Here is a 288,358-nt window from a genome sequence, read left to right as displayed (position 1 = left end):
TGTCTGGGACAGTACAGCTTCTTATCCTTCTCTTCTCTCATTGTAGGCTTTGTCTGGGACAGTACAGCTTCTTATCCTTCTCTTCTCTCATTGTAGGCTGCGTCTGGGACAGTACAGCTTCTTATCCTTCTCTTCTCTCATTGTAGGCTTTGTCTGGGACAGTACAGCTTCTTATCCTTCTCTTCTCTCATTGTAGGCTTTGTCTGGGACAGTACAGCTTCTTATCCTTCTCTTCTCTCATTGTAGGCTTTGTCTGGGACAGTACAGCTTCTTATCCTTCTCTTCTCTCATTGTAGGCTTTGTCTGGGACAGTACAGCTTCTTATCCTTCTCTTCTCTCATTGTAGGCTGTGTCTGGGACAGTACAGCTTCTTATCCTTCTCTTCTCTCATTGTAGGCTTTGTCTGGGACAGTACAGCTTCTTATCCTTCTCTTCTCTCATTGTAGGCTTTGTCTGGGACAGTACAGCTTCTTATCCTTCTCTTCTCTCATTGTAGGCTTTGTCTGGGACAGTACAGCTTCTTATCCTTCTCTTCTCTCATTGTAGGCTTTGTCTGGGACAGTACAGCTTCTTATCCTTCTCTTCTCTCATTGTAGGCTTTGTCTGGGACAGTACAGCTTCTTATCCTTCTCTTCTCTCATTGTAGGCTTTGTCTGGGACAGTACAGCTTCTTATCCTTCTCTTCTCTCATTGTAGGCTTTGTCTGGGACAGTACAGCTTCTTATCCTTCTCTTCTCTCATTGTAGGCTTTGTCTGGGACAGTACAGCTTCTTATCCTTCTCTTCTCTCATTGTAGCTTATGCGTCTCGGACAGTACAGCTTCTTATCCTTCTCTTCTCTCATTGTAGGCTTTGTCTGGGACAGTACAGCTTCTTATCCTTCTCTTCTCTCATTGTAGGCTTTGTCTGGGACAGTACAGCTTCTTATCCTTCTCTTCTGTCATTGTAGGCTGAGTCTGGGACAGTACAGCTTCTTATCCTTCTTTTCTCTCATTGTAGGCTTTGTCTGGGACAGTACAGCTTCTTATCCTTCTCTTCTCTCATTGTAGGCTTTGTCTGGGACAGTACAGCTTCTTATCCTTCTCTTCTCTCATTGTAGGCTTTGTCTGGGACAGTACAGCTTCTTATCCTTCTCTTCTCTCATTGTAGGCTTTGTCTGGGACAGTACAGCTTCTTATCCTTCTCTTCTCTCATTGTAGGCTTTGTCTGGGACAGTACAGCTTCTTATCCTTCTCTTCTCTCATTGTAGGCTTTGTCTGGGACAGTACAGCTTCTTATCCTTCTCTTCTCTCATTGTAGGCTTTGTCTGGGACAGTACAGCTTCTTATCCTTCTCTTCTCTCATTGTAGGCTGTGTCTGGGACAGTACAGCTTCTTATCCTTCTCTTCTCTCATTGTAGGCTGCGTCTGGGACAGTACAGCTTCTTATCCTTCTCTTCTCTCATTGTAGGCTTTGTCTGGGACAGTACAGCTTCTTATCCTTCTCTTCTCTCATTGTAGGCTTTGTCTGGGACAGTACAGCTTCTTATCCTTCTCTTCTCTCATTGTAGGCTTTGTCTGGGACAGTACAGCTTCTTATCCTTCTCTTCTCTCATTGTAGGCTTTGTCTGGGACAGTACAGCTTCTTATCCTTCTCTTCTCTCATTGTAGGCTTTGTCTGGGACAGTACAGCTTCTTATCCTTCTCTTCTCTCATTGTAGGCTTTGTCTGGGACAGTACAGCTTCTTATCCTTCTCTTCTCTCATTGTAGGCTGCGTCTGGGACAGTACAGCTTCTTATCCTTCTCTTCTCTCATTGTAGGCTTTGTCTGGGACAGTACAGCTTCTTATCCTTCTCTTCTCTCATTGTAGGCTTTGTCTGGGACAGTACAGCTTCTTATCCTTCTCTTCTCTCATTGTAGGCTTTGCCCGGACAGTACAGCTTCTTATCCTTCGCTTCTCTCATTGTAGGTTTGTCTGGGACAGTACAGCTTCTTATCCTTCTCTTCTCTCATTGTAGGCTGTGTCTGGGACAGTACAGCTTCTTATCCTTCTCTTCTCTCATTGTAGGGTTGTCTGGAACAGTACATCTTCTAATCCTTCTCTTCTCTCATTGTAGGCTTTGTCTGGGACAGTACAGCTTCTTATCCTTCTCTTCTCTCATTGTAGGCTTTGTCTGGGACAGTACAGCTTCTTATCCTTCTCTTCTCTCATTGTAGGCTTTGTCTGGGACAGTACAGCTTTTTATCCTTCGCTTCTCTCATTGTAGTCTTTGTCTGGGACAGTACAGCTTCTTATCCTTCTCTTCTCTCATTGTAGGCTTGTCTGGGACAGTACAGCTTCTTATCCTTCTCTTCTCTCATTGTAGGCTTTGTCTGGGACAGTACAGCTTCTTATCCTTCTCTTCTCTCATTGTAGGCTTTGTCTGGGACAGTACAGCTTCTTATCCATCTCTTCTCTCATTGTAGGCTGCTTCTGGGACAGTACAGCTTATTATCCTTCTCTAATCTCATTGTAGGCTGCTTCTGGGACAGTACAGCTTCTTATCCTTCTCTTCTCTCATTGTAGGCTGTGTCTGGGACAGTACAGCTTCTTATCCTTCTCTTCTCTCATTGTAGGCTTTGTCTGGGACAGTACAGCTTCTTATCCTTCTCTTCTCTCATTGTAGGCTGTGTCTGGGACAGTACAGCTTCTTATCCTTCTCTTCTCTCATTGTAGGCTGCGTCTGGGACAGTACAGCTTCTTATCCTTCTCTTCTCTCATTGTAGGCTTTGTCTGGGACAGTACAGCTTCTTATCCTTCTCTTCTCTCATTGTAGGCTTTGTCTGGGACAGTACAGCTTCTTATCCTTCTCTTCTCTCATTGTAGGCTTTGTCTGGGACAGTACAGCTTCTTATCCTTCTCTTCTCTCATTGTAGGCTTTGTCTGGGACAGTACAGCTTCTTATCCTTCTCTTCTCTCATTGTAGGCTACGTCTGGGACAGTACAGCTTCTTATCCTTCTCTTCTCATTGTAGGCTTTGTCTGGGACAGTACAGCTTCTTATCCTTCTCTTCTCTCATTGTAGGCTGTGTCTGGGACAGTACAGCTTCTTATCCTTCTCTTCTCTCATTGTAGGCTGCGTCTGGGACAGTACAGCTTCTTATCCTTCTCTTCTCTCATTGTAGGCTTTGTCTGGGACAGTACAGCTTCTTATCCTTCTCTTCTCTCATTGTAGGCTTTGTCTGGGACAGTACAGCTTCTTATCCTTCAATTCTCTCCTCTCCTCTCATTGTAGGTTTGTCTGGGACAGTACAGCTTCTTATCATTCGCTTCTCTCATTGTAGGCTTTGTCTGGGACAGTACAGCTTCTTATCCTTCTCTTCTCTCATTGTAGGCTACGTCTGGGACAGTACAGCTTCTTATCCTTCTCTTCTCTCGTTGTAGGTTTCTCTGGGACAGTACAGCTTCTTATCCTTCGCTTCTTTCATTGTAGGCTTTGTCTGGGACAGTACAGCTTCTTATCCTTCTCTTCTCTCATTGTAGGCTTTGTCTGGGACAGTACAGCTTCTTATCCTTCTCTTCTCTCATTGTAGGCTTTGTCTGGGACAGTACAGCTTCTTATCCTTCTCTTCTCTCATTGTAGGCTTTGTCTGGGACAGTACAGCTTCTTATCCTTCTCTTCTCTCATTGTAGGCTGCGTCTGGGACAGTACAGCTTCTTATCCTTCTCTTCTCTCATTGTAGGCTTTGTCTGGGACAGTACAGCTTCTTATCCTTCTCTTCTCTCATTGTAGGCTTTGTCTGGGACAGTACAGCTTCTTATCCTTCTCTTCTCTCATTGTAGGCTTTGTATGGGACAGTACAGTTTCTTATCCTTCTCTTCTCTCATTGTAGGCTTGCCTGGATCAGTACAGCTTCTTATCCTTCTCTTCTCTCATTGTAGGCTGTGTCTGGGACAGTACAGCTTCTTATCCTTCTCTTCTCTCATTGTAGGCTTTGTCTGGGACAGTACAGCTTCTTATCCTTCTCTTCTCTCATTGTAGGCTTTGTCTGGGACAGTACAGCTTCTTATCCTCTCCTCTCATTGTAGGTTTGTCTGGGACAGTACAGCTTCTTATCCTTCTCTTCTCTCATTGTAGGCTTTGTCTGGGACAGTACAGCTTCTTATCCTTCTCTTCTCTCATTGTAGGCTTTGTCTGGGACAGTACAGCTTCTTATCCTTCTCTTCTCTCATTGTAGGCTTTGTCTGGGACAGTACAGCTTCTTATCCTTCTCTTCTCTCATTGTAGGCTTTGTCTGGGACAGTACAGCTTCTTATCCTTCTCTTCTCTCATTGTAGGCTGTGTCTGGGACAGTACAGCTTCTTATCCTTCTCTTCTCTCATTGTAGGCTTTGTCTGGGACAGTACAGCTTCTTATCCTTCTCTTCTCTCATTGTAGGCTGCGTCTGGGACAGTACAGCTTCTTATCCTTCGCTTCTCTCATTGTAGGTTTGTCTGGGACAGTACAGCTTCTTATCCTTCTCTTCTCTCATTGTAGGCTTTGTCTGGGACAGTACAGCTTCTTATCCTTCTCTTCTCTCATTGTAGGCTTTGTCTGGGACAGTACAGCTTCTTATCCTTCTCTTCTCTCATTGTAGGCTGCGTCTGGGACAGTACAGCTTCTTATCCTTCTCTTCTCTCATTGTAGGCTTTGTCTGGGACAGTACAGCTTCTTTTCCTTCTCTTCTCTCATTGTAGGCTTTGTCTGGGACAGTACAGCTTCTTATCCTTCTCTTCTCTCATTGTAGGCTGTGTCTGGGACAGTACAGCTTCTTATCCTTCTCTTCTCTCATTGTAGGCTGTGTCTGGGACAGTACAGCTTCTTATCCTTCTCTTCTCTCATTGTAGGCTGCTTCTGGGACAGTACAGCTTCTTATCCTTCTCTTCTCTCATTGTAGACTGTGTCTGGGACAGTACAGCTTCTTATCCTTCTCTTCTCTCATTGTAGGGTTTGTATGGGACAGTGCAGTTTCTTATCCTTCTCTTCTCTCATTGTAGACTGTGTCTGGTACAGTACAGCTTCTTATACTTCTCTTCTCTCATTGTAGGCTTGCCTGGGTCAGTACAGCTTCTTATCCTTCTCTTCTCTCATTGTAGGCTGTGTCTGGGAGAGTACAGCTTCTTATCCTTCTCTTCTCTCATTGTAGGCTTGCCTGGGTCAGTACAGCTTCTTATCCTTCTCTTCTCTCATTGTAGGCTGTGTCTGGGAGAGTACAGCTTCTTATCCTTCTCTTCTCTCATTGTAGGCTGTGTCTGGGACAGTACAGCTTCTTATCCTTCTCTTCTCTCATTGTAGGCTTCGCCTGGGTCAGTACGGCTTCTTATCCTTCTCTTCTCTCATTGTAGGGTTGTCTGGAACAGTACAGCTTCTAATCCTTCTCTTCTCTCATTGTAGGCTTTGTCTGGGACAGTACAGCTTCTTATCCTTCTCTTCTCTCATTGTAGGCTTTGTCTGGGACAGTACAGCTTCTTATCCTTCTCTTCTCTCATTGTAGGCTTTGTCTGGGACAGTACAGCTTCTTATCCTTCTCTTCTCTCATTGTAGGCTTGTCTGGACAGTACAGCTTCTTATACTTCTCTTCTCTCATTGTAGGCTTGCCTGGGTCAGTACAGCTTCTTATCCTTCTCTTCTCTCATTGTAGGCTGTGTCTGGGAGAGTACAGCTTCTTATCCTTCTCTTCTCTCATTGTCGGCTATGTCTGGGACAGTACAGCTTCTTATCCTTCTCTTCTCTCATTGTAGGCTTTGTCTGGGACAGTACAGCTTCTTATCCTTCTCTTCTCTCATTGTAGGCTTTGTCTGGGACAGTACAGCTTCTTATCCTTCTCTTCTCATTGTAGGCTGCGTCTGGGACAGTACAGCTTCTTATCCTTCTCTTCTCTCATTGTAGGCTGCATCTGAGACAGTACAGCTTCTTATCCTTCTCTTTTCTCATTGTAGGCTGCGTTAGGGACAGTACAGCTTCTTATCCTTCTCTTCTCTCATTGTAGGCTTGTCTGAACAGTACAGCTTCTTATCCTTCTCTTCTCTCATTGTAGGCTTTGTCTGGGACAGTATAGCTTCTTATCCTTCTCTTCACTCATTGTAGGCTTTGTCTGGGACAGTACAGCTTCTTATCCTTTTCTTCTCTCATTGTAAGCTGCTTCTGGGACAGTACAGCTTCTTATCCTTCTCTTCTCACATTGTAGGTTTGTCTTGGACACTGTGGCTTCTTATCTTTCTCTTCTGTCATTGTAGGCTGTGTCTGGGACAGTACAGCTTCTTATCCTTCTATTCTCTCATTGTAGGCTTTGTCTGGGACAGTACAGCTTCTTATCCTTCTTTTCTCTCATTGTAGGCTTTGTCTGGGACAGTACAGCTTCTTATCCTTCTCTTCTCTCATTGTAGACTGCGTATGGGACAGTACAGCTTCTTATCCTTCTCTTCTCTCATTGTAGGCTTGTCTGGACAGTACAGCTTCTTATCCTTCTCTTCTCTCATTGTAGGCTTCTCTGGGACAGAACAGCTTTTTATCCTTCTCTTCTCACATTGTAGGTTTGTCTTGGACACTGTGGCTTCTTATCTTTCTCTTCTGTCATTGTAGGCTGTGTCTGGGGCAGTACAGCTTCTTATCCTTTTCTTCTCTCATTGCAAGCTGAATCTGGGACAGTACAGCTTCTTATCCTTCTCTTCTCTCATTGTAGGTTGCATCTCGGACAGTACAGTTTCTTATCCTTTTCTTCTGTCATTGTAGGCTTTGTCTGGGACAGTATAGCTTCTTATCCTTCTCTTCTGTCATTGTAGGCTGTGTCTCGGATAGTACAGCTTCTTATCCTTCTCTTCTCTCATTGTAGGCTTTGTCTGGGACAGTACAGCTTCTTATCGTTCTCTTCTCTCATTGTAGGCTTTGTCTGGGACAGTACAGCTTCTTATCCTCCTCTTCTCTCATTGTAGGCTTGTCTGGACAGTACAGCTTCTTGTCCTTCTCTTCTCTCATTGTAGGCTTGTCTGGGACAGTACAGCTTCTTATCCTTCTCTTCTCTCATTGTAGGCTTGTCTTGGACACTGTGGCTTCTTATCTTTCTCTTCTGTCATTGTAGGCTGTGTCTGGGGCAGTACAGCTTCTTATCCTTTTCTTCTCTAATTGTAAGCTGCTTCTGGGACAGTACAGCTTCTTATCCTTCTCTTCTCACATTGTCGGTTTGTCTTGGACACTGTGGCTTATTATCTTTCTCTTCTGTCATTGTAAGCTGTGTCTGGGGCAGTACAGCTTCTTATCCTTTTCTTCTCTCATTGTAAGCTGCTTCTGGGACAGTACAGCTTCTTATCCTTCTATTCTCTCATTGTAGGCTTTGTCTGGTACAGTACAGCTTCTTATCCTTCTTTTCTCTCATTGTAGGCTTTGTCTGGGACAGTACAGCTTCTTATCCTTCTCTTCTCTCCTGGTAGGCTGCGTCTGGGACAGTACAGCTTCTTATCCTTCTCTTCTCTCATTTTAGGCTGCGTCTGGGACAGTACAGCTTCTTATCCTTCTCTTCTCTCCTTGTAGGCTTGTCTGGACAGTGCAGCTTCTTATCCTTCTCTTCTCACATTGTAGGTTTGTCTTGGACACTGTGGCTTCTTATCTTTCTCTTCTGTCATTGTAGGCTGTGTCTGGGGCAGTACAGCTTCTTATCCTTTTCTTCTCTCATTGTAAGCTGCGTCTGGGACAGTACAGCTTCTTATCCTTTTCTTCTGTCATTGTTGGCTTTGTCTGGGACAGTACAGCTTCTTATCCTTCTTTTCTCTCATTGTAGGCTTTGTCTGGGACAGTACAGCTTCTTATCCTCTTTTCTCATGGTAGGCTGCGTCTGGGACAGTACAGCTTCATATCCTTCTCTTCTCTCATTGTAGGTTTGTCTGGGACAGTACAGCTTCTTATCCTTTGTTTCTCTCATTGCAGGCTTTGTCTGGGACAGTACAGCTTCTTATCCTTCTCTTCTCTCATTGTAGGCTGCATCTGGGACAGTACAGCTTCTTATCCTTCTCTTCTCTCATGGTAGGCTTTGTTTGGGACAGTACTGCTTCTGCATGATTTTCTTCATTTAAAACTTGGAAGTACCCCTTCCACTTGTCTTTGATGTCCTGTGGACTGTTGAACAAGTTGTTGATGGCATCCCTTATGAAAGGTGTCTGACTATCTTCTTTATCGTTTTGACTTACAGCCTGATAGAGTTACTTTGTGCCATCTACTGAGTCACTTTCCATCCTCTGATGCCTTGTTTGTTATTGCAACTCCTCTCTTAGCATTTTTGTTGGCCAACCAATATTCTTTCCTAGCCTGGTCCACTTTCCCCACACCTGTCTTTTGATGACTTCCTAGATTTCTGCATTACTTAACCAGCTTTCCTTATGTTCCTTATTTTTTTACTTGGCTTGGCCACATATCTGTCCTGTAGTACTCACACTTGCTGTTTTGACTTGCTGCCATTCTTCTTTAGCTCCACCTATTTTATCTTCTGCTTGAGGTTTTACTGCATCTTGTCAGTGAACCTACAGTTGATGTAGAAATTCTTAGTTTATGTCTGGCAGGTTGATAGGTTTTACATCCAACTTTCTCTGTTCCAGGTAATTGAAGGTGGGCAACTCTCAGCACTGACACCAGCCAGCAGCTTATTGAGCCAGGCCACACACTGGCCAACATAGATGCATATACCCATCCCACCATTAGCATGTTTTCCTGGTGTAGGTTGGGTCCTCAACCTAGTTATCACTGATCATGCACATATGGTGATATTAGTCAACACGATTGAATCACCTAAAACTGTGTTTTTGCACCACAGAGCGGCTAACCCTGCAACAACACACTGTCTATGGTCCATGTTGTCCTGTTCTGAGGATACTGCTCAACACATTAAATGTCAAAAGTGGTTAGTCTGTACAACTTTTCCCCCATAGGGCGTCATCTAGAGTCTGTGTTGCTGCCCACAATTCCATTCTTAAGTGAGTGTAAGATGGAAACATTCATAGGATCATAGGAGTTACTAGGATATTGGCCCTGAGGCCCTTATAAGCCTAGCCAAGAGATTAGCCCATGTTTAGACAAGCCAGCACCCAATGCCCCTGTCCAGCAGGGACACAGGTGGGATCCCAGGGGTGTATTTTCTGTTTCCCATCCAGTTATTCAGGTTGTGCTTGAAAAAGGATAATGAGGTACTCTGCTTGATGTGGAGAGGGAGTCTGTTCCACAGATGAGGGATTCTCTGGGACACAAATCTGTCCCACCAACAAGTCCTATTGGTGTCACAGACCAGGTTGAGGTCACGCGTGTGGATTACTTGAGTGGCTCTTGACTTGCAGATATGCAGCAGTCCCATCAAGGTGGGGTCTAAGATTGGTTTGTATGCCAGACAGAGGTCACCTTTGAGGAGTCTGTATGAAACTGAGTAGAGGGACAGAGCGTTTAGCCTATCTGTGTAGGGTAGATGTTTGGAACTCTGGATTCATCTGGTGAGGAAACTCTGTGGTCTCTCCAATTGCTGCATGTGGTTTGCAAGGTACATGCCGAAGGGAGCATTGTACTCAATAATTGGCCTTATAAGGGAGGAATGCAGGGATGTTATGACCTCCTTGTCCCCGGATGCGAAACCCTTACTTATGAGGTGGGCCATGTAGAAAGTTTTCCATAACATGGAAGCAACATGGTGGTCAAAAGTCAGGTTGCTATCAACTTGGGTGCTCAAATCCCTTGCAACTGACTGTGTGCTTAGGATATTGTTATTAATGTGATAATATGTGAGAACATCACTCTCTCCAAAGGGGATGATGATGCATTTTTTGCCATTCAGCTTGAGGCCATGTTTCTGGCACCAGTCATTTGTTTGGGTGAGACCCTCTTGGAGGACATTCACATCACTTGGGGAATTGATGACCACAGTCCAGCTTGCAGTTGTCTGTAAACTTGGTCAGCCATAGCCGACTGGTTTTGGCCTGCACTTCATTGAAGTATATCCCGAATAACAGAGTCCTCAAGACCAATCCCTGGGGTACTCCACTCGTTACTGGTCTACTGCTTCAGGTGGCTTCCCCTATTTTGATTAAGTGGGTTCGATCAGTGAGCCAGCTTGCTACCCATCTGATAACATATGGATTTATGCCCAGTTGAGAGAGTTTATCTATTATGCCCAAGTGGGGAATAGTGTCAAAGGCTTTGGGCAGGTCAAGGTAGACAGTGTTCACTGTCTTCCCTTTGTCATAGCTTTGATGACTGTCTCAAAGAAGTTGACCAGATTTAACAGATATGATTTCCACTTGTCAAAGTCAAACCATGTGAGGTCGAGTGTTTAAAGATTGTCAATGTCCCTGTTAATGAGGTCCATGATAATCAATTCCATGGCCTTGCAGATCAGGCTAGTTAGGCTGATGGGTCTATAGTTCCCCGGATCGGTGGACACTTCACCTTTGTGTAAAGTGACTACAGTGGCTGTCCTCCACTCAGCTGGGACAAAGCCAGTACTCAGGCTTTGGTTGAATAGAGTGCCTAATGGTGTTGCAAGTTCATGCCTGAGTTCATGTAGGTTGCAGCCTGCAATGTCAATATCTTGAAAACTTCAGAATGCTTCACAATAGTACTTAAAAGAAAATAAATGAAGACAAAAAACTATACTTTAATAACTTTCCAAATAATACTAAACACAACCCTAGAAAATTTTGGACATCCATTAAAGAAATGTTACATCCCGGCCAAAAATTCAACCCAAACCCCTCTCCTGATAACTTACCACTTGAAACTGCAATACAGTCCAACTCTTATGTTATAGGTAGTATTGCATCTCTAATTAAGGATTCCACAACATCTAATACCAGTCCTGCCCATCAGCCACATATCACCACATCTACTTTCACCTTCAAACCTGTGCCCACATTGTATATAAAACTACTCTTAAACAAACTTAAACCATGCTCTTCTTCAGCTGATGACCTTCCAAGCGTGTACCTAAAAATAACAGCCAATAGCATTGTCTATCTTGTCTCAATTCGTATAAATAGATCTATCCAGGAATCCTGCATTCCCTCTCTCTGTAAAAAGTCACACATTATCTCCCTGCGCAAAGGAGGAAATTCAAAAGACATTAATATCTTTATATCTATAGCAATCTTATTTCCCCTCACTAGAATTCCTGAAAAAATGCTAGACTATCTCCTGCAGGAAGAACTCTTTTCCCCTACAGAACATGACTTCTGTCTTTCCCATAGTACTAGCACTGCCTGTCTAACCTATATAGGGATTCACTATATAATCTCGAAATACTGAAATGTCGAATTTCAGTATTTCGAGACTGAATAGTTGAAAAACCACATACACGAAAACCTACAATCACGAACACTACAATCGCGACCATTCACACACACACACAAACCAGGACATAGTCACACACACACACATATACACCTACCTAACTAAAACATAACAATACACACAAACACACTTAACCTACCTATAATCAGGGGGGCAAGCCCCCCCTGCACCCCCCACACCCCCCTACTTATATATTCTAACTCCAAGGTCGCACTAAACACACAAACACACAACAAACATCACCGCACACACTCACAAACACTAAAATCCCTACCCATTATCCTCAAACACACAACAATTACCTGAAACCCCAGATAAATCCACAAACCGCACCGCATGTCACAAACACGACACCACGATAGTGGCGGATTTGGCATAGTGTAGTTTCAGTTAACTGCACTTTCCACTATTTGGTCTCGACATACTGAATTTCGACATTTCAGTATGTTGAGATTGTCTAGTGTATCCCCTATATAGATACTTCAATAAAGCTAAAGATAATGGCAAACTAGTTGCTTCCTTATTTCCAGACTTGTCTAAAGCCTTTGACTCAATCTGTGACAGCAAACTTTTACTTCAAATGTCCTCACTAGGTCTCTTTCAGCCCACCCTTCTGTGGTTCAAAAGCTACCTGTCCAATAGGTATCAGTGATTAAAATCACACTCCATGCCTTCTTCTTAACTCCCAGTCACCACCTGTGTACCACAAGGCTCTATCCTTGGTCCTCTCCTCTTTAAAATCTTCACTAACACTCTTTATACTTCCACACAACAGGCCACCCTAATACAATACTCAGATGATTGCACTCTTATTTGCACATCTGACAGCATGATACACCTTCAAAAAATTACTCAGAAATCTTTAACAGCCACTGAAACATGGCTTTGTAACTCACAACTCATGCTCAAACCAAAAAAGATAAAACTGCTACTTTTTTCCCCAAAACCTTCTCTCATGAAAAAACAAAAAACAAAATGTAAGGTCCTCTCTCTTGATAATACAACCACTGAAGTCTTTTCGCATAGCAAACTGTTAGAGGTGATAGTGGGTGATAATCATATATTCAACCTGCATATACAAAATTGCATAAAAAAATCATCAAAAACTAGGGATGTTTAACATAACCAAAAACTTTCTCACTGACACAACTAACATTACACTTTCCACTACTTATCTCCTCCCCACTCTTCTTTATGGTGCTCCCTTCCCTAACCTCCAGGCTTCACAAAAATTAAAACTTGAACAATGCTATAATAAAGTTGCTAAATTTGCAGCATATACCCCTTTCAAAACCCACCACAGAATATCACTGAAAAGTATAAGTTGGTTAGAACTGCCACATCTACTAACATATACACAGATTCTTACCACCTACAAAATTATTCTATACAACCATGTTCCCAGTCAGTCATTGTGCTCTAGTGACCAAAAACTACAAACCTAGCAAATCTGCTGGGCATTGTCTGTACTCGTACCAGGTTGCTAAGACCTGGAACTACTTACCTGTATCCATCAGGTCAGTATCCTCTCTCCCATCTTTCAAAACCACTCTGAAAGACTTCCTAGCTAAAATCGGACTCTGTTCTTGCTCAAAACCAGGATAAACTATATCCCTAAATGTGAACAAGTACCTTTTCATTCTTTACTCTCCCTTTTGCACTTACTTCTTTACTGCTATCTAATTCTCTTCCCTGATTTTCTCTCTAAATATACCATAAGCCTGTTTTCCCTTTATATTGCAATTCCTATTTGTATTAGACTAACTTACCTTTACTTTTTCTGTAACCTGACTAAAATTTCTCTAAATATTAAGTGATTGTCATATACCTTGTATTGATTATTAACCAAAGTTTTTATATTATGTCTAATTTGTTAAAATTAATTAAGCTGCAGATATTTTTGAAGATTGTAAAATTATTGTTCTTAAAATCTTTTGTAATACTTTGGAGCTTTTCTTCCTAGACGTCTGCTGAAAATGGACTTCTTCCCACTTGGACTTTTCCAGTAATCAAATGTCAATCAGTAAATAAGTAAATAAACAAGCAGAATGACTTCTAAATATAATTACTGGATGAAATCGAGCTACTTAATAGATAAATATTAATCTAAGTTCTATGACTGATCTATTTATGTTTAATGAAATTTAGAAAGGTATGTAATATGACTTGATATAGACACTTTGTGAAAAATTATCATTTTCTTTTATTAAGTTAATGTGCTTGCTCTGTGCCCAAACATTCAATATATATATATATATATATATATATATATATATATATATATATATAAAATAAAGAAACTTAATATATATTGTTAGTGCGTTACATCTGCACTTATGTCATCTGCATTGATCTAGGATCATAATTCTGAAATGTTTCAAACCAGGGTAACCTTTAATGCATTTAAAATATAAAAATCCTGGTACTTCATCAATATTAATTATTCCTACAAAGATAAACTGGAAAAAATAAAGATCAGACAAGTCATATAAGTCTGCTTTGTGTGCAATTATTATATTGTTAAATATATAAGATTAAGCACAAACAATACAGTAGGAAAAGTAGAAAGCAGAGCAAGATCTTAGACTTAGAAAATAAAAATGGTGTATATATATATGCATATATTATATTATAAGATTATGCATTCAAAGCAGACTAAAGAGGTTGCAGTCACAACTGCTATGACATTAACTGATAATGCAGAAAATTATAAAAGCATCAACTACGACTACAGATCTGGGTAAAATCAACAATAATATCAAGTCTGATAATAATGTATACTCTCTTATGAGAACATTGTTTTAAACAGCACATTTCATCTTTTGAGGTATTCTAAGGGAACATTTTAATTCTGAGGTGTAAGTTTTGTTTGAGATAAATTATGGAGCAAAATGCAGGAGGTAGGTGTGATGTTATAAAGTAGTGCCATCTGTGCCACGGACAGTGTTGCAGTACATGAGTACATATGCCAGCATAGCTAGTTTTGTAAAGCATTTTATGTTATTTGACTATCACACTGATTTGTATGGATATTTGAGTGAAAAATATATTTGTAAAGTTAAAATGCATCAACAGTAGGCCCTGCTGGACAGAAAGAATGTATGCATGTTTATTAAGTTGTATTGTTGTAACTGATCAAATGTGTATGTTTCTCACAGAACCCTGGAAGGGTGGAAAGGTTGAAACTGTGTTATAACTTTCAGATGCTGCCACAGATCTTAGCAAAGCTCTGTGTGTGTATTGTACCAGAGTCAGGTGACCAGTGGTAATGTTGTCCTCTAGCCAGCATCTTGTTTCTTTGGAACTCTTGTAGCAGCACTTTAGAATCTGACAGGAAAGATTTCTGACTGTATATATATATATATATATATATATATATATATATATATATATATATAAAACACATCCACACTGACAAAGAGAGACATCATCTGGCTTTGCTGTGACACTCACCACACATTGCTTAGTAGGTAGTCGGGGAACAGTAATTCTTTAGTTAGTCAGGGACATTTGGTGAGAATAGTTTAGTATTGTTTTCTGCGTTTGTGAGTATAGATCAATGTGTGTGTATATATCTTTAAGAAGCCATCCAAGGGCTTGCACAAGTGTACATTTTTTCTACCTATGCAGGTCTTTTCGAAGATAAACTACAGAAGCTTCCAGTTGTGTACTCCATGATGCTAGACCTAAATGTCAGTCCAGTTATCCGGCCAGCTTGAAAAGTTCCAATAGCCATACAGGATAGAGTCAAAGCCAAGCTATATAAAATGGTGTGACAAGGTGTGATTTGCCCAGTTGCAGAACCAACTGACTGGGTATCTTCCATGGTGGTAGCTCATAAGAAAAACTCAGATTACATCAGAATATGTATTGATCCACGAGCTTTAAACAAAGCACTAAAAAGACCTCATCATCCAATGTGCATAGTCAAAGAAGTTGCAGCTCTGATGCCAAATGCCACTGTGTTTTCTGTCTTAGATACAAAGAGTTAATTTTGGCAAATTCAGCTTGACAAGAAATCCTCATTGCTAACTACATTCCATACTCCATTTGGAAGGTACAGATTTTTGAGAATGCCATTTGGGATATATTCTGCAAGTGAAGTCTTTCAACGTGCAATGGGGCAACTTTTTTCCTGGGTATCCTTGTGCTGTTATAGTAGACAATTAACTAGTAGGAGGTCACAGTGAAGCTGAGCAAAACAGAAACCTCAGAAAAGTTCTGGAAAGAGCTTGTCAAGTGGATCTTGAGCTCAATGCACAGAAATGCAAACTCAGGCTACAAAAGGTTACTTATGTTGGTCATTTATTTACTAGTTCAGGCCTATGACCAGACGCTTCAAAACAAATAGCCATTCTTGAGATGCCAGCTCCAGAGAATGTTCAAGCCCTGCAACATTTTCTTGGCATGGTTAACTATATAGGCAAGTTCATTCCAGACTTGAGCCAACTTTCAGCACTGTTTAAAGAGCTGACACGTAAAGATGTATCCTGGTCTTGGTTAGCACCAAAGAACATTTGATGTCCAGAAACAGAGAATTGCCAGTCCACCAACTCTCAGATATTATGATGTTCACAAGCCAGTTACTCTTTCATGTGATGCTTTGAAATTTGGTCTTGGTGCAATCATACTACAAGAAGGCCAACCTGTTACCTTTACATCGTGAACTCTCACCCAAACTGAGATGCAGTATGCTCAGATAGAGAAAGAGCTTTTGGGAATTGTGTTTGCATGTTCGAAGTTCCATGATTATGTTTATAGTAGACCTGTCCAGATCAAAACAGACCACCAACCTCTAGTCACTATCTTGAGAAAGGCTATGCATTCAGCTCCAGCCAGATTGCAATGCATGATGTTGAGATTGCAGAAGTATAATTTCACTCTTGTCTACAAGAAAGCCAAACTTCTTTATCTTGCTGATACACTGTCTAGATTGCCCAGAAACACCACAGAACAGCATGAGAATGAGAATTTTGATTTTGAACTCATGGAAGTGAGAATTTTTTCTCCCACATGTCTTGATGAGCTGAGAGGTCACATAGCCACAGATCCAGTTTTACAAAGGCTCAACCAATTTATCAATCAAGGATGGACGTCAAAACAATCTAGTTTACTTCAAGAAGTGCAACCTTATTTTCCATACAGAGATGATATTTTGTCTGACAGTGGTAGTATAATAAATGTCCAAAAGTAATTGTTCCAAAGGCCTTGCAACAAGAGTACATTACTATCTTGCATCGTGGTTACCCAAGAACTGACTCTACCAAAAGAAGGATGAGAGGACTAGTATTTTGACCTTATATGTTACAAGATATTGAGAGAGCAGTTTTATCTTGTTCCGTGTGTAATAGTACAAAGCCACATCAATCGAAGGAACCACTTCAGCTAAACTAGATTCCTGAACTACCTTGATTGACAGTAGCCACTGACATTTTCAAGTGGAATGGTCAACATTATTTGGCGTTAGTCGACTCTTACTCCAATTGGTTTGAGATTGATTTACTTCCTAACCTAGCATCCAGTGCTGTCATTACTAAAATAAACCATCATTTTGCAGTCCATGATAGTCCACACAAACTTATTTCTGACAATGGTATGCAGTTGACAAGCCATCAGTTCAAAAGATTTGCTGAAGAATGGGACTTTACTACTAACACGAGTACCTCTGAATGCCCATAGTCAAATGGTTTGGCAGAACATGCAGTTCAAAGTGCAAAACAGTTTCTAGATAAGTCAAAGGAGACAATAGTGATGTTTTCCTGTGTCTCTTGAATCTTTGAAATATTCCTCCTGATAAACATCTTGGTTCACTTGCCCAGAGACTTCTGTCAAGACAAACCAGAACCACATTACCAATCAGTAGTCAATTGTTAGTTCCATGTGTCAAGAACAACAGATCAGTGAAAACCAATCTGTTGAAGAAGTTTTTAACCCAGAAGTCCTACTACAAAAAGACCAGCAACTCACTCAATCCATTACGAGAAGGAGAAGTGATAAGGATGCAAATTCACACCCCCACCAGGGGCAGCAATATCGTAGACCTGGTCATTACCAACATGGGAAACCGGTGTTCCACACCAGAGGTCAATTCCTCGTTGGTCAGATCCGACCACAAACTAATCAGCCTAGACATCCACATCCCACCCCCACCCCAATTAGGGAAAACATCGTAAAAAACTTCTCCAAAGCCAACTTCACACTTCTTAAGACAGAAGTGGCAAACTTCATGACACCCATGCAGACGGACAATAGAAGTATGACTGCCGAATCCTACACAAATGCACTTTATAAGCACTTACACGAGTGCATGGATCATGCTATCCCTAATAGAACCAAGATGTTATCCTCCAAAAAAGGAAGCCAATCTGGTGGTCCTCTGCCATAAACAAACTCTACAACAGAAGAAAGAAACTGTTGCAAGAAAGAGTAAAATCCCATGACTGGAGGAACTCCCTGGTCAACCTCAGTAAGAAGCTGAGATCCCTCATAAAATCGTCCAAAGCTAGTTACGAAAACAAAATTGCCACTGACTCAAAAGACAACCACAAAGCATTCTATAGCTATGTCAAGAATCTAAATGGGAACACTCAGATCTGCTCTGAGTTACAGCACAATGGCACTAAATATACAGAACCAACTGACATTGCCAACATCCTAACAGATAGGTTCAGTGCTAACTTTACCCCCCTCTCACCCCCTAGAGAGCTCATCTCTATACTGGAAGAATGCAAAGTTCCTATAATCATAGCTGCACAGGTAAAAACACACTCTCCAAAGCCAAGAACACAGCATCCATGGGACCTGACAATATCCCAGGCTGCGTTCTATATGAACTACAGAATGAACTGGCACCCTACCTAAGTACCATGTTCAATCATAGCCTCACCTCAGGCTTTGTGCCCACTGAATGGCACACCGCAATGGTTATACCACTCCACAAAGGTGGAGACATGATGGACCCCGGGAAATACCGCCCCATTAGCCTGACGAGCCTGGTCTGCAAGGCCATGGAATGTATCATCGTGGAACTCATAAACAAAGACATTGGTAATCTCCAAACTCTGGACCCTACCCAGTTTGGATTTGTAAAAGGCAGATCATGTCTCCTAAACCTGATTGACTTCTTTGAAGCAGTCACCAAAGCCACAGATGAGGGTAAAATGGTTCACACAGATTATCTAGATCTTGCCAAGGCTTTTGACACCATCCCCCACTTTGGAATTATAGATAAGCTCACTAAACTAGGTATAAATCCCTATGTCACAAGATGTGTTGCCAACTGGCTCACGGATAGAACCCACACTGTGAAAGTAGCGGATTCCAAATCCGACATCAGACCAGTGACAATTGGAGTACCACAGGGTTCAGTCCTGGGTCCTCTCCTGTTTGGTATCTACTTCTCTGAAGTGCAGGCCAACACAGAAGGTCTTTATTAACAAAGTTTGCAGATGACTGCAAACTAGGAGCCATAATCGAAACTCCTAACGATGTGGGCAAACTACAAAAGGGCCTCACTGAGACAGATACCTGGTGTCAAAGCCATGGCCTGAAGCTCAGTGCCAAAAAGTGCATTGTCATCCCCTTTGGTAAAAACTCTGTACTCATGAACTACCACATAGCTGGTAGTCTACTTAATGCCAAAAATGTGATAAGAGACCTTGGGACACAGGTGGACAGTAGTCTCTCCTTTGATAATCACATCGCCACAGTGGTCAGGAAATCCTTCTACATGGCTCATCTCATCACAAAAGGATTCTCATCCAGAAAAAAAGAGGTCATTGTTCCACTCTACTCATCACTCATTAGACCCATTATAGAGTACAACACCCCTTTTGGTATGTACCTCACAAGACATCTACAACAACTGGAAAGACCACAGAAATACCTCACAAAGAGGATTACTGGCCTCAAACAGATGCCCTATGCAGACCGTCTCAAAAAACTACAGCTTTACTCCATCACATATCGCCTACTCAGGGGAGATCTCTGCCTAACATACAAAGCTATGTCAAACCCAGAGCTGTTGGACATGCTCCACTTAAAGAAATCCCAATCCCTCCGAGCTACACGCTCTAGGGACCTAAACCTTGTCACCACAATAAACAGAACATGCTGGAGGGATAGATTCATGTCCCAGAGACTTCCCATACTCTGGAACAGACTACCTATCTATGTCAAACAGAGCTAATCATTAGCACTCTTCAAGAAAAATCTTGATGATTGGATGGGAAATGGGAAATTCACCCTGGGGATCACTTCTGTGGCTCTGCTTGACAGGGGCAGAGGGAAATAGTTTTCTTGGGTGGCGAAAGCCAGGGTACATTTTTTGGCTAGGCTTGTATGGGCCCCAGGGCCAATAGCATAGTACCTACCTATGAATCTATAAATGTCCAAAGGTTATGATCAGATCGGTGCCATGAACAGTATTTGCCCAGAGCTGAGGTCATACACTGTGGAATCATAAAGAGCAGAGTTTAGATGAAACTGGAAACATTTGAGACCTGTGTCCAAGCCTATACCACAGCATGTAGCCTGTGAGAAATATGCTTTATCTCAGAGTGAATTGTCCAGTGTTCCAATTCCAGAGGAATTTTCAGAGAATATTCATGTGATAAATCCAGAAGTTCCTGATATGAGTTGTTCACTGAAGACTGCCCCTGTTGCTAAATTCAGACCAGAGTGTTATGTTACGAGATCCAGTCATATCTCCAGACCATGTAACAGATACACAGCAACTTGTACATGAACACTGTGTTTTGTTTATAATGTCTATAATAAAGCATATCTAACTCTAATATTATTTTTACCAAGGGCAATCCTTTTAAGAGGGAGGATGTAGATTAATGTATGTGTATGTATCTTTAAGAAGCTATCCAAGGTCTTGCACAAGTGTATACATAATGAGCACATGCGAGTCTGACTGCCATTTTATAGTAAGCTGTTAAGATGTAAGCATGTATGTATGTAAGGTCTGTCAGTTAACCAGTTCTTTTATATTTTATGATGCTGCTATCCATCCTGATGTGTTTCTATGTATCAAAGCATCAAAATGAAATACCCTGCCTGCTTGTCATCTATGTTTGAGAGGGATGAGTGATGGTGAGAAACTATACAACTGAATTATTTTTTATATTTCTGTGGTTGAAATGCTATTGTTTATTGTATTCAGTATTCTCCTGTTTTCTATTTTATTAATTATCATTAAATATTTTAATACCTTTTATTGTGGCTGGTCCTGTAGAGAATATCTTTATGCTTATTTTAGTGATATTGTGGCCACTCCTGAAAGCCTTGCTGCTTTGGTCACACTCTACCATTTGTATTAGTATTAATTTTGCACACCAGTAGCGTTTGTTGCCTCACAGCAAGAGGTTCTCCCATTCGATTCTCGGCTGGAGCACCTTCTGTGTGGAATCTGCATGTCCTCCCCACGGTCAAGTGGCATTCAAAAGACATGCGTAGAATGGGCGTGCCTTTGCTGAAGGTTGGAGGTCGAGCTGGCACCTCGGCACCTGTAAAAAAATCGACTGCCAATATTTAGCGGACCAGAGTTCACCTGTGGTGACCCCTAACCGGGAAAAGCCGAAAGTAGAACAACAACAACAACACAATTGAGTACCCTTTGTAAGAGCCTCAGGGTAGCTCACTGGTGGCAGTGTGATTACCTCAGGCTCTGGACAAAAAGGGGCACAGCTAGTAAATCTGTGCCAGCTTTTCCCAGATGTGTATGTGTGTGTGTGTGAAACTCAAATATCTAAGTGTGTGTGTGTGTGTGTGTGTGTGTGTGTGTGTGAGCTACTGGGTACAGGACACAGAGCTCCAAAGTGGTCAGTGTGGAGTTTTGTGTGGGTCTGGAGAGAGGAGGAGAGTCCAGCCACAGGTCTGGAGTGTGCTCCCTGTGTGCTCTTAAGGGAAATTGTGTTGGGTGTAGGAAGCTGCATCTGAAAATGCTGTGTGAATCTATCTTTGCTCTTAGTGACCATCCCTCACCGAAGGTAGGGGTGAGGATTGAGTCTCCTTGATTGCTGGCCTGGAGTAGGGACCCATCAAAGTAGGTCTCGTGATAAAATCTGTGGCCTTACTATGGACAAGGCTATTAAACAAAAATGAATAACTGATATTACAGAATTAAATTATTAAAACCAGTCAATCTCACTTGTTTTCAGACTCAAATAGATTATTTAAGGGAGATGAATCCAGTCTTCAGTGCTCTATCATATTGATCTTTCATCAGTTCTCTGCATAGACACAAAGGTTAATATAAAGTATATTAATCAACTCTTAAAAATGGAACTTAAAAATAGCAAAAAGTAATGTTTCTGACGTAGCACATTCTGCGCATTCCAGAACACTGAAGTAAATTATCAGTGCACTATAAAAGTTCTAGACTGAACAGATTCAAATAGAAGCTAGGCATTTATGTATAAATATGTAATAAAACATACATTGATGGCATTCAAAGTTCTTAGTGAAAAAGAATCAAAACTTAATAGTGTCCTGTTAACTAATAGTGCTTTTTAACCAAGCAATACAACATGCCAGGCAGAAATTAATTCATGGGTGCACTTTAGAATACTTTGAAACATAATGCTAAGCAAATGTGCATGAAGAGTGACCGCATACAGGGTGGGTGCAATTCAGAAGAAAACTCATCTACATGTCGCTTGGCCAAACAATGTGGTCACACATGTTCTATGCTAATGACTGCATAATGAGTGCCATGTATTATAATGATATTATAATGAGTAGGACAGTAGGATCATAGGATTGTAGGGGATTATTAGGATATCGACCTGGAGGTCATTTTAAGCCTAGCCGTTTCAACCCAATGTAATACCGTAGAGGTACTAGTCAGTAACAAAGATTGCATTTAGTGATGACTGCCCATGTCCAGGAGTGTTGTGGGTGGTATCCCCAGTAAGAATTTACGGTACCCCATCCACTCATCCAGATTCCTCAAACAGAGGTGCTCCGTTTCACATGAATTTCTAGCCTATTTCAAAGACGTGGCAGTTACTGGAAGATAAATATGTCCCTCCAACATGCCCTATTTAAGTCGCAGGCCATATTTAAGTCCCTGGAACAGGTAGCCCTAGACCTATTTGATTTACGGATATGCAGTAAGTTCATTAGGTTCAGCTCTTGGATTGCTCTGTAGGCCAGGCATAAGTCTCCCGTAAGAGGTCTATATAATATGGAGTAATAGTGACAGGAATTTTAGTCAGTTTGTGTAAGGTACATGCTGGAGGTCCTTGATCATCTTTGTTAGAACAGCTGAGGTCTCTCTAATTGGGGCATTATACTCAGTTGTAGGGCCAGATAAGTGCCGAGTATAGGTGGGTTATCACTTCTTTTGCTCTCAAGGTGATGACTTTACTAATCAAGTGAGCTACATTACAATGATACACACATCATGGTCGAAGTTAAGGTCGTGGTCAACCTGCGATCTCAAGTCCCTTACCACTTCATGGGTACGTAGGGTATTGTTATTGATTTTATAGTGTGAAGGGAAGTGTTCATGCCGAAGGGAATGATTATGCATTTCTATGCATTCAGTTTGAGACCGTGACTAATACACCAGTTGTTGGTCTGTGTGGCACCATCCTGGAGTATATGGACATCACTGGAGATTTAATGATTGCACCTAGCTTACAGTTGTCTGCAAACCTGGTCAGCCACAACCTCTTAGTTTTGACCTGAAAGTCTGAGAAGTATATACCAAACAGTAGGGGGCCCAGCACTGACCTCTGTGGCACCCCACTGGTAACAGGTCTGCTGGTTGATGTGAAGTTACTGACTTTAATAGTGTGTGTCCAGTTTGTGAGCAAGTTGGCAACCCATCTTACAACAAAGTAGTTTACTTTCAGTTTGCTAAGTTTATCGGTAATGCCTTAATGTGTCGAAAGCGTTTGCCAAGTCGTGGTATGCTGTGTGCACAGATTTGCCCTCATCAATGGCCTTGGTCATACTTTCAAAGAAATTCACCAGAGTAAACAGGCAGGATCTGCCATTTATGAAGTTGAATTGGGTAGGATCCAGGATTTGGAGGTCACCTGTGTCTTTATTTATGAGGCCTAAAATTATACATTCCATGGCCTTACAGATGAGGCTTATGGGTCTGTAATTCCCCAGGCCTGTTGCTAGGCCACTTTTGTGGAATGGAATAACTGTAGCTGCTCTCCATGCCACAGGAACAAAGCTTGCGGTTAGGCTGTGATTGAAAAAGGCACTTAGTGGTGATGCTAGTTCATGTTTTAACCTGTTTAGAAGACAGCCTGGGATGTCACCTGGTCCCATAGAGGCCGTGTTTTTTGCCTTGGACAGGGCTTTGAGGACCTGCACTTCAGATATGTAAAGTGGGAGTGGGAGTTTGGAGGAGGGTTTTTGTAAGTTAGGAGGGGAAAAAGGAGTCAAATTTTCAGCAAACCTGTCCTCTAGCAGGTTCGTTATCTCTGTCGGGTCAGTGTGTTTGATACCATTCGCCACCAGTTCTGCACATGTTTGGGTCCTACCCTTTAGGTTACATACATAGCTGTAAAAGGCCTTATGGTTATCCTTGGCAGTAATTGATAGGTTTCTCTCAAAGAGCTCTTGGAGGATTTGACAAGTTGCCTCATTGCCTGTTAAGGCTGAGGAGGGTGCTTTTCCATTGTTGGGTCTTTGTTTTCTTTCACAGCAACATTTTGCATTTATTGTAGAGTTTGTTGATGACAGAAGTCCACCATGGCAGCTTGATTTTACTTGGGGCTCTGGCTTTGATTCTATCTGGTCAGCCGAGTTTATACACTTATGAAAGTGATTGTACAGGGCTTTAGTGTAAGCTTTGCCGTAGTTACTACTTTCAGCTTTGGGTGGGGCTTGGAATGCATTTATACCTTAACACAGGAGGGTATATTTTGCCTTGGTGAAGTTTTTTAGTCTAATTTCACCCTTTGTGAGTTCTGGTGTTAGTGTCAGTTCAAAGGTGACTGATTTGCGCAGTTTTAACTAATGAGGGTCCAACAGTTGCAGCAGTGCACCTGTTTGACATGTTGGTGATGGCCAACTCTAGAATGTTTGTTCCTCTTGTCGGGGTATGGACAATTTGTTTTAGGGCATTTGAATTCACAAAGTCAAGGAACTTTTGTGCTAGCAAGTTTGGGCTAGAGTATGTTTCCCAGTTGGTGGGATAATTGAAATTCTCCATAATCAGTGTGTTTGGTAAAATTTGGATTGTTTTCAGTTTGGTTAAGTAGGCTTCATGGATGTTGTAACCCATAAAGGGGGATACATAACTGGCTAGGAAATGACTGGGGGTCTTACCCACCGCAACCTGGACTTGGATTAAGTCCATGGAGTTGTTAAGTCTAACTAGACGTTAGGTGAATTTATCTCTAATATAGACTGAAACACTGCCTCCTTTGGTTTTCACACCTTTATTTTGCAGTCTAAAGTTGTGGAAGGCATTCCAGCCATGCAGGGTCTGAGTACTCTCTGAGGGCTTAAACCAGGTTTCTGTGACTGCACAAACATCTACATCTTCTAGTGATAGAAGGAGTGCAGGTTTTGGTTTAAGCTCCTTGCATTTAGCAGCATGACTGTTATTTTGTTCTGTCTGGTTAATTTACATTGGTAATGTTGTTTGAGATCTTGCCTAAAAATGGCACTATGGGGAAGTAAGAGCCTCTGCCAGCAGTTGAAAGCCTAGTGGTGCCAGGTGCAAACCGTCCCTGACAAAGCAGTGAAGTTTGTCGACCATGGCTTCCCAGGAAAACAGAAACTGGATCCCCTTGGAATGACACCAAAAACTAAGCCAATTATTGAAATCAATCATCTTTTGTTTATACTGTAGCATCATTCTAGGTGAGAGTAGTATGCTGTTATGGACATACCTGCCTGGGGCACATACTCAGACTGCTTGACCATGTCTCTCTTCATATAGTCCAGTGAGGTACGTCTCAGGTCATTCTCACAAACATGAACTATGACAGAGTCAAAATGGTACTTGTAGCTGAGAGACTTGAGTGCATGAATGATTTGGCAAATCCTGGCACTGGACAGGCAGCTGCTCGTGGCTTTCTCTTTGTCCAACCCAGTGAGTGGGATGTAAAATAAGATGTGAGAGCACTTCAGAAATGAATAAATTTACCCAGTGACACTGTCCTCACTTTAGATATAAACTCTACAATAAGTTAGTGTTCAGCCAGAGAACATCATGAAAATATCTTTTGGGTTGCTGCAGCCATTGTAAATCTGCATATGCAGGAAGCTGTCACTGTACCAACCTTGTCTGATAGTGCGCATTGCTGCCCAGACATAAAATATGTATATAAAATGTATATGCAAAAGGAGTGTGTGTGTGTGTGTGTGTGTGTGTGTGTGTGTGTGTGTGTGTGTGTGTGCGTGTGTGTGTGTGTGCGTGCATGTGTGTGTGTGTGTGTGTGTGTGTGTGTTATAAAATATATATATGTATATATATATATATATATATATATATATATATATATATATATATATATATAGAAACACTGCTAGTAATCACCATGCTGTGTATACCTACAGCCAAACCAACTAAGAAGTTACAAAATGCAGGGCACAATTCTCATCATTTGCACTGGTGAGGAAGGGAGCTGGCTGTACCAGGAAGCATACTATATGAACCAACATTCTGGCTAGAAGTCAGTGACCTAAAGCTTCTTCCTTACTGTGGTGAGTTTCTTTGCCTGTCATCATGTAGATTCACCCCTCTGGGCTTGATGATTACAATAATTAGGTCTCGGTTCATCACTGTTTCTGGATCATTCAATTTGTGCAATGAGCAAACCTGAAACACATTGGGGTGATTTCTATACAGTGCCTTGCATGGACCTTAGCACTTGCAAGCAGCACTGTGCAAGTGCGGGCAACCAAGTGTTCTAGGGGTGTGGAAATTGTCATCCTATAGTTAACCATCTTCAGATGGAGTTGCTATAGAGTCTACATTCTCAACAGCATACACAGGGATGGAAGACCGATTTGTTTCACACCTTAAAGTGCTATTGGAATCAACACTAACTGTATTTTCACAGCTTTCCATCCATCGCGCAGATGAGGTGCCCTTTGATTCCTGGGGCACATGAAGCATATTTTGGATGCCAATTCTCTGCCATTTTCCTTGAGATCTTTCATGGTGAGACATTATGGCTGGGAAAGGAGAGGGTTGTCTACTTTTTAGACCACACTGGTACTGTAAGGAGGAATTCAAGACTTTTCAGAACATCCGCCATAAGGAGTACAACAGGAGGCTCCTGCAGAAGGGCTCTACTGGGTTACAGTATAAGGCTAATGCCTGGAATAGTCTGGCCAAGGCTGTCACCCTTGCTACGCATGCATGAGGGAGCACTGTCATAACCACTACAGTGCCATTCCACTCCATGGCCACCAGCCATGCCCGTCAGTACCTGCCAGTCCAAATGTGGGAGGTCTGCTCTAACCAGCTGTCTCCAGCTCTCACTGCCATGTTCCTCTCCACTCTGCAGCCTGCTGGGGCTGTAGTCACCAACTTCTGACCAGCACCCAGGGTGCCGTCGCCACAAAGAGAGGGACCCCTTCTGTCAGCGGAGGCACAGGTTCTGGCCCACTCCTCTACCTGCCCACATAGATACTCCTGTCTGGTTGATCCTGCCAGTAGCATATGCTTTTCTCAAAGATTAAGCCAGGCAAGTCTATGGTAATTCTAGAGCTAATACATGCTGTTGAGCACTGACCTCTGAGGATGTGTGCATTTATTAGACCAAAACCAGTCCGGGTCTTGGCTTGGCAGCTTTCACGACTCAAAATAAACTCGGGCCATTCACATGCCCTTGTGGCTGCAACGTGACCTTCGAATAGCTGCCCTATCAACTTTTGATGGTACTATCTGTGCCTACCATGATGACTGCAGGTAATGGGGAATCAGGGTTTGATTCAGGAGTGGGAGCCTGAGAAATGGCTACAACATCCAAGGAAGACAGTAAGAGCGCAAATAACCCACTCCTGACTCAGGGAGGTAGTGATGAAAAATTACAATATAGGACTCTGTCAAGGCCCTGTAATTGGAAGGAGTATACTTTAAATCCTTTAATGAGCATCTATTGGAGGACAAGTCTGGTGCCAGCACCCTAGGTAATTCCAGCTCTAATAGTATGATTGACAAGTCTTATATGTTAAATGTCAAATGGGAAACTGGATTGCTATGTAGACCTCTCACAATATTTGATTTAAAAAATGCATAGCAGTAAAAACCCAACGGCCAATTGATTGCCCTAGCTCTGTTATCACCATTGAAAGTAAATGTTATACAAAATGCTTATAACTTTTTAGTGAAATCTATACAAAAATCAGGTTGCATTTCCGAGAACTGTTTTACTGTGAATGCTAACTCAGCAATATAGCACGGTGAAAGTCTGAGAAGAGAACTGATAAATAATTAACATAAAAGAGATTATTAGAAGCTACTTTACTGATGTGCATGTTATAGAAATGTGTTAAAATTGTTAAACTGTTAAAAGTAGGATGTTTCTTCTTTCTCTGCTATGTTTTATAATTACAAAGTTAAAGGAAAACAAGAGGTTCAAAAGATTTTCTGCCTAAAATATACTAACACTGTTAACCTAACTCTTTGAGTGAAGGGACTAGGAACTACTTTAAAAGTGTGCCGCTTCGAGAACTTGTATGTTAGGCTTTCTCTACAGTGTAGTTATTAGTACGTCTAAGGGGAATGACACTGCAACAATACTACACAAAGAGAACACTTTTTTATTCACAGAAGAAAAATGCCAATCTCATAAAAAAGAATCCTTTATTTCCCCTTACTATTCTTGGTCCAGGGAGAAAATGGATAGGCATTGGCTAGGGACAGGAATAGATAGGTGCCACACAAAAAATCTTGCAAAAAAAGCTTACATTGATAACTATTCATACACTTTATACCACCGACATGACATTAAGGACAAGAACGAGATAAATATGGAAGTTATTATCATGGAATGTTAAAGGTTTACAATCAAAAGAAAAAAATTAATCTTTTTCTGCATCTTACCTTTAAAACCAAAGCCAAAATAATCTTAATTCAAGAATATCATCTTACAGTAGAACAATGGACAAAAATAGAGAATAGAAAATGGATAAGACAAATTATTGCATCGGGGAAAAAACAAACAGTGCAGGGACAGCAATGATAATTAAACAAGAATTTCAAGATAAAATAATTAAACTGACACTGATAAAGATGGAAGATGGCGCTATGTAACCTACATTAATCCTGCCATTCCAAAACCAGTGATGGTGCTTAATATATACACACCCTGCAATAACCAACAGCATTTTATCATGTCCCTATACGCTATCTTAACAAAATTCAAAGATAACTATATAATCATTGGTGGGGACTGGAACTCCTACCAAAACCCTGATAAAGATAGATCTAACCCCAATAAACTATACAACAAATAGGCCACACTAGCAATTAGAGAGCTTAAACAGGACTTCAAACTGTTTGATTCTTTCAAATACGCTGGGAAAGATAAGAAATTAGAAAATTTCACCTTCTATTCACAATGACACAAAATGTGGTTGAGGATTGATTTTTTCCTAATTTCAGATATATTCTTAAATAAGAATGTAACAAGCTATACAGATACCAGATTTTTCTCTGACCACTCAAAAATAACCTTAAACATTGAATGGGATATTAAACAACAGAAACTCAACAGAGGTTACAACTGGTCGCTGAATCCCAATCTGCTGACAAAACAAGGCATGATAGAAGGTATTACTACACTCCTAAACTCATTAACAGCAAATATCTCTAACTCGCAATCACCACTAGACATTGAATGGGCCTCGATAAAAGCACAAATCAGAGTATTTTTGATTAGCAAAGCAACACACTATAAAAAACATATTTAAAAGAGGAATCGGTATTAAAAGGGAAAATAAAACAGCTGGAAAAGGAACTACAGTCTGATCTTAGCTAACACACCGAAGAACTTCTATGGAAAACACAAAGGGATTTATATCTAAAAGAAGCAAAAAATCTATCATTCCATGAAATGAGAAATCTCGCTAAGTACGCTGAGGCTATTAAAGTGCCATCCAGAGCATTAGCGAGACTAATTACTGTTTAGAAATCCACACCCACTATAACAGAAATTTATCACCAAGACAAAACTATATATGAACAATCAGGAAATAATAAACCTATTTGAACAGCTTTACACTCAGACTTACGGAGAACAAATCTTACCAACCTCAGAAAGAGATAGAACATCTTACTTTCAAAAAATAGTCTTCCCTAAACTAGATACTAATCAACAGAAAATTCTAATGAACCCAATCTCACTAAATGAAATCACTGACACAATCAAAAAATTAAAAATAAACAAAGCTCCAAGTCCAGACAGCCTTACATCAGAATTTTACAAATGGTTTATTCTTCTTGTTGCCATAATATTATACTGCATATTAAATGATATAATAAATAATAAAATCAGTGATATCCACTTCAGTGCCTCAGAAACCATATTCATTTTGAAAGATCAGTTTGATCCCAAAGACCCCAGCAGTTACAGACCCATGTCATTATTAAATCTAGACGCCAAAATACTCACTTCAATACTAGTCATTAGAATGAAGAATATTATAACTAATATAATTTCACCAGAACAATCCAGATTCACTCCATATAGACAGACCAGTGACAACACCCTAACGCTGGAAGGCCTGATAACCTTTGCTAACCTAAAAAAACCTTCAATATATACGATGATGGTAGATGCCCATAAAACTTTTGACAGAGTGAATCTAACTTTCTTACCCCAATTACTACCATACTTTGACTTCCCCAGTAAATTAATTCAAACTATTAAAATACTTTATGACAATCCCTATACAAATCTATACATAAACAGAACCTTATCAAACAGAATCATGATTAAAAATGGGACAAGTCAAGATTGTCCATTGTGCTCCTTTCTGTTTAATCTCTACCTTGAACCTCTCTTCCTGCACATTAAACAGAATGTATATCACAACCCCCCAACTATCTTTAACTCTAAAATCTTCTTCACTGCCTTCGTTGATGATTTAAACATCTGTTTCACCACCCCAAGCTCTGACATACCCAAATTACTAAAAGCAGTTGAACAATTCTCTAATATATCAAACTACAAGCTTAACTTTAACGAAACCAACATTTTTCCTCAAGTCCCCCCAAACTAATATCATTATTCCCATTCTTAGACACAATAAAGCTAAAAGATTCAACGAAATATCTTGGAATCACTTTTTTTCATAACAAGACAGACTTCTACCAAGACAATATCCTGAACAAATGGCAAAATATAATGCAAAATTGCAACAGATGGAATAATCTCTAGCTACCCTTCCTAAGGTCTCTGTAATCAAAATGAACATACTACCTAGAGTAATATATGCATTCATGACCACACAAGTAATAGTACACAACAAATTCTTCGAACAACTACATACATTCCTAGCGAAATTCATTTGGGAGCCTAAAAAAGCACGAATTTCATATAAAAATGATCATTACCAAAACTAAAAGGGGGACTAAACTTATCGGATTTCAAATTATACTACATCATTATCAACAGCAGCAGGATACTACAAATAGCAGAATATACCCCTTCACCCAACACATGGACACCAATATGGTTGATAATATACCATAACTATATTAAAACCTGACCCTAGAGCACTTCTCTTCCTAACCAAAAAGAAATATCTGCATATAAGATCATCATCCCTCCAAAACACTTCATCATCACAGTTCAAAAGCTGTTTATTTCTCTTGGACTCTGGACAGCAATGGAAATCCTTCAACCCATACATAATAATCCGAACATAAAGATTAATAACACAGTGATAAACTTCAATAACTACCCATTACTAAAAGACAAGAGAATCCGAGATCTTTACCACCACCACAACTGCTCAAGTACAGAGTTGAGAAGGCAACTTAACTTGCCAAAAGCATACACAATCATCCTGAGACAAATCAAAGAACTATGTTCCAGGTACCTACAAAATACTAGCTTAAATATGATAGATATAAACAATTGCGAATCCCTATGGAAAATAATGCTCTCCAGGGAAAACATTATATCCAATACATACAAGATGATAAATGAGATTAAACTGCAAAATAATCTACTATTCTCTAACTATTGGCTAAGAATATACTCATCCATCACTGAACAACAGATGAGGCGGGCTATGGATTTAACATCTAAGGCAATAACACTAAAAAAACTAACGTACACACAACTCATGATCAACAGCAATGCTTACCTTACCTCTACAGTACTTCATATATTTAACACATCCAACTCACCATAGTGCTTATACTGCAAGATGCAGGAAGCTGATTTAATTCATGTCTTTTGGAGTTGCAAATGTGTATACAAACTATGGAACTCCCTAAAAATCCAACTACAAAAGACAGAATATGAAAAAGCAACACTGACAGTGAATTCACACTACTTCACATTCCCCCCACAGACATATCCAAACGCCAAGCTAGCACTCTTATAACTTTATTTTTACTAATGAAACTATACATAGCTTCCAAATGGGTGAATTGTCTGTCTATCACTTGGGACAAATTCATAAAGATGACAATCAAACACTTGTTAGCTCATAAATGGTTAATTGATGTAAAAACAAAACAATTATAAGAAATTAGAAATCTGGGAACAGGTATTAAACATAATTCTAGCCTAATCTAGTCCAGAAATACACTGACACAACTAACAAATCTAGAGCTACATTTCTATCCCCACATCTAGATAAATAATTGCAAGTATGTTGTATAATAATGTAAGCATTTTTTTTTCCTGAATATATAAGAAGTTGTATGGCACTTTTGTACAATTGTAAATAGTTTTGATCTGTGTTATACGAGCATGTAATGTATAATATTATTATACAAACCATCAAATGTTTATTTCTGCTGTTTAGTTCTGTGTTAAAGTATTAAAATAAAGATTTTTCAAAAAGAGTATATTAAAGATGCTGCAGTTAAAAAGCTTGTAATTAGATCTTGGAGTCTGGCTTGTCATCTGCCACGACATGAGCTGAAGCCTGTCCCAGCCCCTGCCTCTTGGTGCTCCCACGATGCTCTTAACTGAGTGCCCCAGGGGTCCAAAGTATTCTCTTTGAAAACAATTAGAGTGTTCAAAGCAGGCCAGTTGCCTGAATACTTCACCTAGGAATAAAGGAATATAACTCTGGTTCAATTTTGTTGATTTTCAGAACTGGGGCCATGATTAAAAGGGATGGCTGTGGACATTAGTACTGTGCTGCTAGAGGTGAAATAATTGGACCAGCGCAAGATGAATGAAAGCAAAAGCATGTGCCAAGAATGTTTTTCATTAATTAGGAACAAAAATTGGAGGTTCAAAGACAATCAGATACTGTTGTAGTTCTGACCATAAACAATACCAACTAGCAATCTGGCAGAGTTATTCCCATGACCCACCAGAGCGATTCTGGGAAACCAAAGTCTTTGGGTTCTAGGGGGAGTATGGTTGCAAAGCTGAAACTCAAAGGAATTGATGGAAGGGCAAAACCAGGAGTGGAGCTTTCAGCTTAACTTGACCTGGCCCAGACACAGAAAGGATTGAAAGATTGATACATCTTTCCTGATTCTGTGGGTGGTAGTCCATGGCTATTCTTAGTTGGCAGAGAGTTTTGTCTGGTTAATTCAGATAACAAACAAGACTCCAACATGCTAACTCGTTATGCGGCTTCCAACTTCTTACAGGAACAAGTTGCTTTCACCCACATGAGATTGAACAATAACTGGCCTGTGATGCCCTTAGTTAGGGGCTGCATGGGTGCTACAGTCTAATCCATTGAGTGTACCAGGACACCCTTGGCCAACGGGTCCAGGTAATCCACTGAACCCCATTCATTACTGGGACTGGAGAATGGAGATTGCAATTATTCCCCATGAACAAGGAATTCCCAGTAAGTGTGGGTCATAAGGTCACGTTGATTAAGTCTCTGCTCTTTCTACATGCCACCCATCACTAATACTGATTGGATGGTTTAGTGAGGTCCTTGGATCATCCCCGCTGGAGTCGGTCATGGCCCCAGCGGTGTGCCTAGAAGAAGATCCGACTTGAGTATCTAGAGGAAATAAAAGTCGTAACAGGGTTTCCATCAGTGAACCTGTGAAAGGATCATTAACACATACTGTGGCAAAGTAAAGGTTGTGCAGGGAAGCTGTGAAAGAAATTACCAAGGGCTTGTGCACTATGAAGTAAGATCAATGTAACATCATTTAAGACTGCTTAGTGTTCCAGAACTTGGAATAGTCAGCCAAACAAAGAACTTGAACTTAAATTTATAGTTGTCTTGATGAATATCTCAACATAGGATGCTAAGCAACATTTTCATTTTAAAGATGTCACATAGCTTTACAAAGATACCAAAGTAATTCAGACACAGACTGGACATTAAGTTTCAGTCAATAAAACAGTGTTACACCTCTGGCACAAGCACTGAACATTTGAAAAAGTATTTGTAGCTACGCCAGTAATTATATTGGTCAAAGATTTACCTTGGGGTTCAGTAAAGAGAAGACAATCTTATTCTCCAGTGAGAAAACTCTTAAGTAACAAAGGAATAAAGAATGATCTGATATTGTTGATCCTCGTTCATTCCTTACGCATGGGTATCGGTTCCAACCTCAGAACCGAGCCAGCCATTTTCCAAACACACGTCAGCTTCAAACTCTGGAGCTAAACTCTTACTCATAACCTCCCCCTCTCCCTGTTACCTCAGATTTCATTTGCTGTGTTGCTATTCGGTCGTGTCAAGCTGCTTCTCTTGTGCTAAGTATAGTTATTTGTTGTCAAATAGTCATTTATATTACTTTTCTGTCAGAAAAGCTTCTATTTCATTGTCTCTTACCCTATCGCATCTAGCAACCATATTTTCTTGAGTTTTTTTCTTCTCTTTTCTCTACCTTTTTACTGCGAGGTATTTCTCCCCTTACCATCGTTTGTAATCTTCCCTTTTTTCATACCTTCGGGTATTCTTTTGTACCATTGCTGGTACCCTTTCCTACTATCTACTTTTTCTATTATGGCAGATAAGAAAGGTAGTCCAGGGTTTAAATGGTGTTCTGATTGTGGACACAAATTATCTACATCTGATGCACACTCTTTGTGCGTTTATTGTTTGGGGGTGTCCCACTTATCTGTTGACCCGCCCTGTACTATCTGTGAAAACTTTTCTAATAGAACTTTCTTAGAAAGGAAAAACAAGTTGTTGCTGAAGGGACTTCTTAAATCTCCCTTTTCAGAGGCTATTTCTGGGTTGGAGGCCTCAACCCCTCCTAGAGCCCATAAGAAAATTTTGGATGTTCCTACCAAGGCTAAATCTTTGCCTTCATCCCCGGCTGGGGACTCCCACCAACTAAAACCTAAAAAGGCTAAAGTTTTGGCTCCGGAGCTCACTCAGTCAGCCCCAGTGCTTTCGGTGCCTAGACCTTTGTCACTGAGGCCTTCGGCTCAGTCTTCTCCTGCAGCCTTCACTATATTGGCACCGAGGGGCTCCTCGGTTCAGACTATTAACTACTATATCGGCACCTACCGCTCAGTCGGTGCAGACCTTGACCACGTCGGCTCCGACACCTTACTCGGAATCGACGCCTTTATTGTTGACTCCAGTTTTGTCTTTTCCAGCTTCGCTACCGACAACCACTTCGGCACCGATCCCTGTGCTGGTGCAGAATGTGACCTCGGCACCGATGACTTCTTTGGTGCAGACACCCATAGTCCATTCTCTCTCGGCACCGTTGTTCTCGGTGCGGACTGGTGAGATGGACCTCTTCTGTGGACAGGCCTGTTTCTCCCTCAGTCTCCATGAGGTCCACTAGAAGCCTTTCTGAACACAATGTGTTGCGTCTTGTGGACCAGATGCTCTTGGCCAGAGGTATCCCACCCCCCAGGAACTATCCTTCCTTGGGAGGTGATCACCCATCTCCAAAGACCCCTTCTTATTCTCCTCCTTCATTGCCTTTGAAGTCCATGGATATAGCACAGTCTTCCCCTTCTGCGGTTCCCTTTATGGATCTCACTAAGGAACTGCAGTTGCCTTCATTGCAGGAAACTTTTGCTACGACCCAGGATGTCAGTTGTGACACGCATAATTTGCTGCTCCACAGCCATCCAGGGACTCCGGGTCGGCAGGCTGAGCCACTTAGGGGAGGGTGACCCCTGTCCTGGACATTCACTCCTCTTCAGGTGGACCAGCCTTCCAACTGATGGAGAAGGCTTTCGCTGCTGCTGGCGATACTGGACTGTCTATCCCGCCGCCCTCATCTGATACACTGGTTTCACAAGTCGCACCGAGTGGACACCGGGTGCAAAGGCCTCAGGACATATTCCCACAGGAAACCCCTTTTCCACTGTCTTCCCCAGCTTTTCCCGCTGAGGAAGTCCACCGGAAAAGTTTGTGTAAGAGGAAGCACATGGACTCCACAGAGAAGTCCCTCACTGAAGACACAGATTTTGATGAGGGGGAAGGATTCCCTCGGTCACCCTCTGAGGTATCCTTTGGTGATATCCTTGAATTCCTGAAATAGAGAGGTGACTGGCAGTCCTCTAATCTGACATCTGAGGAATCTGTGTTCCTGCAGGCTTTTCGTGCCCGGCCCCCTACCTCCTGGGTTACTCCACCTGCCGATGAACTTGTCCGGCTTATCGTGCAGCATACTTGGAAGGTTCCTGACACCGTCAAAGCTATTCCCCAGAGGCCAGATAAGATTTTGTCCCCTCCTGCTATGGATCCCCATTGGTCAAAATGTCTTCCTGTGGATGCTTTGGTGGTGGTGGCCGCAACAAAAAAGGATCTGGCAGAAGAAGAAAGCCAGACTGTCCATCTGCCTAACAAAGAGTCCCAGGCCCTGGACAGGATAGGGAAGTGCACCTTTGCATCAGCAACCTTTACTATCAGGTCCCCAAATTATATGGCACACTTTATCAGGCTTCAAAGGGATCTGATTTCTGTGCTCTCTGAAACCTTGACTGGTGCCGTGTCTGATGAGGTCCGTGACAAAGTGGCCTCTCAGCTGGACACCAATGAGTCAATATCTAACTCCTCTATGCGACTGATATCTCATGCATCAGAAGGAGCAGTGGGTTCAGCTGTGGTCTTGAGACGACACGCCTGGATGCACTTGTGCAATTTCGCGTAACCCTTTAAGGCTTCCTTTCTTAACGCTCCCATTGAGGCCCCTTCGTCGTTTGGACCCAAAGTTAAAAGCACACTGGCCAGATGTGAACAGGATGGTAAGACCCTTTCTGCCGTAGGTGTCCGTTATTCTTCCACTCAACTTGCTTTCTCCCGAAACCAAAAGAGTGGGAAGATATGGTTCAAGAAATCTCAGGGTCCTTTCCGTGACACACAGGCTGTGTTCTCCCCGAGAGGCAGAGGTGGAAACTCACAGGGAAGACGCTCCTTTTGGGGCAGAGGGGGTCCACATAACGAGGGTTCCAGGGACTTTTTCCCTGGCCAACCCTACCAGCGCTCCTGAAGAGCAGCCCAACTCCTTTCCTCTGGAGGTGGTTGGGGGTCATTTCTCCTTGCACCCTTCTGCCTGGCTAACTATCACCACTGATTCTTGGGTACAAAGGATTATAACCAGAGGATATCATATCCCATTCAATATTTCTCCTGTCCCTTCAAAAAACCTTCCCGACGTTCCACCCAGTCAAAGGGAAGAAGCAGCACTAGAGATAGAAAAGCTGCTAAGAAAGAGAGTCATCCAAATAGTCCCTCCAGACCAGATAGGATCCGGATTCTACTCAAGACTATTTTTGGAGCCAAAGAAAACCAGGGACTGGAGACCAATTTTGGATCTCAGTGTATTGAACAAGTTTGTGAGAGTACAAAAATTCCAGATGGTCACAATACAGTCTATCCTCCCACTTTTGGAAAAAGATGATTGGATGTTCTCGATAGATCTTCAAGATGCTTACTACCACATAAAAGTGGACAGGCCATCAAGAAGATTTCTGCGCTTCCGTGCGGGAGCCAGTCACTACCAGTTCAGAGTACTGCCCTTTGGACTCTCTACAGCCCCCAGAGTGTTCATAAAGTGCATGGCAGTAATCACAGCTCACTTGCGACTTCAAGGATTCCAGGTGTTTCCATACCTAGATGACTGGCTCATTTCTGCCCCCACCAGACATCTACTGGAAGAAGCCCTGGCATACTCTCTCCTCACTGCACAAAGGCTAGTCATAACCATAAACTGGCAAAAATCCAATCTCACCCCATCTCAGTCAACAGAATTCATAGGGGTTATCTTGGACACAAAGAATTGCAGAGCTAACATTCCAGAGCACAGAATTTTAAGGATAAAGCAACAACTGATTCCAATCCTTTCAAGGGAGAAATCCACGGCTCACTCAGTTCTACAGCTGTTGGGTTCCATGGCAGCCTCCATCACCATTGTCCCCCTGGCCAGGTTTCACATGAGGCTTCTACAATGGCTACTGCTCACCCAATGGTATCCATTTCAGCATCCTCTTTCAGCCATGATTCGAGTAACTCACAGGTGCAAACAGGATTTAAATTGGTAGGTGACACAATCTGTCACAATAGTCTCGCCCCTTCTCCCCCCAGCAACCCAAGCCCACAGTGACCACGGATGCCTCCCTGATGGGGTAGGGGACTATGTTAGGGACAGACAGTCCAAGGCACTTGGTCCCAACTGGAGGCCCATTTGCATATAAATGTTCTAGAGCTAAGAGTGGTGCTTCTGGCGTTGCAAGCATTCCATCCCCTGCTGCCGTCTGGGACAAATGCGATTCAATCAGACAACATGGCGGTGGTCTGGTACATCAACAAGCAAGGTGGAACCAAATCTTACCCCCTTTGTCGAGAGGCCATGAGAATATGACAATGGGCGATGGCTACCAACCATTTTCTTCTAGCAACGCACATTCCCGGGAGTTCCAACATGATAGCAGACAGACTCAGCAGGTGCATTCTTCAACCTCACGAGTGGTCCCTGAATCCCTTGATAGGGCGGATATCTTCCACCACTGGGGCCGTCCTTGCTGAGACCTGTTTGCATCCCCGACCAACTACAAATACAGCAACTACTTTGCCCTGATTCCCCTCTGGGACAGTCACCCAGGGACGCTCTAGTCCATGATTGGCCTTCAGGTCTTCTTTACGCTTTCCCACCCTTTCCCCTGTTTCTGAAGAAAGCCCATCGGTTGAAGAGCAGGGTGATCCTCATAGCACCGTATTGGCCTCGACAGATATGGTTCCCCTTCCTTTGGCCTCACCTACTAGATCGACCGTGGATTCTCCATCCAACCCCGGAGTTGACCTCACATCCACAGAACGTGATTCATTCCAGCTTGAACAGCCTGAAGCTCACATCTTGGCTACTCCAATTCCCTTGATTGCCAAGCAGAATGAGCTTTCTTTACCAGTACATGACATTCTCATTGCATCTCATAAGTCTTCCACTAGAATTACTTATCTGAGCAAGTGGAAAAGATTTACCTGTTGGCTGAAAGATAAACAAGTAGATCCCTTCTCAGCACCAGTGTGGATAATACTAGACTATTTGGCCGACCTTTTCCAATCGGGTCTATCAGCCTCAACCATTAGAGTTCATTTGGCTGCAATTTCTAATTTCCATGACAGTGTCCAAGATTCCTCTCTTATGTCCCACAAATTGTGCAGGACCTTCATAAAAGGTGTGAATCATCTGAAGCCAACTTTAAGAGAACCTATTCAACCATGGGATTTATCATTAGTTCTACAAGCTCTGACAATGCCACCCTTCGAACCAGCTTCTTCTTGTGACCTCAAGCATTTGTCATGGAAAACCTTGTTTTTGGTCGCCATTACTTCTGCCAGACATATTTCTGAGCTTCAAGCTTTATGTATCAAGAGTCCATACTTGATTTTTCATAGAGATAGAGTGTCTCTGAGAACTAATCCATCTTTTCTGTCAAAAGTGATCTCTGAAATGTCCATTAATCAAACCATTGAATTGCCAGTCTTCTTTCCCAATCATTCAAACAGAGGAGAGTATTGCCTACATACCCTAGATATCCACAAGCAAATCTGTTTTTACTTAAACAGGACTAGGTCCCTTCATAAATATGACCAGTTATTTTTGGCCTTTTCTGGACCTAGATTAGGATCTGCTGTTGCTAAGGTCACATTAGCTAGATGGTTGAAGGACTGTGTGACCTTCATTTATACACAACATAATATCTCGTTGCCTACTACCATGAAAGCTCATTCAACAAGGTCGGTGGCAACTTCTGCTGCCTTCCATGCCAGAGCTACTTTACATGACATCAATCATTACAAATTGGATTTGGCCTCCAGGGGAAGAGCATATTTCGGTTCTGTGGTGCTCAGGAATGTCCTTCCATGAGAGCCTCCCAGTAATAGAGGTAGCTGGGGACTCTGTCCCATGCGTAAGGAATGAACGAGGATTAACAATATCAGATAAAGAAGTTCTGTCTTACCATAACATTCCATCTGTATTGTTGATCCTCGGTCAGTCATTATGACCCCCCCCCCTCCTTCCCCCTTCTGTGGCGTTGAGTGGATCTCACCATCCGGTTCTCTTAGGTTATTTGACCAGAGGTAGCCTCTACCTTCTTTTGACTTGCAAACTTAATCTGAGGTAACAGGGAGAGGAGGATTATGGGTAAGAGTTTAGTTCGAGAGTTTGAAGCTGACGCGAGCTTGGAAAATGGCCGGCTCTGTTCCGAAGTCGGAACCGATACCCATGCGTAATGACTGAACGAGGATCAACAATACAGCTGGAACGTTATGGTAAGACATAACTTCTTTTTATAGTTTTCCATCCTCAATTAAATATTATTTGGAGCAATTATATTTTGACCTGAGTTATCAGTCTTACCTGCCTTAATACAGGGATAAAAAAATGTTTTTGAGTGTCATTGTCAGATGTGTATTTGTAAATGTCAGTGTTTTCTAATCAGAATAAAAAGTCTTTACGTATTTTTGCAACTGTGCTATTAGGCACATGTTCAGTTAAGAGCCATAACCAGTCTAGGGTGAAGGGGGTTGGTTCCACTGGCTGCAGGCTGTTGCAGTGAGATCAGCAGGAGCCAGAGGGGCAGAAGTGCAGTACTGACATTCATTTATGAAGCCATGAGGATATCATAGCTTTGTATGTCAGTACTGCATTTACATTTGTGGTGAACCTCAGTGTTTGCTAGTAACTGTAGCAAGCTGCTTGCTGCAGTTACAAAAGTACTGAAGATTTTTTTTAGTCCTCAATTCAAAACGAGACCTTATTTTTGGTCCTCAACTTTGGGATGATGGGTTGCTAGTGAGAGAAACTGTCTAGGGCACAGATAATCTAGTTATGGTACTGGGTATGCATAATTTATCTAAGCAACAAAAATATTTAGATATATAAAGGAACACAATAGTAAGATGTCTTGCTTACATGAAATGCATTTAACACAAAAGCAGATTTGGATTAAATATTTGATTACTAACAATCTCCCACATACTAGTTCTGGAGATCATTTATTAGTTATACAATATGAAAACATTCCGTTACTTACATTGTATAAGGGACAGAAATGTAGCATACTACTGGCATTATTTGTAATACTTGGGGGAAAACTGGTTGTCTCATCATGTAGCCCTTCTTAGTCATATAACACTTTTCAGGTGTAGTAGAGAAAGGGCTACAAGGTTTGGAACCCCCTTAAACTATGACAGTTATACAGTGGAATGTTAAATCCTAGACAGGAATTGTGTCGGCAGTTTACCAGCTTTCACCACATTTAAATGTGAGCAATATTAAAGTCCATATAACTCAATATTGTTAGATAAAACTTCTTTTATTCAAACAAAGAGTAAGCGCTTTCACCATCAGGCTTCTTCAGACTGCAACATTCACATACATCATTGATTTTATATAGTAATGCCAAATGAATGAAATAGCAGACGTCTATGTTTTCTATTAACTTTTAAAGTAACAGAACACAAGAATTTTTTAATGCATAGCAAGCGCAAACAAGTACATAAAACCTAGTCACACTTGTCAGATAAATAACAAAACACTGTACCTAAATACATATATCTGATCAAAAAATAGAAGTTATGTCCTTACCATAACGTTCCATGTGGAGTGTTCATCTCGCCTTTGTTCTTACACATGGGTTCGGAGCCGATCCTCGGCTCCGTGCCGGCCTCTTGCAAGCTCTGCATCGAGAAGAAGCTCGAGACAATCTAATACCCACAATCCCCCTCTGCCTTTACCTCAGATCTAGTTTGCAAGCAAACCAATCTCCAGAGAGAGCACATTCATGCTTACATCACATATGCACAGAAAAGAGAATCTATACATAACTATATATATAAAAGAACAAATAGACATATATATATATATATATATATATATATATATATGCCAACTATGTACACAACATCTGCAAGCAGTAGCAGGATGCTCCCGGCCAGGCATCAAAAGAACGTTCTTCTTAAGGGCGGGAGGGTGGGAATGTAAGAACAAAGGCGAGATGAACACTCCACATGGAACGTTATGGTAAGGACATAACTTCTATATGTGATAGTGTTCAATCTCGCCGTTTGTTCTTACACATGGGTAGCGTCCCCAGCTCCTTGTTCCTGAGGAACTCACGGAAGGACGTTCTTGAGCACAGTGGAACCAAAGGTTGCCCTGTCCCTAGAAGCCTTGTCTACCTTATAATGAGAAATGAATGTATGTGGCTTAGACCAAGTAGCAGCCGCACAAATAGCGTCTAGTGGTAGGCGGGCTGCATGAGCCAGAGATGTAGACACTGACCTTGTGGAATGTCCCTTGGGTTTGTGTAAGAGAGTTAGATTTGAGGAATCATAGACATAGATTATACAATCCGTTAGCCACTTAGAAAGAGTTCTTTTGGTAACCGCTAGTCCTTTCCTGCTATCAGCAAAGGCCACAAAAAGTTGATCAGTTTTTCTGTGATCTTTTGTTCTATCCAAGTAAAATCTTAGTTGTCTGTGAACATCTAATTTGTGCAACATGTACTCCATTTTGTTGGAGTGATTTTTGAAGAAGGTGGGTAATTCAATGGACTGATTAATATTGTTAATAGAACACACTTTAGGGAGGAAGGATGAATTTGTTCGAAGAGAAACTCTGTCAGAGTGAAAGATCAAATAAGGGTGCTTGATGGAGAGAGCCTGAAGTTCAGATACTCACCTAGCAGAAGTAATGGCTACCAAAAAGAGAGTCTTCCAGGACAAAAATTTTAATGGGCAAGAAGAGGCAGGTTCAAAGGGGGGCAACATTAATTTGGATAACAACAAGTTTAGACTCCAAGGTGACGTAGGAGATCTGACTGGTGGTCTAATATGAAAAACTCCTTTTAAAAAGGCTTTACAAAGTCTGTGAGCCATAACAGGAGCCCCACATTCTTCCACATGGAAATTTGAAATGGCAGCCAATTGAACTCTTAGTGTAGCAGGAGAAGCACCCTGATGGAATAAGTCCGTTAAAAACTCTAATATTTTATTCAAAGGAGCTATAAAATGATCCACTTGCTGTGTATTCGCCCAGAATACAAATCGCTTCCATTTACTAGAATATGTTTTAGTAGTGGAAGCTTTATGAGAAGCCACCAATATATTCCGAACTGCTGGCAAAGAAGATCAGACCTGGCTAAGTTAGAATTGGAGCAGCCAAGCTGCTAGATGGAGGGACAGGAGCGCGGGATGGGGAGCCCCTGACGAGTGAGTCAATAGATCTGGCTCTGGGTCCAAAATCCAGGGTCCCCGAATGCAGTGTGTCTTCAGGAAGGGAAACCAAATTTGACGAGGCCAGAATGGGGCAATGAGGATTATTGTCCTGTGTAGGTTTCTGGCTTTCTGGAGAAACTTTGATATCAGGGGAAATGGAGGAAATGCGTGCAGGAGTCCCGGGGGCCAATCGTGAATCAGTGCGTCCTGGGGACTTCCCTGGAGGGGTAATAGGGCAAAGTAGCTCCTGCATTTGGCGTTCATTGGAGACGCAAACAGATCGCAGGAAGGCTGGCCCCACGTCGCGAAAAATCCTTTTCGCCACTGACTGTTTTAGGGACCACTCGTGCGGTAACAGAATTGCTCTGCTCAGCCTGTCGGCTATGACGTTGGATGACCCCGGGATGTGCGTTGCTATTAGAAAGCGACCCCTGGACTCCGCCCACTGCCAGATTCTCATGGCCTCTCTGCATAGCTGATAGGACTTGGTTCCCCCTTGCTTGTTTATGTACCAGACTACAGACATGTTGTCCGTCTGAACTGCAATAGTTCCCAGTGGAAGAAGGGGAGCAAAGTGTTGCAACGCTAGAAACACTGCCCTCAACTCTAGAACATTGATGTGCAGATTGTACTCCAAATTGGTCCATTCGCCTTGGACTGTCTGTCCCTGAAAGATGCCCCCCCACCCTATCAGGGAAGCGTCCGTGGTCACCGTAACTGTAGGCGTGGGTAGCACAAATGGTCTCCCCTTGGAAAGGTTGCACATTTGAAGCCACCAGTTTAGATGTGTTTTGCATGTTTTCGTTATAAGAATCTCGTGTGTTAGAGGTAGTTGTTGAAACGACCATTGTGCAAACAGTAGCCATTGTAGGACTCTCATGTGCAGCCTTCCCAAGGGTATTGCAATAAGGGAGGCTGACATGAGTCCCAACACCTTCAGTACCAGTTTTGCTGGAGATTTCCTTGACAAAAGTAGAAGACGTATGTGAGTCTGAAGTGATAGTATCCTTTCTGGGGGAAGTCTCAGAATTAACTGACGTGTGTTTAATTCTGCTCCTATGAACAAGATATTTTGTGATGGCTGAAGCAAGGATTTTCCGAAGTTTACGGAAATTCCTAGGTGAACACACAGTTGAAGAGTAAAGTCTCTGGCCTGTAATAGTTGACGCTGGGTGGTGGCAGAAAGGAGCCAGTCATCCAGATACGGAAACACCTGGAATCCTTGGCGTCTCAAGTGAGACGCTACCACTGCCATGCATTTGGTGAAGACCCTGGGGGCTGAGGTCAGACCAAAGGGCAGGGCTCGAAATTGAAAGTGACTGGCCCCAGCCGAAGCGCAAATGATCTCTGGATGCCCTGGCCATTTTGATGTGGTAGTATGCATCTTCTAGATCTATTGAGCACATCCAGTCGTCCTTCTGTAAGAATGGAAGGATCGATTGAAGCGTGACTATTCGGAACTTTTCTTTCCTGACGAAGGTATTGAGGTAGCTTAGGTCCAGGATGGGCCTCCAGTCCCCTGTTTTCTTTGGAACTAAAAAGAACCTTGAGTAAGTCCCGAATCCTTGCTGGTCCGCTGGGACTGGTTGGATGACTCTTTTCTAGCAGCTTTGAAATTTCTATAGCTGCTGGCTCTCGCAGATGGGGCGGTACATCTGGGAGTCTTTTCTTTGGGATGGGATGGGATAGAAAGGGTATGTTGTAACCTCTGGTAACCACGCTTTTACCCACTTGTCTGTAGTTATATTTTGCCAGGCCTGAGGGTATAAAGCTAAGCGACCCCGACTGCCTCCAGAGCAGGACAGTCGGGCCTCCTCTCAGGAGTGCTGGAAAGGTTTACCAGGGAGTGTATCCCTGTCACCTTGATGTTGCGGACCCCCTCTGCCGCCAGGGCGGCGTCTTCCACCTCTGCCCCTCCTCTGCCTCTAGAGGGGCATCTCCCTGTGTGCCTGGGAAAGATCCTTGGGGTTTTCGAAACCACATTTTTCCACCACGTTGCCCTTTGGGGTACGGTCTGGTTGGGGTGGAAAAACGGACTCTGACAGCAGACAGAGTCTTTCCCTCCTGTTCACACCGGGTAAGGGTCTCCTTTACTTTGGGGCCAAAGAGAGTGGCACCGTCAAATGGGGCGTTAGTAAAGGAAGACTTGAAGGCTTCCAAAGGAACATAAGCGCATCCAGGATTGTCTGCGAAGAGCAATCGCTGAAGCTGCTGCCCTACTCGAACCTTGCTGCGTGAAATCAGCCTCATGGACGAGTTCACAATGGATGTAAGGGTATTAAGTTGCACTGTCACTTTCTCTGAGACAGCCGCATCTGTAGTACCCTGGAGGGTATCTCCCAACTCTTTGACTAGATCCCTCTGTAGACGTGTAAAATGGGTCAAATAGTTCAGGGATCGCATGGAAAAAGCCGCTGAACTAAAAATGCGCTTCCCGTACCTATCCATCGTCCTAGAATCTTTATTAGGGGGATGGACAGATGAGGAAGACTCCGACATCTCCTTTTTCGTGGCCGCTGCCACCACCATAGCGTCCACTGGAACTCCTTTTGTTAAGTAGGACTTGTCCTGAGGTGCCGTGATGTACTTATTGGGTTTCCTTGGGACTGGTTCCACTGTGTCAGGAGCCTCCCACGCCCTTCGAGCAATTAGTTCCATTAATTCGTCGAAGGGCGGAGTGACCCAGGAGGAAGAAGGGCGAGCACCAAATGCCTTCAGCAAAACTGACTCATCCTCAGAAGGGGGAAGGGACTGCCAGTCACCTCTCTGTTTCAGGATCTCCAATATGTCCGAAAAGAGACATCTTCTGAAGGTGACTTAGGGGACCCTTCTGACTCATCTAAGTCAGTATCAGATGTCAAGGATTCTTGTGGAGAATCCAAGTGTCTCCTCTTACACAATCTTTTCCTAGGGACTTCTTCGTGGGAGCATCCGAAGAAGCCTCCGAGGAAGAGGGGCACCCTCCAGGGGTGGCTGAGACACTGGTGCCCGACGCTTGGATGTGGCCGTGGGTGCAGAGGAGGATAACGGCCCTTTATGGGGAGGAGAGGTTGCTTCCACTGATGTGGTTGTCTGGGTAGACAACACCTTCCTCATTAGGTCGAACGCCCCGGATCCCGCATCGAAGAATCTCCCGGTTCAAGAAATGGGAAGAATCCCGACACAGGCACGAAGGCATCGACCCGAGGACGGAGCCGAATCGATCCGCCGAGGCCCGAGGGGAGAGTCGGAACCGAAACGTCGGTTCGACTCTCGGCCCCGGAACCAAGGACAGACCGTCGGCTCCGAGACTCCGGTATCGGGTCCGACGGAGTCGAGGTGAGAGGAACAGACCGAGAAAAGGACGGTTCTGGACCCGAGGGCTCCACAATCAGAAGATCAGCCTCTTCCGGCTCCAAAGACTGAACCAGGAGGAATGGATGGTGACACTGGGAGGCCTTCAAGTTTCGACACCAACTGGGTGGAAACCGAAATAAGTTTGGACAGGGCCGAATGCTCCAATAACTTCTGCACCACATGATCCACATCGATATCAGAGAGTTTGGAAGAAGAACGGGTCGAAGGAACCGAAGACGGAGCCGACCTCAATAAGGTCGAAGGAGGGAGCTCCATCACCGGTTCCAAGACTCGAGGCTCAGGAACCGATACCAGTTGAACACTCGGCCCCGAAGTCTGTGGAACCGGTGATCTAACCTTTGCTGAAGAGCTCGGAGCCGATGACTTGGGCTCCGACGTCTTCGATTCCTTAGAGGATTTCGATGCCTGGTCAGAAGCACCCAGAGCCTCCTGAAAAGAAGGTTTTATTAAACCTCTGTCCATGAGTTTCCTGCGCCTATCTGTCATGACCCTCCCACTAAAAGAGTGACAAATAGAACAGTCCTCTTGCAAGTGGAGAGGGCCAAGGCAGTAGACGCAGGAACTATGGTTGTCAGTCACTGACATTTTCTGGCCACACTGACAACGCTTAAATCCTGATTTTACCTTATCAGACATTTTGCAAGAAAAAGACAAGTCCAGTAATATAGTCAAATCCGAGAAAAAAAGTGTCAAATCCGGTTTAAATGTCAAATCTTTTTTAAATTTAAGAAGGGTTGTAGGCCCCGAAAAACTCTAACCGATAAATAAGATTAACGGTACCGAGAATTTAACCACTCAACACACAATCACTCAGAATATCAAGATATATCAAATAGAACAAGAAAATCCAATAAAATATAACAAATTAAGTTATATCTTAACTTTAGATGCTCGAGCTAGCTCCCAGCGATGACGCAGCGGCAAACTAGATCTGAGGTAAAGGCAGAGGGGGATTGTGGGTATTAGATTGTCTCGAGCTTCTTCTCGATGCAGAGCTTGCAAGAGGCCGGCACGGAGCCGAGGATCGGCTCCGAACCCATGTGTAAGAACAAACGGCGAGATTGAACACTATCACATCAATAGTTTAAAAACAGTTTTTAAAACTCTCTGTAGTGGATGCACCATCTGTTAAGCTTATTCTGAGTACTTGTATGAAACTATAAAAAATCATCTAATAAATTTCCTATCTTATAAAAAGTATAGGAGGTATATTAAGTTTAAAACTTGGATGTCCTAATATTCCATAACATACACACTGTTTCTAAAAGCATGTAGCGCTATTTCTATTTAGGTTTGGGCAATCTTCTTTACTTTAAAATGGGCTTTAAATTAACTTTATCATTTAGCCCAGGATATTGGTCTGCTCTGCAATGTATAATCCAACGTAGTTCACATTCTTGGGTGTAGTTGTCTAAGTCTCCTCCTCTAGTGTTTGGTCTGATTACTTGTATAACTCGGAAACCAAACGTATGTGTACTACCCATGATATTACAATGCTTGGCTAGTGCATTGTTTTCAGAACCTATACGCATATGATAGAGATGTTCTCTAATGCGTTCTCTAAATTGTCTACAGGTTTTTCCAATGTAGAACACTGGGCAAAGTTGACATGTTGCAAGGTATACCACATTGGTACTGTGACAATTTGTTCTTGTGTAAAAAGAAAACTCTTGACCAGTCACTGGATGTTTGAAAATATCAATGTTAAGTTGTCATTCCCGCCTTCATTTTTGCTGGACTCGGCCTATACTATAGCTCGAGAGTTATTTTTACCGGCTTGAGGCAGCCCTATATCCCACAATACCATGCGCTAACTCCCCAGATCTCGTTTGCCGTTTCGCTGCAAGGTTGACTTTTTTTACCTGCTCAGGTCAGTAAAAGAGAATTTTTTTTTCAGTAGTACTATATTTCAGGTAGTTTTCCAGATAGTTTTCCTATTTTAGGTCCCTATCGATAGTTTTATTTATTACAGCCCTTTTGTAGCCCTTCTTCCCTTCCTTTTAGTTAATTTTTATAATTGGGCCTACGGGCTTTAGCTTAGTTTCCCCCACCCCTTAGAGTGTCTATGTGTGGTGTTTTAGTCAGTCCCCTTAACTCCTTTCTGGCTATAAGTTGAGTGTGTGTGTGGGCTGACTGTGTTTACTGTGTTTTCTGTATTTAAGACTATGTCCAAAGACGCTAAGGTCTCGGGATTCAAGAAGTGTGACTCGTGCAGTCAGAAAATGTCTCTGACAGATGGTCACACTTCTTGCGTCTACTGCTTGGGGCCTTTACACCTGCAGGACTCTGTTCCATCTGTCACGGATTTAGTTCAAGAGTCCTGCAGGAGCGTCGTAATAAGCTCATCTTAAGGGGCTTATTGAAGCCCGATGACTCCCCGTCCAAGTCTGGCTCGGGGAAGTCTTCTAAAACTGCCAAACCCTCGGCTCCAGCTTCTGAGTCGAGGACTGGTGTAACTGAGATGGCTCCAACATTGGTTCCAATCAGATCCGAAGCGAGCAACGTTGTATCCGCTCCGAAACCTGCATCGGAGCCGACTCCAGCATGCACGCACTCTAGATCCCCCTCGCTAGAATCCGTCCAGTCGGCTCTGAGATCACCACTCCTATCGAAGCGGAGTCATAGGACTCACTCATCTAGGTCATCCAGGCTTTCCGACCACGATACTGAGAGGGTGGTCAGTAGGTTCATAAAATCTCAGGCACTAGCCCAAATGCTCCAAAGCCCATTTCACCAGACTGTGGCTCCCTCGGTACCACTATCGATTCCTCCTCCGACTCACCTTTTGAGTTCGGAGCCGGAGTTTGTCGGAACCGTAACCTTGCCCACGTCGGAGCCGATACTTCCACCTTCAGCTCCGGTGTCGTTGGCTCCGACTTCTTCATTGGTTCCGTCCGTGGAGAGGTCCGGGCGCCGGGACTCCATTGTCGGCTCCGAGGGGGCGAGTGGCATCGGACCCTTGTCCAACCCTGCTCTCCCTCTCGGAGCTTTGGCTCTGGTTAGTTTGGCACCGACATCATTCTCGGAGCCTTCTCTGTCGGTGCTGGGAGCGGTTCGGGTCTCTTCAGAGCCGGGACTGCCTTTGGTACCTGATAGGGGAGCCTTCGAGGTGATGAGGAGCGTGCTGGACCCAGTGTCCACTCCAAGGTTAAGTTCTACAGCTCCTCCCTCTACAGTGCCTGTTACGGTCTCTCGCCATCCTCCTGCATCTGACAGCAGAGATCCAAAGCATAGGCTACCCACTTTGGGTGTCTCCTCCTCTTCCGAGGCCTCCCCTGAAACTTCAGGGGAACCCCCTAGGAAAAGAAAGTGCAAGAGGAAGCACATAGACTCCCCCGAGTCTGTCACGTCGGACACCAACTTGGATGAGTCAGAGGGTTCCCCGAGATCCCACTCTGAGTATGTCTCTTTTTCAGACATCCTAGAGATCCTGAAACAGAGGGGAAATTGGTCCACTCTCAAACCCTCTGAGGACGAGTCGGTTTACCTTGACGCTTTTGGATCTCATCCTTCCACCTCCTGGGTGTCTCCCCCTTTCGACCCACTAATGGAGGTAGTGGCTAGAAAGGCATGGGCAGCTCCTGACTCAATGGAACCTACCCCTAGGAGGCCCTCTAAATTTATTTCTGCTCCGGAGGACAAATCCTTTCTGACCAAAGGTGTTTCAGTTGATGCTATGGTGATAGCAGCAGCCACTAAGAAGGAATTAGCTGATCCTTCTGTACCTGTTCATCCTCCTAACAAAGAGTCCAGGACCATGGACAGGTACGGTAAGTGGACATTTGCTTCAGCGACCTTTGCTATGCGATCGCTGAACTATTTATGTCATTTCACCTGCCTTCAGAGAGACTTGCTCAAAGAAATGGGTGAAACTGTACAGGATCTTTCTGCTGCGGGGTATCAGGACAAGATGAACTCCCAGCTGGCTACCCTGAATTCCATTGTTAACTCCTCCATGCGGCTTATCTCCTACGTAGCCGATGGCGCGAGTAGGGCCGCAGGCACAGGTGTTGCGTTGAGACGTCACACTTGGATGCGACTCTGTAACTTTGCCGATCCCATCAAGGCATCACCAACACCCCCTTTGATGGTTCAGAATTGTTTGGACTTCAGGTGAAGAATACCCTCACCAGATGCGAGCAAGATGGTAAGACACTCTCTGCCGTGGGAGTTCATTTTCCACACCTTCTAGACCTTATCCTAAGGGACAGAGGGGTGAAAAGATGTGGTTCCACAAACCACAGGGAGTCACGTCTGCCACACGTGGTGAATTTCCCCCCAGAGGCAGAGGGGGGAACAATAACAGATGCCGCCCCAGGGGCAGAGGGGGTCCACAGAACTAGGGTTCCAGGGAATCCGTCCCTGACCAACCCTTTCAGCATCCCTGAGAAGCTGCCCGACTGTCCGCCTTCGGAGGCAGTCGGGGGAAGATTATCTCTGTACCCGGAAGCCTGGAAATCCCTCTCCCAAGACAAATGGGTACAGTCGATCATATACGAGGGTTACAAAATTCCCTTCATTTCCCCTCCGGTACAACCGCCAAGACCCCTACCAGACGTACCACCCGGACAAAGGGGTCAGGCACAGCTAGAAATAAAAAAGCTGTTAGAAAAAAGAGTCATCCAGGCAGTCCCAGCAGATCAGCTAGGATCCTGAATCTACTCCAGATTATTTTTGGTACCAAAAAAGACAGGAGACTGGAGACCCATTTTGGACCTCAGCAGATTGAACAACTCTGTACAAAAGACAAATTTTCGGATGGTAACACTGCAGTCCATTCTACCCTTTTTGGGCAGAGACAACTGGATGTGCTCGTTAGACCTCCAGGACGCATACTATCATATAAAGATACACAGGCGCTCCAGGAGGTTTCTCCGCTTCCGGCTGGGAGCCAGTCATTATCAATTCAGAACCCTGCCCTTTGGTCTCACCACAGCCCCCCGGGTGTTCACCAAATGCTTGGCAGTGGTCATGGCTCACCTGAGACAAAAAGGATTCCAGGTGCTTCCATATCTAGACGACTGGCTCATTTCCGCTATCACCAAGCAGCATCTTATAACGGCCAGGGATTACACTATTCAACTTTGCAACAATCTAGGTATTTCTATAAATTTTGCAAAATCCTCCTTGTCGCCTTGTCAATGTATAAACTTTATAGGTGCCATGTTAAACACCACAGAAATGTCTGCAACATTACCACCTCAGAGAGTGACAGACATACGGTGGAATGTTCAGTTCCTGTTTCAGTCCAACAGAGTTCAAGTCAAGTTAGTACCGAAAGCGTTAGGCCTCATGGCAGCGGCGATCCTTCTACTCCCATTAGCCCGCTTCCACATGAGGATTCTTCAGTGGATGCTGTTTTCTCAGTGGTCCTTTCAATAGCTCCCAATGACTCACAACATCTTGATAACCCCATCATGCAAGAATCACCTCTCCTGGTGGATGGTTTCCCCTTAGCTCTTTCAGGGCAGACCCTTTGCCCCCCCCCCAAGTTGCCACGGTGACAACGGATGCCTCCCTGATCGGGTGGGGGGGCACTATCAGGGCAGGACAGTCCAGGGCACATGGCAACAATTAGAATGCCACCTGCACATAAATGTCCTGGAGATGAGAGCGGTGCTTTTAACGTTGCAAGCCCTTCAGAGCTCTCTTCCCACAGGGACTATAGCAATTCAAATGGACAATATGTCTGTGGTATGGTACATAAACAAGCAGGGTGGAACAAAGTCCTACCCCCTATGTCAAGAAGCACTCAGACTTTGGCAATGGGCGATTTCCTCTCAATGGTTTCTGATAGCAACACACATCCCTGGGAAGTCCAACGTCATAGCGGACAGATTGAGCAGAACTATCCTCATGCCTCACGAGTGGTCTCTCAATCAAGCGGTAGCAGACAGAATATTTCAGAAGTGGGGCCAGCCTTGCTGCGATCTTTTCGCAGCCCCTCAAAACAGCAAGTGCCTCGACTTCTTCACACTCTTCCCTCTACCAGGCCATCACCCCAGAGACGCTCTTGTTCACGATTGGCCCCGGGGTCTTCTATATGCCTTTCCTCCCTTACCGTTGATCCCGCAATTAATTCAGAAAGCAACCACATTGAGATCCAAAATGATCCTCATTGCTCCTTATTGGCCTCGACAAGTATGGTTTCTGTTCCTGCACAGTTATCTACTGGAACAGCCTTGGCATCTGGAACCCCTTCCGGATCTGTTGACCCATCTCACGGGCAAGCTGCATCAGTCTCTTCACTCCCTCAACCTCACAGCTTGGTTGCTCCACTTCCAGCCATAGCCAGGCTACCCCTTATTTCTCCTCCTGTCCGTGATATCATTCTTGCTTCCCATAAGTCCAATACTAGGAAGACTTATGTGAGTAAATGGAAGCGTTTTTCGCTCTGGGCACAAGCTAGGTCCTTAGATCCTTTCCATGCACCCATTCATAAGGTTCTAGACTTTCTGGCGGAGCTCTTTCATTCAGGGTCATCGTCAGCCACTATCAGAGTACAATTAGCGGCCATTGCTAATTTTCATGTGGGGCTCTCAGAAGCAAATATTATGTCCCACAAACTCTGTAAAGCCTTCCTCAATGGCATCTTCTTGCTTAGACCTCCAGTTAAGGATCCACCTCCACAATGGGATTTAAATTTGGTTCTAACGTCGTTGATTCTGCCTCCCTTTGAACCCGCAGCCTCTTGCTCCCTAAAGCTTCTTTCTTGGAAAACTTTGTTTTTAGTAGCCATAACATCTGCCAGAAGGGTATCAGAACTTCAAGCCTTGTCTGTCCGTCCCCTTTATTTGTTTTTTCATAAAGACAGGGTAACTCTCAGAACAAACCCTTCCTTCCTACCGAAAGTTTCCTCTGAAGCAAATCTAAACCACTCTATTGGCTTGCCTGTCTTCTTCCCAGACTATTCCAACAGGGCTGAACAGAAATTACATTCATTGGATGTCCATCGCCAACTACAGTATTATCTAGACAGGACAAAACAACTCAGAAAGTCAGACCAGCTCTTTCTCTCTTATGCTGAAGGGAAGAAAGGGCTTCCAGTATCAAAGGTTACTCTTTCCAGATGGTTGACATCCATTATTACCTTAGTCTATGAGTTGAGACACAGGCAACTCCTGTCTAGGCCTAAGGCTCATTCAACTAGGGCACTATCAACATCAACAGCCTTTCAAGCAAGGTTACCATTAGATGCCATATGTGCAGCAGCTACATGGGCTTCTCAACATACCTTTATTGCCCATTACAAACTTGATATAGCCTCCAGAAATAGAGCTGACTTTGGTTCCACCGTACTCAGGAGTCTGTTCCATTGAGCCACCCAGGACCAAGGTGCTAGGGACGCTGTCCCATCCAGCAAGAATGAAGGCGAGAATGACAACTTAACATTAAGAAGTTATGCTCTTACCATAACGTTCCATGTTAGTTGTCTTCTTCTAGCCTTCTTTCTTGCGTCCCTCCCTCCTGCCCCCTAGCCTGGACAGACTTGAAGGTCTCTGAGTCCTTCTATTTCATGAGATACAATACTTTACGGTTTCCCTGTATCTTTAGTGTTACCAGCAGTGAGTCCGTACTTGGAAATGAGGATAATAATAATAAATTTATACTATGTGTTAGCTGCCAACGAGATCTGGGGAGTTAGCGCATGGTATTGTGGGACATAGGGCTGCCTCGAGACGGTAAAAATAGCTCTCGAGCTCTAGTATAGGCCAAGTCGGAGCCGAGGATCGGCTCCGAACCCATCCAGCAAGAAAGAAGGTGAGAAGAAGACAACTAACATGCAACATTATGGTAGGAACATAACTTCTTATTCTTATCTATGAACTTACATTGATTGCATTGCTCACATGGAATAGTGTTATAATTATGAGTGTTGGACATAGACTCACATGTATTCATCGGATGGTGACAAAGCAACTGCTTCAGATTCCTTTTGTTCTTATATAAGAACTTGGGTCTATCACCTACTGTACTACTTATATCATTATCCAAAAGAAGTGTCTCCCAACGGTTTTCAATAATGACTTTCAAGTCATTAATATCACTTGTAAAGTGTATTGGTATACTTAACTTATCAAACCTTAAAAGATGACTAAATTCTACATTATGGTCTCTCTGAAAAGTATGGACGTGCTCTAGAGGTCCTCAGATCATGTACTACAGAGATAAGTCTATCAATATTCCTTTCCCTATAGCACCTATCAACTAATCTAGATCTGAGACTAGATATTTCATCCTTGAACCCTTCGTCTGAGGGGTTAAGTCTTGAAGCTCTCATAAGCTGCCCTTTTAAAACATTGTCAAATACGTCTCCGGGATGCATGCTACCCCTGTGCAATAATGTGTTCCTGTAGCATGCTTTCTTGTGGACTGACGTGTTTAACAAACCATTCTGAAGTCTCATAATGTCAACATCCAGAAAGGAAATCTGGGTTCTGGACGAACATGATGTAAAGTTGAGAAAATGAGTCAGATTATTCATCGTTGTCACGAACTCTGCTAATTATACCTCATCCACCTTCCAAATTAGGAAGAGGTCATCTATAAACCTCCTGTAGAATCCAACGTATTGTTGGAATTCACTTAAAGAAAAGAGGGAGTTGTGTTCCCATTCAGCCATGACTATGTTGGCGTAGCTATTGGCACATGAAGTGCCCATAGCTACGCCATCTTTCTGAATGTATGTTTCATCATTAAAAATGAAAACGTTGTTGTCTAATACTGTTTCCAAGAACAAGGCCAATAGGTCTATAAACCTTCCATCCAGATTTGTATTCATATCTAGGTACCTTTGTACACTTGTCACTCCTACTTCATTCGGTATGACCGTGAATAGGCTTTTCACATCTAGTGTCACTAAAATATAAGAATCATTGTCCTGCAATGTTCTAGTAAAGTCATACAACTCCAACAAAAATTGTTTACTGTCTTTTAATATAAACGGGTTCGCTTCAATGACCGGTCTCAAATAATGTTCCACAAACACCGAAAACGGTTCAGTGAGCCATCCTTGACCTGCAACAATTGGTCGCATAGATGGATTATACATAGATTTGTGAACTTTCGGGAGGCCTTGTATAATTGGAATCAACGGGTTACTCACTTTCAAGTATTTAAACAGATTAGATGTTATGGTGAAACATTTCACCAAATCATCCAGCATGTCATAAACTTGGAAGACTTTGCTGGTTATACTTTCCATGTCTATCTTCAGATAAAAAGTATTATCATTCAACATCATTTTCATCGTCTCTAAATAATTCTCAGTGTCCAACAATACAATGGGACCTCCCTTATCAGCTGGTCTTATGATAACAGATTGGTCTTTCCTTAATTTAGTAAGTGCTGTTCTTTGCTGAAAACTAAGATTGTTTTTCTGACATTTTACTCTATGTTTCACATTCTTATCATAATATTTGTATAAGTCATTCTCTACTAATTTGGAGAACATATCTAAAATAGGGTGTAACACTGGTTGATAAGTACTGACTGGTTTAAAAACTTTGATGTTATTTGTAACATAGTTTGATGTTTCATCATTACCAAAATCCAGCTTCAATTGTACATTCCTTACATACATCCTAATGTCCAAAATGGATTCTGTGATATCACTGTTCCTACTAGGTATGAATGTGAGTCCTTTATTAAGGACTTCTTCTTCAGACCTGGTTAATGGTCTATGAGATAAATTCATAACTAAGGATTCTCGACTCTTCCCCAGATCTTTTTCAAAGTCGGACCATTGTATTCCCCTCCAGATCCCTTCCTCTTCTGTCGTCCCCTGCTCATGGATCTGGACCCCCCCCCCCCAGACGGGGTAGTTTTATTGGGAAAGGGGACTTCATCTGCTGGTTACCTGACAATGTAAAGTTGGACAACAAATTACTTCTACCAGTTTTACTTCTGACTACAGGTTCGTCATTATGTTCAAGAGGTTTCATAATACTTATATTAGATGTCGTATCATGAGCTGTGTCAACTGCTGAACTACTAGGACCAGCACTAACATCCTTAGCATTGTCCGATTTATTACTACTTTCATTTCTGTCAACTTGGACATTTAACGTGTCAACACTTCTAGTAATAATGGTATTGTTTTTTGTAATTTTACCATTTTCACTTCGTACATCACCACTGTTGTTAACAACATTGTCTATACTAGAGGCATTTCTGATAACAGAATTCATTACAGTATTATTAACATCTCTACTATCAGCATTCTGTCTCGGCCAAGTAAACACGTGACCGAGTTTAAAATCTTTAATGTCTCTTGATATCTTGTTTCTTTTTTGCTCAAGAAGGCGCTTCTCAAATAATTGTACATTATCCATAAGCTTCTCCATCCCCAACACTGCTTTGGGGTTGGAGTACGTCTGTAAAATCGTATCATGCAACTGGGTTACTTTGTTTCTTAATTGTTCCTCTTCAGGACGATGGAAATCTATAAGTAACCTCATATAATTGAAGCTTAGCTCCAAATTCAGTTGCTGCCATTTGATCAGCAATTCAGGAAAAATGTTACCTGAAGTTGGCATCTTTAAGATGCGAAGTCCACGAGGCACTATTCGTTTGTGTAGGCACGCCTCAAAATGTTGGCATTGTAATTGGAGTCGCTTCAGTTTCAATATATCCACCTCCAACCTATTCAGGTCTTCTGAAAGTTCGACTAAGTTACCACCAAGGGTAGATTCCTGCATGTTCATCAAATCTGGTTCAAAGAACAGAAGCATATTGTCATCTCCGGAAACACAGTCGTTGAACCAGAAAGAGTTCGGGTTCACTGGTACCGGTTCTTTCAATGTATACGCATGTTCAATGTCATCATTTAGCATTACTGCCATCTCCCTTATGTGGATTAAAACAATAAATATAAGCCACAGCAATGATAAAAAATATATAACCACAACAGGAGATACGTTCCTGTTGAAAAACGGCAATGAGTACATAAACTTTAAATCCTAGACAGGAACTGTGTCGGCAGTGTACCAGCTTTCACCACATTTAAATGCGAGCAATAGCTGACGTCGATGTTTTCTATTAACTTTTAAAGTAACAGAACACAAGAATTAAAAGTTAATAGAAAACATAGACATCAGCTATTTCATTCATTTGGCATTACTATATAAAATCAATGATGTATGTGAATGTTGCAGTCTGAAGAAGCCTGATGGTGAAAGCGCTTACTCTTTGTTCGAATAAAAGAAGTTTTATCTAACAATATTGAGTTATATGGACTTTAATATTGCTTAGCTTCAATTATATGAAGTTACTTATAGATTTCCATCGTCCTGAAGAGGAACAATTAAGAAACAAAGTGAACTGTTCTAAGGATGGGTTGGTTACTATGGTGGGATTTATTCCTCATAAGGTAGGTTGGTTGGTGATTGCTCAGATTGTTTGGTGTGCTAAGGTGGGGTCAGACAGAAGTATCCAATCTAAGATGGATTGATGTTTGGATTTCTTGTCAACTCTTGTGGGGGTGGTTATGATTTGGGTAAACCCATGAAGATCAATATGGGTAGAGGGATTATACTTGGTACAGTCGGACCAGTCAATATTAAAATCTCCTAAGAGTATGGTCTCTTGTCGAAGGGAGGTAGACATTCAGTGTAGCAAGTTCTCCATAGTGGCAATGTTGTTACCTAGTGTGATATAGGCATCTGCTATAACTATATGTTTGCTAGAGTTTAGTTTTAATTTAGCAAGAATATGTTCAATATCATTGACTTCCTGAGAGTTGTAGCCAACCTGTTCCAATATGAGATGATTTTGAAACAGTATGGCTACGCCTCCTCCTTTTTTCCCTGTCCTATCTTTTCATATATTATTGTAGCCAGGGGGTGTAATCTCATTATCATGATGTTCTGGTTTAAGCCAAGTTTCAGTTAGTATGCCTACATTTCGTTTATATAAAGCCAGTAGGGCATGGAGGTCCTGAACTTTGTTAAGTATACTTCTTACATTAATGTTTAAGAGAAGGAGAGAGGAGGTTGGCCTTCTGTAAAAAAGGGTTTGGTTGGTTTAGGTTTATATGGATTGAAGAATTGGGTTCTGCGTTGGGGTGTATGTCTCCACAGCAAGTGAGTTTTTGAGTTAGGTATAGATAGAGTTTAAGAAGTTTTTGTAGTATTTTATTTTGTTTCTGGGATGTGTAGGGGTTAATTTTGTTTGTTGGTTTATTATTTATGTAGGAAAAATTGATGGTTGGGGCAAGGTCATATGGAGATATAGGGAACTGTTTTAGTTTTAGTGTATTGGCTATGGTTTCTGTTTGCCATTGAGCTGGATTGGTGATATAAAGTTGTGTGTGGTAGGACGTAAGAATGGAAAACAGGAGAAGAACAAAAATAGGTAATGTGTAAAATGCTACCTTTAGGTGGGTAAGGTGTAGGAAAGGCATTTTATTTATTTTGTTTCTTTTCCTTTTATAACTTTTCAAACACACACAACAAAAATAAGTAAAAATAACTTGCCAGTATATGACTGGAAAAACGGAAAAAAGACAGAAGTCAGTGTTTACACGTTTAGTCCACTTTTAATTATCATGAACTTCTTCAGAATAACCATTTCAACTTCTTAAGCCATTTAAATACCATTCAAAAATAAACATGTGATCTAAAATGACCAATACAAATGTTAAAAGCTTAATTCAAAAAAAATCACTATTAAAGGACCTTCCCCTTTCTTAGATAAAAAAATTATTGTTATCAGATGTCTTTGTGTTTTTATGATTTTATACATAAATTATAACCTTTGTGCTTGTAAAAAGCACTTAATATTTATAACATCATTTAACCCAGGAAGCTGGTCTGCATTGAGCAATATCTGCCACAAGGTTTCTTTACACTGTAGTTTAACCTTAAAATTTCCAGAAAACAAATCATCATTAACTTTCTCTAGTACTGAAAATGTGAACTTTTTTGAAATCTAAACAAGTAACAGCATGTTTTGCAAGTGCATTTGACATGTCTTTTTTTCTTATTGCTAAAGTATGTTCGTAAATACGTCTACTTAAAGTCCTAATGGTTTTACCTATGTAGAAATGTTCACATGAACCACATAAAGCAATATAAACCACATTTTGGGTCTTACAAGTATAATGCCCTTTACTATGAATAACTTTATTCAAGTGCTTCAAAAACACTGTATTACTTCCTGATATGTACCTACATTGTTTACAACAATTGCAAGGAAATGTACCAAAATTTGAATTAACAACTTCAGTACTCACTTGCTTACAGCTTTCTAACTTACTCTTTATGTTGACAGTTTTTTTGTAAGTGAACAGTGGAACTTTACCAATGATTGAACTCAAATCGTTGTTACCTAATACCACTTTCCAATTGTTGGAAATTATTTTCCTAATCATGACCATCTCATTTGAAATGGGAATAGGAAAAGCTAATCTGTAGGCACTACCAGCCTTAACTTCAGTGTCACTAACTATTCTTAAATTCACTAAAGTTTGATGTAAAATAGGGCGTGCTTTGTTAGTCCTGAGATAAAAAACCTCCCTTAATATGTTATTTAGCCATAAGTGGTCATAACCTCTTTCCATAAAAAAGCTAGTTAATTTTTCTCTCTCACTTGAAAAGATATCATCTCTACTTGTCAGCCTACTTAATCTAATAAATTGTCCTTTAACTACACCACGTTTCATAAATTCAGGATGTAAACTATTGTGGTGTAGATATTGGTTGACAAATGTGGACTTCCTAAAAATGCTACTTTCAAAACATGTTTTTTCACAATTCAAACTTAAATGTAAGTCCAGAAAGTTAATGTTTTCACCAAAATGACCAATGGTAAATCTCGGAAAATTGGTAGATTTGTTTAAATAGTTCACAAACATTTGAAATTACTCAAAATTTCCACGCCATAAAAAGATCAAATCATCTATGTATCTTTTATAAAATAAAATATTCTTTGCTGATGGATGTGAGTATAAAAATTTAATTTCCCACATAGCCATCACTATATTAGCAAAACTTGGTGCAGCTCTAGAACCCATTGCAATTCCTGAAATCTGTTGAAAATAAATATCTTCAAATATAAAGAAATTGTTTTCTAATACTAAGTCCATTAAGGTGCATATAGTATTGACCAAATTGTTTTCCATATCTGTATGAACACTTAAATATTCCGTTAAGAATTCTACACCGGTAGCCTGATTAATGCTTGTGTATAATGATGTTACATCTAATGATGCAAAATTAAAAAATGTGTCTCTTAAGTCTAATTGACCTAAAAGTTCCAATAAATGCTAGGAATCTCTTAAATATGACTTGGTCCTTTGAACTATTGGGTTTAAACACTTGTCTAATCATATTGATATAGATTCTGTTTTTGAAAAACTGGCTGACACTATTGGTCTAATGGGTATCTCCTCACTTTGTTTGTGTAATTTAGGGATACCAAACAGTGTAGCCAGTTTTGGATGTTCAATTACTAAAAAGTCATAGACAGTGCTATCAATATTACTCTGACTAAATAAATCAAATAGAAAAATCCACCATTTGAAAACTCTTAGTAATATGTTCTTTTGTGACTACCTTATAACAACTGTCATCTTTTAACAAAGAATTCATTGCTATACTGTAATCAGCGGACCTCATAATGACAATTGTACCCCCGCCTTGTCAGCTTTCATTGTACGCCAATCTTTATTGTTGGCTACAAAATCTAATGCTTTAATTTCGGCAGGTGTCAAATTAGGATAATGATTACACTCTTTTATTTTCCTGAAATCTTGTTCACAAAGTTTACCAAACACCATCAAGGTAGAATTCAGTAAAGGGTTATATGTGCTCTTTTTCTTACAAACACCTTCAACAGGTTCAATATTAGTCACACCATCAAAAATGTATTTTAAATTCAATTTTCTAAGATACAATTTGAAATCAGCTATAAGTCTGGAAATGTTCACTTTGTTAGAAGGAATAAAGGAAAAACCTTTTTGAAGCACAGAAATTACTTCATTGGGCAAAAACTCATTAGTTAAATTAAGAACATTAATATTATAATTTAGTTCTTTTTGCAGTTCTTGCCCCTCCCTTTGCTCCTTGTTTGAACCTTTCCAGACCTTTTTTCCTTTTATGTTACATTTTATAGTAGGAGAGGACGGGTGAGTGAGAGTAGGAGCTATAGAGCTAGATGGGAGAGAAGTAATTAAAGGAGTCAGTGACAAGGGTGTGGTATAGTATGTATGAGTGGGGATTGATTGTGTGATTTAATTGGTTGATTGGGTTTGTTAGCTGAGGTGGGAGTGGTTAGCAGCTATAAGTTTAATTGTAATAGGGATGTGTGGGAATGGGGGTAGGGTAGAGAGCAGATTGAGCACAGCAGCACTGTCCTAGAGGAGTAGCAGTTGTGGAAAACAATCAGTGATAATTCAGGGAGTACAGTATAGTGCTATGTTTTAGAGTTTGCTGGTTAGCAGTTTACGTTCTTGACTAAGTTGCCTTTTATCTAAGTCTTATGCTATTTACTTTCCTTAGAAAGATATCTTATGCCTAAATCTATGTGGAGGGAATGAGCACAGGCTATCTGGGAGTTAGACTGTGGAGGTAGATGGGGGAACATCTGGCAGGGCAAGGGAGGTGGGACACTAGGTCTGACGTAGTGAAGTTAGAGACTATTTGAGTGAGGAGGTCGGTGAGAGGACAGGCATGTGAAGGAAGTAGAGGTACGAGGGGGTGATACAGTGGAAGATAGGAGGGTAAAAGAAGAGATCTAGGAGAGAGAAATATCAGTGTGGGGGTAGGAAGGTAGTTGACTAGGCTAAAGGCCGACGAGAGTTCACATGGTGGGGTGGGGGGTGCACATCAATGTTATGTAGCTGACAAGGAGCAGTATTCAACGGGGCACAAGAGTAGGGCAATACAGTCAGGAGTACATATTATTATCACTGAACATACATTCAAATACTGTTGCTGTAGAGGAAATTTATAAAAATGAAGAATGGGTAGACATTATATAGAACAGATATAATTTAAGAATTATGTAAAAGAGGAAACATAAAATGAAGATTGTGTAGTATATAAATAGATAGAACTTAAGAATTATGGGCAAGAGGAAACTTAAAAATGAAGATGGGGCAGAAATTAAATATGCAGAGTGTAAGAAGTATGTGAAAAAGGAAAATTATAAAAATGAAGACGGATTAGAAATTAGACATAACCTAAGAATTACATGAAAGAGGAAACTTATAAAAGTAAAGATGGGTTAGAAATTAAACAGAATTTAAGAATTATGTGAAATAGGAAACTTATAAAAAAATAAAGATGACTTAGAAATTAAATAGAAGGAAATTAAGAATTATATCAAAGATTACTTTATGTGTATATATAATGTCTAACTTCAATATAAGAAGGGTGAAATATCTAATTGACTAAGCAGAATTAAGTGAAAAGGTAGTTTTTTTCTGAACCATAAATAACTTATAAACTATGTAAAAAAACTAAAAGCTATAAAGCCCTAGGAATTGATCAAATTCATGTGGAATTTTATAAATGCTTTTTATAAAAACATTCACCCATTTTGTTGAAGTTATTGCAGCTAGTCTTTGTTTCAAGGTGGCAGATTCTCCCATCTGGGCAAGCCTTTATTATATTAATAAAGAGGAAATCAAAGAAAGAGGCTGTAGTGATCATTACAGACAGGTTTTCATGCTGAATAGCTAAGGTAATAAATGGGAAACTGGTAGTCAAGCCAGCGAGAATATTGTTTCTGTATCAATTCAGTTTCAGTTGTCTGAAACAAATTCTTATTGTTGTTTTCGATTTATCTTCAAAAACAAGCGATTGATTAAAAATGGATTAGTATATCATATGTTTCACCAAATACAAGTGAATTACTAAATAAAATGAGTATTAAATGATCGTACTATTCCTGAATAACATATAATTAAAAATATACAAAAAATACATATGCTATGAATTTTAAGCAGACAAATGGAATGAGATGAGGGTGTTTTTTTTTTACATTTAAAACTATTTGTTATAGCCGTGATCTCTTACTGGAATTTTTCAGGAACTGACTGGGAAGGGATTGAAATGCAGAAGTAATGTTTAATAGCATGTGTGGATGATTTGTTATGGATGTCCTTTGATTATCAACAAGAAATGATATTATTATTAATACAATGGGGAAATTTCAACTTTAGTGGGATATAGGATTAATTATGGAAAGAGGAAAACTGGATTTTTGTTAGCAGGATCTTCTGAAGTAGAAAATAATGTGGATCAGATCTATTTGTCTCAAAATTGAAACATTTTGGTCTAAAAGAGAAGGTTGAAAAAGATGTTTTAAATTTGTCAGCAAAATGATTTTCTCCATAAATTTAGTTAATGTGATGACTTGAGTTTTACATGAGTTGATCTTTTATCTGTAGAACATGAACTATACTAGCCCTTAATCAAACAGTAGACACTAGAGTTAAAAAGAATTTTTATTTTTTATGGAGGAGAGGTTATCACAAGATACCATAGATCACTGCCACATAAAAATTGTCGGCAAATTGCTATACTGATTTAATTTCTTTTTTTACTAGAGAAAAAGGTGAACGCCATCTTTGGACAGCATTCACCCATGCACCCCTATAGGAACAGTTGTAGCTCATATCTCAACTACAGATAGTTATTGTGAAGCTGTGGGGGTACACTTGTGCGTGTGTATATGTGAATATGTGTGTGTGTGTGGGAGGTCTGTAGGGACATAAATGCAGCTGCATGGATATATATGTTTGTCTGAGTGGTCATCTTGTGGGAGGTAGATATGGAAATCTGTTTATAAGTAAGTGTGTGTGTGTGTTGGAGTATGCATGCATGTAGGAGCTTGTTAGGATGTGTGTTGTGTAAAAATGTACAGGATTGTGTGTACGTGTGTGCATATTGGTGTCTGAAAGTGTGTGTTTATATGTATGTGTGTGTGCGTGTCTGTGTATACATGTGAACATTGGTGTATAAAAGTGTATGTGTCTTTGTGTATATTTGTGAATGCGCACGCGTGTGTATTTGTGTGTCTATGTCTGTGTGCATATATTTGTGTGTGTGTTTGTGTGTGTGCACATTTGTATATGTGTATTTGTGTGCGTGTGTGTGCATATTTGTATATGCGTATTTGTGTGTGTGCATATTTGTATATGTGTATTTGTGTGTGTGTGTGTGTGCATATTTGTGTGTGTATGCATATTTGTATAGGTGTATATGTGTGTGTGTGTGTGTGTGTGTGTGTGTGTGTGCATATTTATAATGTGTATTTGCGTGCATGTGTGTGTGTTTGTGTGTGTGTGTGTGTGTATACTTATAATGTGTATTTGCGTGCATGTGTGTGTGTGTGTGTATGTGTGCACATTTGTATTTGTGTGCATGTGTGCATACTTGTATTTGTGTGTGTGTGTGTGTCTATATGCATGTGTGCGGGTGCATGTGTATTTTGGGATGTGCCTATGCTTCAGCAGCAGAGAGACAAAAGAGAGACTTTGGAGTGATTAAGTACCATTTTTCTGCATTTTCTTGCTGCCTTTAGCTAATTCCGCCTAAAACACCGATTTTCTAGAGTTTCTGTAATTTAAAAAGCTTGTTTCAGCTACATATTGTACTTATTTTACTGCCTGCACTTTAACAAAGTCGTTTTTGTGTTTAAGTTACCTGTTTAACTGTTGTAGGCTACACACTCAAGTGTGATAGCCATTTCTGTGCATTTAAAGTGTTTTTTTGATTGTATCTGCTTTATTTTTTTTGAAAAAAAAAACATAAAAATATACTTGTCTTCTAAGCTAGTATAGTCCAATTTTCAGGTTAGTGCTGAATTCAGGGCTGTGTTACAAGTTTCTGTGTTTGCCCATACCTTACTTGGATAGAAGGAGGTTTCTCTGTTCACCTGTGAGAAAGGGGAGCTTTGAGTAGCCTATCTGTCCCTGGAGGAGGGGTTTCAGCCCAGAAATTAGTAGTTTATTGGCCATTTTGGGCTAATTTCTATCTCTTTCATTTCACTGTTATAGCTCCACAAAGTCTACTATTCAATTTTTCCCTTGGAACTAGACAAACTTTCAACTTAAGCACTCAAACCATTCACTTCTCATCCCAGCACTTGCTCAAAACTCATAGCAAGCACTAATAAACCTTAGCACTAGACCCCCCCCCTATACTGTAGAGAAGGACAAGGCTCTCTATTCGACCTTACCAGCCAATTAGTAAAACAGTTCACTGTACCTATCCAGGCATGTCCAAAGGGCAGTTTCAGGTGTACTCTCCGGTCCAACTGGTGAATCTGTGCATTTTGAGGCAATGTTACAATTGCCTCATGTACACAGACAACCCTCTCCTCCTTCCACCAAACACTAATACATGTGAGAGATGCAATTTTACAGCCAAACTGGAGGCTAACCACTCTCAACCCAAGACTGGACCAGACAGTCAAGAGGAGAAGGGAATTACTTGCATCACACCACCAGTCTCACATAGACCTATGAAACCAGCACCGGCAAAAAACACACATAAATACATGAAAACATACTCGGTGGCTCTAAATAAAAATCTGCAAAAGCAACAGAGACCTCCAAAGCAGACATCCAAACAACCTCCACCCCCCAACACAAACCATGAAACACATACTTCACAAAACCAGTGTGCCATGCAATCACAGCCCTTGAGGCAAAATAACATACCCAACACACTAGTAATAGGTGACTCTATAGTCAGGCACACTGACGTCCCACTCACTAGGCTGGACAAGGAGAAGGTTACTGTTAGCTGCCTGTCGGGTGCCAGGATCCACCACATAACACAAGCACTCAGGTCACTCCAGAACAAGTACAAATATGACTCTGTCATTGTCCATGTTGGTGTGAATGACCTGAGCCGTACCTCCCTGGACTACATGAAAAGACATATAGAGGAGCTCTCTGATTACGTAGCGACCCTGACTCTGAGTAGCATCCTGCCCTCACCAAGAATGATACCACGGTATAGAGAAAAAATTATGAATTTCAACAATTGGCTAAGCTTTTGGTGTCATTCAAAGGGGATCCAGTATCTGTCAGCCTGGGATGACATGCTCGACAAGCCACGCTGCTTCCCTAGAGACGGCTTGCACCTGTCACCCTTAGGCTTTTGAATACTGACCAAGGCTCTTGCCACCCCCAGAGTGCCTTTTTTAGGCAAGGCTCAAAAGACAAACCCACCGCCATAAATAGCACAAGTAACAAAAACTGACGGTAATGCTACTCAATGCCAGAAGTCTAAACCTCAAAATGCACACACTCGAGGCACTCCTCAGTATGGAGAAAATCGATATCTGTGCAGTAACAGAAACCTGATGTAAGGCTCCAGAGAGCACCCCAGCACTACCAGGCTACAGCTCATACCATACATTTCGACCACAAAACCCAGACCGAAATACAAAAGGCGGGGGAGTATCCATATTCATCAAGGATACCCACACCTCCAGGTTAGTGGCACAGCCACATGCGACTAACAACGGGCAAAACTGCTATTCAGATTATAGCTTGCTACAGATCACCCAACCATGTCCCAGGACCCCCATTCCACATACCTGGAAACACTGGGAAATATAAAGATCCCCTACCAAACACCCTGATATTGGATGATTTCAATTACCCAAACATTAACTGGGAGAACTACTCAAGTACAAACTCCCTTTCCCAACATTTCCTAGAATTTATAAACTCAAACACCCTGGATCAACCGGTCAACATCCCCACCAGAGGTGACAACATATTGGACCTGGTCATCATGGGCGACCAGTGTTCCACACCGGAGGTCAACCCCTCGTTGGTTAGATCTGACCATAAACTAATCACTCTGGATATCCACATTCCACCACCACCCCCGGTCAAAGAAATCACCGTTAAAAACTTTTCAAAAGCAAACTTTACATTACTTAAGACCAAGGTGGGAAGTTTCAAAGCCCCCATGCTAAAGGATAATGCTGTCCAAGCTGCAAAATCCTTTACTAATGCACTCTATGGGCACCTACAAGAATGCATGGATCGTGCTATCCAAAACAAAACCAAGACTCACTCCTCCAAGAAAAGGCAACCAGTCTGGTGAACCCTGCTATAAACAAGCTATACAATAGAAGGAGGAAACTAGTACAGAAAAGAGTAAAATCTCAAGAAGGGAAGACATCCCTGATCAGTATCAGCAAGAAACTAGGTTCCCTCATAAAATCATCCAAGGCTAGCTTCGAAAGAAAAATTGCCATGGACTCCAAAGATAACCACAAGGCATTCTTTAGCTATGTCAAGAATCTAAGTGGCAATCCTCAGATCTGCTTGGAGTTAGTGCAGAATAGCACAAAATACACTGAACCGACCGATATAGCCAACATCCTGGCAGACAGGTTCAGTGCAAACTTCACCCCCCTCTCACCCCCAAAAGGGCCTATAACTATACCAGAAGAATGTAGTGCCCCTGAAATCACAGACACTCAGGTTAAAACAGCCCTCTCCAAAGCCAAAAACACAGCATCAATGGGACCGGGCGGTGTCCCAGGCTGCGTCCTACACAAGCTCAAAGATGAACTAACCCCTCACCCAAACACACTGTTTAAACTCAGCTTCTCCACAAGCTATGTGCTTACAGAGTGGGGCACAGCAATGGTTATTCCGCTCCACAAAGGTGAAGCCACAACGTACCCCGGGAACTATCGCACTATAAGCCTGACTAGCTTGGTCTGCAAAGCTATGGAGCGCATCATCATGGATCTCATTAACAAAGACATTGGGAACCTCCAAACACTGGACCCTATCCAGTTCAGCTTTGTTAAGGACAGATCATGCCTCCTAAACATGGTGGACTTCTTTGAGACAGTTACCAAGGCTATAGCCTAGTACCTACCTATGAGTCCGGAAGGCACAATAGTTAATTCAGAGATATGATGATTAGCTGCTAATGAGGTGCTTTTCTATGCAGCTTTACCTTTTATCTTAATCAAAGAGGCTTACCATCCTGCTAATTGACCAGTCTGTGTTACTAAATTAAGAGTGGTGAGAATTGCTCTGACTCTCAAGAGTTTTACAGCATACATATTTCCCGTTGGGATTGCATTTAATTGCTTCTGATTATGAACAAAAGTTTTGGCTTTGTGGGTAATGACAGCTTCTTTGGTGTATCAGTGGTGGTCCTGTGACCATTTTTTTGTCTCTGGGGAGGGTGCTGAAAATATTTTGCCATTATGAATCTTCTTCTTCTTCTTCTTCTTCGGCTTTTCCCGGTTAGGGGTCGCCACAGCGGATCATCTGTCCGCTGATGATTGGCAGTGGAGTTTTACGGTGTCGAGTTGCCAGCCCGGCGCCCAACCTCCCACAGAAGGCACACATGCACACACACTCACACCTAGGGCCAATTTAGAGTGTCCAATCCACCTACTGCATGTCTTTGGGATGAAACCGGAGCACCCGGAGGAAACCCACGCAACCACAGGGAGGACATGCAGACTCCGCACAGAAGGCATCCCAGCCGAGAATCGAACCGGAGAACCTCTTGCTGTGAGGCGGCAACGCTAACCGCTGCACCACCGTGGCCGCCTCTTTGCCATTATGAATAATGTATACTATTAGAAAGTACAGCTGTTTTATAAAGATGCTGAAAATGAAAAAAATATACATGTTTCATCTTAATTTTTGTTTAGTTGCATTCATTCTGGATCAGTACATTTTACTATGGAATATCGGATTTTGCATTCCACATGAAATGCAATGCACTCCAACAGGAAATAAATATTTCCCACCATATGATGATAAGTAAAGCACATGCATGATGATTTTAATGGACGGAAAGCACTCCTTCCCACATTGGCTGATAGTTTGAAGGGATCACCATCTCTGTTGGTCAGAATGCTGTGCCTCTTCTGGGAGCTTCCAAAATGATAAGTCAGGTAGGCCTCCAGCTGTTCCTACTAAAATGTTCGAATTTCTGGTAAATCATTGATGATTGCAAACAGTCAATAATAGGAGCCATTTGTTTCACCCTTCTTATTGTTCTGAAAATGCATGATCACACAAAGCCTATTGTTTTATTAACTTTTTAAGTGATTTGGATTAGCATTTAAAAAATGTTCCTGACTTTGGGCCTTTGTTCCCCCATTTATTTGTCTTGTTTTGATCTTTGAGCAAAGAACTTGAGAGGTATGTGGGCATCTACCCTACAAAAGTACCTAGAGGGAGAGAGAGAGAAGGAACCAAAACCTTGTCACCACAATAAGCAGAACATGCCGGAGGGATAGGTTCTGTCCCAGAGACTTCCCATACTCTGGAACAGACTACCTATCTATGTCAAACAGAGTTCCTCATTAGCACTCTTCAAGAAAAATCTTGATGAGTGGATGGGAAATAGGAAATTCACCCTGGAAATCACTTCTGTGACCCTGCTCGACAAGGGCACAGGTAAATAACCTTCTTGGGTGGCGAAAGCCAGGGAACATTGTTGGCTAGACTTACATAGGTCCTTGGGTCGATAGTCTAGTACCTACCTATGAACCACATCCTGAAAAGGTGTGTTTAAAAAACAACACTGCTGTTATATGTGTCTGCATTTGTTAAATGATCAAAATTACTTCACCCCCTGAACTCAGTCTGAGGACCCCTAAGTCAAGCAATAGTGTAGGTCAGATATGGGTATGGCATATGTTCCCCTACAAGTGACACCCTACCCAGGCATATCTTCTTTTGGATTTTGAACACCTGCCTTATGGCAGTGAGAGAAAATGCTAAGGAGTACTTGTCTAAACCAAGGGCTGTGAATCAATAAAATCCATCAACCCAGTTATCTCAGTTCATGTTTGGAAGGGATCATTTTTATCATTCATCGTCATGAGCAATGCGTCAAATAGATTGATGAATGTAATATACATGGACAGCTTAGTGTAGCCAAACAATCATAATGTTTTAGGAGAAGGGGGGAACAGAGTACCTGGGGAAATCCACACAAATATGTACAGAATGTGCAAACTCCATATAAAATAATCTTAATTCAAATGCAAAGCCTGGACTTGTTAGGCAGAAACCTTTGTCGCCAAGCTGCTATGTTGCATTGGAGTCTGCTGGCTCTGCTGATAATGCAGAACTTCTAGAACAGTGATAAGCTCAACATTGCCGTCTTACCATTTCTGCAGAAATCACTGAGTGGTAGTATTTCCAGCTGTGCAAATAATACCTATCTGATAACTGAGAAGGACCACCAGGCCCAGGGTCCCTTCTCAGGTGTGACTGGGGAGCAATGTCTAACGTGACCTATTTAAGGTCACACAGTAGGCAAATGAGAGAATCAAACCTGTACCACATGAATTACAGCTCTCAGCCTTAACTCTCTGTGCTAACTGTGAGACTGTTCATCTATGTAGTCACCCTTCTATGCTTTTGTCTTACAGGGTGGAGGTATGCAATGTACAAAGCTCTCATATTGTATCTCAGAAACATCTAATTAATTTTAAAGTTTTGTAATAATCCAGGAATGTTCCCTATTTCCTTGTTGCTCTTTGTACCCATAATTTAAATAAATTATCTGAGCAAAAAGGATCAATTATCAGTGAATTCTTTTATGCAGTCATACACAGCTGACTGTGTTTGAAAGCACTCTTGGAAATGACCTATCCAAGGGTTCTGAGAAACTGAATTCATATCCCTACCAGATCTGACTCCTGACTTGGTCCTCATAACTGATCCTTTTTTTAATTAGATTTTTGGGAAGTCTGTAAGCAGTATCACTCAAAGTACCTCATGCAACATATTTTCTGCCCTCATCATCCACCTTTTAGTGCCTTTTTGAGGGTCCATCTTTCTCCTAATCCTAACCTATACAGGTATAGTCCTACCTGTGTTGAATTCTTTGTGGTAACATCATTGATGATGATGATGATGATGCCCTCCCACCCCATAAGCCCCACTCTGTCACATGCACAAATTTGCCAAAGTGTAGTGAACATACTCACTCCTTTCCTAATAAACATGTACAAACAACAGACTTGACTATATATATATATGGTGTTCTTCATTGCAAACCACATCGAGTCTGAATGTATCGGTCATCTTTAGTATAAAGTAATCCGGTAATTTATTCTGTTTCTTTCTGTACTGCATCACAAATGTTTTCCTCTTTTTTTTCTGATGTTAATGCTTCCTTTATTTTTAAACTAATATTTTCTTGTTTGTTCTCTCCACTGTAACTGTTGATGTGCTGCATACCACTGTAAAAACATGTCTATTGTAATTTGTGTGTATACTGATCATATCTAAATATCTAAATGTATCTGTAATTTTTCTGTGCTATTTCTATGCTATTCTGGGCTTTTCTCCCCGGGCCTGTGCTGAAAAAGGGCCTTTTCGGCTCAGTCAGACACCCCCGGTTAACAAATGTAAAATAAAATAAAATAAAAAAATAAAATAAATAAATAAATAAATCTGCATTCTTTAACATAATCTTGTGTCAACCTGATGTTGCTACAGATTTTACATATCAGGGGTAGGGCTGGTTTAATGATTAAGGTCTTTAGCTCACAGATACAGAGTTTGATTATGATCTCTGGCTGTTGGCAATTCTTATAATAGTCCATAAACTAATAGTTTACTATTTACCTATGAACCTATAATTGACATAGCAGTGTTCAGAAAGTGCCCTAAAGGCTTAGCAGAGATCCCCTAAATAAGCAGGAAGATACCAAGGACTGTAAAAGGGTTTTAGGTTCTCCTGGAATTGTCGATGAGCTACTTTTGTATTTGGACAAAGTGCTTAGTTAAGCAATTGGAAAAGGTTGTATTATAAGCAGTAATGTGCCTCTCAGAACCTTGTAACGTTGACCTCAGGACAATTAATAATGTTTGTTTGTGTCTTTCGGCTTTTCCCGGTTAGGGGTCGCACAGCGGAACGCCGGTCTGCTAATAATTGGAAGTAGGGATTTACGTGCTGGTTTGCCAGGCCTAACGCACAACCTTCAACAAAGGAACGCCCGTTCACACATGTCGCCACACAGAAGACAGTCTAACTGAGAATCGAACGGGCAACATCTAACTGTGAGACGACAATGCTACCACAACACCACCACCGCAGTAGGACAATTAATATTACTGTTTTTGACGAGGGTAGTATTTTGGATTTTGTGTTTCAATGACAATTCTTATGTTTTGCTTTCAGTTGGCCAAGTATCAGGGTTCTAGTAGAACTTTGAGTTATCCAGTCAATTTTTATTAAAAGTTAAAGGGCATATTGGCCACTGCCTGGGTTGAATGGTGGGTATGAATTGAATATTATGAGTAGGTTGCATGTCAGAAAGAATATGGTTATCCATGTCGTAGAAGCGACATATTCCTGCTTTCTGTTTAGGTGGTTTATGTAATGAGCTCAGAGAAATGCATAAGATTCATATGTGGGGTTTAATGGGATGAACAGTTCTTGTGAGCTTAAATGAGAGGTTCTTAGCAAGGTATGGTTTTCTGAGGTAGTTGGTTAGAAAGTGAGATTCTGGTTTCTGTGTTTATTAATTATGGTTTCTAGGGGAGTGGATAAGGACAAAGGGGGTGGTAATGAACAGTCTTATAGTTTTAGCTGAGGTGTTAACATTTAGCTTTTTAGATAATTGAGTCTGTTTGGTAAGAGGTTTGAGGAATGAGAGAAGATTTATAGATTGTACATACACCTCCACCTTTCTTCCTTATTGTTGTTAATGTTTAGCTTGATATATAATTAAGCATATTTGGGAGTCTCTTGGATAGTATTTAGGCTTCTAATTTGAGATTAGATTTATAGATACAATAATGCCTCCACCTATATCAAATGCAGGTGTTGTTTACAGTTTATTAAACTGATTATTAATTTTTTTGCTATGAGGATGGAGTTTATCGTTTTAGTACATGATGATGTTATCCTTGAAGTATTATTATTGGTAGTGAATGGATTAGGCGATTTTGTTATTTTTAGGATTAATATTGTTAGATTAGCAAGGGATAGTAGGAAGTACATGATGACGTTATCTGAATGGAGGAGTTATGTAAATTCGGGTTAGTAATGGACCTGTTAGTTATGATCTCGTGATAGGAGGAGAGTTGTTCTGGAATGAGAAGATACATGATAGTTTTGATGTGTATTGGTGTTAGAAAAAGTAAGGGTAGGTAACATATGGTTTGTGAGGGTTGTTTTAGGTGTAGTGATATTTTCAAAAGAGGTTTTTATGTAGGTGAGGGTTATTGAAAAAAGGTGTGGTAAAAGGGTTGAAGGATAGGGAGGAATAGGTAGGAGTGATATAGTAAAGATTGAATAGAAGAGACATGTGAATGATACTGAATATGGAGTAGAGGTAAGTGAGAGAATAGAAGTGGTGAGAATAGCTAGGAGAGACAAAATTTAGAGAGAACAGAATCAGATGAGAAAAAGAGAAGAGAAAAAGAAGAGATAAGCAGGAAGAAGATAGAGAAAGGAAAGGAGAGTGAATGTTAGGGATGAAGAAATTACAGTTAGGTACATGGATAGGCAAGGATGAAAAGGAGTGTAGAAAAAGGAGAAAGTGAGATGAGGGTGAGAAAAAGAAAAGGAGAGGTAGAAACAGTGATGGCTGAGGAGAGGTTGGGTGATGGAAGGGAATGGGAGTTGGTAGTAGAGAGGTGTAGGGTCCCTGGGCTGGGTGGGGGGTGGGGGTAGGGAGGTGGGGATGGGGGGTAGAGGGGGGGAGGAGGTGAAGACAGAGAGAGGAGAGACAGGCCAGTGAGCAGCAGGACACAGGGAGAGAGCAGCAAGCAGCAGGCAGGTAGCAGGCAGCAAGGGCAGAAAGGGGTAATTCAAGTAAGAAAGAGTGGAACTAAAAGCACTAAACAGTATAATAGTTGGGACAAGAGGAGGTACAGGGACAGCCTAGAAATAGATAGAAATAGTTAGAGAAAATAGAAGGTAGAAGAAAGGTATGAAGGGAGCAGAAGGAAAAGGAGATTCAAGGGCAGGGACTTTGTGAAAAAAGAAAGAGAGTAGGGCACAAAGCCTGTTGTATGCCTGCCACCTAGTGGGCGGCAGTTAAGTATCAGCAGATAGCCAGGTTAAAAGACTCCACAGGTGGAGGGATGGGATGGGGTAGCATATATATATCCTTCAGGAGGCTAAAGACAAGGAAGGAGGACTGGCTGCAGGCCAGGTTAATAATGTAATGTGTAATAATAATTTGTGTGTGTAATGTTATACACAGAAGCATTTTCTTGTAAGACACAGGGATACCACGTGAACATAACATAATATAACATATATGCTGCACTAGAAGGAAATGCACAGTTTCTTGTTCACTATAATGCAGTCTTCCAATAACATGCATTACACATCCTGGATATAATGCATTCATGTATAAATTAAATGACACAGTGCATATGCCATCACAGTGACTGCTGTACTTAATGTACTCACCATAGCACCAGTGTATGTACTACAGAATTTCTACAGTACTCTCATATGCAATACTGAGTTCATTTTGCTGCTTTTGATATCTGCTGCAACACAAATGCAATGCTCTAAGTGAAGTAATTTTAAAGATTAACATTAGGAATTGTTCTCATTTTTCTGGAATTTGGAAAACTGAAATAGCTTTAGTGTCGACTCTGTATTTTGGGAGAGAGTTTGGGCTACAGTGTATTGGAGAAAAGAGAAAATTTGTTACAATGGCCAACTAACTCCCTCCCCCAGGAAAAATGTTGATGTGTAATCCTTTGATGAAATGGTACTCGATGCTTTAATTTTGATGAATAAAAGTTCGGCGAACTGGAGCTTCAATGAAATGATAGGGATCCAAAGCAAAAATCGGCATCCAAAGGTAAGACATAGGCTAATGTCCTGGACAGGTGTCATTGCTGTAGGAAGCACTGCAGCTGTGAGAAATGTTTGTTGATGTTGATAACTGATGAGAAAGCAAGAATCAGGGGGAAACTGTAGGAACCCTGCTTGTACCTCTGGTTATGTCTGGTTATGCTGGGATAGCACTAAAATGCTGGAGTTGGGGGGATGCTGCAGGAACCCTGTTTGTACCTTCGGTTATGCCTGGCTATGCGGGGATAACATTAAAATGCAGGAGTTGGGGAATGCTTCAGGAAATGCCTGGCTATGCAGGGATAACATTAAAATGCAGGAGTTGGGGGGGGATGCTGCAGGAACTCTGTTTGTACCTCCAGTTATGCCTGGTTATGCTGGAATAGCACTAAATGTAGGAGTCTAGGGGATACTGCAAGAACCCTGTTTGTACCATTGGTTATGCCTGGCTATTCAGGGATAACACCAAAATGCAGGAGTTGGGGGATGCTGCAGGAAATCCCTGGCTATGCAGGGATAACACTAAAATGTAGGAGTTGGGGGGATGCTGCAAGAACTCTGTTTGTACCTCCAGTTATGCCTGGTTATGGAGGGATAGCACTAAAATGCAGCAGTTGGGGTGATACTGCAGGAACCCTGTTTGCACCTCTGTTTATGCCTGGTTATGCAGGGATAGCACTGAGCATTGTACCGTACATGACATGCACTCGTTGTGACTGCGATCTCATCATTTGTGATATCGGCATGCTCCTGCTATGCCAGCCATGCTGTGCCGAGCTGCCTGTTGGTGCCAGTACTGTTAGACACCAGCCACACAGCCATCCTAAACAAATCCATTACAAAGGCCTCAGTTTTGTAGCACGCATTTCATTTAATAACAAATCAGATCATCTTAATGGTATTTTCAGACCCGCAATTTGCACCCATCTAGAAGAATGTCTGTAGAAATAAATAAAAATACTTTCACTATACCAGCTTGTTGCTTACTGAATATGAAGTTACATAAAGTCATAAAATAATTTCTCAAAACACTGGAACTTGTACTAATGATATACCTTTTGAAAGCACATAAACATGTACTGAAGCAATCAGCACTAGTGCAGAGATCAGGTCTGGGGGGATGCCAAGCAACTTTACACACATCCACAATCCTAGCGTATTAATACCCTCAGTGTCAGGTTATACTGCTTTCAATGAGGAAACTGGCTTCACATGTGAACCCCCTATATCTCCATTCTCAAAGGAATGTGTGACTTTGGTGTAAGAATGTTAGTACCATGGGGTGCAGGGAGGGCACTTGCACATGTGAGTGTGAGGGGATTGAACTGCCATTTGGAATCTGAGACTTTCGTGTAAGAATGTTAGTACCACGGGGTGCAAGGAGGGCACTTGCACATGTGAGTGTGAGGGGATTCAACTACCACTTGGAATGTGTGATTTTGGTGTAAGAATGTTAGTACCACGGGGTGCAGGGAGGGCACTTGCACATGTGAGTGTGAGGGGATTGAACTGCCATTTGGAATCTGTGACTTTCGTGTAAGAATGTTAGTACCACGGGGTGCAGAAAGGGTACTTGTACATGTGAGTGTGAGGGGTGTAAGAATGTTAGTACCATGGGGTGCAGGGAGGGCACTTGCACATGTGAGTGTGAGGGGACTGAACTGCCACTTCCCAAAATAAACCAATCCAGTTATTTTAAAGGTTTCCCTGGTATTTTGAATTTTAGTGAGCTCGGAATTTTGGTCACTTGCATTTAGCAATTTAAAAAATAGTAAATAAAGCATTAGTGTAATGAAACTAATCTCTTTGCTTAAATACTTCAAAATGCACGTGACATACAGTTCTGATCAGGTTCAGTTTTGAATAGACACACAATTTAGATTTGGCTTACAATATACAACTTCTAGTTTCAGGATTTTAAACAATAGATCTGTCAACTGTCCCTATTTTAGAGGAGAATTCCTATTTTCAAGCCTGATTTATCCCTTTATATAATTTTCAAAATTCCTCTCATCACAAGTAATTTTTGAAGCTGTCTAGTACACAGAAAGCCAGACTACATAACCAACATACTGGTACAATAATTTAAAGAAAGAGGACACAAATTTACATCTCCCTTTTTCAGAAGTAAAAATGAATTACCTTGTGTAGTAGACTTTTGTTATACATAGTAGAATTTTGCTATACGGTTAATTAAAGTATAGATTTAAATGATCTCTCTGATGATTGTGTGTTACATATTTCATGTTTATTACATTTCCAGATGTTTTGGCTGGATGTACTTATTTTTAAGGCCTTTATCTCTTTTTCAATGTATACAGGATGAGTGGTATGATACTATTCCCAGTGCATTTTACCTGTAGTGGGTTTGAACAGATGGTGTCACCTGAAAGGAACCTGATTAAAACATCATTCATTAAAATCATTTTTTTCATTAATACCTTCAGTGTAGGTTATCTCCTGCACTACCCAATCAACTGATTTGTTCTTCTCTGAAGGACAAAACTCAGGTCCATTTATTCCCTGCCAAGGTGACAACCCTATATCCCATCCATTTCTTGTCCAGGGCAGGAGACACATCAGCCCATTCTTTTGTTGCCAAGAGCAGGAGCCCTAAGAGCACATTTATTTCTTCCCAAGGGCAGAAGCCCTATGAGCCCATTCATTTCTTACCCAGGGCAGAAGCCCTATGAGCCCATTCATTTCTTACCCAGGGCAGAAGCCCTATGAGCTCATTCATTTCTTACCCAGGGCAGAAGCACTATGAGCTCGTTCATTTCTTACCCAGGGCAGAAGCCCTATGAGCTCATTCATTTCTTACCCAGGGCAGAAGCACTATGAGCTCATTCATTTCTTACCCAGGGCAGATGCCCTATGACCTCATTCATTTTTTACCCAGGGCAGAAGCACTATGAGCCCATTCATGTCTTACCCAGGGCAGAAGCACTATGAGCCCATTCATTTCTTACCCAGGGCAGAAGCACTATGAGCCCATTCATTTCTTACCCAGGGCAGAAGCCCTATGAGCCCATTCATTTCTTACCCAGGGCAGAAGCCCTATGAGCTCATTCATTTCTTACCCAGGGCAGAAGCACTATGAGCCCATTCATTTCTTACCCAGGCCCATTCATTTCTTACCCAGGGCAGAAGCTCTATGAGCTCATTCATTTCTTACCCAGGGCAGAAGCCCTATGCGCCCATTCATTTCTTACCCAGGGCAGAAGCCCTATGAGCCCATTCATTTCTTACCCAGGGCAGAAGCACTATGAGCTCATTCATTTCTTACCCAGGGCAGACGCCCTATGACCTCATTCATTTCTTACCCAGGGCGGAAGCACTATGAGCCCATTCATTTCTTACCCAGGTCAGAAGCCCTATGAGCTCATTCATTTCTTACCCAGGGCAGAAGCACTATGAGCCCATTCATTTCTTACCCAGGGCAGAAGCACTATGAGCTCATTCATTTCTTACCCAGGGCAGAAGCACTATGAGCCCATTCATTTCTTACCCAGGGCAGAAGCACTATGAGCCCATTCATTTCTTACCCAGGGCGGAAGCCCTATGAGCTCATTCATTTCTAACCCAGGGCAGAAGCACTATGAGCCCATTCATTTCTTACCAAGGGCAGAAGCACTATGAGCCCATTCATTTCTTACCCAGGGCAGAAGCACTATGAGCTCATTCATTTCTTACCCAGGGCAGAAGCACTATGAGCCCATTCACTTTTTACCCAGGGCAGAAGCACTATGAGCTCGTTCATTTCTTACCCAGGGCAGAAGCACTATGAGCTCATTCATTTCTTACCCAGGGCAGAAGCCCTATGAGCTCATTCATTTCTTACCCAGGGCAGAAGCACTATGAGCCCATTCATTTCTTACCCAGGGCAGAAGCCCGATGAGCCCATTCATTTCTTACCCAGGGAAGAAGCCCTATGAGCCCATTCATTTCTTACCCAGGGCGGAAGCCCTATGAGCCCATTCATTTCTTACCCAGGGTGGAAGCCCTATGAGCCCATGCATTTCTTACCGAGGGCAGAAGCACTATGAGCCCATTCATTTCTTACCCAGGGCAGAAGCACTATGAGCCCATTCATTTCTTACCCAGGGCAGAAGCACTATGAGCTCATTCATTTCTTATCCAGGGCAGAAGCACTATGAGCTCGTTCATTTCTTACCCAGGGCAGAAGCACTATGAGCTCATTCATTTCTTACCCAGGGCAGAAGCCCTATGAGCCCATTCATTTCTTACCCAGGGCAGAAGCCCTATGAGCCCACTCATTTCTTACCCAGGGCGGAAGACCTATGAGCCCACTCATTTCTTACCCAGGGCAGAAGCACTATGAGCCCATTCATTTCTTACCCAGGGCAGAAGCACTATGAGCCCATTCATTTCTTACCCAGGGCAGAAGCACTATGAGCCCATTCATTTCTTACCCAGGGCAGAAGCACTATGAGCCCATTCATTTCTTACCCAGGGCAGAAGCACTATGAGCTCGTTCATTTCTTACCCAGGGCAGAAGCACTATGAGCTCGTTCATTTCTTACCCAGGGCAGAAGCACTATGAGCTCGTTCATTTCTTACCCAGGGCAGAAGCCCTATGAGCCCATTCATTTCTTACCCAGGGCGGAAGCCCTATGAGCCCACTCATTTCTTACCCAGGGCGGAAGCCCTATCAGCCCATTCATTTCTTACCCAGGGCAGAAGCACTATGAGCCCATTCATTTCTTACCCAGGGCAGAAGCACTATGAGCCCATTCATTTCTTACCCAGGGCAGAAGCACTATGAGCCCATTCATTTCTTACCCAGGGCAGAAGCACTATGAGCCCATTCATTTCTTACCCAGGGCAGAAGCCCTATGAGCCCATTCATTTCTTACCCAGGGCAGAAGCAGTATGAGCCCATTCATTTCTTACCCAGGGCAGAAGAACTATGAGCCCATTCATTTCTTGCCCAGAGGTAGGAGCTCTATGAATACATTAATTTCTTCCCCAGAGCAGGAGCCCTATCAGACTTTTCATTTCTTGCCCAGGGCAGGAGGCCTGTGAGCCCATTTGTTTCTTGCCCAGAACAGAAGCCCTATGAGCCCATTTGTTTATTACCCAGGGTAGGAGCCCTATGAGCCGATTTGTTTCTTACCCAGACAGGAGCCCTATGAGCCCATTCATTTCTTGATCACGACAGGAGCCCTATGAAAGCATTTGTAACTTGCTTGGGGCAGGAGCCCTATAGCCCATTCATTTCTTCCCCAGGACAGGAGCCCTATGAGCCCATCTGTTTCTTGCCTAGGACAGGAGCCCTATATCCCCTGCATTCTTTCATATGGTGAGAGTCGAGGGTTAGAAGAGCCTTCCATGACAGTGCAGAGTCTCCTGCTCTCAAAGACACTCCATACTGGAGATTTTTGCCTTCTGCAGTTTCTTCTCTTATAGAATATTTGTGTGCTACTACCCCCCCCACACACACACACACGCACACAAACATCAGCCCCCTACCAATATGAAATAGAGCTGAATACAGAACAGAGCCTTCAAGGCTGATTTAGCTGCAACCATGAGCCTACATTCCTGTAGATGTCAGACTAGCAAAGAACCAGGCCCTGTTCCTCACCCCAGGATGGTGAGCTGATATAGGCTGCTCACTCCTGTTCTTCTTCACCCTGCCCTTCCAGTGCTTGTACCACTAAACAAGCACTACAGGTCATCTGAGTCAAAGCTTCATTCTTTGTTTAGTGCAAAACCAAGATGTTTAACATGTTTGCAAAGCTTTTCCCATCTTCTCATGAAGGAGAAAACCCACTGTAATCCCCAATAATTATGAGTAAGTTTAAAGGTCCCATCTACAGAATACAATTTCATTCAGATTCATTCATTCATTCATTCAAAGAAATTAAATTTATCGATATCCATTTCAAGTAATTATCAGAATTCCTCAGCATCCTACAGCAACTTTGATTGAAATGCTTTACCCCTTGCTGTTGCATTCATACTGCAGTATGGCTTAGTTTTATAATAACATATATAAGGCAGTGTCTGGCTCCATGTGAGCACACCTTACTTGTACCATGGTGGTACTCAGTTTGCTACTGTGCACTTGTCTCACCTTGAGGGTCTCCTATACCTCATACCTCCACATGTAGGCATTGTGGCCATCACTGAATACTGCAGTACAATGGTGCTAGTTCCATGAAGAATAGGAACAAAGTTCTTCTTTGACCCAGACAAGCAGTGATTGATGAGAGCATTGGGCATGGAAAGTGGGAAGAGACTGTGAGAAATGAATAACAATCACCAGCTCATCAATCATTGGGGACTGAGGGAGGGGAGGGAGCTTAGTGTACTGTGATAAGGACACTCAGCAGAGGCTGTGTGCAACAGCAAGGAAACTTGAAGGGCCAAAGATGAGCACCTGCATGCCAGCATTGTGCACACATAGTACAGCTAGGACAGGCACACTTGCCAAGCATTGTACACACACACACTACAGCTAGGACAGGCACACTTGTTAAGCATTGTGCACACACACTGCAGGACAGGCACAAGTGTTAAGCAGTGTGCACACACAGTGCAGCTAGGACAGGCACACATGTTAACCATTGTGCACACATACTGGAGCTAGGACAGGCACATGTGTTAAGCTTTGTGCACACACGCACTACAGCTAGGACAGGCACATGTGCCACGCATTGTGCACACATACTATGGCTAAGACAGGCACACGTGCCAAATATTGTGCACACATACTATGGCTAGGACAGGCACACATGCCAAGTATAGTGCACACACACTACAGCTAAGACAGGCACACGTGTTAAGCATTGTGCACACACACTACGGCTAGAACAGGCACACCAGACCATTAATAGAGTACAATACTCCCTTATGCATATACCTCATCAGATGCCTGTAGCCACTGGAGAGACCACAGAGGTTTCTCACAAAGAAAATATAGGGCATACAAGCCATGATTTAAGTGGATAGACTGAAAGCCTTGTCACTGTACTCTGTATCATATAGGCTGCTGAGAGGCAACTTATACCTGACCTACAGGGCAGTCTCTGACCCTGCCATGATGGATATGGTGCATATCCGCAGGTGAAATGGTACAAGAGTCACTCACTCTAGGGATTTTAATTTAGCCTGTGACATTAACAGAACATATCTTCCAGGAATTGCCACTATTCTGGAATAAACTTCCAATTCATGTGAACCAGAGCCCCTCACTGCCCCTATTCAAGCACAACCTAGACAAATGGATGGGAGACTGCAAATTCACCCCGGGGGTGGCACCCATGTCCCTCACTGACAGGGGTAGTTGGTTGTTAATTATAGACTCCTTCTGCGAATTATGTCCAGCTAACCAAGGGCAATCAAGAAAACTCAGGTTTAACATGGCTTGGGTTGTAAGGGCTGTAGGGCCACTAGCCTAGTAACCTCCTATGAACCTATGGCAAGCATTGTGCACACATACCACAGCTAGAATAGGCAGACGTGCCAAACATTGTGCACACATATTACAGCTTGGACAGGCACACATGCCAAGCTTTGTGCACACATACTACAGCTAGGACTGGCAGACATGCCAAACATTGTGCACACATACTACAGCTAAGACAGACACACTTGCCAAGCATTGTACACACATACTACATCGAGAACAGGCACACTTGCATTGTGAACACTTACTATGGCTAGGACAGGTACATGTACCCAGCATTGTGCACACGTACTATGGCTAGGACAGGCACACATACCAGGCATTGTGCACATTTACTACAGTTAGGACAGGGAGACGTGCCAAACATTGTGCACACATACTACAGCTAGGACAGGTACACTTGCCAAGCATTGTGCACACATACTACGGCTAGGATAGGAACACATGCCAAACATTGTGCACACATAGTACAGCAAGGACAGGCACACATGCCAAGTATTGTGCACACACACTGCATTGTTGACACATTCTACAGAGAGGACAGGCACACATGCCAAACACTGTGCACACATACTATGGCTAGGAGAAGTACATGTACCAAGCATTGTGCATACATACTATGGCTAGGACAGATACACATGCCAAGCATTCTTCACACATACTACAGCTAGGGCAGGCACTCGTGCCAAGCACTGTACATACATACTACAGCTAGGACAGGCACACATGCCAAGCATTGTGCATACATACTACGGATAGGACACATACACATGCCCAGCATTCTGCACGCATACTACAGCTAGGACAGGCACACATGCTAAGCATTACGCACACGTACTACAGCTAAGGCAGGCAGATGTGCCAAATATTGTGCACACATACTACAGCTAGGACAGGGAGACGTGCCAAACATTCTGCACACATACTACAGCTAGGAAAGGCACACATGCCTATGTGTGGATGCCTCCTCAGGGTGCAATCATTAGAGGTCTACTCATCCAGGCTGCCACAGAGTAAAAGGCCTTGACATTTGGAAATGTTGTTGTGATCTCTGTCTGTATATTTTAATTTTCACTTGTATATATTGCTGATATGATCATTCTTTGCATACTGTACTATTATGCACAAAATACTGCTCAATAACAAAGTCTTTACTTTAAATTATGTATTATTGTCATTGTCTGTTGTATTAATTAAGTGGAGCTTTTCTCTCTGGGCCTCCGCTGTAAATGGACCTCGTCCAGTCGGACCATCCTGGTTAGCAAATATAAAATAAAGGGATAAAATAAATAAATAAAATAAAAGGGATCTATGACAAGTGCAAAATCCTGATGGCAGTGTGGATGATGGCCTTATCTTGAGCACCACATTTACAAATGCAGCCGATCACTGGTAAACAGGGAAAAGAACAATTCAGAAAAAAACATTGTTGTATATGCAGTCTGTGTGACTGTGCTTCATGTTATGCTAAGAGTGTGTGTGCCACAGCAGTAATGAGTGTATTGCTGTTAAGGGTACAGTGAAACAGCCGTTCTGCTAATATCCCATTTTCTAATTGTAACCATTTAAGGTTTTTGTAATTTTTGTTCCTCTTTTTTTCTGCCAGCCAACCATCAGTCCTATCACCTTATAACCACCTGATCCTTTTATTCCTGTCTTGCATCAAATACAGCACTCCAAACTAACTACCCTGTGGGGAAATCCCATTTTTCTGTTAGGATTTGCCTTCTAATAGCCCTTCAAATTGTGAAAGGCTACCAGAAACTGGGTATTTTTGCTCCTCTCCAGTCTCTTCCAAAGCTGCTTGTTTTCTTATCATAGCAGAAGCCTAAAATTGGGTGAGCATGCATGTACACTTCCTTTTACATGGCCTGACTACAGTGTAGTAGGCCCCTTCTTGGTAGAGCAATGTGCTGGCATGAGGCAAGCTGTAGTCCCCCCTCCAACAGGTGGAGCTAGTGCAGCAGTAAACTGCCAATGTTCTGTACACAGCATGAACATTCCGGCATCATACTGGTTCCTGGTAGGCCATTCCAATGACCAGATCAATGATCAAACTTGGGTGAGTGAGGTGCAGTCAGGGTTATAGTCCTGTATACCATGGAACTGGTGTAACTGTTTTAGCTTAACAAAAAAATTAGAAGGGGAATCCCTAAGTAATTTGAAAGCAAAGTTTTTTCATAATCTGCATCCATCTTACTCTCTGGTATGGCAAGACATTTTAATAATCATGTCACAATATGGCTCTTTATTCTCTGCTTGGTGTTTGTAGGGTGGCCACGGTGGTGCAGCGGTTAGCATTGCGACCTCACAGCAAGAGGTACTCTGGTTCAATTCTCAGCTGGGGTGCCTTCTGTGAGGAGTCTGCATGTCCTCCCTGCAGTTGAGTGGGTTTCCTCTGGGTGCTCCGATTTCCTTCTACATCCCAAAGACATGCTGTAGGTGGATTGAACACACTAAATTGGCCCTAGGTGTGAGTGTGTGCATGTGTGTGCCTTCTGAGGTTAGGTGCCAGGCAGGCAGCTTGACAGTGCAAAATTCCACTGCCAATTGCTCTGCAAACTGTTGTTCTGCTGTGGCAACCCCTCACTGGGAAAAAAACGAAAAGAGAGAGAAGAAGATTCTCCGCTTGGTATTTATTAAATACATACATAAATAGACACTCATACAAACACACACACACACACACACACACACACACATATCTATACACACACATATATATATATATATATATATATATATATATATATGTATGTGTGTGTGTGTGTGTATATATATATATATATATATATATATATATATATACACACAAATATGAGAGCGGAATTTAGCTGAATCCATGTTTGGTCTACATCTGTTTAGCTGGCAAAATCTGGTTGTGTACACAGATGGTTGACAGGTGTGCAAGATCGCACAGTACTCAAGGCTGGGAAAAGTGCCTTTTCCCCAACATTGTGCAATATTAGAGTTAGCATATATAATTAGCAGGTGTGTGGAGGGTGTGGGGGGCTTGTCCCCACTGAAGTACTATCACAGAGCTGGTATATATAATTAGCAGGGGGTGTGGGGGTGCAGGGGTGTGTGCCCTTTGCAAAAAACAATGTTTTATTCTAATTTTTTACCCTTTGTTTTTTTGCATATGCCAAGGTTATTGCTCAGTGCCTGCACACTAGTGTATCAATGTTCATGTTGGCAACATTTTGTCAATGACATTTTGGGCATCATCATTTGGGTCTGTTAATGAAATTCATTATACCAATTATATATGTATATATATATATATATATATATATATATATATATATATATGTGTGTGTGTGTGTGTGTGTATGTAAATGTATATGTACATGTATATATGTTTGTCCATAACACACACACACATATATACATACATTGTATTGCTTTCAGCCATTTAGATTCTGCTTTCTGAGCACCTTATGATTCACATAAAAAAGTATAAGATTGTCACAAGCAGGAAGATACTATGTTAACATAGCAGCTGTTTGCCAGTGTCATAAACACTGCACCTGCCTTGTCTTTACAACCTTTGTAGCCTCATCCAATATACAGTAAGTCATTTGTCACAGCCAAGCAGAAAGCGCTACAGCACATGTTCTTTGCCACAGCATTGTATTCTCTCCTGGCTCCAGTGCATTACCAGATTTGGAACCAGTTGCATAGTGTTAATAGTTAATGCAGTATTGTAACACGAGGGCTGTGATATAGTTCTATATGTGTGAATGTGATGAAATAGCTTCTTTCCTTTAAATAATGGGGTGTGGATTCTATAGAGAAAATGTGGGTGTTGTGGTTCAGGATGTGGTCAAAAGGTGGTATCCCTAACTTACCATGCCCTTGTGTTCAACCATTTATTGTAATTATAATTTACAAAATGGTTAGAAAGGAACCTCTGTCTGTATTTACGGCAAGTCTATTGCAAATTAATTTTCATGTTGTTTTTTTTTTTATTTTCCTGTACTGGTTTTGACAATTATACCATTTTCATAGCTTTTATTGTTAATACTTCAACATATAAGTATTCCAATTATTTGATTTCTTACATCATTTAAATGTAATAATAATAATAATAATTATAATTGTAATGTAATGCAGCACACCACTCCCCCCCTCAAACAATGCAGTACAGGCAGTACCCCCTCTAACTCCCAGGCAATACAATGCATGTAGAACTCCCCTTACCCCAGGAAAATGCAATGCATGCAACACTCCTAACCCTCAGGAAATGCAGTGCATGCAGCATGCCCTCCCCTCACTCTTTGGCAAAGTAATGTGATGCATATAGAATTCTCCATCACCTCCAATCATGCAACACTCCCCCTCTCCCCTAGGCAGTGCAGTGCATGCAACACTCCCCCCAAAACAAATGTCAAATAAATAATTAAATAAATAAAAATGCAGGCAGTGCAATGCTGCAGCACTCTACCTCCCTCCCAGGCAATGCAGTGCTGTAGCACTCTACCTTACTCCCAGGCAATGCAATGTTGCAGCACTCTACCTCACTCCCAGGCAATGCAATGTTGCAGCACTCTACCTCACTCCCAGGGAGTGCAGTGCTGCAGCACTCCACCTCACTCCTAGGCAATGCAATGCTGCAGCACTCTACCTCCCTCCCATGCAGTGCAATGCTGCAGCACTCTACCTCCCTCCCAGGCAATGCAGTGCTGCAGCACTCTACCTCACCCCCAGGCAATGCAATGTTGCAGCACTCTACCTCACTCCCAGGCAATGTAATGCTGCAACATCCCACCTTACTCCCAGGCAATGCAATGTTGCAGCACTCTACCTCACTCCCAGGTAATGCAATGCTGCAGCACTCTACCTCACTCCCAGGCAATGCAATGCTGCAGCACTCCACCTCACTCCCAGGCATTCAATGCTGCAGCACTCTAGCTCACTCCCAGGCAATGCAATGCTGCAGCACCTTACCTCACTCCCAGGCAATGCAATGCTGCAGCACTCCACTTCACTCCCAGGCAATGCAGTGCTGCCGAACTCTACCTCACTCCCAGGCAATGCAATGCTGCTGCACTCTACCTCACTCCCAGGCAATGCAATGCTGCAGCACTCTACCTCACTCCCAGGCAATGTAATGCTGCAGCACTCCACCTTACTCCCAGGCAATGCAGTGTTGCAGCACTCTACCTCACTCCCAGGTAATGCAATGCTGCAGCACTCCACCTCACTCCCAGGCAATGCTGCCAAACTCTACCTCACTCCCAGGCAATGCAATGCTGCCGCACTCTACCTCACTCCCAGGCAATGTAATGCAGTTCACACAGCATCCCCCCTCTTGTCTGATATCTTCATGTTGCTCTCTTTAAATCTATTACAGAATTCAGTATTTTCCAAGCTACTTTTAACAGAATTTGCATATTAATTTCACAAAATCCCCTGAGAAGACATCATTAGATATTTTTGATCAAAGCTTAATGGTATGTGGTGTAACATGGACCTCATTTAAAGGTCATTCACTTGCTCTCTTATGAGTTGTATCCGACTCCTAGAGTGACCTGAGCAATAACCACCATTATCCATTGAGTATTCAAGGGAAAGGGTGAAGTTAACATAGGTTGCCAGGTCTTTCCTCTGTGTCACACATGCACACACTCCTCCTAAGGTCATTTTATGGTCCCCAATCCTCCTTACTGCATGTTTTTGGAATGTGGAGGAAAACTGGACCACCCAGAGTATACCTACATAAACACAGGGCAGACATGCAGACTCCACTTAAAATCTGTCAAAACAAGCATGGAAGGCAGTTCAGCGACTACTTTTCTAAAGCTGGTACCTTCCATTTGTGGCAGCAAGGCTCTCAGTAAGTTCTAAAAATGCATACCATCCTTGAGCCCTCCTTAATAATGGCCATTAATAATGAGAAAGCAAGCTGCATTACATTAATCATCGTGTCTCTATTTTATGGTCCGAGTTATGGGAATAGCTGCACCTGAGAACTTAATCAGCTACAACAAATTCATAGTACAATTTAGACAAATCCTAATAGTAAAAAAGCACGGTATGTATTTAGGAGTCAGATACTGCATTTTCATCTCCTCCTCAAAACATATCATCATGAGGTCACCACCTAATTAACCAATTGTCAGCTTTTACCTAATTAATTTGTATCTGCCTTAGTTGTTTTGTTTGTCTTCATATTGTTTTGTGTAAATCTGTTTTATGCATTGACACATAACTAGTTAACCATTTACTACGTGTTTTAGCATCTAGGTAGTGACTTAAATCACCCCTTTGGGATCAGTGTATTACCTGTGTGAGGAAGCACAGATAAAATAAAATGAAATAAAAATCCTATAGGTAACATCCCTAAGGATTAGTCATATTACCTCATAAGTTTTAATAGTTATATGAGATACATAAACATCAATATTGTAATTAGCAACATACAGTGTGTTGGTCTCTAAAAGTGTATTAGATTTAACTGTTTATTGCTTGTGTTATAACTAGTAATCCAGCATTTTTTCTTATTAACATGTAAACTATCCTGATGACAATAACTGGATAAACTTTCAAAAAAATGACAGTTATCTGTATCTGTTTGAGAAGTGGAAGTTAGTTCCATTTTACTCCATCTGCAAATGTTTTTACAAGTCTAGAACTTAAGGAATACATTTTGGCTATGAATCCAAATAATAAGGAACCTGGAATGGGTCCACTTCTAAATCTCGAAAGTTCAACATCTCAAAATTCAAAAGACAAAGTCCAAAAGCTCAAAATACTGAAAACTCAAAATACTGAATCTCATAATATTGAAAAAAATACAGGACACCAACACATACAGTGCGATCTCTGAGTTTATATATTTAAGTAGTAGGGGGTGTGGGGACACAGCCCCCCACATCAGGGGTGCTTGCCCCCTTTGCTTATAGTTGGAGAAGAGTAATATGTTTCTGTATGTAGTTGTGCTGGAATATAGTAAGTGTTGGTGTCCTGTATTTTTTTCGATATTATGAGGTTCAGTATTTTGAGTTTTCAGGATTTTGAGATTTTGAGATTTTGGACTCAGTCTTTTGAAATTCAAGATTTTTACCTATTGAGATTTAGAAGTGGACCCCCTGGAGCACACCTGTGTGTTACTCCAGTGCTCGCATTACTTTCTCCTGATTTAATGCCTAAAATACAAACCTATTGTTCCTACTGCTAAACGAATGGGTGACCCAGTTAGCAATGTATGGCTTTAAATTCAAATTCACGATAACGCACTGAATGATGCCTTTATAGAAAGTTGAAGTAACAGTTAAGGAAGATGAGATGAGTAGTTATATCATTATCCAGCATTACTAAAGCTGTTCTGCATGTACATTTAAGTTTGGATACACAGTTTGCCCTATTAAGACCCGGGAAGACAAAAACATTCTGCCATTATTTTATATTATTTTACATTTGTATAATTGGAGTATGAGCTGATAAGACTATCTAGTCTGCCTTTTAACTGTAATTAACTTTTTTTCAGATAAAGAGAACAATTGTATCCTACAATCTTTTGTCTGTATATCTATTCTTCTTCACATCCTTCCTGCTCAAACTCATCTTCTCATTTCTGTAACATGATGTTGTATGCCAATATCATGTCCTCAATGTTGCCTAGTCTCTAGTGAATGAGTTATAAAGCCTCTAAACTCTAGTTATAGCCTTTCCAGTCCATTTCACCTACAACTCTGGTGGCTTTTCCACAGATTCCCTTCAACTAATATCTAATGTTCCTTTGTCAGCATGAGGTCTAAAACTGAATACAGAACTAAAAGTGTGGCCTGACCAAAACTTTTAGGACAGGAACTCTTTGCTTCTGGGTTCAATCCCACTAGGGACATACCTCACTACTCTATTCCCTGCTGCTCCTGCCCTCTCATTCTACTTCTGATGATATGAACAACATCCCTGGAGCCTTTTCTTGCTGTATAGACATTGATTTCATTCCCTCTAACTGATACGTACTTCACAGCAAAATTGTTATAGACCATGTGCAGCACGTTATATTTATCTCCGGTGAACCTCCCATGTAGCTTTCTGTCCACTTCCACTGCTTTACATGTCTTTGTGTTGCCTGGAAATAGAACAATCCTGTTCTTTTTTTCCTGCAGATATATCTGAAACAAACTCACAGAAGAATAATATGCCCATAATTCCTTTGATATCACAACAACCCTCCATGTCCAACCTTTCAGTCATGCGGCAGTCCATTTCTTGATTCTCAGCCATGCCCTATTATTGTAGCAACAGCCAATGAACAACCAACTCAAACTCCTTGAGGAGGTCTTGGTGCATGATGTCTACTTGAGAGTAACCCAATATTCTAAACTCAGAGGTGATTAATTAATGTCATAGTTGCTAAATCTAGAAGGCAATATCCTATTTAACTATCTAGAGAAAAGTTAAAGTAGATGGAAGAGATGTTGTCAAAGATAGAGGAGATATCTCCAGAGAGAGGTCAATGACAGTGATATTTTTTCCATTAGAAGTAACTTATTGGTTCTATATTTTCACAACAGTTTTTTTTGCCAAATTAATAGGAACTTTCCAGGTTAACAAAAATGCCCATCTATTTTGATATAAATATGAAGAGGATCCACGAAAGTTTTTAGAACAGTCTAAACTTAATTTGATGTTCCAGCCAGAACCATGAAAAAGAATAATGTATGCCCTTGTAACTTGCCTGGTTCCCCCCTCTTGAATAGTGAATGATCAAATCAGTTTTCCTCTAGTATGTTTGTGCAATGGATGCTTTTGTCATATTTTTTATAATATTTGAAAACGTTGTTTGTATTCATCATAACTACACTGTATATGCAATTTCATGAGTCTGGGTAATGGCTAAAAAGGGTCAGTTGATGAGCCAAATTATCTTAACAAGAAATAACCAACAAAAATACAAATACATAACTAACTTACAGCATACAGACTGATATGTGCATTCTTAAAATCTGCTACTTCTAAATCATATCAGGAGTGCAGTATCCAAAATGAAGAACACACTTCCACATATGTTTTAAGGGTCTCAGTCTTTCTCCAACTTGGAGCAATCTCTCAATGAGTCATTTACCTTATTTTTCCAAAAAAAAATGTCTGTCCTGTGTGTTGGGGGGTTGTGACATCTCCTTAATTATAAACAAACTGCAGGGTACACAACATTGGGAAAGGGTAGAAAACCGATAATAAACTCCACAGTTCAATGAGTTCTGTCCACAGTGAGTTTTCCAAGGAGTAGATACGTTTCCAAGAATAATAAACTAAAAAGGTGTGTGAGGGCTTGTTTGCCCCTCCTGCACATGGGGGTGCAGATAGCTTGTTCTGCTACTGAAATACACCCAATTTACTTTTTCATTGGAGGACTTAAATGAAACGTTTGTAGATCTAAGAATTTACATTTTGAACATTCAAGTACTCAACCAAGTAGCTTCATTTACCTGGAGTATGTAGTTGTGTTTCAGGTTATGCATTGGATGTGCCAGTTTAGCTGGGGTATATAGTTGAGTTTAGGGTGTTGGATTTGATGTACCATAGTGAAATCTGACTGCCTTTATTGTAGTCCAGTATCACAATAGATGTTATAAGTTATACATCTCAAATTATAATTTTATCACAACTTCATAATGATCTGATAAAATTATACACAGAGCCTATAATCTAATTCAAACTACTGCCATGTTAGCCCTGATGAGGTGGGGTACATTACTTGTATAGCAATATCACTTCACTACAGTAGTGTTTTGATAATGTTTTGAAATGTAGAAGCCTACATATTATCAGATAAATATTTCAACCAGCCTACATTGGGATAATTAATCTTAACTAACATTACTGTTGTTGTTGTTTGTCTTTCAGCTTTCTCCCGGTAAGGAGTAGCCACAGCGGAACTCCGGTCCGCTAATGATTGGCAGTAGATTTTTTACGAAACACCGAGGTGCCAGCTCGACACCCAACCTTCAACGAAGGCACGCCCATTTATGCACGCATGTCTTTCGAATGCTACCCAACCATGGGGAGGACATGCAGACTCCACACAGAAGGCACTCTCAAGCCAAGCCGAGAATCGAACGGGAAAACCTCTTGCTGTGAGGTAACAATGCTACCGCCGCGGCATCTTAACTAACATTACTGTACCATTACTTATTTCCAAATTATGAACCTCCAACAAAGACTTTCATAATCTTATTTACATGCCAAACAGGAATAGCCATCTGGCAGTGTGAACCTTGGCTGTATATGATTGTCACAGCTGAAGTGACACCTCGACCCCATGTGCAAAAATTGGGAAAAGGGGGTTGTAGATGGATGGATGGATGGTTGGATGGATTTACTTAAAGGATGGATTCTAAAGAAACACATACCATGATAGCTTGATGAAACAATTCCATTTTGATGATTATAAATTCTACAATACCATTACAGTTATTTAAATATAAATTGGCGCAACCACTGAGATATACTGTCACCCCTCATTTAAGACCTTTTCATTTGTGATAGACTAGGACCCCATTAATCCAAGGTGTGCTGGCGTGATGACATTCCTAGTGTATTGTACTTTAAGCTTCATGTACTTACTTTTTGTTAAAAGTATGAACATCTTAAGTCCAAATTTTGATAATCTATAATGGCTTTCCTATTTGAGATCAATTAGACATTTTATGATTCTAAAAAGAAGTCTCGATCAGCTCTCCCCAAATACAACCAATGATTCTACACTAACTGGTCAACCACTTTTCCAAACACAGGTCACGTCCAGCTGTTGTACCTAACTATCTGTTTTTCTGCGGATGTTTCACACATCTGACATGTATGTAAACATTGGCACAGTTAATGAAAATAGGGAAAGATAAATCCATAACAATACATGCAAACAATTATTAAAACTGTGTTACATTATAAACAGTAATGAATCAGTGGGAGAAACATATGAGTGTAATCCTTTCTATATTCATACTGACTGTTCTGAGGGTAACCAAGCACTATCTGAGAAGTAGTAATTATAATGTCAAAGAACATCATGTATACTTTTTAGGTATAAACAACAATGTTTTACAAGAGGGAATATTTGCACAATGCATATTTATCAGAAGTATTTTTCTGACTGTCTAGTTCTGTTTACATTTATCAGTGTAACTAGATTCCCTTGTATGTGGAAAATAAAGAACAATAAGTCATTCAGTCTAATAAGAAGTACTGCCGGGCTGTACTTCTCTTAGTAACAAGGTATCAGTCTAATGAGGAGTACTGCTGAGCTGTACTTCTCTTACTAACAAAGTATCCGTCTAATGAGGAGTACTGCTGGGCTGTGCTTCTCTTAGTAACAAGGTATCAGTGTAATGAGGAGTACTGCTGGGCTGTACTTCTCTTACTAACAAAGTATCTCTATAATGAGGAGTACTGCTGGGCTGTACTTCTCTTAGTAACAAGGTATCAGTCTAATGAGGAGTACTGCTGGGCTGTACGTCTCTTAGTAACAAGGTATCAGTCTAATGAGGAGTACTGCTGGGCTGTACTTCTCTTAGTAACAAGGTATCAGTCTAATGAGGAGTACTGCTGGGCTGTACATCTCTTAGTAACAAGGTATCGGTCTAATGAGGAGTACTGCTTGGCCGTACTTCTCTTAGTAACATGGTAATAATATAACCTCAGAAATTATAACCTTCGTTCTGCATCCAGGTAATACAGATAAAGTTTATGTGCTTTTGTTAAGTGAAGGTAAAAAAAAAATGTTTGGTTTCAATGTATCAAAGAACTAAAAGTTCTGGATATGCAAACAATAGAAACAACATACAAAATTCCACAACAAGATTGACTAACAATGCAATGCATTCTGATGTATTTGCACGATTAAGCAGAATAATTAGTAATTCTTCATTTTAAGAAATACCTAAACTTACGCAATACCTATATGAAATTATATATAATGATCATGACATGGGAAATAGTATTTCAAAACTTTACAAGATAGTGATAAATTATAAAACAACACCCAAATCCTCATATTGGAATTATATAACAAAAGGGCACTCATTGCAGCTAACTGAAGAAATTAAATCAAATATTTTATTATCAATAAAACATACATCTTTTACACAATATTGGAAAGTTTTTAATTGGAAATGCTTGCACAGAGCATTTTTAACTCCAGATAGAATTACTAAAATTAATTCTTCCACAAAGGGAATATGTTGGAGGTGTGAGCAAATACACAATGCAGATTTGAATCACATTTTTTTCAACTGTGTTAAAATTAAGCCATTTTGGAATGCCATTAAAAACTTTTTACAAGCTTTATTTAATGAATCGTTTAACTTATCTAAAGCTCTAGTATTATTAAATATGTATGAAGGTCCTCATTTGAATGAGTCAAATATATATCTAGTATGGACAATACTTGTAATCTCAAGGAAGTGTATAACAAGAAGATGGAATACAAACACAATACCGACTTTGGAAGACTTCTACAGCCTACTGAAGACCACAGCATTGTTGGAAATTAAAATTAAAAAATTAAGGATTCATCCTAAGCCATTTATTAACAATCCATGGGAAAAAGTCTTATCATTGATTGACACATTACAATAACTGAACAGATACACTCTGATAACTGGATTGTTACACCTATAAAGTAATTATATATATTGAGCTCCGTTATAGTGTCAGGCTGATGTAAATAGTGTACATAGTTATTTAAGATAGTATAAACAAATACTATGGAATTTATTCAACTGTATTTGAAAAAAAAAAAAAAAAAAGGTAAAAATATGTCTTTGTTTTTAATCATGGACTCTACCAAAACTGAAACCTTACTAACAAAGCCTATAACTGTGTTACGTACAGTTTGATAAATAACATTATTACCTGCAGTTACTAGAATAGTAACAGAGTAAGTGTTAATTCCAAGTCTTTCATCTATGACAGTATTAGCTGCTAATGTCTGAAGTGCTTCATCACTTTGTTCTTCATGGAAAGTACAAAAAAGGTGTAGTAGAAGTATTTTACACCCCCCTTTCCCCATTCTCAACATTTAAGAAAAAAGGAATTAGCAGGGGGTTATTGAGCTATGCTAGTTAAACCCCCCCCAGGGTGTAATGAGGTAAGAGGTATGTTTACACAGCTCATGGAATACCGTATTGCTACTATTACAATTGGACTTCTGTGTTATTTTTGTTTCTGAACCTGGAGCACAGTAATTTTAATAATTTATGGATACTGATATAAATTCAGTCCTTATACTAGAGGTATTACTGATTGACATATCTGGATGTCTGACAGTAAAATACCTTGGTAGTTAAAATTAATGGTTGCTTACTAATTAAAGTAATTTTACAGTTCATTTTTATACACATTCCTAGTAATATTTTACAGTTAAATTTAAACAAGTTTCTTATAATAATGCAGCAAGGATATAATGGTCTTAGTACTGCTCACACACACATGAAAATGCATATGATACATCTAAATACAACTTTATACATTATGACTTTTTAGGAATTGTGTAATATTGCACACAGTTCCACTGTGAAATGCTGACTTCCTGAAAGTCAAGACTTCAACAGAATGAAGAAAATCCTGAAAACCAAAAGGATCAAAACCTCTCTTTTTCTTGTTTTTTGCAGAGGAGCAAGCCCCCCACAACCCCAACCACCTCCATAGTCACACATACTCAAAGAAGAGAGAAGTCTTTCTAGAAAGTAAATCATTGCCGGGGCACACCAATAGAAATCGGACCGACAATGATTTCCTGTGGAGAAAAGTGTTGAGTGTTATGCCTTTCGGCTTCTTTTTCTGTGAGCTACTGATGATGAGGGAATTTCTCCTTGAGATTGTGTAGGGAAGCCATTGCACACTAATGTCCTACTACATATGAAGCACAGTACTCCAACCATAAATCATTCACTTGCTTAGTACTATATACTTAACAGGATCCTGATGGATACAATTATTATTTATTTATTTTTATTTATTTAACATTTGTTGACCGGGAAAGTCCGACTAGGTTCCACAGAGCCTACTTTCAGCGGAGGCCCAGGGAGAAATGCTCCAGATGCATGTCTTTGGAATGTTGGAGGAAACTGGAGTACCCAGAGGAAACCCACGCGAACACAGGGAGAACATGCAAACTCCACACAGAAGGCACCCCAGCTGAGAATCGAACGACAGAACCTCTTGCTGTGAGGCGACGACGTTAACCACTGCGCCGCCCTACTATTATTAGTAAACCAGCAACAACTGGTAAGTTCAAAATGAGCACCAGTAGTTGAGTTATCTCCAAAAACGTATAATAAAACAGTACTGCACCAAATAGTCAAGCTGCAAAAGTAAAAAGTCATAATTCAAACAAAGGCTATGTATGAGTGCTGAATTCCACTTATTACATATTTGTATCATCAGTGTTTATGTGTGACTAGGGCTTCACAGATCATAACAAATTATGGAAACATAAAGGAAGTTCTATCTTTTAGCAGAGAGCACATTGCAAAATTGTCCAAGAATTATGTGAACTGTCAAATGTTAGCAATGTTATTTATATAAATCCAGAGCTAAAATCCTTCACAGCAAAGCTGACATTGCAACAGATTAAAAAGTCACTCGTGAAGAAGGTTGCAGTAAAATGCTGTCAGCATTAGGAGGTGATACAGAGTTAGAACGTCAGCCAGATCACCAAAGTTAACAAAATTGGGCAAGGACTCCAAATAACAGGAAAACAAGTAACACTGTATTAGAATCTGTTTGGGCATGAATGTACAGCTCAGTATATATCAGCAAAGTGTGAAGTACAATACATAATAACGAGTTTTAGTTTCAGTAAAATTATCTGAGATAGTTCATTAAAATAACTGCTGAAAAAGAATGCAGCAATAAAGCAGAACATTACACAAGTCTAGCTTGCTGGCAGGCAGCCATAGCTGTGAATGACTTTCAATCGATTCTGTCCAGCTGGGAGCATATATAGTCATCTTACTTATTCCACTACTCCAACAAGATTGTCTCAACTGAGAGTTTAAATTGTGAGCTACATGTCAGTAGCCAGCAAAATATATTAATTCTTACAAAATGTTCAGTACTTAGCCTTTGAGCTATGCACCCTGATTCCTTTTCATATTGCTCATCCTATCAATCTCATAATACTTAAAGCAATTATTCTCTACTTCTAACTAGAGATGTGTCAAATGCCATTATAGTACTTTACATTGTCAGTGCTTAAAACAAAAACAAATACACACAAAGATGGACATTCTGCTACTGCTGCAAAGAAAAGCACTTTTGTAATGAAACATTGATGACTTTTGGTTCTGATGAAGTCAATGTTTCTCGACAAGACTGTTTAACATGTGTATTTGGTTTTAGCATTGTATGTCTGTTGTGGCAGTTTGTCCTTCCTTGGTGTTTTTTTTTTTTTTAAACTGGTTTTAGTCAGGTACACATAAAGATAACATGTTTTTATTAGACATTAGCAATGCCGCATTCTGACAAAACAATATTTCTAGTAACTGTTCCCAACCACTTGTTCACGATGCACAAAGATGGACTATGCAGTAAGTATAAGACAGGAACACAGTGCCAAAGAAAAAATTAGGTACATGATCTGTTGACATTACTGTCTGGAAGCATACCTCTCAACTGTACAGATTGTTGCAGAATGTCCAGATTTTAGCCTCATATTTTTGGCCTGTTACTCATAAAATTGTAGTTTACTGGAAAATCATTGCTAAATCTTTGTGCACTGAAGTCAGAAAATAATGGCAAACGTTTGAGATTCAGACTTCATATGCTTCAGAAAATTCATACTAGTACAAAACCTATTATTCTATCAACTTTCTAAGTTTGTAAGAACAATATTTCAAAATCGTCCCTATTTTGGGGCCTTTGTACCCCCATTATTTGTGGATTTGTCCAGATTTGTTACTCTAAGAGGTTGAGAGCTATGTCTGGAAGAAACCTATCCACACTGTACAAATGTTGCAACTCTTCATAACTGGTGTTTATTGCCACTCCTTGTTTCATAACAACAGATTGGTTATGTTTGTAGTATACTTTTAAGAATGTAAAATGACTTGGGAGCATGAGTCATGTGATATTGAGGAGTTCCATACATGTAAATAAAGCTATGAAGAAACTATGTGCCTGTCTCTTCTCTCGTGGTCCCAGGATACCTATCCTGTTATTCTACCTGCTACATGTCTGTTTCAGGAATGGTAGAAATTGAGTCTGGAAGACTTAACATGTCCGTAGTGCTCCACACTCTACAATGAACCAATGTTTCTTGCTACATCATTTGACTAGTTGCTCAGCATAATGCATCCGAGATTATCCAAATTCAACTAACTCTGGGCAAAACCGCAATCCAGATTGTAGCTTGCTACAGACCCCCCACCATGCCCCAGGATTCCCACTCCTCTTTTCTTGATACACTGCAAAATATTAAGGTACAACCCAACACTCTAATAATGGGTGATTTCAACTACCCTACCATTAACTGGGAAAACTACTCATGTACCAACTCTTTTGCTCAATGTTTTCTGGAAATCATCAATTCCAATGCTTTGGATCAACTTATCCACACCCCCAACAGAGGCAGCAATATCCTAGACCTGGTCATCACCAACATGGGTGACCAGTGTTCCACACCAGAGGTCAGCTCCTTGTTGGTCAGATCCGACCACAAGCTAATCACCCTAGACATCCATATCCCACTCCGACCCCCCATTAGGAAAACAATCGTAAAAAATTTCTCCAAAGCCAACTTCACGCTTCTTAAGACAGAAGTGGCAAACTTCATGACACCCATGCAGATGGACAATAGAGGTACGACTGCTGAATCCTACACAATTGCACTTTATAAGCACTTACACGAGTGCATGGATCGTACTATCCCTAACAGAACCAAGATGCTATCCTCCAAAAAAAGGAAGCCAATCTGGTGGTCTTCTGCCATAGACAAACTCTACAACAGAAGAAAGAAACTGTTGCAAAAAAGAGTAAAATCCCATGATTGGAGGAACTCCCTGGTCAGCCTCGGTAAGAAGCTGAGATCCCTCATAAAATCCTGCAAAGCTAGTTATGAAAACAAAATTGCCACTGATTCTAAAGACAACCACAAAGCATTCTATAGCTATGTCAAAAATCTCAATGGCAACACTCAGATCTGCTCTAAGTTACAGCACAATGACACTAAATATACAGAACCAACTGATATTGCCAACATCCTGGCAGATAGGTTCAGTGCTAACTTCACCCTCCTCTCACCCCCTAAAGGGCCCATCTTTATACCGGAAGAATGCAAAGTTCCTGTAATCACGGCTGCACAGGTAAAAACGTCACTCTCAAAAGCCAAGAACACAGCATCCATGGGACCTGACAACATCCCAGGCTGCCTTCTACATGAACTACAGAATGAACTGGCACCTCACCCCACCTAAGTACCATGTTCAATCATAGCCTCACCTCAGGCTTTGTGCCCATTGAATGGCGCACCATGACAGTTATCCCACTCCACAAAGGGGGGGCCACAACAGACCCCAGGAACTACAGCCCCATTAGCCTGAAGAGCCTCGTCTGCAAGGCCATGGAACGTAGCATCATGGAACTCATAAACAAAGACATTGGAGATCTCCAAACCCTGGACCCCACACAGTTTGGGTCTGTAAAAGGCAGATCATGTCTCCTAAACCTGATAGACTTCTTTGAAGTAGTCACCAAAGCCATAGATGAGGGTAAGGTGGTTCACACAGCCTATCTAGATCTCGCCAAGGTGTTCAACACCAACCCCCACTCTGGAATTATAGATAAACTCACTAAACCAGGTATAAATCCCTATGTCACAAGATGGGTTGCCAACTGGCTTACTGAAAGAACCCACACTGTGAAAGTAGCAGACTCCAAATCAGACTTCAGACCAGTGACAAGTGGAGTACCACAGGGTTCAGTCCTGGGTCCTCTCCTGTTTGGTATCTACTTCTCTGAAGTGCAGGCTAACACAGAAGGTCTTTGGCTAACTAAATTTGCAGATGACTGCAAACTAGGAGCCATAATCGAAACTCCTAACAATGTGGACATCCTACAAAAGGGCCTCACTGAGACAAATGCCTGGTGTCAAAGACATGGTCTTAAGCTCAATGCCAAAAAGTGCATTGTCATCCCCTTTGGTAAAAATTCTGTACCCATGAACTACCATATAGGCGGTAGTCTACATAACACCAAAAGTGTGATAAGAGACCTTGGGACACAGGTGGACAGTAGTCTCTCCTTTGATAATCACATCGCCAAAGTGGCCAGGAAATCTTTCTACATGGCACACCTCATCACAAAAGGTTTCTCATCCAGAAAAAAAGAGGTCATTGTTCCCCTCTACTCATCACTCATTAGACCCATTATAGAGTACAACTCCCCTTTTGGTATGTACCTCACAAGACATCTACAACAACTGGAAAGGCCGCATAAATACCTCACAAAGAGGATTACTGGCCTCAAACAGATGCCTTACGCAGACCGTCTCAAAAAACTCCAGCTTTACTCCGTCGCATATCGCCTACTCAGAGGCGATCTCTGCCTAACATACAAAGCTATGTCAAACCCAGAGCTGTTGGGCATGCTCCACTTAAAGAAATCCCAATCCCTCCGAGCTATACGCTCTAGGGACCTAAACCTTGTCACCACAATAAACAGAACATGCTGGAGGGATAGATTCCTGTCCCAGAGACTTCCCATACTCTAGAACAGACTACCTATCTATGTCAAACAGAGCTCCTCATTAGCACTCTTCAAGAAAAATCTTGATGATTGGATGGGTAATAGGAAATTCACCCCGGGGATCTCTTCTGTGGTTCTGCTTGACAGGGCACAGGAAAATAATTTTCTTGGGTGGCGAAAGCCACTTACATTTTTGGCTAGGCTTGTATAGGCCCTATGGCCAAGAGCCTAGTACCTACCTATGAACCTATGTGTCATTGCTAGATTACCAGATCTCAGGAGACATCAATGAGTGATGCAGATGAAATTAACTGAAAAACATTGCAAATTATAAACTTCAGTTTTGTTACCCTTTACTAATAAAGTTTCAAATGGGCATCATTTATTATCTTTTTGAAATAAGACTCAGCAAGAATTAAGACTTTATGCAACAAAAAAAGTAATGCAACAGACTTTGTAAAAATGATTCATATTCATTTAAACTTTAACTCCGTGTTTACAAAAAGATAATATATTTGACTGTATCAAAAATGCAGCCATGGGCCAACAAATTGGGCAACATTTTTTCACATGGTTATAGCACTGATAATCTGTAACATTACTTGAGTTAGTGCACATTAATTAAGGTTTAATTTGTAATGTAACATTCCTTATGTAATGTCATTTAAAACAGAATATTAATTGCATTCTTGCAAGTTCTGTTTCTTGGAGTCCTCAGTGTCAATGAAATTTTATGGCAGGTATTTAGAATGGTGTTGCAACATGTCATTATTAATTGAGGACATGTCAATATCGCCACTGTCACACACAGCAAGCAGCTCATATCTGTGCCTTCCACGCTGATGGATTTCAGTGATGCTACTTTTCCTGCTGGCATAGCAGATTTGCCCACTGTTTCTTTGTATCCCAAGCCAACTAAACAGGCAAGCAGTGTTAATGAAGTGAATATCAGTAAGGTAGCTACATATTTATATATGTTTTTTTCACTGAGTACCAATTCTTTTTCATTTTATTACTAACTATGATAGTTTTAAGGGAATGTCCGAGGCCTTCTGCTGGTAATGATATTACTCTGCTATATTATGCTGTTAAAAGAATGGTGTTTGGATTTCACTAACCACTATTCCAAAGACACTTGTAACCCTTTTGTTTAACAATTTAGTGCTTGATAAAGGGTCTGTATCAGGACATTGAAGTATTAAAACTTCGAATGTTCTGATATCAAACACTATTCAGCGAATGCTAAGAGTACCGAAGCTGCAGAACAGCTAATTCTTTTCTCGGGAAAGAATTCGGTTGGCCGTTTCTGTGGCTTTGCTATTTTAGCACTGTGGTGGAAAGTTACGGGTTGGGTTCAGGTAAGTGTGCGATTGTTTGCACATTAGGGTTAGGGGCGGGTTAAGTGAGTTAGGGTTAGGGAGTGGGTGAGGCGTGTGTGCGATAGTGACAGACTTTAGGGTTAGGGGCGGTTTAAGTGAGTTAGGGTTAGGACGCGGGTTAGGTGAGTGTGCGATAGTGACAGACCTTAGGGTTAGGGTTTTGGTTAAGGTAAGTTGGTAGATAGTAGTGTATGTTTAGTTTAGTGTAGTGTTAGATGTAGGAATGTAAGTGTATGTGTGTGGTTGCTGTTTGTTTGATGTGCTTGTGTTGTGTGTATGTGTTTCGGAGAAGCAAATTTTTTCCATGGGAAAAAATTTGCTGTTCTGAATGTTCGATATTTTCATGTTTAGATGTTTTGGAGCCGATGAAATAGTGTTCGCTATTTTCATCTTTCGATAACGTGATATAAACACCTTGATAAAGGCTTATTATGCAGGAAAAGGGATTAAATTACAAGCTTGTTCTACGGCACTACTTTTCAGAGCATGAAAACAAGGCAAAGGAAAAATTTAAAAAAAAATTAAAAAAACAGACGTGGCAGCCTGAGAAACGAAGTAAACTCCTAAAAGGAAAATTACAATAGAAGGAGAACTTAAAAAGAAGGCCAGCAAGATAAGGATACATTACAGAAAACCGTGGGCAGCATTAAACTCTTTCAAGATCACCAAATAGAAAACAGAAGGAATAGACAAATGCAGCAAATATAACATAGCCTTGGTAATCCATCCACACTCAACCCCTTTATCCCATTTTGCACATGGGATCAGGGTGTCACTTCAGCAGTGACAATCATCTTGAGCCAATGTTTACACTCCCAGGTGGCTAGTCCTGCAGCAGTGGTTCATTCATACCACTTAAACACACTCTCATCTATGGCCAATTTAGAGTGCCCAATTTACCTACTGCATGTGTTTGGACTATGGGAGGAAACCAGAGCACCTGGAGGAAAACTCACTTAACCACAGGGAGGACATGCAGACTCCACACAGAAGGCACCCCAGCTAAGAATCAAACCAGCGAACCTCTTGCTGTGAGGCGACAACGCTGACTGCTGCACCACCACAACCACCCTTGGTAATCATGAAGGAAATTTCAAACACAACTTGAACTGAAAGTTCTGGAAGTAACTATGAAACATTGACAATAACAGTAATAGTGGGAAGTGTAAGGAAAACAGCTGAATGAAATAAAATGTACTTAGTCAATATTCAGTGGACAGCCAAATGCTTCCCTCATTTAATGCAGACAACGTGGACACAGGACAAAACTGAAATAACAAATAAATATTATAATACTGCTTAGAATAATACATTTTAGGGTTATACTTCTTGAAGTATGTATAAATAGTTATGACTTCTGACACTTTGCCCACTTGATGTCATAATCACTCATACAGACTTTTTGAGGTAAAATTTTCTGGTAAAACATGCTACACTAGGCACTGGGTGGCATTCATAGTCTGAGGCTTCTAATATTCATACAGCTGATCTGCCAAGAGTGGTGCTACAAGGTTGTGCAAATCCCAGACTGTCAGGATGACTACAGAAATGTGGAAGACTTTTTTGTGATCACCCTCCCATTGGAAATGCATAACTGATACAGGGACAGCTGCTATGCTGTTAAGGGGGTTTACACATCTGCATATGAGCTCATTTCATAGACATGGATCTATAATGAATTCACTTACATATAAAGTGTGTAAATCGCCCTGAAGTTATGCCAGAAAACAGCCATTTTCAGCTGAATACAAAGATGTGAGGGGAGCTGGACATTTTTACTGCAGGGGGTCACTTGGGTAAATGTTTTATGTTGATGCTTGTGCATACCTGGACATTTTATTGAAGGGGTCACCTGGGTGAAATGTTTACTTTAGTGCTTGTGCATACCTGGACATTTTATTGAAGGGGTCACCTGGGTGAAATGTTTACTTTAGTACTTGTGCATACCTGGACATATTACTGAAGGGGGTCGCTTAGGTGAAATGTTTACTTTAGTGCTTGTGCATACCTGGACATATTACTAAAGGGGGTCGCTTGGGTGAAATGTTTACTTTAGTGCTTGTGCATACCTGGACATATTACTGAAGGGGGTCGCTTAGGTGAAATGTTTACTTTAGTGCTTGTGCATACCTGGAGATATTACTGAAGGGGTAGCTTGGATGAAATTGTTTATTTTAGTGCTTGTGCATACCTAGAGATATTACTGAAAGGGTCGCTTAGGTAAAATGCTTACTTCAGTGTTTGTGCATACCAGGGCATGTTACTGAAGGTATACACTTGGGTCAATGCTTCATTTTTGTGCTTCTGTATACAAGAAATGTGACTGAAGGAGAAAATTCAGTTGTATGTCAGGGAAGTGCTTTTCCATACGTGGTCAGACTGCTGAAGTGATCACTGGGCAGAATAATTTATTGTGTTGTTTTTCTGCTTGTGCATGCTTAATACAAATTAATCAAGAGGTTGCTGGGGGAAATAATTTATTTGTGTGTCAGGGAAATGCTTCTTCATACTAGGAAAGGCAAGTTTGTGGATTGGAACTCCAATATCAAAGGTGAAGCACCGCACTTAACAATGATGTACGTACCATAGGGATGTCAGACTATAAACAAAATAAAATCACCAGAACTGCGATACTAACTCTATTCACAAGACATTATTAAAAATAAAAAAGATAATTGCACCTCAGCTAAAATAGCCTTCAATACATTAAAAAAATCACAGTTTAAATAATACATATACAAAGTGAAAAAGGTGGAACAGTTAGGTAATTTTCTCCATTTAAGATAGGCATTTAAGTAATTTGGGTAAAGTTCAATAGCTAATGAAAATGTTACCAAGTATATACCAGTAATCACTTCTGTTAGTAGTGAAGTCTTTATATTCCTGATTTTGATGACGAGGTGAATGCTTTTTACAAAATTATTGAATATGAGTTGTTCGATATATTTGAGCAGAATTGTTTGAACACGTACATGATTCATTATAATCTAAGCAAATGTAAATTGGAAGCTGTTCAATTATTACCTGGTAATCACCATTTATTTTCTTCTGTAATTTTTATTTCTCATTGTACTGTAGAATGTTTTGGAGCTTTCCTCCCCAGGCCTCCGCTGAAAAAGGACTATTTTCAGCTCAGTCAGACTATTCCTGGTCAACAAATGTAAAATAAAATAAATAAATAAATAATAAAAATGTCATGATTAGGCCAGCTGATAAAGTTGATGACCTAGTCATTCAAAATGTGCAATGCTACATTCATATGTATATGGCTTATCTCATAAGTGCCAGTATTTATGCACTTTATATTGGGAGTGACTATTATAAAGCTAATAATGTTTCAGCAACTACTGGACAATGTATTACATTGTATTTGTTAACAATTCAGATTCAATAATGCTTATCATTTCAGGAAGCCATTATACCTATTTTTTGTTGGTGACCTAAGCTTTGCTCCCATCCCTTTCTATGTAGAGGGAGAGTCCTAAACCTTTTCTTTAAAAAAAAAAAAAACACCTCAGAGGTTCTTTTCCTTTGGAAATCACATGCCTAGTTGCCATAAAATTATACCAGTCCTCTTTTAAAATGACTTTATGAAAAATAGAAGTTACCAGCCACTGGGGATGCACAAGCCAGTGCATTTCTTTGTGCCGGTCGCAAGCCCGGATAAATGTGGAGGGTTGCGTCAGGAAGGGCATCCGACATAAAATTTTGCCAAATCATACATACAGACAACAGTACAGAAATATGTACTGGATCGGTTGAGGCCCGGGTTAACAGTGACCGCCACCAGTACTGTTGGCCAACAGGGTGCTGGTGGAAATTGGGCTACTGTTGGCCGAAGGAGGAGAAGAGAGGGAAGGCATGCCCGAAGGCAGGTAAAGGCTAGGACTGTGATAGTGAGGGTCAGAACTTTGAATGTTGGCAGTATGACTGGTGTAGGGAGAGAGCTAGCTGATATAATGGACCGAAGGAATGTTGGTATATTGTATGTGCAAGAGACCAGATGGAAGGGGAGCAAGGCTAGGTGTATCGGAGGTGGTTTCAAATTGTTTTATCATGGTGTGGATGGAAGGAGAAATGGCGTAGGCATTATCCTGAAGGAACAGTATGCTAAGAGTGTTTTGTAGGTGAAAAAAGTTTCGGATAGAATGATGTTTATGAAGCTGGAAATTGATGATGTAATGATGAATGTTGTTAATGCTCCACAAGTTGGGTGTGCGATGGATGAGAAAGAAAAATTTCGGAGTGAGTTGGATGAAGTGGTGATGACTGTACCCAATGGTGAGAAACTGGTGACTGGAGTAGATTTCAATGGGCATGTTGGTGAAGGGTATGGTGTTAAGCAAAGGAATGCAGAAGGTCAGATGGTGGTGGATTTTGCGAAAAGGATGGACGTGGCTGTGATTAATACGTATTTTAATAAGAGGGAGGAGCATAGGGTGACATACAAGAGTGGAGGAAGATGCACACAGGTGGATTATATCTTATGTAGAGGGGCCAGTCTGAAGGAGATTGGAGAATGTAAAGTGGTGGCAGGGGAAAGTGTAGTTTAGGCAGCATAGGATGGTGGTATGTAGGATGACATTGGTGATCAAGAAGAGGAGGATGAGTGTGAGGGCAACACCAGGGATCAAATGGTGGAAATTGAAAAAGGCTAATTGTGAGGTGATGTTCAGGGAAGAGTTAAGGCAGGCACTCGGTGGCAGTGAAGAGTTACCGAATAGCTGGGTAACTGCAGCAGAGCTAGGAAGAGAGATGGCTAGAAAGGTGCTTGGTGTGACATCTGGAAAGAGGAAGGAGGACAAGGAGACCTGGTGGTGGAATGAAGAAGTACAGGAGTGTATACAGAGAAAGAGGTTGGCGAAGAAGAAGTGGGACTGTCAAAGAGATGAAGAAAGTAGACAAGAGTATAAGGAGATGAGGTGCATGGCAAAGAGAGAGGTGGCAAAGGCTATGGATAAGGCGTATGAAGAGTTGTATAAAAGGTTGGACACTAAGGAGGGAGAAAAGGACCTGTACCAATTGGCTAGACAGAGGGATCGAGCTAGTAAAGATGTGCAGCAGGTAAGGGTGATAAAGGATAATGAGGGAAACATACTCACAAGCGAGGAGAGTGTGTTGAGCAGATGGAAAGAGTACTTTGAGGGGTTGATGAATGAAGAGAATGAGAGGGAGAGAAGGTTGGATGATGTGGGGATAGTGAATCATGATGAGCAGTGGATTAGCAAGGAGGAAGTAATCTATGAAGAGGATGAAGAATGGAAAGGCTGTTGGTCCAGATGACATACCTGTGGAAGCATGGAGGTGTTTAGGTGAAATGTCTGTGGAGTTTTTAACTAGATTGTTTAATGAAATCTTGGAAAGTGAGAGGATGCCTGAGGAATGGAGAAAAAGTGTTTTGGTACCGATTTGTAAGAATAAGGGTGCTGTGCAGAGCTGTAGTAACTACAGAGGGATTAAACTGATCAGTCACAGCATGAAGTTATGGGAGAGAGTAGTGGAAGCAAGGTTAAGAAGGGACGTGATGATTAGTGATCAGCAGTATGGTTTCATGCCAGGAAAGAGCACTACAGATGCGATGTTTGCTCTGAGAGTGTTGATTGAGAAGTACAGAGTTGCATTGTGTCTTTGTGGATTTAGAGAAAGTATATGACAGGGTGCCTAGAGAGGAGTTGTGGTATTGTATGAGGAAGTCGGGAGTGTCAGAGAAGTATGTAAGAGTGGTACAGGATATGTATGAGGGTAGTGTGACAGTGGTGTGGTCTGCTGTGGGAGTGACGGATGCATTTAAGGTGGAGGTGGGATTACATCAAGGATCAGATCTGAGCCCTTTCTTATTTGTAATGGTGATGGACAGGGTGACAGACGAGATCAGACAGGAGTCCCCGTGGACTATGATGTTTGCAGATGACATTGTGATCTGTAGTGAGAGTAGGGAACAGGTGGAGGAGACCCTGGAGAAGTGGAGATATGCTCTAGAGAGAAGAGGAATGAAGGTCAGCAGGGCTAAGACAGAATATATGTGTGTGAATGAGAGGGAGGATAGAGGAATGGTGAGGATGCAGGGAGTAGAGGTGGGGAAGGTGGATGAGTTTAAGTACTTGGGATCAACAGTTCAGAGTAATGGTGAGTGTGGAAGAGAGGTGAAGAAGAGAGTACAGGCAGGATGTAGTGGGTGGAGAAAAGTATCAGGAGTGATTTCTGACAGATGAGTACCAGTATGAGTGAAAGGGAAGGTCTACAAGAGGGTAGTGAGACCAGCTATGTTATATGGGTTGGAGACAGTGGCATTGACAAAAAGGCAGGAGTCAGAGCTTGACGTGGCAGAGTTGAAGATGTTAAGATTGGCACTGGGTGTGATGAGGATGGACAGGATTAGGAATAAGTATATTAGAGGGTCAGCCCAGGTTGGAAGGTTTGGAGACAAAGCCAGAGAGGCAAGATTATGTTGGGTTGGACATGTGCTGAGGAGGGATGCAGAGTATATTGGGAAAAAGATGCTAAGGATGAAGCTGCCAGGTAACAAGAAAAGAGGGAGGCCTAAGATAAGGTTTATGGATGTGGTGAGAGAGGGCATGCAGGTGGTTGGTGTGACAGAGCAAGATGCAGAGGACAGGAAGAAATGGAAACAGTTGATCTGCTGTGGCGACCCCTAACAGGAGCAGCCGGAAGAAGAAGAAGAAGACCAGCTAAATTTCAAAGTTTAAATGGTTAAAACTAGGTACAGTGGATGCATACCTAATAGTTAAAATGTGGCTATAGTGATTTAATCTTTTTTTCCAGAACAAACAGTGAAAATAATGTTGAAGGCTTCCATACTGACCAGTGACAGACTCCTAAAATCTATCCTGTGGCTAAAAGTGCAAGAATGACAGTCAAATGTCACACATAAGCATGTTAAAGGACCTGACCAAAATGATTTATTTAGAAGTATTATAGTGTGAGTCAGCCATTGGCTGTTGACTTAAGGCAGGGCACGTTACCCTGTAGTTGGGAGGTCCTCAGTACTTAAGTGGTCCTATTTGGATTTGATTATCCTGTTATTTGACTGGTAATTGCTTTTGGCTTTCCTGAAGTGGTAGTGGCTTGTCCTCGTCTGGGGTGAAGAGGTCTGATCTATTGCTTCTCCCTTTAATCCAGTTACAGAAAAGGCAAGTTATCAGTTCTCCTTTACTTTCAAAGATCGTTATTGACAGGTGAGCACTGCTTAGTTGACTAAGTACACTATGCTTAGCTTGGGCTTTTTATTAGAGTTTTTGTGGGAGGGCTCAAGGCAGCCGCAGCCCATGACAACCTTTAGGGGTATGGTTGGGGATGGGAATATTTATTCAATAGCCGGTGCTGTCACAGTTGGTATTGTCTTGTTTTCCATAGACCTTTAGGGGCATGGGTGGGGAGGGGAATGTTTATTAAATAACCAGTACTGTCATGGTTATGTCACCTTGTTTTGCATGGGGGAGTTGGTGGTGGGTTAACATTCTTAAAGGTATAGTCTTTGTTTGCAATCTTTACAATATTCAGAATTAACAGTTTATCTTCATTTAAACTTTAATGTTGCATCATTCCAAAATCAATAAATAAATAAGTAAATATTTATTCCAGCAACAGTAGAGTTTAATGAATTGCACAGTAAAAAAATCTTAGTGAAGGAAATTCCATTCCTTTATTTTGGGATTGAGGGTTAGTCATCTAAGTTTTTGGAGTGTTTTCGTAAGCTCTTCATCAGATCTGTCAATAAAAATAATATACATCTAAAGTTCTTTTGAGTAATAAGTGAATATATTAATATATATATATATATATATATATATATCAGTTAAGTATATTCCAAGAAATCTTATCTTGTCCAGGCAAAAAAAGTCAGGTAAGAGATCCTACATTTTCCGATGCTATCTCTCTTGTGCAATGTAAGTGTCCAGTAGTACTTAGTAGAATTTCTTGTGGTCCAGTTTGCATAAATTTAAAATGCAGTTGATGGATTTGGTTGTGTTTAGTCCAGGTGATTTTTTGCTTGTAGTTTAATTTACCACTGAAGTTCTTTTTTTCTCCAGTCTGTCATTCAGGTTTCCATTCAGTGGAATGTCCTCTATTTTGTCTAGTATAAGAAAGGTGAGATGGTTGTGTGCGGGCTTCTTCTTGACATGCATGGCCATGGGGTTGTAGGAACTCTGTGATGGATGTCTGAGTAGTGTCTAGCTACCCAGGATGTTAATTTGTTGATAGCCTTGCTTATGTACTAGCTACCTTGATTATAGCAAGCTCAGATGCTCATAAGCCTAGAACTTATTATACAGCAGGAACTTCTTATTGTAACATTTGTTAATGTCTGTTATGTACTTCACAGATAAAGATTCTAGTTGTCTACTGATGTACTATGTTCTTCATCTGTAAATATGTTGTAAGTAATTGCTATATAAATTGTTAATCGCTTTGTAATCCAATGTAACTTCTGTCTGTTTATTTTAACTGTGGAGCTTTTCTCCCCGGGCCTCCACTGAAAATGGACCTACGTCCAGTCGGACACTCCCGGTCAACAAATATAAATAAATAATAAATAAATGTAGAATACATGGCATCTGTCACATTGGGCTCTGTAGACTACTCATTCTGTATTGAAGTTACTTGGCTCCGAAATGTTTTCTTGTTGTCAGGGCAGGTAATTGTGTTGTGGTTACTCATGTATTTGCAGTATATACATGGTGGGTCACTGCAAGAGTAGGTACCTCCATTGCTGTCCATTGAGGGGATTTGATGTTCCACATAACTCTGGATGTTACAACCTCTCTTGGCTGTAAATCATAGTTGTTGTGGTAATATCTGCTTTAAACTCCTGTTTTTTAATAGGATGATGCATTTTTCCTAATGATTCCTTTAGGTTCCTGTGAGGGTTATGATTTGGTTGGTCATGTCATGGTGATCTGAGCTTCTTTGTGAATAATAGGGCTTAGGACTTCAGTCAGGTGTCTTTGACTGTAGCCTCTAGCCAGAAAGTCTCTCTCCAGTCCATAAAGGCTTCTGGCAAAGTTTTTTGTAGTGAAGGAGTAAGTTGACCCAGGTGAGTGTATGGTATAAATCATTGGTGAGTCATTCAAGGGTTGGGTTCTTGCTGATGGTGAGGTCTAAAAAGTCCACTTGTTGAAGCTGTGGTTTGTGGTAAATCTCAAGAAGATCCATTTATATGGTTGTAGAATTCATTGAGTTCAGCAGGCCCACTGTTCCAAATGATGAAGATGTTATCTATAAACCTATAATAGCAGCTCATACATGGAATATGGGGGAAGTTGTAGATGTATTCTGCTTCCCATTTGCCCACAGCTGTATTGTCAAGGATATAAGCCATTGTTGCTGCCATTGCTATAGCTGTGGTTTGTTTGAATGTTTTTTCTTTGAATCAGAAGCAGTTATTCTTGAGAAGAAGGCCCAAGAGTCTCCCCAGCATTTCTGTTTCTCTGGGGAGGGCAGCATGCTCCCTGTTGTATGCTTCCAGGACTGCCTGAGTGCAGTAGTCATGGGATAATACCATGTATAAGGATTCCATGTCCATGGTGACAAGTATGGTATCCTTGTGGATGGGGAGGTCTCTAACCTTCTTCAGAAAGTCCATGGAGTTCAGAATGAAGGACAGGTTGCTTTCCGCTAAGTCAAAGTAAAAGTAAACTTTATTGTCATTTAGCTCAAAAAATGCAATGTATCAATGGATGAAATTTCATTGCTTCAGGCTCATTGTTTGTGTCTTTCGGCTTTTCCCGGTTAGGGGTCGCCACAGCGGAACTCCGGTCCGCTAATGATTGGCAGTAGATTTTTACGTGCCGAGTTGCCAGCTCTGATGCACAACCTTCTACGAAGGTATGCCCATTCACGCATGTCTCCACACAGAAGATGCTCAAGCTGAGAATCGAACAGGACAACGTCATACTGTGAGGTGACAACGCTACTGCAGCACCACCACCACTCATTGCTTCATTGCTTCAGGCTCATGTGCATTGAAAAACAGTTTTCACAAGAGGGTGAAAGAAGCATATAATGGAAGAAATTCTAGACAGTACAGATATAAATAAACACATAGATAACTTACCCAACACCATTTTTAAGATAGGATAGCAGCATAGCATAAGTCACAGTTCCAGTACTTGTGCAATTAATACTTTACTTCAGATTGCATGATTTAGATAAATAGAATAATTTAATTCTATGACAGTAAAGGCAATCATATTGCACTTATTGTGTTCTCACAGACAAATGAAGTGTTGACATTGTTAAGGTTAATTGTTCAACAGTCTGATCTTTTGTGGAAATAAACTATTCCTGAATCTTGATTTTCAATACCTGATGCTTCTGTATAATTTCCCTGAAGACAGTAGGTGGAACAGTCCATTTGCAAGATGATATTTGTTCCTTATCAGTTTCACAACCCTGTCATAGCATCTGCAAGAGTAAAGGTCCTGTAAGGACTGGGGGTTTGATCCTGTGATTTTCCTGGCCTACTTTACAACCTTCTCTAATGCCTTACAATCTGGATATGAGCAGTTTCCATACCAGACAGTGATGTTGTAAGTCAGTATGCTTTTGGTCGTGGCCCTGTAGAAGGCCATTATCTGAATGTCTAGGTATATTGCAATGTGATGGATTCTCCACTTCCTACTACCAGTCTGTACAGTGGGTCATATATGTTTTATTGTGGCTTTGGGATGCCAGAGAAGCTAGGGAGCTTTGGGTGTGTGACTGTTATGAATTCCATAAGGTTTCAGCTTATCAGTTCATCCTCATATAGGTTGGAGATTTCTGAGAGAATTTCCTTGTACGGTAGTTTAACTTTTCCATGATCTGTAGGGTCATAAAAGGAGTGGTTGTCCAAGAGCTTAAGGATCCTTTTGCCATAGGTGTAGGGGTCAGGGACTAGTATACCACCACTTTTGTCAGCTTTCATGATTCTGCAGGATTTGTCATTGCCAAGTTTCTTGAGAGCCTGGAATTCTTTTCTGTCTTTGTTGTAGGACTTTTTCTTGGGTGGTCCTTGTAGTAGCTTCCAAATGACAGCCTCACACCTGTCTTGGAAGGCATTGATAACAGAGTGTGGAGGAGGGCAGAAGTTGCTTGTTTTTCCATCTGTGAGTTCTTATGGTGGTGGTGTCCTCTAGGCTCTGCTTCTTGTTGTTGTGGAAATGGACTTTCAGTTGGTTATTTTGAGTGAAGTGTTTTAGATCAGTGATGGTTCCAGTAAGGCGCCCACATTGTTGCAAAACAAATGGTAGTCCTTTCATCAAGACTTTGTGTTCTAATTCTGCCAGTATTTTTCAAGAGTGCTTCAAGACTTCAGTTATACAAGTGGGGGGGATTCCAATTTCTCTTTCCTTGTCTCCCTGAGGTCTCTATGGGAGGGTGTCAGAGGTGTTTTAGGTCTTTTTTCCTCTGCCAGGTCCTGTCCCTCTGCTGGTAGTTCCCTTGGGGGGGGGGGTTCTAGTCATATTTGGTGGCAGTTGGTCAAATGGTGGACTTTGGGGGGACACTTGAGGTCCTGTGGTGGTTTGAGGTCCTACGGTGGACTTGGGTGGGGCATATATCTGGCTTGGTCTTGCAACATTTGGGTGATCTGCAATAGTTGGTTTTCCAGAAGCTATGGGTCCTGATGTTGTGTGATGTAGGTTGTCAGATCGGGTGCTGGTTTCTTTCAGTCCTGGGAAAATCCATTTATGGTGTCCTGTGAAAGTTGGTGCATCTTCAGGGTCCTGCATGTTGGTGGATTCTTGGATATTGCTGTGTAGAGTTGGTCATGTGGAAATGGGCTGCTGTGTTAAGTTCATCCTGTAGGTCTCTGAAGTTTCTGCATTTTTTTCTCTCTAATTCTGGTCTCAGGTGTTCTGACCTGGTCATTGAGTCCATGTAATTTGCTGAGTTTGTTGGGCTCATGGTTGCAAGTCTCTTTGATCCTTTTACATGTCTCAGTGGTATTCGTTTGCTGGTTCTGGTTATGTCTGAAGAGAATTGCTATGAGTTTAAGGCCAGATTCTTTTAGGGTGGTATTCCATTCGTTCAGTAGGGTTTCTTCCATGTTCTTCCAGATGGGTCTTTTCCGGAGTTGCAGTCCTCTTGGGACTCTTCTTTTGTCTAGGCTAATCTTCAGGTAAGTTTCTTCCCATTGGAGGCATTTTAGATTTTTCAGGATGTTTCCTAGTTTCTTCTTGTGGGTGTCGAATTTGTTGTTGCTAGTCTGTGTGGCTAGGGTTCCCCGTGTTCGATGTTCATGTTCAGTTCTGGTGTCATCAGGCGATCTTTAAACCATGATGTATTCATCTTATCAGGGCTGGTAGGAACCAGTTTGGCATGTACCCAATTCCTGTGTGGGTAACTGGGTAAACAGTAAAAACAATGACGTGCAGTTCCAGATCTGCGGTACAACACATTAATTTTATTAAAAGGAGACAATGCCAACAGCTACCAAACATTTTCTGTGATAATTTTGACTTTTTTCTATTATTTGCTTGCGTGGTGCTTCTCCTCCACATAATTATCTGTGGAATGCCCTCTGATTTCTGATGTCATGTTGGGGATACTGCTAAGGTGGTCAGTCCAGTAGTTCCAGGTCTACCTCTGTTTAAGTAATGTGACATGTTTGGGGGAATACCAACAGAAACTCTGTCTTGACAATTTCAGGTAGGAAACAAATAATTCTACCAAAAACAAAATAGCAATTACCATTATAGTAAGGGATACTGCTTTTGCAATGCATGCAAAACAAAACAAAAACACTTAAAAGTGTGAACTTTAAATACATTCACAGTAGATCAGTTCTATAGCGCAACAGTTACACATAGGTTCATAGGTGTGTACTAGGCTAATGGCCCTGGAGCCTTCACAAGCCTAGCCCACAGGATTACCCTGACATCATGCCACCCAAACTTAGTTCCCAGTGCCTCTGTCGAGTACAGCCACTGGAGTGATCCCAGGTGTGAATTTTTTATTTCCCATCCACTCATCAAGATTTCTCTTGAAGAGGGCCAGTGAGGTGCTCTGTTTGACATGTATGGGAAGTCTATTCCATAGCATGGGCAGTCTCTGGGTTATGAACCTGTCCCTCCAGCACTTTTTGTTGATTCCACAAACTTAACAGGAATAGATTACTGTCCCTGCATTAGTAGCAGTAGTGCAGAAAGGCAAGTGAGTTCTTGCCCAATATGGCCTTCTAATCCACCTCCAACAGCAAACCTGTAACCAGTGGTGTTCCACAGGGATCAGTCCTGGGACCTCTACTGTTTGGAATGTAGTTCTCCGAAGTGCAAGTAAAAATTAAAGGTCTGTGGCAAAGTTTGCTGATGACTGCAAACTGGGAGCAGTCACAGAATCTCCAAATTATGTCAACATCCTACAAGAGGGTCTTACACCCATACAAAAAAAGTGTATTATCGTCCTGTTTCAGTAAGAGAGATGTTCCTGCTAACTACCACATCAATAGCAACACCTAAAGTATGCAGTCAGTGTTGAGAGACCAGGACACACAGGTGGAGAGAAGCCTTACCTTTGATCACCATGTCTCATCTCATAAGTAAGGGCATTGTCTCCAGAAAAAGAAGTCATAACCTCCCAGTACTCTTCCTTCATCAGGCCAATAATTGAGTACAGTGCCCCTTTTGATATGTACCTTTCCAGTCACCTGCAGTAATTGGAGAAAACACAAAAGTTCCTCACAAGGAGAATTCAAGGTATTCAGCATATGTCCTATGTGGATAATCTGAAATCACTGTCTCTTTATTCTGTTTCATGCAGACTACTCAGAGGCGATCTCTGCCTTGCATATAAGACAGTCTCTGACCCTGCATTATTGGAAATGCTGCATATCTGCAAATCAAATGGTACACAGCTTACTCGCTCTAAAGACCTTAACCTGGTATGTGTTATTAATAGAACCTACTGGAGGAACAGATTTGTCTCCCAGAGGTTACCACACCTTTGGAACAGACTCCCATTTCATGTCAAACAGAGCACCTCTTGGCCCTCTTCAAATGCAATATGGACGATTGCATGGGTAACTGTAAATTTAGCCCAGGGGTCCACCTGTGTCCCTCTTGGAGATGGGCATTAGGTGCTGATTGTGGAAATAAGGGTACAACTTGGCTAGGCTTGTAAGGGCCCTAGGGCCATTAGCCTAATAACTTCCAATGATCCTATGATCCAAATACAACCCTGTTAGCTGATGTAAGCTGATGTAACACTTACAACTTGTAAAAATCCTTGGAATGGGAAGCAGTTTACATGAAAGTTACAAATTGAACTTAATTTTCATCTGCTTACTCTATCTTGCTTTGCAGAAAGAGCCCATTATGGACAATATTAACAACTGCTGTTGACAGTGTGAATGTTTTCCTATTTGTAAATATTAGGCCAGATTCATAAAGGTTACCGCAAGATATAACCTTTCTGAGTAAATAGACATCACAAGCATTGTGGTATGGTTGTTCTGAATTCAGAAATGTACATAAATTGTACACGTAGTGTACACTTTGTGGTAACCTTTATGAATCCATCCTATTAACATTATGTTTTAAAAAATGTACATGATTCAACCAACTTTGCAAATCTTCTTGTATCATTTGCTCAGATATGGCCACTTAAACTCTGCCATTCTCACTTAGCACCTTCTAGTTGGTCTGTTATACTACAAGACACAGGTAAAGGCCCTTTTCCTTTACCTGTCTAATAGCATTTGGAGGTGTAGCTCCAGGCTGTGCTGGTTTGGCTTCTCTCTTCATAGCTATTAACTCCAGCATGCAGAGACTGAACTATCAAACTTCATGACAGCTGCTTTATTTCTTTCATAACATATGCAATCTAAAAATTAAAATTTGAACAAATTATTTTTGTTTGAACCAATAATATATGTAAACCTGTCATCAGTGGGCCTCCTTTTAATCTTCAGAAAACCAGCAAACATTTCAGTCTGTCAGTGAGCCAACTGCCAGGTATTTAAAGTTCTTTCAGTGATGCCAGAAAACCATAATTTGCAGTTTCGTTATCAGGACTTTGAATTATGACTTCTCTTACTGCTATGGTTTTACTTTTTATTATACTGGCTCTCCAAATGTTATATAGAGCAGATGGCATACCGCTCAGTGACACATGATGTGCTCTAAGTGAGCTCTGAAAAAAGTCTACATAAAATAAGAACTGAGACATGCTGAAGATTTAAAACGTAAACACACACTCAAACCAAGAAAAGCAAGGAGACCCTCAAAGAACAAGCAAATGCTATGTATGTTTAATGACAGCCAGTTGTACCATTTCATTTTCTGCAGGACTGTTTGTTTATATTTGCTCAGCAAAGAGCAACCAAGACATTCCCAAGGCAACAGAAAAAAAAATGTGAGAAGAGCTTGCCAGTGGTGGACATGCAGATGTTTGAGGCAAGAAGAGAAGAAAACTGAATGTACAGTGAATACATTCAGTGATAAATAAAAGGACAGAATGAAGAAATTTCAGAGTTACAATGTGTATATCAGTGGCAACTCTACCATAATGATGGCCATATGGATATACCAGGTGTCATCTAGTTCATCCTAGTTCTCTGTGACACACTGTGATCAGTGTCCAAGGATGTATACCCATCTTTCTCTTGTTTTTGATCTCGTCGATGATGTTGTCAAAGACCACAAAAATGTCTTAAAAGTTCAAGGTTATCATCTTACAAACTTCTTCACCCCTTTTTATTATTATTATGGCAAACCCCAAGTTTGTTGCACATCAGAGTAAATAACAAAAAAGCATTTCAAGCTGTTCCAGGTTACAGTACAAATCTTTCTCAATAGCTCATGATTAACTGCCAATGGTTAACAAATTCTAAAATAAAATATTGCAGACTACAACTAGACATATCAATGGGTTATGCAATAGTAACTATGTTTTATGACAGCAGTTTATGTTTGTACTGTAAGTTATGACTGCATAGCTGTTGGAGGGATGTCTGAAAAAATGTATGCTTGCCACCAGTAAGAAGCACATTGTGGAATATCACCTGAAATTTGATTCTAACACTACAAATCCAGATTATCTGAGATATAGATGCAGGGCAGTTGCTTTGAAGTCTTAGAGGCTAGTGCCAGCAGAGATATTATGGTCTGGGTGAGTTAAGGTCATGTGTGCTGGGTGGTTGGGCAGGCAGTGGGTGTAAACAGTTCTGGAAAATTCTTAGGCTGAAGATGGGCTGGCAACTTCAAAAGAGTGGGCTATTTCCTACACAACAATTCCAGTTGGAGTTCACTTTTAGGCAAATGTAAATTAAGCAAGATTCATTTAGGAACATCTGCATTTCTGCATTAATAAGTCTACTTATATATATATATATATATATATATATATATATATGTGTGTGTGCATGTGTGTGTGTTCTTGTGCGTGTGTGTGTGTGTGTGCGCGCATATATGCATGAATGTGTGAATGTATGTTGGAGGGCTGTCACACCTTTACATTCCTCTAGATTAATAAGCAAATCCTGCAATTTTAGGAAAGGGGAACACTAGACACCAGGATAATTCTTTCTGTTGTTCCACGAAGACACTTAAAAAGATAATAGAACAACGTTTTGCAGCACAAAAGAAATAGGGCAATGAGAACACTGGACACTTGGGCTACTGTTTATATCATGCCATAAAGACACAGAAAGATAACCGAACAACATTTTGCAGCATGAAAGACCTGGGGTATGGCAATACTAGACATCAGGGATACTCTGTATATTGTGCCGTGAAGGCAATTAAAAAAATTTAAATCCTATATCTAAAGCTCTCTCGTATGGCCACGGTGGTGCAGCGGTTAGCATTGTCGCCTCACAGCAAGAGGTTCTTCCGTTCGATTCTCGGCTGGAGCGCCTTCTGTGTGGAGTCTGCATGTCCTCCTCGCGGTCAAGTGACATTAAAGACATGCAGGTAAGTGCGTGTGTGAATGGGTGTGCCTTCTTTAAAGGTTGGGAGTCAGGCTGGCAACACTGCACCATAAAAATCCACTGGCAGTCATTAGCGGACCGCTGTGGCGACCCCTAACCTTGAAAAGCTGAATGACATTACTATCTAAAGCTCTCACACACAGCTTTTTAGTAGAATGTTAGTCCTCTGCACCATCCCTAGACACCTTGGATACTTCATATTACTTTACATCTCAGAAAGTAAGAAAGTTAAAGTAAATAAAAAAGTTAAAGTAAAAGGGGATAGATGTTGAATCCTGAACCCTTGAACAGAAAGCAGTATGTCAATAGGGGCCTTATCCAACTATGCTAACTGATAAGCTAGTCTAACAGCGTATTTTTTAATGTAATAGCAAGTATGACACTCTGTTGTCTGGCATTATTAAATGAGTTTAACATTACATGCGTTACGAGGAATGAAACATATAACAGGCAACAGAAGGGGGTTCTGTAAAATCAAGAACAGCTGAGAGTGCTGAGGATGTGAATGTGTGGGGAGAGGCATTGTGATAAAGCTGGGAGGAACACTAGATGTCACCAGAAAGAATTTTTAAACTATTACTTGGACTTACTTATAATGTTAATAGAGCAACAGGTCTGGCAAACAATACACTTTACAAATAATAAGAAAAATGAAACTGTAATGTTTAGCATTTTTAACTGGTTGTAAGAATCTATGAGGGCAGGGATTAAAATAAGAAGATACATCAGGCACAATCGGTCAGTGCAGGGACAGGTGAAATGTGTGTTGTGTGTATGTGTATGTCTGTGTTTGAACGTGTGCATGTGTATGGCAGAGTGAAGGACGAGGAGGTGCCTGCCCCAACACAATGGCGCTTACTGCAGGATAGTGCTAACTTGCACTTGCGGTAATTATGAGCAATTTAGAGACATGCAGATTAGCCAATAATAATGTATTTTCTTGTTGTGGCTAAAACTTCTCTGAATTACATTTTCTGTGATTGTGGAAACAGTCTTTTTTGGCTGCATATCTCACCGCTGGTAGTGAGGTTCTTTCTAAATCCCCATTTTATTCTTAAAGGTTTATAAAGAAAATGGATTGCTGAGAATCAAGTTTTTTTTTTAAAATAGTACAGACTAATACCTATTCAAATTGTGACAGTAAGCATCCATTCAATTTAGTGGCTAGTACTATCAAGCAGCAACTTGTTAGAACAAGCCTTTGAGCAGATAATACGTTTTTAGAGTCTGAAAGTCCGACTTTAACTAAGAAAAAAAAAGTTTTGAGCAAAGGATGCCCTGAGACTATGGTGAATAAAAAAAATGATGAAATTAAGGCAAGAAGATGTTTTGGGTATTGGCTATTTAGGGAAATAAATGGGAGGAAAATCTGAGGGTAATGCTACTCAATGCTGGAAGTCTAAACCTCAAAATGCATTCACTCGAGGCACTCCTTAACATGGAGAACATTGACATCTGTGCACTGACAGAGACCTGGTTCAAGGCTCCAGAGAGCACCCCTGCATTACCAGGCTATAATTCATACCACACCTTTCAGCCACCTAACCTGGACCGAAACACTAAAGGCGGAGGCTTGTCCACATTCATTAATGATATTCACACCTCCAGGCTAGTTTCTCAGCATAATGCATCCGAGATTATCCAAGTGCAACTAACTCTGGGCAAGACCACAATCCAAATTGTAACTTGCTACAGATCCCCCACCATGCCCCAGGATTTCCACTCCTCATTTCTTGATACACTGGAAAATATTAGGGTACAACCCAACACCCTAATAATGTGCGATTTCAACTACCCCACCATTAACTGGGAAAACTACTCATGTACCAACTCTTTTGCTCAGCGTTTTCTGGAATCCATAAATTCCAATGCCTTGGATCAACTTATCCACACCTCCACAAGGGGCATCAATATCCTAGACCTGGTTATTACCAACATGGGCGACCGGTGTTCCACACCAGTGGTCAATTCCTCATTGGTCAGATCCGACCACAAGCTAATCACCCTAGATATCCACATCCCACCCCCACCCCCCATTAGGGAAACCACCATAAAAAGTTTCTCCAAAGCCAACTTCACGCTTCTTAAGACAGAAGTGGCAAACTTCACAACACCCATGCAGACGGACAATAGAGGCACGACTGCTGAATCCTACACAAATGCACTTTATAAGCACTTACACAAGTGCATGGATTGTGCTATCCCTAACAGAAACAAGATGCTATACTCCAAAAAAAGGAAGCCAATCTGGTGGTCCCCTGCCATAAACAAACTCTACAACAGAAGAAAGGAACTGTTGCAAAAAAATAGTAAAATCCCATGATTGGAGGAACTCCCTGGTCAGCCTCAGTAAGAAGCTGAGATACCTCATAAAATCCTCCAAAGCTAGTTACGAAAACAAAATCACCACTGATTCTAAAGACAACCACAAAGCATTATATAGCTTTATCAAGAATCTCAATGGCAACACTCAGTTCTGCTCTGAGTTACAGCACAATAGCACTAAATATATAGAACCAACTGATATTGCCAACATCCTGGCAGATAAGTTCAGTGCTAACTTTACCCCCCTTCTCACCCCCTAAAGGGCCCATCTCTATACCGGAAGAATTGAAAGTTCCTGTAATCACGGCTGCACAGGTGAAAACCACACTCTCCAAAGCCAAGAACACAGCATTCATGGAACCTGACAACATCCCAGGCTGTATTCTACACATACTACAGAATTAAATGGCACCCACCTAAGCACCATGTTCAATCATAGCCTCACCTCAGGCTTTGTGCCCATTGAATGGCTCACAGAGATGGTTATCCCACTCCACAAAGGGGAAGCCACCACGGACCCAAGGAACTACCGCCCCATTAGCCTAACGAGCCTGGTCATGAATCATGGAGCTTATAAACAAAGACATAGGTAACCTCCAAACTCTGGACCCCACGCAGTTTGGGTTTGTAAAAGGTAGGTCATGTCTCCTAAACCTGATAGACTTCTTTGAAGCAGTCACGAAAGCCATAGACGAGGGTAAGGTGGTTCACACAGCCTATCTGGATCTCGCCAAGGCTTTTGACACCATCCCCCACTCTGGAATTTTAGATAAACTCACTAAACTAGGTATAAATCTCTATGTCACAAAATGGGTTGCCAACTAGCTCACTGACAGAACCCACACTGTGAAAGTAGCAGACTCCAAACCTGACTTCAGACCAGTGACAAGTGGAGTACCACAGGGTTCAGTCCTGGGTCCTCTCCTGTTTGGTATCTACTTTTCTGAAGTACAGGCTAACACAGAAGGTCTTTGGCTAACGAAGTTTGCAGATGACTGCATAATCAAAACTCCTAATGATGTGGACATCCTACAAAAGCACCTCACTGAGACAGATGCCTGGGGTCAAAGCCATGGCTTCAAGCTCAGTGCCAAAAAGTGCATTGTCATCCCCTTTGTTAAAAATGGTGTACCCATGAGCTACCACGTAGGTGGTAGTCTACTTAACACTGAAAATGTGATGAGACCTTGGGCCACAGGTGGACAGTAGTCTCTCCTTTGATAATCACATTGCCACAGTAGTCAGGAAATCCTTCTACATGGCACACCTCATCACAAAAAGTTTCTCATCCAGGAAAAAAGAGGTCATTGTTCCCTCTACTCATCACTCATTAGACCCATTATTGAGTTCAATGCCCCTTTTGGTATGTACCTCACAAGACATCTACAACAACTGGAAAGGCCACAGAAATACCTCACAAAAAGGATTACCGGCCTCAAACAGATGCCCTGTGCAGACCGTCTCAAAAAACTCCAGCTTTACTCCATCGCATATCGCCTGCTCAGAGGCAATCTCTGCCTAACATACAAAGCTATGTCAAACTCAGAGCTGTTGGACATGCTCCACTTAAAGAAATCCCAATCCCTCTGAGCTACACGCTCTAGGGACCTAAACCTTGTCACGCAATAAACAGGACATGCTGGAGAGATAGATTCCTGTCCCAGAGACTTCCCATACTCTGGAACAAACTACCTATCTATATCAAACAAAGCTCCTCATTAGCACTCTTCAAGAAAAATCTTGATGATTGGATGGGAAATAGGAAATTCACCCTGGGGATCACCTCTGTGGCTATGCTTGACAGGGGCACAGGAAAATAATTTTCTTGGGTGGCGAAAGCCAGGGTACCTTTTTGACCAGGCTTATATAGGCCCTAGGGCCAAACCTAGCTATGAACCTAGGAAAGTGACAAATTATGCTGCTGCTGTAGTGATTATGAGTTATTTCCTAGATGTACAGTGAGTGAGTAAACAGAGAGAATTGAAAGATTCTCACAGGGCTCCAGAGTACAATTATCTCAGTGAGTCACGAGTCCTTATTTGTGCAGAAAAAGAGGAAGTAATCGTTTGACGTCCAAATCCTCTAGTTTACCAAAAGGGAGGATTAAGTGTAACAATTACATTTGGTACAGATTTATTCATCAGGGAGCAACTAGGATCACTACACATAACAGTGTCATCAGTGTTCCTGTTTTTTTTCTTGTGATTCTATTTATGTTATTCATTTAACAATTGGTGAGACATGTAACAGTTTTTGGAATCATGTTGATAAATCGATATCTTTTTCCCCAAGAGCAAAAACTCTGAAAATGTTTTATCAAAAGCATTTTCAGTGAAACTCAGAAAAAAATATTTTTTGCAGGAGGGCAAGTCCCTCTGGACCCCCATGTGGGGGTGAACACCTCACCCCCTTAACTTGAACATATCTACTCAGAGGTTCACAACAGCGGAGAAAAGGGAATCCACCTCTATTGTGGAAAATGTATTCGGTGAAACATTTTTTTTTGAAATGGCAGTCTCCAAAGCTGCCATTGAGCTATTGACAGGTTCACCACTTTTTATAAAGGAAGAACTTTGAGAGAGAGCCTTGCATTCTGAGATTTATGAGTATGCATGTCTTATTGAGACAAGAAATTTTACTAATGCTTTAGCCAAACATGCTCTGCTATTTATAAATTTTAAAAGTTTCACATTTATGGAATCTGAGAATGTATCTAGTGTAGTGTTTTGATGCGGAAGGTATTTTAGTTTGGAAGGAGTAATGCTGGCAGGTGAAATTGAATGCCAGAAATACTCCAGGTCTGAATGAAATGTTATTTTGTGTTTAAATGTTTATACTAGGCTCACCTTAACAGTATAAAATCATCCATACCTAAATCATCCTTTCAGTCAAAAATTAAAACTTACCAACTACCATCCACAATGGGCTGCTGGGGGGCTGGGTCAGTCCAACACAGTGTGTGTAGAACTTGGAATAACATTCCTATATCTCTCAGGTCTATCTCTATAACGTCTCAGTGCAAGAATTGAAAATTTAATGTTTTTGAATATCAGTACAGATTTCATTATACTGACTATTCTATGTATTCACTAAAACTGCATTATAAAATTGGTGATTATAAATAGAGATTGCATGAAACATGATACCTTGGAGGTTTTCTCCTCTGGCCTCTGCTGAAAAACAGCACCTGAGCCCAGTTAGACTTTATAGGTAAACACATGTCAATAAATAAATAAATATATAGCAGAGAGTCGTCACTCAGGAAGGTGAATATGCATTGAATATCTATTATTGTGAAGTTAGTACTTAACAGATCAAGTAGAGAATGTTTGTTGATGTTTGGGTTTGTAGGCTTTTAGATCAATTGGAATAGTCCTAAACCAACTAGATAGCCATTGATTTAATTTATGTATTTAAGAGGTTGATGCCAAGTCTCTCAAGACTGTACAATTTTTTCTGAGTGTGTAGGAGACACAGTCATTTGTTGAGGTTGAATCAGCCATCAGAGTTAAATCAGGCATGGCTTATGCAATGTATGCAATGTAAATGTTCGAACTCTTGATATTTTGCCTAATCATGTGCTAAATAAATGCTGCATACAGTGAAGAGGTGGTGTAGATGGGGGAGGGGGTATTACTAAGGATTCTGTGATAGCAGCTATGGCAGGGATATGTATGGTTACACATTATTCTAAATTGTTAGTCCAGCTGACAACACTGAGAAGGTAGCAGCTTATGTTTTGGTGGAAAGACTGAGATTAAATGGAAAAAAGAAGAAATGATGGTGCAGTTCCATGAATCAGGACTTAGGTCACTCGCAGTTCACTCAAGAGTGTGCTCTAACTCCAGCTTTGCATTACAAGTTTAGACTCTAGAAAGTAATATACTTGCAGTGAAGTCACTTGCAGCAGGCTTTGTACTACCTTTGCTGTTGCAGAGGGGTTGGAAAGTAGACACATACTCAAAAAACTGAATCCAGGCCTAAATAATTGCATACTGGCACCTAACTCTTAATGCCACTGCCTCATCAGAAGATAATAGCAGCAACAGTATCCCTCCCTAGGAAGAGGATAACCCTCAGAGACTGGTGTAAGGCAGAGAGGGAAAGTGACTCGGTCAGAAGAACCCTCAGAGATTGGTGTAAGGCAGGGAGATGGAGTAACTAGATAAGGAGAACCCTCAGAGATTGGTGTAAGGTGGAGAGGGGGAGTGACTCGGTCAGAAGAACCAACAAAAGATGAGTGAACCAGCACGCAAAAACGAAAAAATAAATCACTGGTAACCAGGGCAGAGTGAGCTAAAATCCTTTAATGATTCCAAGCAATTTCCAGATACGCTTATTTGGCAGGAGTATCTGGATCAGAAGAACACTCAAAGATTGGTGTTATGCTCGTAGGGGGAATGAATGAGTCAGGGGAAACCTTAGCTCGTAGGGGTAAATAATGAGTCAGGAGAAACCTTAAAGATTTGTCTAAGGCAGGGAGGGGGAGTGACTGGGTCAGGAGAACCCTCAGACATTGATGTAAGGCAGGGAGAGGGAGTAACTGGATAACGAGAACCCTCAACGATTGGTGTAAGGCAGGGAGGGGGAGTGACTAGGTCAGGAGAACCCTCGGAGATTGGTGTAAGGCAGGGAGAGGGAGTAACTAGATAAGGAGAACCCTCAGAGATTGGTGTAAGGCAGGGAGAGGGAGTAACTAGATAAGGAGAACCCTCAGAGATTGGTGTAAGGCAGGGAGGGGGAGTGACTGGGTCACGGGCAGTCATGACATTTGTTTACCAGCAATGTTACTGACTATGTGACTAATATGCAGTGTGTTTTGCTTATATTCCTGCAGCTAGGTAGGAAACCCAACTGTCAAAATGACTAGTGAATAACAACTTGTTACATTGTGTACCACACATCTAAAGTTTGGAAAGCTATTGTATTCCACAGGTGTATTAGCTATTCGGTCATAACATCAACACAGATTTGTTTTTAGTTTACAACAGGAAATGTTCATTTAGAAGTTACTTGGGTTTGATGGTATGCCACACCATAGCCTCAGTGGGATTGGAGGATGGCCTGCTTTGAATTTTTGGGGATGTGTGTGATGGAGAACTGTGTATTCAATTAATAGTGATGTTAGGGAATTCTGCAGGTATGAAAGCACCTATAAAAGCATACAGTGGGTAGCAGTTGACTGGAAGGAAGAAACTTCACAAGTCTGATATGTAAAGTTATGGAGCGCATCATCATGGACCTGATTAACAAAGATATAGGAAATCTCCAAACTCTAGACCCCATGCAGTTTGGCTTTGTGAAAGGGAGATCATGCCTGCTCAGCCTGGTTGACTTCTTTGAGTCAGTCACCAAGGCTGTGGAAGAAGGTAAGGCAATGCAGACAACATACCTCGATCTGGCCAAGGCCTTTGATACCATTCCTCTTTCGGGAATTATTGATAAACTCACCAAACTAGGGATCAAACCCCTATATCACTAGGTGGGTTGCAAATTGGCTCACAAATAGAACACACAGTGTGAAAGTAGCGAACTCCAAATCAGACTGCCGAACAGTCATGGGTAGAGTCCCACAGGGATCTGTCCTGGGTCCTCTCCTGTTCAGCATCTACTTCTTAGAAGTCCAGGCCAACACAAAGGGATGCTGGCTGACCAAGTTCACAGATAACTGCAAGCTGGGAGCCATTATTAACTCCCCAAGTGATGCAGACATCCTACAGAAAGGCCTCACTGAGACCAATGACTGGTGTTGAAACCATGCCTTTAAGCTTAACACCAAAAAATGCGTAATCATCCCCTTTGGTAAAAACTCAGTTCCCACTAATTATCACATCAATGGGAGCCTACTGAACACTGACGGTGTTATAAGAGATCTGGGGACACAGGTTGACAGCAACCTCTCCTTCAACCACCACATTGCCACTATGGTCAGAAAGTCCTTGTATGTGGTACATCTCATTACCAAGGGTTTTGTATCCAGGAAGAAAGAGGTCATCGTCTCTCTCTACTCTTCCCTCATTAGACCAATCATCAAGTATGATGACCCATTTGGCATGTACCTCACTAGACACCTACAACAGCTGGAGAGGCCACAGAAGTACCACACGAAGAGGATCCTAGGCATTAAACACATGTCTGACACAGTGAGACTCAAAAGACTCCAGCCATTCTCTGTCTCATATCGCCTACTTAGAGGCAATCTCTACTTGACTTACAAAGCCATGTCTGACTCAGCTCTGTTAGAAATGCTACATCTACAGAAATCCCAATCCCTCCGCACCACTTGCTCCAGAGACATCAACCTCATTACCACAATCAATAGAACATGCTGGAGGGACAGGTTCCTCACCCAGAGACTGCCCATGCTCTGGAATAGACTTCCCATACATGTCAAGCAGAGCACCTTGCTGTCCCTCTTCAAGAGAAATCTTGATGAGTGAATGGGTAATAGAAAGTTCACCCTTGGGATCACTCCAGTGGCTCTATTTGATAGAGGCACTGGGAACTAACATCGGGCAGCATGATGTCAGGGCACTTCTATGGGCTAGGCTTGTAAAGACTCCAGGGCCATTAGCCTAGTACACACCTTTGAACCCACGAACCTATGAATGTGTGTTTGCCTACTCATCAGTGATGTCACTGCATATCTACAGGAAGGAATATTAAGATAGCACACATGTGTAAGGTCTATGATGGGCTTCCAAATGGTTTGTCCTACCAACATATTGCTATTCCTTCTGGTTTTCTTGTAGTGAAGAACATCTGGGATCACATTTCTTACCATCAGACTCAAGGTCAATGAAGCTGTGAGCCTGAAAAGGAGAGGGATGTGATTTTATAAGATTTCTGCATATAAGAAAACCTGGTCAGAAATGAGTCAGAGACACTTCAGACTCAGTGCAAATATGATCCTAGCCAGTATATAAAAATAGGTTATTTGTAGTTCATCTCATAGACTGAAGCTGTAGTAATAAAATGCACAGCTGTTTCAAATAAGTTAAACTGAAATGTATTTATTGTTCTCTGAAGTAATTTGTCACAGATTCGCAGCATTTAACATCACCTCAGAAAAATAAATGCATACAATAAAGAGTTTAGGGCCCAGAATAGCCGCCTATACTACATTCATCAGTATCTCACTCAGCTAGAGCACATAGAACACTCTTCTGGTCTGCTAACAATTTCCCAGTAATGCTAAATAACTGTAATGTTTAAGGCCATGCAAGCAAGACAGTTCCACCCTGAAAGCATAAGAAATATCACAAACCTTCTGTAAGAAATCTTAATCATCCAAGTCTCTTGAAGAACATTTGTCTTCAATAAATAATGAAAAGTACCAGACAATTCATAAAACCATTTCAAAGGTCAATTGATGAAAACTAGATTACTGTAGGAAACTAAGTAGTTCCATAGAGCACTGGCGGTAAGTCAGAGAAAAAAGTGCAAAATTCAGATTATATCATTGGGTTTTTGGCTGGCATGGCTTGTGCCACATCTGAGGGTTTGCGTGCCATCATAATGTACCAGTGATATCAGAAGTTTTCTACTTGCCTCTGATGCAAGAAGTTTAGAAGACTGTAGGTTCTATCCTCACAAAAGGATCCTGGGTTTGTGTTCCATGCCATCCTCCACTTTACTGAATAGTGTACATCTCACTCATGTAATTATCAGGTCTATTTATTTATTTATTTGTTTCTTTGTTTATTTTTGTGAGTCCTGGATGTAGTTATGGTTTCCAGGGCGTGTGCATGCATGTGTGTGTTTACAATCTTAGGAATGACTCTTCATATTTGACATTATTATGTAACCGTCCAGTGAGTTTTACACTAGATGTGGTTACAGGACAAAATTCAGGAGGTACATAAGACAAGTTACTGAAATATTCTTAAATTTACTGTAGATAACTGCAGAAGAAACCTTGTATCTGATGTGAAGAATCTGTTTCGTGAACTTCATTGACCCAGAGTTCAGTCGGCACTCTGGGCAGTTTTCAGGCTCACCATCCCAGACTTGAACACCAAAAGAAAATCAAAAATAACATCCTCTTGCAAACTGAGGGTAAACCAAAGTCCAGTCTCGAAACTGCAGCAGATCAGTGGGAAGGAGCTTCTAATAGGGACAAAGTAATAGAATAAACAAGCTATGGGAAATGGTTAGGGAAGCAGTACCTACGGTTACACACAAGAGTTTGAAGAACAGCCAATTAGAGCAGAATTCTGCACAGGACATTAGGTTGGTGAATAGGATAACGATCATGACATACAAGAGGTGTAAGAGAGAGGATTGGAGCTGGAGAAGGCACTTCAGAAGAGAGCAAGGAAAAGAACAAAGACTTTTTTTTTAGGTTTCTGCCAGAAAGAAGAAAAGAGGTGCTGGCCAATGTAGGCTGAAAAAAGATGGAAGAGAGTGACTGTGCAAGACTGAACAAATGTAGAGTTATTAAAAGAGCAATTTGCTTCAATGGAGGGTGCCATAGTGAGAGGCAGGGAGGGCAGAATGGGCAAATTAGTCAACAGATATCAAAACAATGAGAGTGAGGAGGAAGTGGCTGGCCTCCTGAAGGAAGTACAGAGCACAGGAACAAGGTTGCCTCCCAGGATCCATTGGAATCTGACCTGTGTACTGGCATAGTGCCGATCATGATATTCTGTAAATCCCTAGACAATGTGTGAATGTCTGAGGACTGGAAATCAGTCAGTGTGGCAGTCTTGTATAAAGGAGCAAAAGATAAATCTGGGAAGCTATAAACCTGTTAGTCTAATGCCAGTGGCATGGAAAAGACAGAATCGTGAGGGAAAGGCGTGTTGCTTTACTATAGGATGACAGTTTGCAGGACAAGAACAAACATGAGCTCATGTCCAGAAGAAGTTGCCCATCAAATGTAGTCCATCTTTATGGATTACAGGAGAAACTGACAGCAGAACACTGGATGATATAATCTGCCGAGATTTTACCAAAGCCTTCAATTCTGTCCCACACAGGCAGCTACTAGGAAAACTGGAATGGCTGAAGGCTATGATCAAGAGCAAGGGAATGGATTGCTGCATGATTATTTGGTAGGGCACAGGGGGCTGTAGTGAGAAGGTCAATGTCAGGAACAAAACTGGATCTGGGTATTCTGGTGCCTTGGTCAGTTCCCTGATCTGGCACAACCCACAACTCTAACCTAGGGATCTGAAAAAAAAAAAAAAAGAAGCTCCTTCCCAATAATAGTTTCCAAACCGAAACTCCTGACTTTTGAAAACTGTAGCAAACCACTTCCATCAAATGTAACAGTTGCTGATACAGCTAAACAGCACACAAAGCGTTGAAAGCAGTTTAGCCCTAAATTCCTGTACTGCACTACTGCGCCATTAGCGCCTGCCGATCATGCACCTTGCACCCAGGGTAGCTGTCCTCCTCACCATGCCCTAGCTATGCCTCTGTTCAGGAATAAGGAATATGACTAAAGCAGTACTGCCGGACTTTGTTTTAGGTCTAAGACGCTTTGATTTGTTTATTTTTGATAAATCTAAGGGAAATCAGACCCCGCCTTGATGGGTCCGCTGCATATCCAGAAGTCAGGCTGTACTCGAGTAACCCACATGTGTGACCTCGACCTGCTCTGTGACATCAACAGGACTTGTTGGTGGGACAGATTTGTGTCCCAGAGACTCCCCCTTTTGTAGAATAGACCCCCTCTCCATGTCAAGCAGAGTACCTCATTAACTATTTTTAAGCGCAACCTGGATAACTGGATGATGAGGAACAGAAAATACACCCCTGGCATTCCACCTGTGTCCCTGTTGGACAGTGGCATCAGGTGCTGACTTGTTGGACAGGGACTAAGTTCTTGGCTAGGCTTGTAAAGGCCTCAGGGCCAATAGCCTAGTAACTTCCTATGATCCTATGAATACAGAACGTGATCAAACTTTTGGTTGATGAACTAAAGATTAGTGCAGCTTTATGGGGTATGGAACAATTTAGCAAGAATTTGGAAAGGGTGACTAAGTGGGCTGAAAGATAGCAGCTGAGGTTCAATGCAGGGAAATGCAAAGTAGTGTACCTAGAACACAGTAACAACTCTGTTGTAAAGTATCAGCCGTGATTAGTAGAAATAATAGACTGGACAACCAGGAGTGGAATGAAAAAGCAGTGGCAATAACCAAAAAAAATGCTGGGTTGTATCCTCAGGGGGCTAGACTCCAGAAACATAATGGTCAGTGCTACATATAGTTCTGAAGGCAGAAAGAAGTCCCGAGGGAAGTGTCCAGAAAGGTATGTGGGATGGAGGGAAGGGGATATGACTAGACTGTAGAGTAGCAAGAGCTCTTCACAATACATACAAGAGAAGATGGGGTAAGAAGGTGAAAGTGATATATTGCTTTTCAGGATCTTGTCAGGGAGATGAGAAATTGTTACCCTGAAGAGGAAGGACAGAGATGGCAGGAAGGGGCCAGGAAGCAAAAATAGGGATACTTTCTGGATCTGTGAAAGTACTTCCCTGCAGGGGTGTAGATCCAAGGACCTAAGGAATGGACTATGGGATTTAGTGATTGACAGACGATCCATAAAGAAGTTTAAGAGAGTGTGGAATATATGATTAAGAGGTGAGAAAAGATAGTAGCGAGGGGGGGGGTGGTAGAATAGTGAATGTACAAAAAGGGTGGACTAGCTAGACCTTTTCTTCCTTCTGCCATCAATGGAGTATAAAGTAATGCTTTTTTGCACACCTGTGGATGATTTTCACTCCCATCTGGTTAATCAATACTACAATGTTTTGTGAAGCTAATCTTACACTTTCATTTCTAGGTCCAGAGTTTGGAGGAATACCTCAACTTCTATCTAGACAGAAGAGATGTGGCAGGCTTTTTAATTCTTGTTTTTAGGACTAGGAATGTTAGCACATGAGTACTTAGTAAGGTCTGATTTGTATTACTGCACACTGCACGTTTTAGACAAGTTCTTAATGAAAAACAGTAGATAAGTAGAGCGTGTTGATTGAGGGATGTCTGTAAGTCCTACTGGCACCTATATAGTAAACTAGAGCAATAGACAAAAGTAGAAAAACTCATTTTTTTTGTACCTCCCTGAACCCAACCCCCTAGTTTCAATCTATAATAACACTGAGATTTTACTAATTTGGAAAATAGGGACTACAAGTATTATTCCCATTTCTCTGAGTTGTGGTAACCTTAGATGAAGTATATTTAGAGATTGAAGGTGTGTGGTGTAGATTTTCCACATCAGAGATGCAGAAGCCATAGTGTCCCTGTAAAATGCTTTTAAATTACTTGATTTATATGGATTGTTGCATTAGTCATATGGGGCTGTAGAAAAATAAGTTTAGGAAACTGATATGTGGGAAAACAGGCATCAATCACTGAAAGTATATCCAATTAAACACAAATTTCTAGTCTATACCATGTTTCACTTTCCTGTGTCTGCATTTCATGCACCATATTTTTTATATGCATTCATTGATAATACTACAGTATTTCATTACTAGTAGTTATTGGTTTAAATCTAGAACCACAGTATTCCATTACTAATAGTTACTGGTTTAAATCTAGAACCACCGTAGTCCATTACTAGTAGTTATTGGTTTAAATCTAGAACCACAGTAGTCCATTACTAGTAGTTATTGGTTTAAATCTAGAACCACAGTATTCCATTATTAGTAGTTATGGTTTAAATCTAGAACCACAGTATTCCATTACTAGTAGTTATTGGTTTAAGTCTTATGAACTCTTTCTCTTCTGTTCTATCTACTAGTGGTCATCTTTTAGCAATTGTCAGTTCATTGACCCTCTAACTTTTACAGCCATTTGTTTGTATTCACATTGTTGATGATTTTTCATTATTTGATAACATTAATTGCAGCAATTATCCCAGTCTATACTTACAGCATTAAACTTCCAAGATAATGTTAAATCTTTTTTGAGATAAATGAATGAAACAAAATAGAAACAAGGAAAGGGAAGCGTTTGTAATATATTCAAATTTTAATTTTACAGCCATTTGTTTGTATCCTAACGGAACAGTATGCCAAGAGTGTTTTGGAGGTGAAGAGAGTGTCTGATAGAGTGATGTTTATGAAGCTTGAAATTGATGGTGTAATGATGAATGTTGTTAGTGCATATGCTCCAAATGTTGGGTGTGCGATGGATGAAAAAGAAAAATTTTGGAGTGAGTTGGATGAAGTGGTGGTGAGTGTACCCAAGGGTGAGAGACTAGTGATTGGAGCAGACTTCAATGGGTATGTTGGTGAAGTGAACAGAGGGGATGAGGAAGTGATGGGTAGGTATGGTGTTAAGGAGAAGAATGCAGAAGGTCAGATGATTGTAGATTTTGCGAAAAGGATGGACATGGCTGTGGTGAATACGTATTTTAAGAAGAGGGAGGAGCATAGGGTGACGTACAGGAGTGGAGGAAGATGCACACAGGTGGATTATATCCTATGTAGGAGGGCCAGTCTGAAGGAGATTGGAGACTGTAAAGTGGTGACTGGGGAAAGTGTAGTTAAGCAGCATAGAATGGTGGTCTGTAGGACGATGTTGGTGATCAAGAAGCGGAGGAGGAGTGTGAAAGCAGTGCCAAGGATTAAATGGTGGAAGGTAAAAAAGGGTGATTGTAAGATGGTGTTCAGGGAAGAGTTAAGACAGGCACTGGGGCCAATGAAGAGTTACCAAATAGCTGGGTAACTACAGCAGAGCTAGTAAGGGAGACTGCTAGGAAGGTGCTTGGTGTGACATCTGGACAGAGGAAGGAGGACAAGGAAACATGGTGGTGGAATGAGGAAGTACAGGAGAGTATATAGAGGAAGAGGCTGGCAAAGAAGAAGTGGGATTGTCAAAGAGATGAAGAAAGTAGACATGAGTATAAGGAGATGAGGTGCATGGCAAAGAGAGAGGTGGCGAAGGCTAAGGATAAGGCATATAGAGAGTTGTATGAGAGATTGGACACTAAAGAGGGAGAAAAGGACCTGTACCGATTGGCTAGACAGAGGGACAGAGCTGGGAAAGATGTGCAGCAGGTAAGGGTGATAAAGGACAGTGAGGGAAACGTACTCACAAGTGAGGAGAGTGTGTTGAGTAGATGGAAAGAGTACTTTGAAGGGCTGATGAATGAAGAGAATGAGAGAGAGAGAAGGTTGGATCATGTGGGGATAGTGAATCAGGAAGTGAAGCAGGTTAGCAAGGAGGAAGTAAGGACAGCTACGAAGAGGATGAAGAATGGAAAGGCTGTTGGCCCAGATGACATACCAGTGGAAGTAAGGAGGTGCTTAGGAGAAATGGCAGTGGAAATTTTAACCAGATTGTTTAATTAAATTTTGGAAAGTCAGAGGATGCCTGAGGAGTAGAGAAAAAGTGTTTTGGTACCTATCTTTAAGAATAAGGGTGATGTGCAGAGCTGCAGTAACTACAGAGGGATAAAATTGATCAGTCACAGCTTGAAGTTATGGGAAAGAGTAGTAGAAGCTAGGTTAAGAAGGGAGATGATTATTAGTGATCAGCAGTATGGTTTCATGCCACGAAAGAGTACTACAGATGCAATATTTGCTCTGAGAGTGTTGTTGGAGAAATACAAAGAAGGTCAGAAGGCGTTGCATTGTGTCTTTGTGGACTTAGAGAAAGCATATGACAGGGTGCCTAGAGAGGAGTTGTGGTATTGTATGAGGAAGTCGGGAGTGGCAGAGAAGTATGTAAGAGTGGTACAGGATATGTACAAGGGTAGTGTGACATTGGTGAGGACTGCGGTGGGAGTGACAGATACATTTAAGGTGGAGGTGGGATTACATCAAGGATCAGCTCTGAGCCCTTTCTTATTTGCAGTGGTGATGGACAGGTTGACAGATGAGATTAGACAGGAGGCCCCATAGACTATGATGTTTGCAGATGACATTGTGATATGTAGTGAGAGTAGGGACCAGGTTGAGGAGACCCTGGAGAGGTGGAGATATGCTTTAGAGAGGAGAGGAATGAAGGTCAGCAGGGCTAAAACAGAATATATGTGTGTAAATGAGAGGGAGGGTAGAGGAATGGTGAGGATGCAGGGAGTAGAGTTGGTAAAGGTGGATGAGTTTAAGTACTTGGGATCAACAGTTCAGAGTAATGGTGAGTGTGGAAGAGAGGTGAAGAAGAGAGTACAGACAGGGTGGAATGGGTGAAGAAGAGTGTCAGGAGTGATTTGTGACAGACGGGTACCAGTAAGAGTGAAAGGGAAGGTCTACAAGAGGGTAGTGAGACCAGCTATGTTATATGGGTTGGAGACGGTAGCATTGACGAAAAGGCAGGAGTCAGAGCTGGATGTGGCAGAGTTAAAGATGTTAAGATTTGCACTGGGTGTGACTAGGATGGACAGGATTAGGAATCGGTATATTAGAGGGTCAGCTCAGGTTGGACAGTTTGGAGACAAAGCAAGAGAGGCGAGATTGCATTGGTTTGGACATGTGCTGAGGAGGGATGCTGGGTATATTGGGAAAAGGATGCTAAGGATGGAGCTGCCAGGTAAGAGGAAAAGAGGAAGGCCTAAGATAAGGTTTATGGATGTGGTGAGAGAGGACATGCAGGCGGTTGGTGTGAAAGAGCATGATGCAGAGGACAGGAAGAAATGGAAACAGGTGATCCGCTGTGGCGAACCCTAACGGGAACAGCCGAAAGAAGATGATGATTTTTCATTGTTTGATAATATTAATTGCAGCAATTATCCCAGTCTATACTTACAGCATTAAACTTCCAAGATAATGTTAAATCTTTTTTGAGATAAATGAATGAAACAAAATAGAAACAAGGAAAGGGAAGCTTTTGTAATATATTCAAATTTTAATTTTCCCCTCTCAGTTACATCTCATAATTTAAACTGTTCACACTACTCTGGTATTTTTCCACTGCTAAACATACATTTAACTTAATTCTGTCATCTCTTGCTTGCATATTGTTAGGGCTAGTTTAAAATTATTTAAGTTATTCTGTTTTCTTTATTTTCACTTTACAAATAACTGAATGCTCCATTCTATTATTTTCTCAGGCTATGTTTCTTTTTCAGAAGTGTTATCCCACTCCCTTTCCCTGCATCAGATTTCTAAATGTTCCATTTCATTACCTAAACTTGTACTTATAAATAATATCAACCATAATATGAGTTTTCTTCTAGGCCTTTTTGCATTGGCTTGCATTTTCTTATTGTCTAAATTACTGTGTGAGGTTGCCTTCTGTTCCTCCCATTGTCACATCTGAGTTTTGTCAAAAATCATATCACGCAGTTTGCTTTCAAGATGTAAGTTGTAATCCGTTTTTTTTTTTTTGCATATAATACTTAGTTCTTCCAAATGTCTCCCACAGTTCATTTAAATATATGCCTTCTTCTAAAATCACTTCCTTAACCGCTCACTGAATTTGTTTATTTTATCTTTTCCTTCTCTATGTCATAGCTCATAAACCAAAGTGGATGTTTGATACACTGTCCTTGAATTCTTCCCTTTTTATGTATTCTTGGTAATTCTTAAAAACATACCTATACCGGCATCCTAATGTCATATATTTCATCCAAAGCTGTCTTCCAAAGTTTATATACTGATTTATGTCTGATATTACTTTAAATGTATAAAATATGAATTTGAATTATGGAGCTGTCAGCTCTGGCTTGCATATTGGTAGAGCTAGTTTAAGCTTAGTTACTTTATTTAATGTTCATATCCATATCCATCTATGCAGTGATTCTATCAAACATAACGTTCTTGAAGACACTTTTCATTTTTCTAATTTATCTTCTACTACAAATTAAGCTGAATTTTGTTTTTCTTTTCTTTTTCTGTTTGTTTTTCCTCTTTACTAAAACTCATCTTCAGAGAAGAGTACATGGGCAAAATAAATAAAAATACTTAAAGTCAGATTTTCTATTATGCTAGAGAGATTTATAATATTCCCTGTTTCTCTGCTTTACTTTTTCATGTTTCCCTTTTTCCTTTCTCCTCTTTCTGTGCTCATTGCTTCCACTGATACACTGGGATGTTTTTCTGAATAGCCAAGGAAAGTTTTTTTTCAGAAGGTAAGGCACGGGGTTGGAGTTAAGGACATGGGCACAGATAGGGTTAAGGTTAACACACATCTTTGTCTATTCCATTAACTCCAGCCCTGCACTTTAACTTCCAAGAAACCCTCTCTGTACACTTTGCCCCCCTTATCTTCCTACAAAAAAAGTTTCCCTCCCAGTACCATCACACAAGACGCTTGGAAACATACAAGTACCACCACATGAGGCACTTGGAGACATACAAGTACAACAGCACAAGATGATTCTATACATACAAGTATCACTGCATGAGACTCTTGAACACATACAAGTACCACCGCACAAGATGCTTGGATAAATACAAGTACCACCGCATGTGACACTTGGACGCACACAGGTACCACCACACAAGATGCTTCTATACATACAAGTACCACTGCATGAGACACTTGAACACATACAAGTACCACCGCACAAGATGCTTGGATAAATACAAGTACCACCGCATGTGACACTTGGACGCACACAGGTACCACCACACAAGATGCTTCTATACATGCAAGTACCACTGCATGAGACTCTTGAACACATACAAGTACCACCGCACAAGATGCTTGGATAAATACAAGTACCACTGCATGTGACACTTGGACACACACAGGTACCACCGCACAAGACACTTGGACACATACAAGTACCACCCCACAATATGCTTGGATACATACAAGTACCACCGCATGAGACACTTGGACACATACAAGTACCACCACACAAGATGGACACATACACACACAAGCACCATTACAAATGCACAACACTACATCTATCCTCTATTCCATTGGAACATAGCCAGTTCATGGGCTGTGATTAAACAGAGATCCAGGTGAGTCTGCTAAGTCATGCTTTAATTTGTTTGAAAGGCAACCTGGGATGTTGTCTGGTCCCATTGATGTTGTGTTTTTGGCCTTGGTGAGTGTCAAGATGACCTGCTCTCTTGAGGTAATAGGCGGAGGAATGATGGCAGGTATACTTTGGGGGATGACTGGAGAGGGCAGGAGGATGAATTTTTCTCCAAATCTGTCAGCTAGCAGGTTTTGACTATTAACTCCGGTTGAGTATGGGTGGTGCCATCCAGAATCAGTTCAGGGCATAGCTGGGTATTCCCTTTTAGATTTCTTGGACGACTTGCCAAGATATCTAATTTGTTTAAGCTAGATAGGGATTTCTTCCTCTGCTGAGCCATTTCCCTCTTGTTCTTGGACATTAGTTTCTTTCTCTTGTTGTATAACCTGTTTATACTAGGGGGTCCACCAGGGTGGCTTGTTTTTTTGGCAAGACCTGGTTAAGTGATTATGCAAGGCATTGGTGTACACCTCTGCATAGGAGTCCATGTTATCTTCATTTGAGGGGGCTGTGAAACCTCTTATAGCATCACTTAGTAGAAGGTAATTTGTCTTAGGAAAACTTTTAAGCATTTTTGAGCTTGATGGGGTATCTGGTCTTATATTTACATCAAACAAGACTAATTTATGGTCTGATCTGACCAGGGAGGACATCACATGGGGGGTGCAATGTTGTCCCATGTTAGTGAGTACTATGTTCAGGACATTTGAGCTTCTTGTGGGTGTATTGACTAGCTGTTCCAGAGCATTTGCAGTCCAAGAATCTCTGAGCCAGCATGTTTGTGGTCAAGTATGTTTCCCAGTCAATGGTAGGATAATTAAAATCACCCATAAACAAGGTGTTGGGCTGTATGGCAGTGACTCCAGTAGGTCCAGGTATATGGTATATTTTTCCTGTTTCATTGTGGGGGACCTATAAGCTAGCTATGATGTGGTAGGAGGCTTTGCCTATAGTTAATTGGACATGGAGTAGCTCAAGAGAGTCATTTATTTATTGTATTTATTTATTTATTTGCAGTTTGTTTACCAGGGTGGTCCATTGGGCCTTGAGGAGCCCGTTTTCAATGGAGTCCTGGGGAGAAAAGCTCCAAAGATACAACTAGTTATAATAACAGTATTACAAAAAATACAGCTAGTTATAATAACAGTATTACAAAAAGTATTAAAAATAATTCTAAGTTACACAGAGTACTAAGAAGACATAACTGTGAATCTACTAGATACTGATGCAGAGGTTAAGAGAATATAGAAAATAAAATGTCAGAGTAGATAAAGTATCAGAGTTATAACAATGATCAATAACAGGGTGAATGCAGTATCCCAATGTTAAATGTCAGAGTAGAAAAGTATCACAATTTTAGCAATAGTCAAATGTCAGGGTAGAAAAAGAATCACAGTGTTAATAATTGAGTTTGTTCCAGTTGTAAAAGGTAGTGCAAAGTACCCCAATATAAATGTTTTAAGGAGGAATAAAGAGAGACAGTTACTAAGAAGGTGTCAGCAGAAGTGTTTGAGGTAGGAAGGGATTATAGATAGGTTCATAGGTTCATAGGTTGGTTCTAGGCTATCAGCCCTAGGGCCTATACAAGCCTAGCCATAACAATTCCCTGGCTATTTCTTCCCACATTATTTACTTTCCTGGACCCCTGTCTAGCAGGGCGACTGACGTGATCCCTGGGGTGAATTTCCTTTCTCCCATCCAATCGTCAAGGTTCCTCTTGAAGAGGTCCAAAGATAGAGATATTATGTAGGATGAAAGCGAGAGCATTCCCACAGTGATGTTAGGTGAGAGTGGAGAAGAGATTATAGATAGACATATTATGTAGGATGAGAGCCAGAGCATTCCCACAGTGATGTGAGATTTAAAGACAGAGAGGCTACTGGTGGTACGGCTGAGAGGTGGGAGGGAGTTCCAGTGGCATGCGAGGCAGAAGGAAAGAAGATGTTTGCCAGGTGGGTGGGAGGGTTTGTGCAGTTCAATTAGATTTTGTTGGTTGGATCGTAGGCATCTGTTAGGAAGATGCATTTTAAAGGTTGAGATGAGGGAGGGGCAGAGAGAAGGGTTAAATATAAGTTTATGTGTTTGGATGAGTTGTGTATAGATGAGATAATTGGGGAGTTCAAGCCATTTCATTTGGTGTAGGGAGGTACAGTGATGGGTGTTGGATCTGTGACCAGTTGCGAATTTTGCGATCTTATAGTAACAGGAGGAGAGTTTAGATTTAAGGGAGGAGTACAGGTTGGTAAGGATAGAGGCTCCATATAGTAGGGATGGGGTTAGGTAAGTGTTAGCAAGAGTGAGCCTGGTGGGGGGAGAGATAAATTGGTAATGGCGGTAAAGTATGCCTAATTTTTTGTGAGTTTTTTTGATATTTGCCTGCAAATGGTTGTCAAACTTTAGTTGGTCATCAATTAGGATACCTAAGAGTTTGGCAGTAGAGACAGTTTCAAGAGAAGTGTTGTCTTTACTGGTAATAAGAAAAGAGTGTTTATCTAGGGTAATGCTTCTGGAGGGGGAAAATAACATCAGTTTAGTCTTATTAGCATTTACTGCTAAATGGTTCTGAAGCATCCATAGTTCTGTAGCAGAGAATGCTTCTTGGGTAAGTTTCATTAGTGTAGATGAGCAGGAGGAAGAGCAGATTATTGTTGAATCGTCTGCGTATTGAACAAGTTTAGAGTGAGGGATGGCCTGGTGGAAGTCATTGATGAAGATGTTAAATAGAAGGGGTGCTAGAATTGAGCCTTGGGGTACACCAGTGGGTGTGAATTGGAAAGGGGAAATTGCTTTTTTCCACTTGACTGCTTGTTGCCTATCTGATAAGTAGCTGGTGAACCAGTTAATAGAGGAGTGGGATAAGTGTAGTTTGGAGAGCTTAGTAAGAAGGTTATGAGAGATGGTGTCGAATGCTTTAGAGAGGTCTAAGAGGAGGGTGGAAATGATGAGACTAGAGTCACGGCCTTGTTTACAGTTTCAAGGAAGGAGAGGAGAGTTGTGGTAGTACTATGGCCAGGACAGAATCCATGCTGAGTGGAAGTTAGTAGGTTCTTATTGATGAGGTAGGGTAGGAGTTGTAGGTGGAAACATTTTTCGAGAATTTTAGAGATGGGGGATAGGATAGCGATGGGACGGAAGCTGGAGATGTCATTATTATTGCCACCTTTGTGGAGTGGAATAATGTACTCCTTTTTCCAAATCTGGGGAACATGGCATTCAGAAATAGATTTATTTACTAGGATGCTGATAGGGTAGGCTATGGCTTCTGCAGCAGTTTTTAGGAAGAAGGAAGGTATTTCATCAGGAGCATTAGAACATGGTTTTAGTTTTTGAAGAAGTTTTTTTATAGTAGAGATGGGAATAGGGTTTGTGGTGAAGTGAGGACATTAGCGGGTATTGAAGTTTTGAAAGAAGGGGTTCTGAGGAGGTTGCTGGGGGGCTGGTAGTTTTGTGGTAAAGGATGATGTTAATTTAGAGATGGAGTCAATAAAGAATGAGTTAAATTGGGTAGCTAGATCTGAGTCTGAGGCATTTGGGTCAGGGCACGGGTTTTCTTTTCTACCTGGGCTTAGAAGGGAAGAGATGCCATCCCAGAATTGCAAAGTATTTTGTATTCATTAAAGGAAATGGAAGTTTTTGTTTTGTGATAGTGTTTCCAGGCTTTATCGCGATTTCGCATAGTAATTAGGGTGTTCCTAGTTAGCCAAGGGATGGATTTACTTTTTATGCGTTTACTTCTTATTGGAGCAAAGGAGTCAAGCAAGCATAGGAAGGTTATATTGTAAGTAACTGCGTTATCAAGGGATAAAGTTCTTAATGGATTCCAGTTGGTTCTTTTTAGAGTGTCGGAGAAAGCATTGTGGTTAAAGTCTTTTAAGAGCCGAGTAGTGATGTAGGAGTGGGATAGTTGAAGGAAGAAGGGAAGGCGAAAGGCAAAAGTGGGGAGATGGTCTCCAAGTAGATCTGGAAGGGTACCACTCTTGGAGTAGTAGTGTGGGTGGGAAACTAGAATCCAGTCTAAGGTGCTGCCAGATATGAGGTCTTTGGAGGGTCTGGTTGGGGAGTTAATAAGTTGTGTGAAGTTATAAAGATTTATATAAAGATTTATACTGTTTGAAAAGTTTTGAGGTGTACTTATCCTTAATGAAGATGGATACAAGTCCTCCTTTGGTTCTTTCACACTCAGTTTGTGGTCTAAATGTATATTGGGGGTGCTTTCTGTGCCTTTGAACCATGTCTCAGTGACTGCGGAGATGTCAGCATCTTACAAAGTGAGGAGTGATTCCAGGGAGTCTAGTTTCTTGTTTAGATTCCTAGCATTAAACAGCAGTACCTTGAATTTATCTAGAGAGGAATTTGTTATGTTGGGAGGTTGATTATTTTGGCCCTCCCTAAAAAGGCATAATAGGGTTGGCTAATGCCTTTGCCAATAAAGCCAAAAGCCTATAGGAGACAGGTGTAAACCATCTCTGGCAAAGCAGCATGGCTTGTCGACCATATCTTCCCAGACTAACAAATATTGGATCCTCTTGGACTGACACCACTAAGCCAATTGTTAAAGTCAATTATATTTTGTTTGTATTGTGGCATCATCCTTGGAGAAGGTAGAATGCTGTTTTTGGCTAGGCTTATACATGCCTCTGACAGATAATCTGAGAAATTAAGTCATGTCTTTCTCCATTTAGTCCAGTGAGGTACTTCTCAAGCCATTCACCCCCACATGGACTATGATGGAGTCATAGTGATACTTGTGGTTGATTGACTTGAGTGCTTCAGTGATTTGATGGATCCTGGCACATGACAGGCAGCTAACTATAGCCCACTACTTATCCAGCCTGGTGAGGGGAACATCCAAGTGTCTTACATTGCAGTCATCTATGACCAGCACATTCAGTTTTGTGGTGTTATGCCTTATGGGCTTATTTCTTGAGACTGTTGTGTGTGTTGTTATGTGTTGTGGTTGTTTTTTTTTTTTTTTTTTGCATTGTTGTGAGTGTAAGTGGCTTCCTTTTTTGATCTTTTGGTAAGATACTAGTGAGTACCTCCGGATATGTGGGTTTATGTATCATGTTCTTATTTAGTGTGTGAAGTGTGTGTGTGTGTGTGTGTGTGTGTGTGTGTGTGTGTGTGTGTGTGTGTGTGTGTGTGTGCTAACAACTTGTTTGGCATTCAATCTGTCCTTATGTGAGAGTCTTGCTTCCAATTTCATAGTGTAACTACATGTCTCACATAAAGTATTTGTTTGTTTCAGGAGTAAGTGGTTGTCAGTATACATGAGACAACTGCTACATTGCCCCAGGCTGCCCATGTCTATCAGGCTGGCCAGAGAGATGATGGGAAACTTCCAGTCCATGATGTCAGGGTCTTATTGTATGTTTTATTAAGGATGGGAATGGGTTAATTTGAAAGGACTGTGCATGTAGCACCAAGATTACAAGAGAGACCTATACTTTGTATAGGCTAAGGCTGATCAATAAGGCAGGCAATGAGTTGCTCCTAGAGTAGTAGAAAAGTTTGGAAGGGTTTCTCTGACAGCTTCTAGGATTTTTTTGTGTCTATACAAGGGCACTGCTAACTTCCTCTGTGTGGACAGCAGCACTATGTAAATGCAAGGCTTAAATACAAGCAAAGAAAAACAAGTTTTATGCTAACTACCAATCAGGAAAGCACACAATAAGCCTTCCATCAGCAATCCCCAATTCAGACAGGTTAGATCAGCATATTTCTGCCACAATGGTGCAGAAAACATCTTCTTAATATAGAATAGCTGGTTTAGAGCCCATGTGTAACAAGACTACACAAACTACCTACAACAGCCCTACAACCAACAGATAAAATGCAATACAGTGCAATTAACTACTTAAAGCAGCAGTAGACAATATAGTTTTTTTGAACTGCTAAAGTACAGTACAGTATATAAAAGAAGTGCAGAAAGATACTTAGAGTTCTTTTGTATGCTTCCCAACACAGACCAGGTAAACACCTACTGCCACTAGATGAATAATTCAGTCCTCCTAATGTAAAAGCACAGTAAAGGAATGTCCAGAGTGAAATGCTACCACACAAAGCTTAAAGATACAGCTGCAGCAGTGTACTTTAAACAGCTTATAAAGGTGTCATTATTCAGTACAAGTCTTCTCTTTGTATAAATGAGCCAAGAGCCACTCAATTGTACAGAATTTATAAAGGAACTAAAAAGAAGATAAGCTGATTAATAAGCCCTCCAGCCAATAAAACTACATCCAAAAATCTTAGGTGTTTCCCCAGCCTAAACAGAAAAGGCTACCCCCCAGTACACTAGATGGAAAATCCACTGACCTCTTGATGTAAAAACAAGTGCTTGCTAAAGAGTAAAAATACACTACTTTATTCAACAGATAGCTAGATAATGAATTCAGAGCAAGTAAATCAGTATAACAGACAATGAGAGGCAAAACACACTTTTTCAAAATAAGCAGAAAGGGAGGAGCTTATTGAGCTCAATTTACAGTAGTGGTGGGCAGTTTAAATCACCAGGTTAAAAAGCAGATCAATGAAGCATAGTGTGGGTAGAAAAATAGCTGAGAAATCACCAGCAGTACTTTAGTTTATACAGGCTTGAAATATTTTCAGAAAAAAAGAGAAATACCCAGTAATTCACTGCATATTTATGTATCACTCAAACAAGTGAACCAGTGAAAAACATGTGAAATGTACAGACTAGCTAATTTAAGTGTCTATCTCTGACATAGGACAAAAACACCAGGCCAAGCAGATTTCGTAAAACAAAAAAACAAAATGGAGCATGTAAAACAGAAAGCATCTTCATCATGCACTGAAAAGAAAATATAGGTTTACTTTCCTTACCCAGCAGTGCTTTAGTTTATGCAAGCTTGAAATCTTTTCAGAAAAAGGCAAAGACCCAGAAATTCACTGTATATATAAGTATCATTCAAACAATTTAACCAATGAAAAAACATGTGACATTTGCAGCCTAGCTAATTTAAATGTTTACACTCACATAGAACAAAAATACCAGGCCAAGCAGATTTCTTAAAACAGAAAACAGAATGGAGCAGGTAAGAAAGAAAGCAGCTGTATCGCTCACAGACAAGAAAATATAGGTTTACTTTCTCTCCCAGCAGGGAATCACCAGCAGGGCTTCAGTTTATGCATGCTTTAAATCTAATGTTTTTCAAACATTAATAAATAATAAATAATAAGAAATTAAAAAAGGCAAGCTTCAGGGGGATTAAATATTCATTCTTTGACAAAATTGATAGTTTAACTTTATGTAGCTATCATTTAGACAGTAAACTCAAAGAATGCTCAATTACAAAATCTTCTTCTGTGTTAAATATTAAGGACTCTAAATATGTCATAAAAGAATGAGATTTTGATTGTCTGACTTAGTCCTGAAGAAAATCAGGAGAATGTTCTCTAGTCTTGCACCTCCAAGGATCACTGTCTCCGCCAGGACTGAACCTGACTGATTCACAAAACTTGTTAGACTATTCCAAATAGCAGTACCCTATGATGATATTTTGCCACACTGCAGTACTAATGATTTATAATCATTTCCACTGAATCATATGATGATGGCCATATTAAAAATTCTGGAAATTATAGAAAGTAAAAACAGAATATTATTTTTGAGTGAGATTATTCCCTCTCTTGAAGAGAATGAATATATTTACATGAAGGTGATGTTGTTTAATAATTGGTTAAGACAGCTTTCCTACATTTACAGTTTGAGGTTAGTTATATACCGGGAATATTTTGTTTTGGATTATAGATTATTTTCAAAACACAAATTGCATCTTAGTAATTATGATATACATTTTATATTTAGTAAACTCAAAACATATATTTTTCCTTTTAAGAGTTAGTTAATCATCATATAAAGAAGGAACCAGTAGACTTGCATTTAATAATTTTGTAAATACATATTACAGTAACACAAGGAGTCTAGGAAACAAGATCACATAACTGTCTTTTATAATTACAAATTATAACGTGGATATAGTTATCTGTTAGGCATGGAAGTTCTTCTGTTGATAAAGGAAAGGCTGTTTTTTTTTGTTATAGAGGCGGTCATTAGTTATGAGTTTGGAACAATAATTGCAGACATGATACACAAATTTAATAAGTACAAAATTAGACTGATTTGTAGTTACAGAAAACCATCCATGAAAATTGTTGAAAATATTAAATTTATACATTTCTTAATTCATATTGTAAAACACAAACTGTTATTTTACACGGTTACTTTAACTGTCCTGTTATAAATTGGATTTCCAAAACTGTTTACAAATCATTATCAGAAGATTTTTTGGACATGATATATTTGAACAATTACCAATAACTGGTTGCCAGACCTGCCACAGGTGAAAACATTTTAGATTTTAATACTCAATAATGTACCTGATATTATAACCAGACTAGACATTTATCTTCCTCTATGTTACTATGATCATAACTCTTTGAGCTTTAAATTATATTTTGTTCAAAAATCAAAGATCAATCAAAAGAAAAGGTATAACTTTAAGAAAATAAATTATGGTAGATTAGTACAATAAATAGGTTCTGTTGATTAGACTGAACTTATTATATATAACATATGCTGTTTACAGTACTTTAGAGAAAAAAATGAAATGAAAATAGATAAAAGTACTTTTTAAACCAACAAATTAAGGGTATCCCAATACCATATTTGTAGGACAAGTATTTACATGAACTACACTAGAAGAAAGGAAGAATATTTAAAATATACAGAAGGAATACAACAATATCTAACAGAAATTTTAATACAATTAATAAATTCTTCAAAAAATACTGAAAAAAGCCTGCATATGAAGCATCACTGACTTTAACTACAGCTGACAGCAAACAATTTACATCACCTTATATTCCAATTCTAGAAAGATCATTTCATCTTTAAAGATTGATAGTTATATAGTGAGTGATCACAATATTGTGGCTAATGAAGTTAATTCTTCTTTTGCACAAATTATTTCAACTGAAAATAATAAAAGTGAATAGCAATCTATTAGCAATTATGAATGTCCATATATAAATGTTAATAGTCTCAAACATGCTTTGGACAAAATAGGTAGTAAAAGTTCATCAGGACTTGATTGCATTGCCCAATAATGATTACAATAATTAAAAAGATTCTAATGCCAATTTTATTGCCAGTGTTTAATGAAAAATGTCTATAATGTATCCAATTTATAAGAAAGGTAGCAATTTAGATATTTAGAAATTTCTAATTATTTGCCATTAGTTTGACATTAGGTTTGTGTAAATGTTTTGAAAGGTGTTTACGGCAATTACTGTTAGATCCTAATAATCATAATGGATATATGAACATTCATTAGCATGGCTTCAGTCATGGTAAATCTACCTTGACAAATTTAGTTGAGTTTTGCAATATGGTTATTGAAGCAGTAACTCAATCTCTGAGAGTAGGAATAATTTTTATAGATTTAGCCAGTATATTTGATACCACTTCTCACACTTCAGTAATGAATACATTATGAAATTTTGGATTTATGTCTCTGGTTCTTAACTGGCTAAACTAATTATACACAGTGTGTTTCCATTAAGGACTCTTAGTGAGCTCCTCAGAGGTCAGTATAAGGTCCACTGTTATTTAATCTTGTACTTTCAACATGTATGATGGATAGTCAGTAGATAGCCGATTTTGGATAGCAATATTTGCTGATTGCAGAATTAGTTTCTATGTCAACTCTACTTGTAATGTGCATGATATTACCATCTATTTTATTGACTTCTCTATATGGGCTGATTCTATAGGGCTTCTGTTCAGTTATTAAAATGGTATGTACATAGATAATTGCACTCTTACCAGTGACATTATCCTTAAGGAGTTACACTTCAAGAAATAATAGAATAAACAGATTTAGGTATAGATATTACCTCTGATTTTTCTTTAAATACTCATGTAAGTAAAGTTAGAAATAACACATTGAGAATGTCTTGTCTCTTATTAAAATCAATTTTATTAAGAGGTGATGTAAGTTTCGTTCATCTGTACAAAGTCTATATTCATCCCACATTTGAATATAATAATTGTTTTTTTGGATAAACTAAATTTCAGTTAAATTCTTTAGAATCTGTACAAAGGAGATTCACTAAAAATACCAACAGTTAGCAATTTAATATATGAAAACAGATGTAAATAACTTGACTTACATTCACTTCATTACAAATTTTAAGGGGAAATGTGATAGTTATTTACAAAATTTACAATAATGAGTTATTGCAAGCAAAAGAAGCTATATCAGTAGCTATAAATAACCATAATCTCAGGAATGATAACATACATTTTAGTATAAAAAATGAATAGTAACATCAGGGAAAGTTTATAAGTGTTGGTGTACAAAGAATATGGAAAAAATTCCAAGCGAAATTAGACTATTAAAATCATAGGATCAGTTCAAAACTAAGTTTGATGAATAGATAGGTATTGCAATTTATGATACAAATTTAAGTGAAACAGCATTGCTACTGTCTTAGGGCCTGATTGTCTGTGGCTGACTCCTAGATATCAGCACTGCATCTCTCCATCCATTTGGTGACCAAATGCCTGTCTTCTGTCTTGATGTGACCATTCCCATCCTGCCCCTTTACCAACACACCGCCCATCTTCCTGCAGCAGTTTGCTGACAGGTGGTAGTGCTGTACATATCCATTCCCTCTTCTAATAGCCATGGCTTGACCTATGTACAGGGGTTACTGCTTCCTCTGGAGTCTGTCTTCTAGTTTCTGTGTGTAGGCCTCAGTGTGACTTGCCCCATAGAAGGCATTTATCTATCAAACCTTTGAGCAGTGGACTCTGCTTCGGTGAGCCCTTCCAGATGGATATTCACCTGCCATGATCTTCTGCCATGTTTTCTGTCATGGTGAACTTCCACAGTTGGACATTTGCATGTTATGGCCTTGTACTACGTTACATTATGCCACCTAACAGTTTGTCTCTCTTTCTCCATCTCTTGCCCTGTTACTGCCATACATTAAGGGTGCTCATTACAGCACAGAAGCACTTGTCTTTTCTTCTTTCACTATGCCTGTATCATGCTTCAGAGTCTTTTTACTAAAATTGAAATCCTATTCATGACTTACTCATCTTAACATTGTGTCTGAATAGGTTGCACAGTTTCCAAAATCTGAAAAAAAATGTTTTAAATATTTAGAGATATAATATAATTCTGTATTTAATAATGAATAAACTGACCAGTAACTAGTAAACATTGTAAAAAATAGTAAAATAAAAATAAAACAGTGTATAGAATAACAGAGAGCCTTTATTAACCAAAGTAAAATACAAACTTAAGTGCTTTCATGGATAAATTCACTTCATCAGATCATATCTTACTGCATCCATTAAGCAGTTATTTATACTAAGATTCATAATACAACTACCAATGCAGGTTCAGGAACCAGATCACATGATCACACATCATTATTAGCTGCATAAGGTCTTCTTCTCTTCAGTCTAGGTCTTAAAGTGACCATGTCATTCAGTCCATCTTCCTCATCTGCCTGTAAGCTTAGAATCCAAAACAGTTCCCCGCCTTCTGTTTTGTTAGTGATGTCTCCCATCCTACCAGCATTTACAATCAGTTCCCACAATTCAGTAACCCAGCCCTGCCCTGACACAATAGGTCTCAATGGTGGCCTTCTAGCATCTTTATGTAACTTTGGTAGGGCTTACAGGAAACTCCACTAAACAAAACCTAAACACCTTGTTCATTATATGAGTATTTAACTGAGAGTCCTTCAAAACATTGTGTACTCATTTTATAATCCTATCTATCTCCTGTAATGTTATCACCTCATACGTTTCCATATCACTTAATAAAGCCAACACAGACTGTTCATAAAATATTATGTCCATAATGACCGTAGCCCCTCCCTTATCTGCAGGTTTAAAACAAATACTGTTATCTGTGTGCAGTCTATATAATGCTTGGTAATCATTGTACGTCAGATTAAAATATTTCTTATTTCTGTACTTATAATCATGGTCACTGGGCCACTGAAACAATGTCAATGTATGTTAAGATACATCTTAGATCAGCTCTAAACAGCTATAATGTCATTTTGAATGATACAAAACAATTCCTGTTAGAACTGTACAGAGAATGCTCTGAGACTGAGGTCAATGAAAACTATTTGTTTGTGACCTTAGATATATGTTTACTATTCACTGTGATACCAAATAAAGCAGGTTTGGAATATCTTAAAGGGTTTTTGCTGGAATACACTACTTATAGTCCACTTAGAATAGATTTATTGTGTCTGTTTGTGGAGACAATATTAGAAAAAATTTTTTTATGTTTATTAAAAGTATTATTGTCAGAAAATAGGTGTAGCTGTGGGACCCCCTGTGCGAGTAGTTATGCCAATGCTGTTTTAGCACAGTGGGAGTCCCTATATGTGCTAGCGAATTATGAATTTTTACTATATATAAGATTCTATCGTCATTTTGTTGACAATGTTTTTGTTTTGTGGATGGGAGATGCAGACCTTCTAGCTAAATTTATAGAGTATCTGCATAGTACCACCTGATTTATGAAATTCTCTCTGAGCTTTTCAGATACTAGTATTGAGTATCTGGATATTACGTTAAACAAGGATGCCTTATATGGTATTGTAACAAGTAGATATAGGAAAGAGTGTCATAAGAACCATATATTACATCGAGACAGCTTACACCCACCATACGTATATAGGAATATAATCAGAGGACAGACAATGAGAATTTCAATGTTGAATAATGTAGAGCATATGTTTCATGAGGAAATAGAGGTTATGAAAAAGAAATTGTTACAGAGGGGATATAAAAGCCATGAGAAAGATAAACAGATACAAGAAGTAAAAGGTTTAAGGAAGACTTTAGCAGCTCCATATTATTCTACCGTGTTACCATATAAGAAACCAGAAAGGAATATATATGTAAGAAAGTTACCTAGTGTTTGTCTATCTTATTCCAATAATATAGCAGAAGTATGTGATATAGTCAGGAGAAACTGATATATTTTAACATCAGACTATGATAGCATCATAGGTTCTAATCCCACTTTTAGTTTTAGGAACAGGAGCTCACTGAAGAAGCTGCTATGCTATGGCAAGAAGGAACAATAGATAGTTAATAGGAGAGACACCTTCCCATGTAATAGCTGCAGTTTTTGTAGCTTAATTAATACAACCAATGTTTTTATACATCCTAGAACAGGTGGAGAATATAAATTTAAGGTGGCGGCATCGTGCAGATCCAGGGACCTGGTATATTTAGCACAATGCTGTGTTTGTAAAAAAAAATTTATATAGGAATTACCAAGCAGACGTTAATGGAAAGAATGAGGGAGCATGCCAGGGATATAAAGCAGTGTAATTTAATTAATTCCTTAGCCCAACATGTAACATAGACTTCAGCTGAGCAGAGATTTCAATTTCAAGTGGCTGAGCTGATTGTAGATGCTGTTAGGATGGGAAACATCACTAACAAAATGGAAGACAGGGATCTGTTTTGGATTCTAAACTTACAGGCAAATAAGGAGGGTGGACTGAATGACAAGTTTTCTTTAAGACCTAGACTTTAGAGAAGAAGACCATATGTAGTTAATAATGATGTGTGATCATGTGATCTGGTTCCTGAACCTACACTGGTAGTTGTATTATGAACCTTAGTATAAATGACTGCTCAATGGATGCAGTAAGATCAGGTCTGATGAAGTAGATTTTATCCACGAAAGCGCTTACCTTTGTATTTTACCTTTGTTAATAAAGGTTCTCTGTTATTTTATATGCTTTTTTATTTTTATTATAATTTTGTATTTGTGTGCATTATAGTATACTGCAGTATTCATGTAAACAGCCTAAGTGCAGTGACTATCACTATAAAAAAAAGACTGTTTACGGATAAAATTGTGGTTCACACCATCTTATCAACGTATACTGTTCACAAGAAATTTACGTTTATTTAATTTATGATTTTTAACTTTTTTGGTATATAAGGATGTATATATGTTGCTAGATGTGTTACTCACCACAGATCAGACAGGTGTTAATGAATTAATCAGGATGCAGTGAAGTCTATTTTCAGTGGCATTTTTGTCAAAGTCACTGAATCCATCCCTGGTAAAATGACAGTGACCCAGAGCCTTCTGTTATTATTCCCACAGATTATTCTCAAATATGAAATGTTTATACTCCTAGACTTAATAATGCTAACATTGTGGATGTACCCTGATGCTGAAGATAACACTGAAGTTATAGAATTTTCCAGCACATACAACAATAAATTACTTGGAATCAAGGCAATGTGTGTTTCCAACAAACGGTCACTAGAACAGCCTACCCACTGTTTTTTTACTGTTTTTATCCAGGTGATTATGTGCACAGCTATTCACCTAGAATTTTAGAAGGCATACATGCAGTTTCAATAGCTATTTCTAATTACTACATGAATCCTCATGACCCATGCTTAAGGAGCATCTTTTAATTCACTGTCATAAAAGCATGACCCAACTTGTTCCTCTCGTGATCAAGATTTGATGATAAATCAATGCATTAAGTAACAAATAGATGACACTATCATTTAGCAAAGCATTGCCTAGTGAAACTAGATGAATCATACGTACACGACGGTATCATGGACTCGGCATTAGCCAGGGACAGCTGGATGCTCCAGTAGTAGGGGTGACCATCTCAGGCTCAACATCGCCTAGTTTACAGGTGAATGCCCACTTATTGCATTACACTTTCCCAGATAAACCATTGTCTAATGACAGCTGGAAGCCCTGTATAATATGACTTTATCAGGGGCTGAGTATTGCCTTCTGCAGACAGATGTCCCATTAGTGCATAACATTATCTCAGGCTCTGCATTGCCTAGTGACAGCTGAATGTCCCATTAGTACATGACAATATCACAGGCTTTTCATTGCCTATGTATAACTGGTTGCCTCATTAATACAAGACTGTATTATGGGCTCTGCATTGCCTAGGTATAGTCAGATGTCCCATTAGTTCATGACACTGTCACAGGCTCTGCATTGCCTAAGTATAGCTGGATGCCCGATTTGTACATGATGCTATCACAGGCTCTGCATTTCCTAGATATATCTGGGTGCCCTATTAGTACATGACACTACCATGGGCTGTGCATTGCCTAAGTATAGCTGGATGCCCCTTTAATTCATAACACTGTCACATGCTCTGCATTGCCTAAGTATAGCTGGATGCCCCATTAGTACCTGACACTGTCACGCTGTGGGCCCTGCATTGCATTGGTATAATTGGAAGCTCCATATGTACATGACTGTATCATGGGCTCAGGGAAAGAAGGGCATGGTTAGCATTGTAACGCATGGACTTGCCAGGATGGCTATTGTGTCCAGGTTGTACATACTTCCTTCTGTTGCAAAAGCCATGCCTTAACTCCAGGACTCATAATTACATTCATCAGTTACTGTAGCACTGTGGCAAAACAGCCAAAGTTTGGAAGGATGCATTCTGTGGAAATGGTAATTCTCATCCCATAGTGCAGTCTCCTGGATGACTCAAAGTGCCACATACTGGTGGACTAATCACAGTGTCATATAAAGTATGTACACGAGAGTGAAGCATATTTTGTAGTTGGGCATGAACTCTTACAGGCAGATATGGTAAAGCCGCAGTTAAAATTCTTAGATCAAGCTGGAAAAGTTCTGGGGAAAGGCGTCAAAGCATGGGATGGAGAAGTCTATATAAAAATACTTCTCTTTTTCCAAATGTAAACATTCCTATTAATTTTTCGGCATGACTACATCAAAAATGCACTAATGTGAGTAAGAAAGTTACCTAATTTACATAGGTAGCAGTTATACAAAGAATGATAGCTACATAAAATCACAAAAATTCAGTCTGTCAAATACATTGATAAGAAATAAAAACATCAGTCTGCACTGTCATCCCCATTAATCATTTCAGATAATGTAATAATCTTATAAATGTGATCATACATTATGCAGAATACAGAGCAAACACATTTTCTGCCACATAGCAGCTTGAAAAGTGTAAATATTGGTTTTTGAAGATAAAATTACCTGCAGCACAGTAAAATTGGGATTAGAAATCTCGATGAGTAGCTTATCAGAAATTGTGTTTTATGTTATGGGCAGTTATACATTCCTGCTGTAAATTCATTTGCATGATAATATGTTAGCAAATGTAGAGATTAGAAAATCTCAGATGGTTTACTAGGGAAGAAATGCTTACTGCAGCCCCATTTGTAAAGCTAAATGTTTAAGATGATTTGATTTTCAGCTCAGTGGAAGTTAAAAGAGTTTCAATGGGTAATATCGTTCTTTTTTATGGATCACATGTGAGTTTCAAATAAAAGAGACCTGAGCTCCTGACAGAGAGCAGGTCATGGGTCTGGGCTCATCAGTTTAAGAGAGGCAGGCTAGCAAGTACGATAGGTGCACAGTCCAGACAAACTGTAGCAAACATGAAAAAAGAAAGCCAGCACCTTGGAAGCATGAAGATTTATTGTAAGCACCAGACCGGTTTCAGCGTATAGCTTTTATCAGTGGTACATCACAAAAAGCAGTCATAACCCTGCAATAAATACTTAATCTAATTAAGTACCCATGACATAATTTCCTGTCCAAGACAAAACTTTTCTGATACCAAATAATAAACACAAAAAGGCCGTTTGAGTCACAGAGAAGTGTTAGATTTGCAGATGGAACAAAAAAATACCACTCAGATACGCAAAAAAAGACAGAGATCCATAGGTACACCACACACTACAACCTTGGTGGAGGAATCCTCCACTACTGAAACCGAATCCACATACATTAGTGATTCCCCTGATTCCAAGAGGGGCCGGGGTTCAGAATACCATTTAGGGGTAGGAGGCACAAGGGGGACATAAACACGGGGGTAAAAAACATAGAGGATCATTTCCAGTCAATAGTGAAATAGATCTTGAATGCTCAAATGTGCATAATATTTCAAAATATGTTTTATCATCTGCAGAGGAATCATTGTTGATTAAAGGTCTTGGTTTTATCCCTGGTTTTTTTTTTGTGGATGAAAGCATTTTTGTTTCTGATATATTATCTTTTTGTAGAAAGATTAATTTGAAATTATTTTTCAGCCAACAGGATCATTCTCAGAGATCTACTGATTTTGGATTCCACAAATCTAATTTCAGTCGACCCATGGACAAGCATGTTGCCATCTTCCAACAGGCAGTGATCAAAGATTTGCATTACCATTTAGACTCCTTACATACTATCAGACATAATTTGACAAATGCGGAACAAAAAGCTCTCATTGATCTTAGGGCTAACACTGACATTTGCATTCTACCAGCAGACAAGGGTGGGGCGGTGGTGGTCATGGACTCTAGTTATTACTGGGCTGAGGAAAGTACTCAACTGTCCAACCCTCAGCATTATATGAACATGCCCACCGACCCCACTCCAAACTTTAAAAAAGAAATTGATAATTTTTTGCAGGAAGCTGTTGAGGAGGGAATCATCAGTGATAAAACTAGACAACAACTAATGGTCAAAGATCCAGGTAAACAATATCTTTACCTATTGCCCAAAATTCACAAATCTTTGAGTACGCTACCAGGCAGGCCTACTGTTTCGGGCATAGGCTCCTTCATGGAGCCATTGTCAGCATTTTTGACAGAATATTTGAAACCGCTATTGCCATATGTCAGAGCCAGATTAAAGGACACCACTGAATTTCTACAAATTGTATCTGAGTCTGAATTGGAACCTCATTGGTTGATGTGTACCCTGGATGTTAAATCACTCTATACCAGCATTCCACATTGGGCTGGTTTAACAGCATTAGAATTTTGGCTAAATAAGACCAATATTTATAGTCTAGGTTTCAACACATTGCCCATTTGTATGGCCGAGCATGTCCTTACTAAAAACATCTTCTATTTTCAACATGAGTGTTACTGGCAAATTCAAGGCACAGCAATGGGGGCATCTTTTGCCCCAATATATGCTGATTTATATATGGGATATCTAGAGGAGCACATTTTATATAATGAACTACATAATCTGTATTTGCCAGAGATAGACATATGGAGATGGTTTTTGGATGACTGTTGGCTTGTATGGAAAGGAGGCAGTGAATATCTGGAGGAATTCATTGAATACCTCAATGGAAACAAATGGGGGGCTGAATTTACAGCCAGTCATCATAAAAATGAGATTCATTTTTTGGATGTTCATTTACAGCGTCAACCAGATAACACACTATGAACCATAGTTTACCGAAAATATCCACAATACAACAGCCTGCTACATGCCTCCAGTCTCCACCCCAAACATACCATTAATAATATTCCAAAATCACAGTTTTTGCGTTTGAAGAGAATTTGTTCTTCACAGCAGGATATTACACAATCCCATCAGGATTTAGCTAACAGATTTTTAGCTAGGGGATATGGCAAACAGAATGTTAACTTGGCCGTGCAATGGGCTAAAAACCAATCAAGGAACACTTTATTAAAATACAAGCATCCATCCAGGAAGGATAATACGGACACCTTGAGAATGGTCACCACATTTGGTAGAAGCACAGCACATCTTATTGATGTTATTGACAAACACTGGAATATTTTGAAGACCAATGAACAATTGGATGACCTTTTGGGGGACAAATGTCTATTTTCTTACAGGCGGGGCAAAACTTTGGGTTCCCATTTCCCTCATTACAAAAAAATCATGCATCAGGATGCCATTTATCATCAAACCACATTAACAGGGGAGAGATTGGTTGGTTCTTACCCATGCAGACATTGCACCTTCTGTAAACATGTTTTCAAAACAAAAACCTTTACCAGTAAAAATACTGGATAGTTGTACAACATTAACTGCTTCGCCAGTTGTGGAACAGATTGGGTTATATATTTAGCCACTTGCACTTGTCAAGCTTTCTATGTGGGCCAAACTTCTAGACAATTTAGATTTCGAATGTCAGAACATTTAGGGGATATTAGGAATGCCAGAGCCACCAATGTTCTTTATAGACATTCACTGATTCATCATACAACGAAATTTACTTTCACAGTTATTGACAAAATATCAGGCAATAGATCTTTCAAAACAGGGTGGCACAATATATTAAACATGAAGGAAAGGAAATGGATTGTAAAATTGGGGGTTTATTCCCACCTGGATTAAATGACAAATTGTAGTGCTTTCCTTTCCTATCATGGGTTGGATATCATTGGGTATTATTTAGTACTCTGTGGTGGATAACAAGAGAACAACAGTTCTTAAAACAAAAACAGAATACAAAAACATCAAAGAAAAGAATAAAGGAGAACAAAACAGTAAATCTATACGGACTTTTATTGTGCTCTGTATTGTTTTTTTTTGTGCCGTTTTGTGTTTATTATTTGGTATCAGAAAAGTTTGTCTTGGACAGGAAATGATGTCATGGGTACTTAATTAGATTAAGTATTTATTGTAGGGTTATGACTGCTTTTTGTGATGTACCACTGATGAAAGCTATACGCTGAAACCGGTCTGGTTCTTACAATAAATCTTCATGCTTCCAAGGTGCTGGCTTTCTTTTTTTCATCTTTTCTCATCAGTTTAAGCCCTGCCTTATCCCTCAGTCGATAAGAGCAATATTCACCATGAACTACTGAGACTGTATTGCAGCAGACAGACAGAATATAGTTGTTTCATTAGGAATGGAAAACAGCATTGCTGTACTTATCCTGTTGTTGGCTGCTGAGAATAGTCTGGGATGTGACTTCTTGAATTATATGTAATTACTGTCACACTTGTTTGTTTTCATGAAACATCACTAGGTCCCAGAGTTTTAATCAAGTTGTTCCCCTTCTTTTGACTACTCAGTGGTGCCGTCTGTCCTAGGTCAACAGTGCAGCTTTCAGCTTTTAATTAATTGTCTGACTATCCTAAAAAAAAAAAAAAACACCGTTGTACAACTCTTATGATGTAAATGAAAATGCAGGTTATGAAATATTTCTTGATGCAAAAATGTTTTGGAAAATGTGATTTTTCTACATTCCATTTTTTAGCTTTTATTTGCTTATTGGAACACCATAAATCTGTGTAAGTTAATATGGATGAGGAAAATTCAGTATGGTTACCCTACAACAGAAAAAAACACTTTCATTTATATTTATTTATTCAGATGCATACTACAGTGCCATATGTCCAGTTGTGCCCATTTTACATCTGGGCATGAATGTATAGGATTCACAAAGGACTAACTGCAAAACATGGATGACCTGCTGTCATCCAGGAAGTGGCCAGTTACTGCTCACGCTATACCTACATGTCAGTGGTTACCAGTCTGGGTACCACTGCATTCAGCTTGCACCATCACCAGAATGCCCCAGCAAAGTGCACCAAAAATGAGAGGCGTCTTTACTGTTATTGCCACCGTGTACTTACGCAGCATGAACAATCGCTACAAACCATCCTGACAACATTCCAACATAACAACATGCAAGTTTGCCCTTTAGTCCCAAGATAAAACCTGTGTGCGTCACACTGCAATATGAGAAGGGACTGCTTTCAACACTGATTTTTTGAAGATCACAAGCATTATTCTTCAACATCTGTTCTTATGTCATCAAACTTATATTCAGAGTTATATTATAACTACATGCAATGGCAATATAGTTACCAGGACTGGTAGATGGGATAGAGTTTGTACACAAATGTCACACACTGATATATTATATTATATTATTCTTCATAAATACAAAACATGAGTGAGCAGAAATTACTTTAAGTAGCTTTGTACAGCATATGTTCAGTGTTATGTTATTTTTATAACAAAGTGGTATAGCCTAGAGGATCTTCAGTAGATCAAAATACCATAACATCGAAACTCATAAAGACGAGACAAAAACATCACAAATTCACATCTAGGAATGTTTTCAAAGCCAAATGTTTTAAACAATTAATCAACTAATGCACGTCTGGAACGCACCGGAGGATTTGAATGGACATCACACGAAGCACAGAAACAAATCTATATATTAATACACATAGCTTAAATAAAAAAATACAACTTTTCCACCATTTGCCCCCCTACACCCCCACACCTCCTCAAATTATATATACCACCTCCGAGATCGCACTGCAGTGGGGAAAAAGGGTTAATTTCCCAATCCTCACTCTACAGCAATCTCCGTTCACAATCAGTAAACATGAAAATGTATTTCTCTTACATACTATGTTATACTGAAGATGTCTTTCTGAGTTTAGCATGAAGTCCATTCAAATCCTCTGATTACTTCAGAGCATGTGCATTACTTGATTTGTTGTTTCAAACTTTCGGCTTTGTTAAAATTCGTAGATGTGTATTTGCAATGTTTTCATCCTAGCGTTATGAGTTTCGGTGTTATGGTATTTTGATCTACTGAAGTAGATCCAGCCTAGAATATTGTGGATAACTGCACATGAATATGCATCGCATTTCACTTCAGAATTAATGTTTCTTGAAGTAGTCCGTGACTAGTGGGATCCCCTGAATATTGGCTGATGGCCAAAAATATTCAACTTCCTTCTTCTGTCTTTTTTCCATGGCATGGAGGTTCTCTTTTGGTAAGCATCCACAACATTTAGATACATGCTGACAGAGGATGGTGGCTTTTGAAAATGGCTTGTAATGCCCCTGGGTTTTTGGTGCACATATGAAATCTTGACAGTATAGCGGTCACCCTACCTTGTCTGCATCAGGTCTATAGTTCTTTTCCTTTGACTCTGTCAAGTAGGTGTGAGCAATAGCATTCACAAACCGTTGTATGTGCAGCTTGTGAGTTTTTATATGTTTATATTCTTTTTTCAATGATTTGTGTTTGGTTTGGATACATATAGGGTTATCAATATAATCTGAGAATGCTCATTTATCCCATGTATATTTAAGCAAGAAATAGCAACAGTCTGAGAAAACAAATGCCATTCTGACTTTTCTTATTAAGTAACATATCAATTATTGATTTCTCTATGCAAACATTTGTAACGTGTATTTCTCTGTACATTTGTTTAAATTTGTAGGTTCTATAGTCCTTACTGGTTTATCAGGAAATCAACATTTTAATAGGGTCAGGGCAAAAATATGAGGAAGAATCAGGGACGGGCTGCTCATTTTTATATACTTTGCTGTGACAGTCTGTTGATGGAGCAAGCAGGATGGTGTGGCACCCAGGCTGGTAACCATAACATAACAATTATTGCTTTCAGGGAAATAACAATTCTAACATGTAGTTCTCAGCACATTTATTTAAATTTGCAGTGTGTGTGTGTGTGTGTGTGTGTGTGTGTGTGTGTGTGTGTGTGTGTGTATATGCGTATGTTTGTATTTATGTTTCCTGCCTTCCAGAATAGAAACTGTTTTTACAATAAAACTTGATGCAAACAATTTTTGTGATCAAAGCTGATTTTATCTGAGGATGCTAATTTTATTTCCGCTATAGAAAGACTGCAAAGGGAAATAATTATTCAGAGCCTTTATCTCACTGTAAAGAAAATAACACTGGCTTGAACGGCAAGACTGACATGTGGGCACTAGAGAGGACTGTACAGTTCTGGAGCACTATTAGAAGGAGATGAATAAAGGTATCACACTCACCCCAGGATTCATAACAATTATTACCACTAGCGCTAACTGGACAAAATTGTACTGTCCAGTAGTACAATGGTGATAATCTGAGATTCAGACACCACACTTTTCAACATCTCATTAGTGGGTCATTGTTGTTGTTGTATCTTTCAGCTTTTCCCGGTTAGGGGTCTCGACAGCGGAACTCCGGTCCGCTAATGATTGGCAGTAGATTTCTACGTACCGAGTTGCCAGCCCTGACGTACAACCTTCAACGAAGGTACACCCATTCATGCATGTCTCCACAGAAGACTCTTTAGCTGAGAATCGAACAGGACGTCTCACTGTGAGGCAACAACGCTACCGCAGCACCACCACCCCAGTACAACAACAACATTAGTGGGTCATTGTAATGTGTCCAAATCAAACACGATACTTTTAGACTGAGCCACTCCAGTGTTCCCCTTCCTGGTCATGTAATGTAGTGGCCTAGACACCATCCAACTTGCACACTCATGTACACACACACACACCTGATGCACATTTATTTTAACACTTTCTTTACTTCTATGCTGAAACTAAAATTGGCGCATTAAGCATTGATCTTAGCTGATTCTGATTTTTCAGAATGTCTTTGATTTTTCCTCATATTTTTGACTACCCTATTAAAAATGTTGATTTTCTGGTGAATCAGTAAGGACTACAGTCAGTCAATACTATCAGACATTAGAGTTTCAGGCTTTTTAATCTTCAGAAGATAACATGGTGATGCAATCCTGTTGGTCTATTAACTACTTTGTAAGTGAATTAGAGTAATATTTACAAATTGTCTATGATTTTAGGCTTTTGCCTTCCTAGTGTTTTTGGCCTTGGCCTTGGCCTTGATTTTGTGAGCAAAGAAGCTAAAAGGTATGCCATTGAGACTGGAGTTCTACCCTGGTAAATAAATTCAAACCAATAAACAAATAAATATTAACTGAATGAAACCTGACCAAATGAGGTTGATCTAGTTAAAGGAAAGAACCAAAACAAATGCAACTGGAGTAAAACATAGTGATTTTCTTAATAGGATTGCAGGAAGTTACTAGGTTAATGGCCCTAGGGCCCTTACAAGCCCAGCCAAGTTCTGCCCCTCTTTCCACGATCAGCATCTGTTGCCTCTGTCCAAGACAGACGCAGGTGGAACCCCAGGTGGGAGGTTAATTCAAGGTTTCTGTAACTTGAGAAAAGGAAACAAATGTCCTCACTTCCTACAGTGACCCTGCACTTTGATTAAATTTTAAAAAGATTTGATCTCCTACTTCATACTGATGTCAGGTAAGTGACCCTCTTCTTCATCGGCTAATTGTCATACTTCAAGGTCAATGCTGTGTGAAATCACTCATTTTATATAATTATACAAAACTACCTACTACAGATTATCAGGCTGCTATCTCTGCAAAGAAATGTATGAAAACGCAGGTGATCAGTGTAGTTGAAAGACCTGTATTCATATTCATGAAATAGTAGGTAGATATAACAAGGCATACAGAATGACTTATGAAGAAAAAAGTCAAAGTTGTGTTTGTGTGCATGTGTGTGTGTGTGTGTGTGTGTGTGTGTGTGTGTGTGTGTGTGACATTTGTTTACTGAAACACCATTGATCTTCCTGGCTGTGCTTTGTCCTTCCTTTCTTAACAAAACTTAGATTTGTGTCAGAAGTTTAATTATAGGTACCTTTTCTTTGCTTAGAATCCTTGACTGTGACTTTCAAGTCAGAACAAAAGTCCTGAAAAACTGCTGCCACACTACATGCAATTGTCTCCTGTTCTGAGCCTCTACATGTTAACAAAAAGGAATTCCCTAGGCCTGATAAAATACAGTAAAGTGATCAGGGGATGTAAAGAGACATATTTTTATGTGCTGACAGTCACTTTTTCATTATTTCCAGAAAAAGAAGAAAACGGTTTCAACCAATCTAAAATGAGAGAACAGTCTACTTAGAATGCTTTTCTGAAAATTTATGAGGTCTGAGAAACTACTTGAAAATATATATTTTTTAACATATGACAGAAACTACAACATTGCCCCAGCAGGTCCTTACAAAATTTAAAAATATTTCCTTCCTTGGCTATGTATTTTGCTGACTGTAAATATGTTAATCTCCATAATTACACTAGATTATGAAGACTGTAATAAAATCCCCTCCCTCAATGTCTTAACCTCTGCCAGCTACTATGGCAATTGATTCTACTCATCCTACTATCAGGTTGGTGCCTGCAAATTATATTTTGTTAAAATCACAAACTGGGTACCACCAGGTTGAACAAAACATTCCAGAGCAGATGCTCCCACCACACACACACACACACACACGCGCGCACATGCACGTACACACACACACACACACACACACACACACACACACACACACACACACACACACACACTAACATTTCATTTGTTCACATGTATGGAGACATCAGAATTAATGTTGGCACAGCATTCCGCTACATTTCTTATACTAACCATTTTAATTTTCTGCTTTTCTTTCTGGGTGTGACACTAAATTTACAGTTTTGTAGATTATGGCTGTCACATCAACATCATATATTCCCTGTTCACCACCCTTTCTATGAAAAAAATGATTTTTCATGTCTAAATTAAACTGTATTTCCTTTATCTGCTACCAGTTCGGACCTTTTCTAGCCTGAACTTCAGGCTGGGATTCATAGAAATACACTACATGTCTCTGCAGATTTTGTGCAGCTAAGTCACATTTTGTGCCAACACAATGAAACACTGACTATCCATAATCAAAACCTGCAGCACTTGTCAGTAGCTGGTTGTGTTTCAAGGTACATGAAGCTGTGCGAGCAGGCTCAAGTGAGCAGTGAAATACAAACACAATCCATAAAGTGGTTACATACAACATTGTATGGTCTCAAAAGAAGAGAAGATTTAAATTCATTTAAAGCACTGCTTGTAACATCTTGGCTGAGTGTGTGACCATGTGTGTATGTGTATGTGCATGTTTTCCTACATCAATCTGCAGGGTTGCAGGAAATGCTACACAAAGGTAAGTAGCCATAGTGTATTTGAGGTCGTATAGTATCTCCTGCTGTGTGGCTATTGTGTCCACATAACTGGGCATATCTTTAATACATAAAAGACAAAAGACCACAAGCTAATCACCCTAGACATCCACATCACACCCCCACCCCCCCATTAGGGAAACCACTGTAAAAAATTTCTCCAAAGCCAACTTCACGCTTCTTAAGACAGAAGTGACAAACTTCACGATACCCATGCAGACAGACAATAGAGGTACGACTGTTGAATCCTACACAAATGCACTTTATAAGCACTTACACGAGTGCATGAAGCATGCAATCCCTAATAGTACCAAGATGCTATCCTCCAAAAAAAGGAAGGCAATCTGGCCTTCCCCTGCCATAAACAAAGTCTACAACAGAAGAAAGAAACTATTGCAAAAAAAGAGTAAAATCCCATGATTGGATGAACTCCCTGGTCAGCCTCAGTAAGAAACTGAGATCCCTCATAAAATCCTCCAAAGCTAGTTATGAAAACAAAATCGCCACTGATTCTAAAGACAATCACAAAGCATTATATAGCTATGTCAAGAATCTCAATGGCAGCACTCAGATCTGCTCTGAGTTACAGCACAATGGCACTAAATATACAGAACCAACTGATATTGCGAACATCCTGGCAGATAGGTTCAGTGCTAACTTTACCCCCCCTCTCACCCCCTAAAGGGCCATCTCTATACCAGAAGAATGCAAAGTTCCTGTAATCACGGCTGCACAGGTAAAAACCATACTCTCCAAAGCTAAGAACACAGCATCAATGGGACCTGACAACATCCCAGGCTGCGTTCTACATGAACTACAGAATGAACTGGCACCCCACCGAAGTACCATGTTCAGTCATAGCCTCTCCTCAGGCTTTGTGCACACTGAATGGCTCACGACGACGGTTATCCCACTCCACAAAGGGGGAGCCACCACGGACCACGGGAACTACCACCCCATTAGCCTGACGAGCCTGGTCTGCAAGGCCATGGAACGTATCATCATGGAACTTATAAACAAAGACATTGGTAATCTTCAAACTCTGGACCCCACCCAGTTCAGGTTTGTAAAAGGCAGATCATGTCTCCTAAACCTGATAGACTTCTTTGAAGCAGTCACCAAAACCGTAGACGAGTGTAAGGTGATTCACACAGCCTATCTAGATCTTGCCAAGGCTTTCGTCACCATCCCCCACTCTGGAATTATAGATAAACTCACTAAACTAGGTATAAATCCCTATGTCACAAGATGGGTTGCCAACTGGCTCACTGACAGAACCCATACTGTGAAAGTAGAAGACTCCAAATCCGACTTCAGACCAGTGACAAGTGGAATACCACAGGGTTCAGTCCTGGGTCCTCTCCTGTTTGGTATCTACTTTTCTGAAGTACACGCTAACACAGAAGGTCTTTGGCTAACAAAGTTTGCAGATGACTGCAAACTAGGAGCCATAATCAAAACTCCTAAAGATGTGGACATCCTACAAAAGGGCCTCACTGAGACAGATGCCTGGTGTCAAAGCCATGGCCTCAAGCTCAATGCCAAAAAGTGCATTGTCATCCCCTTTGGTAAAAAACTCTGTACCCATGAACTACCACATAGGCGGTAGGTAGTCTACTTAACACCGAAAGTATTATAAGAGACCTTGGGACACAGGTGGACAGTAGTCTCTCCTTTGATAATCACATTGCCACAGTAGTCAGGAAATCCTTCTACATGGCACACCTCATCACAAAAGGTTTCTCATCCAGGAAAAAAGAAGTCATTGTTCCCCTCTACTCGTCACTCATTAGATCCATTATAGAGTACAACGCCCCTTTTGGTATGTACCTCACAAGACATCTGCAACAACTGGAAAGGCCACAGAAGTACCTCACAAAGAGGATTACCAGCCTCAAACAGATGCCCTATACAGACCGTCTCAAAAACTCCAGCTTTACTCCATTGCATGTGGCCTACTCAGAGGCAATCTCTTTGTAACATGCAAAGCGATGTCAAACCCAGAGCTGTTGGACATGCTCTACTTAAAGAAATCCCAATCCCTCCGAGCTACACGCTCTAGGGACCTAAACCTTGTCACCACAATAAACAAAACATGCTGGAGGGATAGATTCCTGTCCCAGAGACTTCCTATACTCTGGAACAAACTACCTATCTATATCAATCAAAGCTCCTCATTGGCACTCTTCAAGAAAAATCTTGATGATTGGATGGGAAATAGGAAATTCATCCCGGGATCACCTCTGTGGCTCTGCTCGACAGGGGCACACAAAAATAATTTTCTTGGGTGGCAAAAGCCAGGGTACGTTTTTGGCTAAGCTTATATAGGCCCAGGGCCAATAGCCTAGTACCTACCTATGAACCTATAAGAAAAGGTATGCTGGAGAGTAGGCAATGAGAGGAGGAGGCAAGCAAAGGCTGACAAAAAAGGACAACATATAGGAGTATGCAGGATGGACAGAGCAAAATTTTTGTGGTGATAGGACTCCATTTTTTGTTTATATGTTGAAAAGTGAAGAGAGGCAAGGGTGAAAGGGAAAGCAGTATAGGAGTGGGAGTTAGGAGATTGTGTGGACCCAAAAAGACAAACACAGAACAGCACAGGCTAACAGAGATGGAAGTGCACACAATAGGTTTAGGAGACATACGATGGACAGAGACAGAGGGTAGGCAAATAGTGATGGAGATGGCTGGACAATGCATGAGGTAAGGGCTGGGATACAAAATGAAGGACGCATGCATACGTGGTGTGAAAACCTATAAACCATCATGAAGATAAATAGAAATAGCCTTGAACCTGCTTTGGTGTTACTCACTACCATGACCACACATATGAATACCTCGCACTTTCAGAACAATGAGAAGTATGCAGCTATAAGCTTTGGCTTTATTGGCTGATGGTATTCTTCACTGATATGCCAAAAAAAAAAACAGTTTGAGGGATAAAGCAAAATTAGGCACAACTGAGAGGCATTGGGGAAGAGAGTTGCAATGCATGCCCTGCACAGTACAAATTAATCAATTATTTGATCATATCTGAAGTGTACTTAGTCAAGAAAGTAGCTGTAATTGCTGGGCATGTTTTTGTGTGTGTGTGTGTGTGTGTGTGTGTGTGTGTGTGTGTGTGTGGATATATATATATATATATATATATATATATATATATATATATGGATTCACTTTATAATCCCGAATCCTGAAATATCGAATTTCAGAATTTCCCAAAACCTGACACTCCCGAAACCCCAGAAGCGTGAATTTTAAAATCACGAACACTACACTAGCCATACTCCACACACACACACACACACACACACACACACAGCTTCCCCCAACACACAAACACTCAAACCTAAACTACATACAAGCAGGGGGGAAATCCACTCTGCACCCCCAATGTGGGGGGCTGCGCCCCCAACACCCCCCCTACTTAAATATACTAACTCCACGGTCGCACTACACAGACAAACACACAAAAACACCACCATACAAGGTGCATTCCCCCTCGTACACACAGTAACCAAACACACTGACACACACTAAAGCCCCTAACCAAAACCCTTAAGCATAAATACTTACCTGAACTTCCATCTATCCCTTCACACAGCGCAACACCAGAAGCGCTACTTCAAAATCTCTGTACTTTCGGATTTTGAAATTCACGCTTCTGGTGTTTCGAACTTTTGAGCTTTCGGCTTTATAATCTCAGGATTCTGAAATTTGGTATTTCAGAATTTCGGGATTATAAAGTGTTCCTATATATATATATATATATATATATATATAAATCCAAATATAGTGGTGCACGGAGTAAAGATACAAAACACCAACTGAAACTCTAGCACTCAAATAAAATAAAAAATCTCCAGACAGCTAGTTAAATCAAGTTTATTGCATCACAGTCTGCAGAAACACAGACCGGTGACCGGTTTCGCACTGAGGCATCATCAGTGTGTGACAATATTATCAGTGGGCACAACATTTATACACCTTTTCAAAAATGAGTTAAACCACATCTTTAAAGATACAAACACCCAACATTACATATCAGTAAGTATACATTTCTCATGTTCAACATTAGACATTGTGACCTAGCTTACTAGCCTACCTCGAAATGCAAAAATACCTGATGTTAATATAACTTGTTTAAAACTAAATAGAGGGACCCATATATATTAAACATCAGTTTTACTTATAAATTACCACTGGTCATTCAAACCTGGCTTAAAGAGAGCTCCTAGATTAATTATCCATTGGCGTTCTTTCTGTGTTAATATTTTATGTTTAACCAAATCAGTGACACCGCATTGTTTCAGGGCACATGAAGTTTGACCTACATAAAATGCCCCGCATTGGCATATAGCCATATACACCAACGAAGTGCTGGTACATTTAATCAGATGTTTAATATCATAAACCCTCCTAGTATTTCCTGATGTAAAAGATTTAGTTTTAGACATCAAGTTACAATATTTACAAAAGCCAAAATATGTATTACCCACTGTGCTATTTGAGGAAAATGTACTTGGACCTTTTTTAAAAGTAGAAAAATATTGTCCTAAAGATTTACCTTTCCTATAGCCAAAGCTACATACCTCTCCTGTAAACTGTGTGAAAAAAGGATCAGATTGTATAACATGCCAGAACTTGGAAATATTTTTTTTAATATGAAAGGTATTCGAACCATATGTCATAATAAATCTCAACTTACCCTTATCAGCCACATCATAAGTCTGTTTATCTAATAATAATTGAGTCCTGTCACTAACTTTAGATTGTTGATAAGCTTTGTGAATAATATTTTTATTGTAACCCCTATGTAAAAATCTATTCTGCAAATCCATAGCTTGCTGTTCAAATGTCAATTGTGTGGAACAAATTCTCTTAACCCTCTGGAACTGTGATCCAGGTATATTTTGGATGGTGTGTGGGGGGAGGGGGGTGACAGCTGCTGGCATGTAAAAATGCATTCTTGGAAAATGGTTTTCTGTATAAATTAGTTGCTATTGTTCCATCTAGTGTTTTATTGACCATTACATCCAAGAATTCTGTATATGTGGAATCAATGCCACCTGTAAATGTGATATCATACCTGTTGGCATTAAGATATGTCACAAATCTTTGCCATTCAATCTGACTCCCCCCCCCCCCCCACACCACCCAACAATCATCTAAATACCTACACCACATCTCCAAACATGGTTTAAAAGGAAGTTCCTCTGTGTAGCTATACTGGACCTCAAAGTAACCCATAAAAAGGTCGGCATAAATGGGGGCAAAAGTAGCCCCCATAGCCGTACCTCTTAGCTGTAAATACCACTCGTTCTGAAACTGAAAAACATTGTGTTCCAGAACCAGTTTTAACAAAGACGACAAAAATGTCATATCTGGTACTGAATATCTTCCTGATTGTTCCATCCAAGACGTGGTTTGGATGGTGGCGATTTAAAGTTCACCTAAACAAATATTGAAGACAGCAGCACTTAAGCGAGGGAGGAGAAAACACAGTTTCTGCTACAACATGGCAGTTGGTCCCGACTTTAAAGTTTATCTTGACAATATATTAGCAGATAAGGATGATTGTACTTTTTTTACTACTACACCCAAGATGGCACAGGGGCCGAATGCTAAGGATGAAACAGGGCAACCTGATTTGGCACATTCGTTTAAACAACTAATGGATTGTTCAAAAAAGGTACGTTCATATGTTTGGCACTGCAAGCTTTTACAAGCTTATATGTTGGCTAAAATATCACCGAGGGGACTTAGGGTTTATGTGGAACCAGGCTTAGGTACTCAGGACACTGAATTTATGAAACAATGGAGGGCCATACAACAAACAGCTTCAAATATGTTTATTCAATTGTTGGTTGAGTACTATGAAAAGCAATTGCCGAACCTTTTGTCCCAATTAGAGGCAAGCCATGAACGTACCAAGACACTTTCTAATACTGCTAAATATCAAGAAATGTACGCGCAATTTATGTTTGACATTGACAAATATGATAAAGAGGTACAACGACGAAAAATGAATAAATATCAGAGGGACATCAATGACTTTAAAAATGCAGCTATGTATACATGGAAAAAACAAAAAAGGGAAGTACGCTTTTTTGACAACAAAGGGCCAGCTCGATTTAAAAGGAAGCGTGTGAGGTCTATCTTAAGAAAGACCGACAATCAATCTAGCGCTTCTGAGTTCTCTTCTAGTTTTTCCAATACAGATATGGAAACAGATATAGGAGAGATGATAGGCTCTACATCACCCATCTCGAAGCGACATAGAACCAATTTAGGAGGGAAGGTCGGAAACATAGAAAACGGGCGCTTGGAGAAAATATTTCAGGACAGTCTGCAGAATTAACAGACATTGTTTCACCAGATCATGTTAATCAAAATGCCAATGATTTGGTTGTAAATTTAACCACACGTCTTTTCACAAAGTGAACTCAGTGTGCTGAATAAAGGATTAGGATATGTACCATCGTTTTATGTGTCACATTATGATGTAATAAATGATGTCAAGAATTTTTGTAGGAATTTAAATCTCAAATATTATTTTGCCCATAGAGATATAAGTGTTAAAACAAAGGAACAAAGGGATTTTTATTTTAAAAAATCAGGTTTTCTACCACCATATCATAGTACTGTTAAAACTTTTGAAAAATTAGTTTTACAAGATTTACATTTGAATCAATCACAAATTTTTCGGTCACATAATGACAAATTTTCTTCCTCTGAAAGAACGGCGCTCAAATCTTTGGCACAAAATCAAGATATAGTAATAGTGGGAGCTGACAAAGGAGGCGCAGTCGTCATATGGGACAAACAAGCTTATACATCAGAGGCCAATAGGCAGTTGAATGATAGTCAATTTTACAGTAAACTATCAGGAGATCCAACGCTAGCATTTAAAAGAGAGATAGATACCTTTTTAATTAAGGCTAAAGATCAAGGTATCATTAGCATGTCTTTGTTGGCACAACTGCAGGTTGATTCACCAAAGCCCCAATATTTTTATCTTGTTCCTAAGATACATAAGTCACTTCAAAATCCACCAGGGCATCCCATAGTGGCAGGAAGGGGATCAGTGCTTGAACCCCTATCTGAATATTTAGAACATAGACTTAAAGTGCTTTTACCTTTGGTTACAGCTAGGATTCGTGACACAAAACAATTTCTACAACTCATGGATAATCTACAAGTTTCTTCTACATCATATATAGGGACACTGGATGTCCAGTCTCTCTACACTAGTATACCACATGAAGGAGGTTTGAGGGCCGTTCAATATTGGATGGAACAATCAGGAAGATATTCAGTATCAGATATGACATTTTTGTTGTCTTTGTTAAAACTGGTTCTGGAACATAATGTTTTTCAGTTTCAGAAAGAGTGGTATTTACAGCTAAGAGGTACGGCTATGGGGGCTACTTTTGCCCCCATTTATGCCGACCTTTTTATGGGTTACTTTGAGGTTCGGTATATCTATACAGAGGAACTTCCTTTTAAATCATGTTTGGAGATGTGGCGTAGGTATTTAGATGATTGTTGGGTGGTGTGTGTGGGGGAGTCAGAATGAATGGCAAAGCTTTGTGACACATCTTAATGCCAACAGGTATGATATCACATTTACAGGTGGCATTGATTCCACACATACAGAATTCTTGGATGTAATGGTCAATAAAACACTAGATGAGACAATAGCAACTAATTTATACAGAAAACCATTTTCCAAGAATGCATTTTTACATGCCAGCAGCTGTCACCCCCCCCCCCCACACACACACACACACACACACACCATCCAAAATATACCTGGATCACAGTTCCAGAGAGTTAAGAGAATTTGTTCCACACAATTGACATTTGAACAGCAAGCTATGGATTTGCAGAATAGATTTTTACATAGGGGTTACAATAAAAATATTATTCACAAAGCTTATCAACAATCTAAAGTTAGTGACAGGACTCAATTATTATTAGATAAACAGACTTATGATGTGACTGATAAGGGTAAGTTGAGATTTATTACGACATATGGTTCGAATACCTTTCATATAAAAAACTATTTCCAAGTTCTGGCATGTTATACAATCTGATCCTTTTTTCACACAGTTTACAGGAGAGGTATGTAGCTTTGGCTATAGGAAAGGTAAATCTTTAGGACAATATTTTTCTTCTTTTAAAAAAGGTCCAAGTACATTTTCCTCAAATAGCACAGTGGGTAATACATATTGTGGCTTTTGTAAATATTGTAACTTGATGTCTAAAACTAAATCTTTTACATCAGTAAATACTAGTAGGGTTTATGATATTAAACATCTGATTAAATGTACCAGCACTTCGTTGGTGTATACGGCTATATGCCAATGCGGGGCATTTTATGTAGGTCAAACTTCATGTGCCCTGAAACAACGCATTGCCCTCCATATAAGTGACATCAAATGCCAACATGCCCGCAGTGCTTTATATAAACATAAGCTAGTTCATACTGCAGCTCACTTTGTGTTTGTTGGAATAGACATGGTTCAAATACAGGGTGTCACTGATTTGGTTAAACATAAAATATTAACACAGAAAGAACGCCGATGGATAGTTAATCTAGGAGCTCTCTTTAAGCCAGGTTTGAATGACCAGTGGTAATTTATAAGTAAAACTGATGTTTAATATATATGGGTCCCTCTATTTAGTTTTAAACAACTTATATTAACATCAGGTATTTTTGTATTTTGAGGTAGGCTAGTAAGCTAGGTCACAATGTCTAATGTTGAACATGAGAAATGTATACTTATTGATATGTAATGTTGGGTGTTTGTATCTTTAAAGATGTGGTTTAACTCATTTTTGAAAAGGTGTATAAATGTTGGGTCCACTGATAATATTGTCACACACTGATGACGCCTCAGGGCGAAACCGGTCACCGGTCTGTGTTTCTGCAGACTGTGCTGCAATAAACTTGCTTTAACTAGCTGTCTTGAGATTTTTTATTTTATTTGAGCGCTGGAGTTTCAGTTGGTGTTTTATATATATATATATATATATATATATATATATATATATATATATATATATATATACATTTTTTCTGTGTATATGTGTGTGAGTTTGTCTGCACCTCTGCATATGTTTGTGTGTGTGTGTGTTTCTGTGTATATGCATATGAGTTTGTCTGTTTGTGCCTCTGCATATGTTTGTGTGTGTGTGTGTGTGTGTGTGTGTGTGTGTGTGTGTGTGTGTGTGTGTGTGTGTGTGTGTCTGTGGCTGTGTTGATCTTAAGTAATTACATAACACATATTTTGGATGTAAAATACTTCTTCCAACAACAATTGCATATGCTGCAGAAAAAAAGTTTGAAACAGATGTATTTCATTTAGAAAAAGCAAAAGACTCGCTTAGTACCTCGGGTGACATCAGGTAAAGAAAAAATGCAGCTCACTTCTGCTTGTGTGATGGTATCACACTTCAAAAACTGTAGTAGCTTTAGTAGCACAAAACCCTTCAAGATGATGTATTCCAGTTTAAACACACAGAGAATATCATTCTGAATGCATGCTTCATCTTTTATCCCACCCCTTACCTCGTGCATTGTCCTGCCTTCTCCATCAGTATTTGCCTACCCTCTGTCCATCCCATGTCTCCTAATCCTATTGTGTGCACTTCCATCTCTCTTTCTGAAGTTCAAATACATTATAACAAATTAGACATAATATAAAAACATTGGTTAACAATCAATGCAAGGTATATGACCATCATTTAATATTAAGAGAACACAATTTGTAGAGAAATTTAAGGGAAGTTAGTCTAATACAAACAGGAATTGCAATATGAAGTGACGGAAAAACAGGCTTAGAGTATATTCTGAGTGAAATTCAGGGAATAGAATTAGATAGCAGTAAGGAAGTAAGTGAAAAAGAGAAATTAAGGAGGTATAAGGAATGAAAAGTTAGTTGTTCACATTTAGGGATTTAGTTTATCCTGGTTTTGAGCAAGAACAGAGATTTTAGCTAGAAAGTCTTTCAGAAAATGGTTTTGAAAGATGGGAGGGAGAATATAGACCTAATGGATACTTAGCAACCTTGTACAAGTACAAAGAGTACCCAGCAGGTTTGCTAGGTCTGTAGACAGACAGCAGCTTTTGGTCACTAGATCGCAATGACCGACTGGGAACATAGCTGTGTAAAATGTTTTTAGTGCTGGACAGGCAGATGAATGCCAGATAATTTTATAGGTGGTAAGAAGTTGTGTATATGTTAGTTGATGTGACAGTTCTAAGCAATTTAGGGCTATGTGCTGTAAATTTAACAACTTTATTATAGCATTGTTTAAGTTTTGTGAAGCCTGGAGGTTAGTAAGGATCAGAGCGCCATAAAGAAGTGTGGGGAGATGAAAATTAGAGGCAAGCATAGCTTTACTTGTGTCAGTGAGAAAGATTTTGGATCTGTAAAGCATCCCTAGTTTTTCATGAGTTTTTCTTACTCATGTGACATCATCTTAGATATCCTGTCCTTTTATATACTGAAACTTTGTTGAATTCCCTCAAAAGATTCTCTTATGGGTTCTTGTACAACTTCCATAATGTTTTCCGTCATCACTGCCACTTTGCCTTTGCAGTGGTATATTATATAGAACAGTGTGCAGTGTTTTATATGGGTCAGACAGAAACATATTTATAGTGGCAACTCGGTAATCTCCAAGTGTAGTACCTTGCAGGTAGTTCTGCGCAGCTTTGGGCGTGGCCTAACTGGCAGGGGAAAAGCGAGTTTGAGTGACAGGCATGCTAATTTCCACAGTCTTGATACTGTGTCTAGTCAGGAAATCACTACACAAACGTTCCCAAAACAACCGGAATTATTAACGCTCCCAAAACAACAGTTATAAGTCCAAAAAACCACAAGTAATAACTGGCATTCATCGCTAAAATAATAATGCAGATATCCACATTCTACATACAGTGCAATCACAAACAGGCATCAGCATATGAGACCGGCATTACTAATGCTCCCAAAACAACAGTTATACTGGTATAGTACACAAAGTCCAAAATAATATAAAGTTCCCAAAACACAAGTAATAAATGGCATTAATCACTAAAATAATAATGCAGATGGGGCATGCTGTGTAATCACAAAGTCCAAAACCTACTAGGCATCAGCCTATGAAGCCGGCAGTAAGCGCAAAAATAATAACACGGTAATTTGAGTAGTCAGACTGCATCTTTGCGAGTATTAAAGTCTGTGAAAATGTATGTTTTAATTGTGTGAATAAACAGTTATATTGTATCTGAAAGGCTTAAATATTATAAGAAACAGAAGAAGGCAAAAAAGTGAAGTTCTGTCCTTTGTACTGGCCGTGGGTATATTTTACCCTGTAAAATCTGACATTTCCACAAAAAATAGTGGCGGCGATGTGAATATTCATGCGGGTGTGGGGTCCGTGCAGCTGGAGGTGTGTTTGGGGCGGGATTTGCTACTGCGCATCCTGCAAGGTACTATATTTGGTGATTACCGGCAACTCAAAAGCTATTCTATTTCATTTCATTTAATTTTACTTTATGTGCTTAAACCCTCATCAGTTAAAAAATAAAATAAATAAAACAAACAATAGATACGTAAAAATTAGTTGCAATCAGCCATAGCTAGCATTAAAATCATCAAAGCAAACATCAAAGGAAAGCTGATCACAAAGTACCTGCAGGACAATTTACCCCAGGTTCACATAAACCCTCTAGAATTGATGGTATTAAATTGAATGCCTATAAAATAATTAATCTCACTTATAGTAGTCAAGGAAGGTATTTGATTCCACAGTGCTGAAGTCCACTTATGCAAAAAGTGCATCTGTCTGATGTTTCAGGTCGATTTCTGGAAACAACTAGCCATTTCTTATATGTTGACCTAAATAAGCCAATATTGATAAACAGCACCAAAAGCTTTTCAAAGTAGAGGGAACCCGGACCCAGACTCTGGAGGAGTCAAGAGATAGAGATACAAAAATGCTAAATATGGATCTAGCCTGCCCAGATTCTGTAGCACATAAACAATATGACAAAGCTGTCAAGGAGCATTTAATATCCTTAACATCCTAGCCAGAGTTTTTGTAGATGTCCAATGTACAGATCACGAAAGTGGTTAAAGTGTGGCAGAATAAGTGAATGAATGACCATTACCTGATCAGTAAATGCAGTCAGATGACTGATCCAGGTGAAATTCTTCTGATGTAAGAAAATATGACCAATAACATCTGACATGTTTTCCTTTCATGCATTATCAAGTGTAATCCCCAAATCATTTACTTCAGATGCAAACACTAACCAATAATCTTAATAAGACATGAGAGGGTTTAGATATAGAACCTGTGAAAGGTGAAAATAGTATGTCCTGGCACAGCCTCTGCAGCATTGATCTTAAATAGTCTGTTTCTCATGAACATATGAGTGGAATATGCCAACATTCTAAACTGGTAAAATCAGACATCATGCACATGTGGGCAGAATCCAGAAATTCTAAATTGGCAAAATCAGATACCGTGCGCATGTGGGTGGAATCCAGACATTCTAAATTGGTAAAAGCAGGCACCATGCACATGTGGGTGGAATCCATACAGTATTCTAACTTGTTAAAATCAGAAATCACTCACATGTGGGTAGAATCCATGCATTCTAAATTGGTAAATCAAAAGCCATACACATATGGGTGGAATCCAGACATTCTAAATTAGTAAAATCAAACATTGTACACACGTGTGTGGAATCCAGACACTTTAAATTTGTAAAATCAGACATCATTTACATGTGGGTGAAATCCAGACACTCTTAATTTGTAAAATCAGACATCATGCGCATGTAGCATTGATCTTAAATTGTCTGTTTCTCATGAACATATGAGTAGAATACGACAACATTCTAAACTGGTAAAATCAGACATCATGCACATGTGGGCAGAATCCAGACATTCTAATTTCGTAAAATCAAATATCATGCACATGTGGGTAGAATCCAGACATTCTAAATTGGTAAAATCAGATATCATGCACATATGGGTAGAATTCAGACATTCTAATTTGGTAAAATCAGATATCATGTGCATGTGGGTGGAATCTAGACATACTAAACTGGTAAACGCAGACACCATGCACATGTGGGGGGAATGCAGACATTCTAAATTAGTAAAATAAGATATGCACATGTGGATGGAATCCAGACATTCTAAATTGGTAAAAGCAGGCACCATGCACATGTGGGTGGAATCTAGACAGCATTCTAAGTTGTTAAAATCAGAAATCACTCACATGTGGGAGAAATCCATGCATTCTAAATTGGTAAATCAGAAATCATGCACATATGGGTGAAATCCAGACATTCTAAATGAGTAAAATCAAACATTGTGGACATGTGTGTGGAATGCAGGCAGCTTTCTAAACTGGTAAAATCAGACATTCCCAGGAAAAGAAGAGGTCCAAGTGAACATCATTTGCACAGCAAGGATATTAAATCCCTCTACCTTGCATGACCAACATCAGAGGTAGCATATAAAGTATAAACAAAAAGAGATCCAGAATGGAACCCTGTGTCACCTGACAAATGAAAGCATAACACCCCTAAGGAATTAGCCCCAGAAGCTACATCTTGAAAAGGGATAATTTGCAAACCACTGTTCCAAGATGTTTCCGTGATCAGATGTGAAATGCGTGTAAGACTAAGTATAACCAAGACAGTAGTGTTTTCTCTCCCCATGATAAAGTCACTTAGACTAATTATGGTCATCTCACTACCTCATCAGATTGAAAAGCAGACTGAAATTGATCCATGAGGTAATCAGATGACAAATAAGAATGCAAGTGTTCATATATTTCTTTCTGATTATTCATCCCAGAAACTGAAGATTAAAGACATATAAAAAAGTAGGCTTTCTTAAAATAAATGTACTTAAGTCCACCTTTAAACTAGATAGAAAATCCTTTGTCCATAGAAGTCCATACAGGAAAATAACTGGACCAAATAAATCTAGACAAGATTTATCTAACCATGTAAGGGTCCTATTCACATTATGTTGTATGAATATCTGAAATTACATTTGCTGCATCCTCATGGTCAACTACCTAAAGTCAGTTTAACAAAAAAAAAAAATTGTACAGTCATCAAGACTACTAACAGGCTCAGAGGATACATCAGAGAAGTCTAGACTCCTGAATGAGGATACTTCATCAGCAAAGAGCAATGAAAAGTTCTTTCATCTAGCAGATGTTAATGATCTCTAATCCACTGATCAAGCTAGGCTGCACAGCTTCACCATGATTCAGTAACAGCATTTTTGAAAGGCTTAGTGCAGCAGCATTCCCAGCAAACAAAAACATAACTGATCTCTGGCAGAGCATAAAGTTCATCCAGTTTACGCTTGTTGAAAATCAGTCACATCAGAAGCTACTTGTTTTTCAGCCCACATACAAAGCTTCATAACATAAAGATAATGATAAGTCCAATTCTTCCTGATCAACATACATGATCTGGGGTGAATAAGTCAAGAGCTGCAGTGAGTGTCCCTTGACAGCTGCTCAAGATGTCCAAAATTATCCTCTTCTAAGACTATGTCCAATATATGTAGTGACATATCCCAGGTAACATTTTTGACGTCAAAGTCACTATAACTGACTAGTTCAGTATCAGGGGTGTGATTAGAAAGATGCCTTTGAGAGAACCAGACCAGGAAGTAGTCACATCAAGGGAATTCTTTCATTATCAATCCTAAACAAGACTAGGAACTGATCACATCAAGGGTGCTCTTTCACTGTCAATCCCAAACCATACCAGGAAGTGGTCACATCAAGGGAACTCTTGTCAATCCCAAACCAGACCAGGAAGTGGTCACATCAAGGGAACTCTTTCATCATCAGTCCTAAACCAGACCAGGAAGTAGTCACATCAAGGGATCTCTTGCATTGTCAATCCCATTCTGACCACTCTTAGCTGGAATACAAACACTAGTAAGTGCCTATGGTTGTAGAGGAAATAAGATAAGGGAAACCATAAGCCAAAAAAAAAAAAAAAATTCATGGAGAGTTCACATGACTCATCATTGATGCAGGTATTAAAATTCCCAGAACTAATCCAAAGTCAGTGTTCATGCACTATATCAATAAGGAAATCTGGGCTCTTACAGAAAAGTTCTGAGGGAACTGAGTAGTTGGCATACTAAGTATAATAGTGACTGGGGACTTGCATTTACCACAAACAGACTGGAATAATATTGATTCAATAACCTTAATAAGGAAATCATTAACATTTGTTCAGGACCAAAAATTGCTTCAGATTGTAAACAAACCTACCATGGAACAAAGCATACTAAACATTGTTTGCGTTCCAAGAATTACTGTTACTTCATGTCAAGTTTTACCACCGTTGCTGTGCAGTGATCATGGGGTTTTAAAGGTTAATGTATTACTAGATAACTCTGCCAAACTAAAATCTAAACCAATGGACAGAAGATTAATAACAGATTATATGGAAGCAAAACAGCCACTATGTAAAACTAAGATCCAAAAAACAAGTGGGCACACTACTCGCAAATAATAACTGATAACCAATTAATTCAAATGTGAGCTTAGGGTTGGAGTTAATACAGTAATGACAACTTCACATATGAAATAAAAGCATTGATGTAATGCTGTACAAGTCCAAACCAATACTTATAAAAAAACAATACAAAAATGTATTTAAATTCTACCAACACCAACCATAGTTTAGCACTTTCACCCCATTCCTTGGGACTTCCTCAGAAATACCAGCTAATGATGTAATTTTCTTTTATACTTAAAATTCAGACCCCTTGTTAAATAAATTGATAACCGAAGAAAAAAATTGAAGAAAATTGACATGAAGATATTGAGCATAATAGGAGGTCACTTTATAGATACATAAGGTGGTAGGAGTAAAGACACACAAATTGATAAACTGTGTGTATATTTTAAATGTTATTCTCAGACAGAGTATAGTGATATTTACAAAATTTTATGCAAAGCAGTTTGCCTGTAAAAAGGGGTTGATAAATTGGCCTAGTGGCATCCAGCTACTGAAATCAAACTAGATTAGACTGAAAAAGAACTACACAAACTGGCTCTAAAAAAAGCACAGGGAGAAGATGGAATTAGTCATAATGACCCGAGAAGACTTTGACATGAACTGTCATTTAGTAGGTTGCATAAGTATAGGGCGATTTCTCATGCTTGTAGACATGCATTTGTTAAACATGTCTTTAAAGGAGAGGAAAGTAGGACAAATCCAGTCATATAGACCCACAAGTTTACTTTCATGTTGTGGAGATATAGTGGAGATTATATTGGTTATATTACTGTTAGAACTGGAAAGGCTGGGACTTGAACCCATATATCAGCATGCATATATTGAAAATAGCTCTATTACCACCTGTAACATGATGTTATATAACAATATAATAACAGCTATGAATGAGCAATTTATATAGATTTAATGTCAACATTTGATAGGATTATGCTCAAAACCCTGCTCAATAAATTGATTTCTGGACCTATGTATATGGCTAAATCTAACTTTGAGTTTTTCTAATCATATCAAGCAATTGGTTAATGAGAGTTATAGAACTATAGATTGTATAAAAAAGATTTATAAATTCAAGGAAATCAGAAATGATGAAGTCATTGTTTATTAATTACACTAGACACAAACTTAACAATATAGAAACCTTATAGGAAATAAATCATGAGTAAACTGGAAAGAGTACAGCAGAAATATATCAAGGGCATCCATGGATGTAAGAATTTAAATTATTATGAAAGGTTAAATTATCTGAACTTATACAGTCCCTCATGTAGATATTTAAGAGGAGAACATATTCGAGTATATAGGGCATTTAGAGACAACTACCTCTGGGCATGTTTGGCATTATCAATAATTAGTAGAGAATCATCAGACAACCTATGTAGAAGATTCTACAGGAATGAGAAGGGTATTAATTGGTTCTCTGAGAGAGTAGCTGATACATGGAATAGACTACCAAATTACATTAATGCAAGCATCAGTTTGGATATTTTTAAGAACAGCCTGGCTGCTTATTATGGCAACAGCTGATGTTCTTAGTCCTATCTCACTTTCATTCTTACAATTGGGATCAGAGCCGAACCTCGGCTGCGACTCGGCCATACTCTAGCTTGAAAACTTCTGGTTGGCTCGTGGTTAGGAGATATCCCATGATGCATCACTAACACAACCCAGATCTCATTTGTCACTCGTTCAGCTCAGATGTGATTCTTCTTGGCCGTGGCTAAGTGAAAAATTTCAATATCTTTGACTAGTTTATTGTTGACTATTAACAACTTTTTTGGTAGTTTAGTGTGTTTTTTGAAGTCCTTGTCTGTTTTAGATTATTTGCTGCATTGTTTACTGTGTTCCTTGTTTGTACCTTGATTGGCCATTCTTCTGTTGGCCTTTTGTATCCCTGCATCGCTTCTCTTGTGCTGCTTTTTTCTGTTACCTTTTTCCTTTCCCCTTGGGCTAGGCCTGTTTAAGTTAGAGGACCTAGTTCTCTGTTCTGTTTTTGCCTCTCTCTGGGCTAGGGCCATTTAAATTAGAGGACCTAGTCCTCGGTTCTGTTGTTTGTCTCTCCCTCGGCTAGGCCCATTTAAATTAGAGGACCTAGTCCTCGGTTTATCTCTTTTTCTCCTCTTAGGGCTAGGCCCGTTTTAGTCAGAGGACCTAGTTCTCTGTTTGCCTATTTGTCTGTATGGTGCTGTTCTATCTGTTTGAATATAGTTGTTCTGCTTTGTTCTTAGTGGTTATTGCATCATGTCCTAAGATACTAAGGATCACAAGCCTTTGGGCTTCAAAAAGTGTGCTAAATGTGCCCAGAAAATATCCTTAACGGATGGGCACAATCTGTGTGTGTATTGTTTGGGGGCTATTCACCTCCAAGAATCTTGCCTGTTTTGTCATGCATTTAGTCCCCGTGTTATTCAGGAGAGAAAGAACAAACTTATTTTGAAAGGACTATTGAAACATTTCTTTGAGGAGGAATTGACATCTTCATCCTCCAGCTCTAAATCTCCTTCCTCTTCCAAGAAAGACAAACCAAAAGCTGCAAAGAGGTGGTCTCCCACTCATTCTGTGTCGTCGGAGCCGCCAGACAAAATTACCAAAGTGACTACATCCTCTTCGACTCCACTGGTCTTGGTGCCGACAGAGGTTTCCATTGTGGATCCATCAGTTTCGGCTCAAGGAGCTTCGGAGCTGATAACTGAGACTGCATCTTGGAATCAGTCAGCTGAACTCCGACCGGTTTCCCCGACTCTTAGGTCACCTATATTCCAGCAATCTAGGTCCCCCACTCTATCTTCCAGGTCCTCTAGGAGCCTTTCTGATGAGGACGTCAAGAGAGTGGTGCATAGACTGCTTCAGACTTCGGTGCTGGCAAATTTACTTTCAGCTAAGTCCCAGTCAGTTCTGGAGTCTAATGTGCCCTCACACTCTGTCGATGTTCCTCCTCCGAGCTTCTCTGAGCCTTCAGAGCCGGAGTTGCTGGTACCTGGGATTGTGGAAAGGTCAGTTCCAGCTACCTCAGTTGGTCTCTCGATTCCGATATCTGCTCCGTCCCTTTCAATGCCATCTGTGGGGTCTAGGGCCCTTAGTTCTTTGGTCGAGCCTGAGGGGGATGCTTGGAATCGAACTTCTTCGGTTCTGAGCCTACCTCTCGGTGCTTCGGCATGGGTGAGCTTGGACCCCACATCTGCCTCGGAGCCCATCTCCTTGGCGCTGAGGACCGCCTCTGCATCTTCAGAGTGGAGGGCATCCTCGGAGCTGGGAGGATCGGCCTTTGAGATGATGAGGAGTGTGCTGTCCAGGTCTTCAGTTTCAACCACAGGTACTGACACTCTTCCCTCTAAAGCACCAACTTCAGTCTCAGCTCTCTCTCTCTCCCAACACAGCAGAGACACGCAGCCTCAGGAAACCTCCATGAGTGATCCCCAGTCTTCCAAGGTCTCCCCACAATACCTTTCTGGGGAGCCACCTAGGAAGAAATCTTGTAAGAGGAAACATGTTGACTCCCCTGATGAGTCTATTACATCAGACACTGACCTTGAGGAATCAGAAGGGTCCCCCAAGTCATCCTCTGATGATATCTCATTCACAGATATCCTTGAGATCCTGAAACAGAGAGGCAGCTGGCCCACCACATCCCCTTCTGATGAGGAGTCAGTGTACCTGAAGGCTTTCGGGTCTCAACCCTTCGCCTCTTGGGTGTCTCCACCTTTTGACGAGCTACTCGATCTAGTGAGTCAAAAGGTGTGGGAATATCCTGATTCTGTGGAACTGGTTCCTAGAAGACCAAATACATTTTTGTCAGCATCCCAGGACAAGGACTTTCTTACTAAGGGCGTTCCAGTAGATGCCATGGTGGTGGCAACAGCCACCAAAAAGGAACTTGCCGAAACGTCCTCCACTGTCCATCCTCCAAACAAGGAGACTCGAACAATGGATAGGTATGGGAAGAGTTTCTTTTCTTCAGTGGCTTTTACACTTAGATCGCTGAACTACCTGTCTCATTTCACAAGGCTCCAGAGAGACCTCCCAAAAGAGCTGGGAAATACTCTGCAGGATAACGTATCTGCTGCGGTATCTCAGAAGGTTAACGCACAGATGTCTATCCTAAATTCTATTGTGAACTCCTCCATAAGGCTGATATCTTACGCAGCTGATGGAGTGAGTAGGGCAGCCGGTTCAGGAGTCTCTCTTAGGTAACACTCCTGGATGCGTTTGTGTAACTTTGCAGAGGCCTTTAAGTCTACGTTTACTAATGCCCTTTTTGATGGATCCTCATTGTTTGGAACCAAGGTAAAGGACACACTCACCAGGTGCGAGCAGGAAGGAAAAACCCTGTCTGCCGTGGGAGTCCATTTTTCCATTCCTTCTAGACCCTATCCTAATGGGCACAAGGGCAGCAAAATGTGGTTCAAAAAGTCGCAGAGGTTTTTTTCAGGATGCACAAGGTGATTCCTTCTCCAGAGGGAGAGGAGGAGGAAATAATGGTAGACACCGCCCTAGAGGCAGAGGAGGCCCGCAGAACCAGGGAGACTGTGATTCCTTTCGTGGTCGTCCCTATCAGCACTCCTGAAAGGAGGCCTGACTGCACGTCTCTGGAGCCAGTCATGGGTCGTATTTCTTTATACCCAGAAGCCTGGCACGATATCACTCAAGACAAGTGAGTATTAAAGATAATTACCAGAGGTTACTATATTCCCTTCTCTTCTCCACCCCCTTGGACCAGACGAATCCCAGATGTGCCACATATCTCAGGGATTCAGCAACTCTAAAAATCCAAAAGTTGCTCTTAAAGGGAGTCATTCAACCCGTCCCCGCAGATCAAGTAGGATTAGGGATTTACTCCAGATTCTTTTTGGTGCCAAAAAGAACAGGGGACTTGAGACCCATCTTGGATCTCAGCAAATTGAACGAATCTGTACAGAAGTCCAAGTTTCGAATGGTCACCTTACAGTTGATACTCCCATTGTTAGGGAAAGACATTTGGATGTGCTTCATAGACCTCCAAGATGCATACTACCATATCAAAATGGACAGGACATCAAGGAGTCACTTACGCTTCTGGCTGGGAGCCAGTCATTATCAGTTTCACGCCCTGCCCTTTGGTCTCACCACAGCCCCCAGGGTGTTCACCAAATGCATGGCAGTGGTTATGGCTCGCTTGAGACGTCAGGGATTCCAAGTGTTTCCGTACCTGGACGACTGGCTCCTGACTATACCACCAGGCATCTACTGTTACAGGCCAGGGACGTTACTATTTCAACTTGCCTGCAGTTAAGGATTACAGTAAATTGGCAAAAATCTGCATTATCGCCCTCTCAGCATGTGAATTGTATTGACACTATAATAAACACTGTCTCAATGAGGGCTTACCTTCCCGTAGAAAGAATTCAGAACCTCCGGGAACAAGTTTTGAGCTTACTTCCTCTAAGGAAAGCGAAGGCAAAGATGGTGCTCAAGTTGTTAGGGACAATGGCTTCGACAATAACATTAGTTCCATTAGCCAGACTGCACATGAGGGTCTTGCAGTGGTTACTTTTTTGTCCAATGGTCACTGCAGTATCTACCTCTTTCTCCCCCCATCCTGATAACAGAGTTGTGCAAAAAGGATCTTCGCTGGTGGGCCCAGACCAGCAATCTAAACTCAGGCAGACCATTTGCCCCCCCCGTTGCCACCGTGACCATGGATGCCTCCCAGATGGGGGGGGGGCATTATCTAGGGAGAACAGTCCAAGGCACGTGGCAGGAACACTAGGCTTATTTGCATATCAACGTCTTGGAGATGAGAGCAGTGCTTCTGGCGTTGCAAGCACTTCACAGCTTTCTCCATCTAGGGACGATTGCGATCCACTCGGACAATATGTTGGTGGTGTGATACATAAACAAACAAGGTGGGACCAAATCTTACCCCCTCTGCAGAAAAGCCCTTTGAGTGTGGTAGTGGGCAATGTCTTCCCAGCGCTTTCTGGTCGCAGTGCACATCCCAGGGAAATCTAACGTGATAGCCGACAGGCTCAGCAGGGCTATTATGATGCCTCATGAGTGGTCTCTGAACACATACATTGAGGAACAAATTTTTCGCAAATGGGGTCAGCCTTGCTGTGATCTATTTGCTACCTCTCGCAATACAAAATGCAGCAACTACTTCACCTTGATTCCCCCGGAAGGGGAAACACCCAGAGATGCACTCGTTCATGATTGGCCCTCAGAACTTCTCTATGCTTTCCCTCCATTCCCCCTCATATCAAAGGTAATTCAGAAAGCAATATCCTTGTGAAGCAAAATTATCCTAATTGCTCCTTACTGGCCTCGACAGATTTGGTTCCCCTTTTTCAGACCTCATCTAATGGACGAACCGTGGACTCTGGACCCAGTGCAGGATTTGCTGACGCACATGTCAGGGGTGTTCCATCCCTCTCTCCACACTCTCAATTTGACAGCTTGGCTGCTCCAATTTCACCCCTAATCAGGCTTCACGACTTTTCTCCTGAGGTTGTACACATTCTGACATCCTCTCACAAACCTTCTACCAGAAAGATTTATACCAGTAAATGGAAAAGATTATCCTTTTGGGCCCGTGAGAGAAACCTTGATCCTTACACAGCTCCCATTTCTGCCATTTTAGACTTCCTTTCTCAGTTGTTCCACCAAGGTTCAGCAGCTGCCACTATTAAAGTTCAACTGGTAGCTATTTCCACTTTTCATTTGGCTAATGAACCTAATCTTATGGCTCATAGACTGTGTAGAGCTTTCCTTAAAGGGACCACCTTGTAAAGACCCCCAGTCATGGATCTGGTGGCGCCATGGTATGTGAACTTTGTTCTCCATAGACTTACATCACGTCCTTTCAATCCCTCAGCAAAATGTGACCTGAAGTTATTATCTTGGAAAACTATATTTTTAGTGGCTATCACTTCTGCAAGAAAGGTTTCTGAACTGCAAGCTCTTTCCATTAAGCCCCTTTATTTGCTGTTTCACAAAGATAGGGTCTCCTTATAGACAAACCCTTCCTTTATTCCTAAGGTTTCTTCTCAAGCCAATATTAATCAGTCCATTGAATTGCCTGTTTTCTTCCCTAATTTTTCTAACAAGGCAGAGTACAAATTTCACCAACTGGATGTGCATAGACAATTGCGTTTTTATCTGGACAGAACTAAAGATTTCAGAAGGTCAGATTAATTGTTTGTTTCCTTTTCAGATACTAGGAAGGGCCTTCCAGTTTCTAAAGTCACATTATCTCACTGGATTTCCAGCTGCATTTCTTTTGTCTATTCATCCAGTGGCAAAGATCTTCCCTTCAAGGTGAAAGCTCATTCTACCAGGTCTGTATCTACCTCGGTAGCTTTTCAGGCTAAAATTCCAATAGACAACATTTGTGCTGCAGCAACATGGGCTTCACCTCATACATTCATTACTCACTACAAATTGGATATGGCTTCCAGGAACAGGTCTTCCTTTGGTTCCACAGTACTCAGGAGCATTTTCCAGTGAGCCACCCAAGATGAAGGTGCTAGGGATGCTGTCCCAATTGTAAGAATGAAGGCGAGATAAGACTACAGAACATGAAGAAGTTATGTACCTACCATAACGTTCGATGTTTGTAGTCCATCTTGCCCTTCATTCTTACGAACCCACCCTCATGCCCCCTCCTTGAGGAACTGGGGGTAGAGTGTCTCCTGCTTTTTTGGTTATGTTAGTCCTTTCAACTTGGTTTGTTCTTTGTCTCTGTATGTTTCTCCTTGCAGCAAACAAGATCTGGGTTGTGTTAGTGATGCTCCTAGCCATGAGTCAACCAGAAGTTTTCGAGCTAGAGTATGGCCGAGTCAGAGCCGAGGTTCGGCTCCGATCCCAATTGTAAGTATGAAGGGCAAGATGGACTACAAACATTGAACGTTATGGTAGGTACATAACTTCTTTTTTTGGTGTATTGGAAGGCTAGAAGGGCATTATTGCCTGTTCTTGAAACAGTTGTATGTATGTATGTATGTATGCATGTATGTAAAATGATCTGTCAACATCATCCAGCCTGTATTTGCTATTATCAACACAAATCTCAGTCATTTCAATGACAATAAATTAGTCAAACACTGTTCATCTGAGAATGATTGACCAAACTGTACTGTTACAAAACTGCAAATAGCTCTCTTAAATGGAGGGAGAGTAAGTTCCCATACCTCTCTTACAGGGTTTATTTTCTATGCATCTTCTATTTGTTGTATCTAACTCCAAAGTTACATACACTTGTGAGCAGATTTGATAAATAAAAAACATAAAATTTCACTGACGCATTCTTCAATCAGCAGTCAAGACATTCTTTAACAAATCAACTCCGTCTGAAATTACTGCTTAATGTATCATGCTGCTTTTCTAGGCCAGTATCAACACCCCATGTACAAAAATGGGAAAGGGGGTTGTGGATGGATGGATGAACAAATAGGCCCTTTTTCCAGCTCATAGCCTAGCTGATGACTGTAGCTGTCTTGGGCATCCTGCACCTAAATATCGAAATCCTAGCCCTTTGGTATGGAATCCTATGTGCCATACAGATAAGTCTTCTTATTTCAGATACATCTGAATGTCTCACTTGCATATCTTGTGTAAAGTTCCCTACCAATAGCACCCTCACACTTTTTTAGACCCTTTTATTAGTTTCATATTTTACAGGGCTGATGACGACAACATGATTCCACAAAAATCTGTGCAGCCCACCCTTGGACCTCATGCAGTCCTTTGAATTACTACAGTTTAACACCTCTTTCTCCTTTATTTTCCAAGAATGAAGTAGCTTCTTCTTTCCCCTTACAAAGTACTTGGTAAGTTCCATTACTATCCACTTGTGTAAAGAGGCACAGCTGTTGAGTTCTTCAACCCTACACTGCTCTTCCCCATTAGCTATTTGAATCCAGAAACCACTGAGGTGCTTTCCACACCACTTCCCTTTGGAAAACTGATGTAGCACTCATATTACTGCCTATAGTTTACCAGGTGTCATTAGGATTCCCTTGAAGGGTCCCATCCCTAATCTGTTTGTTTTTAATGGCTAACTTCTTGTCGTTGTGTAAATGCATTACTTTTCATGTCAATTTCTACATTTTCCCCTGTGTTTGAGGGGACATAATCTCATTTGTCACTTAAATTTTCTTTCTATGCATTCCCATTCTGCTTCAACTAATATTTGTCTATATCCTCTTATAGTTGCTCACACATTATTTTGTTTCTATTAATTCATTCATTTGTGTCTAAACGTTATTCCAGAATAATGAAATTTACATGATATTCTGTTAACTGCCAATACTGTATATTGAATAGATTGTTAAAAAAAATTGTATGTATTTATAAAAGTGTCTTAATCATTAATATGACAGAGTTTTTCTGCCCAGTCCTCAGCTGAAAAAAGGGCTTTTGCCCAGATGGACTTTCCCAGTAAAAAAATGTCAATGAATAAATAAATAAATGTTAGCCATCTTTTTAGTAAAGATGTTTCACAGACCAAAATGGGCTGTAAGTTCAGTCTTTAAAACAATACTACACAGCATTCTGAAGTATTACAACAAAAATTAATTGTAACCAGTATGATTTTATCAGGTTATTAACATGTATTTACTGTTTGAAAATGTGTCTTTTTGTGCCGCTCATTCTGAGTATTTATGAATCTCCTTGGCCATCATATCAGTGATGACAGGGACAGAATGCATGCTGGATTCCTCAGCAATGTTTTTTTTGTTAGGTTCCCACTATATTAAGCCCTGTACATTACTCTACCGAAACACTACACTAGAAGTAATTGAACACAGGATGGTGACAGATGTGTTGAAGTGCATTCATTAATTTGTTTTAGACTATCCCACATCTCTGTACTGTAAACATTTCCTCCATGTTTTTGCTTTACTTCTTTTTTCCAGCAGCAAAAATGCGTAAAATGAGTTTCTTTGTTTCTCTCCTCTAGTTGTGATTTGTCTTCTCTGGGAATATTGTACACATACCCACACATTGCTTTAGATAAGAGAGCTCTTTTGACCATCAGGATCTTACATAAATGCAAAAAAAAATTATTACAAAATAGCAGTATTTACTTTAAACATTTAAATCTGAATACAAGCTCAACTGCTTTATGCTTTTTCAGTGCATATGTTGATATTCCTGGTTATAAAACTAGTCATAACTGTCAATACGTCTCATCTAAACTAACATCTAGACTTTCACGCAAGGTATGGCAGGTCCTCATAAAACCACTTGGCTAGTCTTTCTCCTTGTAAAATATGTACTCTGTAAATGTACCTGTTAATTGACAATTTGGGTCTAATACATGACATGGCATGTTGTAACGTTTATGAAAGACAGAGCAGCTCGTATAGATTTAGTAAATATATTTTCTTAAAAAATTAAATGAACTACTGTGTAGTCAACAAATATGGCAAATAAGCCATAGGACTAATTCTGAAACAAGTGCACCTCAGAGGATCAGCTACAAAGTAACAGTGGTACTTGGAGCCACTACTTTTATTTGACAAAAGTGTCTGTGCAGTGGCTGCAAACAAGGTAACAATATCATAAACACCATTGCCTCAAAGCAGAAATAGTTATAGGGTACCAAAGCATCCTTAACAGGATCATAAAGGATTTGGAAATAGTTTTTAGATTGAGTTTGTCTACTGAAGTGAATCATCCAATAAAAGGTTTGAATGTATAGCTAGGGTCCTGAAATCACTGGGTTCAGAAATGTGGGTTCCTCTGTACAGAGTTCCAGTGAGGCATCTGCAGGAGTTCCTTGTGCAGTTCTGAAAGCTATACCTCAAATGGAACATTAGACTGATGTAAGGGTTACAAAAAGATGCTGTACTAAATGGTCATGGTGGCGAGGGCACTAGATGACCTTGCTGATGACCACAAGCTGGGTCTCGTTAATATTTACAGCTTGGGAAGCAGGGACCAAGGGAAGAGAATTTGGATTTGCAACATCCCATAGGATAACAAGGTCAGTGCAGACCTTAAGATAAAGGTCTTGTGTAAGAGGTGTGGGTGGGTTATGGCTGAGTTAGTGTTGAAATGGAATGAGATTTTATAAGGATGTTGAAATGGTTATGAAAATGGTGACTCTAATGGGCTGCGCAATGTAAAACTAAGGAGCGGATCAGTGGGACAGATATAATCAATTTATTTTTGGGGGGACCTACTGTGCAAGGATAGTACAAACTGTGGTGCCCACAGGACCCTGAGCTCCCTTCCCTTATTCTGGCATTTTGATGTCTCTCATTTCTGTAAACAAGCAAATTACTTTTGTTTATGCCTAACTGCAGCCCATCTAGCCTAAATATTCAGTTTCTCCTGACTTAGTCTTACCTTTCACATGGTTCTAACAACAGAAATACACGTGAGAGAGTAGAAATAACAGTACTTAGTTTATTCTCTTTAGTGTTTTGAGCCTAAAATACTGTCTGAAATAATACTGGTGCAACAGGCAAAGACGAGCTTGTCAATGTCATTACTTTCAGAATGTCAGCCTGCCTTCCATTCATCTGTTCTGCATTATAGGTTCATAGGTTCGTACTAGGCTATCTGCCCTAGGGCATTTATAAGCCTAGCCAGAGTGTGTGTGGCTTTCACCACCCCTTAGGATGAGAATACTACGCCCATTTAGGGTTTAGTTTACTGTGCCTCTGTCTAGTAGTGACACAGAGATGACCCCCGGGGTAAACCTACGATCTCTCATCCATTCGTCAAGACTTCTGTTGAATAGAGTTAGTGAGGGGCTCTGCCTAACATGGATTGGGATTCTGTTCCAGAGTGTAGGGAGCCTCTGGGTTATGAATCTGTCCCTCCAGCACGTCCTATTTATTTCTGTGTTGAGGTTTAAGTCTCTTGCTCTCGTGGCTCTGATGGATTTGGATTTTTTGAGGTGGAGCATGTCCATTAATTCCGGATTGGACATGGCCTTGTACGTTAGGCACAGGTCACCTCTGAGTAGGTGGTATGCGACTGAATAGAGCTGGAGTTTTTTCAGTCGGGCAGCATATGACATATGTTTAAGACCCTTTATCCTCTTGGTGAGGAACTTTTGGGGTCTTTCCAACTGCTGCAGGTGTTGGGTAAGATACATCCCAAATGGGGCATTGTACACAATCATTGGCCTAATAAGAGATGAGTACAGGGGCACAATGACCTCTCTTGATCTAGATGTGAAACCCTTCATGATAAGGTGGGCAATATAGAAGGTCTTCCTAACCACTTTGGCAATGTGAGTGTCAAATGAGAGGTTACTGTCAACCTGGGTCCCTAGGTCCCTGATTACCTCTTCCGTACTTAATGGATTACCACCTATGTGGTAATTTGTGGGTACCTTGTTTTTCCCAAAGGGTATGACTATACATTTTTTGGCATTAAGCTTAAGGCCATGGCTCTGGCACCAATTATCCGTTTCTATGAGTCCTCTCTGAAGGATGTTTGTGTCCGCTGGAGTATCAATTATGGCGCCCAGTTTGCAGTCATCTGCGAACTTTGTCAGCCACAATCCTCCTATGTTTGCCTGTACCTTGGCTAAATAAATGCCAAACAAGAGGGGTCCCAGGACTGAGCCCTGTGGGACACCGCTTGTGACTGGCTTAGAGTCTGACATAGCTCCAGCAACTCTGACCCTGTGGGTTCTGTCCTTGAGCCAGTTTGCAACCCATCTCGTGACATATGGGTTTACATTTAAGCTGGTGACTTTGTCTGTGATGCCCGAGTGTGGCATTGTGTCAAAGGCTTTTGCAAGGTCAAGGTAGGCTGTGTGAACTGCCTTACCTTCATCAATGGCCTTAGTGACGGTTTCAAAAAAGTTGACCAAGAGCAAAAGGCAGGATCTGCCCTTGACAAAGCTAAATTAGGTAGGATCCAATGTCTGTAGGTCCCCAATGTCTTTGTTTATGAGTTCCATAATGATCCTCTCCATAGCTTTGCAGACCAGGCTCGTCAAGCTTATGGTGCGGTAATTTCCAGGGTCCGTAGAAGCACCGCCTTTGTGAAGTGGGACCACTGTTGCCGTACGCCACTCTTTGGGTACATATCCTGTAGTAAGGCTAAGATTAAACAGCAGCCGTATGTTTGGGTTTAGTTCCTCTTGGAGTTCATGTAGCACACAGCCCGGGACACCGTCCGGTCCCATTGATGCTGTGTTTTTAGCTTTAGAGAGGGTGGCTCTCACCTGGGCATCTGAGATGTTAGGGAGGCTACACTCTGCTGGTATAGTTATTTCTCCTTTTGGGGGGGAGGGGGAGGAGAAATTTGCACTGAACCTATCTGCCAGAATGTTGGCAATGTCAGTGGGTTCAGTGTATTTATTGTCATTTTGGACTAACTCTGAGCATATCTGGGAGTTTCCACCCAGTTTTCTAACATAGCTAAAGAAGGCCTTATGATTGTCTTTTGTGTCTTTTGCGATTTTTCTCTCAAAGTTGGCCTTGGATGATTTTATGAGTGATCGTAGTTTTTTGCTAGTACTGATCAGAGATGCCTTCCCATTTAGGGATTTTGCTCTGTCATGTAGTAGCTTCCTCCTTCTGTTATAAAGTTTGTTTATGGCTGGGGTCCACCAGACCGGGCGCCTGCCTTTGAGGGAATGGATCTTGGTTTTATTTGGGATTGCATGATCCATGCATTCTTGAAGGTGCCCGTAGAAGGCATTTGCAAAGGATTCAGCAGTGTGGGTTGTGGTTTCCACTGGCCCAGGGACCTTGAAGGATACCACTTCAGTCTTAAGAAGTGTGAAGTTGGCTTTTGAGAAGTTCTTCACTGTGGTCTTTTGTGCAGAGGGTGGGGGCGGGATGTGGATTTCCAGTGAGATTAATTTATGGTCTGATCTTACCAATGAGGGATATACTTCCGGTCTGGAGCATTTTGTCCCCATGTTTGTGATGATCAGGTCTAGTATATTGTCTCCTCTTGTGGGAATGGTGACTAGTTGTTCCATCGCATTTGAGTTTATGAATTCTAGGAACCTTTGGGCTAGGGTGTTTGGGCTTGAGTAATATTCCCAGTCTATGTTTGGGTAGTTGAAGTCTCCCAATATGATGGTATTTGGAGAGACATTCATACTCTCTAGTGTCTTCAGGAAGGCTGTGTGAGTTTCCTGAGTTTGAGAGGGTGGTCTGTAGCATGCTACAAATTGTAAGGCAGTTTTGCCTATGGTTAGTTGCACCTGGATGGTCTCCGATGCTTCGTGCGTTGCCACTAACCTGGAGGTGTGGGTATCTGTGATGAATATGGATACTCCCCCTCCTTTTGTGGTTCAGTCCAAGTTTTGGGGGCGGAAAGCATGATATGAGGTAAAACCTGATAGTGCTGGGGTGCTCTCAGGAGCCTTGAACCAGGTTTCAGTCACTGCACAGACATCAATGTTCTCCAGACTGAGGAGGGCTTCAAGGGCATGCATCTTGAGGTTTAGACTTCTGGCATTGAGCAGCATTACCCTTATTTTTTTTCCACTTGTGTTTTCTAGGGAGGTAGGTTTGTCATTTGAGCCTTGCCTAAAAAAGGCACTATGGGGGTGGCAAGGGCCTTGGCCAATATCCGGAAGCCCAGGGGTGACAGGTGCAAGCCATCCCTTGCGAAGCAGCGTGGCTTGTCGAGCATGTCATCCCAAGCAGACAGGCATTGGATCCCCTTTGAATGACACCAGTAATTAAGCCAATTGTTAAAACTGATCATTTTGTCTTTGTACTGTGGCATCATTCTTGGTGAGGGTAAGATGCTGCTCAGGGTCAGGGTCATACCGGCCTGGGCTACATAATCAGAGAGCTCCTCTATGTCTCTTTTCATGTAGTCCAGGGAGGTACGTCTCAGGTCGTTCACACCGGCATGTACAATGACTGAGTCATATTTGTACTTGCTGTGGAGTGACCTAAGTGCTTGTGTTATGTGGCGGATTCTAGCTCCTGACAGGCAGCTTACCGTGACCCTATCCTTGTTCAGTCTGGTGAGCGAGATGTCAGTGTGTCTGACTATGGAGTCACCTATTACAAGTGTGTCTGGCATGTTGTTTGGCCTTAAGGGCTGTGACTGTTTAGCACACTGACTTTGTGAACTATGTGTTGCATGTGCTATGTCTTGAGGTGGCGGTTGCTTGGGTGTCTGCTTTGGAGGCCTCTGTTGTTTTGGTAGATTTTTAATCAGCGCCTCCAAGTATGTTTTTGTGTGTTTATGTGTTTGGTTTGCAGTTGTGATAGTTCTATGTGAGACTGGGTTTGTGGTGTGCGTGGTTACCTTCTCCTCCTGCCTGGTCTTGCCAGTACTGAATTGAGAGAGCTCAGCCTCCAGTTTGGCTATATAGTTGCATCTCTCGCATATATTTGTATTTGTTGGGAGAAGGAGAGGGTTGTCTGTGTACATGAGGCAATTGTAACATTGCCTCAAGATTCCCAGATTCACCAGCTGAACAGGAGAGGATGCCAGCAACTGACCCTTCGACATGCTAGAATAGTGAAAAAGATTGCTGTGTAACTGAGTCAGAAAGGATCTATAGGGAAATGGGTACTCAAGGGAATTTAGGTGAAAGAAGTACTTTCTTTTGTTTAAGAGTGCTTTACCTGTATAAAAAAATGCTTTAGGAGCAAGTGCTGAGCTTTTCAGTTAGAGAATAGGCTGTTTACATTGCAAGTAGAGCAGTTCTAAGGGAAAAATTGAAGAGTAGACCTTACGGAGCCAGAAATAGTTTAAACTTGATTAACCGGCGCTGCCCTATGCTGCTCTATGAGCAACTTCACGCTAATTTGTGCTAAAACGCGCTAAACCGTGCAAAAGCGGGCTTTATAGCAGGGGGTTGAAAAGAGCCAGGAATTGACCCAAAATGGCCAATAAACTACAAGTTGCTGGGCTGGAACCAATCCTCTAGGGACAAATAGGTTGCTCAGTGCTCCCCACTCCCACTGGTGAACAAAGAAGCTTCCTCTTATCCAAATATGGATATGGATAGCACAGGAACTAAGACAAAGCCCAGAGATCAGCAAAATCTGAAGACTGGACTATTCTAGTTCAGAAAAGCGGGAAAACAAGGATATTTTTTTTTTTTTTTTTTTTTTTACAGAGAAAGGAGATAAAGATAGAGTAACAAACAGTAAATGCTATAAAACGACTAGCGCACTTGAGTGTGTTAGCCTAACAATTAAATTAAACAAAAAATAACTTTTTAAAGTGCTAACAGTATAAATTCAACACAAGTACAGTAAAAACAATATGCAGAGCTGTTTTTTAAGCGAGATGCAGTAATTTGAGCGAAAGCCAGAAAAAATACTTATAAATCCAGGAAAGTCACTCTTTTACTCTCTGCTGCTTGTAGAACTTTGCAGGACACCACGAGGAGCTGTGCTGAGTCTTTTACAAGTGAAAAAGCGCGCAAAAGATTGAAGCCCTTACCCCAGACTCCCCCCAAAAGTTGTACATCAACATTTCATTAGAGAGCCATATAATTTTACATGCCCAACAGAATAAGGTGAAATAATTCTCCTTCAAAATGTTTCCATAACTCCAACAGCTCACATGCAAATAATCTGTTCATTTAACTGAATTTCTGGGCTGGCCTTACTTTCTTTACTAAATAAAAATCATTACATAAACATTTCCAAATATTGTAGTCAGGCTTTCTGTGCTGCATACCACACTCTCTCTTTGATGAAATAGTACAGAGTGCTGCTACCTAGTGACAGCAGCATCTTAAAGTTCAGCCAAAGTGCTGGCTGGCAACTTCCTAATGGCAAAGGTAGGATTCACAGATGACTGGTCTCTGAATGGCTGCCTACACTGTAGGCTGTACTATGATAGGCTGCACAGACAAATGGCATCTGAAAGGGTTTATGTACTCTATATAGGCTATGCCACAGTGGGCTGTGCAGACAAGTGGTTTCTGAATGGGATCACTTACTTTATATAGGCTCTGCAATATATATATATATATATATATATATATATATATATATATATATATATATATATATATATATATTATATATATATATATGGATCACCTTCATATGCCCGAAATCGCGTTTCGCCGACACACTAATCACCGACACCAAAAGACCGACAACAAAAAATACCGACAACGCAAAACACCGAAAACCATTACACCAACACACTACACGTAAACAACACAGTACACTACATAACATATCCACTATCCCTAACCCAAACCCTAACCCTAAGGTCCGACACTACCGCACACTCACCCTACCTGCACCCTAACCCTAACTCACTTACCCACCCCTAACCCCAAGGTCCGACACTACCGCACACTCACCCTACCTGCACCCTAACTCACTTACCCACCCCTAACCCCAAGGTCCGACACTACCGCACACTCACCCTACCTGCACCCTAACCCTAACTCACTTAACCCACCCCTAAACTCACAGTCCCTCACTATCGCACACACACCCTACCTGCACCCTAACCCTAACTCACTTAACCCACCCCTAAACCCACAGTCCCTCACTATCGCACACTTACCTGTCCGCTCCCTAACACTAAATCCCTCACTCTATCGCACACTTACCGAGTCCATCAGGTTCTCACCTTGTCGGTCATCTGCGTTGTCGGTGTTTTCGTCCGCGGATTCGTGTCGGTAAACGCTGACGGCATCTGAAGGTGACCCATATATATATATATATATATATATATATATATATATATATATATATATATATATATAGATATATATAGATATTAAAAAAAAAAATATATATATATATATATATATATATATATATATATACATATATATAAAAAAATATATATTTGTATGTGTGCATATATATATATATATATATATATATATATAAAAATATATATATATGTATGTATATATATATATATTTAAAAATATATATATGTATATATATATATATATATATATATATATATATATATATATATGAATGTACAAATGGGTGTCATACATGTGTATGTCTCACGGCAAAGCTGCAACAAAGAAATTTACACAACTGCATTACAATAAATGCAAAACCAACATTCATTATTCACTAAATAAATGCTGTCACATCATATTATAATTTCAAGTAATAGCCAGACCAAAAAAGAGCAATTAAGTCATAATATACATTAAAACAAAGCAGTTTCTGTACAGAGGGTCTGTCTCTCTAAACTCCCATCCCATTAACTAAGTATACTAACTCTTAATTTGATTGTGAGATGCGTATTTTTGTTATTTACCCAAATTTATATGTTACTGGGTATATCTGTCACGTACCCAAATTTATATGTTACTGGGTATATCTGTCACGTACCCACATTTATATGTTACTGGGTATATCTGTCACGTACCCACATTTATGTTACTGGGTATATCTGTCACGTACCCACATTTATATGTTACTGGGTATATCTGTCACGTACCCACATTTATATGTTACTGGGTATATCTGTCACGTACCCACATTTATATGTTACTGGGTATATCTGTCACATACCCACATTTATATGTTACTGGGTATATCTGTCACGTACCCACATTTTTATGTTACTGGGTATATCTGTCACCTACCCACATTTATATGTTACTGGGTATATCTGTCACGTACCCACATTTATATGTTACTGGGTATATCTGTCACGTACCCACATTTATATGTTACTGGGTATATCTGTCACGTACCCACATTAATATGTTACTGGGTATATCTGTCACGCACTCCACATTTATATGTTACTGGGTATATCTGTCACGCACTCCACATTTATATGTTACTGGGTATATCTGTCACGCACTCCACATTTATATGTTACTGGGTATATCTGTCACGTACCCACATTTATATGTTACTGGGTATATCTGTCACGTACCCACATTTATATGTTACTGGGTATATCTGTCACGTACCCACATTTATATGTTACTGGGTATATCTGTCACGTACCCACATTTATATGTTACTGGGTATATCTGTCACGTACCCACATTTATATGTTACTGGGTATATCTGTCACGTACCCACATTTATATGTTACTGGGTATACCTGTCACGTACCCACATTTATATGTTTCTGGGTGTATCTGTCACGTACCCACATTTATATGTTACTGGGTGTATCTGTCACATACCCACATTTATATGTTACTGGCTATATCAGCCATGTACCCACATTTATATGTTACTCGGTAAATCTGTCATATACCCACATGTATATGTTACTGGGTATATATGTCACGTACCCACATTTATATGTTACTGGGTATATCTCTCATGTACCCACATTTATATGTTACTGGATATATCTGTCATGTACCCACATTTATATGTTACTGGGTATATCTCTCATGTACCCACATTTATATGTTACTGGATATATCTGTCATGTACCCACATTTATATGTTATTGGGTATATCTGTCACATACCCACATTTATATGTTACTGGGTGTATTGGTCATGTACCCACATTTATATGTTACTGGGTGTATCTGTCATGTACCCACATTTATATGTTACTGGGTATATCTGTCATGTACCCACGTGTATATGTTTCTGGCTGTATCGGTCATGTACCCACATTTATATGTTAATGGGTATATCTGTCATGTACCCACATTTATATGTTACTGGATATATCTGTCATGTACCTGCATTTATATGTTACTGGGTATATCTGTCACGTACCCACATTTATATTTTACTGGGTATATCTGATACGTACCCACATTTATATGTTACTGGGTATATCTGTCATATACCCAAATGTATATGTTACTGGGTATATCTGTCATGTACCCACATTTATATGTCACTGGGTATATCTGTCATGTACCCATATGTATATGTTACTGGGTATATCTGTCGTGTACCCACATTTTTATGTTACTGGGTATATCTGTCATGTACCCACATTTATATGTTACTGGGTATACCATTTTTCATTAACACTAAGTATTCCTTTTACTCCAAGGTACTATGACCCAGAGGTGAGTAAGAGTGCCAAGTGTTGTGTCGCAGCCCCCATGGTGGGTGGAGGGGACTGTGTTCAGGAGGCATAGCTCTTTATCAAGAATAAATTTATTTTTGTTTTGATGATTTGTGGCATATGCTAATTCATTGTGCCAGTTAATCACTTTCAAAGCTGTAATAGTTTTTATTATGCAATGTAATGTTTTATAATTACATCAATGTATAATTGATTACAAAATGTAACATTTTATAACTTAAGAAATGTGTAGTGGATTGCGAAATGTGAATATTTTCTGACTTCAGAGATATGCAACACTATTTAGATAGTTGTCCAAAGAAGGTATTCGTCAGATTTAAAACACACTAGCTAATTTCACTGTCTTTTAAATACAGTATGGTGCTCTTAATGAAATTAAATTACTCTGCATCTATCTGCGGACTGGGTTCCAGTCTGATAACATGCATTTATTCCATTATGAAACCCTGAATCCTGAAAGTCAGCATTCTAAACGAACAACAAAAAAACATTAAAAGTACTATATGGTGAAAAAAATGCTTTTTCTTGTTTTTTACAGGGGGGCAATCCCCCCATACCACCCAATAAAGCTCCCCCACACCCCTGAACTTATATTTACCAACTCCATGGTTGCACCAAATCGAAGAAGGGAGAAATCTCCCTAAAGAAGTGAGCCATTGTTGGTACATAGTTAGAACTTGCACCAGTAATAATTTCCTAAGGGATAAAGCATTCAGTCTTATACCGTTCATCATTTCTTTCCTGCGGGCTACTGATGCTCAAGCAGTTTCGCTTTGAGCATGTGTACGGAAGCCTATGCAATTCTTCTCAGCATTATTCTCTTGTTTCCTCCAGTTAGTTACCATTAACATTCACATCAGGCTGTAGCTAGAAGAGATTTCTGTCATTAAAAAGCCCAGAAACTTCTGCGGAAATGAACTTACAAATACAATGGTGTATAACACAAGTTGCACTGCAGATACATTTGCTTTGAATATTTGTTTATTCACTGATTCTTTTTTGTTTAATTTTTTTTTTTGAGTTTTGAAATGTGTTTTTCTCACATATCTTGCGAATTAGGTATGTATTCATGGTTTTAGCTTTATAGCAAAGTAATTTGTGTAGCATGTGAATTTCTCTCGTGTACACACATTTATATATTACCAGCTGTAGTGAGATAATTTGATTGTGTGATGCACATATTTTTGTGATGTATCCACATTTATATGTTACTGGTTGATCCATTAGGGTTTTTAATTTTTCAGTGCAGGGATTTCCCATTTTATGAACCATCCATGTCTGGGAGACCCCGTTCTCTGTCCAACTTATGTTAACTCTGACTCAATGGGGGAAGAGTAATGTTCATAATGCAGTGATTTTGCATTTGGTCTGCCAGTTAAAAAAATCTGCTTTCTTGATCCTACGTCTAGTAAAATTAGGATGTATACTTAACTGTATGATGTGCCTACCTGCTGATAAATTGCTGAATACAACCCCTGTTTTTATCCTGAATGCTTGCTTAGGGGAATCTGCATGTTTATTATGGGGCACACAAACAGCAGCATACTGAAACAAACCACATTAGTTGTTAGAATTTAATTGACAAGAAAAAGCTGATGGGTTGGAGAAATCCAAACATTTTTGTCAAGAGTTATTATAAGGTCTTGCAACCCCCCCCCCCCCCCACACACTTGAACAGCCTAGTGGGATTAGAATCGTATTTTAAGTCTTAGATAATCATGAACTATTTTTTCAGTCCATGAAAGTGACCATGGCAGCCAAAGTAATGCATGGTGAATACAGACGTCAGCTAACCATTAGGAACATAACTGTACTTCAGTCAATTCCGCTGTGACCCAGGCAAAAAAAGGTGAAAAAAGATTTGTAATCTGTAACACTTCATATTCGTTCTGAAATGCTGCAAACACAAAAGCAAAACTGATTTATCTTTTTAAGAGTTTTAAATTACAGGGAGGGCCGCATAATATAGGCCAAGAAATGAACCATATGAAGAGTGTAATAAATACTCATGGGATGTTATGAGCAGTAATGTTTTGTGTTATGTTGCTGTTACCAACCATAAAGTGTGTTTTCATTTGCTAAGAGCCTTGCCTACAGGATCTTCTTTTGTGTAATTCTTGAGATGATGCATGGCTGTGTTTGAACTCTGGGCTATGGGCATTATAAAAAAACTATGAAACTGACATCACTGTAAAGCAAGCCAGAAAAAATAGCTAATGACTTGGAAAATGAGTAAGTACAAGCAGTCAGGCTTTATTCACTGCAGCCTTTCTTCATCTCATGTAAGCTACAGCTCAAGAGCCTGACAAGAGTACTGTTCAGAAAGCTTTATTTTATGGGCACTCTTTTAAACGATTGGAACTGCTTCATGTTTTGATTAAAGTAACCTTGTATATAAAACAGATATGCAACACAGAGGTAAGAGCACACGCGCGCACACACAGATACACACACACGTACGCACACACATGTACAGTATGACCATTTTATATATATATATATATATATATCTACAGACACACGCACACACACACATAGAGTTCTTCATTCTAACGTTTCAGAGAATCACTTTCACCTACTGGTTAAAGCAAAAAACATGGCAAAACAGTTATAGATCCCACAGCCATCAATTCTTAATGCCATTTTTTTAATGTCAAGTTGATGCTACATTAGAAATTATAACACGCGGTAACTATTATAGCTCTTCTGCCACTTGTGCAGGCTGTCTGCAGTGCAAATGAACTTGGTTCAATACTGGGCAGAACATCTCATGAGGTAACTATTATAACTCTTTTGCACTTGTATAGGCTGTCTACAGTCCAGGTGATCTTGGTTCGACACTGGGCAGGACACCTCATGAGGTAACTATTATAGCTTTTTTGCCACTTGTGCAGGCTGTCTGTAGTGCAGATGATCTTGGTTTGATGCTGGGCAGGACACCTCATAAGGTAACTATTATAGCTCTTTTGCCACTTGTGCAGGCTGCTTGCAGTGCAGGTGATCTTGGTTTGATACTGGGCAGGACACCGCATGAGGTAACTATTAAAGCTCTTTTGCACTTGTGTAGGATGTCTGCAGTGCAGATGATCTTGGTTCGATAATGGGCAGGACACTTAGGGACCTCATATGGCTTCATTCTACAAAGGACTAACAGGAGTTGCAGTGATGATGTCACTGTTGGGCAATGAATGGGCTGGCTATAGAAATCAAGCATGCAATTATAACAGCCACTGTGATGTCACTGTACTACATGCAACAAATAAAGATGGAAATATTTATTTACTTAATTACTTATTTACTTAGGATTAGTGAGAAAGAGAGGAATTACTGCGGTGGTGCAGTGGTAGTGTTGTTGTCTCACAGCAAGAGGTTCTCCCATTCGATTCTCGGCTGGAGTGTGGGGAGTGTCTTCCTTGTGGAGTCTGCATGTCCTCCCCGCGGTTGGGTGGGCGTTCAAAAGACATGCATAAATGGGCGTGCCTTCGCTGAAGGTTGAACGTCGAGCTGGCACCTCGGCGTTTGTGAAAATATACTGCCAATCATTAGTGGACCGGAGTTCCGCTGTGGAGACCCCTAACTGGGAAAAACCAAAAGACAACAACAGTGAGAAAGAGAGGAGAAAAGTAAATCATAACCACTGAGAAGTAGTATGACTTTTTTTCCAGTGGGAATAGGAATAGAAAGGTCAGATGGAAGATTATGTTGCACAGTTTTGGTAGCATCACTGGAGGACTTGAACACTACATCATATGCATAAAAGGCTTGGCTGGACCATTCAGAACAGATCAAAAGCACCATCAAGAGCACAGATTTATGAAGACATATCACATAATTAGAGCTTTTTTTTTACTGAAATGATAACCACTAAAAAAGAATGGAGAAATACAAAGTAATCAGAGCCAAGATACAGAAATTACTTTCTAGGGACATAATTGATAACTGACTGCACATGTTCTATAGTTGTAATCATAACATGCTATCATAAACTAATAAAGCACCTTTTTCAATTCATCTGCTGCCTTTAACATGGCTCCATGGGGCTTTGTCCTGTGCTCTTGGTCTGTTTCCCATTACCTTTTTATTCTCTGGTAACCTGATCATATCTAGAGAAATAAAATCCTCAAACACAATCACTACTATTTTAGAGCTGATCAGTTGTGATCAGTACTAAAGCCCAGTAAACAAAATAAAAAAAAATAAAACAAATCAATAAAAAACAATATTCTATGGTTTATCAGCCCAGAAAGACTACTAGCAGATGTATGGTTGAGAGGTCCCCTGAGATGAATGTATCTACCTCTTTCTATACCTGAGATTTTGTCTTGACCAGACAGTTTTATCTTTTGTCATTGGTGCTGACATCCACCCCAAACCTTGACTGAGTGTGCAGCTGAGCATCTGCAGCAAAACAGAAGCCTGTTTTATAAGGCAAGAGCATGTATTACTGAAGGCATCTTAGTACAGAACCTTCATCATATGCCTTGCTGCTCTTCAGCTTCCTCCTCCCACACTTCACAATGACAGCACCAAAAATGGGACCTCAGGGTTCATCCTCTATTACCTTTATGGGAGAATCACACTCTCTTGAGTACAACAGTTTCCCACCACTGACATGTGGGGTCCCCCTCTGCGAGCAACAAGCTGCCTGCTCTGGCACACTCCTCCTCATGATCCTTCTCCTGCATCCCGTGTTCCATGGAAAATTCTCTAACCATGCACCCACAAAACAATTCTTCCTCAGCAGTACTTTTACAGGTGCCACTTCACAGTCCTACAACATGTTTTCATCCTATATGAGATTAGCCCTGCACTGTACCAGGCTTCCTTCTACAAACATGTTCTCTTTTACTACAATTTAATCTCACTTTGCTGCTCCATCCACGTATCCATGCCACTCCAACTAAACTCTATATTCTCAGAAAGCATAAGGGAAACTAAACAAAATCTCTTTCATGAATGCGGGTTTATATTATAACATCGAAGCAGTAAAACTTCAAATGTTATAATAGCGAACCCTGAAAATAGCGAAGCTGCAGAACATCAAATTCTTTCCTAGGGAAAGAATTCGGTGGGCTGTTTCTGCCACTTCACTATTTTCTCCACTGTGGTGCGAAGGTTATGGACCGGGTTAAGGTGAGTGTGGGAATGGAATAGTTAGTGACCTTAGGGTTAGGGAGCGGGTAAGGTGAGTGTGTGATAGTTTGGGGTCTTAGGGTTAGGGAGTGGATAAGGTGAGTGTGTGATCATTAGGGACCTTAGGGTTAGGGAGCAGGTAAGGTGAGTGTGCGATAGTTACTGACCTTAGTGTTAGGGTTTGGTGTTAAGTGTTAGGGTTTGGTGTTAAGGTAAGTGGATAGATAGTAGTGTATGTACGGTTTAGTGTAGGGTTAGAAGTAAGATTTTAAGTGTATACATGTGTGGATTACTTTTTTGGTGTGCTTGTGTTGTGTGTGTGTGTTTCTTGGAACAGCGAATTTTTTCCCTGGGAAAAACTTCGCTGTTCTGAGCTTTCGATTATATCACATTTCGACATTCCAAGTTCGAGCTTATGGTATTCGATATTTTGGGATTTCGATTATGTGATATACACCCCATGAATGCTGCTGCTTTTGAATCATTCTGCTGTAGTTTGTCTGTTTTTGCATAAATGTGCCTGTTCAGCAATTTTACTGTACACCTGACTCTTCTTGTGATGGTCTCTTATTTTAGCATGAAATGTAGCATATTTAATTGTACCAGACCACATTATTCACCTCACATATCTTTAAAATGTGTCTGCAGAGTCTAATGGGCCCAGCTTAGCTGAAAAGGTGTCAACATGTGGTTCATATGTATCTGGGACAAGCAACATAGCAAAGTTGTGAACTATGCAAGCAGTTGTAGAAAGATGTAGCTAAAAAAAATGCTGACCAGAGAAAATCCCACCTCCTGAATTGAAGAAACAATATTTCTTTAAGGATAATTCCTAAGAAGGGAGCTTTATCCAAGATGGCTTTTTTGGGTGGGGGTGAGGGGAACAGTTATTCATTAATATGTGCGTTTTGAAAACCATGTGAAAAATGTCATTTCAGAAACTATGACCATATTTATGGTTAAATGTCTTCAAATACAGAACTGTCTTGATGTCATGTGCAGATATATGAACGACTAGGTAACTGGCTTGATAACCAGCATCCTACTATGATTAGGCAATGTTAAGGTAAACTATTCATTTTCCTGAAGACTATCTCTTTAATTTTTGCTATATTAAATAGTGAACTGGTAGAACAATAAAGAAATATGATTTACATTATGTATATTTCTAACAGATCCCAAAATGGGAAAAAAAAACATCTGCATACTGTGACAAGGACAACTGGACTTAAACAGCTATATTTTTAAATTACTGTTCTGCACACACTGTTTGATGTATTCCTTTCATGTTTCTGGGAAAGAACAGCTCAGATTAACACTATAATCAAGGATTCCTTGTGATGACATGATGCTGTGTCACACTGCTGTGTGTTTTTATTTTCCCGAATCTCAGCACCATAATGCATGCATCGTATAATTTCAGGTAATCATTTCTCTGAGCCTTTATTTATGACCATTAAAGGTTTTGAGTTCAGATGTCATGTATCATTTATGACCAATGGAAATTTTTTCTATAGCCTACAGTGAGACGTGGAGAGCATTTTAAGTCGCAACTATCTCAAAATTACTGCAATATACAATAATGGTACTTGTAAAAATCAGGTATACTATATTTTATGTGAGGCAGGTTTGGGATCTAGAAAGAAGGAGAAATTGTTGCACTTTGGTGCAATTTTGTTGCTAACTTTGCTGTGAAAAAACATGAAAACTGTGGAGTAAGGTAGCTCACTAAATAACACTAGCAAGCTACTATGTAACAAAAAATATCTTTCCAATTTTGTAAGAATGAAAGTATTTTCCATGTTACAATAAGTTTTACAACAGCAAGAATGCAGAGTTGAATTATCACTCCTTACAACAAAATTTGGTTCTAAGATGCATTACACATGCTGCGAACATGAAGTTTAAAAACTGTAGGTTGTGTTAGCTATGTCCCGCTCACAGCGACTGCTTTCACAGTGCAGCAGCACTAAGCCCAGGGAGTGCTATAGAATAACATTTGCATACACTAAAGTTTCAGTTTGGGAATTATTTCAACAAGAGAATTTTTGTGTGATGGCTGATTGACAATGCAGTTTTGATATTCTGTTACATCCTACAACTTTAATGGGTTGCAGAGAGGCTGTATCCTGTTATATAAAGGATAGGTGCTGATGATAATTTATGACCATGTGATATATCTGGTATATGTTTAGTCCCATGACCATGTGATATATCTGGTATATGTTTAGTCCCATGACCATGTGATATACCTTGTATATGTTTAGTCCCATGACCATGTGATATATCTGGTATATGTTTAGTCCCGTGACCATGTGATATATCTGGTATATGTTTAGTCCCATGACCATGTGATATACCTGGTATATGTTTAGTCCCATGACCATGTGATATATCTGGTATATGTTTAGTCCCATGACCATGTGATATATCTGGTATATGTTTAGTCCCATGACCATGTGATATATATGGTATATGTTTAGTCCCATGACCATGTGATATATCTGGTATATGTTTAGTCCCATGACCATGTGATATATCTGGTATATGTTTAGTCCCATGACCATGTGATATATCTGGTATATGTTTAGTCCCATGACCATGTGATATATCTGGTATATGTTTAGTCCCATGACCATGTGATATATCTGGTATATGTTTAGTCCCATGACCATGTGATATATCTGGTATATGTTTAGTCCCATGACCATGTGATATATCTGGCATATGTTTAGTCCCATGACCAAGTGATATATCTGGTATATGTTTAGTCCCATTATTTACTGGATTAGGTACATATCCTGCTTATCTAAGAACCTACATTTTCCTCATCTAATCCACATCACTTGGCAGATTCCTCACATATTATAAATCACTATCCTTGTTTTTTAACCCTACCACTCTTTGGGGGAAACTATCTTGTACCACCTTTTCTGAAAAAAAAAAGTATCTCTAATGTTTCGTCTTTGTTATCCACATTTTATCTTTAATTACTTCCCCTTATTCTTAAATGTCTAACTTTTTACAGACAGTATTTTCTTGGAAGTCAATGATCATTAATATTCCAGTAGCATCACATGTTGTCATTTCATATATTCTATAATCCAAACCAGAAGTTTTCTCATATATTCCTGTCCTCTCCACCCATTCACTATATCATTCTCTTGTGTTCAGTAAGGAGCAACAATTAAGAAAAAAAAATTGGATCTGCCGATCATGCCCACCACAACCTGGAGCCTGGGGTGGCTTGCCCCCTTCACCCCATCCTAGCTACACTTTTACATTGGGTTGAATGGGTCATTGGAGGGACCGTTATCTTATGGCAGTGCAATGTTGAGTTACAATGGTTACTGCTTGGGCAGTCCTGTTTAATATGTTTGTGTCAAGGGTCACACTGGGTTACAGTTCTGTATGTGCCAGATGTCATATTGGGTAACATGGTCACTGCTGGTACTGGTTATATTTAAATTATCTGTGTCAGGTGTAACACTGGATTACACGAGTTACTGCTGAAACCAGTCCTGTTAATGTGTTTGTGTCACATCTGTTACTGGTTACAAGAATTACTACTGGAACCAATGCCATTCAATATATATTGGTGTTAAGTGTTTGCTGAAGGGAGGTTGTGTCATGTGACACACTAGGTTTGCAGAATAATGGCTTTATAATGTACTGATGATAAAGAAGGCCGTATAATCATTATGGATACCTGGAGGATGCTATGGGGAGAGAAACCTGCATCTATTTGTATTCCAGGCGGAGAGATGGCAAGTGGCATTTATTGCAAAAAGGAAGGGAATGTGGACCTCATGGAAAACATGCATCCTTGTGAATGGTGACCCTAAATGAGACAGAAACGGAGGAAGAGTATTGCTAATTAATAATCATCCCTCATATGAATCATGCTAGGCAGCCATGAATGGCAGATGAATGCTAGAGTACATAGAGCAGGTGTTACACTCCGCCGAAGGCATCTTCCTCCTCCTCCTCCTCCTCCCATTATAGAGGTCATGGGGAGATCACATACTGAGTAGCAGATGAAGTCTGGAGTACACAGAGCAAGTGGTACATCCCACAGAAGACATCCTCCTCCTCTCATTATACAGGCCACTGGGAGGTCACAGATGGAGTAGTAGATGAATGCTGGAATACACAGAACAGGTGGTACATACCAGAGAAGGCACCCCCCCCAGTCATACAGGTCATGGGGAGGTCACATGTGGAGTAGCAAATGAATGCTGGAGTACATGGAGCAGGTGGTACATCCCACAGAAGGCATCTTTCTCCTCCTCCCCCATCAGACAGGTCGCAAGGAGGTCACATATGGACTAGCAAATGAATACAGTAGTACATGGAGCAGGTGGTACATCCCACAGAATGTATTCTCACCCCCATCATACAAGTCATGGGGAGGTCACATACAGAGTAGCAGATTGAATGCTAGAGTACATAGAACAGGTGGTACATACCACAGAATGCATCTTCCTCCTCCTCCCCCCATCATACATGTCACAAGCAGGTCACATATGGAGTAGCAGATGAATGCTAGAGTACACAGAACAGGTGGTACATACCACAGAATGCATCTTCCTCCTCCTCCTCCCCATCATACAGGTCGCAAGGAGGTCACATATGAAGTAGCAGATGAATGATATAGTACACAGAGCAGGTGGCACATCCCACCATCATACAGGTCATGGGGAGGTCACATATGGAGTAGCATAAGTAACTTTAGGAAATCATAGCAGTCGGTCCAAACAAGCAGCCCTTTTGTATTTTTCATAAAGGAAGTTCTTCAGCTAGTATACTCCCTATAAATGGTGACAATAAATGTTCCAATGGGCTTAGTTCAATTGTTTAATAGTATATGTATGCTTAAGCTTGTTAAACTTTCTGAAAATAATCTGTAAATCTAAGAACAAATTAAATGTGATGGCAAAAATCACAGCATTGTGGAATATGGTGTCCATTCCTGGAGGTCATACAGAGGAAGAGAAATTAGTCTGGTAAGAAACATTAAATGTTTCCATAATATTGAAGAGAAGAGAGGGAGTCATGTATGAGAGAAGAAGTGCAGTGAAGGTTATAATAATTATACACTAGAACAGAGAAGACAGAATGCGGTTAGGTTTCTGCATGTACAGCATTGTTCAGAGTCAAATGGGTGGGCTGAAGCTGCTGAATAAGGACAGAAAGTGAAACAAAATGGCTGAAAGGTCAAAGGAGATTGGTTCAAGGCAGATTTAAGGAATTATTTTGCATACTGGGTGTCGTGGCCAAAGAATGTTTACTTCATTCAAGGTACAGTGTGATTCATAAGAGAAACAGAGTATAGAGTTGGTAAAAGAGGAAGTGGAAGATGGTAAGCTGTCCCAGAATGACCTATGGTATCTGGGTACATTTGATTAGTGGGGTGACGGCACTCCATTATTAGACTTAAACCTCTGAGCTCCTCTGTATTGAACAGCAGATCTTCCAAGAAATGGCACTCCTGTGGCAGGAAATCAATAAATCCCTCTATGAGAACATACAAGCCAACTTTAACCCTCACTTTACCCTTTTAAATGCTATAGAAAAGTTTAGCAAATATGGTTGGGGTTTCAGCTCCCCCAGAAAAGTTAACTGATAGAAACTAAATGGTGCTCTTCAATTTGTGAGGGATTGCAGTCAGTAGGGAATTACCTCTTTCCACTGTCAGCTGACCCATTACGTGGCAGCCCTTTACTTTAGTACAGTGGAGAACCATAGAGTGGCATTGTTGCTAATACCCAGTAGCACTCCCCCATCCCCCACCTTCCATTACTTTTATTTGGACTAGTGGGTTTCTGTACCAGGTGTGTAAACCTCCCATTGAATAACCTTTATCAAGTCATCTGTTCTTCCCCTGCTTCATGTCAATATGCTGCATTCTGCTAGAGGGAGATTAAAATCTCCCATGATTAGAACCTTCATCTTACTGACCACAGTCTCATTCATTCCTTTATCTATTCATTGCTGGACACTGGCTTGCCGCAGGTCCCCATGTTCTCCTTCCACCTTGACAGTCAACACTTACTGTTTCAGCCTGCTCTTCCTTCCCTTCCCTTCCAGGTAGGCCCTGTTTATTCTCTTCACTTCTATGGCTTTTAGCAGCTCAGAGGTTATTGTCCATCTAATGTCTGCTGTCCCTCTTATCCTGCCTACTGACCCTTTCTTTGTTTGCCACAGGTTGCAGTTTTTCTATTACATCTACTCCACCTGTCTCTACAAGTGCCTGTAGTTCTCTCATTTTCTTTCCTAAGCCCCTGCAAATGTTGACTATGAGTGTCCATCCTGACAGAATCCTGTCTGATTTCTTCCTTCCAGATGCAGTTGCTATCCTCCTCTTCCTATCTTCTACTGTCATCCGTTTTCCCTCATTCCTTTCCTTGACTATTTCAACCCGCTTCTACCTCAGTCTTATGAACTTTTTTAAGCTCAGTTTTAAAAACTGTTGGCCTTTCTGGGCTTGAGACAGAAACTGTGTGTGTACCATATAGTTCCCTGTGTTTCCTACCACCCTAGACACCTTTCTACTTTATACCACTGACCCTCTGATCCTTCCCCTATTAGCCAACCATTGAAATCATATATCCAATCCTTTGTGGCCTTGTTAATTAGTATGGCTTTCTACAATTATGCACACCTTATCTCCTGCACATTTCGGCTGACTCCTTGGTCCCCCTAATTGTTTCAACAGTCCCCATTCCTTACAAAACAAAGAGAAGGAAGCAACAAGGAGTCAAAAAAACTTAACTTTCATCACACTAAGCCTTTTTAGTATTTTAGTGCACAGAGTGCTAGATAATAGAGTTACAGGCTTTCTTAAAAAAAACTTTCATCACACTAAGCCTTTTAGTATTTTAGTGCACAGAGTGCCAGATAATAGAGTTACAGGCTTTTTTACTTCATAAAATGTGCATTAATTCACATTCTCTCATTCTGTCAATGTCTCAAGTTAATGGTACTAACAGTTTAAAAGTGACCCTGATTACTTCTGGATTTGTTCCTGATTCAGTTGAGAGCTATGATAAAGTCTGAAACTTAACATAACTTGTTATTCAGTGTCTTCAACACCCCAATGATTTCCCAGCTTACGGCATCAGGCCTCAGAACACCCCTGAGCGGGTGTTATTTATACAATAACATACGCCCCTGTCAGGTATTATTGCTTGCTTGAAGCATCAGTTTGCTAAACAATTATAAAAAGAAAATGTGGCAGAATTAAGTCTCTAACAGCTTTTAAAGCCATTACTGCTACAGAGTGGCACTACGTTTCTACCTACTGTCCATAACTCTCAGTTGTCCCTGATTTTGCAGAACGTCTCTAAATTTATCTCATATTTTTGCCCCCTGTCTGTCATAATTTGTTTTTATTTTCTGGTAAATCTCTGTAAAGATTTCAGTCATTCAATAATGCCAGGCAAGAGAGCTGAATACTTCCTCTTGTTCTTAAAATTTATGTTGAAGCAAAACTTGTTGTTCTATTAACTTTTTAAGTGAATTAATAAATATGCAATTTTAAGTTAAATTCTGAAACATTACACAAAATAAATAAAGTAGGTTTAAAGAGTGTATGTCATGGTATATATGTAGTATATGCCTGACAATGAACACCTACAGACAGATATATATACACAAACACACGGACACACACACACACACACACACACACACACACACACACAAAAGCGACAACACCAACCCTTAGAAATTATTTGAAAGCTATTACCCTCTGATTTTTCAATAATGGCTTCACTATGAGCCTGTCACTAAAACCTAATCCTATCCACTTTTAGTTCCCCCTGCCATTTTGCCTTTGCACAGGCATCCGGTATTCAATTCTGCCACCACAGATTATTTTGCACTTCTTTTGACAGCTGAAAATTTGTATAAAAGATCTCAAGCGTTTGCCATAGTAAGTTTAACCAAAGTATTTTTCTGACATTTGCTTTATAATGTCATGGAAATGTTTGATAATTCTGTCTTTACATTTGAGGAATGTCTTCTGTTGATAAAAAAGACATACACTCACACACACACACGAGCAAACGCACACTCCAATACTTGCATACAGAATTTTATGTGCACCATCCTCAGGGTTTTTCATATTTAATACGAAGACAGGAACCTTATGAAATAAAGCAAAACAGAGACACTACTAGCAGAACCCCACTGTGATACAGTACTGTACTACAAAGGTACAAATGGTCTCACGTACGTTGCAATGTACTGATACGCAAAGGTCATACTGATTAATTACATGTATACTGGATGCAATATATGTTGCGGTGTACATGGCATTTTAAGTGTATTGATATTTATAATCTTTAAGTTGAAAGTAGAAGAAATCCAAATAAACAAGGATACATTTCTGAAGACTATGTAAGGGCTAGGATTAGAAGTTGGTGGTAGATGTTATATACTATCTGTTGTAGATAACTGCATAAAGTTTTTATGGTGTTGGTCAATTAAATATTTTATTCCAATTATATGATTATGTCAGTAATAATTAATAGGAAAACATATATGGCATTCCAGTTGTCTTGTAACTTTCAACTAACAGTATGTAGCATTACAATAAATTGTCTGTCAACACTAGTGTATACAAAAACACTGTCCATAGCTCAGTAATGATTACAGCTCCATGTTATTCTGCGTAAAGCTTTGTTTTCATGCATGAACATTTTTTTATAATAGATTATTGGCTTGTATTTCTGATTACAACTGTATTATGTTTTGCATGCCTACCAGACAAGATTTTTTTTCTTTCATATTAAAGTCCTGTAGTATATGAATGGTGCTTAGGTTCATAGGTGTTTACTTGGCTAACAGCCACAGGGGCCTTTTTGAGCCTAGCCATGCATCCCAATATGTAGTCCACATGTGGTCTAGTGACTACAAACAAACAATTAATGCAAATGTTTTGTCTGATGCAGTGATCTGTTTCCTGTTCGTTAAACTCACTATGATTACATTTACTGTGAGAGACCAGCAGCCATCTGCAGGGTTAAAGTGCATGTCTCTAGTATCTGCCATGTTTGAATTTATGTAGGTGTGAAAGGGTAGATAGGACTACTATTTTTTCTTGCTAAAATATGGAGGATCCCGGATTTGATTACACAGAAGGAACTCACCTGACTGTAGTAGACATACAAAGTTAATACGTAGTGGCCACATAACTTAAACCACGACTCTCCAATGATACTAATTCTCATGTCAAAATCTGTGTGGTTTAGCTGCATCTGGGGGCTAAGGAACTAACATGTTATTTATGTTAGCTAGAAGTAGCCAACACAGATATCTTATTCCCACCGCACAGCACAAAAAAAGCATTTCCAATAAACAAACTCTTTAAATATAGTCATAAATAAAGCTGACAGATCATTTCTGCTGGGAGAAAGCTGTCATCACACTTATTTCTCAGACAAGGGTGTGACTAGGATTTCCCAATACTTGGGATCAGTCGAGCTGTAATCCCTTGTGCACTTGTTGCAGGGTCTGGATTTCTGAATACTGGAGCAAATTAATGTTTGCACTTGATTTGTGTGTATTTCTACTTAAGCCATTATTCATAAGCAGCGCTAAACCAAGTAGAGTCTGCCTGAGGATTTGAGAACATTTCTGATTGATCAAGGCTTGCTTTGTGGCATTCAGTTACTGGCAGGCCAGAAATGACTTGTATTAAAATACAGTGAAGTAAGTGTGAAAATCCTTGCATATGGCAGTTAAATCTATCCTCTGGGAAGTGGAATGGAATGTTCAGTTGCTAGGCACTTCTTGTACTATAGCTCAAGTTAACAAAGGTATGCAAGAAGTGACCATCGCTGGACTACACACTTTATGAATGTAGTTAGGAGCTAAAGGAGGAATAACTGATCGTGTGCCCTGTAGGAAACAAATTTAGCAAAGAATAACATAATACTGAAGAAAACATACAGCTATATATCCCAAATATTGTCCAAACACTTCCTAATCATTGTGTACTGACCATGATAATGTCACTTCAGATTTGGATTACCTAATTATTTCATCAGAAGGCAATGCTTTCTAACACAAGCAAAGCAGCCATGCTACACAGGGAAGGTTCTATTCATTTAGCAAGATTTGGGGCTATACAACTACAGCCCTATAAACAAAAATTGCCCAACAGCCATGCAATTTTGCAACCAGTAAAATGAACACAGTAATGGCAAACCATTCACAATATCAGCAGATACAATAAAGTTATTTATTCATTTCATTTGCTCTGCACTCTGTCATTAACCTAACATATATCACTTATTAGCAGCACTGAAATATCCAAAAAGATCAATAACATTATCTGAATCTTGTGAATGCAGGTCCAGTTTATTTATCTGCATGCTTAAAATTTAATAACTGGATAGGATCCATTTGACACAACCACTTATTTTGAGGGTGATGTGAGCCTTGCTCTAATTAAGTAAATTGATCTATTACCATATACATTGAGACTGGGTTTGTAGCGTTATCAGTGAAGTTATAGTTCATTATTTTGATGTTTTCACTGCACCTCACCAAGAGATTAAAATAACTCCATTCTGTAACAGGGCACGCAGTAAATATGAGTAACTAAACAAACTCAAAGTCTCCCCCTTTGTGGCAGGAGTTTGTACACTCCAGTCTACAAATCAGAACTCAAAATAACAGCACTGAAACACCACCTGAAACTTTGTAAGAACAAAAGTTAGAATGTAGATATTTGCAAAAAAGTGGTAACATGCTAATTGTAACAATAAACAAGAGAGAATAACAGCACTACAACACTACCCTGGAACTTTTTAAGAATAAAAATTAGAAAATAATTAATTCCAAAGAAGTGATAAAGGCTAATTGTGACAAAAACAAGAGAGGATGACATTGAAACTATATAAATAGGTGTGATCTTTTATTCCTATTGCCAAGCCAATAAAATTGACTCAAAACAGAAATGAAACTAAAAGAAGCCTCTTTAATTAGACAAATGATCACACAAAATAAATTAAATTAAATATTGTGAAAGCCAGAAAAAAAAAAACAGAAAAATCTTACAGTTCCTGAAAATTCTACTTCCATTTAGTTTTGTGAATATAAACAAGAAGTCATTTTGAATGTTTGCCAGCAAATAAAAAAACAGCCACAATGGCCAAAAACAAGTGATCTGCAAAGGAGAATGTCTGTTTTCCAACGTCTGATTTGGTCACAAAACATAACACAATGACTTTATTAGGTGCAATCAGTTTTTATTTATTTTATTTTATTTTATTTTACATTTGTTGACCAGGAAAGTCCGACTGGATATATGTCCATTTTCAGCAGAGGCCCAGGGAGAAAAGCTCCAAATACAATAAAGAAATTTTGTAAACATACTTAAAAAGGATTTTTGACTATTAAGACTCAACTTAAACTTTAAACAATACTTACTATACATATTCTTTACAAGTACAGTCATAGAGAATAACATAACACAGGTAGAGAGTTGTTGCATGGGCTAACAAAAATTCTTTAGGAATAGTTAAAAAAGGGAAATAAACAAAGCAAGAGGAATTCAGTACTATAGACTTAAAAATGAGAAGCCAAAAGGAGACAGTGTCAGTCAGGATTTGAGCATGGACATAGCCATTGTGATTTTAGGAAGATTTTAAGTTGTTTTTGAAAAGAGGAGTGGATGTCAGGGATGTTAGTTTTCTTGGAAGCTTGTTCCAAGGGTTACCAATCGAGTTAGTAAATAGGCAGTCCCCAGATTTGTTATTGGATTTTAGGGTAGAGACAAGTACTCTGTTGGCAGATTGTAAGGTTAGAAGATTTTGATAGGGGCTAATAAGGTTTCTGAGTATGGGAGTATTTGAGGGATGATGCCGGATCTTGTGAATGATTATGAGTTGCTGAAAAAGAAACTGGCTTTGTAGTTCTAACCATCTGAGAAGACTGAGATTTTTGCAGTGGTGGGTACGAAATGGGGCATCAGTGGCAAATCTGGTTATGTTGTTATAAGATGTTGCCAACTTATTTATATTGCTTTTGGAGAGGTTTGTATAAATTGGTGAGGCATAGAGGAGGGTAGAGATTAGGTGAGTTTGGGCAATAGTAGGCCTGGCTGAAGGTGTAAGAAAGGGTTTAATTCTGTACAGGGAACCAAGTTTTCTATTAACTGATTTGATAGTTAGGTTGATATGAGTGCCAAAATTAAGATTGTGATCAATTGTTACCCCTAAATGTTTGGTGGTTATGTCAGGAGCTATTAATGTACCATTTCTAGAGATGACTGTGAAGTTTATGGTGGGGGATTTTTGAGTGGGAGTGAACAATAGTAATTTAGTTTTTTAGGGTTAAGGAAGAGACAGCGTTGATGGAACCAGTTTTCTACTAAGGTAAATATCGTTTGGGTTGCGGCTTGAAGTTGGGAAGGTGAGGAGGCGGCACAGATTAAGGTTGCGTCATCAGCATATTGTATACAGGTGGTTTGAGGAAGGGAGGCTGACAGATCATTAATGACTATAGTAAAGAGGAGCATTCCCAAAATTGATCCTTGTGGGACACCGAGAGTAATAGGGAGCAGAGAGGACAGTTCATTGTCCCAGAGGACTGCTTGCTGTCTGTTTTCTAAGTAAGATTGAAACCATTTGACTGTTTGTGTATCTAATGAGAGAGATTTAAGTGTGTCCGTCAGTAGTTCATGATTCACCATGTCAAATGCTTTGGAGAGGTCAATAAACATGGCAGGGGATAGGAGATTGTTATTTCGATTTTTATTTATACAGTCAGTAAAGGATAAGAGAGCTGTGGTGGTGCTATGATATAGTCTAAAACCATGTTGGCAGTCTACTAGAAGGCTATTTTGGAGAAGATGAGTAAGAAGTTGGCGATGAATACATCTCTCCATAATTTTTGCTATAGGTGAGAGTAGGGCTATTGGGTGGAAGTTTGAAAGTTCATTTGAGTTACCTCCCTTGTGGAGAGGGATAATATGTGAAACTTTCCAGATGTTAGGGATGGAGCATTCTGTAATGGTTCTGTTAATTAAGATAGAAATGGGGAAGGCAAGTACTCCAGCTGCTAAATTCATATATTCCACTGGAAGGAGATCAGCTGATGGGGTGCAAGGTTTGAGTTTCAGAAGTAAGTTGTGTATGAGAGATGTGGGAATGAGTTGTAGTTGAAATAGTGGTAGTGAAATAGTCGACACGGGTGAGTTGGAGGTGGACACTACTGGTAAAGAATTGGCTAGAGATTGGACAGTTTCAGAGAAAAATGTGTTGAAAGTGTCAGCAATTTGGGTGGAAGAATGTTGATTCAAATTAGAGGGGGTGGGTGTTTTAGAGTGGACAGGGTGAAGTAATTTATTTATCCCTGACCAGAAATTTTGTGGGTTTTGATATTGGGTTTGTTGGAATTGTAGGAAATAGGTTTTTTTGCCAAGGAATATGGCTTTCTTAGTGGCATTTCTCAGTTGATGAAAGTTTAAGTGATCAGTTGGCTTTTTTATGTCTCCATTTAATCCAGATTTTATTTCTAAGTTGCATTTTTTTGCCTAGTCTCTTTTGTGAGCCAGGGAGCTGGTTTGTTCCTAATTCTGTTCAATCAAGAAGGGGCATGGTGCTCTAGAATTTGTAAAAAAGTTATTGTTAAAGTATGAGACAGCTTCCTCTAGAGGTAAGTGTTTTAGGGGGGTCCAATCGCAAGCTTTAAGCTCAGCTTGAAAGTTAACTGGGTTTAAATTTTTTGTATTTTGGGTGGTTGTGAAGTTTACTTTATTGGGTATTGAGGTTTTTAGTTTTGTTATAAAGGTAAGAGAGTGGTTACTGATAACATTGGGAAATATGCCTGTTTTATAAAATTGGGGGTTACTGTTAACTAGTATCCAGTCTAAAGTGGTTTGTTTATTGCTATGTTTGTGAGTGCTTGTAGGGTGGGTGATGGTTTGATAAAAGCCATGAAGGTTTATGTGGGTAGTAGGATTATCGGCAGTGCAACGTTTCCAGTCAATGTTGAGATCGCCAAGGAGTATGGTTTCTTGGGGGAAATTAGAGGAGAGCCAACAGAGGATGTTTTCAATGGTATTAATGTTATTACCTGGGGGCATGTAGGAGCAGATAATATAAATGGATTTATTAGCATTAATTGGAAGCCTGGCCATTAGTATTTCAGCATTGCAAGGTGAAGGATGTGTAATATCTAGGGCAGAGAGTTGCAGCTCAGATTTATATAATATTGCAACTCCACCTCCTTTTTTGTTAGGGCAGTCTAATCTAATTATGTTATAGCCTGGGGGGATAATATCATTGTCCTTAGTGGTTGGTTTGAGCCAGGTTTCAGTTAGGCATAGGATATCAAAGGAGTGTAAGTCTAACAGGGCATGTAGGTGGCTAATTTTATTATTTAAATTACGAATGTTTAGGTGGGCTACAAGGAGAGAGTTTTTGTTAGGAGAGGGGGTGCAGGAGGTGTCTGGACAGGGGGATTGCGAATAAGGGATGTTATAATTTGGCCCTGGGTTAGGATGAATTTTGCCATGTAGTAGTAGATACTGTTGTGGCATAAGAGACAGTTTCAGTAGTTTATCTAGAATAGGGATAGTTCTTTTGGTTTGGAAATATTTGAAATGGATTGCTCTATGAAATTGAGGTTGAAGGTAGGCTGATGAGGATGTAATGTTACAATGGGAATTTGAAGTTGAAAGGGTGAGAGGGGTAGTTTGTTTTAAGGGGGGAGGAATTTTAGATAGATGTAGGGATTCATAGTAAGTGAGCTTATAGGATAGAAGCAAAGGGCAAAGTATTACAGATAAGAGGAGCATGTTAGAGCGTGTTTTAAAGTTAGAGATGGACATAGTGAACGGAGTGTGGTAGGAGATACAGGAAGAGTTGGTATGTACTAAGTATGAATACAGGGAGACTGAAGTGAGAACCGAGGGTCAGTAAGGGGTGGGTCTGTTTAGTAAGAGATAAGTATAAGGGATTAGGGGGTGGGACTATGTTAAAGGATTAGAAGAAGAAGATAGAGAGGAAAGGAGGGAGTGGCTTGATAAGTATGTAACGAGGTTAATTTGGTTAGTGGATAATGGCTGGAGGGGGTGTGGTTTAATGAAGTATAAGGTTAGTTGCAGTGGGGATGGGTGGAATTTGGGGGTAGGGTAGGAGAGCGGAGTGAGCCCGCTTTAAACTGTTGAAATTAGGGAGAAAATAAAGGTAAAACAAACTGTTATCAATACAAAAACTTAGTAAAAAGATCATGAAGGTGATAGTCAAATTTAAATCCTTTAGCAAGGGGATTAGGACAGTAATAGTCACTACAAAAAGGATTAGGACTTATAGGCTAGATACCTAAAAGCTAAAGAATATTTTGGTAGAATGCTGCCATCTAGTGGTTAGCGGGGAAAAAAGGCAACTGGAAGAGGTAAAAGCAGGGGTCTTAATTCCAAAGTAAGGAGGTATGGTAAAAAAAAACTGGGTAGAGGTAGTGGGTAGGGGTCTGCATTAGGCTGCTAGATCTCTCACAGAGGGGTTACCAGATCAGTATAATCAGTACAGGTTGTTGTTTCTTTCGACTTTTCCCGGTTAGGGGTCGCCACAGTGGAACTCCGGTCCGCTAATGATTGGCAGTAGATTTTTACATACCGAGTTGCCAGCACTGATGCATAGCCTTCAACTAAGGTACGCCCATTCACACATGTCTCCACACAGAAGACGCTCTAGCTGAGAATTGAACAGGACAACGTCTTAGTGTGAGGCGACAACGCTACTGCAGCACCACCACCGCAGCTTTTTTATAATCAGTACAGGTACTGATGATAAAGTAGGTAAATTGCAACATACATGAAATAATGCTTCTTTTGGAGTTTACTCTTTAAAAAGCCTTGCAAGCAAACAGCTTCAGGGGCGTTTTCAGATTTAGTAAGAGGATTATACTTTAGGTTTATGGCAGGGAGGGAGCACCCGGATCACTTTACTGAAAGAGAGGAAAAAAGAACACTGAGTTAGCATGTTGTAGGTATGACAGTGAGAGGAAAAGGGGAAATTATGGGAAAAGACCATGAAGTACTAGAATATAGAGAAATAGTAAAAATGAGAAGGTGAGAGATTAGAAGGAGAGAATATCAGCAACAGAGTAATGGTGATATGAGGATGAGAGAGAAAGGAGGAAGAAAAAGAGCAAAAAGGAGGGGTTATATACAAAGGAAGAAAGAGAGAGCATAAGCTTGGAGAACAAGTGAACAAACTCGTTGACAGATATACACTTCATCCTGTCCACTGTGTAAACCTAAAGCATTTGAATAAAAGTAACATATCTAAGCTTGCAAGGCATAATATTAAAACATTAAATTATTTGTGAAACAAGCAAAAAAAAAAGTAAGCTATCCCTTGCTGTTCTGTATTAGTCTTTAAACACTATAAAATTAGTCTTGCAACTGTCAGTGTAATGGATTTTATTTTTATTATTTATTAAATCATTTATTGACTGAATGAGTAAGTTAACTATCTGGGGACCATTTTCAGTGATGACTTTGGAAAAATATAAAATGAATTGTGCCGAAATAGTAATACAAAATAGTTTATTAATGTATGACTACAAATAATATTCGAAGTACATCTCAACATTGATAGCATTACGACTGGAAGTCAACAATGCAGTAGACAAATTGTAAAGTTTGTTTGTTGGATGCCTGTAGGTTGTAGCTGGGAAGAATCAACTAGTAAAAATAGTAAAGAATGAACATTTGTCCCAAAATAATAAAAAAAAGTTTTATGTTGTGTTATAGAAGTACATCCTCGTGACTCATGGAAAACTGCAGTGTGAGCAGAGTTGCTTAGATTAAAAAAGATGCTACCTATGGAGAATTTGTGCAAATGAAATTTTACTTATTATGATGAGACCCACGGAAAAGTAGAGAAAGCCTCATTCTTGGGACTGAGAAGCTGAGGCAACTGTCTAAGAAAAGACATTCATATATGAGGGGATGCAAAAATCACATGAGGGCCAAGGAATGGAAACCCAGGCTACTTTCTTAAAAAGACTTCACGATGCTCCACAAATGGAGATAGTTGCATAAATCTACAGGCTTTATTTAACACACTGACTGTTATTAGTTTCAGTTGACTGGATTTTGAAGTAATTGTTATGATGAACAATATGTGTTTTATGACAGGGGTAAAGCAGTGTTAACCAGGTAAGACTTACCAGAGGGAGACAGTAAGTATGCTAATGAAAACTAATAAAGTCCAGCTAAATTCTAAGCTACTGGAATGTGGAAAGCGATGGCTTAGACTGGTTTATTTATGTTAAGATATACCAATGGAGTAGCACTTGCTGAAGCCTGACTACCTTTTTGGAAGAATATGGCCTTGTTTTTAAAAAGTATAGATGCAGGTCTGTTTTTCTTTATCCAAGAAGAGAGGATTTCAGATAGCAGTGATATCACAGAATCTGGAGAAGGGTTTGAAGTGCAAGCAAAAGGAAAGACTGAAAATCATAATGATCTAGGCAGTGGGAGTTGATAAATGAGACAAAATGAAACAAACAAAAAATAATGATAAAAGCAATAAGTCATTGTGTGGGGAATCATAGAGCAAACGGGAGCTAAGGCAGTTAGCAGAATACTGCTATAAACCATGAATGAGAAACTGGGCAGGTAGTTATTAAACCAGACAGCAGCATAAACGTGAAGGCCACATTTCTGAAGTAGGTATAATATGTGAGATGTCAAGAAAAGCTGGTGAGGTACTACTGGGTAGTTCCTGTTCTTGAGATATAAACTACAGAAACTAGAAACTGAAGAACACACCAATGCCTCTGACAAGGAAACTGTATTAAACAGATTAAATCTGTGTAATACAGAGGGTTTTTTGTCTGGAGGCATTAATGTGCCCTTCATTTACTGGTTTTATTTAACACTGGTGGTGTCTTCTTTATTGTGTCATAGTGGAAGTGAAAGGGGTCAAATACATTGGATAACGCTAAAGAAGATAATCTAGATAAAGTTCTATAAAAGCAGAAATACCTCACTAAAAGAATCACAGGCCTAAAGCAGATGCCCTATGCTGACCGTCTAAAAAACTCCAGCTATACTCTGTGGCATATCGTCTACTCAGAGGTGATCTCTGCTTAACATACAAGGCCATGTCAAACCGTGAGCTGTTGGACATGCACCACTTAAAGAAATCCCAATCCCTCAGAGCCACACGCTCCAGGGATCTAAACCTTGTCATCGCAATGAACAAAACATGCTGGAGGGATATGTTCCTGACCCAGAGACTCCCCATACTCTGCAATAGACTGCCCATACATGTCAAGATGAGTGCCTCCTTGGCCCTCTTCAAAAGGAAACTTGACGATTGGATGGGAGATAGGAAATTCACCCCAGGGATCACGTCAGTCGCCCTGCTAGACAGGGGTCCAGGGAAGTAAATATTGTGAGAAGAAATATCCAGGGAATTGTTATGGCTAGGCTTGCATAGGCCCTAGGGCTGATAGCCTAGTACCAGCCTATGAACCTATGTGTTATAGTGCTTATTGTGATGAATTCAACCTTAAACACCATATTTCATGGGTTCACTATAGGGTCTTGAATCCCAAGTACTCAAAGAACACTGTTTCAAATCCAGGGACTGTATCTGGCCACCTGGAATGTGTGTCAGTAAAAGGAACAGAGTTTTTTTTGGCTCTTCACGTGAAGAGCTGAGGGGGTGGTACACTGATCTGTGGGACCAGCACAGGGCACTGGTTGAGCCAGGTATGCTTTGATAGACAATGTTATATTCCTTCCTACAGGGACTGATCAACATTCAGACCCATTGTTTCGTATAGGGACTTATCAACATTCAGGCCATTGTTTCATACAGGGATTTATCAACATTCAGGCCCATTGCTTCCTCTAGGGACTTATCAACATTCAGGTCCATTGATATCACAAGAAATGGCATATTAAAAGGAATTAATAAACACACACAGCTGGGCATGATACTCGGGAATCCTGAGTGTCATGATCAGCTCTGTGTGCTTTTTACTGCTTTGTTTCCTATTAAAAAGAATTAGGTTAGACACTGCAGTATGTCCTAATCGGTTAAACATCTTCTTCTTCCTTATAAACAAGATCACAAGCTGTATCTATGCATGTCTTATTTATTTCAGAAGTCATTATTGTACTGTTAAGTTTCTGATGTGTGGAAGGAAACGGTAGCTGCAACAGTTTGAAAAGGAAGCAGCAGTAATACTGTGAATGACTTTAGGCCTATTAGCCTTTCTTAAAGTATAGTTTCCAGTGGGTCTCCAAAACGGACAGACCCCTTCACAAACCAGGCACAGTCCAGAAGTAATCCAAAGGAAAATCAAGTATTCCTTACACAAACCAGGCACAATACAGAAGTAATCCAAAGGAAAACCAAATATTCCAGTTATAAAATGTTCCACTGTTGTAAAATAAAAAGCACAATCCAGTTGTAAAAACTTCATGAATAAATTATCTTGAAAGGCTCTTCAATTTCAATATACAAGCTATTGAATAAATTTCATTCAAACCAGAGGCATTTCAGGCACGAGTTCTTAGTTGCCAGGACAATTCTAATTTTTCCAAGAGTAAAGCAATTGGTCCTCCTCTCCCGTCTTCTGCAACACTGTCTATTGCTCGAAAACTAAATGAGTGGTTCGGGTATCAGACTAATTGTTTTATTCATGAAGTCCCAAATCTAAACATGCATTTTAGAGGGTACGTAGAAAATTTTGTAGAATTCCTTTCCCTCCCCTTCTTCCCCCACCCCCCTTTTTCCCTTGCCTTTCCTCAGCCCTGTTTATTCATTTATTATTCATCATTTCTGAATGCACATTATCAGGCAATTTAGGACTAGCGCTGATTGTTTTATAAACTTCAGGAAATGTACTTCAGACAGGTTTGTTAGATAAGATTTGTTAGATACTTAAATTTATTTAAATACTGCATGCTTCAAGCAAATAGCTGTAACAGTTTTTGTAGAGGTGATTTATGTATTAATGTCTTGATTTATTTATGTATTAAGGTATGTTTTAAGTAACAGACTTAGTAGAACTGAAACATTTTAAGTATGTATTCTTAACTATGCATTTTAAACAAGTATTTATTCTAAATATAAATTCATAACTTTTTAACTGTTTTTCAACTATTATTTTAAGCAATTATTTATTTTAAACATAAATATAAATTCATAACACTTGACACAAACTTATAAAATTGATTTAATTATCGTATGATGCAAGTACATGTATGTCAGCAACAGCCTACATATTTTTAATGTAAGCAACACACACACAGCACATTATTTAGGAGTTTCATTTATTAAAATCTAAGTAACAGTGAAGCACTAACTTAATTGATGTATCATTTATCATTTACTAATCAAGCAGCATAGTTTGTGTAATTAACTGAAGGGAAGTTGAGAGTGGAACAGGTTTTATACCACAGTCTGATGTAACACAGTGTGATGTAACTGTATGTGGTCTGAAGAAGTCTCGCTATAAGAAAGATGAAAAGCGCTTAACAGAAATAAAGTGTAGTAGGTTTTTACAACTGGATTGCACTTTTTATTTTGCAACAGTGGAACATTTTATAGCTGGAATACTTGGTTTTCCTTTGGATTACTTCTGGACTGTGCCTGGTTTGTGAAGGGGTCTGTCTGTTTTAGAGATTCGCATGTATTTACTTGTTGCCGTTTATTCTAAGTTAGTTTCCAGTGGGTATTAATTACAATATTGTCATTAGAGTTCGATCAAGGCTATGATCTTAACCAAGATAGTTTATGAATGGTAGATCACATGTAAATAATTTATTTAATTTTTATAACAATGTGCATTGGATGAATGTCTACAAGTGCATGGTATATATCTGGGCTTTTCTATTGCATATTCCCTTTTCTGAAAACATTAGTGAACCTGGAGACCAATTTGTGCATATATGGCTGGAACAGGGAGCAGTAAAAGACCAGAACATATAGCATTTGAGTATAGAGTACCTTATCCAATAGCAGAGTTGTACAACTGGGGAGTGTTACACAGCTGTCTATCCTAGGCCCCTGTGTGCTTAATGTATTTGGCTCAACTTTTCCCTTCTCTGACTGTATACAGACCTGTAAATCTAATGACAATATGAAAATAGGGCTATGGTAACAAGCCAAATTTTGCAGCATTATTTATATTGCTTGTTTCAGTGATCAATAAAGGACAATAGTGCTTTCAGTTTGAAGAAATGCTATATTATGTGCTATGTCCAGTTGAATAGGATACTATGCATATTCAACCAACAGTTAGATTTTACAAGTGACCGCTGACGATGATGAGTAATCTGTGTATGATTCTGTATAATTTATGCTAAATATGAATGCAATACCCAGGAATTGTTACTTGGTGATATATAATACCTTTTACACAATTTAATCAAGACATGCTGACATTATGTTAACTCTGTCTAAAGTCATGGGCAGACCACATATTATTGTTCTGTACCCATATGTTGGGTAAGATTAGAAAACTCTTCACTAAGAAGCTGGTTTGTCAAGAATACTTTATTTGGAAAAAAAAACTGGAAAGATTAAAATTGCTCACCACTGGATATAGGCTGTTTAGAGGTGATATGTCATTGGTTATAAATGTTGTAGAAATAATGCTTTAGTGAGTATCCTAGGTCTTATTGTTGAAGTGGTTGAAGTGGTCTAATTAACAGGATGGCAGAAAGAGACACATTTCATTGAGGTTTAAAAAAAAATGTTTTTTTTTTTGTTTGTTTTGTTTTTGCTCTGTGACAAGGCTGTGCTGTGGAGTCATGTACTACTAACTATTAGACTACCAACAAATAGCAACAAATTTACAAAACTTTAAATTCTTGAGTTTAAGATTGATTACTGGACAGGTAACAGGAAGCATGACCCTGGGTTTCAATGGCTGTAGACATTAGATGGCTCACTAGGGTCTTGCAGATGCTAATTAAAATAAATTATGGCTGGGATTCAGAAAGCCATAGTGTGATGGGGAAGCATTAGATAATTAGTTGTCCAAACTACAATAAGCCTTTCTGAATTGACTGCCTTTTCCCCTGACAGGGGCCTCAGCACAGAGGGCAGTCTCCCAGACAATGCTGCATGATACAGTGACAGTCTGGTGGTGTGGCTAATTATAATTAGCCATGCACCCTATCCCTGAAATGCTGACAGCTCCTGATTTGCTTATCTAAATGATTCACAGAAAAGCTGGGCCAAGTAAAATTTAACTCTAGGAGGACAAAGTGACTGCTGGATGAAAGCAGCTTGCATTTGGCATAAAGGGTTAAGGCTGTCAGCTGTAGTACCTTTGGTACAGAGTTTGATTTCCTCAGCATAGCTCTCAACTGTCCAGTTTTTGGCAGAATGTCCAGATTTTTGTTTCTTATTTTTGGTCTCTTTCTCATAACAATGCTTGAGAGCAACTGTAAATTTGGACTATGGTCCTCAGTGGTCCCCTGGACTGTAAGCCTAGTAACAACATATTAAATATGCACTGTAAAAATTCACTCCTATGAGTGTCATATCTGTGTGTGTGTGTGTGTGTGTGTGTGTGTGTGTGTGTGTGTGTGTGTATGTGTGTGTGTGTGTGTGTGTGTGTGTGTGCACGGGTGTCAGAATGTGCATACGTCTGTGTGTGTGTGTGTGTGTGTGTGTGTGTGTGTGTGTGTGCATGAATGTCAGAATGTGCATGTGTGTGTGGGTGTGAGTGTCTGTGTGTGCATGAGTGTCAGAATGTGCATGTGTGTGTGAGTTGGGGAAGTAAATGTTCCTGTCAGTGTGATCGACTGTGGAAATGGGCTTGTTTGTTGATTGATGGATATGATGTGTATGTGTGGAGGGGGGATGTCAGTGAGTGAGTGTGTGTGTGTGTGTGTGTGTGTGTGTGTGTGTGTGTGTGTGTGTGTGTGTGTGTGTGTGTGTGTGTGTGTGTGTGTGTGTGCATGTGCACGCACATGGGTGTCATAATGTGTATACGTGTGTGTGTGTGAATGAGTGTAAGGGCATGCCTTTGCCAATGTGATGCATGGGCCACTAGGGAGAACACTGACCTGATCATGTCTGAAAGTACATCTGTGTCACTCATAGACTATAGCTAATGAGTTGATAATGAGGTCTTTCTCACTGTTGCCATAGAGGTGTCTGAATCATATTTTTTCACTTTTGCTGTAATTGACCACCTGCATTAGGAAATAAAGATGAGCAGTAAGTCTTTTCTGAATCCCCAGGTAAATAGTAAAAAGAAAGTCAATGCCTGTTTTAAAAGAAATCTTATGAGTGAATACGAGCCTTGCATTAATAAACTAGTTATATAGCCAAAGGCAGCTCTCTGCTCAAATATTAGTTTTAAAATTTAGCCTTTTGTTCTTTTATTTAAAAATGAGAAGCAAGATGTTTTTTCACCTTGCAAGCTAGCAGTTAAAATTATTGTGGTACTTATTTTCATAGCATTCTGTTGAGACTGTATGCATACATTAATGGGAATTAACTTGTTAGTATCACATGGTACATCTGCTCCCTGCTACTTGATCAAAAAAACAACTGCTTGAATTGCCACTGTCCTGAAATTCTTCTACACAGCCCTGCCAATACCCAGTCCTATAAACTGTATAGCCCTATCAGAACCTAAACCCTAATCCTACAACTCCGGCCAGTTCCCAACTTGACTCTTTGGTCCTTTACCCTAAAGCTCCACTTTCCTTCCCTAACCCTAAAGTCCTAGGTCATTCCCTAAACATAAAACTCGCTTCCTGCTCTCTAAACCCAAGTGTCCATCCTATCCTCCCAAAACATAAATTCCCTGATAACTCCCTAAGCCTAAAACTTCCTTCATGTTCCCTAAACCTAAACTTCCACTCCGTACCTGCCCCAGCCATTTAGGTCTGGTTTCTGTGTTCTACACCCCATCCCTCCTGCTCCAGTCATGCAGGTCTTGTTTCTGTTTCTGTGTCCTACTCCTCCCCCTCCTGCCCTAGCCATGCAGGTCCTGTTTCTGTGTCCTACCCAAAACTTTCCTTCCTTACATTATAGTAAAACAAACAAAAAAAAAATATATATATATATATATATTTTTTTTTTAAGCTGTAGCAAACAGTTGTTATGGTTTATACCATGCATTGAGCACTACTGTACTAAGGTTTTAGTAAAAAAAAAAAATTTTTTTTTTTTTTTGCATTTTAACTGTGGCAACTGTTTGGTGCAAATATAATAAGCAGTATCCTGCATTGCTTTCAATATGTCTTTTTTTACATTTAAATGGATGGCCGATAGAATTATATCATCTACCACTTTGTGCCTGGGCCTGCCCTAGCTCTGCCACTGTTATTTATATTCATCTTCTCGGGAAAATAACTTTTAAGTAATAATTCTGCTATGTTCCTTTCATCTGGCATAAGGTATTACCATACTTAAGCATAAGATTTTTCTGTAGACCCTTAAAAAAAAAATATATATATATATATATATATATATATATATATATATATATATATATATATATATATATGGATCCCTATCAGATGATAGAAACTTCATATGACTGAAACTCATTTGACTGAGACCATAAGACTGAAATTGCAGAATTCTGAAAAATCACTTGACTGAAACCCATAATACTGAAATCTTAGAATGCTAAATTTCAACATACTGAATTGTAAAGCAGACGATATAAAAAATGTTTAACAATCATGCGAAATGTTAATGGATCCACCTGAGTCAAATGGTACCCACGAAGAAAAATGTCCAATCCTTCTTTATTATAAAACTCTGTGCTAGAGTGATAGTGTAGTATTTTATAGTGCAAATAGTTGAATACCTTTTTTATTATTATGTAGAACGTGCATGTCTCTTTAAGTTAAGCAAATGATTTTAAATTAATTTGGCGCAAAAATGGGAGTATAAATACATTAATTAACGAATTAACTGTATTCTGATGAAGTCCACATTATTGTGGATGAAAGTGCTAAATCAACAGTGTTTTATAATAAAGAAGGATTGGACATTTTTCTTCATGGGTGCTATTTGACTCAGGTGGATCCATTTACTTTTGGCGTGATTGTTGAACATTTTTTATATTCTTAAGTTGACTTTACACTATCTTTTGGTGATTTCGAAAGCGGACATTATATAACCAGAATAGGTGGGGGCTACGCCCCCCACACCCCATTGTGTGGGGGGGGCTGTGCCCTGCCCACCCCTAACTATATAAACTAACTCCAGGATCATACTACATTGGGGAAAAGGGCATATACCTTTTCCCCACTGTAGTGCGATCCTGGAGTTAGTATATACAGTTGAGGGTGTGGGGGGGGGGGCACAACCTTCCACATCTGGCTTTATATCGTCCACTTTATAATTCAGTATGTTGAAATTTAGCATTGTAAGATTTCAGTATTATGGGTTTCAGTCAAGTGATTTTTCACTATTTTGCAATTTGAGTCTTATGGTCTCAGTCAAATGGGATTCAGTCAAATGAAGTTTCTATCATCTGATAGGGATCCAAATAAAAACATTGGGGTTGGGGATCATCAGCTACCAACTGATGTACCAAAGATGCATCAATAACACCCTCAGATTTCATCTTTTCCAAAAACCCATCAACTGTATTTTTAAAAGTAGCTGTAGTATCAATGGGAAGTTTGCAATAAGATATTGCATCACTGAGTTGTGTATTAGCCTCCAGCTCATAGTAGTGTACATCCCAGATCACAATAGCACCACCTTTATCAGCATTGGTGATAACCGACGTATCATTATTCTTCAGACTGGACAAAGCTGATTTCTGTTCAGCAGTTACAGTTTGTAAATAGCTCTTAGAAATGCTAGACTGATTAACATGTTGTTCATGCAACATCTGTTGTTCAAAAATGTTTACAGATGATTGACAAGGTGGTTAAAATGTGGACTTTTTAAACCTGAAGGATGATGTTTCTAAACTAGACTGTAAATGCTGTCTCTGAGCATAAAAATGCTTGAGGTTAAGAGTTCTACAAAAATTCTTAATGTCCACCACTGTGTCATAATAAGAAACTAAAAATGATGGTACAAATCCTAAACTTTTATTAAGCAACTGTAACTTTGAATCAGAAAATTATTACTAGTTAAATTTACTACTAGCTGGTTCTCATCCATACTAGAACCTGCTGCAGCAATCACACCATCACTTAATTCTCTAGAAACTTGGTGAACATATCTTCCACTGTTTCGACTGTGATGCTTTCTGCCTCCCCTCCTAAAGGGCCCCTGGATCTCTTTTGTATTGGAGAGGTCAGTGACACGTGATCACTTGTATCCGTCTCTGTACCTATATTAGAATATGCATTAGAAACCTCAGAAGTGTTAGACATATCATTGGATTTTCATAGTATGGAGCGCACTCTTTTCCTTTTAGGTCTATTTTGATTTTTGTTACCCTCAGCAAATCTGACCGATCTCTTGGTTCTCTTCCATGTATAAGCACTATCCATTTTAAATCATTTAAATCACGTTGCTATGTTTTGATTTTATGTTGCTGTAACTCTTTGTCGTACTTATCTGCTTCCTTTAAAAAAAACTGCATGCTTATCTGCATAGCCAGTGTGAGCAGACAACTTAGCTGTATTTTCATAACACTCATTAAGTTTAGCCATCAGTATAGGTAGTTGCTGTTCATAATATTAAATCAATAATAAAAGAAACATATTTGAAGCAGTCTGTTGTATTTTATGCCATTTTTGTGTAAACTGCAAATTGTCAGCACCATGCCCTGGTTCCACATACACTCACAGACCCTTGGGGGCTATTTTAGCATTAGCGTAAGTGCCACATGTTTGAATGTACCTTCTTAGTTATATCCATTAATGTCCTAAACTGCTGCTCCAAATCTGACTGCGCCTGACCGTCTTTATTAACCAAATCTGCCATCTCTGAATTAAAAAAAAGGGTGGCGCAGTGGTGCAGTGGTTAACGTTGTCGTCTCACAGCAAGAGGTTCACCGGTTTGATTTTCGGCTGGGATGCCTTCTGTGTGGAGTTTGCATGTTCTCCCTGTGTTCGCGTGGGTTTTCTCTGGGTACTCCGGTTTCCTCCCACATTCCAAATACATGTATCTGGAGCATTTCTCCCCGGGCCTCCACTGAAAACAGGCTCTGTGGAACCTAGTCGGACTTTCCCGGTCAACAAATGATAAATAAAAATAAATAAATAAAAAAAATAAATAAAAGATGAAAGGTCAACTTTATCCAAAATGAGATTGTCCAGGAATGACCTTAAATCTTAATCTTGAACTGGTGCCATATTTCTTATATAAAAATAGAACCACCACACTCAACTGCTTATGATAATGCCGTGATATAATCCCAAACGATTCCAATCGCTGTATAATCCAAAATTGGACATATCACAGTTCTGAAAAAAGATAGCAGCACTTGTTACAATTAAATCCAAAACACAGCACAATGGTGCACAATATCTGGTGCCACTGAGAATTAGAACAACCTACAATCTCCAACACTCAACTATTATGTATCCAAATTCGCAAATGCAATGTAGAATGTAGTACTATAATAATAGGTCTTACAATTGAATTTGCATATCATTCTTTATTAAGTAGTAGGTTGTTGCTTAATAATATGGAAGTATTGCTGTTCTGATATAACTGGGTCTGAACATTACTGTGCCTTTAAACTAAGTCTTTATTTAAGAATGGATTACGCCATTTTCAGGTTCACACTGATGACGCCATGCAGTGAAACTGGTTTGTGAGTTCAACTTGTTGCCATTAAACTGCTGCATGCTACTACTGTAGTCATTGGATTTTTGCATTTGCAAATTCGGATACATAATAGTTGAGTGCTGGAGATTGTTTGTGGGTTGTCTGAAGCTGTAAAAAACAATAACTAATAAAAAAAGAAATGTAATACAGTTTATTAGCAACACATGCAGTAAGCACTTTCGTCTGACACAAGACATCTTCAGACCGAATGAATCAAGTTAAAGCGACCTTTTATAACTCCAAATTACATGACATTAGTTGAGTAATTAGTGTCTATTTCTCTTTCTTTTTAAATACGCTTTAAATTTTTTTTGTCATTAAGTCATGGAGGCTTTCAGGCATCCAACCTCACGCGCCAACAATACTCCCGTCAGTCCAACTCATCCTCTGCATCAAACCTGTTTGAAAAATTATTAGCTTGGTCTAAAACAACAAATTGCAAAGAAACCTTACATCCACTAGTTAAATAATGCTTGCTAAGTGCATTATACATATCAACTAAAGAAATAGCCTGAGTATGTTTGTATATCCTATGAAACAACTCTCTCGTAGTCCTACCCACATAATAGGCAGGACAGAAAAGTCAAACTGCTAGGTATACAACAAACTTAAATTTGTGTATAAAACAACCTGGAATATTAATTTGCCTACCTTTAATTACATCATCAGCTGCATCTGTTTTTATAAACTGACAATAATTACAATTAAAACACTTAAAGACCCCTTTTTTACTATTACTCTGCTTGACACAACTTAACTTAGAATGAAAAATATCTTTAAAATTTCTTCCCTTTATTAATAAAAACTGGACCATCCCCTACAACTTAAATCTACAGACAGAAATATGAGCATTCACTATATCAATTTCTACATGTTGACACTTAATGACATGCAGAAATATTGAAGCTCATTACATCGACTTCTACAAACCACAAACTCCAAAAGTATCAGTATTCAACCAATCAAAAAAGCAAAGTAAACACTGTCCATTTCTGATTGGTAACTTAAAAACAAAATAATGTAACACCAAGCACACTTTCTCACTAAGGAAAGGGTTTTTCAAAAGGTAATGTTTAGGGATTAGGTTAGGATCAAGGGCAGGGTTAGGGTTAGCGTTATGAGTAAGGATGAGCAGGGGACTTTGCTATCCTTTCTTTTGCTTTCTCTTACTCCAGGCATCTAAAGTTGTGTTAAGGGTAGTCGCCTTAATCTAGCTGCAGCATGCAGGCACAAAAAGACTGATGGTCTCTTTCTACTGGCTTTTATGGCATGATATGACATGTCACAACTATTCTTTAGTGGTGTTACTTCATCGATGACTCTGAAATTATCTTCCTGATGTTAACCATCTACTGTGAAATAGAACAGTCATCACTGATTTAGTGCTACTCGTAAGGCAGAGCAGCTGAGATGACACTTCCTAAGGATGTGTAATCTGCATGCTACCAGCTTCAGTACTGCCAACAAAGATCCTTTGGCTTATCCCTCAGCCATCTGGCTGCTGTGGAATTAGAGCTCCAATGAAAGTTACGATGAAGCGGTGGTTCTTAAAGTATATTCGGTACTGAACAAAAGTCAGATGCATGTCTGTTGGTATGCTTTATTTTTTCCCTGAATGTAATTCATGTGATGATGTGAAATACTGTAACATATATGGGGTCTATATTAGATACTCGAAGTTACTGAACTTCGAATATGATATGGTCGACACCATATCGTCGAAGTTCAGTAACATCGAATACCTAATAAAAACAGTAAAGAAAGTCAGGAAACAAAACTACTTGCTGCAAGCCCCCCTGCACCTCCCACATGGGGGGCTACACCCCCCACTACTTAAATATACCAACTCCGTGACTACACTACATTGAAGTAAACGGAAATCTCCCCTTACGGAGATTTCCGTTTACCTCTTCAGTGTTCTGCAGTTTCACTGTTCACGTGTCGACAATGTCAGATTCGACATTGTCAACATTCGCGGATTGAGTATAGACCCACATGTATGTGGTCATGGGTTTCTAGCAGATCATAGCAGGTCTTTATCATACAACTCAATTTGACATTGTATTATGCATAAAGTACTTTATAGGACTCTTAAGACAAACCCTGACATGAAGATATAGACATCACCAATGCAAGCCATACAGTAATGCAGAATGCTCCATTATTTTAATATTAATTTATAAAAAAAACACACTAATGAAATGCAGAAAACTAGTTAGTTAAAAATGCAGCTTTCTTATAGGATAGTTCTGTTGCCTTATTCTTTTACTCCTGAACAAATAAGATATATCAGTGGAAATACAAAAAATAATGTTTTGCACTTAGACTCCTAAATGGCATAAATTATATGTGTTTATCTTCTGTCACTGGTTATGAAATCAGTTAAAACATTTTCTTATGTTATATTTTAGGAAGTGCATTTTATTTTCATAAAGTCTACTATTTTCTGTCTTAATGTTGTAGAACTATTTTTGAAATGTCAGCAGTGTCGAAGGCAAGTGGTCAGTTGAGAGGGAAACATAATGGGGACCAGCAAGCACACACAGGCACAGTGATGTATCCTGCAATGCATGAGACCTGGAGTCAGGAGTGACGTGTAAAGTCTGATAGGCAAAAAAAGAGCAGATGTTTTCATAGCTAATCATTATACCTATTAACAATCTGCTTGGCTCAGTAGATATCTCTGTATCTTCTTTGCCCTGATGATTTAATGAATGATCAGCATGGCATTTTAACTTTTCTTCCATCATTGTTAGCAACATCTGTAACAGATCAGTGCTTTGGCTGTAGTACCTGGCACATTGCCCAGTACTGTAAACAAAGATCACATTTTTTCTGGTAGGGTTTTTTAACTCTTCCATTTAATGCTGAGTTAAAACTATTGTAATTCTTTTGGTGTGTGGAAACCAAGCCACCAATTAATGATAACATCTTCGTGTCCGGCTTCATAGCTTAACGTTGTTACTTTGGGTTGCTCTGTTTGCTACTCTCTTTCTGGCAGTACTCATCACAGGTTTGAGATTCACACCTTCTACTTTTTTTTAACACTTGTTTCTTGCTCACCGTCAGTAAACATGCCAAAGAAACAGAACAAAGGTATAGAAAGTGTTTCCTTGATTAGCAAGTGCTGTGATATTTACATACTAATCTACACTGCTTTTACTTTATAAACTGTTTTTTTCATCCACTTAATTCCTCTCTCCCACACTCATAATTATTTAAAAAATGCATATTATCCTGGGTAAGTGTGAGGTCCCAGATGTACTCTGGGAATTATAAAACAATTACCTATGATACTTTTATTTCATTTTTAATTATTTTTGTTGAGACTGTAGAGAAAGAGAGTAGACCACAGGGGCCCTTTCTTCAATCATACTTTAGTTACGGTAATTGCAAAGATGGAGGAAAGTAAATACAGATGTAAAATATTTCTTTTAAGTTAAAGCAGCGAGGTAAAATAATAAAGGAGTACTTACCTATATACACAAGCAGTACATAAAGTAAGGATGTGACTGAACTAAACCCACCCAAAAGCTATGCCTTGGCATCGAGGGATAGCAGCCCTGACAGTAGCCCGGCTGACCTGGGTTCAGATAGTGGCCTGGGTGTCTGAGGTTCTGACAGGAGAAAGATAGATATGCCCATCCTGGTGGAAGGAGGGGAGGGTTGTGCATCTAGAACCTACAATGTAATATCATTTTTCCTGTTGGAGACCAGTGAAACTACATCAGAGTGCTACTTAGAATGGGTGGGGTGGCTTGCTCACATCACCCCTTTGCAGAAGTGAGGGATGAATCAGAGCTGATCACCCATCGCATGTCCCATCCTTGGAACATTGCGGGACATTTGCAGAGATGGGAAATTAATACAGAACCCCACAGTAGCAATATGACACTGCCCTAGGACTCATATTATGTCAGTGGCCCCCAACACTTATCAGGAGAGTAAGGAGGGGTAGATAGCCTGACTGAATGAAGGAGCGGCACCAGGGTTAGCTGATGGTCAGGTGTCGGAGAAAATGTAACCTCTCAACCTGCAGGCATTGAAATAGGAGCAAAGGTCCTTGAAAACTGGGTGAGTACATCTGCCTGAAACTCTGGGCATCTAATTAGCATAAAACGTGACTACCAAATAGCAAATAACACTTCCCACCTCCAGTATGAATGTGGGATACAAATCAGAAACATATCTAAAAAAACAGAAAGTAGAACAATGATTAAAAAATATAAGCACATTATCAAAGAGACAGTGTAAAATCTGTAGACTTTAACTGTATTTCAAAAGTCTACCACACAAGACCATTTATTTCTTTGCTTCTAAAAAAGGCAGATATAAGATATGTGTCCAATTAATTTAAATTATTGTTGCCATTAGTATGTGTTTTTCTGAATATTAGATAGCTTCAAAATCAGATGTGACTAGGTCATTCAGAAAAGTGTGTGAAGGGATAAATCAAGCCTGAATATAGGGACATACCTCCAAAATAGGTTTATCATGTGCAGGGGAAAATCAGGCCTGAATCATACTCCAGTATAGGGGCAGTTAACAGGTATAAAAGAGGGATAAAAAAATCATCACACACAGCCACAACAAAACATTATGCTTATAAAATAAAAGAAGAGGTCAGAACTACTAAAATCTGTGATCAATGCCTAGTTTAGTATAGTCAGCCTATCTGCACATTACGTTGGTTTCACTTTAAAAACTCTCCACTCCATCTAGTATTATAACAAAGTGAATGGATATTGTTTATATTGTTATATTTGTATTAACTAGATGGATAAACTTACCATGGCAATCTGCAACTATGAATTGGCATAGATTATGACACTGAGCTACTATAAATAAGATGGCAAAAGATGTGACGGAGGGGAAGGATCTCTTCCACCATAAATGAAGAAGACACTGTGCACAGATTGAGCGGGGCCCCCCTAGCAACAGGGCTGTCAAATAGCTAGAAGCCAGCATGCAAAGAACACCTCTGTACGTATGTCTATATATATGTATAGATGTATTCGTATACACCAAATACATCCAATAAGAACACACTAAATATCAACATCTTTATGTCAAAACAACATATGTCGATTACCAACTATGCATGTGGCGAGAAACAGACGACTGGATGCATGCAAAAAAAAAAAACAAAAAAAAAACCAAGCAAAATAAACATTGATTTTTGAGAGGGAAAGCTCCACACACTCACATGCCTCTTATTCATTATATATACTAACTCTGAGATTGTACAAACATTCTGCTTTTACTGTACTTGTGTTTCTTCCTACTTTATTTTGCTTTTGCGTCATCTTAAACGTTCTCAATTGTATTTATTACTGCTTGGTGTAACTCATTCTAAGCCTTTTAGTTTAAACACTTGGGCTTCAGACCAGTTTTACATTGAGAGGGTTTGTGGTCTGCACTGTAGTGGCAGAACAGGTAGCTTGCATCCTTCTAAGTTGGGAACTGCTGATTGAGGGCTCAGTGTCTGTTATTCTAAAAGTGTATTAATTCTGGTTTAAGCACTTGGGCTTTCAGGCCAGTTATTTTACATTAAGAGGGTTCGTGGTCTGCACTCTTGTGGGAGGAGAGGCTGGACTCTGCCCTTCTGAGCTGGGAATTTCTGGTTAAAGGCTTATAGTGCATGTATATCTGAACTGCTTCTTACTGAAATTGGTACACCTTGTTTGCTGTAGCATAGACTAGATCCAGGCCTGCTGAATCTAGCTTTGTTTGTATAACTTGAGCACTAATCCAGGCATTATTTAAAGTATTCAGTTGTATTTATTACTGCTTGGTAGTAACTTGGTTAAAGTGTAGCTATCATTCTAAGTCTTTTGGATTAAGCACTTGGGCTTCAGACCAGTTGTTCTACATTAGGAAGGTTTGTGGCATGCACTGTGGTGGCAGGACAGGTAGCTTTCATCCTTCTAAGTTGGGAACTGCTGATTGAGAGCTCAGTGTCTGTTATTCTTAAAGTGTATTAGCTCTGGTTTAAGCACTTGGGCTTCAGGCCAGTTATTTTACATTAAGAAGGTTCGTGGTCTGCACTCTTGTGGGAGGAGAGGCTGGACTCTGCCCTTCTGAGCTGGGAATTTCTGGTTAAAGGTTTATAGTGCCTGAATATTTGAACTGTATCTTACTGAAATTGGTACACCTTGTTTTCTGTAGCATAGACTAGATCCAGGCCTGCTGAATCTAGCTTTGTTTGTATGCTTGTTATTTCCCTGGAACGCTAATTCCACCTAAAACGCTGCTTCTCAGCTTCTGTGGATCCCTAGTGATATCTGCATTGCTTACTGTACTTATTTCCTTGCTTCGCTTGAAAGAAAGTTACTGTTTGTCGTTTTTGCATTTTAAGTTACCTGTAACACATTGCACTTGTTACCTGGCACTTGCTCACTAAAGCAATTATAAGTCAGCACTAAAAATTAAAAGCACTACACCCTCGCTTCCCATTGGCCCTTGTTTTCAATTATAAAGGAATTCCCAATATTATTCTAGCATGTCCAAAGGTCAGTTGTCAATCTCCTCTCTGGTCCAGCTGGTGAATATGGGAATCTTGAGGCAATGTTACAACTGCCTCATGTACACAGACAACCCTCTCCTCCTCCCAACAAATTCCAACACATGTGAGAGATGCAACCATATAGCCAAACTGGAGGCTAAGCTCTCTCAACTCAGTACTGGCAAAACCAGTCAGGAGGAGAAGGAAACCACACTCACTACAATTCCAGTCTCACATAGACCTACCACGACAGCAAACCAAACACATAATCACACAACAACATACTCGGAGGCTCTAAATAAAGATCTGCCTAAGCAGCAGAAACCTCCAAAGCAGACACCCAAGCAACCGCTACCCCCAAAAAAAACACGTGCAACACATATCTCACAAAGCCAGTGTGCCGAACAGTCACAGCCCTTAAGGCTAAACAACACACCTAATACACTTGTAATAGGTGACTCTATCGTCAGGCACACTGACGTCCCGCTCACCAGGCTGAACAAGGAGAAGGTCACGGTGAGCAGCCTGTCTGGCGCTAGGATCCGCCACATAACACAAGCACTCAGGTCACTCCAAGGCAAGTACAAATATGACTCAGTCATTGTCCATGCTGGTGTGAATGACCTGAGACGAACCTCCCTGGACTACATGAAAAGAGACATAGAGGAGCTCTCTGAGCATGTAGCCCAGGCTGGTATGACCCTGACCTTGAGTAGCATCTTACCCTCACCAAGAATGATGCCACAGTATGAAGACAAGATGATCAATTTCAACAATTGGCTTAAGTATTGGTGTCATTCAAAGGGGATCCAATGCCTATCAGCTTGGGATGATATGCACGACAAGCCACGATGCTTTGCTAGGGACGGCTTGCACCTGTCACCCCTGGGCTTTCGGATATTGGCAAAGGCTCTTGCTACCCCCATAGTGCCTTTTTTAGGCAAGGCTCAAAAGACAAACCCACCTCCATAGGTATCACAAGGGATAAGAAACTAAGAGTAATGCTACTCAACGCTAGAAGTCTAAACCTCAAGATGCACGCACTCGAAACTCTCCTTAGCATGGAGAACATCGATATCTGTGCAGTAACAGAAACCTGGTTCAGGGGTCCTGAGAGCACCCCAGCACTACCAGGTTATACCTCATACCATGCTTTTCGGCCCCAAAACTTGGACCGAACCACAGAAGGAGTGGGAGTATCGATATTCATCAAAGATACCCACACCTCCAGGTTGGTGGCAAAGCATGAAGCATCGGAGACTATCCATGTGCAACTAACAGTGGGTAAAACTGCCTTCCAGTTTATAGCCTGCTACAGACCACCCTCCCAAACCCAGGAACCCCACTCGGCCTTCCTGAGAACACTGGAAAATATGAAGGTCTCTCCAAACACCATTATATTGGGCGACTTCAACCACCCAAACATAGATTGGGAGCATTACTCTAGCTCCAACACCCTTGCCCAAATGTTCCTAGAATTCATAAACTCAAATGCTATGGAACAACTTGTTACCACTCCCACAAGAGGGGAAAACATACTGGACCTGATCATCACCAACATGGGTACTCTATGCTCCAGACCAGAAGTGTATCCCTCACTGGTAAGATCAGACCATAAACTGATCTCACTGGATATTCACATCCCGACCCCACCCCCTGCCCAGAAAACCACAGTGAAAAACTTTTCTAAAGCAAATTTCACACTCCTCAAAACCGAGGTGGAATCCTTCAAAGCCCCGGCCTGTGGAAAATACGCCCAGACCGCAGAATCCTTTATAAATGCATTCTATGAACACCTTCAGGACTGCATGGATCATGCAATCCCAAATAAAACCAAGACCCAATCCTCCAAAGGCAGGCGACCTGTCTGGTGGACCCCAGCCATAAACAAACTATACAATAGAAGGAGGAAGCTACTACATGATAGAGCAAAATCCCAAAAGGGAAGGCATCTCTGATCAGTATTAGCAAAAACTAAGGGCACTCATAAAATCGTCAAAGGCCAGCTTCGAGAGAAAAATTGCACAGGACACTAAGGATAATCACAAGGCTTTCTTTAGTTATGTTAGGAACCTGGGTGGGAATTCCCAGATATGCTCAGAATTAGTCCAAAATGACAAGCAATACACTGATCCCACAGACATTGCCAACATCCTAGCTGTCAGGTTCAGCGCAAACTTCTCCCCCCCCTCCCCACCAAAAGGACAAATATCTATCCCAGCAGAGTGCTGCCCCCCTGACTTCTCAGATGCTCAGGTGGGAGCCGCCTCTCCAAAGCAAAAACACAGCATCAATGGGACCAGACGGTGTCCCAGGCTGCGTCCTACATGAACTCCAAGAAGAGCTAAACCCAAACATAAAACTACTGTTCAATCTCAGCCTTACTACAGGATATGTACCCAAAGAGTGGCGTGCAGCAACAGTGGTCCCTCTCCACAAAGGTGGTGCCTCAACGGACCCTGGAAACTATCGCCCCATAAGCCTGACTAGCTTGGTCTGCAAAGCTATGGAAAGGATCATCATGGACCTCATAAATAAAGATATTGGGGACCTACAGACACTGGATCCTACCCAGTTTGGCTTTGTTAAGGGCAGATCCTGCCTCTTAAACCTGGTTGACTTCTTTGAAACAGTCACCAAGGCCATTGACGAAGGGAAGGTGGTCCACACAGCCTATCTGGACCTCGCAAAAGCCTTCGATACAATACCCCACTCGGGCATTATAGATAAGCTCACCAGCTTAAATATAAACCCCTATGTCACTAGATGGGTTGCAAACTGGCTCAAGGACAGAACCCACATGGTTAGAATTGCTGGAGCCATGTCAGACTCCAAACCAGTTACAAGTGGCGTCCCACAAGGCTCAGTCCTGGGACCTCTCTTGTTTGGTATATACTTCTCAGAGGTACAGGCCAACACGGAAGGACTGTGGCTGACCAAGTTCGCAGATGACTGCAAACTGGGCGCCATAATCGACTCTCCAGCCGACACAAGCATCCTCCAAAAGGGCCTCGTAGAAACAGACAACTGGTGTCAGAGCCATGGCCTCAAGCTAAACGCCAAAAAGTGTATAGTCATCCCCTTTGGCAAAAACAAAGTGCCCACAAATTACCACATAGGTGGTAATCCATTAAGTACAGAAGAAGTAATTAGGGACCTGGGGACCTCAAGTTGATAGCAATCTCTCATTTGACAACCACGTGGCCAAAGTGGTTAGAAAAACATTTTATATAGCCCACCTAATCATGAAGGGATTCACATCTAGATCAGGGGACGTCATCATGCCTCTTTACTCATCCCTCATCAGGCCCATAATTGAGTACAATGCCCCTTTTGGGATGTACCTTACCAGACACCTGCAGCAACTGGAACGACCCCAAAAGTACCTCACCAAGAGGATCAAAGGGCTCAAACAGATGCCATATGCTGCCCGGTTAAAGAAACTCCAGCTCTACTCAGTAGCATACCGCCTGTTCAGAGGCGATCTGTGCCTGACGTATAAAGCCATGTCCAACCCGGAATTAATGTATATGCTGCACCTCAGAAAATCCAAATCCCATCGAGCTACACGCTCGAGAAACTTGAACCTCAGCACTGAAATAAATAGGACATGCTGGAGGGACAGATTCATAACCCAGAGGCTCCCTTCACTCTGGAATAAAATCCCAGTCCAGGTTAGGCAGAGTCCCTCATTGACTCTTTTCAAGAGGAATCTTGATGAGTGGATGGGAGATCGTAGGTTTACCCCGGGTATCACTTCTGTGTCACTGTTAGACAGAGGCACAGTATACTAACCTCGAAAAAAGGCATAGCAAAATTAATTTAAAATGGGTGGCGAAAGCCAAACATACTCTGGCTAGGCTTATAAATGCCCTAGGGCAGATAGCCTAGTATGAACCTATGAACCTATTCCCCAACCGTGGGAATTGTTCAGCCTTGGACACCTGATGTCCAGCTGTTTAGTCAGTCATTAAACACACACTAGACCAATGGAATGGAAGCTACACACATGCACACCCATATATAGACACACACAAACACACACACGTATACACACACACACACACACACACACACATATATATATATATATATATATATATATATATATATATATATGAATCTGCTATATTTGGTCAAATTTCATTTGGTCGAAAATGATTTCAGGCAGCCCACTTCACTGAAACCTCATATGGCTGAAAGCACATTTGTTCGAATTACATTTGGTCAAAAATGGTATAAAGCCCACTGCAGTGCGACCCTGGAGTGAGAATATAAATTTAGGGGGGTGTGGGGGGCACAGCCCCCACATAGGGGGGTGTGGGGGGTGTAGCCCCCCCACATAATTGCAGTTTATGCACTATTATATGCATGTTTATCCATTAAAAATACATTAAAACTTGTAACATAAGTAAAAATGTGTTGCAAAATGTGGGGGGGCTGTGCCCCCCACACCCCCCTAACTTTATATTCTCACTCCAGGGTCGCACTGCATTGGGGCAGGGGCTTTATACCATTTTCGACCAAATGTGCTTTCAGCCAAATGAGGTTTCAGTGAAGTGGGCTGCCTAAAATCATTTCCGACCAAATGGAATTCGACTAAAAGCAGTAGACCCATATATATATATATATATATATATATATATATATATATATATATATATATAAAACAGCGGTACTTACGTATTATCGCAACCAGATTTTTGCAATAATACCACTTGCTTGCCGATTTTGTTTTCTGACCGTTAGTGGTTTATAAGTGTTATATAGTGTGTTTCGTTTAACAATACATATTTTTTTCTGCAGTGTTTTCAATAAAATGTTTAAAACAAACCCTCCCCCCCAAAAAATAGAAACATGCTGTTGTTTCTTTATGCAGTTTACTGCCAGGGTAGTGAAGCTTAACTGAATAGGGCGCCGCTGCCACCACCCGCTGAACGTTCCTTTCCCTTTCTTTTTTTTTTCTTCGTGGCAGCAAATGCTGATGAATGTAACGGTCATAAATGTGTGGGGTTTTTTTGGACCTTTTTCAGATATATATATATATATATATATATATATATATATATCACAGTTGTGTCAACGGTTTTCCCTGAGACTCGTACAGGTACAACACAGGTTATCTGATTAATTAATTTTAAATGTGTTTCTGGGATTAAAACGTGTAAAACAACCCCCCCACCAAAAAAATAAAATAAAAACATGCTGTTGTGTTTCTTTATGCAGTTTACTGTCAGGATGGTGAAGCTTAACTGAATAGTGCGTCGCCGCCCGCTGAACGTTCCTTTCCCTTTTTTTTTTCTGTGGCAGCAAATGCTGATGAATGTAACAGTCATAAATTTTTTTGGACCTTTTTCAGCTATATCACAGACTCGTATGGGTACAACACAAGTTATTTGTTTAATTTTAGATGTTTCCTGACATTTATACAACACTCTCAGTCAGATTACAATAACGGTAAGCAAGTGTTATTATCGCAAAAATCTGGTTGCGATAATACGTAAGTACCAAAACAGAAACTAAAGATAGGTACTACAACAAAGATAAGAATACCGTATAAAAATATCACTACCACCACGGCATAGAGCATAAAACATAAATTTAATGAATGTAAAAACTGGGTAAAAGAAAAAAGCAACCAAAGTCAAGAGAAGATAAGCGCTTTCAGGTACTAACGATACTCTTCATCAGATCTAATTAGATTTGGGATAAGCCCTCTGCTGCTTTTAAATCTGAATGGATAAACTGCAGTGATAAGGAGGAGAACACAAAATGAATATGGGCACTTTCATGCCAGCATACAGGACGTTTGAGAACTCGTTATATAAACTGACAAAATTACAGTGGCAACACCTTCACATAGCGGTGTTTCTCCATCACAAGGTAATCCCTAGAGGCTTAAGGGTACTAATTATGCGTACATATGGAAACGTACTTCCTGAGTTATTAAAGAAGTGACAGCTTTTAAATGTAGAGACTAGTTTTAATTACATCAAGCTGCTAATATAATATTTTGAGCCTGTAGAACAAAAAAGGTGGTAGAAATGCAACAAAAGGTAATAGAAAGTAGGTTTGTGGAAGACATGCTCATTGATAAACACAGAGCTGGTGGACTTAATCATTTTACTGATAGAGTCAATTAAGTAGGTGTTAAAGATGGATGCTGTTTCTTCGAGAGTATTGTTAGGACAGGGGTTAGGAGATGAGGGATTGCCTGGGTACAGTATCTGGTTAATGGCGTGCCAGCATTTCTTTGGGTTGGCTATGTGTGAGGTAGGAGGGTAATTATAGAAATTCCTTTTATCTTTGTTGATGTATTTTTTGCTAAAGTTACAGAGCTCTTTGTATTTTTGTAAGTGGATAGCAAGCTTAGTTTTAGACCGGGATTTTCCATGCCTTATCTCTAGTTTGCATTAGAGTGTGAGTAGAATGAGTAAGCTGGGGGATATGATAGATTTGACTCTTATAGTGCGTAAGGGGGCAAGGGAGTTGAGAACGTTTAGGAATAGTAAGTTGAACTTTAGTACTGCCTCATCCAGTTGTGGATGAGTTAGGAAGGACCAACTGATAGCTGAGAGGAGGTTGGTAAAAGTATCAGGATGGAAGTTAGTGTGTTTATGGTATTCAATGTATTTATGTGGTCTGGTGAAGTGTGGGGAAAATCTTAGAACTTTAATTGGGGATATAAATTGTTTATTCACTGTGATACCCAATGATTTTGATATTACAGCCATTAGAAGTTTTCTTCATGAAATCAGTCGATATTCAAATGAGAGAATAGAATTGATATGTCTGCTGCTTGAGATGGTATTGGAAAACAACATCTTCATGTATGAGAACAAAGTATATTGGCAGAAATGGGGAGTTGCAATGGGCACTCCCTGTGCTAACAGTTATGCCAACTTAGTGTTGGCTAACTGGGAAACCAATCATGTACTTGCTAATAACACTTTTTATCCATACATAAAATGGTTTGTTGACAATGTTTATATTGTGTGGCAAGGCACTGTAGATCAGCTGATGGAATCTGTCAAATATTTAGCGACCACCAAGAATTTTTTAAGATTTACTGTGCAACATTCTAACAGTCACATTCATTTTTGGATGTTTCTTTAGAACTTGATATAAAAGATGGAATCAACACCACTCTATATCATAAGGAATGTAAAAGGAATAATCTGTTGGCACCCTAAACATGCTTTTAATAGTATACTTAAAGGGGCAGATGTTAAGAAGTTCCAGATTACATACCAGAGAGGAAGACGCCCTAATGGCTAATCAGTGCCTGGATCATCAGTTTATGCAAAGAAGATATAAGAAGAAGGAGGTAGACAAATGTATGCACAAAGCTATAATGTTAAGCAAAACCTGTGATAAAACATTTTTTTCACAGAAATCTAAAGAGAACAATACAGAGGTCACAGAAAATGATAAAATTGACCAATGCACCAGAGTTGTTCTGACCTACTCCAGTAATATTCGTTATGTTTGTGACATCATAAAGAATAACTGGAGGATTTTAACCAGTGACAATACTATCAAGAGGATAGTGTGGGATGTTCTGGCTTTTTCCTTTAAGAATAATAAGAATCATAAATGTCTGTTATGTAAGAAAAATGTATACAGTGATCGGGTCTGGTCTAATAGAGTGGGTACCTATCTGTGCTGGACTTGTATGAGTTGTAAACATATTTCCTCAAAATAGGATTTTGTCCACCCCGTGACTGGCAACTGCTATGCACCACCAACATATGTTGACTGTAAGACCAAGAATGCAGTATATATTGCTTGTTGCCAATAACATGATTGTTTCTATGTTGGCAAAACCAGTAGACAGTTTAAGGAAAGAATATCTAAACACCAATAGACACTTTAAGGAAAGAATATCTAAACATGTGAGTGATATTCGATTAATGGACAACAAAGGTCCATTGATGAAACATATTTCATCTAATGTTATACATTCCTTTTGTTTTTTTTTGTCCCTTCAGGTTCTCAAGGGAAATGTTAATCCTGGTGAAATAATTTTACAATCCGAGCTAGCTGAGATGCATTGGATAGGCAACCTACAAACCTACACACCCCCATGACTTAATACATACCTTCCTTTGAAACCTGCCATAAAAAGGCATAGATTGAATCATTTATTGTGATTGGTCACGAGTTCTTTTAAAAACATTGAAGAAAATGAATGAATTAGATCTGATGAAGGGTATAGTTAGTACCTGAAAGCACTTATCTTCTCCTGACTTTGGTTGTATTTATCTTTTAACCAGTTTTTACCTTCATTAAATTTACATTTTATGCTCTATGCCATGGTGGTAGTGATACTTTTTATACAATATTTGTTTTATATATATATATATATATATATATATATATATATATATATATATATATATATATATATACTACAATCCTTTTGTCACTCACACAAAGAGCAATATTCATCCTAGACAACCCCTATATTCATCATTTACAGCCCCTTTATTGATTGTGCATACCCCAGATGTCTAACTGTAATAAAAATAGCTGTGTTAAAGTACACACAATCCACACTAATTGTGCAAACCCATAGTAATGACTATGTAACTGGAGCAAATTACAGTAGTATCAGTCATTTCTGTTCACCAACAGCTCCAGCACCCAGCAGTTAAAGAGAAATGTATTGACTGTACATCTCCAATATCCAATTGTAATAGAATAAGAAAAAAATAAAACAACTGGTCACAATAATATATTTTAACTTTCCAACACACACACACACACACACACACACACACACACACACACACACACACACACACAATTATAGTCACTTATATGACTACACACAATTATAGTCACTTATATGACTATAATGATATACCTCAGATATTTCATTCCATTCAAAGCAATGAATATATAAGTAAGTAACTGTCACAAAGGACCATGCCTTTTTAGTTCATTGCTGTCCAAATACAGTATGCAACTCTCCCAACCTACTTTGCAAACTCTTACCTCAAGAATCAAAGAGAAAGCCAAAAAAAGTAATGGTGGACAAAGGACAAAAATCAGGTACATAAACTTTCCTTATATACGTTCATAAAGTTGTTGGAACATATGTTAGATTAGAATGCTTTTTCTGAAGGTAATTAAGTCTGAAACTCGAAAATGTCTGTCATTATTTAATAACTGCAATCCTCACTGATTTGCAAGAAAAACACAGCTATGGTGAGGAGCAGACTAAAATATTAGGTAAAATCAGGAATAGGTATCAACATGCATGCTCCCATAGGTTACCTTCATTTGACTGAAAACTCATTTGACTGAAACCCATTTGACTGACAACTAGTACTTCAGTACATTTTAAGGTAAATAACAGGGATTTGTCCTCTTCCCCAATATAGTGTGACCCTGGAGTTAGTATATATATTTAGGGGGGTGCACAGTCCCCCACATTGGGGGGTGTAGGGGCAAAGCCCCCATCTAGTTTCATTTAAAAGAAGAATATAACACAAAAAGTACAGAATTTAAACCAAAATAGGTGGGGGCTGTGCCCCCCTCCACACCCCCTAACTATCTATATATATATATATATATATATATATATATATATATATATATATATATATATATAGTTAGGGGGTGTGGAGGGGGGCACAGCCCCCACCTATTTTGGTTTAAATTCTGTACTTTTTGTGTTATATATATATAGTTAGGGGGTGTGGAGGGGGGCACAGCCCCCACCTATTTTGGTTTAAATTCTGTACTTTTTGTATATATATATATATATATATATATATATATATATACAAAATTCCAGCTAGCTGTGCTGGTGGCAGCTCCTTTCTCACAGCATGTATGGGAGCATGGGTTACCTTCATTTGACTGACAACTCATTTGACTGAAACCCATTTGATTGACAACTCATTTGACTGACAACTAGTACTTCAGTACACTTTAAGGCAAATAATAGGGATTTGTCCCCTTCCCCACTCCAGGGTTGCACTACATTGGGGAAGGGGACAAATCCCTGTTATTTGCCTTAAAGTGTACTGAAGTACTAGTTGTCAGTCAAATGAGTTGTCAATCAAATGGGTTTCAGTCAAATGAGTTGTCAGTCAAATGAAGGTAACCCATGCTCCCATACATGCTGTGAGAAAGGAGCTGCCACCAGCACAGCTAGCTGGAATTTTGTAAATAATTATGTCATTTGTGAATATCAGCATAATTTATATAAGATGCTTGTGTTACAACTATATTAGAACTATATGTCATGTGTATGTCAAACTGGTTGGTATGGACATATGTTTTGAAAAAATAGTTTGTAAAGTACTGAGTTTAAAGATGAATCCACAGTGTGCCCTGCTGGAAGAGAACAGAAATGTACATACACTACTGTAATTGTTTAAATGTGTATATTTTAATAGTGGAAACTGGAATACAGGAGGTTAACCTCAGAAAAATAGCTGAAATTAAATTACTGTATGGCAGCTAGAGACAGAATGTCTACACTAAGGAGCTTTCTGCATTGTGTTCATAGTGAAATAATTACTAGTTTTGAAATGTGAAGGGATGTAATTGTTTTATGACTTCCAGCATCTGCCAAAGATGTGAGGTTTATGTATTGTCACAGGTAAATGTTAAATACTGCTAGCTTCAGCAGTGGGGTTTCATCTGGGCTAGGGTCAGATGACAAGAAATTATGTCATTCTGCAAGCCATCCCAGCAGTAATATTGTCTCTTAGAGAGACGCAGCATTCTGTATTCTATCTTGGACCTGACCAAAACAACTAGAAGATCCATTCACAGCATCTGCCTTGCTCTGTAGTTATTAAATTCTTAGGTTACAGTATAACTCTCTTAGATATAGTCAGAAATATAACAATGCTCAGTTTAGATATTTTTCTTTATTTATTGGAGACTGTTTTAAATATTTCCTGTGGTTTTGAATTCTGATGTCACTGTGAATATATATTTAGTATTGTCTTGTTCTTTTATTATTTATTATTAAATATATTTATTGTGGCTGATCTTTGTGAGACATATTTAAATTTTGAGAATACTTCAATATTTATTTGGTGACACTGTGATCCACTCCTAATAGCCTTGCTCTTGGTCAAACTACCATTTGTATTAATATTAATATTACACAGTAAGACTTTGCACACTTTGTTAAGGGCCTTAAAGTAGCTGATAAGAGTTAGCTGGTGGCAGTGATGACTATGTTATAGTCTGGGCAAAAGGGGGCATAGCTAGTAAACCTGTGCCAGTCTTTCCCAGGTGTGTGTGTGTGTGTGTGTGTGTGTGTGTGTGTGTGTGTGTGTGTGTGTGTGTGTGTGTGTGTGTGTGTGTGTGTAAAGCAAACCACCAAGAGTGTGTGTGTGTCAGCTACTTGGGCAGGGACACAAAGCACTGGTTGGACAGAGAGGGTGCTGGGGGTCTTGGCTTAGCCACTCAGCTGAGATCTCAACTCTATAGCTGTGCCAGTGAGAGTCTTAATTGGGATCTGGAAAAACAGGGAGAAACCACCCTCAAACTGGCTGTGGTCTTTGTGTTTTCTTAAGGGAAATTGCACTTGATGCAGAGAGCTACATCTGGAAATACTGTGTATGTACCTTGTCATCCTGTCAGTGTACTTCCACCACTGGTGCCTGTGGTGAGGATTGAGTCTCCTTGATTACTGGCCCAGTGGTGGGTTGTCACACATGCATATATTATACACAAGCACACAGATACAACCATCAGTGACTGGCAGTTGAATGGCTGTGACCGAATACCACAAAACTTTCATTGCAAGCAAATGAATGGATAAAAATGCAACCGCCATACAAGAATGTATCTTCTCAGCTCACTCATGTAAGATTAAAGTGTGCAACCCCACTGCAATCTCAACCCAACCACACACATACCTCTTATCCTCTTATTTCAAGAATCATGGGGAAAGCTAAATTTAATGGAGAACAAAGGACCAGAATCAGGAAGAGATATTACCCTTACATGCTTAGCAAGTGGGAAGAACAGACTATGCATCAGCATGCTTTTTACTGAAAGCTATTAAGTTTGATACTTCAATTTCAGTATTTTTTTTATTTTTTTGTGATTTAAGTCTTCATTCATTTGCCAGGAAAACACAAACTTTGTGAGGAGAAGACCTATGAACAAAATCAGTGTCGTTCTGAGAAATCAAGGACAGCTGAGGACATCTATGCCCTACATTTATACATATATATCAGTGTGCACATGCATGTGCGCATGCATTAACACACACACACACACACACACACAAACACACACACACTCACTGAAGTCACTATCAATTATAGCCACTGGTTTGACCGCTGATTACAGTTATTATGACAGTGCACCACAGAACAATGATTACACTCACGTGATTGAATAAATACACAAATAAATTCCTCACACAAAAGTGTCTAGTCAGAAAACTGCTGTCAGAATAGAATGTGCAAACTACTGCAAACCCACAGATCGCTCTCAACCACTTACCTGAAGAATCAAGGAAAACCCTAAAATGCAATGAGGGACAAAGGACCTAAATCCAGATCATATACTGTCTTTATACATTTATAAGGTCGCTTAAGTAACTAACTTTGCTTAAGCATGCTTTTTCTGAAGACTATTAAGTCTGAAACATACATTTCTGTCATTATTCAGTGACTGAATTACTGTTTGATTTGCCAGTAAAAACAAACTTTAGAAAGAGCAAATTAAATAAAAAGGCAAAAATCACTCATATTCAGCAAAATCAGTTGAGATTAGCAGGTAAGCCCTACAGAGACATGCACACAGACACACACATACACACACAGACACACACACACACACACACACACACACACACACACACACACACACACAAATATTCCCTCTGCACTTATCTTCCTGCATAATGGATAACTGACTCTGCTGATAAATTGAAAAAAAAAAATATATATATATATATATATATATATATATATATATATATATATATATATATATATATATATATATATATATTCTTTAAAAAACTTGTTTGCATGTTTGTAACAAACTTCTTCAGATGCCCAGTACTTATTTTCTTTTTCTTTCAGTGACTAAGGCAGCTTGAGCCAATAGAAACTGATCTTCTCTACTACATATAGCAGAGCAGTGAGCTGCTTTTCAAGCAGAGCAAAAAGCAGGATTCCACATGTAGAGACGTAATGTAATGTCAGACTATTTCAAAAATAGCCTGGTAAGTGGATTAAGACATTTTTTTTTAATTTGTGCTTGGACATTCATTGAACTCCACTCTGGAAAGCAAGAGTAAGCATGTGGGAAACCAAAACAATTGCTTGGGAGGGCTATCCCCCCACACACAAGCAGTGATTTCCCATTAAAAACAGTGATCACAGTTCTATGCACTGGCACTATTTACTGATTGTAACCCTTACAAACATAACAATCTCTGTCCCAGCCACCCATACAGCATATTAACAAATTCCAGTTTACTTCATCATCTGCTCATCCTCTATCCACCCCTCCCCCCATATCAACAGCTCACAGTAGTCTTTTGTCAACTTTTATCTTCTTTTCTGTCACTTTCTTCTCTCTGTTTTGATTCCTCATACTTTTTTCCGTACTATCCCATAACCCATCTCCTTTCTTCATCTACACAGTTACAAATACTACTTTCTGATTAAATCAACTCTGTTCTCTGGCTATTCATATAGTTCAATAGAATCCAGTTATTTTCGGTTTACTATTAAACAATCAAACATCAGAATGTAAACCATTCAAAAATGCAGTTTACATGTTCGATGTTCTGAATATTAATTAGGTTGGAATATTGGCAACCTAATTAAGGCAGAAGTCCATTGTCCCCTTTGCAGCAGGACGTACAGACCAGATACATATTTCACAGTGCTGACACACCCCCTGCACCCCCCACAACTGCAGGCAGGAATTCCAACTCCGAGATTACACTACAGTGCAGAAAAGGGTAAATCCCCCAATCCGCACTGTCCCACAATCTCAGTATGAAACATCATGCACTCGAGCCAATGCATACTACATATTATGCCGACAGTGTAAAGCTCGACTGCATAGTGTCGAATGCCGTATTAGAGTCGGTTTTCGAGGGTAGACATTTCATACACCTTTTAAAGGTATGTCTGCATTTTAAGGATCGCACTTTTCAGTTTCACACAAGGCACACTCGACATTATAACAGTAAAACGTTATTTTCATTGCATTGCATAACTTATTATATTTATGGCTTATAACTAATTTAGCAACTTTTTTAATAGTAACATTGTATATAGGCTGAATACAGTGAAACCATTTATCATTTTTACCTATGAAATTGAGTACTTACCTGTGAACCTGAGATAACATTTCTCAGTGCTGGCAGTTGGTGCAGAGGTGAAGGTTGTGAGCTATAGTTCCTATGATATGGGATTCAGTTCCCACAGTCTTCATTTGCCTACTCTGTAGTCTTCAGCATGTCACTCAACCAGACATTGCTCCTGGACTATCCCTGAAAAGGGGCTTTATGTCCAATGGGCCCACCTAGTTAACAAACATGTATTATTAGGGATGTGGGCTGGCATAATACTTAAGGTGTTTCCCGTGCAGACACAGGGTAGAGGGTTTGATTCTCATCTTTGGGAAGCATAGCTAAGCTTAAAAAGGTCCCTGCAGTAATTAACCTAGAAATCACCTATGAAACTAAGCCTGTTATTGCTACTTTGTAACATAAACTTACCAGATTTAATGTATATTTCTTTTGGAGCTTTTCTCCCTGGGCCTTCTCTGGAAAAAGGGGTTGATTCTCTGCCTAGGCGGACTATCCTGGTAAAAAAATGCAATAAAGATAAAGATAAAATAAATAAGTAAAACTTTAAGCAAGCACAGGATAAAAACATCAAGAACAATAACAGTCATTCTGTAAAAATTAGGTAACTAAACCATTTATCAGAATTCAGCCTAAAAATATAACCACTACATGCATAAAACTAATTTAATTGTACCAAATGAATCTTATACCAAATGTGATTTATACTAATTTTTTTCTGCCAGTTATGATTCTACTAATTGACTGCTCTAGCAAACATATTACATATATATATATATATATATATATATATATATATATATATATATATATATATATATATATATATGTATGTATGTATGTATAATATATATATATATATATATAGAGAGAGAGAGGAGAAAATGTATCTAAAGACATGCTTCTGGAGCATTTCTCCCTGGGCCTTCGCTGAAAACAGGATCTGTGGAACCTAGTCGGACTTTCCCGGTCAACAAATGTTAAATAAATAAATAAATAAAAAATAAAATATATAAAATGCTTTTTTTTTAGTTTTATGTTGAATTAATTAATAAATGTAATGCTCCCCCAAACAGAAGCACAGTAGACTGCATGATCTGGCCCAAAAATGTATAATTTATCTATACTGTGTGCTCGACACTGTACTTATTTTAAATGTGGAGATATGCTCAAGAGAGAAGCGGAATGAAGGTCAGCAGGACTAAGACAGAATATATGTATGTGAATGAGAGGGAGGATAGAGGAATGGTGAGGATGCAAGGAGTAGAGGTGGCGAAGGTGGATGAGTTTAAATACTTGGGGTCAATAGTTCAGTGTAACAGTGAGTGTGGAAGAGAGGTGAAGAAGAGAGTACAGGCAGGATAAGTGGGTGGAGAAGAGTGTCAGGAGTGATTTGTGACAGACGGGTACCAATAAGAGTGAAAGGGAAGGTCTACAAGAGGGTAGTGAGACCAGCTATGTTATATGGGTTGGAGACGGTAGCATTGACGGAAAGGCAGGAGTCAGAACTGGATGTGGCAGAGTTAAAGATGTTAAGATTTGCACTGGGTGTGACTAAGATGGACAGGATTAGGAATCAGTATATTAGAGGGTCAGCCCAGGTTGGAAGGTTTGGAGACAAAGCCAGAGAGGCATGATTACATTGGTTTGGACATGTGCTGAGGAGGGATGCTGAGTATATTGGGAAAAAGATGCTAAGGATCAAGCTACCAGGTAACAGGAAAAGAGGAAGGCCTAAGATAAGGTTTATGGATGTGGTGAGAGAGGACATGCAAGTGGTTGGTGTGACAGAGCAAGATGCAGAGGACAGGAAGAAATGGAAACAGGTGATCTGCTGTGGCGACCCCTAACGGGAACAGCTGAAAGAAGATGATGACTTAACCGGAGACCTGAACAGAAAAGTTCAAGCAAAAATCAACAACTAGTCAACAAAACATGCCTAAGCTTAAATAATCAACTATGTCCTAGGCCACAACTGCTATTCAGAGACATGCAAATTAGCGGTAATATGTTTCTGAATTGCAAAATGCTGTCACAGCCCCCCACATTGGGGAGTGTGGTGGTCATATCCCCCCACCTATTTTAAATGTTGGAAACCATAGACATGGATACTAACAAGTTGAATGAATAACTCTTTCCAGAAGATAATATAAACCCAGACTATATCGGGGGCTGTGCCCCCCACACCCCCTCTTACTATATATACTAACTCCAGGATCGCACTACAGTGTGGAACACAGCATATACCTTTCAACGAAATGAGTTTCAGTCAAATGAGTTTTCAGTCAAGTGAGCTTTCAGTGAATTGTGTTCAGGCAACTGATTTTCAGTGAAATTAATTTTCAACTAAATGAGTTTCAGTGGTGTGTTTTCAGTGAAATGAAGTAGACCCCTATATATATATATATATATATATATATATATATATATATACAAACATTATATATTCATTCACACATCCATACATGCATACATATTCATGAAAACCTATGTGCACACATACATGCAGATATAAAGATCCACAAGCATACCCACTTACATAGATAAATATTTCTAATCTTTTGTTACTGAGGATCACTTGTCTGTGATGAATAAAGGCTTGTTGCTTTGGAACACAACCTGGGTTTCATGATTTTTAAAAATTATTGCAACTGAGCTTATAAATGAAGTTTTAAGACCACTAGTTTCTTTGTTTTTTTTTTTTTCCTCAGCACTCATGGTAGTCAGGTTAGAACTAGACAGATTCCTGTGCTTGTTCATTTTTATGCTATATAAAAACTAGTGCAATCTGAGCATATAAAATATGCCAAAGTGCCCAGAAACACAAAGTTTTATCATGATGTTCTAAATAAATGCAAGATCCCTCATAAATATAACTACAACTTCCACAATTCAAACATTGGTTTACTCCATGAGCTTTAGATGTCAATATAGGCATTACGTTTGTATTATCAGTTTGCAAAAAGGCTTTTTTAAATTCCCCTCCTTTTATACATAAAATCTGGGGTTTTTTCTATTCTTTCAACAAAATCATCATTTTCCATTAAAACTTTCTAGTGATTCTTAACTGATTTATTTATATTTCTTAACCATCTATTGTCATCTCTGTACAAAAGGTATTGTTCCTCCTTTCTTTTTTTCCTTTCTTTCCTTTTTGAGCAGGTATCTCCTTATGTAATGTAGGGTAAAAATCAATATTTCTCCTAACTTTTATTTTGTTACTACCGCCTGTAAAAACTTATAGTCATACCCCTTTGGGAAAACATTCTACCAACTGTTTCATCTTCTCCAAAAATATTTATTTTTTTTGTAATCGCTCTTGAAGCTCTAATAATTTGTTTTCTGGGGATAACTCATTTTATAGATTTAGATTAGGTACTTCCAAAATGTAAATAATCATTTACAAAAGACTTTTCACTATATATGTTACTTTCAAACTTTTTGTCAATTTACTCCATCTCCTATTCAATATCTAGAAAATTTATTGTAGTACCTCAAGCCTGTATAGAAAAATTTAAAAAATAGGTACTCTTGTTTAATTAGGTTGCAACATCTAAACATTCTAATTCACTACCTTTCCAAAGCCAAAAAAGATCATCAACAAATCTTTAATAAACTACTACTTTATGAAACAAAAGGATATTTTTTAAGGTTATATTCATACTACCACCCTAAAATTAAATTTATAAATGTAGGAGGAGGTGCAGCACCTCCCCCTTCCTACAGTGCTCCTTTTATTTGACTAAAATATTTAAAGTCAAATACAAATATATTGTTTTTGAACATAAATTCCAATAATATACAGAATGTATTAATAATACTTGTTTCCAAAAAAAATGAGTTAGATATATTGTAACAAAATCAAGTCTCATCACTGAAGGGACTACAAGTAAATAGAGATTTTATATCTGAAATAAACAAAAATGTTTCATTCCAATCAATTTTATAGTTAAATATCTTTTCTAAAAAATCCCAAAAATCTTTTATATAACCTTTTTAAATTCTGAACTATCAGATTTAAATTATTGTCAATAAACAAACATAATGCTGAGCACTGAAATATCTTCAGTAACATTTTTGGGCCCAGGAACAATTGGCTTAAAAGGTGGAAAGAAATTATCTTGATGTATTTTTGGAATTCCAAATGGTATTCCTATTTTAGGTGAATCAGCTACCATAAAAGTATCAATAACATGTTAAATTTTACTCCTGGCCAATAAATTAAGACTACTTCCAGTATAGATGGGTTTACGCCAGAATATTGAGTTTTCAGAAACTTGAACTTCATATGGTTGAGACCATATGTTCTACATTACTAAAACTCAAATAAAACAATGCATCAAAACTCTATGTTTTTGCAGGCGGCAAGCTACCCTGCACTCCCCATAAGGCAGCTGAATCCCCACACCCCCTACATACCAACTCCAAGATTGCACTACAGTGGGGAAAATGGTAAATTACCTAGTCTCCACTGTGCCATGATCTGTATTCAAATGCTTTCCATTTTCAGAAAGTCGAACATATGGTCTTAACCATATAAATTTCTGAAAACTCAATATTCTGGCATAAACCAATATATATATATATATATATATATATATATATATTATATACAGCATTTTTAAATGAAAGGAGATTTTTTATATGTTTACATTTTGATGTATTAAAGGTTATGTATTATCATAGTCACGTGATGGTTTCATGTGATTATCTTTCAGTATAAAATGGACTGACTGAAAAGCTGCTTTTATTTTGAAGTCCATTTGGAATTAAAAGTGGATCTTCTTCTTCTCTCTTTTGGCTGTTCCCTTTAGGGGTCACCACAGTGGATCATCTGTTTCCATTTCTTACTGTCCTCTGCATATTGCTCTGTAACACCAACCACCTGCATGTCCTCTCTCACCACATCCATAAACCCTATCTTAGGCCGTCCTCTTTTCCTCTTACCTGGCAGCTCCATCCTTAGCATCCTTTTCCCAATATACCCAGCATCCCTCCTCAGCACATGTCCAAACCAGCGTAATCATGCCTTTCTGACTTTGTCTGCAAACTGTCCAACCTGAGTTGACCCTCTAATATACTGATTCCTAATCCTGCCCATCCTTGTCACACCCAGTGCAAATCATAACATCTTTAACTCTGCCACTTCCAGCTCTGACTCCTGCCTTTTTGTCAGTGCCACCGTCTCCAGCCCATACAACATAGCTGGTCTCACTGCCCTCTTGTAGACCTTCCCTTTCACTCTTACTGGTACCCATCTGTCACAATCACTCCTGACACTCTTCTCCACCCTTTCCCCCTTGCCTGTACTCTCTTCTTCACCTCTCTTCCACACTCACCATTACTCTGAACTGTTGATCCCAAGTATTTAAACTCATCTACCTTTGCCAACTCTGCTGCCTGCATCCTCACCATTCCTCTATCCTCCCTCTCATTCACACACATATATTCTGTCTTAGTTCTGCTGACCTTCATTCCTCTCCTCTCTAGAGCATATCTCCACCTCTCCAGGGTCTCCTCAACCTGGTCCCAACTCTCACTACAGATCACAATGTCATCTGCAAACATTATAGTCAATGGGTCCTCCTGTCTGATCTCGTCTGTCAACCTGTCCATCACCATTGCAAATAAGAAAGGGCTCAGAGCTGAGCCTTGATGTAATCCCACCTCCACCTTAAATGCATCTGTCACTCCCACTGCAGACTTCACCACTGAAACACTACCCTTGTACATATCCTGTACCACTCTTACATACTTCTCTGCCACTCCTGACTTCCTCATACAATATCACAACTCCTTTGTAGGCACCCTATCATATGCTTTCTCCAAGTCCACAAAGACACAATGCACCTCCATCTGACCTTCTCTGTATTTCTCCATCAACACTCTCAGAGCAAATATCGCATCTGTAGGACTCTTTCCCGGCATGAAACCATACTGCTGATCACTAATCATCACCTCCCTTCTTAACCTAGCTTCCACTACTCTTTCCCATAACCTCAATGTGTGACTGATCAGTTTAATTCCTCTGTAGTAACTACAGCTCTGCACATCACCCTTATTCTTAAAAACAGGTACCAAAACACTTTTTCTCCACTCCTCAGGCATCCTCTGACCTTCCAAGATTTCATTAAACAATCTCGTTAAAAACTCCACTGCCATTTCTCCTAAGCACCTCCATGCTTCCACTGGTATGTCATCTGGACCAACAGCCTTTCCATTCTTCATCCTCTTCATAGCTGTCCTTACTTCCTCCTTGCTAATCTGTTTCACTTCCTGATTCACTATCCCCACATCATCCAACCTTCTATCTCTCTCATTCTCTTCATTCATCAGTCCTTCAAAGTACTCTTTCCATCTGCTCAACACACTCTCCTCGCTTGTGAGTAAGTTTCCCTCACTATCCTTTTATAAGTTTGTAAGTAAGGAATTATAAGTGGATGACAGTGTTAAATAAATATTTTTTCCAAGATTAGTACAGTATTTTGTTAACTAGGCTAGCATATCTCAGCCGTTGAATGCCCTGGGTAATCAGACCCATTTTGGTGCTCCTCCCAATTGGAATTTAAATACACACTGATTGGTGTGTATCATACCAAGCATGTAGCCAGCTTGAAAGACCTTCACGTTTCCTAACCAACAGACTGAAAGGGCTAGGTTCCCTTAACTACCCAGGTGCATTAATGTCCTGCACCGTTTTCATCTTGCACAGACTTTTACATTAGCTATCTGTCTTAACTTTTTTTTCTGTTAAAGACCCTGTTATACAATGGCTTCACCACATTCAGAACACTCACTCACACCACAACTGTAATATTACATTGTAACATAAACAGGACTTTGTGCAGGGAAAGGTTTATTACCCAAAGTATCCCTACCTGTGGAACAAATTTACCTTTCATGTTAAATGGTTTTATGCCTTAGCCTTATTTAAGTCAAGTTGTTATGAATGGCTAAGTTCATATAAAATTTCCCCATTGATTTGTAGTATGACCCTTGTCAAAAAAGGAGCTAAACATACCAAAAGTACTTACTAGGGTACATGGCTATGCTGTATCTGTTTGTTGAGATTGCCTGTTTAGTACTGATCTGTGAAGCTATGGACCTATAGCTGAGTGCTTTAGCATGAAATAAGCATGCATGATTATTATGTTATCCCCTTCTTATCATAGGTTACAACCAGGAGGGCACTCGGGACTAATGGTATGGGGATTGGAGAGCATGGTTGTACATGCAAAACTGATTTGTGCTTTCACATAAATGTAGACTAGCCTCAGCTGTCCAGGGAAGCTTTCTTTGTATGCTCAGGAGAAAGTCTTTATAGAAATAAGTAAAGCTATTTACATTATATAACATATCCCACTCAATTAGCTAAGAGAAGGGCTACAGATGACCAGTAAAGTATTAATGAGCATCTAAGCAACAGTTTCAAAATAAAAAAGGAAAGGGTAGATATAAGGAGAGATCTGAGTTTAGAATTAACAACAGGATAAATAAAGGAAGCACAGAATATATAATGTCAAAAGAGCCCATAGACTGCTGGAGTATGGGTTCATGAAGGAGAATGATGGCACCATATTAAAATGACCCTCTACCCATGAAGGGGTCTGTATACATTTCCATCAAGGAATGACTGTGTCTCTTCTTTGTAAAAAAGTCACCTAGGGAATAATTTCTACTAAGTAGCTATATACCTTAATAAAAAATGCTGAAAAAAAAAATGAGGGGTTTATGTGAAACATAAAAAGAAGAAAAAAGGTAAGGAACATAGAAAGGATGAGTACATACATACATACAACAAACATATGTACATACATAGAAACATTCATACATGCATACATACAAACATGCATATATATATACAAACATACATGCATACCTACAAACATACATACATACAACTATTTCAAGCAAGAGCATAGATTTCCTTCTAACTTGCTAATATTCCAGAACAGTAATCCCGAGTCTGTCCAAGTTTTTCCAACAAATATCTAAACTAGTGCTGCTTTCATATAATTCGGTAGTCTAGTCCAGGCATCAGCTACAGAGTCAGAGAACCAATCGGTACATTACTCATTCCTATATAATCTCTTACTTGGGTTGTCTGATAAGTCTCTACTATTCTTTGATAAGCTCAAGCATTCTCAGGGGCAATTGTTTATAAATGCCCTATATACTTTGAATAAGTTCTCTTCTTAAACATCTGTATGACATACAGCACAACTTTAGATATTTTAGTCTTTCATAATAACTTAAACTTCCATATCCATGGATGTATTCCCACTGTACTCTTTCCAATTTATGTATGCTAGTTTTTATAAGGTTTCCATACTATTATTCCATACTCTATCCTAGGTCTAATGTGTTTTACGATGATTTCATCACTTCTGATTTCTTACACTTCATAAGACTGCTTATATAGTTTATACAGGGGTACGGATGGAGAGATGATAAAATCAGCAACAAAGGACAGAAGTTTTGCTAGAATTGAATTCATCTTCATGTCTTGGTGAGTACTTTCATGAAGTGGACCTTGTTTTTTTACAAAATCTCATCAAGACAACGCTGATATATAGACTGTATTTTATATAGTATAAATCATGGACAAAAGTATGTTAAAAATAAAAAAGACAACTGGGTACACATCCCAAGAGAAAAAGTGCCCAATCCTGGCAGGTGCACTGGTGCCAGGAATGGAAAAACTGGCAATGTAGAATCCTCAAGACATGGAAACATTCCTACAATGGGGCCAGGCCAGGCACAGGGAGAGGATTGCCACCCCCTCCCCATTGCAGAAGGAAGCAGTAGTCCACAAAAACTACAAAACCTGACATGCCAAAAAAGAGCCATAAAGATGATAGAGTGGACTACTGAGGATAAGAAAGATATGTATTGTTACTATTAGGCAAGAAGCCCAGAATTTCTGGATAGAAGATATTCAAAAAGATTAAGAGAAATATTAGAGGAAAGCAAAATGCATGCACAGGAAAAACTGTCAAAAGCTTCCAATGCAAATATGTGTTCATTAATACAACAGATTCATGAAAAACCTTGGGCCATTTCAAAAAATAAGCAACTAAGGAAGTCTGAAAATAAAAATAAAAAAAAATAGAGATTTTTAAAAGGTATAAAAAGAAACATGAACACAAGATAGAGAGATTTGATATGGTGTAATATTTGTACAAAGGAGAAAGCCAAACTAATCAATACCAAAAAGCAGCTCCACAGATATTTCAAGAAAAATACAGGCAAAGGCACCCAGAGATGGAAAATATCACAATACAAAAAAATAAGATCACAAAGGGGGGATTCAGAACAAAAGGTTAGAAGTTAAACAAATGGAAGCTGAAGTTATGGAATACCTGCAAAGTGAAGATTGTAGTGTAGAAAGGCTAACACAGGTTATATCACAGCATGATGGAACAAGTCACCCAAGTAAGAGAAAACAGAAACAGGAGGAGCAGGAGACATCTGAAGAAGAAATATGGGCATGGGAAAGAAAAGGAGATTTAATATGGTGCGATATTCACGGAATGGAGAAAGCAAAACTAATCCACACAAAAAGCAGCAGCAAAGATATTTGAGGAATAATGCAGGCAAAGCATCCAGATGTGGAAACGTTTAAAATACAAAAAAATAAGAAAACAAAATGGGGAGTAGAAAACGGGATTAGTAATGAGGAAGTTAAAGATGGAGAAGCTGAAGTTATGGATTACATGTTAAGTGAAGGATTTAGTGTAGAAAATTCAACTCTGGTAATGACACAGCGAGTCACCAAACTAAGGAGAAACAGGTGGAATAGGAAGCATCTGATCAGTTGCCACATGAAGATACTCTGGAGCCTTCGGTAGGAAACCAGTACAAGAGTTCAGCTGGAATTGTACAGCAAGGGAAAGAACAGGAAATGGTGGCAACTCTGATGTAATCAATGTTGTGGAGTGATAGGCCAGTGAGTTCACATATGAAAGAACAACAGATGAGCAGGGATACAGATGAAGAGAGTATGTCACAGGAAGATGTTCTGGAATTTTCTGTAGAGTACCCACAGGAAATGGAGAATAAAGAATATGCCCTCAGTTTAGAAGAAAATGATCTGGAGAAGAGCTGTTTGATTTAATAGAAATGGATAGACATATTAAGATTGATGAAAGAAATAGATTTCAGAAGGTCAATAAGAACCAAAATGTTAGAAGTCTGATAAAACAAATGAATACAGAAATCAAAACTATTAACAGAAATTCATATGATATAACGGAAGTAAACAGGATATATTACTGTGCAGCACCACAAGAATACAGGGCAATAAGGGAAAGGAAGAAATCAAATGCCATCATGGAAGTATTGACTAGAGAAAACTATAAAGTAATTAAGGCAAGAAGTGTCATGATTAGAAGAGTATGGAATAGGGAACAGATCAACAAAAATACTTAGAAAGATAGACATGGTAAGAGAATGAGCAGTGATGCTGGTGTTCATATAAGTAGTTCTTTTATGAATTTTTAAACAGGTAAAACTCAAGTTACCTACTTTCATATCTAACTTCTCTAGTGCACACTGCAGAGTGCATTCTTTTCAATCTTACCTTTAAGCATCCCTGTTACTAGCACTTTCTCTAATACCTAAAAAGATCATCTCTACTTGACTCCAAGTAGACTTTTCTCTATCTGTTAAACCTAGCACTTGCTCCTACAGTACTTATTACCTTGATACGGCACTCTTATAGATAGCACCCCAAAAGGCAAACCCCATTTCTCGGTCACCCACGTCCCCGGAATCTCTTTTAAAGTTTTTTTGTCTAGTCCTTCTAGCATGTCGAGGGATCAGTTGCTAGTGTCCTCTCCTGCTCAGCTGGTGAACCTGGGAATATTGAGGCAATGTTACAATTGCCTCATGTACACAGAACAACCCTCTCCTCCTCCCACAAAACACAAATACATGCGAGAGATGCAACTATATGGCCAAACTGGAGGCTGAGCTCTCTCAACATAGGACTGGCAAGACCAGTCAGGAGGAGAAGGTTACCACACACACTATAGACCCAGTCTCACATAGTACCATCACAACCTCAAATCATACACATAAACACACAAAGACATACTCGGGCTCTGATCAAAAATCTACCAAAACAGCAGAGGCCACCAAAGCAGACACCCAAACAACCACCACCTCAGAACACAACACCTGCAACACATAGACCTCACAGTCAGTGTCAAACAGTCACAGCCCTTAAGGCCAAACACAATGCCAGCCACACTAGTCATTGGTGACTCCATAGTCAGACACACTGACGTCCCGCTCACCAGACTGAGTAAGGAGAAGGTCACAGTAAGCTGCCTGTCGGGCGCTAGAATCCGCCACATAACGCAAGCACTCAGGCCTCTCAACAGCAGGTACAAATACGACTCAGTCATTGTCCACGCTGGTGTAAACGACCTGAGACGTACCTCCTTGGACTACATGAAAAGAGACATTGAGGAGCTCTCTGATTATGTAGCCCAGGCAGGTATGACCCTGACCTTGAGCAGTATCCTACCTTCACCAAGAATGATGCCACAATACAGAGATAAGATGATCAGCTTTAACAATTGGCTTAAACTCTGGTGTCATTCAAAGGGGATCCAATGTCTGTCTGCCTGGGATGACATGCTGGACAAGCCACGCTGCTGCTGAAGGGACGGCTTGCACCTGTGACCGCTGGGATTCCGGATATTGGCAAAGGCTCTTGCCACCCCCATAGTGCCTTTTTTAGGCAAGGCTGAAATTCTAAACCTACCACCCTAGAACACAAAAAAGGAAAAAACTAAGGGTAATGCTGCTCAATGCCAGAAGTCTAAATCTCAAAATGCACGCACTCGAGGCCCTTCTCAGTATGGAGAACATCGATGTCTGTGCAGTGACAGAAACCTGGTTCAAGGCTCCTGAGAGCAACCCAGCACTATCAGGTTTTACCTCTTATCATGCGTTCCGGCCCCAAAATCCAGACAATACCAAGAAAGGAGGGGTATCCATATTCATCAAGGACACCCACACCTCAAGACTGGTGGCAACGCACGATGCATCGGAGACCATCCAGGTGCAATTAACCATAGGCAAGACTGCTCTGCAAATTGTAGCATGTTACAGGCCACCCTCACAAACTCAGGAACCTCACATGGCCTTCCTGAAAACACTAGAGGATAAATGTATCACCAAACACCATCATACTAGGTGACTTCAATTACCCTAATATAGACTGGGAACACTACTCAAGCCCAAACACCCTAGCCCAAAAGTTCCTGGAATTCATAAACTCAAATGCCATGGAACAACTAGTCACCATCCCCACAAGAGGAGAAAACATACTTGATCTCATCATCACGAACATGGGAGCACAATGTTCAACACCGGAAGTATACCCCTCACTGGTGAGATCAGATCACAAACTAATCTCGCTGGAGGTCCTCATCCCACCCCCCACCTGAAATAAAAAAGACCACAGTAAAGAACTTCTCGAAAGCCGACTTCACACTTCTAAAGACTAGTGTGGTCTCCTTTAAGGCCCCGTGCGGCGGAAAACAGTACTCAAGCCGCTGAATCACTTACAAATGCCTTCTACCAGCACCTGCAGGACTGCATGGATAAGGCGACAACTTTATAACAAGGGGATATAACAGGAACTCTGTACTCACAGCTGTTTCAGAAGGTGATCTGAGAAGGGACAACGTAGCTATGCCCACTATTAAGAAACATGACATTCCTTGTACATCTACCCGACGTACGTCCAGGGCTCTAACAAATAGGATTACTATTCCATATACCAACAAGAACAAATATGTTTTGGATATTTTTCATAAACATTGGAACCTTCTTATGATCGATGAGAACATTAGATCTCTAGTAGATAACAAACCTAGAGTAGCTTATAAGAACATGATGTCATTGAATAGGCTACTTTGTTATGATAGAGTCCATACTAATGACAGCACATGTTCAAGGCTTGGCACTTTGCTTGTTCATCCTGCAATCAGTGCAGATACATAGCCAATACCCACGTTCACACATCCTATCACACAAAGTTATGATTTCAAACATTGTGCAACTTGTAAGTCAAGGAATCTGGTTTATTTGGCTGAGTGCCAGTCCTGCAGGATGTTTTACGTGGGCATGACCACCAGATCCCTGAGAACGGATCAGAGAACACATATCGCCAATATCCAGGAGTAATGCATTGAATGCATTAGCTAGGCATGTGGTTGAGGTTGGTGACAACCACACCTTTAAGTTTCATGTTCTTGAGTTGGTAAAGACAGGTAATAGGTTAGGAAATGTCAAAAATAGAGTAGAAGAGCAAGAGGGCAAGTGGATTGTGAAATTACAGGCAAATAAGTTTGGACTCAATGAAAGGCTTTCCATCAAGCCTTTTTTAGCTTCCAGACCCTTAAATCATTAGAATTACTCATTTATTTTATTTTTTTATTTTATTATTATTATTCATTCATTACCACTATTTCTTTATGTTTTCATTACAATGCATTCTGATCTATTTATGTGCCTAATGTCTGTAATGTTTTTAGTACAGGATGTTAACAACATATGATTTTAAATAGTACTTTTTTCTATGAATGTTTGTCCCTTTAAATTAAATTAATTATGACATCATGTGATCATGTGTTTAAAAGGAGCTAGTTTTACTTGGTTTTTATGTCTGAAGAAGTTGTGTCAACGCTAACTTTTATGACTTGCTGCAGCTCCTGTTTGTTTGGAATAAACGAAGCTTTCTTTCAATAGACTGTTATTTGGAGTTATTTGCTGACAAGTTTGTATTTCAGCTGATGGTGCACTCTTTATTTTCTTTTTGTATATGACTCTGACTTTTGAATAAGAGTGCTTTACCTGGCAGAGTGTGTTCTTTCTTCAGTTATTGTAGTTACCTACTTTCATATCTAACTTCTCTAGTGCACACTGCAGAGTGCATTCTTTTCAATCTTACCTTTAAGCATCCCTGTTACTAGCACTTTCTCTAATACCTAAAAAGATCATCTCTACTTGACTCCAAGTAGACTTTTCTCTATCTGTTAAACCTAGCACTTGCTCCTACAGTACTTATTACCTTGATACGGCACTCTTATAGATAGCACCCCAAAAGGCAAACCCCAATTTCTCGGTCACCCGTCCCCGGAATCTCTTTTAAAGTTTTTTTGTCTAGTCCTTCTAGCATGTCGAGGGATCAGTTGCTAGTGTCCTCTCCTGCTCAGCTGGTGAACCTGGGAATATTGAGGCAATGTTACAATTGCCTCATGTACACGAACAACCCTCTCCTCCTCCCACAAAACACAAATACATGCGAGAGATGCAACTATATGGCCAAACTGGAGGCTGAGCTCTCTCAACATAGGACTGGCAAGACCAGTCAGGAGGAGAAGGTTACCACACACACTATAGACCCAGTCTCACATAGTACCATCACAACCTCAAATCATACACATAAACACACAAAGACATACTGGCGGCTCTGATCAAAATCTACCAAAACAGCAGAGGCCACCAAAGCAGACACCCAAACAACCACCACCTCAGAACACAACACCTGCAACACATAGACCTCACAGTCAGAGTGTCAAACAGTCACAGCCCTTAAGGCCAAACACAATGCCAGACACACTAGTCATTGGTGACTCCATAGTCAGACACACTGGCGTCCCGCTCACCAGACTGAGTAAGGAGAAGGTCACAGTAAGCTGCCTGTCGGGCGCTAGAATCCGCCACATAACGCAAGCACTCAGGTCTCTCAACAGCAGGTACAAATACGACTCAGTCATTGTCCACGCTGGTGTAAGCGACCTGAGGCGTACCTCCTTGGACTACATGAAAAGAGACATTGAGGAGCTCTCTGATTATGTAGCCCAGGCAGGTATGACCCTGACCTTGAGCAGTATCCTACCTTCACCAAGAATGATGCCACAATACAGAGATAAGATGATCAGCTTTAACAATTGGCTTAAACTCTGGTGTCATTCAAAGGGGATCAATGTCTGTCTGCCTGGGATGACATGCTGGACAAGCCACGCTGCTTCGCAAGGGCGGCTTGCACCTGTCACCCTGGGATTCCGGATATTGGCAAAGGCTCTTGCCACCCCATAGTGCCTTTTTAGGCAAGGCTCAAATTCTAAACCTACCACCCTAGAACACAAAAAGGAAAAAAACTAAGGGTAATGCTGCTCAATGCCAGAAGTCTAAATCTCAAAATGCACGCACTCGAGGCCCTTCTCAGTATGGAGAACATCGATGTCTGTGCAGTGACAGAAACCTGGTTCAAGGCTCCTGAGAGCACCCCAGCACTATCAGGTTTTATCTCTTATCATGCGTTCGGCCCCAAAATCCAGACAATACCAAGAAAGGAGGGGTATCCATATTCATCAAGGACACCCACACCTCAAGACTGGTGGCAACGCACGATGCATCGGAGACCATCCAGGTGCAATTAACCATAGGCAAGACTGCTCTGCAAATTGTAGCATGTTACAGGCCACCCTCACAAACTCAGGAACCTCACATGGCCTTCCTGAAAACACTAGAGGGGATAAATGTATCACCAAACACCATCATACTAGGTGACTTCAATTACCCTAATATAGACTGGGAACACTACTCAAGCCCAAACACCCTAGCCCAAAAGTTCCTGGAATTCATAAACTCAAATGCCATGGAACAACTAGTCACCATCCCCACAAGAGGAGAAAACATACTTGATCTCATCATCACGAACATGGGAGCACAATGTTCAACACCGGAAGTATACCCCTCACTGGTGAGATCAGATCACAAACTAATCTCGCTGGAGGTCCTCATCCCACCCCACCTGAAATAAAAAGACCACAGTAAAGAACTTCTCGAAAGCCGACTTCACACTTCTAAAGACTAGTGTGGTCTCCTTTAAGGCCCCGTGCGGCGGAAAACAGTACTCAAGCCGCTGAATCACTTATAGATGCCTTCTACCAGCACCTGCAGGACTGCATGGATAAGGCAATCCCAAGCAAAACAAAGACTCTTTGTACCAAAGGCAAGCGTCCAGTCTGGTGGACCCCAGCCATAAACAAACTCTACAACAAAAGGAGGAAGCTACTACAAGATAGAGCAAAATCTTTAAAAGGTAAGACACCCTTGATCACTATAAGTAAAAAACTAAGAGCTCTCATAAAATCATCCAAAGCAAATTTTGAGAGAAAAATAGCTAAAGACTCAAAAGACAATCATAAGGCCTTCTTTAGCTATGTTAGAAACCTGGGAGGAAACTCCCAGATATGCTCAGAACTAGTTCAAAATGATGTGAAGATTACTGATCCTACAGACATTGCCAACATACTGGCTGACAGGTTCAGTGCAAACTTCTCCCCCCCTCCCCCCCCAAAGGCGGGATATCTATACCAAGCGATTGCCGCCCCCCAAACATCTCCAACGCCCACGTGAGAACTGCTCTCTCCAAAGCAAAAACACAGCATCCATGGGACCTGATGGTGTCCCCGGCTGTGTGCTCCACAAACTCAACGAGGAATTAAACCCACAGCTAGGACAGCTGTTTAATCATAGTCTTACCTCTGGATACGTACCCAGGGAGTGGCGCACTGCAACTGTGGTCCCACTTCACAAAGGCGGTGCCTCCACCGACCCTGGAAATTACCGGCCCATTAGCTTGACAAGCCTTATCTGCAAAGCCATGGAGAGGATCATAATGGACCTCATAAATAAAGACATAGGGAATTTGCAGACTTTGGATCCATCCCAGTTTGGCTTTGTCAAAGGCAGATCATGCCTTCTAAACTTGGTTGACTTTTTGAAACAGTCACCAAAGCCATTGATGAGGGAAAGGCAGTCCATACAGCCTACCTCGATCTGGCGAAGGCCTTGATACAATACCCCACTCGGGTATCATTGAAAAACTCATCAGCTTAAATGTTAACCCATACATCACAAGATGGGTTGCAAACTGGCTGAGTGACAGAACCCACAGGGTCAGAGTTGCTGGCGCCATGTCAGACTCAAAGCCTGTCACAAGTGGTGTACCACAGGGCTCAGTCCTGGGCCCACTCTTGTTTGGCATCTACTTTTCCAAGTACAAGCAAACACAGGAGGGTTATGGCTGACAAAGTTTGCAGATGACTGCAAACTGGGCCATAGTAGAAAACACATCTGACACAGATATCCTTCAGAAGGGTCTCACAGAAACGGATAACTGGTGCCAGAGCCATGGCCTAAAGTTAAATGCCAAAAATGCATAGTCATACCCTTCGGGAAAAACAAGGTTACCCCTAGCTACCAAATAGGTGGCAATCCACTGAGCACAGAAGAAGTTATCAGGGACCTGGGGACCCAGGTTGATAGTAGTCTGTCATTCAACACCCATGTAGCTAAAGTAGTTAGGAAGACCTTCTACATTGCCCACCTTATCATGAAGGGATTCTCATCTAGATCAAGGGAGGTCATAGTCTCCCTATACTCATCACTCATCAGACCAATGATTGAGTACAATGCCCCATTCAGAATGTATCTGACCCGACACTTGCAGCAGCTGGAGAGGCCACAAAGTTCCTCACCAAAAGGATAAAGGGTCTCAAACATCTGTCCTATGCTGCCCGACTGAAAGAACTCCAGCTCTATTCAGTCGCACGCTTGCTCAGAGGTGACCTTTGCCTAACATACAAGGCCATGTCAAACCCAGATTTGATGAATATGCTTCACCTCAAAAAATCTAGATCCATCAGAGCCACAAGGGCGGGAGTCTTAAACCTCGACATGGCTATTAATAGGACGTGCTGGAGGGATAGATTCATCACCCAAAGACTCCCTATGCTGTGGAATAAAATCCCGGTATATGTGAGGCAGAGCACCTCGCTGGCCTTGTTCAAGAGAAATCTTGACCAATGGATGGGAGATCGCAGATATACCCCAGGGATTACCTCAGTGTCACTGCTCGACAGAGGCACAGCAAAATAATGGGTATAGTTCCCCATACTAAAGGGGTGGCGTAAGCCACAAAACTATGGGCTAGGCTTGTAAATGCCCTCGGGCAGATAGCCTAGTATGAACCTATGAACCTATAAGTAAGGACATGGCATCTAGGAACAGACTAGGATCTATTGTCTACTATTGCAAATCAATTAAGAATTAAGAATAACTTTATTGGCATTCAACCGCATACACCTACAAGTGCACAGCCAAACGAATTTATTTTCTTCCAAGCTCAACATCAGTCAGCAACAGCAACAACATTTAACATAAATCTTTACACATAAACAAAAACACAAAAACAACAGTAACGAGCCAACCGATGGTGCCAAAAGCTTCAACCGCTGCAGTCAACTCCAGCACCAACTACATCCAAAGTCCTAGTCCAACCAGAGGCACAGAAACATCAGCTGCCACATCCTCTAAACTAATGATATCAGCATAGGCAGAAAAACCTGTAAGATGTGCACATAAATACAAAGGAAAAGTACAAAATATGCAATTCATTGATCCATCCAAAAAACTGTTACAGAGATTTGAGAAACAAAGCAAAAGGAATAGAAACACCACCAAAAAAGAAGAAATAGCCACATTTTGAAATAGCTATGAAGACCCTGTGGAACATATCAAAGATGCTGAATGGACAGAAGTAAAAGAAAAAGCAAGAAGGTAAAATGTACAGGATGTGAAATGGGATGAAGTAATGTCCAGGGAAACTGAAACTAAATTAAGAAAAGTTCCTAACTGGAAGACCCCAGGACAATGTGCAGTACTTAACTTCTGACTAAAAGTATTCACAGATTCATAGATTCGTAAAAGGCTAATGACCCAAGGAGACGTTCTAAGGCTAATCAAGTTTTCCCAAAAGACTAATGATGTCCTGTATCCAAACAGGACATTGAGGGGAAAGGCAAACATAAGCTACCTCTGTCCATAAGGGAAATGGGTGCCAGGCCTGGTGTAAACTTCTTATTCTCCATCTACTGATCTAGGTTGCCTCTGTTAGTCTCTGGGACACACATCTGTCTCTCTAGCACATTCTGTTTAAGTCACAGACAAAATTCAGGTTCCTAGACTTTGTATTTATGGTACTGTTTGACTTACAAATATGCAGGAGAGTCATAAGTGTGGGGTTTGGGGATGCCTTGTAAGTTAGGCATAGATCACCCCTCACCAATATATAGGAGACTGAGTAGAGGGAATGGGCTTTAAGGTGCTCTGCATAAGACAGGTTTGTTATGTCTTGTATTCTTTTTGTAAGGGACCTCTGAGGTCACTCTAGTTGCTGCATATGCCTGGTCAGGTACATACCAAAGGGAGGAATGTACTTTATGACTGGTCTGATAAGGGCTGAATACAGTGGGATAATGACCTCTTTGGACCAAGATGCCATGCCCTTACTTATAAGTTGCACACAGATTTAGTAATGAGTAAGAACTAGTTTTATGCACACCTTAAACACATACCAACCTTGTTAATAACAGGAGAAATGATATTCCTCCTTAAGGTGAAAATGCAAGCTATCCTAAGAACTATAGACAGATAACCTGCCTTCCAACAGTGTATAAACTATATACTGTAACGGATCCCTATCACAACACCGACACGCCACAAACCCGACACTCAAAACAACGACACCAAAACACCGAAAACACACAAAACCGAACACCATAACACCGACACCCAAAACACTGACACACAAAACGTAAACTACACATAACACACAACTATACATGCACTAACCCTAACCCAAACCCTAAGGTCCGACACTACCACACACTTACCCTACCCGCACCCTAACCCTAACTCACTTAACCCGCCACTAAACCTACATTCCACCACTATCGCACACTTACCCTACCCGCACCCTAACCCTAACTCACTTAACCCGCCACTACACCTAAAGTCCGTCACTACCGCACACTCACCTTTCCCGCACCCTAACCCTAAATCCTACACTATCTCACACTTACCTGTCCGCTCCCTAATGCTAAATCCCTCACTATCGCACACTTACCTGTCCGCTCCTTAACGCTAAATCCCTCACTAGCACACACTTACCTGTCCGCTCGCGCTCACACGTTGCCCATGTCAGTGTTTCGGCTGTCGGGATTTCACATTGTCGATCATCTGTCTCGTCGGTCTTCTCGTGTCGGTCTTCTTAGCGTCGGTGTTTCGGCGTGTCGATGAAGTCAGGGAGACCCACTGTAACTGATGCAGACAAAGTTTATAATCATTTAGAGGAAATTTCAGTCATGGCAACAGAACAAAGGGTAACAAAAGAAAGTCATATGAAACCAAGTATCATTTGTTGTTACATAAAGTCAAACTGGATAATAGTAAAAAGGGGTAGAATCTAAGCATGGCATGGATAGATTACAAAAGAAATCTGACAACATCCCACATTCATGGATAAGGGAGTGTTTACAGATGTATAACGTACACTCTACATCATGGATAAAGGAGTGTTTACAGATGTATAATATAAACTATATATCATGGATAAAGAAGTGTTTACAGATGTATAAGATGCGCTCTACATCATGGATAAAGTAGTGTTTACAGATGTATAAGATGTGCTTTACATCATGGATAAAGGAGTGTTTACAGATGTATAAGATACACTCTACATCATGGATAAAGGAGTGTTTACAGATGTATAAGATACACCCTACATCATGGATAAAGGAGTGTTTACAGATGTATAATATACACTCTACATCATGGATAAAGGAGTGTTTACAGATGTATAAGATGCACTCTACATCATGGATAAAGGAGTGTTTACAGATGTATAAGATACACTCTACATCATGGATAAAGGAGTGTTTACAGATGTATAAGATACACTCTACATCATGGATAAAGGAGTGTTTACAGATGTATAATATACACTCTACATTGATCAATTACATTACAGTGACCATGAAACAAACCACTTTGCATCCAATCCATGATAAAGGACAAATTATTATCATAGGGATAAAAGTTCAAAGGGTGACTCTTTGTCACCACTGCTCTTTTGTCTTGCCCTTAACCTATTAAGCTGTCTACTTAACAAATTTATGTCATGGTTACAATTTGGCTCCCAGACAACGACAAAGTATAGACTTCTCATCTTCTTTTTGTAGATGGTTTAAAAACTGTATAGTTAATCAGATATGGAGCTGAAAGCACAACTGCAAGTGATCATAACTTTTTCAGATGATATAAGAATGTCATTTGGTCTTGATAAATGTGAAAAAGCAACCTTTAAAGCAGGAAAACTACAGCGCCAAGAAAATATCAGGAATGTACACAAAGGAACCTGAGCAAGAGGGAGTGTCTAAATATTTGGGTACTGATGAAGGATCAACAATAAAACATGAACAAATCTGAACAAAACTTAGTAAAGAATATTTTAGAAGACTAAGAGTAATGCTGAAAACAACTCTGACATCTCGAAACAAAGTCCAAGCTATAAACCAATTTGCTCTTCCTGTTTTAACTTACAATTTTGAGGTGATTGACTGGCCCTAAAAGGTAATGGATCAGTTGGACAGGAAAACAAGAAAAATACTTTGCACGTATCAAATGATACATAAAAATCATTTATACCAAGATTATATATATCCCTCATTCTGAAGGAGGTATGGGGTTCCTCAAAATTGATTACATGTCTAGAGCTACAATCGTAGGACTGCATACATATCTGCTGACCTCATCAAATCCAAACATAGTGAAAGTTTTGAAATATGAAGAGAAGAAATCTGAGATGGCTTCCCTCCTTAGTTTAGCAGAAGCATATTGGCGTCAAGCAAGAATGGAAACCAAACCAGAAGTACCAAAAATCAGGTAGCAACTGACTGTGCCAAAATACAGAAGAAAGTATCTAAGGTGAAGGATCAGATGAGAAGGCAAGAAAATGTGGACAAGGGATAAATATAGTTGCACATACAGAAAACTCTTGGAACAATCTCATGCCGATCAGGATCTGACGCAGGAATGGTTATGGAAAAGTCAATTTAAACAAAAAGATGAAAAGTTAATATTAGCGGCCCAGGACAGTGGGCTATGTACACATAGGTTTTACAAAGTCCATTAAACTTGTTGGAGAAACAAGCAAATGCAGGTTCTGTAAAACAGAACTGGAAACAGTCGCACATCTTGTTGCTGGGTTTGACACACTAATGACAGAGGACCTGTGGCAAGGCTGTTGGGGATTGCACAAACATTATAATATTGAAGTAGCTGAGAAGCATTGAAAACATGATACACAAAGCACTTTTTAAGAGAATAATGAAGTCTATATCATGTCATCACCCATTACTAACAGTTCAAAAACATAGATGTGAGGAGAAACAGAAGTAGTAGTCCATGAAAAGAAGACAAAAGTAGCATTGATCACTGAAACTGCTACACCCAGTGATTATAGTGTCTTACTTACTGAGAGACACAAAGTTATAAAATACCAGGATTTTCAGGTAAAAACAAGGGCAATGTGGAAGAAGGATACCCAGACAGTTCCAATAGTAGTAGGAGCAATGTGTCTCATAAAAAAGAATTTACAGTCATATTTAGATATGCTACCAATACATGTAAATCTGTATGACTTGCAGAAGGAGTCAGTTCTGGGTACACTGCAGGTGTGGCAAAGAGCACTTTTGGCTGACATCAAAGATTGAAACAATACTAATTTTATGAACTTTAATCATACTTTGACTTAGGAATAGGGTCCAATCCCATCATGGTATTAGAAACCCAAAAGACTTTGAGAAATTAAACTGAATGGTAGTTTCTGTAGCTATGATTAAACTGATTGATAGTTTCTGTAGCTATGATTAACCAAATTACCCAGGTCATTAAATTAATCCACAATTACTGTGGGCTATATTAAATATGTATTTATCAGCATATTACTCTCTTGTGACCAAATTGTCATTTTAGAGAGGTCCATTTGCACACATGCCCTGTCATGATATAATCAATCAGATATAATCAGTTTTTCCACTTTTGAGTCATCTGCATGCAGATTATAGAGCACCTCTGACACAAAAGTATAGATCTGAATAATGCAGTAAGTATAGTCCTAAGACAGAGCCCTGGTTAAGGGAAACAAGATAAATGGAGGACAGAAACACATAGTTTTTAAATGAATAACTTTGTTTTATTCTGATATCCCGTAAGAGTACAGCATTCATGTTTGTAAGAAACAAACACTGCACAGAAAAGAGAATGTCAAATTCTGAAACAGTTAAAGGGGTTTAAGTGGTCAGGTATTGACTCATATTTATGTTATTTTGGAGGGGGTAGTCTCGGTCTAATGATATTCCTTTAAAGTATACTTAATGATATGATTGTCTGGGTGACTGATGACCAAGCAAGCCACACCTTCAGTATGTAAAAGGACACATTATACAGCTTTTATTTTCATAAAACAAATTAAGGTACATTCTAGCCTGTACCAGTGGAGTAGTGGAATAAAGCCCTTGCTTTGGTGGACCTGAGTTTACCTGATGGCTTAGATGCTTGATAGCAGGCAGGTAGAATAGACATGGTGACCCTGGGAAGACAGACACCCAAGCACACATCCATAGTCGATCCTGATGGAGGCCAGGGACAAATGGTCAGTGTTATCTGTAGTTATACTACAATTCCAGTATAGCACTATGATAACTGACCTCAGATTTTATATTGCTCATCCTCCATTTACTGATTTTTTTTCCCAGATTTTCTCCATAAAGATATGAGCTTCCCCTCTTTATTCCTCCTTTTCTTTACATTTATCTATTTCTTTTGGTTATTTACTTTCCCTCATTGTAACTCAAAAATAATTCTGCCCAGTGCATTTCCATCTTGATTTCATTCCCTTTCTTGTTGTTTGTAATTTCCACCCACCTTTTACTCACAACAACTTATTTATTGAAAGCATCCTGTCAAATAATATACCCAGATAATGCAACTTACAATGTGGGGTAAGGGGCACTTATTGTCAAGTATGTGTTGTTTCATTTCTGAACTTCTCTAGTCATATAAATTTCCTGCCTGTCCTGTGTATGGTTAGTTTGTCATCTTTGTTCATCCTTACGCACCTCTTCTCTGCAGATTCCTCTATTTCCCCAGGTCTACAAAATCCATATTAATTTGTTTTTCTAAGCTTTTTTCATTTTTTTCCATTCTTTTACATGTCACTTGCATTCATTTCTTAAAATACTTTCATTTCTTCTAGTACTACTTTCTTATAGTAAATTGTGTACCTTATATGTATTCACATGGAGATAGTATTTACCGTCAAACACATGCTGTATCTCCCTTTACTGCCAACGTGTAATTTCAATGTGTACATAATGTTTCTTCCTCTTACTGTAAACAAGCCCTTATAATTATTACTTATCTGTTTGAATTAACCAAACTGCCATCAGCTTCACCTTCTTGTCACTGAATAAGTGCTCCTTGGCCTGTTATACTCTGGGTTATTTGACTGGATTCATATCAGTACATCAAACCCCAAAACACCTAAAACAACTAGAATCAACTGTAAAGCAATGAAAGCAACAAATACTGAAAGCCAGTGTCTGAGATGAGTATGTTGCTATGCACCCTAATGTGGGTTGTCACCACCATAGTTAAATAATTTTACTAACCCCATAGTCACAAAGCTATAAGGAAAGGTCAAACACCTTACAAATAACACAATGCTATCAGCATCAGACTTAGAGCTGTTTAAGGCACTGCTTCTCCCTGCCCAGGCAAACTTCACAAAATATATCTAAAAGCAGAGAAACAAGCCAAAGGAAACTTTGTATGTACAAATTAAAAAAAAAGAAACTACTTCAAAAGGGATGTGATATTTGACTTAAAATACATAGGATACCACCAGGTAAGCATGCTGGGGGCCCCTAGGCACTCTGCACCCTCCTAAGCAACTTTTTAGTTCACGCTGCAAACTTTTAGGAGTAGTAAGTACAGACTGACTGGTAGCTACAATGCTCTTACAGTACAACAGGCCCATTTTCCAAACTATGTTCGCCCATCTCACAGAGGAACATTCACAGTTACTGGCATTTAGTTGCAACAATGATACAATGATACAATGGAGAGATTGGGAACCTCCAGTCGCTGGACCCCACACAGTTCGGCTTCATCAAGGGCAGATCATGCCTCCTGAACCTGGTGGATTTCTTTGAGACAGTTACTCAGGCTATAGATAAGGGAAAGGAGGTACACATGGCTTACCTTGACCTTGCTAAAGCATTTGACACCATTCCCCATTCAGGTATTATTGATAAGCTCACCAGCCTGGGCATAAACCCTTACGTCACAAGATGGATCACAAACTGGCTCTCAGACAGATCCCATAAAGTAAGAGTAGCGGGATCTATGTCCGAATCCAGACCAGTAATGAGTGGTGTGGCTCAGGGATCTGTCCTGGGGCCCCTCCTGTTTGGCATATACTTCTCAGAAGTACAGGCAAGCACGGAAGGGCTGTGGCTGACTAAGTTTGCAGATGACTGCAAACTGGGTGCTATAATAGAGTCTCCGGCCGACATGGAGTTCCTCCAGAAGGGCCTAAATGAGACTGATGCATGGTGTCAAAGCCATGGTCTCAAGCTAAATGCAAAAAAATGCTTAGTAATCCCCTTTGGAAAAAACAGAGTACCCGCAAACTACAACATAGGAGGTAATCCCCTGAAATCTGAAGAAGAAATAAGGGATCTAGGGACCCAAGTAGACAGTCAGCTTTCCTTTGATAACCATGTTGCCAAAGTGGTTAGAAAATCCTTCTATGTGACCCATCTGATCACGAAAGGGTTCGCATCAAGATCTAAGGATGTAATGCTGCCCCTCTACTCTTCCCTCATCAGACCCTTTATTGAGTACAATGCACCAATTGGAATGTACCTGGCTAGACATCTCCAGCAGCTGGAGAGACCACAAAGGTACCTAACCAAGAGGATTACTGGCCTCAAACAGTTGCCATATGCAGCACGACTGAAAAAGCTAAGACTGTTCTCTGTTGCATACCACTTTCTCAGAGGCGATCTCTGTCTAACGTACAGAGCCATGTCCAACCCAGAATTGTTGAACATGCTCCATCTTAGCAAAACCAAATCTACTCGAGCTACACGCTCTAGGGATATAAACCTCAACACAACAATGAATAGAACATGCTGGAGGGATAGATTCCCTTCGCAGAGACTTCCCTTGCTATGGAACGGGGTCCCGATCTACATAAGACAGAGCCCCTCACTATCACTCTTCAAGACGAACCTTGATGAGTGGATGGGTAACAGAAAGTTCACACCAGGGATCACACCAACAGCACTACTAGATAGGGGCCAAGGGTACTAGCTGCTAGTACAAGGGTCTAGGGAACTACTAAAGGGGCGGTGAATACCGCACAACGTGGCTGGGCTAATATATGCCTTCGGGCAGATAGCCCAGTACCAACCTATGAACCTAATAGTGCATTTTATGTAATGACTGTTTTATTAGGTAATTCGTTTAATTTAGATTTGATATATAAGGTGATACTGCTGTGTGTGTTTTATTTAATTCTGAAGAAGTCTTTTGAGATGAAAGCGATATTAAACTTTGTTTTTCGCTATTTGTTGGTGGTTTCCTTTATTGTTCGGCCAGACTGGTGGTTTGGTTTTATTAACAATGATACATTACAACAATTCTATGTACAGGTCTGGACTTAGATGAAATGGCACCCTAGGCCTACTGTTTCAGCCCCACCACCACACACACACACACCCTGCAGTCCTCCCCTCTGTTTCCCCCCATCTTTGGCTCCCTATACCATGTACATTACTTTTTTTTCCCTCTTTCTCAGATTTTGTCTTACTCTTCAGCCTTTTCAAGAAGCCATACACGTCTATATGCTCCAAAGTGCATTTTAAAGTTTTTTTTTTTTTTTTTTTTTTTTTACATGGCTTTTTCATCCAATAATGTCTTGAAAAGAAATTAAGATTAAGGAAAGAAATTCAGTGTTGCCGCTCAGCTTTAGTTTTCCTTGCATTGTTTCAACACACCTTTCCTGATCAAGACAGCATAGAGATAACAATTTAGGAAATAAATAAGTCAGGGCCCAAGAAGCCATAGGGTTATAGATGTTCTGGGGTTTATTTTAGAGCATTTTCCCAACCTTTTAATCCAATAGTGTCCTAAACAAAAACCATGAATAAGATAAGAATTTCAGCCTTAATTTTTTTTTTCAAGGAAGACAAAAGTTGTGCCTAAGGCTTAATGTTCAAAGATGACACAATAGTAGCTCACAATAAACTTGCAAGCCAGTTGTTGTCTGGTTACATAGGTCCTACCTGAGAATGTTACCTGCCTTCCTAACCCCCACAAAAAGACAGTCACTGCCTATGCATCCGTCTGGTGTTAGACTGGGATGAAAGCAAAAGTATTTCAAGTGATTGCTGACGTACATATACATAGCATGCCTCCTCACTCCTCAGCCCTTACTGACAAAAGCATCTACTTGTACACATGCCTGATGTGAAACTGAAAAAATAATGATTACAATAATTTATTCTACCTTGTTGCTCCTGGACAGTATGCTGCCCCTACACAAGCTATAGTAACCTTCTTTGTACACCTCTGAGGTCCGTGAGAAAAGTAACAGAAACAATGACCACACTGCCCTCAGATGAAACAAAAGCTGTAATGACCTCATATGCACACATCTATGATTTGAATGTGATGAAAATTAGAGAAGTAATAACCTTACAATTCCCCCCCCATATAGCCTACAGCAGCTTTCTGTACACACAAATCTGAGCAATGGGTGTGGTTGAGAGAAGAGACCATTATCAGCTTTATCCTAACAGGATCAGCCCTGTTCAGGTTAAAGAGTGTAATCAGAAAAGTAGGGGGGCCCCTGTATTAATTTATACAGTCTGGTGAGAGGGGGCCCCCAGTCTCCTTGAAGACTGAAGTGTCTGAATGTTCTGTGATGTATCTTATGCATTACTTTTGAAATATAATTACTTATTAGCTACATTTTTTACTGACATCCAGAAGAATAATGTGTGTTTTGGCATTATTGGGTGTATACACAGATAAAAATCAGTAATATTTTTACACACGCACACATGCCCACATGCCATAGCAATACTAGTTTTGTACTTATTTTAGCAAATAACAATACATTGTGCAACACTAGTACTGCCACACCAGATGGATGAATGTTGTTTAGCAGTTGCCAAAAAGCAGCAGGCGTAAGTCACTTTTATTTACCTCATTGAGGAGTAATGCATACCTGTCACTGTCTCTGATTTCACAGACCTTCCTTGATTTTGCTCTTTCCTTTGTAAAGTTTGATGTGCTGATAAATCATTCAGGATTACAGGCAGTCAATAAATCCAGACATCAGAGTTTTATGCTTCCTACTGTCCAAAAAAATGGACAAATGCACATTGCTGCAAAAGGTGTTATTCTATTCTTTTTAAGTGAATTAGAGTAATATTTAAAACATGTTCCTGATTTTGAGCCTTTATTTTGCTGTTATTTTTGGTATTGTTCTAAATTCTTCAGCAAAGAAGTTGACTATCCAGTGTTCTACCAGTTTTTATAAAAATTCCTTAAGATCAGAAGCATCAGCTCTTCTTAAAATCCAAGGTTTACACTGAGAGCAGTCTCTCTGGGCTGTTAATCTTTCTACTGCTTACCCTGCTTATGTTCATTATTACCTTTATCCTAACAATATCATATCACTGCCCTGTCATTAAAGGGTATAATCCGGAAATTAATACATTTTTCCCCAAACAGCAGTATATTTTTGAGGTCCCCACTCAGTCATAGGTTCATAGGTGTGTACTAGGCTAATGACCCTTGAGCCTTTACAAGCCTAGCCAAAAAAATTGCCCAGGCACTGTGCCACCCGATGTTAGTTCACAGTGACCCTATCCAGGTCTATATCAGATGAACGAAAAATCCATTCATTGAACGCGTAAAGATCGAAGCTTCACCGACATTGAAAATGGTATTGTGGGGTCTCAGTACAGTGAGGAGTAGGGTATTTGACCTTTCCTCACTGTAGTGTGATCTCAGAGTTAGAATATATATTTAGCGGTGGGGTGTGGGGGGCACAGCCCCCCACAATACCGATTTCGATTTCCGTGATATTTCGATTATTCTGTATTCGATGAACAGATTTTTCGTTCATCTGATATAGACTCCCCCCATCCAATAGGGCAACTGGAATGATCCCTGGAGTGAACTTTCTGTTACCCATCCACTCGTCAAGATTTCTCTTGAAGAGGGCCAGCGAGGTGCTCTGCTTAACATGAATGGGAAGCTTATTCCAGAGTATGGGCAGTCTTTAGGAGATGAACCTGTCCCTCAAGCATGTTCTGTTAATTGTGGTAATGAGGTTGTGATCTCTGGAGTGGGTGGCATGGGGAGATTGGGATTTCTTTAGGTGTAGCATTTCAAGTAGGGTTGGGTCGGACATGGCTTTCTAAGTCAAGCAGAGATCACCTCTAAGTAGACGATAAGAGACTGAGAACAGCTGAAGTTTCTTGTGTCTGTCCATGTAGGACATGTGTTTAAGGCCTAGGATCCTTTTTCTGAGGTACTTTTTTGGCTTCTCCAGCTGTTGTAGGTGGCTGGTCAGGTACATGCCAAATGGGGCGTTATATTCAATGATTGGTCTAATGAGGGATGAGTAGAGAGGAATGATGATGTCCTCTTTCTTCCTGGATGTGAAACCTTTGGTTATAAGATGTGCCACATAGAAAAACTTTCTGACCACAGTGGCAATGTGGTGGTCAAAGGTGAGGTGAGGTGGCTGTCAACTTGGGAGCCCATATCTCTTATGGCCCCTTCAGTGTTCAGTGGACTCCCATCAATATGGTAATTCATGGCAATTGAGTTTTTTCCAAAGGGTATGATAACACATTTTTTGGCATTAAGCTTCAGGCCATGGTTCTGACACCAGTCACTGGTCTCAGAGAGGCCCTTTTGTAGGATGTTTGCATCACTTGGGGAGTTGATAATGACTCCTAGCTTGCAGTCATCAGTGAACTTGGTCAGCCCAAGTCCTTCTTTGTTGGCCTGGACTTCTGGGAAGTAGATGCCAAACAGGAGAGGGCCCAGGACCGAGCCCTGTGGGACTCCACTCATGACTGGTTGACAGTTTGTCTTGGAATCCACAACTTTCACTTTGTGGGTCCTGTCTGTGAGCCACTTTGCAGCCCACCTAATGATGCAAGGCTTGATGCCTAGTTTGGTGAGTTTATCAATGATACCTGAGTGGGGAATGGTATCAAAGGCCTTGGGCAGGTCGAGGTAGGCTGTATGCACTACTTTACCCTCATCCACAGCCTTAGTGACTGCCTCAAAGAAGTCAACCAGGTTCAGCAGGCAGGATCTCCCCTTAACAAAGCCAAACTGTGTGGGGTCAAGAGTTTGGAGATTGCCTATATCTTTGTTAAGCAGGTCCATAATGATGCGCTCCATAGCTTTGCATACCAGACTCATCAGGCTAATGTGGCCAGGGTCTTTAGTCTCGGCCCGGCAGCTTTGGTAACTCTAGATAAACTCGGGCCAATCGCTTGCCCTCGTGCCAGCAATGCGACATTCAAATGTCTGCCCTTAAGGGGCCTCCTTGCAACCACAGGTATTGCAGATACCTAAAGCTGACAGTGCTGTCGGTTTTAGTGAGAGAATGCCCACCAGCTAGGTTTAACTAAGCCAGGGGCACTATGTCAGAGGTAAAATATTTAATAGATTCCCCACTCTGGAATCATAGATAAACTTACTAAGCTGGGCATTAATCCCTACGTCGCTCGATGGGTAGCCAACTGGCTTACTGACAGAACCCACACTGTAAAAGTAGTTGACTCCAAATCCAGCTCCAGACAAACTACAAGTGGAGTACCTCAGGGTTCAGTCCTGGGACCGCTCTTGTTTGGCATCTATTTCTCTGAAGTATAGGCCAACACTAAGGGACTCTGGCTAACAAAGTTCACAGATGACTGCAAACTGGGAGCCATTATTGAATCCCCAGATGATGTGGATATTCTACAAAAGGGCCTTACAGAAAGCAATGCTTGGTGCCAGAGCCATGGGCTCAAGCTCAATGCCAAGAAATGTATAGTTATCCCCTTTGGGAAAAAACATCTACCCGTGAATTACCACATAGGTGGCAGTACACTAAACATCAAAAGTGTGATAAGAGACTTAGGGACACAGGTGGACAGTGGTCTCACCTTCGATAACCACATCGCCACAACAGTCAGGAAATCCTTCTATGTGGCACACCTCATCACTAAGGGCTTTTCATCCAGAAAAAAGGAGGTCATTGTCCCACTGTACTCATCCCTCATTAGACCCATTATAGAATACAACACCCCATTTGGTATGTACCTCTCAAGACATCTGCAACAACTGGAAAGGCTGCAGAAATACCTCACTAAAAGAATCACAGGCCTAAAGAAGATGCCCTATGCTGACCATCTAAAAGAACTCCACCTATACTCTGTCGCATATTGTCTACTCAGAGACGATCTCTGCTTAACATACAAGGCCGTGTCAAACCTAGAGCTGTTGGACATGCTACACTTAAAGAAATCCCAATCCCTCAGAGACACACACTCCAAGGATCTAAACCTTGTCATCACAATGAACAAAACATGCTGGAGGGATAGGTTCCTGACCCAGAGACTCCCCAGACTCTGGAATAGACTGCCCATACATGTCAAGAAGAGCACCTCTTTGGCCCTCTTCAAAAGGAACCTTGATGATTGGATGGGAGATAGGAAATTCACCCCGGGGATCATGTCAGTCACCCTGCTAGACAGGGGTCCAAGGGAGTTAATACTGTGGGAAGAAATAGCCAGGGAATTGTTATGGCTAGCCTTGTATAGGCCCTAGGGCCGATAGCCTAGTACCAACCAATGAACCTATGAATCTTATTACTTGATAAAACCCTGTTACTATAACCAGAATTACCTTTAAATTTTAAAGGTAATATAAAAAGAGTTATTACCCACCTGGTTTATTAAATATATGAGATTGCTTTATTAGCTTTTGTTAGTTTTTACAGACATGTTACAAAATAACAAGGTAAGTTAACTTGCTGTAGTTGGGGGACCCTAGGAACAGGGGGCCCCCAGTGACCGCAGGGTTCGCTGGTGCCTAAAGCCGGCTATGGATACCACCACAATATTTGAAGTCCAGCCATACCTCTCAACATCTTAGCACAAGAAATCTTAATGAAACCAAAAATAATAGGGGAACAAAGGCCCAAAAATAGGGACAAATTTTAAATATTGCTGTTATAAACTGAGAAAGCTGTTAGAATAACAGGATTTGTGTAAGCATGCATTTTCTGAAGGATGTTTGAAGTCTGAAACTCAAATGTATATCATTATTTAGTGACTTCAGCACTCAGTGATTTAGCAGAAAACCACAAATTGTATGAGAAACAGACCAAATATATGTGGCAAAAATCTGGATATTCTGTGAAAATCTGGACAGGTGAGAGGTATGAGTGCACCTGAATATATCCCTGCAACATGGTATCTCAATAATTATAGTTCAGGGTTACTATATTCAACAAAAAATTACTCAAGAAAACAGAATGATCAAAATTTGGTCTTCCATATGCTTGTTATCATTTTGTTATAGAAAGAAACAAGTTTTAAGTTTTCCAAAACAAAAAAATGCAAAAGTTATTAGTACTACCACTAATGATTTCTGCCTAATGTTATGTACTGATTATATACACGTGACATGACTCTGAGTGAAATAAAGTTTTCTTTGAAATATCAGTCTAAAATGTAAAGAAAAAAAACAGAACTACTCCGTTCACAACTATTCAGCCTAATAACACTTTTTCTATTGCTAACATTTGCCAACGAAAACACTACTTAATTCACTTCAAGGACTGTACCATGCAAAAACATTCAATTATTTTGGAGGTCTGCAACTCTAGAAGCTTCCCAGCACCATAAATCAGTTGCAAAAGAGCTACAGAAATCAGAAATATGAAGCTGCATACACACTGATGGTTACAGCTTGCATATGCTTCATTTTTAAAACAAGTTTCTCTACTTGGATGTACTTAAATCAAGCAAGCTGGTATAAGCGAGAGATCCTTTATAAACTTAATTACATTGTAACCGCACTTACAGCTTTACAAAACAAACTGATCTTCTAAAAGACATGAAATAGCTGGCATTTTTTCTTTGATAACACGGGCAGTTCAGTTTACATAATGCATCTGTCCTATATGTAATTAATTTTATTATTTTATCCAACATAATGGTAGAACTGCAGTTGTCTCATTCAAAATGATGGCAGTCAGAAGGTATGCATTTTGAAAATTAAACTAAATAGTTTAACTACTACTTACCATTTAATGTTACTATCTGAGAGGATGAAAATAACCCTGACCTCATGTGCATGTAACATTAATTTCAGTTAACAGCATGAGATAAAGGCTATATTCATTAGCATCTTTAGATCCCTTGAAAACATAACACCTTAGTGTTTAAAATTATCAACTATATTAACTAAGAATGGATTAAAAAAAGAGAACAAAGGAATACTTATTATCAGAGGCAAACAAAATAGATTTCTATAAACTTAAAATATAATTAGACATTCTAGCAAAAATCTCTACAGCAGAAATCATTTTAAGGCGGTATAATTTGGGACATGTGATTTATATACCATCATCGCAGCTTGGCTATCCACCCAGCAGTATTAATATTGGCTGTAGATGATTGTCACAGTAGAACTGACACCCCAATATCATGTGCAAAAATGGGAAAAAAGGGATTGTGAATGGATGGATAGATCAACAAAGAAAGAAATCTTAACTGAACAGAAGTAAACTGCTTAAGGAAATGTATAACATTTTTGGAAAGCTAATAGGTAAAAAGGTTTTCATAGAAAAAATAAAAGGGGAAAAAGGACAGTCTTGACAGTTACCAGTTGGGTATAGAATTAGAAGGAAAGTTATTGATTCATAGGTAAGCAGATGGAGTTTCATATAACTCTTTTATGCAGTTTATAAGGGCAAAGGGATGACCAAATGTTTCTAGGACATTAAGTAAAAGTGGTGACTGTTTCTTATCAGTTCAGAAAGATTAATAGAGAAAACAAAAATAACACTGATGTCTTTCAAATGTAAAATTCTAAAAATTCAAATGTCAAGCCTAGAATCTAGCATCATGTTTGTTTAGTTGGGAAAAAACTAATGGAAATAGTGACATAAATTTAAAAAATGATCATCTACAAACTGTTAGCTAAATTTATTTGATGAATGTTATTGGCCTAAAATTTGGAAATTTAACACCTCCAAATTAAAGCTTCTGAAGAATAATTTGTGAGCTGTTTAAATAAAGATTTGCAAATTGGCACTACTGAATAAATTGATGAAATTTCCAAAGTATCTTAGGTATTTTTTAACAGAGATTCTGAAAAAGGATCAGAAAAAAAGACATCTGTGCCAGACGTTTTAGAAATGTTGAGATGAAAACTGACATTTACATTT

Source organism: Protopterus annectens, chromosome 13.part0 (assembly GCF_019279795.1).
Source record: "Protopterus annectens isolate FY-2018-M chromosome 13.part0, PAN1.0, whole genome shotgun sequence".
In the NCBI taxonomy this organism is placed as follows: domain Eukaryota; kingdom Metazoa; phylum Chordata; order Ceratodontiformes; family Protopteridae; genus Protopterus; species Protopterus annectens.
Note: the sequence above shows the minus strand (reverse complement) of the source record.